The sequence below is a fragment of the Pristiophorus japonicus genome, chromosome 12 (assembly GCF_044704955.1).
Source record: "Pristiophorus japonicus isolate sPriJap1 chromosome 12, sPriJap1.hap1, whole genome shotgun sequence".
Lineage (NCBI taxonomy): Eukaryota > Metazoa > Chordata > Chondrichthyes > Pristiophoridae > Pristiophorus > Pristiophorus japonicus.
In genome coordinates this window covers 44,104,192-44,392,549 of record NC_091988.1, presented here as the reverse complement: position 1 = coordinate 44,392,549, position 288,358 = coordinate 44,104,192, and the positions used below count along the sequence as shown (strand labels likewise).

At 43.8% G+C, this 288,358-nt stretch overlaps 2 protein-coding genes across 3 annotated transcripts in view; one reads left to right on the top strand and one right to left on the bottom strand.

Moving 5' to 3' along the window:
- The window catches only part of atg7 (ATG7 autophagy related 7 homolog (S. cerevisiae)), a 238,253-nt gene extending 185,637 nt beyond the window's left edge, over positions 1-52,616 (top strand). Inside the window, exon 18 of the mRNA XM_070895377.1 lies at positions 51,813-52,616. Coding sequence (XP_070751478.1) covers positions 51,813-51,845 — 33 coding nt within the window. The 3' untranslated portion in view covers positions 51,846-52,616. The remainder of the gene's footprint in view (positions 1-51,812) is intronic.
- A 70,467-nt stretch (positions 52,617-123,083) lies between these two features.
- vgll4b (vestigial-like family member 4b) lies at positions 123,084-261,547 on the bottom strand. Of its 2 annotated transcripts, XM_070895376.1 has the most exons (6): positions 261,491-261,547; positions 261,108-261,205; positions 155,275-155,461; positions 135,572-135,788; positions 131,725-131,848; positions 123,084-125,488 (listed from the first exon to the last, which is right to left on the bottom strand). In XM_070895376.1, the coding sequence occupies exons 2-6, from the start codon at positions 261,169-261,171 to the stop codon at positions 125,208-125,210; spliced, it is 873 nt and encodes a 290-aa protein (XP_070751477.1). In that variant the 5' UTR covers positions 261,172-261,205; positions 261,491-261,547; the 3' UTR covers positions 123,084-125,207. The 2 variants fall into 2 exon arrangements, with proteins under 2 accessions (XP_070751477.1, XP_070751476.1); XM_070895375.1 differs by lacking the exons at positions 261,108-261,205; positions 261,491-261,547 and adding an exon at positions 163,298-163,745.
- Between the last annotated feature and the right edge of the window lie 26,811 nt (positions 261,548-288,358).

Sequence of the window (288,358 nt, the reverse complement as noted above, 5' to 3'; positions counted from 1 at the left end):
ACAGATACATCATTCTTTGTCTTGTTCACAAGTCCACCCTTTTCAAGAAGGCCAGTAATGGGCCCAAATTGGTCACAAGTCCTTGGAGTTCCTCTGAGCATCATTAAAACTGATCTTAACTTTGTACCTTGGGAACCCTGATGGCAGGGTCTTTTTTGATCTGAGGTTTGCATGATTATGTGCAAAATGACATTGGACTGGAGTGTGTCTCACTGTCACCAAAACGTAAACTGGGATATTTCTAGTTATCATCATCATCATGGACAGTCCCTTGGAGTCGAGGATGACTTACTTCCACACTAAAAATGAGTACTCAGGTGACTAATAACTCATTTTAAACGGTGGAAAATTGTGCGTGAATTCTTTTAGCGTGGGGTGGCTGTTGCACACCAGCCACCACTTCTAGATATAGGTCAAGCATGGCTACATTTCAGCATGCAACCTGAGTTTGGTTGAGTAAAGTAAAGAAAAAGGTTTGGCTCATCTTAAAACTTCAATATCCTGGTGCCGGTTTAAGTTTTATCTGTGGATTCACTTGATTTGAAACAGGCAGATGTAAACAGTCAAACTGAATCTTTAGTTACCATCTTGAGGAAGACCGCAGTTGTGCACATTAAACTGGACTGGTAACTTAATATCCTTCAGTGCACAAATTGAATAAGGACAGATGTGAGTATAAATGTTCCAAGCTTGTGTTTGATTTGGATCAGTTTATATGTGAATTATTTGCCTTGTGTGGCAGCAATAAACATTGAGCAGAAATAAGCCAGGGAAATATATGTAACACAATTTATATATTATCTGCTTGTCTTTAGTAGATAAAGTCACAGTGAACTTTTCCCACAAGAAGATATTTGTGATTATGATTGTATCATTTCACTGATCTACTTAATCACAATGTAGATACAGATGAGGATAGCTCATCCATACAGGCAAAAGATCTACATTTCCACCATCAAATGTAATTGATTCTTGAATGGGTCTAGGAACAAAGGAACAGGAGTAGGCCATTCAGCCCCTCAAACCTGTTCCGCCATTCAATTAGATTATGGTTGATCAACTTCCTTTAGTTGCCTTTGCTCTATGTCCCGATACCCTTACCTAACAAAAACCTATCGATCTCTGTCTTAAAAGTTTAAATTGTTTGGGGAATGACAAATGTACTGAGGAAAATTCAAGAGAAATACGCTTACTAAACATGTCCCTAACTTGTTTAACTGGATGATTAGAAATGTGCTGATTATTTAGTACATGTTTTTTTTAGAAAATCAGAGAATGGTTCCTTTGGAATAATCTGTCTGAGATCATTATCGAGTCTTAAAACCCCACTACTCATGCATTGTTGTGCAGATGGGTCTTCCCATCCGATGTAGAGTATGGTTAAAAGGCATATAATGTTAAAATTACTTTAACCTTTCTGGATGATCCCTGTTAAAATGTTTGACTTATTTAAAAAGCTAGGTGGTTGTATCATGATCTTCTTGTTGGGAAAATGCTACCTCTTTTTTTTATTATTCATTCCTGGGATGTGGGCATCGTTGGCAAGGTCAGCATTTATTACCCATCCCTAATTACCTTTGAGAGGGTGGTGGTGAGCCGCCACCTTGAACCAGTGTAGTCCTTGTGGTGAAGGTACTCCCACAGTGCTGTTAGGGAGAGAGTTCCAGGATTTTGACCCAGCGACGATGAAGGAACAGCGATACATTTCCCAAACAGGATAGAGTGTAACTTGGAGGGGAACAATGGTGTTCCCATGCGCCTGCTGCCCTTGTCCTTCTAGATGGTAGAGGTCGCGGGTTTGGAAGGTGCTGTCGAAGAAGCCTTGGCGAGTTGCTGCAGTGCATCTTATAGATGGTACACACTGCAGCCACGGTGTGCTGGTGGTGGAGGGAGTGAATGTTTATGGTGGTGGATGGGGTGCCGATCAAGTGGGCTGCCTTGTCCTAGCTGGTGTCAAACTTCTTGAGTGTAGTTGGAGCTGCATTCATTCAGGCAAATGGAGAGTATTTCATCACACTCCTGTACCTTGTAGATGGTGGAAAGGCTTTGGGGAGTCAGGAGGTGAGTCACTCACCACAGAATACCCAGTTTCTGACCTGCTCTTGTAGCCACAGTATTTGTGTGGCTGGTCCAGTTAAGTTTCTGGTCAATGGTGACCTCCAGGATGTTGATAGTAGGGGGGAGGGGGTAAAGCAATTTCCAACATTAGCACTCGACTGTGTAGGTTAGAAGCCCCTAATGACCTAACTGTTTTAGGCAGTGGGTAATTCTACTATGCAGATCTCCAAGGTCCTAGGTTTGATTCCCAGTCTGTGCTAAGGTAATTGACTTTAGCTGAGGCAGTGGTAGGGCCAGCAAAATTGGTCTTGGCATTCTCGGATAGGGAGGGAAAATAGGCAGGTGTTCCGGTTTGTGATCACTGTCTAGCTGCCTCTGCTAGAAGTGTGTGGCTATGAAGGTTGGTTGTGGACAAGATCAGGCTTGGCTGTGATGCCCTCTTGTTAGAATAATTCGTTGACGATCTCTGGGCTCACAAATAAAGGTTACTTGGGTGAAGTAAGAAGAGATATGTGTGCGCACTAGGTTCGTGCAGCAGAGCTGGTCGCCAGTCGTCTTGGTTAACCCTTGCCACTGGACCAAGACCAAGCTCTGTCAAGCCCTTCGTGCAACGGCCACCACACGTTTATTTTTTTTTTTAAATCCATGCACAGGCATCTTCCACCCTTCAATATGCAGTTCCGGACCTGGAATATTAGATCCTTCATTGAAACACCTGTGACCTCATTGAACACATCCCTCTTTGGTGTGGAAACAAGTCATCCTTGATTCGAGGGACCGCCTAAGACTTGGGTGAAGTACCAGAGGGTGCCAGCTGTGGAATTGTGTTTCAACAAGGAGATGATTCAATCCCTTTTATTAACCCACATTTAAAGCCTAGGTAATTAGGGTGTGTATATGTATTTAAACACAATACAGCTACTGTTATCTTTTTGTGATCTCTGAAGATTTTTTTTACTTCGAAGCATGGAATAATGAGTGGTGGATGTGTTGTAGCATCTCACCTACATGCTACAAGATGACTGAACAGTCGTTCTTAGTTGCATTGGATTATGTAGGGCGCATGTGTGTAATCCTCTGTACTCTACAAGCAACAACATGCTTATAAAGAAAGACATTGGTGCTGTGTCAATATTTTGTAATTGAAAAATTGTGCAACCTTGTCTGCAGTTATTTTTTATTTACGATAACGATAACATGGTTCTGTTACTGGATTAGTAATCCAGAGGCCTGGACTAATGATCTGGGGATTTAAATTCAGTTAATTAAGTAAATCTGGAATAAAAAGCTAGTATTAGTAATGGTAACCATGTAACTATCGGATTGTCATAAAAACCCACCTGGATTGCTAATGTCCTTCAGGAAAGGAAATCTGCCATCCTTACCCGGTCTGACCTATATGTGACTCCAGACCTACAGCAATGTGGTTGACTCTTAACTTCCCTCTGAAATGGCCTAGCAAGCTACTCAGTTATACTAGACCGCTATGACAAAGTATAATGTGAATAAACCCGGATGGACCACCTGGCATCGACCTAAGCAGCGGATTTGGACACGACAAAGGCACACCCAGCCCAGTCGACATTGCAAAGTCCTCCTCGCATCTGGGAGCATGTGCCAAAATTGGAAGAGCTGTCCTACAGACTATTAAAGCAACAGCCTCACCTGATCATACTTACCAAATCATACCTTTTAGCCAATGCCACAGAGTCCTCCATCACCATCCCTCCCTGGGTATGCCCTGTCTCACGGGCAGGACAGACCCACCAGAGGTGGCGGCATAGCAGAGGCAATGGCCCTGGTGTGAGTCCGGACACCATGAGGTCTCATGGCATCAGGTCAAATATGGGCGAGGAAACTTTCTACCACCCTCCCTCAGCTGATGAATCCGTACTCCTCCAATTTGAATGCCACTTGGAAGAAGCACTAGGGAAGCAAGGACACAGAATGTACTCTGGGTGGGGGGGCTTCAATGTCCTATTCAAGAGTTACTCAGTAGCACCTCTACTAACCGAGTTGGCCAAGACCTAAAGGACATAGCTGCCAGACTGGGCTAGCAGCAGGTGGTGAGAGAACCAACACAAGGGAATAACCTACTTCACTTTGTCCTCACCAATCTGCCTGTTGCGAATGCATCAGTCCATGACCATATTTGGAGGAGACGAAGCCCTGTCTTCACATTGAGGACACCCTCCACCATGCTTTGTGGCACTACCACCATGCTAAATGGGATAGATTCAGAACAGATCTAGCAGTTCAGAAGTGAGGGGCTGTGGGCCATCAGCAGCAGAATTGTATTCCATCACAATCTGTAGCCTCGTAGACCAGTATATCCCTCATTCTACCATTACCATCCAGCCAGGGAACCTTTGGTCCAAAGAGGAATGCAGAAGAGCATGCCAGGAGCAGCATTAGGTGTACCTAAAAATGAGGTGCCAAACTGGTGAAGCTACAACACAGGATTACATGCATGCTAAACAGCATAATCAGCATGCTACTGACAGAGCTAAGCAATCCCACAACCAGTGGACCAGATCAAAGCTCTGCAGTCCTGCCACATCCAGTCGTTAATGCTAGTGGGCAATTAAACAACTAATGGGATGAACATCCCCATCCTCATTGATGGTGGAACCCAGCACATGTGTGCAAAAGACAAGGCTGAAGCAATTGCAACCATCTTCAGCCAGAGTGGATGATCCATCTCGACTTCATCCTGAGGTCCCCTCAATCACACAAGCCGGTCTTCAGCCAATTTGATTCATGACATGTGATATCAAGAAACGGCTGAGCGCACTGGACAGAGCAAAGACTATGGGTCCCAGTAACATCCCGGTTGCAGTGCTGAAGACTTGTGCTACAGAACTAGCTGCGCCTCTAGCCAAGCTGTTCCAGTACAGCTACAACAGTGGCATCTACACGACCAGGTATGTCCTGTCCATAAAAAGCAGGACAAATCTAATCCAGCCAATTACTGCCCCATCAGCCTATTCTCAATCAGTAAAGTGATGGAAGGGGTCATTTACATGCTATCAAGCTCACTTCCTTACCAATAAACCTGCTCACCGATGCTAGGTTTGGGTTCCGCCAACACAACTTGACTCCAGACCTCATTACAGCCATGGTTCAAAAATGGACAAAAGAGCTGAATTCCAGAGGTGAGGTGAGAGTGATTGCCCTTGACATCAAGGTAGCATTTGACCAAGTGTGCCATCAATGAACCCTAGTAAAAGTAAAGTCAATTAGAATTGGGGGGGCGGGGGGAAGAGGGAGACTCTCCATTGGCTGGAGTCATACTTAGCACAAGTATGACTCCAGATGAAGATGATTGTGGTTGCTGGAGGCCAATCATCCAGGACAAAGCTGCTCGCTTGATTGGCACCCCATCCAACAATTTAAAAATTCACTCCCTCCACCACCAGCTCACTGTGGCTGCAGTATGTACCATCTACAAAATGCACTGCACCAACTCGTCAAGACTTCTTCGGCAGAACCTCCCAAACCCGCAGGATAAGGGCAGCAAGTGCATGGGAACACCACCACCTCTAAGTCATACACCATCCTGACTGGGAAATATATCGCCGTTTCTTCATCGTCGCTGGGTCAAAATCCTGGAACTCTCGAACAGCACTGTGGGAGTACTTTCACTATATGGACTGCAGCGGTTCAAGAAGGCGGCTCACCGCCACCTTCTCAAGGGCAATTAGGGGTGGGCAATAAATGCTGGCCTCATGAATGAATTAAAAAAAAAACATTATTTACCCAATAATTCTACACATAACCATTTTGTCTAAATTTTCAAAGATCACCTTCTATACTTACTGAAGATGCCTACACAGCTAGCATGCATGGACTCTAACTCCTGGATTCTAACTCAACATAGATCATGATCCAGCATTTTCAATTTTATTGTCAAACTTCTGAATCCTAAGCCATGCAGATCATAAGTCACATGTTCAATTTCTGGTCTGTGCTGTGTCAGGTTCTTACTCATCCAGTGATCTTTTTTGGAAAGTATATATATGAGGCCATCAGGTGTGGGCAAGATGAGGCTTGGCTGGGCTCAATTTAAAAGAGCATTTCATGGAGAGAAAACCAGCAGCAATGTCATGTCCAGGTAGCATTGGTGGAGGTCAGGGAGCAGGTTGTCTGCACGCCTTCCATCAGAGAGCGATCAAGGGGAAAAAATGATGATAAATCAATGATGTTTATGTTTAAACAATCATAATTAATTAAAAAATGGAAGGTAGAAATTTTTATTTTCCTAAATTGCTCCACTGGTGAGTGTTGGATAACGGAATGTTTCCCACTTTTACATCTAGTGCCGGCGTTGATCTCTGGTAGATACAGCAAAGAATGAAACATTCTCTCTTCTCCGCTCCCAATTACACCAGTGTGCCATTTTGATTTTCCACACCAACCATCCTATGACCTGTTGATTCAATACTAATTTGCGGCAAATTATGGATGGATCTGTGCTGTGTGCCCATGCCCACTAGGAATTAAATTCAGATTGTCCTAACCTCACTTTATATAAAAGCCTTATAATTGACAGAAAGAGAGGAGGTTTTGATCTAATCAATCAAGGGTTGATTTGAACTTAAGTCCCAGGGGTAAAATAATCAGTTTGCCACCCAGAATCCTTAACTGGAGAACATTCTGCTCAAAAGATGTACATGACCAGCTGAAAGGATCTTTTGTTTTTGTTAAACAATTCCGTCCTTTTACTTGTGGGATTTGCTTAACCCCAGAGAAATGACAGTACTAACCCAGGAACTAAAACCTAGTTTTTTAAAAAGTCTTTATGAACCAAGCATTATTACATTTCATGCCCCTGTGTATGTGGTTGATTACGAAAGGAACATCCTTTCATATTGTGTTTTGTGAAAGGAGCGTGAAAATCTCATGTTTCCACATCCCTCAAGTCTCCACACACCCATTGATTAAGTATAGGATCTAGATCTCATATTTCATAAAGATGTATGTCCCTGTTTGAACCTGTGGCATTATAGGAACTAATAGTTCTCACATGGAGAACAGCTGGTGTAATGGCTTTAGTTCCAGCATATTGAGGTCATCAGCTCCGGACTTTGTTGACCTTTACATCGTGCAGTATGAGACAAAGTTGTCCTTGGACCAGGTCCAAAAAACTGCCTCTTGTATTCAGACTTTAGGGAAATGCATTACCCTAAGCAAAGGTTAATAATTGCATTCTCTGCTCTTCGAGTACCAGGGAAAGAACAATTAGCTAAACCTTATTGATAATCTATTGCAATACTGACTGCCCTTGTGAGTTTGCTTCAGTATGTAAAAAGCCTTGCTCTACAAGTTCTCCTTTTGGAAAAAAAATTGTACAACTTTGTTCTGTATTATATTTTGCTACCTTGTATTGTGTATCTATTTTCTTTTTGTGCTCTGCTTTATTAACTTAATATAAAGGTGGTTGGAAAATTGAATCTTGAAGAGGGTCCCAGAGTGTATAAATTAACTCACTACTCTCAAGTTGCTGAACTGATAGTCCATCAAATTCTGGCACAAAGTGGAAGCCACCTGGAGAAGGTAGCTTTGCACAGTTTCAGCTTCACACCACCTCTGCAAAACCAAACTTTCTGAAGATAGTTTGTTGAACTGACTAGGAACTTTTTAAACTTTTTTTGTAACTTTGTAGTGTTAACAAACTATCAATTCTCTCATTGTTTCTTCGTTAACATATTAAAAAACATAGCCGTTATTTGTGTGCCTGTGAGCACAGCTCTGCGTTGCATGCCCAAAAGCACAAACAAGCTCTGCGTGCCTGACAAAAAAAGCAATTTAATGCTGGCAATGTAAGTCAGCACTTTTGCTCGTGGAAGGCACTGCCTCAAAACTGAGAGAGACTCCGGGCTGCAGAAGTTACCCAAATATCAGTTCTGTCGCTGCCACTTCTGGTTTCTGTGGTAATTGAGGTTTTTGTTTCAGAACCGGGAAGCATTTACGAATTGTTTAACTTTTTTCATGAAACAAGTAACTGATTTTAACATGCTTATTTTTGTTTCAATGTAGTGTTTCCAAGAGGGGTATTTGAAGTTTCTTTTAAAAAGAAGATGGCTCTTTTAAGTGGTGGAATGAAACTTACCAAGATTTTTGCCAGCAATAAGATTGTATTAAAATGACAACATTTGAATTTTGGCAAAATTATTGAATTTCACTAAAAGCAAAGGAGACTTGGCTAATCCACAGAGTTCTTAACTCTTTTGCAAAGGAAAATATATATTAACCCAAAGTGCAGTAAGTTGTATCTATTAAATCTTAATGTTATTTTATGAGTGTATAACCATTCATATAGAATGTAGCTTTCTGCAGTTCATGTCAGGGGCAGTAAAATCTGATTTTAGTACTGTAGATTAACTGATTTTGAACAAAAGTAAATATTTCAATCTGATTTACAGTTGAAATGGACCAATTGACTGTGGCTTATTCAGTAAAATCCAATTTGATGAAGGAATTATTCTTGCGCTGGGCAGAAAGAAGTCATACTGCTTCGTTTGTTGTGGGCTACTCCTTCCTTGCTTCTAAACTTGTGAAGCAATGCTTTTTTTGTAACCATGACATCAGATAAAATCCGCGTGGGTCCGGGCTACCAGTCATCATTAATTATGCACAACTTACCCATGCTATGTTGTACATTGGATTGAAATCAGTTAACTTTGAAAAATGGATATTATTTGATGAGTGGATTTTAGTCCTGCTCACTGCTATACTGGACAACCGTGTAAACTCTTATTCATACTGGTCAGCAGTTAATATTGGCTCACAAACATTTGATTATTGTATGCTAAACAGCAATTTTTACAATGTCTTCTGGTTGATATATACCACACAGGAGAATAAATTGAACTGGATGTAAAATCTTGAAGAGTCGAAACTTTGCCAGTTCCAAACAGGAACTTTCTCGGCACAAATAAACACATAAATCTATTGGTGACATAGTACCTCTTTTATAACATTGTGCAAACAGATTCTGCAAGTGGAGAAACGGTGGGTTACAGTATTCTCTATTTATAATATGTTATTGACTATGATGTTTTGTCTACTCTTGAAACTGATTCCATAACCCATATTGCTCACATATGTTCTGCTAGTCAGCTTCGCAAATGAAATGAAGTTGGTTTCCGCTCCTTGCAATACAGGGTTACAGGGTTCTGTTCATACTAAGTGCCAATAATGCTTTGAGTTTGAAACAACTTTGAATTAACATTTGTAAACTGTCTCAATGGCTGGTGCATAATTGAACTGCTAACGTAGAAAGGAGCCTTCCAGACCAGACAGATCCCATGTTCAATTGGACCAGACTGTTGTCCACCAGATACACACAGACTATATTTTTTCTGAAGGGTTTATCAAATCTAAGTGATCATTTCTCCAGAACTCGTAGTACATGTTAGAATTCTTGTTATTAGTTGCTGGCTGGAATATGAAGAGATGACCTCGTGAGTAAGTGTGAGCGGTGACAGAGTGTCTGTTGCTAGAGGTGAGTTGGATGATGGAAGTTGTTTTTGCCAAAGGTCATGTATTGAGTGTACATTTGTTGTTATAACTTCCAGGGGCATCACACCTGAAAGTGTCACTCTTCAGGACATTGATCTCAGCAGAAATTAGTGATCGGTGACAGATACGTAGTCACTCAGTTGATTAGTTATCTAGTTTAGTAAACATGTTTGAATCAAAAGCACTTTGATTCAATTAGTAGCTACCGATGAAGAATGAGTCGGCATCAGAAAAGTATGCAATCGAATTGTTCATTTGTTAATCCCAAACTGGCTTGTAATAGAAACCCACTCTCTGAATTGCTGCAAACATTTTTTTTGCTTGAGTCACCATCTTCAGTTTTCCCCCAAACTGGCGATGTATTGGTTAAAATAATGTTCATAACACATGAAACCCATAAAAAATAAACCATTTTGAATAAAAGGACTTATTCAGAGCTGGTGCAGAGTTGTAATTCTCTGGCAAATGTCTTCTCCGAGAGGCCCACGCCTGGTTTGGGAGCCTGAGGCTTAATTTGAAATGCATATCTGGAGATTCAATTCTTCACTTGGACTTTGTGTGGTCAAACCAGCCTGGGGTCTGATGAAAAGTGCCTGTACCATATTACTAACTGCTTTTCTACTGGTAGAGCAGCAACTGCCAGACTTGGGACCATGCCCTCCCACACCAGGGTCTCTTTTCCCCTGCTGCTGAGCATTGTGCTATATCTTCAGTGCTGAGGACCCTAGGATGCTACTACACTTCAGCACCCAAATCCTTCCAACAATGCCCTAGATTTACATCTCAAAATGTGGTGAAACAGACACTCTGGAGGATGACAATCTGGTTTTAACAAAATGATGAATAAAGGTTTCAGCAGAAGTGGGATGATGTACGGAGCAAGTGAAGCTGTGGGCATGGAATCAAGCGGTCTTGATGACGGATAGGATATAGAGATTGAGGGTCAGCCTGGGTTTGAATATGGGACACTTGAGTTCCCACCTCCTGATTCAACCTGAGCGAGCAGCCAGTCGGGGAAACAAAGTCAGGGGCAGAGGTACAGAGTTTTTAGTGGGAGCAAAAAAAAGTGACTGTGATCTTCTCGATGTTCAGTTAAAGAACTTCTGGCTCATCCATGGTTTGTTAGGTAAATTTTACATAGGTTAAAAAAAGGGATAAGGTCCTATGAGATGAATTTAAGGAGCTAGGAGTTAAATTAAAAAGTAGGACCTCAAAAGTAGTAATCTCTGGATTGCTACCAGTGCCACGTGCTAGTCAGAGTAGGAATCGCAGGATAGCACAGATGAATACGTGGCTTGAGCAGTGGTGCAGCAGGGAGGGATTCAAATTCGTGGGGCATTGGAACAGGTTCTGGGGGAGGTGGGACCAGTACAAACCGGACGGTCTGCACTTGGGCAGGAACGGAACCAATGTCCTAGGGGGAGTGTTTGCTAGTGCTGTTGGTGAGGAGTTAAACTAATATGGCAGGGGGATGGGAACCAATACAGGGAGACAGAGGGAAACAAAAAGGAGACAAAAACAAAAGACAGAAAAGAGATGAGTAAAAGTGGAGGGCAGAGAAACCAAAGGCAAGAAACAAAAAGGGCCACTGAATATAAAAGGGCTGCAGGAGGGGTAAAAACTAAAAATCATGGTTTAAAAACTAGGATGAAAACACTCTACCTAAATGCACGCAGCATTAGAAATAAAGTAAATGAGTTGACGGCACAAATTATTACAAATGGGTATGATTTGGTGGCCATTACAGAAACATGGTTGCAAGGTGGCCAAGACTGGGAATTAAACATACAGGGGTATCTGACGATTCAGAAAGATAGGCAAGAAGGGAAAGGAGGTGGGGTAGCTCTGTTAATAAAGGATGATATCAGGGCAGTTGTGAGGGATGATATTGGCTCCAATGAACAAAATGCTGAATCATTGTGGGTGGAGATTAGAGATAGTAAGGGGAAAAAGTCACTGGTCGGCGTAGTTTATAGGCCCCCAAATAATAACTTCATGGTGGGGCGGGCAATAATCAAGGGAATAATGGATGCATGTGAAAAAGGAACGGCAGTAGTTATGCGGGATTTTAACCGACATATCGATTGGTCAAATCAAATTGCAGGGGGTAGCCTGGAGGAGGAATTCATAGAATGCATACGGGATTGTTTCTTAGAACAGTATGTAACAGAGCCTACAAGGGAGCAAGCCATTTTGGATCTGGTCCTGTGTAACGAGACAGGAAAAATAAACGATCTCCTCGTAAAAGATCCTCTCGGAATGAGTGATCACAATATGGTTGAATTTGTAATACAGATTGAGGATGAGGAAGTTGTGTCAGAAACAAGCGTACTATGCTTAAACAAAGGGGACTACAGTGGGATGAGGGCAGAGTTGGCTAAAATAGACTGGAAACAAGGATTAAACGGTGGCACAATTGAGGAACAGTGGAGGACTTTTAAGGAGCTCTTTCATAATGCGCAACAAAAATATATTCCAGTGAAAAAGAAGGGTGGCAAGAGAAGAGATAACCAGCCGTGAATAACCAAGGAAATAAAGGAAAGTATCAAATCAAAGACCAATGCGTATAAGGTGGTCAAGGTTAGTGGGAAACTAGAGGATTGGGAACATTTTAAGCAACAGCAAAGAATGACTAAGAAAGCAATAAAGAAAGGGAAGATAGATTACGAAGGTAAACTTGCGCAAAACATAAAAACAGATAGTAAAAGCTTTTACAGATATATAAAACGGAAAAGAGTGACTAAAGTAAATGTTGGTCCCTTAGAAGATGAAAAGGGGGATTTAATAATGGGAAATGTGGAAATGGCTGAGACCTTAAACAATTATTTTGCTTCCGTCTTCACAGTGGAAGACACAAAAACCATGCCAAAAATTGCTGGTCATAGGAATGTGGGAAGGGAGGACCTTGAGGTGATCACTATCACTAGGGAGGTAATGCTGGACAGACTAATGGGACTGAAGGTAGACAAGTCCCCTGGTCCTGATGAAATGCATCCCAGGGTATTAAAAGAGATGACGGAAGTTATAGCAAATGCATTCGTTATAATCTACCAAAATTCTCTGGACTCTGGGGAGGTACCAGCGGATTGGAGAGCAGCTAATGTAATGCCTCTGTTTAAAAAAAAAAGGGGGCAGGCAAAAGGCAGGTAACTATAGGCCGGTTAGTTTAACATCTGTAGTGGGGAAAATGCTTGAAACTATCATTAAGGAAGAAATAGCGGGACATCTGGATAGGAATAGTGCAATCAAGCAGACGCAGCATGGATTCATGAAAGGGAAATCATGTTTAACTAACTTACTGGAATTCTTTGAGGATATAATGAGCATGGTGGATAGAGGTGTACCGATGGATGTGGTGTATTTAGATTTCCAAAAGGCATTCGATAAGGTGCCACACAAAAGGTTACTGCAGAAGATAAAGGTACGCGGAGTCAGAGGAAATGTATTAGCATGGATAGAGAATTGGCTGGCAAACAGAAAGCAGAGAGTCGGGATAAATGGGTCCTTTTCCGGTTGGAAATCAGTGGTTAGTGGTGTGCCACAGGGATCGGTACTGGGACCACAACTGTTTGCAATATACATAGATGACCTGGAAGAGGGGACAGAGTGTAGTGCAACAAAATTTGCAGATGACACTAAGATTAGTGGGAAAGCGGGTTGTGTAGAGGACTCAGAGAGGCTGCAAGGAGATTTGGATAGGTTAAGCGAATGGGCGAAGGTTTGGCAGATGGAATACAATGTTGGAAAGTGTGAGGTCATCCACCTTGGGGAAAAAAAACAGTAAAAGGGAATATTATTTGAATGGGGAGAAATTACAACATGCTGTGTTGCAGAGGGACCTGGGGGTCCTTGTGCATGAATCGCAAAAGGTTAGTTTGCAGGTGCAGCAGGTAATCAGGAAGGCAAATGGAATGTTGGCCTTCATTGCGAAAGGGATGGAGTACAAAAGCAGGGAGGTGTTGCTGCTACTGTATAAGGTATTGGTAAGGCCGCCCCTGGAGTACTGCGTGCAGTTTTGGTCACCTTACTTAAGGAAGGATATACTAGCTTTGGAAGGGGTACAGAGACGATTCACTAGGCTGATTCGAGAAATGAGGGGGTTACCTTATGATGATAGATTGAGTAGACTGGGTCTTTACTCCTTGGAGTTCAGAAGGATGAGGGGTGATCTTATAGAAACATTTAAAATCATGAAAGGGATAGACAAGATAGAGGCAGAGAGGTTGTTTCCATTGGTGGGGGAGACTAGAACTAGGGGGCACAGTCTCAAAATACGGAGGAGCCAATTTAAAACCGAGTTGAGAAAGAATTTCTTCTCCCAGAGGGTTGTGAATCTGGAATTCTCTGCCCAAGGAAGCAGTTGAGGCTGGCTCATTGAATGTATTCAAGTCAAAGATAGATAGATTTTTAAGCAATAAGGGAATTAAGGGTTACGGGGAGAGGGCGGGTAAGTGGAGCTGAGTCCACAACCAGATCAGTCATGATCTTATTGAATGGCGGAGCAGGCTCGAGGGGCTAGATGGCCTACTCCTGTTCCTAATTCTTATGTTGTTATGTTAGGTAAACCGTCTGTTAACACAGAGGTGGACATGGAGTGAGTAGTGGTGGTAGAGATCTAGAGCTGAATGTTGTCAGCATTTTAGCTGTTTTGGATAGTGGCCTTAAGGACACATTCAAAGTGAGCCATTAAACAGCACAACTGTGCTCCAGACAAAGGCCATGGGCAATGCCACTGGAGATCTTCCAGTCGCCACAGAATCACACAGCACAAAAGGAGACCATTAAGGCCACCGTGCCTGTGCCAACTTTCTAATAGAGCTATCCCATTAGTCCCACTCCCCTGCCCGTTCCCCACAGCCCAGAACATTCTTCCTTTTCAAGCATATTCAAATTCCCTTTTGAAAGTTACTATTGAATATGCTTCCACCATCCTAGTCTTGTAAATTTTACTTGAGCTTGCATAAAATACATTCACTACTTCCTATGCATGAGATAACTCCCACATGTCTTGACGTAATCAAAATTTACTTTACATATTTGTTTACTGCTTGTATAATACAGCTCGTGTGCAAAAAGACCTCTTGAGCTCCTGAATATTGTAGACAAAAGTGAGTTGCAAAGATCTTCCTGAGTGGCCATGAGTGTTTCATTGTATTAGCCATTCTATATTCTATTTAAAACTTAGATTAAAATGTAAATATCTGAATCAGTTTTAAATGAATTAAGAATTAAAATGTCACTGTGATGATAAACATGAAAGGAAGAAAATTGCAAAGTAACTTCAAAAAGCATTGTTGCTTTCATAATAAGTAGTTCAGAATGTGGAACAAACTGAGCGTATTTCACTTACAAAGAATTTACAGCACAGAAACAGGCCATTTTGCCCAACAGGTCCATGCCGCTGTTTATGCTCCACATGAGCCTCCTTTCCCCCCTCCCCCCCAATCAACATATCCTTCTATTCCTTTCTCCCTCATGTGCTTATCTAACTTCTCCTTAAATACATCAATGCTATTCGCCTCAATACTCCTTGTGGTATCGAGTTCCACATTCGAAACCACTCTCTGAGTAAAGAAGTTTCTTCTGAATTCCCTATTGGATTTATTAGTGACTATCTTCTATTTATGCCACCCCCCAGTTCTGGTCTCACCTGTAAGTGGAAACATCATCTTGACGTTTACCCTATCTAACCCTTTCATAGTCTTAAAGACCTTTATCAGGTCATCCCTCAGTCTTCTCTTTTCTAGAGAAAAAAGCCCCAACCGATTCAATCTTTCCTAATAGGTAGAACTTCTCAGTTCTGGCATCATTCCAGTAAATCATTTTTGCGCCTTCTCCATGTCCTTTTTATAATATGGATATCTGAACTGTGTTCACAGTACTCCAAGTGTGGTCTAACCAAGGTTCTATACAAGTTTAACATAACTTCTCTGTTTTGCAATTATATCCCTCTAGAAATGAATCTCAATGCTTTGTTTGCTTTTTTATTTTGTTATTAACCTGTGTTGCTATGGTTAGTGTTTCTGTATCTCCAGATCCCTCTGTTCCTCTCCCCCATTTAAACACTTACTTTCCAAGGAGTATGTGGCCTCCTTATTCTTCCTACCAAAATGTACCACCTCACACTTATCTATGTTGACGTTCATTTTCCAATTACATGCCCATTCTGCAGGTTTATTAATGTCCTCCTGTACTTTGTCGCAGTCCTCCTCAATATTAACTACAACCCCAATTTGGTGTCAACCGCAAATTTTGAAATCGTACTTCCGATTCCCGAGTCCACATCGTTTATGGTGAACAACAGTGGTCCCAGCACCGATGCTTGTGGAACATCACTTCCCACCATTTGCCAATCTGACTAACTACCTTTAACCCCTACTCTGGTTTCTGTTTTGCAGTTTGCCATCCATTCTTCTACTTGTACATATGTTTAAAGTTACTACCTTAGTCTATGGTCTAATCTCATAGAAACATATTAAGATTCTGACTGGACTAGACAGGCTAGATGCGGGAAGAATGTTCCCGATGTTGGGGAAGTCCAGAACCAGGGGACACAGTTTTAGGATAAGGGGCAGGCCATTTAGGACTGAGATGAGGAGAAACTTCTTCACTCAGAGAGTTGTTAACCTGTGGAATTCCCTGCCGCAGAGAGTTGTTAATGCCAGTTCATTGGATATATTCAAGAGGGAGTTAGATATAGCCCTTACGGTTAAGGGGATCAAGGGGTATGGAGAGAAAGCAGGAAAGGGGTACTGAGGGAATGATCAGCCATGATCTTATTGAATGATGGTGCAGGCGCGAAGGGCCGAATGGCCTACTCCTGCACCTATTTTCTATGTTTCTAATAGTACGTAATGTTTACAGGATTATAGTAGTGATACTTTCTTCGCTGAACCAAAGCTTGCAGTAACTAATTCTGGTTCTGGCTGTAGGCCATCCTGAAAATGACACCCAGTGCGTTCTGAGTGCAGTCAGTAAGATGCTTGTCAAATGACTCAATCGAATTCCATGTTCAGTGCACCACTTGAGAACACGATGGTTGTTCAGGTGCAATAGCTCCCCTCCATCCTCTGGTGAGCCACCAAACTTTTTTTTTAATTACTCCAGAAAGTGAGAGGGATATTTGCAATGTCACCAAACCCAGAACTTCTAAGTAACGTGAACATCGCATCACAGGTTGCCAATCGATTTTTAGCAGCATTCTAAGAGGCACACACATGTCCATGTTGGTGAGCTCAGAGTATGGACTGTATATTAGTGAGTAACCACACAAACTTGTTTTTATTTAATTATCAGTGGGTTGGGCACTGTCTTTGCACCTCTGGGACCTGGGCACAAATCCAGCCCAAAATGATGATGGTAAAAGTCTTCTGCCTTTGAAGTCTACATAAGGGTCCTTTGTGAAATGAGTCTGGGCAGTCTCAACCCAGTTCCTGGCAGGCACAAGTCCACAACACAAACTGTGTGTGACTTGGCACTTAACTAACATATCATTCAGACAGTCCATGAAGAGAACTGCTGTGGAAAAGAAATGTCAAACTGGTGACATGGGGGTGCTGTTTAGAAGCTGGGGTTTCTGCATATTGCTTGAAAAGAATCATGAGAGCTTGCCCTAATCTAACTCATGCTTTAACAGATTTGGCCAGGCTTGATGCTGCCCGAGCATGCTCAGCAGTGTCGTCTCCCCCCAACACCATACACCTCCAGAGTCCCTCAAAAAGGTTGCCCATGGCCGCCTTCTCTTCCTCATTTTAATGACCACTAACTGCAATTCCCATCTCTGCTTTTACCTCAACCACTTTTCCTCTGATGCCCTAATTATGTATCTTTTGTTAGCTCCAAGCTCAACTGCACCAGTGCTCTCTTTGCTGGCCTCCTATTTTCAAGCCTCCGTAAATTCTAACTTGTCCAAATCTTTGCTTTTTGTGTGAAACTGCCCACCATCCTGACGTGTTATATACGAATTTGGCCCTTTAGGTGGATGTCGTTAGCAGCCTAATGTACTACCAACAAAACTGGCACATATGTTCAGCTCATGCATCAAGAGAACATCTTGATGTATTCGTCTCATTCCAGAGCATAAAAATCTAGGCTGACACTCCAGTTCAGTGCTGAGGGAGTGCTGCACTGTCAGAGGGTGCCGTCTTTTGGATGAGACATTAAGTCGAAGCCCCATCTGCTCTCTCGGGTGGAAGTAAAAGATCTCATGGCACTATTTCGAAGAAGAGCAGGGGAGTTATCCCTGGGGTCCTGGCCAATATTCATCCCTCAACCAACATCACTAAAAAAGCAAGTTATCTGGTTATTATCCCTGCTACTTGTGGGAGCCTGTGTGTGCAAATAGCTGCTGTGTTTCCTACATTACAACAGTGACTGCACTTCAAAAAGTACTTCATTGGCTGTAAAGTGCTTTGGAACATCCGGTGGTCGTGAAAGGCACTATAGAAATGCAAGTCTTTCTTTCTCTGTTTTATTTTATACCTCAAATTAAGAGTCAGCACTTTTTTAAAAGATGGAAGAAAACTAGATTAGATTACCAAGAATAAGGACAGATGTAAACTTTAGTTCATTGCAGTAGTGTTGGTGGATAGAGAGCAGTAAGCAGAAACTTTTTAAATTGATACCTCATTTAATGTTTACCTACCAATCTTCCCAAGAAACCAGTTCTGGTTATTAATCTGCAACTGTTTATTTAAATGAAGTTGTACAATGCCAACTAAAATAAAGCTAAACTTCTCATAGATGATTTTATGGCATTAGTTCTATATTTGTCTCTGTTGATTTAAAAATATATATTAAACTGTGCAAATGATTAGATTGATGTAAGTTCTTGGCACTTGTATCTTTTGTCCAGTTAGTGATGCTTTGCATGATAGTAAGTCATTTCTTAGATCCTGCAATTTGATTCTGGCCACAAGGCACTAATTCCAGGTAGAATTCTTATTGAACTCAAAAACCACATTGGTACAGGGGATGCCGAGTGCATGTTCTCCGGCTTCAACACCCAGTTCAACATTAAACTAAAGTAAAAATGTTTTACAACAATATACTGCCCTACTAAGTATTTTGTTTAGTGACGGAAGTTAGTGGATAATTGCAGTTTAGAAATGCAATTGTCTTGAACTTTCCTGGGCTTATTGCTTTACACTTCATTTCATCAGCTCTTTCCCCAATCCAGTGAGGTTCAACTGGTGCTCTAATCTTTGTGCTTTTCAATATGTGGAATGGGAGAGCCTGAAGGATTGACTATTATTGCACTTTTTCCATCCAATATCTGTCACACATCCGAGACCAAGAATAGCATGAGCCAGCTGCAGAGTAAAGCTTCCTCTACTATGTTGCACCAATGCAACTTAACCCCAACTTCGGAGGAGCGTCCCCAACTGCACCAGTGCAACAGATTTCCATTTTCCACACCTAACATCCTTTTGTTTCATTTTTCAGTGATTTTATTGGCATATACAGTCTGTTTTTTGCTCTGGACACGGTGCAATTTTGAATCCAGTTTGAGACTGCCTCCAAACTCAATTCATTTAAACTCTCAGAGCTGGCAGATAGCGCGGAGACTTTTGTCCCAGCAGTCTGGGGTAGATTCAACCCCAGGGACTAATAATGAGTGAATAGTATGCTAACCCACTGCACCAACCAGTGGTGCCCTTAACTCAATTTCAATGAACTTTTGACTGTGAAAACCGAAAGCGAGGATAAGGGATGGAGGGAGAAACTCGCTGGTCATACTTGCCAGAAGATGAATTTTGTTTTTTATCAGCTCATTGCAGGGTTAACAGACAAGCTGGCTGCAGATCCCATAGGATAGCACATCTGCTCATCTTGCATTCCTTCAAACTAGAGCAGCGCACATCTCTAGTTCTCTTTTGGGAATGAAGACACCCCCCCCCGGGATCTCCCAGAGTAACAGATGCACATTTCTCTGATCCCCAGGATAGCTGACGCATGCCTCTCCGATGCTCTGGTTCATGTTGCAAGAGTATGTTTCTGTCATTGAAATGAATTCTGCACTTTCCAGAGGAACCATTTAACTGTATCTCTGATAATAAGATGAAGTGGTAGGTTGTTTAATATTGAAAATATTTGCCATATCTGCCTTTACATTACTTGCCCCTTTAAACGTAATGTTAAAGTGTTGGTATATGGCACATTTTCAAGTTTCAGTCTCACCCACTTCTGAACAAAGTGCGTCTACGATACTTATTCCCGCATTATGTGCAGGGAAGATGCAGCATAAAGGTCTTGGATAGTGGCTGGTGTTTTTTTAAGTTTCTTAGATTTCTCTCCATCCAGTCTTTTGAGTCATATATTGCCCAAGAGGCAGGCAACCTTCTTCCAGGCTTCTGCTGTGATGTTCCAAGAGGTGTACAAGAATATCACAGTGAGATGATTCTTTGGATTTTCTTTTTCCTCCTTCTAGGAATAAACAAGTCCCCAATTGCGCCTGTACAGTAGCACAACTTAGATTGGAAACTCAGCTTGTCGAGAATTCTGGCCCAGGCACCTGTGTTCTGGAACTGCAGCACCCTGTTCCCTGGCTCAGTGGTAGAACCCTCGAATCAGAAAGTTGTGGGTTCAAGTCCCACTCCAGATATTTGATCACCTAATCTAGGTTGACACTTCAGCGCAGTACTGAAAGAATGCTGCACTGTCGGAGGTGCAGTCTTTCGGATGAGATGTTAAACCGAGACCTCGTCTGCCCCTTTGGGTGGGCATAAAAGATCCCACAGCACTATTCGACAAAGAGCAGGGGAGTTCCCTCAATGTCCTGGTCAACATTTATCCCTCAACCAACAGATAATCTACTCATTTATTTCACTGCTCTTTGAGGGAGCTTGCTGTGCGCAAATTGGCTGCAACGTTTTCTACATTGTAACAGTGACTACACTTCTAAAGTACTCCATTGGTTGTAAGGTGTTTTGGGATGTCCTGAGATTGTGAAAGACGCTATGTGAATGCAAGTCTTTTTTAATGTTGCGTAAGCATGGCACAAATCCAAAATGGCAGATTTGAACTAAGAAACTGGAATACTCCTCATTGCAGTGATTTAATAAAAACATATCTTTAACCAAAAAAAAATTAGGCCTGTCTGGTTCAATACAGGAATGATAGCATAATGGTTTTGTTACTGGACTAGTAATCCAGAGACCTGGACGAATGATCCAGAGACATGGGTTCAAATCCCACCACAACAGCTGGGGAATTTAAATTCAGTTGATTAAATAAATCTGGAATAAAAAGCTAGCACAAATAATGGTGACCATGAAAATATCAGACTGTTGTAAAGGTGGTCAGAGAACCAAAACGAGGGAAAAACTTACTTGACCTTGTTCCCCCCCACCCCCCCCCCAATCTACCTATCGCAGCTGCATCTGTCCATGACAGCATAGGTAGCAGCGATCACCGCACAGTCATTGTGGAGACAAAGTCCCATCTTCACACTGAAGACACCATCCATCATGTTATGTGGCACTACTACTGTGCTAAATGGGATAGATTCAGAACAGATCTAGCAGCTCAAACTGGGTATCCATGAGGTGCTGTGGGCCATCAGCAGCAGCAGAATTGTATTCCACCACAATCTGTAATTTCATGACCCAGCATATCCCTCACTCTACCATTACCATCTAGCTAGGAGACAAACCCTGGTTCAGTGAAGTGTGCAGAAGAGCACGCCAGGAGCAGCACCAGGCGTACCTAAAAATGAGGTGCTGACCTGGGAACACAGGACTACATGCATGCTAAACAGTGGCAGCAGCATGATATTGACGGGTCTAAGCGATCCCACAACCAACGGATCAGATCAAAGATCTGCACTTTGGCACATCCAGTCGTGAATGCTGGTGGACCATTAAACAACAATGGGAGGAGGAGGTTCCATGAATATCCCCATTCTCAATGATGGCGGAACCCGGCACGCAAGTGCAAAAGACTAAGCTGAAGCATTTGCAACCATCTTCAGCCAGACGATCCATATCGGCCTCTTCCTGAGGTCCCCACCATCACAGAAGCCAGTCTTCAGCCAATTCGATTCACTCCATGTGATAGCAAGAAATGGCTGAACGCACTGGAAACAGCAAAGGCTATGGGCCCTGACAACAGCACAACAACTGTTGTGCTGAAGACTTGTGCTCTGGAACTAGGCGTGCCTCTAGCCAAGCTATTCCAGGACAGCTACAACACTGGCATCTATCTAATAATATGGAAAACTGCCCAGGTATGTCCTGTCCACAAAAGACAGGACAAATCCAAACCGGCCAGTTACAGCCCCATTAGTCTGCTCTCAATCATCAGCAAAGGTGTCAACGACAGTGCTATTAAGTGACACTTACGCACCAATAACCTGCTCACCGATGCCCAGTTTGAGTTCCGCCAGGACCACTTGGCTCCAGACCTCATTACAGCCTTAGTCCAAACATGGACAAAAGAGCTGAATTCCAGAGGTGAGGTGACATCACGGCAGCATTTGACCAAGTGTGGTATCAAAGAGCCCTAATAAAATTGAAGTCAGTGACAATCAGGGGTAAATTCCTCACTGGCTGGAGTCACATCTAGCACAAAAGAAGATGGTTGTGGTGGTTGGAGGCCAATCATTACAGCCCCAGGACATCACTGCAGGAGTTCCTCAGGGCAATGTCCTAAGCCCAACCATCTTCAACTGCTTCATCAATGACCTTCCCTCCATCATAAGGTCAGAAATGGGGATGTTCGCTGATGACTGCACAGTGTTCAGTGCCAGTTGTAACTCCTCTGATAATGAAGCAGTCCATGCCTGCATGCAGCATGACCTGGATGACATTCAGGCTTGGGCTGATAAGTGGCAAGTAACATTTGTGCCAAACAAGTGCCAGGCAATGACCATCTCCAAACGAGAGTCTAATCACTGCCTCATAACATTCAACGGCATTACCATCACCGAGTCCCCCACCATCAACATCCTGGGGTCACCATTGACCATAGACTTAACTGGACCAGCCACATAAATACTTTGGCAACAAGAGCAGGTCAGAGGTTGGGTATTCTGTGGCGAGTGTCTCATCTCCTGATTCCCCCAAAGCCTTTCCGTCATCTACAAGGCACAAGTCAAGAGTGTGATGAAATACTCTCCACTTGTCTGGATGAGTGCAGCTCCAACAACACTCCAGAAGCTCAACACCATCCAGGACAAAGCAGCCTGCTTGATTTGCATCCAATCCACCACCTTCAACGTTCACTCCCTCCACCACTGGCGTACCATGGCTACAGTGTGTACCATCTACAAGATGCAATGCAGCAACTTACCAAAGCTTTTTCGGCAGCACCTCCCAAACCCATGACCTGTACCACCTAGAAGGACAAGGGTAGCAGGCGCAGGAGAACACCACCACCTCCACGTTCCCCTCCAAATCACACACCATGCTGCCGTGGAAGAACATCGCCATTCCTTCGTTGCAGGGTCAAAATCCTGGAACTCCCTCCCGAACATCGCTGTGGGAGTACCTTCACCACATGGACTGCAACGGTTCAAGGCGGCGGCTCACCACCATCTTCTCAACGATAATTCGAGATGGGCAATAAATGCTGGTCTTGCCAGCGACGCCCACATCCCATGAACTAATAATTACAAAAAAAAATACAGTGGCTTACCACCAGTACATTGTGCCACAGCACAATGGGTTTAATGCTCACGTTTTCAATCTGAACTCATGTTCACATTGTGGGGGTGCAGTGAGTTGTTTTATCCAGGCACCAGTAGTAGAGAAAGTCAAGCGCGTCAGTCACCTCCTACTGTTCTCAGAACAATTCTGGTGTAAGCTTTTGCTTAAGGTTGGGAAATGATGTGTGGCTTGGAGAAGTAAAGAATAATCTAAATACTCAATTATACAAATATTAAGGGAATGTAGAGTAGTACTTTTGTTACTGGACTAGTAATCCAGAGGCCTGAATTAATGATCCATGGGACATGAATTCAAATCCCACCACAGGCAGCTGGGGAATTTAAATTCAGTTAAGTAATAAATGCTGGCCTTGCCAGCAACACCCACAACCCGTGAACGAATAAAAAAAAAAATTGTGTGTACAATACTTTGACTTTTAGATGTTGCGGCCAAATGAAGGTGAAATTAGCAATTTACCACCAAGAGGTTTTCTTGAATTCGATATTTGAACTACCTAAAGACATTGGTGCTAAGTTGATGAGTGTGAGATGAAGTAAAGAAGAGGGAAGACTGGAAGACGGATATAAAAGTCACACGGGGCTAGATTTTCCATTTTTGCATGCATACCGCTCACTTAACGTCCATTTTAACGCTGAAATGAGGTATAACGCCCAGATATTGCCCATTTAGCAACAAAATGGAAACTAACGCCCATTTCTCAGTCACCTATCGCCCAGCATTACTTTCGGCATGTACTTTACGCCAATAAAAAATTATACCACCTGCCCACTTTTTTGGGGCCGAAAGATCAGAATGGGCGAACCTAATGCCCATAATATCACCCAGCTTTACTTTTGGCAAGTAATTAACGCTGAGATTCAATAATACTGACCACCCACTTTTTTTGTCGTAAAGATCACATTTGCTGAAACTAACGCCCAAAATATCGCCCATCGTAACTTTCAGCACCTCGCATGCATATCGGCCACAATCTCGCTCGCCGAAAAAAACGCTGTGAAAAAGCTGAACTAATCACAGCGATGTGGACGCCATTTTGTAAATCGCAGGTCGCTTCATTTAAAAGGCTAGTTCAACTTCTGGGGAGTTTGGGTGTACTCTGGAGTTCTTTTAAGGTGATGAGACCATCTGAACAAACATCTTATCATACTGTGGACGATTGGAATTTACTTTAGGTATCTTAGTGGGGACATTTATTGCTTGTGAACAAATCGGTATTATATTGATAGTTATTGGAATGGGGCCAGCCATTTCTCAGCCTGTCTTGATGACATGCCGATGCTGCACAGTAGAGATGGCAGAAGATATATTCGACAGCATTATGTTCCCAATCTAAGGCATGCCAGACTGATGAGGAGGACGAGACCATACACCCTTCGTACTTACAGGGAGAAGCAGTCATACCTCAACTTATCCGAGAACACCTGCCTTCAGAGACTTTGTGCTTCCACAAAGAGGTTATCAGTGAGATATGCCAGCTCATCGGGGCAGATCTGCAGCCTGCCAGCACCATCAGCACCGCACTGTCCATCAAGTTGACCACGGCACTTTCATTCTTCGCGTCGGGTTCCTTTCAGGCGTCCACTGGCAACATTTGCGCTATATCTCAGCATGCCACATATTGCTGCTGAAGCCCTGTACGCACGTAGGATGGACTTTATCAGCTTCCCTATGACCACGGAGGCTCAGACTGAGAGGGCTCTAGGATTCTACCAAATTGCTAACTTCCCCAAGGTGCAGGGAGCAATAGACTGTATGCACATCGCCATGCAGGCACCTTCTCAGGATGCAGAGGTTTTTCGGAACTGAAAAGGATTTCACTCCCTGAAGGTGCAACTCGTTGTCGACCACAACCAGATAATTATGGCAGTGAATGCCAAATTTCCGGGCAGGATCCATGATGCTCACATCCTGCATGAAAGCACTGTATCTGACATGTTTACCAGTCAGCCACAAAGCCAATGTTGGATGATTGGTGACAAAGGATATGGCCTCGCCACCTGGCTGATGGACCCCCCCCACCCCTGCGTGACACCCACACCGAAGCCGAGAAGCGATATAACAAGAGCCACAGAGCCACTCGCAATGTGGTCCAGAAAACCATTGGTGTGCTTAAGCAGCGCTTTAGATGCCTGGACCACTCAGGAGGGGAGCTCCAATACCACCCTGATCAGGTAGCTCAAGTCGTGGTGGTGTGCTCCATGCTGCACAACTTGGCTATCAGGAGGGGACAAGAATTGCCAGAAGGGACTGACGATCCACCTCAGGAGAGAGAGGAAGAGGAGGACGAGGAGGTGGATGCTGACCTCGGCCCAGACAATCAGGCTGATTATGTAACCATGCCCACGCCCCCTTCCAGACTGTAGGAAAGGGCCCGTGGTGGGAGTGGTCTACATCAGCAGCTCATAAATGAGCGCTTTGCCTGAAAGAATGTTGCTGTTATTTACAAAGCTGACACGCTGCTGTGTACGCAGCTCAGACATCAATGGTAGGCATCACCTTGATGCCTGTTAAAGTTTAAGTTGATTCAAGTTAAGTTTAATTATACTCTTTCATGTTAACGAATCACCAATGTGTAACGGTGCAGCTGTCTGAAACAATGCGCAACAAGGTTATGTTAAATAAAAATACATTTAATCCGACCATTTGTGTGAAATCATAAGTATAACTGTCAAAAACACCCCACCCCCACCCCATCACACATTTATAACATTGACATCAATCAAATGGTCAACATTTCCAGCAACACAGAACACAAATGCAAACCAACAAGGTGGCTCCCTTGCCCCGTAACCCAGACCTAACAACAAATTTGATACACCAAGATGGATAATATTACAAAGCCATCACCTGCAGACATACACCTTACTTTCTTTCTCCCCCCATCCCACCCACTTCTTCTCCCCACCTCTACCCCTTCCCCTCCTGACTCCACGCCGTCTGCTCGAGGAGCTCCTCAGGTGCTGTGTCATTGGGGGGGGGGGATGAAGGCAGAGCCGGTGGTTGCATGGATATGGGAGAGGAGGGTCCCGAGGTGGGAACCTTCTCCGAACCAGAAGCAAGATGCTCCTCCTGGCTCTTGTGTCGTTGGTAATGGGGGTGCGGCACCTTAGGATGCAGTGCCGCGCTCCGAGACCACTGGGAGGCCTCTGCCACCAGTGTTCCTGACCATCTCCTCCAGGGCCTTCGCCATCCGCGGAACGTACTCCGTCATGATGCCAGACATGCTGGCCAGCTGTCAGGATATGCTCCCCATTGTCTGGAGGACCTGCTGACCTATGTCAACACTCCTCCTGGACAAGTCTACCATGTCGCCGCTCAGATCTGACGCTCGTGGAGCAGACTTGATGCGTCTAGAAAACCTCCGCGGGGCTGGCGCCGTCCTGGGGACACCTGGGGTGCCCTGTGGTGAGGTGCTTGGGCCCGGTACCTCCACAATGGAGGTGTGACTGGCCACAGGAGCACTAGATGAATGCGTTATGGAACCCGGCGATGCAGGCTCCTCAAAGTCCGCACTGTCATCCGTGCAGAATGGACCCAGCAGATCCACAGGCGAGAATCGGTGCTCCCCGGCACCAGATGGAGGATCATCTGGCGAGTCCGGCCCCACGCCCTCAGCTTCTGGGTTCGGTGGTCTTGCCTGGGGATGGCGGCTGGCTGAGATGCAAAACACAAATGAGGTTATATTATTAGAGGAGAAGGGGGTGCTAGGGTCACAAAGTGATTACAGCGCTACAAACAGCATATGCACGACAAAAGCACCCCCATCACTGACATCACATTTTCATGACCATCAACACATTCTGCATTGCAATGATTCTATGAGGTCAGCATTATTTAGAGAACATTTTTTGCAATCATCTATCATATATTGTTGCTGTGTCGCCTCTTCCATTTCCTCCATTGTAGGCACCAAATTAGCAAAAATATCTTGCTGGTAACAGCTAAATTTTTGCTCACAATTCTGTACTAAGGTCGAAATTCTCCCTCCTACCTCCCAAAACAGCCAAACAAGCACCCACACCACACCCACACACGCCTTCACCCCCTCTGCTCCCACTCTCTCTGCCTCTTATGTGCATGTAATGATGACCCCTGACCTCCTGAAATGCGGGAAACTAGCATTGCCATGCCGTTGCTAAGGACAGCGACACTTTACGGCAGAAGGTCAGAGAAATTTAATACAACGTCCATTTTTTAAAAATGCAAAGGGTTTTGACAATGGGTGATAATCCGGCGATCTGAAGCCCCATATTTACCGCCCACGATGGAAATAACGCCCATTTTTGGGCGATCGGCGTAGAAGTGGAAAGTCTAGCCCCATGGTCATTACATCACCAGTGTGGTATTGAAGCATCTTTTAAAATCTGTTGCCATGTGAATTATATTTGTATTTCTTTTTACCAGCTACCATAGTAAATATGTTACCTATATATGACTGCCCTTTTTAATATTCTTGACAAAGCCATTTGGCTCACTATACTATATGCTAGCAGACCTGCTATATATTCAAGCTTCTTTCACAGACCTCTCGAGTTGCAATATTTGAATAGTCATTCTGCTTAATTGTTAATGTTTACTACATCTATTTACTAGTGGGAACAATGCAATCTTTCCATTTCCAAAGACAGGTGAAGAATTTATTTCCTCTTGGCTTGTGTCCAAAAGCACTCACTCTATTGAAATCCTTGCAGTCAGTTCCCACACAATGTTTACTGAAGGTTTGTGCCTGTTGGGAACCATCCAGCAGATGGCAATGGCCAAAGGGCAAATGCAGAATCATAAGCTGCTGTGACCTAAATTCATTTTATAAGGCTTTAAGTTTCAGAAATATTATTTTTTTGAAGCTGGTCCTATGGGCTTATTTTGTTTATTTTTGTAACCATGTGTTTAATGAAATACAGTGTTGGTACCTACTTATTCTATAACTGCTTCATGGAGTGGGGGGTGGGGGTTGACAGAATATACATGGGCATTTATAAGGGTACTTCAAAACAACAGCACCAATGGATGTAGTTTAAAGGTGGATTGATGAAGTTTGCTCTTTACATGGCGATCCAAAGCAATCTGTGTAGGAATGATGAGCTGCTGTCATTGTCGTCCTCCTGAAATGATCAGCGACTTTTTTTAATTGACATACTGACTTGGATTTCAAAATATTCCATCTACAGACTTGTGCTGAGTTGGTTGGACCGAGCTGGGGCAGTAGTGTGGGGCACTACGATTGACGTTAGTGCCCCTGAGTTAGAGATGAGGAAAATAGGCAGGTTTCCTGTATCTAGTCACTAACTAACCTCTAGGAAAGTGAACACGTGCTGACCTTTGGGTAAGAACCATTTTGGGCTCCAAACCTGTCCGGGCGCACATTAAGGTCTAGTTACTAGAGCTTAGAGGGTTGTCTCTGAAATTATATGTCCAAGAGCACGTTCCTTAAGGAGAGGAAAGAAAAATTTGAGAAAACATCGCTACATAAGAAATGGATGTTTGTAAAGCAAGCCTAAATTGATAGTATTTAAACTATGTTTCATGTTATGATGTGGTCTGTGTAATGATGGGAACTTCTTAAGCATGCTGTGTACTGTCTTCTTATAAACCAGTCAAACTATATCATGCTCCAGCTAAAAGGAAATTGTATGTACTTTATTTTAGGAATGTAATGATGGGGGCATGTGAATCTCTTGCCTGCATCATCTTGTGTAATACAATTGATTTGACAATAAGATTGCTTTATATCCAGTCATAACGATCAGATAATGTTACATGAAATATTTGCATGGTCAGTAAAAATTAACTGCAATAAGTTTTTAAACCCCAAGCGGTTTAAATGGTTGTGGAATAGTTTGGTTATCTTGTTAATGGAGATTCATAATACATTAACTGAATTTTCACAATTCCTTATTTAAGCTATCAGCACTGGACTGATGTGCATTGGATGGGACTGACAGCAAAGAATTGATTCTGTGAAATGCTAAAATGTTGCAATAACTTCTAATCTGCAAATTTCCAGAGCAGGATCATCAAGATAGCGTAGGTCAGGTGGTGACACATCTTAATGTGTTGCCATTGAAACACTTAATGTTGGGGTTAGTTTAGAACACTTTATCTTTAAGTGGAAAAAAACTACCTTCTCCTCCTCTGCATGCCACTATTGGATGTGTTTTGTCATATTTTTAATAAGTTGGTGTATTTTCATTTAGTATAACAGAATAAATAGTCGCTCTGCAGCGTTACTGAAAAACGTATGTGAGTTTAAAAAAAATTGAATGTGAAGTTATAATTTAATTCCCCCTGAACGTAAATTGAAATCTACAATAGTCGGTAAAATAGCATGCTCTTAAAAGTAAAACTGCATGGTTTGGTAGTTATGGTTGGCTTCAGTTACCCTGGGGTTAAAGGAAGGAAAATTAACAAAGGTTTGCACTAGTGCTCATTATCCAGTGACCCTATTTGAAGTGTATTGACATTGAATTAGTCTTGGAGAGGGTGCAGAAGAAATTTACTAGAATGGGGCCAGGGATGAGAGGCTTCAGTTATGTGGAGAAACTAGAGAAGCTGGGATTGTTCTCGTTAGAGCAGAGGAGGTTAATGGGAGATTTGATGGTGGTGCTTAAAATTATGAAGGGTTTTTATACAGTATATAGGGAGAAACTTTCTACTGGCAGGAGGGTCAGTAACCAGAGAACACAGATTTAAGATAATTGGCAAAAGGACTGGAGGTTGGAGATGAGGAATTTTTTAATGCAGCGAGTTAAGATGATCTGGAAAGGGTGCTGGAAGCAGAATCAATAGTAACTTTCAAAAGGGAATTGGATATACACTTGAAAAGGATAAATTTGCAGGGCTGTGAGACTAATTGGATCGCTCTTCCAATGCAGAACTTGATCCAGACCAGTTGCTGGCATGGCAGGTATATCGGTGCTCAAATTGTGTTCTGACAAATAATCCTATTTTGTGGATGTAAAATTGTATAATACAATATGTGGGTTTAAATATTTCCTGCTGTACAAACCTGCTTTAGTTGTGTTACATCGACACACAAAACTAAGGACTGGATTTTCGGGTGGTTTGCGACTGGGTTTTTGCCGCGTTTTGACCCTCCGCGTCGCAAACCCAGTTGCTAAGCCCGGTCGCAATCCTCATTTCCTTGATGGCCCGAATAGTCTCTTTATGTGCTGAAAGGTTCTATGATTCTGGTACAAAATTTGGCTCAGCCATGGAAATTGTGAGTAATAATCTGCCAACGTTCAATAACAAACTAGTACATGAAGAATGGTTACTTGGACAAGTTACTGGAGAACCACGCAAACGAGATTCACTAATTTCAGACGATGAAGAGTAGGGGAAGAAAAAGGAAATGTTGCACTAAAGTTTCTCATAATTAAGAAATACAAGTTCAGTCCCATGATGGCTTAGTTGGCTAAGTCAGTCAACACCTGTCCCACATGATCTCCAGGATGGTGTTTGAGGTGCTACAGTTGGTATCAGTGCCACTGAGTTAGAGAGGGAAAATTGTCTAGGATACCCACTGCTTATTGCTATCCAGCAATTCCTGTTGGAGGTGTGACTGCATGGATATCTGCTGAGGATGGGATTGAGCACAGATCCCCATAATACAATAGTTTGCTGACACTCACTGTTAAGTTAGACCAGAAACCATATACCAGCAAGGAGTTGGCATCTTCAGCAGAAGGGCAATGAATAAAATAACAATTTGTTTTACATTAAGTTTAACCTGCGATATTAAATTCCAGTTTGTATATATGTGTCATTTGATTTTTAAATCTGCTCAATGAGGCCCAATCTTGTTCTTTGTGCAAGGGATACCAGAAAAATGCAAAGTTAAAGTGGAAAGAGGGAGAGAGCTCCAATCTCCCACCACTTCAATAGTAAGAACCACTGTGTTCCCCTCAAATGGTAGTAGTGCTACAAGCCTTTCTCAGTACTACCGTGGAATTCTTGTCTCACTGCATAAGCTTCACCACACAACAGGTCCTGCCAGTGAGGAGAGAGACACACAATTTTGTATCCCTCCAAATTCCTTTAACTAAAAAGAGAAATTCTTAATAATTAGTTGTTTACTGAAATTTTAAATGGTGGAAGAGATTTAAAAATAATTGTTCAATAGTGTTCATCAACCAGCACTACAAGCTACGATAGGAGAGAGGAAAGTATGGCGTGCTGACTAATTCAAATCCAATAATCCTCAAACATTGGGTTAATCCAGCTCTACTTCCTGATGCATAGGCCCAATAGTAAAGCTTCAAATATCTGCAATTAATTTCAAAAACACGTAGGCTGGTGAAATGCTTTTGCCTAATATGCATGTTTAGAAAAAGAACCAGAGTGGTTCTGAAATTGGCTGAAGTCGCGTTCCCAGTATGAAATATCTATATAACCATTTAAACTGTGCAACAAAGAAAGCTGTCCTTCCTTACTGGTTTCTATCAAGCTCTAGTATAACAGCAAGATGCTTGTTGTTCTGGATTATGTGCTTCAATAAATATTATATTTCACAAGACAACTCTTCAGGTGCCAATATAATTGGACTGAATTTATGAAATCCTCAGCATTGTTGATTCAAAATGAAGTTGGTATGGCCACACTCAGAGGGATCAGCATCCTCATGGCTCTCCATACTGACTATTGTTCAACTTCTTGCTTATATATATTCTAAGAATTGCATTCTCAATGTTATTTCATAGTTTTCCATTCTACATACTAATCCCCAGGCAATAAGGTGGGCAGATAACCTGGTGCCAGGTGTGTGCCAATTAGTAGGAGATGTGTGAGGTTGGTGGGAGTGACTTTCTCCAGTCTTCCCGCCATTCTGAGCAGGTGTGCATTGCTTCCACTCTGCAAGCCATGAAAGCAGATATGCCACTATATGGCCAAATCTTTGCTTTATCTGCATTGTGTACACCTGCTCCAAGATCCACGTAGGATAAATGAGACAATCATGAAACCTATCTTCCTCAAGAGAGGAATGAGAGCTGTTCAAGGTCCTTATCCAATACAGGTTCTCTCTAAGTGGTTATGTTCTGCCTTCTCCTGAAAACAGATTCATCACGTCCAGGTGTAGTTTGGAAGAACAGCCTAAATCCCTCTTGTGTGAGTCAGACTACTCCGCCCTCCCCCAGGGTGACACCTTGTTCCCGATGGCCTAGATTGTGTCTTTACCTGCCAATATCCAAGTAATTTGTAACATGATCAGGGAGCAAACAGAAAACGCTTTTTGTTGTGTATGCATGCCTGTTGACTGTGTGATGTCTGTAACACTTTATGCAAAACGGAATGTACCCTTACACTGTACACACCTTGCCTGTACACCAGAGGGTGCTGCTGCTGGAGACCTAAGGGTTACCTGCACACTGCAGGTAACCCAGTATAAAAAGGAACACAGCTTGTTGTCCTCACTCAGGAGCTACAAATAAAGGACTACAGGTCTACACAGTTTAAGTATCATACCCTGCCTCGTGGAGTCATTACTAAAGGTGCCTACATACACTACAACTGGCGACGGGAATACGAGGTCACGAACCACAAGCTCAGCATGTCGAATCTCAGCATCTTTCAGCAATTTACCGCTGGGAAGATTGTGATGCTTTTGTAGAAAGATTAGAACACTTAAGGAGACTGGCTGCACTGTGTGACTTTGGCGACCACCGAAATGAAGCACTAAGGGACTCTAAACTGACGAGAGCAGTGCACCGCATTGATACTTCTAAGGGCAGAAACGCTGCCCCGTGTCCTGCAACCCTGAGTCTGCCACATGGGGCAAACCGGCTAGCCCCGTACTGGCACTGTGGAGGAAACCACAGGGCCCACCAGTGCCGCTACAAAGACTATGCATGCAAAGAGAAAAAGCACCTTCAAAGGATGTGTAGAAAAAGCTGTACTCACCGCGTCTCTGATGAGTTGGCTGATCACCGAGGCTCCGACACAGATGAAGGTAAAGTTGCTCAACCCCTGGGAGAAGAGTATGGAACTCATACCTGCTCCACTGAAAGTTCTCCGTGGGCGATGAAAGTAGATGTCGACGGAGTCCCAGTTTCTATGGAGAACGACACACGGGCGAGCCAGTCTGTGATGAGCCAAGCGACCTTTGAAGAACTTTGGATGAATCCCGCCAATCGACCACAACGGCATCCTGTCCAAGCGAAGCTGCTCCCAGGCCTCCGGGCTCCGGCAATTGACCTCGAACATGGATCCATTGCAGCATCCGGAGGTTCCACTGTCCAGCTCGACTGCCCACAGCACCCCGCCGAAATCTCCAAGACCGAGGATCCAAACTCCACTTTCTGGGCCGGGGCAGCACTCCAAGAGGTGAACATCGACGAAAGAAATGGATTCCCAACATCCAGGATCGAACCTGTGGAAGAAAAGAGCACCACAGCCTACCTGCAGCAAGACCAGAAAATGGCTGCAGCACCACAAGCAGCAGAACCTATAATCAAAATGGCCTCTGCCATGCCACAAGTGAACATGGAGGAGCATCATGTGACATCGAGCGGCCAATCGGATTTGAAGGCTCCCTTAAAGAAGACTGGTAACCAAAAAAATTTAAAGGGGAAGTTTCAACTATTTGAGTACACAGACTTTAAAGCTAAAGATGCAATTAAAGGGTGCAAAAATAGAAACATAGAAAATAGGTGCAGGAGTAGGCCATTCAGCCCTTCGAGCCTGCACCGCCATTCAATAAGATCATGGCTGATCACCCACCCCAGCACCCCCCTCCCCACGCCCCCTCCACACTCCCCAACCCCCCCCCCCCAGCCGCAAGGACCACATCCAACTCCCTCCCGAACACATCCAATGAACTGGCATCAACAACTCTCCGCGGCAGGGAACCCCACAGGCCAACAACTCCCCGAGTGAAGAAGTCTCTCCCCATCCCAGCCGCAAACAGCCCCCCCCCCCCCCCCCCCGCCCCGGCAAGTATGAAAGTATGAAAATGTATGCAATGTAACCATGAATTGTGATGCTGGTTTAACTAATGATATGAAAGAAGGTGTCACTAAGGTTAAGAACAAGTTTATTATGCTTAACAATAATGATAAAGAATGTGAAATGCCTAATGTAACCATGTCTGTTGAAACCAGGACACCCAAAAGTGATGCAAATGCTAGAATGTATAATGCAGGCTCGACTATGTGTGATCAGAGCCAAGGTGTCATGTATACCGGTAGGACACTGCCAAAGGACATTGGGTCCTACAGGGACCATGCTGATGCCAATGGAATTCCCCTGTGGGAGACCCCCAGGTCCAGCAGGCTGCCTGACCATGTAGCCTGGACCTTTGGAACAAATGTGATGCCCCTTGCAGGACACACACAGCCAGTGGGAGCAGACCCACTACAGGGACAGTGGTCAACGGACAGCCCAGCCAACACCAATGGCAACCTGCACCAGATCAGCCCTACAGCCCCTGGCCACCAGGGCCAACACCAGGAGCATGAGACCAATACCCTCCAGCTTCCCTGGCAAACCCTGGGATGATCTGACCCTCATCCCAATTGGTGGACAAGGAGTCCAGTCTTGTGGCCCTGCCCACCACCTCACAACAACAGTGGACGAGGAGCCCACCCAGTCTTGTGGCCCTGCCCACAACTACCCACATCACAGTGTATACACACACCACCCACTGCTGCCATGGCTACCCCTCCGAGGGACCCCACAACAGTAACACCCACATGGTCTGTGTGTGAGGGAGGGGAAACGTACGAGGCCAGCCTCAAGCACAGGAGTCACGCCTGGCAACCACACAACCCTCACCACAACCTCCCATAGCCCACCACTGATCACCTCCCCTGGTCATGACAATAAGGATATGAAAAATGCTTAGGGGAGGAAGTGTTGTTGTGTATGCATGCCTGTTTACTGTGTGATGTTTGTAACACTGTTATGCAACACTGAATGTATCCTTACACTGTACACACCTTGCCTGTACACCAGAGGGTGCTGCTGCTGGAGACCCAAGCAGGTAATCCAGTCTAAAAAGGAACACACAGCTTGTTGTCCTCACTCAGGAGCTGCAAATAAAGGACTAACAGATCTACACAGTTTAAGTATCATACCCTGCCTTGTGGAGTCATTACTAAAGGTGCCTACATACGCTACACTTTTTGTGACCACCTTTAACTTTGGAAGGCAGTTGGTAAGACTCTGATTTAGGCAACAATTGCCTAACAGATTCATTAAGCAGTAAATGGATAAGTGAATAGTAGAAATGGCTTACAGTTTGTTGTAAGCTTTTAACTGCATTCTCAAGTTGGTAGAAAATAACAGACATGTCTGCTGCACTAAACTGTAATATAATTATTGACCTTGCATGGAGCTGCTTTTTTGGCAAACTTGGATTGTCTGGTCTGTTTATCTGCCTTTGATGGTTTCAGATAGACACCTTAATTTTGCAACATGCTGAGAAATATTTTTTGAAAAAATGCTGGGTCTGAAATCAAAGAGCTGACAATCAAACCTATACAAGCACGGCCCACATGATGCTTATATTTGAATATAATGGCTTGGCCCCTCCCTGAGGCACCCAACCCAGACAATGGAATCCGGTTCCATATCCAAATAAGCGGAGTCCTTTCTGCAAGCCAACTTGCTTTTAACTCCACATGTACTGTGGCAGAGAGAGATATCAATTTCATGATAGTTCATAGAAAAAAGAGGTAGCTGGGGATGAAACTGGAGGGATTTGAAATTGAAGACATCTGGTGTAATGGCTTTCAATATTTTAGACATCCCAGTATGATTACAAAACTCTCCACCAACCAGAACTAAATTCCTTGATGCCTACCTTCCTTTTCGGTGCTGATTCATAGGACCCAAATTTCCCCGACCCCCCTTTTCCGGCGCACTCTCCCGAGATGCGGCGACTTTGTGTGCTCAAAATGGCGCCAAAAAACTTACTAACGATTCAGGCCGCTCTGCAGTGTGTCCCGGGTCCTGGGGTTGTGTTTCTCGTGGATTGGGGGAACGGAGCTACAGCCATGCGCCAAAAACATAGAAAATAGGTGCAGGAGTAGGCCATTCGGCCCTTCGAGCCTGCACCACCATTCAATAAGATCATGGCTGATCATTCCCTCAGTACCCCTTTCCTGCTTTCTCTCCATACCCCTTGATCCCTTTAGCCGTAAGGGCCATATCGAACTCCCTCTTGACTATATCCAATGAACTGGCATCAACAACTCTCTGCGGCAGGGAATTCCACAGGCTAACAACTCTCTGAGTGAAGAAGTTTCTCCTCATCTCAGTCCTAAATGGTCTACCCCTTTATCCTAAGACTGTGTCCCCTGGTTCTGGACTTCCCCAACATCGGGAACATTCTACCTGCATCTAACCGATCCCATCCCGTCAGAATCTTATCTGTTTCTATGAGATCCCCTCTCATCCTTCTAAACTCCAATGTATAAAGGCCCAGTTGATCCAGTCTCTCCTCATATGTCAGTCCTGCCATCCTGGGAATCAGTCTGGTGAACCTTCGCTGCACTCCCTCAATAGCAAGAACATCCTTCCTCAGATTAGGGACCAAAACTGAACATAATATTCCAGGTGAAGCCTCACCAAGGCCCTGTACAACTGCAGTAAGACCTTCCTGCTCCTATACTCAAATCCCCTAGCTATGAAGGCCAACATACCATTTGCCTTCTTCACCGCCTGCTGTACCTGTATGCCAACTTTCAGTGACTGATGAACCATGACACCCAGGTCTAGTTGCACCTCCCCTTTTCCTAATCTGCCGCCATTCAGATAATATTCAGACTTTGCGTTTTTGCCCCCAAAGTGGATAACCTCACATTTATGCACATTATACTGCAACTGCCATGCATTTGCCCACTCACCGAACCTGTTCAAGTCACCCTGCAGCCTCCTAGCGTCCCCCTCACAGCTCACACCGCCACCCAGTTTAGTGTCATCTGCAAACTTGGAGATATTACACTAATTCCTTCATCCAACTCATTGATGTATATTGTAAAGAGCTGGGGTCCCAGCACTCCACTAGTCCCTGCCTGCCATTCTGAAAAGGACCCGTTTATCCCGACTCTCTGCTTCCTGTCTGCCAACCAGTTCTCTATCCATGTCAGTATATTACCCCCAATACCATGTGCTTTGATTTTGCAAACCAATCTCTTGTGTGGGTCCTTGTCAAAAGCCTTTTGAAAGTCCAAATACACCACATCCACTGGTTCTCCCTTGTCCACTCTACTCGTTACATCCTCAAAAAATTCCAGAAGATTTGTCAAGCATGATTTCCCCTTCATAAATCCATGCTGACTTGGACTGATCCTGTCACTGCTTTCCAAATGCAGTGCTATTTCATCCTTAATAATTGATTCCAACATTTTCCCGACTACTGATGTCAGGCTAACCGGTCTATAATTACCCGCTTTCTCTCTCCCTCCCTTTTTAAAAAGTGGTATTACATTAGTTACCCTCCAGTTCATAGGAACTGATCCAGAGTCGATAGACTGTTGGAAAATGATCACCAATGCATCCACTATTTCTAGGCCCACTTCCTTAAGTACTCTGGGATGCAGACTATCAAGCCCCGGAGATTTATCGGCCTTCAATCCCATCAATTTCTCTAACACAATTTCCCGCCTAATAAGGATATTCTTCAGTTCCTCCTTCTCACTAGACCCTTGGTCCCCTGGTACTTCTGGAAGATTATTTTTGTCTTCCTTCGTGAAGACAGAACCAAAGTATTTGTTCAATTGGTCTGCCATTTCTTTGTTCCCCATTATAAATTCACCTGAATCCGACTGCAAGGGACCTACGTTTGTCTTCACTAATCTTTTTCTCTTCACATATCTATAGAAGCTTTTGCAGTCAGTTTTTATGTTCCCGGCAAGCTTCTTCTCGTACTCTATTTTCCCCCTCTTAATTGAACCCTTTGTCCTCCTCTGCTGAATTCTAAATTTTTCCCAGTCCTCAGGCTTGTTGCTTTTTCTGGCCAATTTATATGCCTCTTTCTTGGATTTAACACTATCCTTAATTTCCCTTGTTAGCCACGGTTGAGCCACCTTCCCCATTTTATTTTTACTCCAGACAGGGATGTACAGTTGCTGAAGTTCATCCATGTGATCTTTAAACAATGCCGGCAGCTACGCGCATGCGCAGTGGAGTCTGCGCGTATGCTCAGTAGCTCCTCGCCCTCCCAGCAGGCTGTGAGCCGGACCCGATGCTCGCCACCCCTATCTCTGGCCGAAGGGACGACCCGATGTTCATTGCCCCTATCTCTGGCCGAAGGGAGAACCCAATAATCTTCAACAGCACCTCCTGATAAAACATGGGCCAGCAGGCAGTATGTGGTGAGAACGTTGCATTTCGTGTGGACACATGTTAAATCATTATGACCCAACACTGATTAAATTTTCCCTCCGAGAGAAGTCAAGTCCCCTTGGGGGGGGGGGGCTGAGTTAGGAAGGTAGGACTTAAGTTTTATTTTTCATTTATTTATTTTTTATTTATTATTGATGGTTTTTATGCTTCTTTAATGTTATGAAGGTGTTTAGTACTTTGCAAGATCCTCTGTGCTTTCCCCCTCCCCCATCTCTGGCTACCTGCGCTGATTTTTTAACTCTCCGCAAGGGTTTTCTGTGCGACCACAAGTGGCCACATACGCTGGCTTAAGTTAGTTTGGAACAACTATTAGCTGTCCAAACTGGCTGAAATGGCAAAAACAGGCGTAGATGGCTGGTAATGCCCCTTTTGGGGGAAAAAAACTAAATTAAAAAAAATACGAACTAACTCACTTACACTGGCACAAATTAAATGTGCAGAATGGGGATTTTTAAGATACTCCAGAAAAATCAAGTTGCTCCAAAAAAAAACCTGGCAAATCCTGGGGAAATTTGGGCCCATAGTTTGTATTCAAATGTTCTTCAAAAGACTGAGAAATTAATCCTCACTGGGTGTGGAGACCACAAGTACCAAAATTCTTAATGTGTACGTCCCCCATTAGCTGTTCAGCTTTGTTGAAATGAGCAGTACTGCTAAACACTGCAAATTAAAAATGAAATAAAATGTTCCTTTATTGCTCAGTGAACAAAGGTACCACCTGTTTTACTGCTGCACCATATGCACCACAAGCCCAGGTTTGAGCCCCAGGCAGTGTTGAGTCAGCTGACTCAGTACATGATTTCAGCTGAATTAGTAGTTAAGGTGCTACAGTCGATGATCTTGTCCCTGGTTAGGGAAGGGAAAGTTAACCAGAATTCCTAGCCATTGTTGCAATGTAGTGACCCAGAAATTGTACTGGGTGATGGTTGGGTGAGGACAGTATCAGGCCCAGCTGTGATGTAACCCACACATGCAAGACTTGCTCACCCAAGCCCTCTCCCTCCCCGCTCCCCCAACACACACACACGTGCGCACACGCGCGCGCGCGCACACACACACACACACACACACACACACACACATATTCACACTCAAAGAGCATGCTGGCATTTACATGAAGAATGGCCACTTGAGTTAGGACCATAGGGCAACTACGCATATAGCTCAGCATAGTTAGTGCCTTCAATATAGGCCAACCTGAACAGTAAAATTTGCAGGATTGAATCTGTGCATAGCTAAAGCTTTTGAGGCAGCAGTTTAGAGAAGACATGTAGCTGACGAAATTCAACTTGAACAGTAGCAGAATACAGATGATAGCGAATCAGCAACCCAGTTTAGACTACACCCAATTACTTTTCCATTGAAGTGTAAAACTGGCTGCCGATTTGCTATTGCCTATCTCCCAAGACGTATTTCACCCCCATGAGATCATTTGTATGATCCACATTCTTAACATCAAAGGGTCAAATCCTATTGTTAGCTTTTAATACTTTATGAAACTGAAATGCAGTGCACCCACCTTCTCTTGCACTCAAATATCTTATAATTCCAAAAGTGCCCTAAGTATACACACTGCACCCTGTAATCAGAGAGCCATATTGCATTATTATGTATTTTCAGAAGGCATTATTATGTATTTTCAGGTCAACATAATGGCTGCATTGAAGATCAGCCAACACAAATTTATAAACTGTGTTATTCTACTGAGACAAGTCCAAACAGTCCTCAGTACTTCCAGCTTATGGACCCAGTTGTACAGAAAACCCTGCTCTTAACGCATATATACCTCTGGATTTTTTAATTATAGAACAAACAAATAGAGCCATGCAACCTATAATAATAGAAGTATCTTTTCCATCTCCACCTACTGAGAATAATCCCTTGCTTATGCAGCGGTGTTGTAATCATTTTATCATTTACCATTATTTGTACAGTTGTACTGAATGTTTTAGGTTTTTATCCCTGCTTAAAACTCCCTCTCTGTGCCAAACATGATGAGCAGGGAGGGAGAAATTCAGGGAATCTCATTCCAGCCCTACAGTATGCTTATTTTCTTCATCTTACTAAAACAGAAGTGAGGAATGGTTTATGGGAAAGAAGTCTTTTAAAACATCAAATACAGTGGCGACAAAAGCAAAGTACTGCGGATGTTGGAAAAAAAAATGTTTATTCGTTCGTGGGATGTGGATGTCGCCGGCAAGGCCAGCATTTATTGCCCATTCCTAATGGTCCTCGAGAAGGTGGTGGTGAGCTGCCTTCATGAATACAACTGCGTGGCTTGCTAATCTGTTTCAGAGGGCATTTAAGAGTCAACCACATTGCTGTGGACGATGTGGCCCGGCCAACAGAGTTGGTTGAGTGTGGTCAGTGCTTCGATGCTGGAGATGTTGGCCTGATCAAGAACAATGACATTGGTGCGTCTATCCTCCCAGTGGATTTGCAGGATCTTGCGGGGGCAGCGCTGGTGGTATTTCTCCAGCGCTTTGAGCTGTCTACAATATATGGTCCACGTCTCTGAGCCATATTGGAGGACAGGTATCACTACTGCCCTGTAGACCATAAGCTTAGTGCCAGATTGGAGGTTGGGCAGGCCACATCGTCCGCATGCCCGACACGAGACTCCCAAAACAAGCGCTCTACTCAGAACTCCTAAATGGCAAGCGAGCCCCAGGTGGGCAGAGGAAATGTTTCAAGGACACCCTCAAAGCCTCCTTGATAAAGTGCAACATCCCCATCGACACCTGGGAGTCTCTGGCAAAAGATCGCCCTAAGTGGAGGAAGAGCATCCGAGAGGGCTCTGAGCACCTCGAGTCTCGTCGCCAAGAGCATGCAGAAACCAAGCACAGGCAGCGGAAGGAACGTGCGGCATACCAGACTCCCCACCCACCCTCTCCTTCAACCACTGTCTGTCCCACCTGTGACAGAGACTGTAATTCCCGGATTGGACTGTACAGTCACCTGAGAACTCACTTTGAGTGGAAGCAAGTCTTCCTTGATTTCAAGGGACTGCCTATGATGATGATGACATTGTTGTGGGTCTGGAATCACATGTAGGCCAAGCTAGGTAAGGATGGCAGATTAGTGAACCAGATGGGTTTTTTTGACAATCCAGTAGTTTCATGGTCACCATTTCTGATACTAGCTTTGTATTCTAGACTTATTTAAATTCCCCAAATGCCGTGGTGGGATCTCCAGATCGCTAGTCCAGGCCTCTGGGTTACTAATCCATTAACATAATCACTATGCTACCGTTCCCATTCTGAAATAAACACAGAAAATACTGAAAATACTCAGCAGGTCAGGCAACATCTGTGGAGAGAAACAGAGTTAGCGTTTCAGGCGACCTAAAAAGTTAAATCTGTTCCTCTCTCCACAAATAAGGTAGCGAGTTGGTTGACCCTGTGCTGCATAGGTTGATGGGGGCGTGAAGTCAAGCTTCCTTTTCTATGCATGGTGTTTTCTGAACCTGGGCTAGGCCTCTGAGGCTTGGTGTTGAGTGTAGGCGAGTCATTTCTACATGAAGAGGCAGAGAAGATCAGTGGGTAAGTTACCCCAGGCCAATGTCAGACATCACATATCTGACCTCAGTCCCAAATCTGATCTGGAAATGCGAAGAATCTGGCTGTTACCTTATTTAAATAAATGGGAGTAAACTGGCTATGTGCTGATTGTATTGGGTATTTTGATTTTGATGAAAATAACAGGTTTCAAAATGATTTGAATAGTCTCTGTAATCCAGACCTTGGAATTGTGCAGAAATTAAACATCCATTTTTGTATGAAACCCAGTTCCAAATGACTGCTTTAATCTGTTGCTATTCTCTATCCAACACAACCATATCAGCTTTCATTGGCAAGCACTCTAACTATGCTATCTATTTATCTTCCTACATTTCATGTTATCTTTTTTTTTCCCTTTGCTCTTCAGTTGGGAAGCACGCTGTAATTATCATAAATATGTTGAGCAGCATATGATCTGGCCAGGTCAGTCACGAGGCAGTGCAGCCTGTACATACAATGCCTTATGTTTTTCACAAGATTACAGAATAATCACAGATGACGAAGACCCATTCAGCCCATCTTAATTCATCCATTCATCCCCTCATATGTCTAAGATTTCAGTCTCCACTATTTTATAGAAACTTAGAAACATAGAAAAATAGGTGCAGGAGTAGGCCATTCGGCCTTTCTAGCCTGCACCGCCATTCAATGAGTTCATGGCTGAACATGCAACTTCAGTACCCCATTCCTGCTTTCTCGCCATACCCCTTGATCCCCCTAGTAGTAAGGACTTCATCTAACTCCCTTTTGAATATATTTAGTGAATTGGCCTCAACAACTTTCTGTGGTAGAGAATTCCACAAGTTCACCACTCTCTGGGTGAAGAAGTTTCTCCTCATCTCGGTCCTCAATGGCTTACCCCTTATCCTTAGACTGTGACCCCTGGTTCTGGACTTCCCCAACATTGGGAACATTCTTCCTGCATCTAACCTGTCTAAACCCGTCAGAATTTTAAACGTTTCTATGAGATCCCCTCTCATTCTTCTGAACTCCAGTGAATACAAGCCCAGTTGATCCAGTCTTTCTTGATAGGTCAGTCCCACCATCCCGGGAATCAGTCTGGTGAACCTTTGCTGCACTCCCTCAATAGCAAGAATGTCCTTCCTCAAGTTAGGAGACCAAAACTGTACACAATACTCCAGGTGTGGCCTCACCAAGGCCCTGTACAACTGTAGCAACACCTCCCTGCCCCTGTACTCAAATCCCCTCGCTATGAAGGCCAACATGCCATTTGCTTTCTTAACCGCCTGCTGTACCTGCATGCCAACCTTCAATGACTGATGTACCATGACACCCAGGTCTCGTTGCACCTCCTTTTCCTAATCTGTCACCATTCAGATAATAGTCTGTCTCTCTGTTTTTACCACCAAAGTGGATAACCTCACATTTATCCACATTATACTTCATCTGCCATGCATTTGCCCACTCACCTAACCTATCCAAATCACTCTGCAGCCTCATAGCATCCTCCTCGCAGCTCACACTGCCACCCAACTTAGTATCATCCGCAAATTTGGAGATACTACATTTAATCCCCTCGTCTAAATCATTAATGTACAGTGTAAACAGCTGAGGCCCCAGCACAGAACCCTGCGGTACCCCACTAGTCACTGCCTGCCATTCTGAAAAGTACCCATTTACTCCTACTCTTTGCTTCCTGTCTGACAACCAGTTCTCAATCCATGTCAGCACACTACCCCCAATCCCATGTGCTTTAACTTTGCACATTAATCTCTTGTGTGGGACCTTGTCGAAAGCCTTCTGAAAGTCCAAATATACCACATCAACTGGTTCTCCCTTGTCCACTCTACTGGAAACATCCTCAAAAAATTCCAGAAGATTTGTCAAGCATGATTTCCCTTTCACAAATCCATGCTGACTTAGATCTATCATGTCACCTCTTTCCAAATGCGCTGCTATGACATCCTTAATAATTGATTCCATCATTTTACCCACTACTGAGGTCAGGCTGACCGGTCTATAATTCCCTGTTTTCTCTCTCCCTCCTTTTTTAAAAAGTGGGGTTACATTGGCTACCCTCCACTCGATAGGAACTGATCCAGAGTCAATGGAATGTTGGAAAATGACTGTCAATGCATCCGCTATTTCCAAGGCCACCTCCTTAAGTACTCTGAAATGCAGTCCATCAGGCCCTGGGGATTTATCGGCCTTCAATCCCATCAATTTCCCCAACACAATTTCCCGACTAATAAGGATTTCTCACAGTTCCTCCTCCTTACTAGACCCTCTGACCCCTTTTATATCCGGAAGGTTGTTTGTGTCCTCCTTAGTGAATACTGAACCAAAGTACTTGTTCAATTGGTCCGCCATTTCTTTGTTCCCCGTTATGACTGCCCCTGATTCTGACTGCAGGGGACCTTGTTTGTCTTTATTAACCTTTTTCTCTTTACATATCTTTGGAACTTTTGCAATCCGTCTTAATGTTTCCTGCAAGCTTCTTCTCATACTCAATTTTCCCTGCCCTAATCAAACCCCTTGTCCTCCTCTGCTGAGTTCTAAATTTCTCCCAGTCCCCGGGTTCGCTGCTATTTCTGGCCAATTTGTATGCCACTTCCTTGGCTTTAATACTATCCCTGATTTCCCTTGATAGCCACGGTTGAGCCACCTTCCCTTTTTTATTTTTACGCCAGACAGGAATGTACAATTGTTGTATTTCATCCATGCGGTCTCTAAATGTCTGCCATTGCCCATCCACAGTCAACCCCTTAAGTATCATTCGCCAATCTATCCTGGCCAATTCACGCCTCATACCTTCAAAGTTACCCTTCTTTAAGTTCTGGACCATGGTCTCTGAATTAACTGTTTCATTCTCCATCCTAATGCAGAATTCCACCATATTATGGTCACTCTTCCCCAAGGGGCCTCGCACAACGAGATTGCTAATTAATCCCCTCTCATTACACAACACCCAGTCTAAGATGGCCTCCCCGCTAGTTGGTTCCTCGACATATTGGTCTAGAAAACCATCCCTTATGCACTCCAGGAAATCCTCCTCCACCGTATTGCTTCCAGTTTGGCTAGCCCAATCTATGTGCATATTAAAGTCACCCATTATAATTGCTGCACCTTTATTGCATGCACCCCTAATTTCCTGTTTGATGCCCTCCCCAACATCACTACTACTGTTTGGAGGTCTGTACACAACTCCCACTAACGTTTTTTGCCCTTTGGTGTCTGGAAGTCTATTGCTCTGGGTGTAGAATTTTCAGACATCAGCCCTAAAAGTACCTTTACTAGTTTGAACATGTGTCCCTTTGTTCTATTCCTGTAATTTAATTTAAAGTAATATTCCGGTTTTACTTTTTCCATTCCCTTAACAGTCATGCATACCTCTAAGACCACTTCTCAGATGCCTCCTTATTCGGCTGAAACACCCAAATTTCTTGAATCTTTCCTTATAACCCAGACACCTGATACTGGAGCATAGCCTCACGGTTCTTCCCTGCACTGACTCCAGGTGCTTGACTATCTCCCTTGTTTCTTGGTGACTAGAACTGTATACTAGATGCAGTATTCGAGGTACAGTCTGACCACAGCACCATAAAGTTTGATCACTACCTCCTCTGATATATTCTTTTGTTTTGGCTATGTAGTTCCATGAGCTTTGTTGATTGCTGTTCTGCATTGATTGATTGGACATGATCAACGTTGTGCCTAGTGAGACTCCGAGATTTCTTTCCGCTTCATCCTTCATGGAGCATGTGTCTCGTCTTCCTACGTGCAGCACTTTGCAGTCTCTGTATAAAATTTCATCTGCTATTGTCTGCCCAACTCATTCTGCAATTTCTGAACAGCCTCTTTGATCCACTGTCTCTTCCACTTTGCTACCATCTGTAAAGTTGACCACTTTGACTTGAGCTTCTGAATTTGAATTTCTCATTCCAGGTCCTTTATATAAATTAGAAACATTAGTGATCGCAATACAATCCCTAAAGGTACCCCACTCAGTACACCCCCCCCCCCCCCCAGCCAACTCTGATTTAACTCATTGGGGGCGACATTGCCCTTTTTTATTGCCCCATTAGCACCTCCAGGGGGCTGTTAGCGCCGAGTGCCGACCACTCACCCCACCGCCACCCCCTTTGCGCCCCGCGGGGGAAATTCTGCACATCCGCTGCTGGAGCTCCCCTTAAAGGGGAGGTCGTTCGCGCTGCGGGCCACCATATTTTTCTGTCGGCTGACTCTTCTGTCGGCTCGACAATGGCGGCCCTTGCCTCGACCAGGCCATCATTTTGCAGCCCGACACTCCCTTTTGGGTGCCAAGCTATTGGCCCGATTGATCGCATCCCTGGTGGCCCAGTGGCAGCCGCCAAAGGGACTGCAGAGTGCGCAGTGCCCTCCCCTTTCATTGAAGGGGAGGGGTGTTCTGCCATGTCAGTGCTCCGCAGAGCATCCAGCGGGGCGCTGGGCTCCGGAGCGGGGTGCTGGACTCGGCACCATTCTACCAGGAGCACCCCTCCACGGACACGGAGCGCCTCCGATATCGCTCCGCCTCCGTTGAGGGGCAGAAGTGCCGGATTCTACGGCGGGGACGGAACTTCTGGGCCAGGCGCTAAATGTCCTGGCCCCGGAAGGTTACTGCCTCCAAACGGGGCGTGGGGCAATTTCGCCCCCATTGTTTCCTACACTTCACCCAGTTTCTTATCCTTTCCCATGGTTTCCCCTAAATCCCCACAGCTTTGAGCATAATTAATTATTAGCATATGACTGGTACTTTGCTCTAATCTACTGGTACACCTCCCATAATCAACTTACTCCCTCATACTGATTGTCAGTGCCTTTCTTGCCCAGTATCTTACTACTCTGCAACAAGTACTATCTATCCCTAGATTTATCTGTTTTGAACCATTTTAGCTTTTCAATTTTTTTTTTCTCCAACAGAGACCATCCATTCAGGCACCTGCTGCTTATCCTTGCCCACTAAATCAAACCACACCCCTCCAAGACCAGTCACCACCTGAGACTGAACCTTTGTCTCATTCTAATTTCTTCCCATTTCCTCTCTGCCCTCTCAAGCTTCTCATTCATGTCACCTACCTGCTGCTCCCTTGAACCCACTTCCATTAAACTTCTAACCATCCAGCTTCCATTCCTGGCCCCAATGTTAGTCAGTATTGTAAAGGATTCCCTCTCCTCAGGAACTGTCTCTCTACCTTTCAGAACCACTCTCATCACTCCCCTCCTCAAAATAACCCAACCTTGACCTCACTGTTCTCGCTAACTACTGCACCATCTCCAACCTCCCTTTCCTCCATGGTCCTTGGACATGTTGCCTTCCAGATCCGTGCCCTCCTCTCTTGCAACTCTCTGTTTGAGTCACTCTGATCAAAGTTCTGCTCCTCCAACAACACTAAAATGGTCCTAACCAAAGTCATTAGTGACATTCTATATAACTGTGACCTTGGTGCCTTATCCCCCCTTGTTGTCTTTGACTCCTCTGTAGCCTTGAACACATTCAACCATACCATCCTTCTTCAATGTCTCTCGTCTATTGTCCAGCTCTTGCTCGATTTTACTTTTATTTACCCAGGCATAGCCAGTGAATCTCTAGCAATGGCATGTCTTCCCACCCTCAAACTGTTACCTCCACGGTCCTCCAAAGAATCTATTTGGGGCCCCACTCCTCTTCCTCATCTATAGGCCCGCTCCTTAACAATATTATCCAAAGTCAAGGGGTAAGCTTCCACATGTACACTGATGACTCCCAAATGTATCTCTCCACACCTCTCGACCCTTTCCACTGCCTCCTGTGCTTTTGGGCTGTTTGTCTGGCATCCATCCTTTTGATGAATTATAATTTCCTTGCACTAAACATTTGGAAAACACAAGCAATTGCCTTCGAGCCCCACCACAACCTCTGTACCCTGGCCACCAATTCTGGTCCTCTTTCCAGCTATAGTCTGAGGCTGAAGTAAATTGTTCGCAGGCTCTGCCCTATTCCACCCTGAGCTGATTTTCCAACTCTATATTCTCACTGGCATAAAGATCACTAACTTCTATCTCAACATCGCACCCCCGCCCCGCCCGCCACCACCCCCCCGTCCCTACTTCACCCTTTTGATCACCCCTCTTAATCTCTCCTTCTGTGGCTCAATGTCCATTTTATTGATGCCTTGGCACACTTATCGGCATGAGAAGTGCAACATATATGTAAGCTGTTGTTGTACTAGGACTTCCATCTCATTTATATCAAAGCCCTTGAATTTATTTGGGATTTTGAGGGAGTTCAAATCAAACACATTATTGTTTCTGTGTGTCTTCGTATCATAAAATAAAAACCATTGTTTTACGACATCCAACAGGAAGATCAATAACATGGTTTTGTATAGATCAAAATAAGTCAAGTTTTTGGTTCAGAAACTACCAGCATTCATTTTTTTTCTGAGATCACTTGGCATTTCATCTGAAATAATATCGTATCAAAATAAAGGCCGAGTACCTTCAAAGCTACTGGCAGGTGTGTGCTGCTATTCTGATTTGTGTGTGTATGGGTCATGTCTTCATTATCAGCAGTAGTGTTCCTGAATTACAAATCTCATTGAACTCTCGCCTGTCATTACCTGCAGCAAAACAAAGTGTGTCCCCAGGTGTGCTCTCGAACAAAAGAGTTAATTCTTTTCCTTAAGTCTAGGCTGCTTTGATGCCACCTGCGCCTGTTGGGCCTTATTCTACCCTTCATCCAACAACTGTTTACCTTCTAAAGAGCTTTCCACCAGACTCATTTCCAAACATTTGCAGGTCTTAAAAATGTAAAATAACCACTGATTGTTGATAGCTTAAAAGGTTTGTCTGGAATAACCGCAGAATTTTTTTAGGCCTTTTGTGATGGACACCAAATACAAGACCATTGCTTTGTTAGAAATTGTTGGTTTATTTCATGAGTATTGTACAAATAACACTTTAAAAATGGAGAAACACTGTTGAGCACATTCTAGGTTCAGATTTTAAATGATCTTTGTTACCTTGCTGTCACTTTGGTTTCTGTAACATATTTTGCATGGTCAGCAACTGTACACAGCACACAGGCTGCACTTGGCGAGGTATGCTCCTGATTTTAAAATCCAACATGTTCCCCACTACCAACACTGCGCCCCGAGCACAGAATAAATGAAAGGACTGGTGTTGGTTCAAAGGAATGAACTGTTGCTGCTGTTTTTGTTAATCCGACCAACGCAAGCTGCACGTGCACGTAAAATTAGGTGATGACATCAGTGTTATGATTCAGGCTTTCTGCTAACACACAACTCCTGTTTTCTTAGCAAAAAAGCAGTTTCCGTAAGCAGACCAACTCTATTATGAACTTAAACCTGCATCTTTGTGTGTGCTGTGAGTGCCATAGGATTAACAAATACCCCTTAACCACTGTGTATCACACTGAAGATCATGTTTGGGGTGGGGTGGGTAATGTACCTTGTCCCCTTGTCTATTTTGAAAGATGGTCAATAACCTGTAATCAAATCTTTACTTTCAAGCTCAAAATAATAGATTTGTTTACTATTAGGTAGCTCACAGAAGCCGTAAGAGTCACATTACTGATTGTACAAATACTTGGAAAAGATTGAATCAGTCCACAAGTGATTTAAAATATCCTTTGCAGACATTAGTATTTCAAAGACTGAATGTCTACCCACCAAGCAAACTGTTTAGTGACTTTTATATTGTTCTTGGGGCCCATGGTTTCCTAAAGCTGACGGCCAGATAGCAATGGAACTGCTTTGGGAAAGAAGGCCTGTTTTTCCTGGGTTATAGTAGCTTCCGCTGATCTTTACTGTGTATAGGCACCCCCTTCCCCATGATGACATTAAGTCATGATGTCATCCCGTATACACCCCAGGCCTGTCGAGGATGTCACAGTGCAATTCTGCTGTGGATGTATGATGGCCAGTTTTCTCCAGCTACTCTCTGCAGACATTTCTCCTCAGAATGCACTTTGCCAGTGGTTCAGAAAGAGACTTGTACTGCACCCTCAAGGGAAATTCAGGAGAGTGTTGCTTTTGGTCTTCTCTCCCACGACCTGGCCTGCAATATAAATGGCCCTTTCAGTTTCTGAGTGCAGACTGTGGCACCAACAAAGAAGACTAGCTGACTCATTCAAAGTGTGGATGGATCTGGTCAATGTTGTGTATTGGCTAGCCCACTGACGGGAGACAAAGAGACTCTTATACGTTGGACCTTTCTGAAGGCAGTTTTTTAAATCATATTAACACTGCCTACCGAAAGTGGAAAACAATAATACCGAAATTTCCCAAGTCATTATTTGGCGTTAGTTCAAAGGAGTGAACCACTGCTGTTTTTTGTTTAATCCAGCCAGTCCTCCTCGGCTACAAAATTGACCATTCACATAAAGTTAGGTGATGACATGCTCGCCGTGAGGGTGTAATCACATTTGAATCTCCTGAATTCATCGACATTTTCCTAATTTTCAAAACAAAAAACCACCTTTTATTAATCCCTTATGTGAACTTTTCTTCATTGTTTGAGATGGAATGATACTCATTTATAATCTATTTCTATAGAGCCTTAGATTTGTTCACTGTGTTTGACTCTTGGCAGGAAGCAGACTGTGAATGATATGTTCTTCCTGAATTAATTCTAAGCTCATTTATTTCCTGTTTTGAACATTATTTGACTGATCTGCTCACAGATGCCATTTGAATCTGTCTCCACTTTTTCAAGGCAAGGAATGAATACATTTGTGTCCTGTTATTTGTGTCCCATTGATATTTTTACTAAAAAAAAATGTTGACTTTGTGCCAATTTATAAGTGTTGTAAAAATCCCTTTCTTAATCCATTTACAAAGCAAATAGCACTGAACGAAGGAAAAATGTATCTCATTTGGAACGAAGTGCTAGACACCTGGATCGTGAGATAAAGCATGTTAGTTAAATTTGCAGATGATCCTAAACAGAGGGAGAATTTTCATGGAACAGCCAAGGAACCACAGAAGGACCTGGACTAATTTGCAAGTGGGCTGAACTCTGGTAGATTTAAATTCAATGCAGAGATATGCGAGATATTACACATTGCAAGAATAATGGGGAACATACTCGATGACTGGTGCCAAACTAGCCAAAGGAGATGCTAAGATGCTGGGAGGGGGAATACCATGTCCAGTCGTTGTGTGGAAGCAATCAAAAAGAAGCAGAATGCTGTATTATTGTTGCTGAAGTAGTAGAGTACAAGCCTGAGGCTCATTGCTGAAGCCGAATAGTGCACTAATCAGCTTGCACCTCAAGTACCTTTTCGTTCTCCCCACTCGCCACAAGGGAATTAACCAAAGCCTGGAAGTGATGTAGAAGAGGTTTATAAGCTGATCCCCAATGTCAGAGGACTGAGGTGTGAGGAACGGCTAGGAAGAGAAATGAATGGGAGGTATGCAGGACAGCAAGTGGAATAGAAAAGGTTAATCTGAAGAGGTATTTCAAGTTAAACCGTGACTGCAGGGCAAACTGGTAAAACACAAATTCTGGATAGATGTCATTCAAGAGAAATGCTGTGATAGGCGAACTATAGATTTCTATGGAACAATGCAGTAGATAGGCCTCCTTCATTTGCATTTTGCTTTGGCTCTAGGTACAAAGGCACAATGACTATTTTTCTATTAACACTCAAGGTAAATTCCTTTTCTATTTTCAGATATGGGATATGAGTGATGATGAAAGCTTCTGAAAAACAATCTGCCTAATAATCCAAAAGGAGGATGTTTGATATTCGGTGGCAAATTGAAAAATTAATCCATGAGTTCTTTCCAGCATATATAATCCTGAAGTGCAATAACAGCCACGCTGGTGCAGGTCAAGAATTCTTTGTGATTTCCATTATAGCATTCAGCTTAATTAAGAAGCATTTTGTCTTTAATAAATAAATAATCTCCAAATGCCTTTTTGGAATTAAAAATGTGCAAATGTTCATGGCACTTTCAGCCAGAACACAACTCTGGAGATTATCATCAAAGCATTAGCAATAATCCCAAACCTTCTGAACTGAATGCTGTTGCATATATTTGAGGTTTGTGTATGTATTTACAGTCGAGCATGGGTGAGAATGTTTCATTTATCCCACACAGCTCAGACATGAACTTTTTGTTGAAGTTGCTTCTAGCTCTTTAAAAAAAAACTTTGGATAGTCCCACTGTTTCCAATCATTTCTGACTGTCGACTGTTATTCCCAGAGTAAAAGTGTTTTTTTAAAATCGTGTTTGGTGCAAACCAATAGTTTACATGGTCATGAATTTTAATTGAATATGAAGAGTTTATCACTTGAACTACTGACTTCACTTCCATTGAAATGTTACTTTGCACTGAATTGAAGTCTGTTTCCTGTCCTACAATGCTTTACGCCTGAAGCTTCTGTATTGTGTACATGCCGGTGTAATCTGCATGCAACACTTGCTATATTTTACACAATTAAAAATGGCTTAATATTGTTCCAACTACCAAACTTGTCTCAACATTTAATTTCACAGGAATAAAAAATGAACCTGTAGACAGTATATGTACCAATGACAGTTATTTAGCTTCTTGTAATTTGTGTCAAATGAAAAGAACAGCCAGAATGCTGGTGCCATCTGGTCAGTTTCCATGTGTGGTTTGGCACATGGTTATTTGGATACAGTTGTTACTGGAAATGGCCTGATTGTTGCTTCACCAATCCAGTGGCTTGAATAACACACAGCTTTTAAGCAGAGGAAGTCCTGGCATCAGTGCCATGAACCAATAATCTACATTTTTAAAATAATCGTAATTTATAACTTTTTTGTTGGGAGGTGCGGTGGGAGAGAATCTAGCAAATAGATTTTTGTTGTAAGTCACAATAGCTGATAAATTGGCAGAGGTAGTCTGGAGGACGAGTCCATGCAATGCATTCGAGACAGTTTTCCAGAACAATTCATCATGGAACGAACCAGGGAACAGGCTATTTTAGATCGTATATTGTGTAATGAGACAGGGTTAATTAGTAATCTTATAGATCAAAATATGATAGAATTTCACCTTGAATTTAAGAGTGAAATACTTAAGTCCGAAACAAGAGTTTTAAACGTAAATAAAGCTAATTACATAGGTATGAGGGGTGAATTAGCTAAGGTAGCTTGAAAACTTAGATTAAAAGGTATGACGGTAGATAAGCTACAGCAAATATTGAAATATTCCAAAATTCTCAACGAATATACATTCCATTGAGAAATAAAAACTCCATGGGAAAAGTGATCCATCCGTGGCTAGCTAAAGAAGTTAAGGATAGTATTAGATTAAAAGAAGAGGTTTATAATGTTGCAAAGAATAGTAGTAAGCCTGAGGATTGGGTGAGCTTTAGAAATGAGCAAACAATGACCTTAGAGGCTGAGACAGGTGAAATTAAATGGGGAATAAGGAAATGGCAGAGATTTTAAAGCAATATTTTGTATTTGTCATCACAGTAGAAGATACAAAAAGCATACCAAAAATAATGGGGAACCAACATAAGAACATAAGAAATAGGAGCAGGAGTAGGCCATTTGGCCCCTCGAGCCTCGATCATGGCTGATCTGATCATGGACTCAGCTCCACTTCCCTGCCTGCTCCCTATAACCCTTTATTCCCTTATCATTCAAAAATCTGTCTATCTCCACCTTAAATATATTCAATGACCCAGCCTCCACAGCTCTCTGGGGCAGAGAATTCCATAGATTTACAACTCTCTCAGGGAAGAAATCCCTCCTCATCTCAGTTTTAAATGGGTGGCCCCTTATTCTGAGACTATGTCCCCTAGTTTTAGTTTCCCCTATGAGTGGAAATATCCTCTCTGCATCCACCTTGTCGAGCCCCCTCATTATCTTATATGTTTTGATAAGATCACCTTTCATTCTTCTGAACTCCAATGTGTATAGGCCCGACCTACTCAACCTATTTTCATAAGTCAACTCCCTCATCTCTGGAATCAACCTAGTGAACCTACTCTGAACAGCCTCCAATGCAACTATATCCTTTCTTTAATACGGAGACCAAAACTGTACGCAGTACTCTAGGTGTGGCCTCACCAATACCCTGTACAGTTGTAGCAGGACTTCTCTGCTTTTACACTCTATCTCCCTTGCAATAAAGGCCAACATTCCATTTGCCTTCCTGATTACTTGCTGTACCTGCATACTAACTTTTTGTGTTTCATGCATAAGGACCCCCAGGTCCCTCTATACTGAGGCCCTTTGCAATTTTTCTCCATTTAAATTATTTGCATTTCTATTTTTTCTGCCAAAGTGGATAACCTCACATTAGACTGCATCTGCCAAATTTTTGCCCACTCAGTTAGCCAGTCTATGGGCCCAAATTTCCCCATGATTTGCACCGTTTTTTTTGGTGTAACTTGATTTTTCTGGTGTATCTTTTTAGTTGCAAATATGGCCATTTAAGTTACGCCAGTGTAAGTGAGTTAGTTAGGTTTTTTGTTAGGTCAGTTTTTTTTTCAAAAGGGGGCGTTCCCAGCCACTTACACCATTTATGCCAATTTGGCCAGAAAAAAGTTGTACTAAACTAACTTAGGGCAGCGCATGTGTCCACTTTTGTCTGCGCAGAAAGACCTTACTTACAGTTAAGGAATCGACGCAAGTAACAACATTTCAAGCACCACCAAGCACCAAACAAAGCACAAGCAGTAATAACCATTCAATAAAAAATAAAGAAATGAAGTAAATAATTAAAGTAACAAATGTAAAAGTACTGCATCAAATCCTACCTTAAACTGAACTCTGCAGCGGCTGGCCGTGCTGGAGTCCGTTCGGCCAGGGCCAGGATTGCCGTGGGAGTGACAGTGGATTGGTCTGGCTGTGTTCCCTTATTGCAGCAGCTACCTCCCTGATGGCCTGTGCCGTCGTTTCGGCTGCCTGTGACATTCTCTCCCTGATGGCCTGTGCCATCGTTCCCGCTGCCTCTGAAATTCCCTTCCTAATGGCCTGTGCCATCATTCCCGCTGCCTCTGAAATGTCGTCCCTCATGTCCCGTGACATTATTGCTATTTCTGCCGTCAGTGTCGTTACCTCATCAACCAACCCACTGACGGTGTGCACGAGTGATCGGGTAAGCCCATTAGTCTCCACACCCAATGCCATCACCTGAGCCACATCTGTTGCACCCTCCATCTCAGGACAGTGTGGTACATTTCTCCTTGGTCTTGCCCTGGGTCTGTCTAGCGGAACCTCTCCAGTGTGAGGCGCAGGCTGGGACGGTGGGGCCCTGGGTGTTCCATGCTGCATTCCAGCAGCATTGGGACCCGGAACCTCGGATGGTGGGCCCCTTGGTGTTCTATACTGCATTCCAGCAGGAGTGGGACCCAGAACCTCGGTCGGTGGGGCACTGATTATTCCATATTGCATCCCAGCAGCACTGGGAGACACAGGCTGGGATATTGGGGCTCTGAATGATCCATATTGCATTCCAGCAGCACTGGAACCCACAACCTCTCGACTTTCGAAAGTATCCAATGTCGGACCAAAACTTAGACCACTATGCAGGTACTGGGACCAGCTGAAACCACAGAATGTCAAACCAGACCCTAAACCACTATGCAAGGACTGGGATGAGCTGAAACCACAAAATCGAACGAGACCCTAAAGCACTATGCAGGGACTGGGCCGAGCTCAAACAACGGAATGACGAATCAGAAATCATGGAAGTGCTTGACAACGCAAGTTCAAGATTCTCCCCTTCATACCTCTTCATGGCCAGCCCCTGCTCCCTACAAAGTTGGTCTGGCTCGCCCGCGTCTGAATCTTCTTCTGTATCTTCAGGATTGGCATCAGGTTCTGCAAAATATAACAGAACAGCCAAATGGTTAGCAGCAGAGGAAGGGCCAGGATGGGTGGCATGAGTAGGCTCACACATAACAGGCCAGGCAGCAGGTTCATTTGAAGGGCCACGAGTAATTTTCAGTACTTGCCCTCACCTTCGTGTGTGGGCCCTGTTCAGTACTGATTGCTTTTCTCCAGCTAGGACCCATCAAAGCAGCGACCTTCTGTTCCAAGGGTGTCAGTGAATGCAGATTTGGCGGGCCTCCTCCTGTTCGAGTTCTTTCCCTTTTGTTGTGGGCCAATTTCTTCTGCAAAGATGAAAACATAACTTGTTAGAGAGGGTGTTTTTCTGCTGGGTGGGACGTATACAGTTGGTCACATTTACAGATGCGATTCCATTGACAAATGAAAATATTACTTACACTAACTGCTTGACCAATGTCCTGCCCTTTCTTTTTACACTGCCTTCCATTTTTCGTGGTATTTACCACTGCGCAGTAATCTTCTGCAAGGTTGTTCCAGCGTTTATTAATTTCTTTGGGTGGCACTTTTGTGCGACCTCTGTTGCTCATATCCAGCTCTTCGATTACATTCACTAGTACCTCCATTTCTTGATGCGTAAAATTCTTTGTTCTTGGGGCACGGTGTTGTATTGCTCTATTGAATTGACACTCTGATTTTTCAAAACACAAAGTCCTTATTTTGCTTGCAGCAATGAATGATTCTCACCTATGCAGCACTCCTTGTGGAGGTTTAGCAGCTGATTTCTTGCCGAGTACTCCAAACATCACTCGGATAGCTTTCAAAACATCAATCAGGCATCCAAAACTAAGTGAGAGGTTCTCCCTTTAAAAATGGCCAATTGCCAATGTTATTGCCTCACTGAGCATGTGCGAATGCTGCAATGCGCATGCGTGTGCTGCCGGCACACTCTCAGGCACGACGATCAGGCCCCGCCCCCCTGCCGGCTCTGCGGGGCCAGCACGGACCTAGCTCCGCCCCCCCCTCTTTTTTTGTTCTGCGCCACCTCCACAGATGGCCCGAGAATCGGCCATAATCGCAGGTATTTTTTTTGGCGCTGCTTCTGCTCTATAGTGTTGGCGGGGGGCTCAGAGGGCCAAATTTGGGCCCTATATCCCTTTGCAGATTTTTTTGTGTCCTCCTCACCATTTGCTTTCCCACCCATCTTTGTATCACCAGCAAACATGGCTACATTACACTCGGTCCCTTCATCCAAGTCATTAAAATAGATTGTAAATAGTTAAGGATCCAGCACCGATCCCTGCGGCACCCCATTAGTCACTGTTTGCCAACCGGAAAATGACCCATTTATCCCGACTATCTTTTCTGTTAGTTAGCCAATCCTCTATCCATGCTAATATATTACCCCCAACCCCGTGAACTTTTATCTTGTGCAGTAACCTTTTATGTGACACCTTATCAAATGCCTTCTGGAAATCCAAATACACCACATCCACTGGTTCCCCCTTATCCACCCTGCTCGTTACATCCTCAGAGAACTCCAGCAAATTTGTCAAACATGATTTCCCTTTCATAAAACCATGCTGACTCTGCTTGATTGAATTATACTTTTCCAAATGTCCTGCTACTGCTTCCTTAATAATGGACTCCAGCATTTTTCCAAAGACAGATGTTAAGCTAACTGGTCTATAGTTTCCTGCTTTTTGTCTGCCTCCTTTTTTAAATAGGGGCGTTACATTTGCGGTTTTCCAATCTGCTGGGACCACCCCAGAATCCAGGGAATTTTGGTAGATTACAACCAAAGCATCCATTATCTTTGCAGCCACTTCTTTTAAGACCCTAGGATGTAAGCCATCAGGTCCAGGGGACTTGTCCACCTTTAGACCCATTATTTTCCCGAGTACTATTTCATTTGTGATAGTGATTGTTTAAGTTCCTCCCTCCCTAAGGAAGTGGTAACAGGGCACTTAGAAAATCATAATATTAGGCAGCATCAACATGGTTTTATGAAAAGGAAATTATGTTTAACAAATTTTTTAGAGTTTTTTGAGGATGTAACTAGCAGGGCAGATAAAGGGGAACCAATGGATGTAGTATATTTGGATTTTTAAAAAGCATTCAATAAGGTGCCACATAAAAGGTTCCAAGCAAGATAAGGGCTCAAGGCATTAGGGGTAATGCTAGTTTTAATTATTCAAAATATCTTATCAGGTAGCATGGATAGAGGATTGGTTAATGGACAGAAAACAGAGGATAGAGATAAATGGGTCACTTTCTGGTTGGCATGCTGTAACTAGTGGGGTGCTTGGGCCTCAGTTATTTACAATCTGTATTAATGACTTAGAGAAAGGGTCTGAGTGCAATGTATCCAAGTTTGCTGATGATACAAAGCTAGCTGGGAAATTAAGCTGTGAAGACACAAAGAGCCTGCAAAGGAATGTTATGTCAGTGGGCAATTAGTGGTAGATGGAGTATAATGTGGGAAAATGTGAGGTTATTCACATTACTTGGAAGAATAAAAAAAATAGAATATTTTTTAAATGGCGAGAAATTTTTAAATGTTGGTGTTCAGAGAGATTTAGGTGTCCTCGTACAGAAAACACATTCAGTTAGAAGGCAGGTACAGCAAGCAGATTGGAAGGCAAATGGCATGTTGGCATTTATTGCAAGGAGGTTGGTGTCCAAAAGTAAGGAAGTCTTACTACAATTGTATAGGGCTTTGGTGAGACCACACCTGGAGTATTGTGCACAGTTTTGGTCTCCTTATCTGAGAAAGGACATACTTGCCTGAGAGGCAGTGCAGCAAAGGTTCACTAGATTGATTCCTGGGATGAGAGGGTTGTCCTATGAGGAGAGATTGAGTAGATTGGAGTTTAAAAGCTCATTGAAATGTCTAAGATTCTGAGGGAGATTAACAGGATAGATGCTGAGAGGTTGTTTTACTCTGGCTGGATAGTCTAGAACTAGGGGGCAAAGTCTCAGGATAAGGGGCCACCCATTTAAGACTGGGATGAGGAATTTCTTCACTCAGAGGGTTGTGAATCTTTGGAATTCTCTATCCCAAAGGGCTGTGGATATTTAGTCAAGTATAATCAAGGCTCAGATAGATAGATTTTTGGACTCGAGGGCAATAAAGGAATATGGGGATCGTGTGGGAAAATGGAGTTGAGGTCAAAGATCAACCATGATATTGAATGGCAGAGCAGGCTCAAGGGGCCGTAAGGCCTACTCTTGCTCCTAATTCTTATGTTCTTATAATATTGGGAGCAATGGCATGCAGTATACCAGCAGTGTAAGGGAGCTGAATTAGCATAAATAGTTGACATATCAGGACTGATGAAACACCTTGAGGTGATGACTACTTACTGCAATTGATTCAACTACCTCATGCTGCTATCAGACCAAGTAACTATCCAGCCAAGGCCATCAGTGGTGTTGTCAATAATTATTATTCTAATTAATTATCAACAGCAGAAAAAACAAAAGGCTTGATATTTTTCAGCTCTACACTGACTAGTCCATTAACAGTAGTGTGTAAACTGTAAACATACCTTTCCCTCAGTCTGATGGCTATGATTGGTGCACTTTCAACAACCTTTTCCTACCGCGTGCTGGAGGATAATGGATGAGTGGCAGAATTTATATAATTATTCTTCTTCTTAGGAGGTCCCTCATATCGAGGATGATTTGCTTCCACACCAAAAAGGGATGAGTTCACAGATGTTTCAATGAAGGACCTGATATTCCAGGTCCCGAACTACAAGTTGAAGGGTGGAAGATGCCCGTGTGTGGATTTTTACTAATTCTATATTTCAGATAAAAACGTGTAAGCATTACAGGCAAACCCACGTTTTCCATGACACTAAAAACATAAGAACATAAGTAGGAGCAGGAGTAGGCCATTTGGCCCCTCGAGCCTGCTCTGCCATTCAATAAGGTCATGGCTGATCTGATCATGGACACAGCTCCACTTCCCTGCCCGCTCCCCATAACCCTTGACTCCCTTATCATTCAAAAACCTGTCTATCCCCACACTGTTCTAATGAAGCTCAATGTAATCTCGAGGAACAGCACCTCATCTTTCAATCAGGCGCTTTACAGCCTTCCGGATTCAACATTGAGTTCAACAATTTCAGATCATAACCACTGCTCTCATTTTTTTGGATAGCAGCTGTTGGTTGTGCTATTGCCATTTACACCTCCTCTAAATCCATCTTTTGTCTCTTTACTTGTCCCATTCCCACTCTCTTTTGCCTTGCATCATCATCCTATCCGTTTTGTTCTTTCCTCCCCATCCCCCATTCCCTGCCTGTGTTCTTGCTTACAACCGGTTACAGCTCTACAGTTTACCAGTTCTGATGAAAAACCATCGACCTGAACTGTTAACTCTGTCTCTCTCGCGCTGGAGATGCTGCCTGACCTACCGAGTATTTCCAACATTTTCTGTTTTTATTAGCCATTGATCTTTCACTCAGCTGTTATGCTGGGTGAAGTAATTCTGCCCACTGTACTCATATTTCGCTGACCTTAACTGATTTTCTGGGGGTTGGCCAATTTAAATAAACATGGGCAGACTCCCATTGGAATCCCACCAGGATTTAAGGTTCCGCGGTAACTTAAAGGGGCCAGCCAGCAGAGAAGAAAAAGTAGTAGACCACAAAGTCAGTAAGCTCCTTTTTGGCACAGCAGGTAGAACATTTCTCAACAAGGAAATGTATCAGAAGAAGCAAGCCTGTTTGATGTGCAGGGCACAAGATTGTCCAGATCAGTGGCTGCAACACAGTGGAGGAAAGTGGTATTAACTGTATGTGCCATCCCTGCAGCCCCCTGGACAGCGGTCCAATGCTGGAAGAAGTTAGTAACCTCACATAATTAGACAAGGTCAACGAAAGTACCCACATTCACCACAGCTTGCAAGAATATGCTGCTCAACTATGCATGTTATTTTCTCACCTTCAATTCTCACCATGTACCATGGTGTCAATAGAGCACAATAGTGTGTCCAAGTATCCACAAACATGTTTACATTTCTATTTTCAAATGGACCTCCCGCATAACCATACCTGCATCCTCCCCCTTCAAAGTATATCTGCAATGTCTCTGTTTACAGCATCTGTCATCACCCATTCAGGCTCTGCCTGCTCACAATTGCATGTGCTGCTTACCATAGGCCTTTCACGCTGTCTGCATTTCGAAGATCACCCATAATAAGTGTTGTGGATAGAAGAACTCCACGAGGCTGAGTACTGTGAGCTAAACTTAGTGTGACCTTAGTCTTCTTTATTACAACTCCAGAGTGCCTAAACAACATGGCAGTCAACCTTTTATACTGGCCCTGCACATGTGTACAGGTGACCATTAGGACTTCAACAGTCATACCCTCTGGTGGCAAGTATTACATAGTTACATACATAACATCACTCCCCCACCCCCCACCCCCAAAGTCTTCGGTACAAGTTATTTATGAGTTGAGGCGATCCGGAGCCTTTCGCTCCCTGGTTTATCGTCTAAGTTCAAACCCTGGCGTGTGTGAGTTGGCTGGACCATTGCTGCACTGCACTGCAGCTGGTCTGACCAGACTGTCAGGAACAGTGGGTTCATCCTCGTGATTGACAGCAAGGTCGATTGCTAGTTGGGTGTGTGTTGGTGGATCGCCAATGGCGATATCCTCTTCAAATCGTTCCTGGTTGTCAGTAAATCGCAATTTGGTCTGATCTAAATGCTTTCTGCACATTTGGCCATTTAACAGTTTGATTATAAACACCCTATTCCCTTCTTTGGCCAAAACAGTGCCAGCAACCCACTGGGGACCATGACCGTAATTCAGGACAAACACGGGGTCGTTAACATCAATGTCACGTGAAACAGCCGTATGATCATGGTACATGTTCTGCCGGTGTCGCCAGGTTTCCATATGCTCATTAAGATCTGGGTGGAATAGGGAAAGCCTGGTTTTGAGGGCTCTCTTCATTAACAATTCTGCCGGAGGAACTCCGGTGAGCGAGTGGGGTCACGTCCGGTAACTGAGCAGAATGTGAGACAAGCGGGTCTGTAGGGAGCCGTCTGTCAGGCATTTCATGCTCTGCTTGATTGTTTGGACTGCCCGCTCCGCTTGACTGTTGGACGCGGGCTTAAACGGAGCAAACCTGACACGCCCTATGCCATTGCGGGTCATAAACTCGTTGAATTCTGAGCTGGTGAAACACGGTCCATTGTCGCTGACAAGGACGTCGGGCAAGCCATGGGTGGCGAAAATGGCCTGGAGGCTTTCAATGATGGCTGTGGATGTGCTGAATGACATGATTACGCATTAAATCCATTTGGAGTAAGTGTTCACAACTACTAAAAACATCTTTCCTAGAAAGGGGCCGGCAAAATCTACGTGGATCCTGGACCACGGTTTGGAGGGCCATGACCACAGACTCAGTGGAGCCTCTCTTGGTGCATTGCTCAGTTGCGAGCAAGTGTTGCACTGATGCATGTATGACTCCAAGTCCGAGTCAATGCCGGGCCACCAAACATGCGGCCTGGCAATTGCTTTTTTCATGACAATGCCTGGGTGGGTACTGTGTGGGTCGTGTATAAACGTTTCCCTGCTTTTTTTTGGCAAAACCACGTGATTACCCCATAAGAGACAATCCGACTGGATGGACATTTCTTCTTTGTGTCGGTGAAACGGCTTAATTTCATATTGCATTTCCCCGGGAACGGCCGACCAGTTCCCATTTAGGACCCAACTCCTAACTAATAATAGCACGGGATCCTGGCTGGTCCAGGTCTTGATCTGGCGAGCTGTGACGGGTGACCCCTCGCTCTCAAAAGCATCCACGACCAGCAGCAAATCTGCGGGCTGCGCCAGTTCAACCCCAGTGGTCAAATCTCAAGACACAACCTTTGAGAAGTCCAGGAACCTGCTATGTTCAAATAAGTTACTTGTACACTATGACTCATGTAAATGTTTAGTGCTAGCTTGTGACGCCCCATCGTACGGGGTCGGCTGTGGGTTGCAGCAAGTCAATGTTTCGGGCAACCTTCAACCGATTGCATATGTGTCTAAGGCTGAGGCTGAGAGAGCTTATAGTATGGTCGAGAAAGAGGCGTTAGCATGTGTATATGTATGCATGTGTAATGGTAGCCAACTGAGAGCATCAGCACAGTTTTCAGTGCCTGGTCTGTGATGGATAACATAGTCATAAGTGGATAATGTTAGTGCCCATCTTTGGATGCGGGATGAAGCATTGATATTTATACTTTTGCTCTCTGAAAACAGCGAAATGAGCGACTTGTTTCAAGCTCAAACCGAAGTCCAAAGAGGTATTGGTGCATTTTCTTAACCCCATATACACATGCTAACGCCTCTTTCTCGACCATCCTGTAAGCTCTCTCAGCCTCAGCCTTAGACACATATGCAATCGGTTGGAGGTTGCCCGAAACATTGACTTGCTGTAACACACAGCCGACCCCGTACGATGGGGCATCACAAGCTAGCACTAAACATTTACATGGGTCATAGTGTACAAGTAACTTATTTGAACATAGCAGGTTCCTGGCCTTCTCAAAGGCTATGTCTTGAGATTTGCCCCAAACCCAGTCGTCATCCTTACGTAGCAACATGTGCAAAAGCTCTAACAATGTACTCAACCCGGGTAGAAGTTAACTGAAATAGTTGAGGAGTCCCAGGAACGAACGCAGCCCCATGGTCTGGGTGCATTCTTGATGGCCTCTGTCTTTGAGTCCGTGGGCCTGATGCCGTCTGCTGCAATCTTTCTCCCCAAAAATTCGACTTCTGGCGCCAGGAAAACACACTTGGAGCGTTTCAGCCTGAGTCCCACTCTGTCTAGGCGATTTATAACCTCTTCCAGGTTGTGTAGATGGTCGATGGTGTCACGACCAGTGATCAGGATGTCGTCTTGATACACAACGGTGCGCGGAACAGATTTCAACAAACTCCATGTTTCTTTGGAAAATGGCTGCAGCCGAGCGAATCCCGAAAGGGCACCTGTGGTATATAAACAGACCTTTGTGTGTGTTAATGCACGTCAGTCTTTTCGAAGATTCAGCCAACTCTTGTGTCATGTAGGCAGAGGTTAGGTCCAACTTGGTGAACGACTTCCCCCCCCCCGCTAACGTTGCCAACAGGTCATCCGCCTTGGGCAGTGAGTACTGGTCCTGTAGTGAGACTTGGTTAATTGTTAGCTTGTCGCCTCCGCAGATTTTGACCGTGCCATCGCTTTTCCACACCGGAACAATAGGACTGACCCACTCGTTGAACTCGACTGGCGATATGATTCCTTGGCGTTGGAGTCTGTCCAGTTCGATCTCGACTTTCTCCCTCATCGTGTAGGGAACCGCCCGAGCCTTGTGATGGACGGGCCGTGCATCGGGGCCTAGATGGATCTGTACCTTGGCGCCTGTGAAGTTGCCGATGCCTGGTTCGAGTAGCGAGGGAAACTTGCTCAGCACTTGAGCACACGAGGCGTCATCCACTGAAGATAGTGCTTTGATGTTGTTCCAATTCCATCTAATCTTTTCTAGCCAGCTTCTGCTGAACAGCGTTTTGCCATTGCCTGGAACAATCCACAATGGTAAGTCATGCACAGCTCCATCATACGATACCCTCACTGCCGCACTTCCAATGACTGGTATGAGCTCTTTGGTGTAGGTACGCAGCTTTGCATTAATCGGGTTCAGTTTGGGCCTTTGTGCTTTATTGCCCCACAGTTTCTCGAAAGCCTTCTGGTTCATTATTGACTGACTCGCACCCGTGTCCAACTCCATGGATACTGGAACTCCATTTAATTTGACTTTCAGCATTATAGGAGGGCGCTTGGTGGTGAAGGTATGTACCCCATACACTTCTTCCTCAGGTTGAGTTGCCTGTGCTATGTGATCCGCGGCGGATCGATCATCCTGTGCTACGTGGTGTGTCGCAACACGTTTGCACATTCGCTGGAGGTGCCCCATTGTTGCGCAGCCTTTGCACACGTAGTGCTTGAATCAATATTGATGGGCCCGATGATTACCCCCGCAGCGCCACCACGGGCTAATGGATTCACATTCACCCCCGATGGCAGACTCTGAGTCATCACAGGTCTTGCAGCCGCAGATGTATAGGCCCTGCCATATGCAGTTCAGCCTGCTAGCGACGTCATTTTATGCACTGTACTTGCCGGTGAGCTTCGATGTTGAGAAGATATCTGTTTGGTGTTATCGTCCGTGGCCATGCATGCCTGGGCGATCGTGATGGCCCTGCTCAGGTCTCGGGTTTTGGCAGCCAGCAGCTTTCGAAGAATGACCTCATGGCTGATGCCCAGCACGAAAAAGTCCTGCAGCATTTGCCCTAACGCAGCTCCAAAATCGCAAGGTCCCGCGAGGCGTCTCAGGTCGGCAACATAATCCACCACATCCTGGCCCCCGGAGCGATGGTGCATGTAAAAATGATATCTGGCCATGAGGATACTCTCCTTCGGCTTGAGGTGCACAACTCTGTATATTCCTTCTCCGTTGGTTTTGTCGGTGCGAGCAGATTCTTGATGAGGCCATATGTTTTAGGCCCACAGATGGTGAGGAGAACCACCCTGCGCTTGACCGCAGTGTCTCCTTTCAGCTCGTTGGCCACGAAGTACTGGTCGAGACGCTCAACGAAGGCTTCCCAATCATCACCCTCTACGAATCTCTCTAATATTCCAACGGCAGCCATGGTTGCGTGAAGGTTCATATTCTGTTACTCATCGCCAATTGTTGTGGATAGAAGAACTCCACGAGGCTGAGTACTGTGAGCTAAACTTAGTGTGACCTTAGTCTTCTTTATTACAACTCCAGAGTGCCTAAACAATATGGCAGCCAACCTTTTATACTGGCCCTGCACGTGTGTGCAGGTGACCATTAGGACTCCGACAGTCGCGCCCTCTGGTGGCGAGTATTACATAGTTACATACATAACATCAAGGTGAGACAGGCTTCTTCCATAGAAACATAGAAAATAGGTGCAGGAGTAGGCCATTCGGCCCTTCTAGCCTGCACCGCCATTCAATGAGTTCATGGCTAAACATGCAACTTCCCCATGAGGAAGAACTCCTGGAGATATTGGGGATGCCCACAGCTGGGATGTTGGAGACGGAGAGCTTGGAGAACAAGTAACAGATGTAGGTTCTGTTTCAATTCCATGTTGGCTGGAGGAACACACTAACCTTCTTACAAAAAGCTTTTTACTCTTTTCTCTGTTAGCAAGAATAAAACTCATAATGTCCAACATTTTAATCTCTCTGCCTCCTCTTGAAGAAATACAGTATAAAGAAGCACAGGTAGAAGTCTGGCTCTTGCTGCTGAAGAGTACATTCATTGTCCTGTTGCCTTCTGTTTCTTTCCTCTTCAGGGTCCTGCATGCTGATGCCTCTGTTGAAAGTGAAATTGTGAATACTCGTACTGGACTGTATCACAAAGATCCACCAGATCTATCTTGGCATCTGAATTCTCATGCTATTATCACACAGGAAGCAGAAAAGACCTCATTTATACCTTTCCTCTGCTAGGATCCTGGGGAACTGTAAAGATGTTATCAGCCCAGGGCCAAAGGGGATAGACTTAATCACTTGCCTTTGTTCTTAGAAAATAGGTGGCATTGTTGATTCCTGCGTCATGACAAAGTCGTGGAAGCTCCTGAAAATTGTGTTGATATGCATTATTCTATGCTGATGGTCGCATCCTAGCTGCAGAATGGAAGCCTTTTCTGCTTACGTATGATTCAGCATCGACAAATTGAGCTCATTGGGCCAGGTAGGTACCACCAACAGCCCCTCGAACTCTGGGGAATCTAGAGAATCCCATGGCCCTCTCAATCTGAGACCTTTGCTTCATTAGGAAACTTATGAAGTCTCTTGCTTGAGCTAACAAAGCATCAGTCATCTCCCTAATACATTTGGACCCAGCTAACTAATACTTGTTGCATGGAACCACCATAACATCCTGAAAGGATTGTGAAGCAAAAACATTGAGTGCAGTGTTCGGATTATAATGAGTACAGAAATAGGAGGATAGAGCAGATGAATGAGTGGTGGGAGAGATGGTGCAGGAGGGAGGGCTTTAAGATTCCTGAGGCATTGAGACCGTTTCTGGGGGAGGTGGGACCTGTACAAGCCGGACAGGGCTGGAACCATTATCCTCGTGGGGGGGAGGGTTGCTACTTTGTTAGGGAGGGTTTAAACTAACTTGGCAGGGGATGGCTACCCAAGAGTAGATTCAGAAGGGAGAGAAGCAAAGCTGGAAGTGAAAGGAAGAAAATTAGTAAGGGAGTTTGGAAGGCAGAGAAAACAAATGCTATCAAATAGACAACAAGGGAGTTTGGCAATGCTAAATGGTATATAATTCAATGCAAGGAGTATAGGGGATAAGGCAGATGAGCTGAGGGCACAGATAGACACATGGTAGTATGATATTATAGCTATTACTGAGACATGGCTGAAAGAAGGGCAGGAATGACAGCTCAACATTCCCAATTATTGTCTTCAGTTGAGATAGAGAGGGGGATAAAAAAAGAGGGGGGGTGTCGCAGTATTAATTAAAGAAACAATTACAGCTGTGAGGAGCGACGATATGTTAGAGGGATCATCAAATGAGGCCATGTGGGTTAAACTAAAGAACAAAAAAGGGACAATCACAGTGCTGTGAGTGTACAATAGACCCCCAAACAGTCAGAGGGAGATAGAAGAGCAAATATGTCAAGTGCAAAAACAATAGGGCAGTAGTAGTATGGGAGTTCAACTGCCCTAATATTAACTGGGGTAGAATTAGTGTGAAAGGTGTAGAGGGTGCAGAATTATTAAAATGCATTCAGAAGAACTTTTTTAGCCAGTATGTAGCAAGCCCAACAAGGGAGGAGGGGGGCTGTTCTGGACTTAGTTTTCAGGAACGAAGCTGGGCAGGTGGAAGGGGTATCAGTGGGAGAGCATTTTGGTGCTAGTGATCATAATTCAGTTAGATTTAGGGTAGTTATGGAAAAAGACAAAGATTGACCAGGAATAAAAGTTCTCAATTGGGGCAAAGCCAATTTTATAAAGCTGAGATGTGATTTAGCCAAAGTGGACTGGAAACAGCTACTTGATGGTAAATCAGTGTCAGAGCAGTGGGGGGTATTCAAGGAGGAGATAGTGAGAGTTCAGAGCAAGTATGTTCCTTAAAAAAAAAGGTGGGACTAACAAATCTAGAGTCCCCTGGATGTCAAGGGGCATACAGGGTAGGATAAAGAAAATAAAGTGAGGCCTATGACATATCGAGGGCTCAATACTGCAGAAATCCTAGAAGAGTATAGAAAGTGTGGGGGTGAAATTAAAAAGGTAATTAGGAAAATCAAGGAAAACCTAAAGATGTTTTATAAATACATTAAGAGCAAGAGGATGACTAAAGAAAGAGTAGGGCCTATTAGAGAGCATAACGGTAACCTGTGTGTGGAGGAGGAAGACATGGGTATGGTCTTAATGAATACTTTATGTCTGTTTTCACAAAAGAGACGGGCGATGCAGTCATTGCAATCGGAGGAGGAGTGAGAAATATTAGATGAAATAAACATAGTGAGAGAGGAAGTATTCAGGGGTTTAGCATCTTTGTAAGTGGATAATTCCCCAGGCCCGGATGAAATGCATCCCAAGCTGTTAACAGAAGCAAGAGGGGAAATAGCAGAGGCTCTGACCATCATTTTCCAATTCTCTCTGGCTACAGGTGTGGCGCCGGAGAACTGGAGGACTGCTAATGTTTTACCGTTGTTTAAAATAGGAGAAAGGGATAGAGCGAGTAATTACAAGCCAGTCAGCCTAACCTCGGTGGTGGAAAATTATTGGAGAAAATTCTGAGGGACAGGGTAAATCTTCATTGATTAATCAAGGACAGTCAGCATGGATTTGTTAAAGGAAGGTCGTGCCTGACTAACGTGATTGAATTTTTTGAGGATGTAACAAGGGGAGTCGATGAGGGTAGTACATTTGATGTAGTGTATATGGATTTTAGCAAGGCTTTTGATAAGGTTACACATGGTAGACTGGTCACGAAAGTAAAAGCCTATGGGATCCAAGGCAAAGTGGCAAGTTTGATCCAAAATTGGCTCAGAGGCAGGAAGCAAAGGGTAATAGTCGATGGGTGTTTTTGTGACTGGAAGGATATTTCCAGTGGGGTTCCGCAGGGCTCAGCACTAGGTCCCTTGCTTTTTGTGGTATATATCAATGATTTAGGGTTCAATTTTCCCCAGTGATTGGCGCCGTTTTTTTGGAGCAGGCTGCTTTTTCGGGCCTAACTTAAAAATCCACAGTTTCCTCAATCAATTTGCACCAACATAACTCATTTAGTTATGTTTTTTTAGGTATGTTTTTTTTCATCCAAAGGAGGGGTAACCAGCTACCCACGACAATTCTGGCCATTTAGTGAACTTTGGCCAGCTGAGAGTTACTCCATTTCTGCTTAGGCCAGTGTATGTGGCCTTTCGAGAAAACCCTTGCGGAGAGTTAAAGAAATCGGCACAGGTAAGTAAATCGGAGGCCATTCGGCCTGGGCTAGGGGCGGGAAGCGGAGTGGACTGGGACCGACACTCACTCGGGGCCACAGCGAATCAGGACTGGCACTCTCTCGGGGACCGGAGAGGATCAGCGGGAGAGGGAGTGCACTTACCGGCAAGCCCTTCGGCCTGGGCTAGGGGCGGGAAGCGGAGTGGACCGGGACCGGCACTCACTCGAGGACCGGAGAGGATCGGCGAGGGAGGTAACGCACTGACCGGCATTCACTCGGGGCCACAGCGAACCAGGACTGGCACTCTCTCGGGGACCGGAGAGGATCAGCGGGAGAGGGAGTGCACTTACCGGCAAGCCCTTCGGCCTGGGCTAGGGGCGGGAAGCGGAGCGGACCGGGGAAAGCACTCACTCGGGGTCCGGAGAGGATCGGCAGGGGAGGGAGCAACTGTTTTATCCAGAAAGACCTGGGCATGGAGGTGCCTCTGGAAGTGCAATAGCTGTTTTGGAGGTAAAAGAACATGGAGTATCAGGGGGACCATTACTCAGATAACTCCTCAGTGATGGCAGAAATACGAATCCAAACTCAACTTATCAATAAAGTGTTTGCAACTGTTTAACAATCTCCCTTTGTCATCATTTAACCCCACCTTCACAAAAATTACAAGTCCTTTAATCCAGTACCCATCCTATATCATCACATCACATCGGAATTCTTTTGCCCTACATGGTCATCCAAACCTACATAACATGAATGAATAACTGAGCATGACATAAGTCCACAGTTTTCTGTATGACTATAATTTCCATGAATAACTAATTACAAACAACTTAAAAGTGACCATAAACCATCCCATTCTTTCCTTGATCCATGCTTATCCTGGATATCTAGCTGTGCCCGCTTGAGATCCCGGTCCCAGTCTGGAGACCTCTCGATTGCCAACTCGGAGTTGTACTGCGTTGTTTTGCACAGACAGCACAACCCGAGGTGACTGGCCACGCTGCGTGGCTCCGGATTACAGTATAAACATCAGGGAAAGTTTGGACATGTTTTTCTGCCGCATTTATGGACCTAAATAACCGGCGCAACTCTGGCAATACGCCAGAAAACGGGCTTGGGCAAAATTGAGCCCTTAAACTTGAATGTAGGGGGTGTGATTAAGAAGTTTGTAGATGATACAAAAATTGGCCATGTGGTTGATAATGAAGAAGACATCTATAGACTGCAGGAGATATCGATAGACTGGTCAGGTGGGCAGAAGAGTGGCAAATGGAATTCAATCTGGAGAAGTGTGAGGTAATGCATTTGGGGAGGCTAACAAGGCAAGAGAATACACATTAAATGGTAGGACACTGAAATGTGTAATGGAACAGAGCGCCTTTGGAGTGCATGTCCACAGATCCCTGAATGTACCAGGACAGATACATAAGGTGGTTAAGAAGGCATATGGAATTTATTAGCCTTGCCTTTATTAGCTGAGGCATAGAATATAAGAGCAGGGAGGTTATGCCTGAACTATATAAAACACTATTTAGGCCACAGCTGACCCCTTGATCCCTTTAGCCCTTGATCCCTTTAGCCGTAAGGGCCATATCTAACTCCCTCTTGAATATATCCAATGAACTGGCATCAACGACTCTCTGTAGTAGGGAATTCCACAGGTTAACAACTCTCTGAGTGAAGAGGTTTCTCCTTATCTCAGTCCTAAATGGCTTACCCCTTACCCTTAGACGATGTCCTCTGGTTCTGGACTTCCCCAACATCGGGAACATTCTTCCTGCATCTAACCTGTCCAGTCCCATCAGAATTTTATATGTTTCTATGAGATCCCCTCTCATCCTTCTAAACTCAGTGAATACAGGCCCAGTCGATCCAGTCTCTCCTCATATGTCAGTCCTGCCATTCCAGGAATCAGTCTGGTGAACCTTCGCAGCACTCCTTCAATAGCAAGACTGTCCTTCCTTATTAGGAGACCAAAACTGAACACAATATTTCAAATGAGGCCTCACCAAGGCCCTATACAACTGCAGTATGACCTCCTGCTCCTATACTCAAATCTCCTAGCTATGAAGGTCAACATACCATTTGCCTTCTTCACCGCCTGCTGTACCTGCATGCCAACTTTCAATGACTGATGTACCATGACACCCAGGTCTCGTTGCACCTCCCCTTTTCCTAATCTGCCGCCATTCAGATAATATTCTGCCTTCGTGTTTTTGCCACCAAAGTGGATAACCTCACATTTATCCACATTATACTGCATCTGCCATGCATTTGCCCACTCACCTAACCTGTCCAAGTCACCCTGCAGCCTCTTGGCATCCTCCTCACAGCTCACACCGCCACCCAGTTTAGTGTCATCGCAAACTTGGCGATATTACACTCAATTCTTTCATCTAAATCATAAATATATATTGTAAATAGCTGGGGTCTCAGCACTGAACCCTGCGGCACCTCATTAGTCATGCCTGCCATTCTGAAAAGGTCCTGTTTATCTCGACTCTCTGCTTCCTGTCTGCCAACCAGTTCTCTATCCACATCAGTACATTACCCCCAATACCATGTGCTTTGATTTTGCACACAAATCTCTTGTGTGGGACCTTGTCAAAAGCCTTTTGAAAGTTCAAATACACCACATCCACTGGTTCTCCCTTGTCCACTCTACTAGTTACATCCTCAAAAAATTCTAGAAGATTTGTCAAGCATGATTTCCCTTTCATAAATCCATGCTGACTTGGACCGATCCTGTCACTGCTTTCCAAATGCGCTGCTATTTCATCTTTAATAATTGATTCCAACATTTTCCCCACTACTGATGTCAGGCTAACTGGTCAAAAATTACCCGCTTTCTCCACCCCTCCTTTTTTTTAAAAGTGGTGTTACATTAGCTATCCTCCAGTCCATAGGAACTGATCCATCGTCGATAGACTGTTGAAAAATGATCACCAATGCATCCACTATTTCTATGGCTACTTCCTTAAGTACTCTGGGATGCAGACTACCAGGCCCTGGGGATTTATCGGCCTTCAATCCCATTAATTTCCCAAACACAATTTCCCGCCTAATAAGGATTTCCTTCAGTTCCTCCTTCTCACTAGACCCTCGGTCCCCTAGTATTTCCGGAAGGTTATTTGTGTCTTCCTTCATGAAGACAGAACCAAAGTAATAGAGCGGTATGAACTTACCGAGTTTTCAATACCGGCCAAATACCGCCGAGATCAAAAGCCGCTAGTTTCGGCTTTTTTCCCCCGGCGGTAGCGGTAGTGAGCAGTATACTTCCCTCGTGTAAGGTCGGCTTCTGTTGCAACAGCCTTACTGCGCATGTGCGGTTTTTTTCCCCGCAATTCTTGAGTCAGGGGTCAACCCACGCATGCGCAATTGAAGAGGGGAGGGGTAGAGAGGGAGAGGCAAAATCGCTCAGCAAGCAGCCTGTTTTGAAATCCTTTAATAACTGTTTGTGTGCTAAATATTATATTGCATACTATAATATTCAAAACATACCCTTATATTATGAATAAATAATAATATTACTATTTTAAAAAATTATAATGGAAGATCAGTTGATGTTCGAGGTTGAGGCATAGGTCGGAGGGAGGAAGAGGGCAAAGAGATTTACCGTGGACGCCCGAGCTGCCTTAATCCGCGAAGTGGAGGCACGGTGGGAGCAGTTGACCCGGGGTGGGCGTGGCAAACCCAGCCCTCCCATCTATCAGAGAATATGGGCAGAGATTGCTGAGGTGGTGTCCTCAGTTCCCCAGGTGCCGCAAGTGCTGGACCAACCTTGTTTCTGCTGCGAGAGTAAGTCATAACTTTAATAACTTTAATCATGCACTGACTCATTACTTGAAATGTAAAACTGCCATATTGTGATTTGTAATGCTTGTTAAACTTGGTGTTACACATTATTACTATAAACGATGTTATATTGTTTTCCTGTAATTAATAAGATGTGTTCATCATGCATCACTTGCATGCTAACAGTGCATTAATGGGACAGTGCTGAAAGGCATTGGGGGTGGGTACTAGTACCTGAGCAATTATCTTATACTTTGTTATTGTCATCTATTCAGAAAAAATCGCTTTCAACAGAGGCGAGCGTTGGCGCATCGGAGGAGGGCCGGCAGAGCTGAAACAGCTCATGGACCTTGAGGAGCGGGCCGCAGCCCTCACAGGGGCGCATGATCGTTTGGCCACCTGTCGGGATGCAGATCCCATGTTGGCACCACGTAAATCATGCGTAATCCCCGAGCCGTGCATAGTCATGTGAACATAATGTATAAATGATGCCCAGTGATGTAATGTAATGCTGGGACCATCATGAAATCTTATTATAATGCCATGTATTCTCTGTAAATTTTGTTCATGTTCGTTGCATCTAGCATCTCTCGGTGATATATAATGCAGTAATGTTGCTCCTCTTATGTCTGCGCAATGTAAGGATTAAAATGTCACCCTGACCCTCCCTCCCTCCCTCGCCCTTCTGCTTACCTCTTGCTGACCAGGAGCACGCAGTGCCGATTGTCGTACTTCTGACTGGAGACGACACCGAAGAGGAGCAGGAGGATGATGAAGAAACCATCCAGCTTTCTGACCCACCCCAGGAAGCACCATTGGAAGTAGAAGTAGAAGAGGGGTGGGGGGGGCGGTAACTGAAGGGTCCTTCATTCCTGCGACCGCCTCTTCCTCAGCCGAATCCACATTTGATGGATTCGGCTCCGAGGAAATGGCGGGACCAAGCGGTGTGCAGCAGGGCACACCAAGTGGTACAGCCCCCGTGTCTCAGCGGAGGCTGATTCGGTAGGGGAGGCGTGCACCTGGACATGGTTGCACTGTCAGGGCGAGCGTCGACATAAATCCAGAGCTCATCCAGGCAATTGGTGGACTGGCTGGAAACATTGCAGCATAATCAGCTCGCCAATCGTAGGACACGGCGGCACTGATTGCGGTGATGCGGCCAATCGGCGATTGCGTCAATGCCATGCGGCAGCCGCTGGAATCTCTGTGTACGACACTGAACCCCAAGGTGTCGGACCACCACTGCCGACAGCACATGGGAGTCAGGAGCATGGCAATACTTCTGACTCTGAAGACGGGTCGTCAGACCCTCCTCCTTCTCCAGGTTCCCCTACACATGGCGCTGCCACCATTACCCTCCCGACAGCAGCAGCGCTCGGGGCTGCACAACGCACTGGTCGCAACTCGGGCAGGGGTAGGGGTGATACCAAAAAACATTTGGGGGTGTGGTGGGAGGTGGGGGGGGGAGAGAGGCGGTGATCGCAGGTAGATTTGTTGGCAGGTTGAGGGGGCGGAGGGGTTAATTCGTAATGTAAAATTGTTTACTGTTTCTTTACTGTTTGTGGGGGGCATTGTGGGTTTTTTTTATTGAAAAATTGTTTACTGTTTGGGGTGTTGTGGGTTTAATGTTTAAAGTTTAATGTTTTTTTTTCAATCTTGTTGCTTTGTTTAAAATTTGTTTAAAATTTACTTGAAAAAGATTTTTTTATTATTTATTAATTTATTTGGCAAACATCCACTCTGGCTTCAGGTGTGGTGCCAGAGGACTGGAGAACTGCTAATGTGGTACCTTTGTTTAAGAAGGGAGAAAGGGATAGACCGAGTAATTACAGGCCAGTCAGCCTAACCTCAGTTGTGGGAAAATTATTGGAAAAATTCTTGAAGGACAGGATAAACCATCACTTAGAAAGGCATGAATTAATCAAGGACAGTCAGCACGGATTTGTTAAGAGAAGGTCATGTCTGACTAACTTGATTGAATTTTTCGAGGAGGTAACCAGGAGGGTCGATGAAGGCAAAGCGTATGGTGTATATGGATTTTAGCAAAGCTTTCGATTAGGTCCCACATGGCAAACTGGTCACAAAAGTTAAAGCCCATGGAATCCAGGGCAAAGTGGCAAGTTGGATCCAAACTTGGCTCAGAGGCAGGAAGCAAAGGGTAACGGTTGATGTGTATTTTTGCGACTGGAAGGATGCTTCCAGTGGGGTTCCGCAGGGCTCAGTACTCGGTCCCTTGCTTTTTGTGATATACATCAATGATCTAGACTTCGACTGTGTGTTGATAATGAAGAAGAAAGCTGCGGACTGCAGGAAGATATCAATCAATTGGTCAGGTGGGCAGAACAGCGACAAATGGAATTTAATCCAGAGAAGTGTGAGGTAATGCATTTTGGGAGGGCTAACAAGGAAAGGGAATACACATTAAATGGTAGGGTACTGAGAAATGTAGAGGAATAAAGGGACCTTGGAGTGCATGTCCCTGAAAGTAGCAGGCCAGGTAGATAAGGTGATTAAGAAGGCATACGGAATGCTTGCCTTTATTAGCCAAGGCATAGAATATAAGAGCAGGGGGGTTATGCTTGAACTGTATAAAACACTGGTTAGGCCACAGCTGGAGTACTGTGTGCAGTTCTGGTTACCGCATTACAGGAAGGAAGTGATTGCACTGGAGAGGGTACAGAGGAGATTTACAAGGATCTGGGAGTGGAGAATCTAAACTATGACAGATTAGATAGGCTGGATTTGTTTTCATTGGAACAGAAGAGGCTGAGGGGAGACCTCATTGAGGTGTATACAATTATGAGGAGCCTAGATATAATGGATAGAAAAGGCCTATTTTCCTTAACAGAGGGGTCAACAACCAGGGAACATAAATTTAAAGTAATTGGTAGAAGGTTTAGAGGGGATTTGAGGGGAAATTTATTCACGCAGAGTGTTGTGGGGGTCTGGAACTCACTGCCTGAAAGGTTGGTAGAGGCAGAAACCCTCACAGCATTTAAAAAGTACTTGGATGTGCACCTGAAGTGCCGTAACCTGCAGGGTTACGGACCTAGAGCTGGAAAGTGGCATTAGGCTGGCATGGACACGATGGGCCGAAATGGCTTCCTTCCGTGCTGTAAACTTCTATGATTCTATGATTTTTCAAAATTTATAAAATGTTATTGAACTTAACAATTATTGTGGAGTGTCTCACTCACTTTTACAAAATGAGGGATCAACAATCAATACAAAGGTTGCAAACAATGACCATTTTAAGGTTTAAACTTAACTCTTAACCGTTCAAGCAAAGCATTCATTTATGAGCTGCTGACGTAACAGTTTTGCTGCAGCGTAATTATCACGGGGCTTCTCCTGAGGTATAGGGGTGGGTGGTGTCATGGGTTAATCGCCAGACTCCTCCTCGTCCTCCTTTACCTTCTCTTCCTTGTCCTCTTCTGATTGCAAAGTTGTGCAAGATGCAATACACCACAATGAATTCTGTGACCTGCTCAGGGTGGTATTGTAGGCTGCCTCCAGAGTGGTCCAGGCATCTGAAGCGCTGCTTCAGCACTCCGATTGTCTTTTTGACGATATTGCATGTGGCTATGTGGCTGTTACTGTATCAATGCTCAGCATCTGTCTGAGGCTTATGGAGGGGAGTCAAGAGCCAGGTGGCAAGGCCATAACTTTTGTCACTAAGCATCCAGCATTGACCTTGTGGCTGACTCTTAATGAGGTCAGAGACAGTGCTCTCACGCAAGATGTGCACATCATGAATGCTCCCTGGAAAATTAGCATTTATTGCCATGATTATTTGCTTATGGTCGACAACGAGCTGCACGTTCAGGGAGTGGAATCCCTTTCGGTTCTGAAACACCTCTGCAACCTCTACAGGTTGCTCGCAGGGCGATGTGCTTACAGTCTATTGCACTCTGGACTTGGGGAAGTTTGCTATTCTCAAGAACCCCAAAGCCCTCTCACTCTGTGTCTCCCTGATCATTGGGAAGTTTATAAAGTCAAACTTTCGTGCGTAAGGCGCTTCTGTCACCTGCTGAATGCAGCAATGTGTGGCATGCTGAGAGATGCAGCAAATGTCGCCAGCTGATGCTTGAAAGGAGCCTGATGCATAGAAGGAAAGTGCCGCCGTCATCTTAACCTCAACGCACAGTGCGGTCCTAATGGTGCTGGTAGGCTGCAGGTCTCCCTTAATTAGTTGGCATATCTCACTGATGATCTCCTTTCGGAAGCGCAGCCTTCTAATGCACGCTTTATCAGACATGTCCAGGTATGCTTGCTTATGCTTGTAAATGTGTTGGGGGTAAGGTCCCCTCCTCCTCAGCAGTCTGCCACTTCTTTGGTTGGGCACATAATGCTCTTCAATGAACCTTCTTCCAGCTGAATTCTGCAGCATGTAATTAGTTAGCAGTATTGGCTGAGAAATTGCAGACCCCATTCCTTTAAAAGTCCTCTAAATTATCAAAAATGATTCAATTTTCCTTAACCAACCAAAAAATTAATCCAGATACTCTACTATACCCTCAGATTATAAGCATTGATTTCAAACACCCTTAAAATACACTCAAGAATGATTTTAATGCTACCTACAAGTAGAAGCAGCCTCTTCTTCAAGTACATCCGTTTTCAAACATGGTGTCCATACCACTGGGTTAAGGTCAGGTAAGTGCAGCCTTTTCAGTGAAGTAGAAAATGCCGGCGGTAATTTGGGCGGTATTTTGGTGAAATGCCGAATTTAGCGCCCGGCGGTAATATGGGCGGTATTTGGGCGGTGCACATTGAGGTGCATGGAAAATCACCTGCAGCTGATGAGCGGGCGGTTCCGTTTACCGTGTTCTTTGAGCTGGTCTTCCCCTGCCAGCTGGGTCTCGTTTAGGGCGGCGATGTCGACATCGAAGCGTCTAAGTTCCCGGACAGTGATGGCAGTGTGGCGTTCCGGTCTGTAGCTGTTGGGGTTGTCCATGAGGGTCCTGACATTCCAGGTCCCGAACTTCATTTTGAAGGGTGGATGATGCCTGTGCATGAGTTCCTTTAATGTGAGGTGGCCGTTGCACACCGGTTACCACACGGGCTTAGCAGAGCAAGGTCTTGGCCCCGTGGCAAGGGGGTCCGAGATGACTGGAGACCAGGCACTGCTGTATGGGCCTAATTGCCTACAGCAGGGTGTGAGCATAAGCTCAGCACTGAGCAGCGCCTTCAGGAGAGGTGGTGGGAGATCTGAGGTGTGTTGAGGGGAGAGGATTGAGAGACGCTGGGGTCCTGCTCCATTTTAGCTTCTCAAAGGGTCATGGGAGAAGTCAGAGTGGCCGCCACCATTACCCGCACCACATGCCTGACAATGGCTCCGCCACAGCTCCTCCAGCTGCTTTTGCCTCCGCAGTTTGGGCCGCCGGCCAAAAGGACCACGAGATCGCCGCCGAAGCCAGCTCTGAGCTGACCGAAGGGACGCCGAAGGATGCCACCGGATCGGGAGAGGGAGGGACAGAGTTCAGACCTGTTCCAAATCCTCTTATTATATATTTATCCTCTTATTAGCTTATTTATACATCTCCCTCAGCTGCTCCAGGCTCGCTTGTCAGGGAGATGCATATTTCATACTTATTTTAAGTATTTATGCTGGCAAATGGGCAGGCAGTTCCTGCACCTGGCATCACCTCTGCACCTGCAAACCATATTCCACCCTGTCCGAATTATGCTGAGAAACTGGTGGAGGGAAGGCAGGAACTATCGCCCCATATGTGGATAGTTGTCACTGGCTGTTGAAGAGGAGGCACTTTATGCAATTTGATTTAAATCTAGAGAAGTGTTATGTTATTGAAGAGACCAGCTGCATTTCTAATTGATGGTGTTACAACAACCCTTTCCCAGCCATTTCCACCAAAGGGCGGAGTCAGCAGCAGAACAATCGAGATGATCTGTCTAATGGAAGTGACAGTGACAGCATCTCCGGAAGAATAATCAGCCTGGATTTTCTGCTTAGCCACAACCACAACTGGAAGCAGGGCAGAGCGTGAATGACTTCCGCCAGACATCATAAACACTAGCACCATTGTCATTTCCGGGGTCAGCCTAAGTGCAATATTTTGGGCAAGCTTCGAGCATCAGCAATGGCTCTGATTGGAAACTCTCCTGTGTCAGTGGTAGGAAATAGCATACTGCTGCAGGGTTTAAAGGTCTGCAGCAGCTTAAAGGAGGACCAAAGGCTTGGTCAAAGAGGTTGGTTTTAAGGAATGTCTTAAAGAAGGAAAGAGAAGCAGCGAGGTTTAGGGAGGGAATTCCAGAGCTTAGGGGCTTGTCACCTAAAGGCATGGTCACCAATATTTGAGTGATTAAAATTGTGGATGCTCAAGAGGCCAGTATTAGAGGAGCGTAGATATCTCGAGGGGTTGTGGGGTTGGAGGACATCACAGAGATAGAGAGGTGCGAGGCCATGGAGGGATGTCCTCAGAATTAGTTTTGGCACAGAGTGGAAAAAAATGTCAATCGAGTCAGCAACAGAACCTCAGGGATGTGGCCAAAACAGTGAGTGTAAACTCAACCATTCCACACGTGGCCTATTAGTGCGGGGAAAGGGCTTGTGGCCTTACAAGGTCAGGAAAAATAAGGGAAGCCAACTACAACTTCCAAGAATGCACAGTACTGAGCAAGGAAGGAGAATAAGGAATGAGAGTATACACTCAATGGAAAGATGCTGAAGGGGTTGGATGAACAAAAGAGACTTGGGGGCTCAAATATAAGGACACCCTCAAAGCCTCCCTGATAAAGTGCGACATCCCCACTGACACCTGGGAGTCTCTGGCCAAAGACCGCCCTAAGTGGAGAAAGTGCATCCGGGAGGGCGCTGAGCATTTCGACTCTCAACGCCGAGAGCATGCAGAAATCAAGCGCAGGCAGTGGAAAGAGCATGCGGTAAACCAGTCCCACCCACCCCTTCCCTCAACGACTATCTGTTCCACCTGTGACAGAGTTTGTGGCCCTCGTATTGGACTGTTCAGCCACCAAAAAACTCACTTCAGGAGTAGAAGCAAGTCTCCCTCGATTCCGAGCGACTGCCTATAATGATCCCTAAAAGTGTGAGTGCGGATAGATAAAGCCATAAGAAAGGCCAAAATCGCATTTTGGATTTCATAAATAGAGGCATAGAGTACAGGCATAAAGATGTACTGATGAATTTGTACAAAACATTGGTCTGAGTACTGTGTACAGTACAGTTTTGGACCCCATTATATTAAAGCTATTGAGAACGTACAGTGCAGATTCATGAGGATGATGCCAGGGATGGGAAAGTATAGTTCTTCTCTCAGAGGGTCGTAGATCTGTGGAATTCTCTGCCCGGAGAGCTGTGGAGGCTGGGCCATTGAATATATTTAAGGTGGAGATAGACAGATTTTTGAGCGATAAGGGAGTGAAGGGTTATGGGGAGCGGGCAGGAAAGTGGAGCTGAGACCAAGATCAGATCAACCATGATCTTATTAAATGGCGGAGCAGGTTCGAGGGGTCAACTGGCCTACTCCTGCAACTATTTCTTAGGTTCTTATTATTGTGTTCCTAACACAGATGAGACTGCAGACAGGGAGGTTAAAGTAACATTGACCTCAGTCTTTAATAAGACACTCCAGAATGAGGAACAGGCCTTAGGGGTCGGCTTATATACAGTGCTCCCAAGGGATGCTGGGATCCCTTGGGACTTCATGGGGATCAGCTCCCTGGTGGCGGAACATGGGAGTGCATGCTTTACAGATACACAACCTCTAAAGTCAAAGTAAAAACTATTTACAAGGAGAGGTGGTCGGAAGCCTTTCTTTCCCCGCCTCGGTACAAATGTCTGTTCTGGTGTGTTGGCTGTGCCCTCGCTGGGCTGGTGTATTGTTGGCCCTGCAGGGCTGCTGGGTGAGCCTAGCCTTGCTGGGCTGTTGGGCGTGATGGGTTCAATTTCCTGGTCTGGCGTGGTGTCGTTGATCCTTTGAGGGTGTGTTGTAGGCTCGAAAAAGTTGTGTCTGCTGTGGGTTGTTCAGGGCAGTCTGTGAACCGCAGCCTCGTTTGGTCCAGGTGCTTTCTGCAAATTTGTCCATTGTCTAGTTTGACTACAAACACCCTATTCCCTTCTTTAGCTATCACCGTGCCCGCGATCCACTTGGGACCATGTCCATAGTTTAGCACATACACAGGGTCATTCAGATCAATTTCCCGTGACACAGTGGTGCGACCATCGTTTACATTTTGTTGCTGCTGCCTGCTCTCTACCTGATCATGCAGGTTGGGATGAACCAGCGAGAGTCTGGTTTTAAGTGTCCTTTTCATGAGTAGCTCAGCCAGGGGCACCCCTGTGAGCGAGTGGGGTCTCGTGCGGTAGCTGACCAGTACTCGGGACAGGTGGGTTTGGAGTGAGCCTTCTGTGACTCGTTTAAGGCTCTGTTTGATTGTTTGTACTGCCCACTCTGCCTGCCCATTGGAGGCTGGTTTAAACAGGGCCGAAGTGACATGTTTGATCCCATTGCGGGTCATGAATCCTTTAAATTCGGCACTGGTGAAACATGGCCCGTTGTCACTGACCAGTGTGTCAGGCAGGCCGTGGGTGGCAAACATGGCCCTCAGGCTTTCAATGGTGGCAGTGGCGGTGCTTCCCGACATTATTTCACATTCAATCCATTTTGAAAAAGCATCCACCACCACCAGGAACATTTTACCGAGAAACGGGCCCGCATAGTCGACATGGATCCTCGACCATGGTCTGAAGGGCCAGGACCACAAACTTAGTAGTGCCTCTCTGGGCGCGTTGCTCAACTGAGCACATACGCTGCATTGCCGTACACAGGACTCTGAGTTAGAGTCGATACTGGGCCACCACACGTGGGATCTGGCTATTGCTTTCATCATTACTATACTCGGGTGTGTGCTGTAGAGATCAGAGATGAACGTCTCCCTGCCCTTTTTGGGCAGCACTACGCGGTTACCCCACAACAGGCAGTCTGCCTGAATGGACAGCTCGTCCTTTCACTGCTGGAACGGCTTGTTTGGCTCTTGCATTTCAACGGGGATGCTGGCCCAGCTCCCATGCAGTACACAGTTTTTTACTGGGGACAGCAGAGGATCTTGGCTGGTCAAAGTTCAAATCTGGCAGGCCGTGACAGGTGATTTATCATTTTCAAACGCTTCCATGACCATCAACAAGTCTGCGGGCTGCGCCACCATCAACAAGTTTGCAGGCTGCGCCATTTCCACCCCAGTGGTGGGCAATGGTAGCCGACTGAGAGCATCCGCACAGTTCTCTGTGCCTGACCTGTGGTGGATGGTATAGTTATACGCTGATAGCGCGAGTGCCCACCTTTGTATGTGGGCTGAGGCATTAGTATTTATTCACTTGTTTTCAGCGAACAGGGATGTGAGGGACTTGTGATCGGTTTCCAGCTCAAATTTGAGGCCAAACAGGTACTGATGCATTTTTTTTACCCCGAACACACACTCTAATGCCTCTTTCTCAATCAAGCTGTAGGCCCTCTCGCCCTTAGACAAGCTCCTGGAAGCATAAGCGACAGGTTGCAACTTCCCCGCAATGTTAGCTTGTTCTAATACACACCCGACTCAGTACGACGACGCGTCACATGCTAGCACAAGTCTTTTACATGGGTTATACAATACAAGCAGCTTGTTGGAGCATAAAATGTTTCTGGCTTTCTCAAAAGCAATTACTTGTTTTTTTTCCCCGTACCCAGTTCTCACCTTTGCGCAATAACACATGTAGGGGCTCTAAAAGGGTGCTTAACCCCGGTAGGAAGTTACCAAAATAGTTGAGGATTCCCAGGAACGGCCGCAGCTCCATGACGTTCTGTGGCCTGGGCGCGTTCCTAATAGCTTCTGTCTTGGCATCTGTGGGCCGAATGCCGTCCGCCGCAATCTTTCTCCCCAAAAACTCCACTTCTGTTGCCATGAAGACGCATTTCGACCTCTTCAGCCGCAGCCCTACGCGATCCAGGTTTTGTAGGTGCTCGGCGGTGTCCCAACCCGTGACCAATATGTCGTCCCAAAAGACCACCGTGTGTGGTACCGACTTGAATAGGCTCTCGATGTTTCTCTGGAAGATTGCTGCAGCTGACCGAATTCCTAACGGGCAGCTGTTGTAGATGAACAGTCCCTTGTGTGTGTTGATGCAGGTGAGGCCCTTCGAAGACTCCTCCAACTCCTGCGTCATGCAGGCCGAAGTCAGGTCGAGTTTCGTAAACACCTTGCCTCCTGCCATCGTTGCAAATAGGTCGTCTGCCTTAGGTAGCGGGTATTGGTCCTGTAGCGAGAAACGATGAATAGTTACTTTATAATCGCCGCAAATCCTGACCGTGCCATCACTTTTGAGTACTGGAACAATCGGGCTGGCCCACTCGCTGAATTCCACTAGGGAGATGAAACCCTCGCGTTGCAGCCTGTCCAGCTCGATTTCCACTCTCTCCCTCATCATGTGAAGTACCGCTCGCACCTTGTGGTGAATGGGTCATGCCTCTGAGACCAAGTGGATCCGCAACTTCGCCCCGGAAAAGTTTCCAATGCCTGGCTCAAAAAAGGAAGGAAATTTGTTGAGAACCTGGGTACATGAGGCCTCATCGACATGTGATAGCGCTCGGATGTCATCCCAGTTCCAGCAGATTTTGCCCAGCCAGCTCGTTCCAAGCAGTGTGGGGCCATCGCCCGGGACAATCCAGAATAGCAATTCATGCACTGTGCCCTAGTAGGTGACCTTGACCATGGCACTGCCCAGGACAGTGATAAGCTCTTTGGTGTACGTTCTCAGTTTCGTGTAGATGGGGCTCAGGGCTGGTCTGAATGCCTTGTTGCACCACAGTCTCTCAAACACCTTGTTACTCATGGTGGATTGGCTAGCGCCAATGTCCAGTTCCATGGCTACGGGTAAGCCATTCAATTTTACGTTTAGCATTATAGGTGGACATTTCGGCGAAAATGTGTACACCCCATGTACTTCAGCATCTGCCTCCTCTCTCTGAGGCTCGAAATTACTTTGATCCACCATGGACCGATCTTCCTCTGCCATGTGGTGGTTAGCAGGTTTTGCAGAGCTTGCAGCTCATTTACAAGCTTGTTGGAGGTGCCCCATTGTTCCACAGCTCTTGCAAACATACCTTTTGAAGCGGCATGGATAGGCTGAATGGAAGACTCCACAACGCCAACAAGGTGTGAATTGTCTTGCATTCATCCTTTGTTGGGGACTCTGAGTCATCTGGGTCACCTGAGGCCTGCTGGCAGTTGCAGACTCGTGGGTTCTGCCCTGTACATTTCTGCTCGCAAACACAGCTCCAGTTAATTTATGAACATTGCTAGCACTTGTGTTCTGAGAGATTTGTTTGGTGTTATCACTGGTGGACATAAACGCCTGTGCTATCGCAAAGGCCTTAATGAGGGTCGGTGTCTCTACAGTCAAAAGTTTTCGTAGGATGGTCTCATGGCCAATGCCTAGTAAAAAAAAAGTCTCTGAGCATTTGCTCCAGGTAGCCATCAAGCTCACATTGTCCTGCAAGTCGCCTTAGCTCGGCGACGTAGCTCACCACTTCCTGAACTTCAGATCGCTGGCACGTGTAGAACCGATACCTCGCCATCAGCATGCTCTCCCTTGGGTTAAGATGCTCCCGAACCAGTGTACACAGCTCCTCATACGACTTATCTGTGGGTTTCACCGGAGCCAGAAGATTCTTCATGAGGCTGTAGGTCGATGCCCCGCAAACTGTGAGGAGGACCGCTCTCCTTTTTGCAGCGCTTCCTTCTCCGTCCAGCTCGTTGGCTACAAAGTACTGGACGAGCCGTTCGACATCGGCTTCCCAGTCCTCACCCTCCGAGAACTTCTCCAGGATGCCCACAGTTTGCTGCATCTTTGCGTTGGATTCGTATTCTCATTGCCAGTTATTGTGTTCTTAACACAGATGAGGCTACACACAGGGAGGTTAAAGTAACAGTGACCTCAGTCTTTAATAAGATACTCCAGAGTGAGGAACAGGCCTTAGGGGCCGGCGTATATACAGTGCTCCCAAGGGATGCTGGGATCCCTTGGACTTCAGGGGATGAGCTCCCTGGTGGCGGAACATGGGAGTGCATGCTTTACAGATACACAACACTTATAGTTAGAAGAGATACTGGGACTACTTCCACTAAGAGCATTGATAGAGTGAATAGAGAAAGATTATTTCCTTTGGATGAAGGTTTCAGCAGCAGATGAGCTGAGCCAAGGGCAGAGTCAGGTGATGTTCCAGAGGTGGAAATGGCAGTCTTAGTGATGGTGTGGATATGTGGTCGAAAGCTCATTTTGGGGTTAAATATGACACCAAAGTTGCAAATAGTCTGATTCAGCCTCAGACAGAAGTTGGGGAGAGCGATGGAGTCGGTGGCTAGGGAACGGAGTTTGTGGCGGGGACCTAAGACAATGGCTTCGGTCTTCCCAATATTTAATTGGAGGAAATTTCTGCTCATCCAGTACTGGATGATTATTCCAAAGCTCTCCTGGCCGGCCTCTCACGTACTACCCTCCATAAACCTGAGGTCATCCAAAACTCTGCTGCCTGTGTCCTAACTCGCACCAAGTCCCATTCATCTATCACCGTCATGCTGACCTACATTGGCTCCGGGTTAAGCTATGCTGCGATTTTAAAATTCTCATTCTTGTTTTCAAATCCCTCCATGGACTCACGCCTCTCTATCTCTGTAATCTCTTCCAGCCCCACAACCCTCTGAGATATCTGCGCTGCTCCAATTCTGACCTCTTGAGCATCCCCAATTTTAATCGCTCAACTATTGGTGGCTGTGCCTTCAGGTGCCAAGACCCTAAGCTCTGGAATTCCATCTCTAAATCTCTCCGCCTCTCTACCTCTTTCCTCCTTAAAACCTACCTCTTTGATCAAGCCTTTGATCATCTGCTCTGATATCTCCTTCTATGGCTCGGTGTCATATTTTGTTTTATAATGCTCCTGTGAAGCGCCTTGGGATGTTTTACAACGTTACAGGAGCTGTATAAATACAAGTTGTTGTTGCTGGTTGGGGAGTAAGTTATAAGAGAGGTCATCAATTAAAAATTATTACTGAGAGTGAGGAGAGAGGTTAAGGGAAATGTCTTTACACGGAGAGTTGCTGAAGCATAGATTGCTTTGTTGAGGCTGAGCCTGTTACATCTTTTAAGGGATAGTTAGATAAATATTTGAAACAGAGACTACTATTTTGATAATAATACACTGCTATTTGGGAAAGAGTGGGGCAGTGAGATTAGTTTTAGATTGCAATAGCAAAGAATGAGTAGAGATCTGACATCATGGAACTCCGTCCAATTTAAACCAATAAATCGGGTGAAAAATCCATGGGTGTCAGTTATTAGAATGGCTCATTACAGTGGATCCTCATAATATGTTCTTGGGAAATTGCTAAATATATGAAGTTGTGATTACTGCTAGTTCTGTTGGCAATTCTTCATGGTCAATGATGAAATTACAGCTTATCTGAATGGATGGCAGACAAGCAGTCAGGCAGCAAGCGAAGTGGTGGAGATCTAGAGCTGAGTGTTATCAGCGTACATGTGGAACTGACTCCATGTCCGCAGTTCATGTCACCAAACGGCAGTCTATAGATGAGAGGCAAAGGATGGATTCTTGGGGAACTCCCAGATAATAGAAAGAAAGACTTGCATTCATATAGCGACTGCCGGACGTCTCAAGGCGCTTTATAGCCAATTAAGTACTTTTGGAGTGTAGTCACTGTTGTCATGTGGGGAACCACGGCAGCCAATTTGCGCATAGCAAACTCCCACAAACAGCAATGTGATAATGACCAGATAATTTGTTTTTGATATATTGATTGAGGGATAAATATTGGCCAGGACACCGGGGAATACTCCCCTGCTCTTCTTTGAAATAGTGCCATGGGATCTTTTACGTCCACTTGGGAGCACAGACGGGGCTCGGTTTAACGTCTCATCTGAAAGACAGCACCTCCGACAGAGCAGCACTCCCTCAACACTGCACTGCAGTGTCAACCTAGATTTATGTGCTCAAGCTCCTAAAGTAGGACTTGAACCCACAACCTTCTGACTCAGAGGCAAGTGTGCTACCCACTGAGCCACAGCATAGGATGGGATGAGATCCATTGCTAGAGAAGCTCTGGCTATTATCAGAAGAGTAGAATCAAGCAAGGTCAGTCCCACCGAGTTGGACAAGCTGAAGGAGAAGCTTGGAGAGAGGATTGGGTAGTCGACTGTGTCAAAGGCTGCAGAGCAGTTGAGGAAGATGAAGAGAGATAATGCATCATGGTTAGTCACACAGAATGTTATTCATAACTTTGGTTCGAGCTGTCAAGATACTGTGAAACGACCTGATTGGTGGGATTCAAATAGGGAGTTGCGGAAAAGAGGGGCATGGATCTGTGATGCAGTAACACATTCAGGGGCTTTGGAGAGGTTGGAGATGTGTGACACATAACAGGACAGAATGGCCAAGGGTAGCTTTTTGAGGAGAAATGGTGATGGCAATTTTGAAAGGTAATATCAATTAGCATGGGGGCCAGGAAGGGAAGTTGGGTGGTCAGGAGTTAAGATCGAGCGAGCAGGAAGTGTGTTTCATGGATAGAATGAGCTTGTCAGGGGCGAGGGTGAAATTGGGGAGAAAGTAGAGAGAGAATGGGGTTCCGTTCTAGAATGGGAGGAGGCGGGCACAGGAAGGGGAAATCTCTATCCTTTACAGGTGAGGGTGGGGGAGCCAGGGGAGAGAGGTATAAGGATACAAATTCAAAAATACGTAAAGCCTTAGAATTATTGGTAATGCAGTAATAGCAGTTATTGCAATTCTAGTTAAGAATTGTGCCAATAAAGCAGAAACCAAGTCTAAACCTGTATAGATAATGAAGTGGTGACTCAGTCAATGTTTTTTTTGAACAAAAGTCTCATTAGTATGGTGTCCAACTGATTGAAGCAACAGGTAGATAGATACATTTGGAAAGAGATCAAATGTAGAACTTGAAGGTGAATCATTTTGCTGACTAGAAAAACATGTAAACCTCACTCAGCTCGAGGATGCACAGCAGGGACAGAGAAATATTCAGAAGCGATGAAAGAACTGAATTCTGGAAATCATGAGAAATAAGCGAAGTACCCAGATTGTTTAAGGTTAATAAAGGTTGGTTGAGGTAAACTCCAAAACTCACAAGTAACAATGAATGAATTAGAAAGATCTTCCTTCTGAGCAGCTAAACTATGTGCTATGTTATCCCCAGTGGAGCATTCTGAGCATATAATGGTCTTGGAATCAACAGAAATTAGCCATGGATTAACTAGTTACACAGAGAACATCTCCACGATTTTTTAAGGTTATAGGAAGGGTAATTATCCATGGAGGTCTTTCTGCTCATCTGCCGTAACTTCGGAGTTAGCAGAGAGTGATGTGGATGAACTGAAGTCACAAACTAATCCATTGGAAGTCACTAGTGTAGGGGAGGACACAGCTGAACTCACTCAGTCTCTAGAGAGACTGAAATTCTTAGTGGCTGACCACAAGAAGGTCACTTCAGCTCGCCCACTGCACACGCTATCTGCTCCTTGAAATAAATGTATTCAGCGACTTTACAGAGAAGAACTCTATGTAGGAGAAGTTTAAAATAAAATCAAGCCTACATAAATCCTCATCTTCATGGCCAGACAGAGATTTTCTGGCAATCGGTCTCTAGAGTTGTACGAACATCTGAGTTTCAGGAGAGCCGGTTTGTCTTTCTTACTGGGGGATTAGAGCCATGCTAAACATATCTTTAGCTACCTCACTTTTCAGAGGAATCTGGACAATTATTCTGATGAAAGATCATTGACCTGAAACGTTAAATGTTTCTTTCGCCACAGATGCTGAGGTGTTTCCAGCATTTTCTGTTTTTATTTCAGATTTCCAGCATCTGCAGTATTTTGCTTCTGGACAAATATTTATTGAGTTCTGGAATTGCTGTGCTGGGAAGGAGGTGGGTAGCATTTGGAATAGGTGGAGAAGATGAGGAAGTATAATAATCCTATCTGTGAGATGAGTAGGCTGCTCCACTTCATCTCATTTGGTATAAACCGCTGGGAGTCTTGGTGTTACTGTTACACCAAAGTACCTAAAAACCCTTTTCTGTCATGCACCTTACATTTGCCTCAGGATGTTCTGGGCAAAGATCATGGGGCTAAAATTGCTCTCTGCCCCAAAGAGGGTGCACTTACCATTTTTTAAGTGCATGGAGTGGAGAATCCGGCAAAGTTCAGCTCTTTATTTCTTTTTGCAGCGGGGCGGAAGTGCCGGCGAGTTGGAACGGCCGTTGCTCCATCATCAGCACTGCGCTGACGTGTCACAATGTCCCTCCCCTTCAGTTAAAGGGGAGGATCGCTGCAAACTCTGCAGTCACTTTAGTGGCAAACCAGGGAGGGTTTTGGCCTTGGCCAGTGGCCCTGTACCCAAGAGGGTGTGCCGGGCTGCCTGTTTGCGGCCCGGCTGATCCCTTGGCCACCATTGTCGGGTCGACCTGACAGTCCGCCGACAATTAAAATAAAATGGCGGCTGCGCCAGTGCGCCCTCCCCTTTAAGGGCGGACGCACCGACGAGCCACAAGAAGCTTCCCGCCGGGGAAAATTGTCGGGGGCACCGAGCGGCGGCCAATCCACTCCCGCGGGGCAATTTCCCATGTGGGGCGGAAAGGGGGTCGCCGCTAGTCAGTAAGGGGTCGGCGTTTGCCCGACGAGGCAGGAAGATGGTTGGGGTGGTCCCGTACACCGCTCCAAAAATAACGGAGTGCACTTTTCAAAATGCCGTACCCTTCACACCTCACCCAGCAGTGAGTCCTTACCAACCCGTGACCGCCTCTTTGAGTTGGCCACAGCTCTTATTGAAAGGGGCAATTTCGGCCCCCATGTCTTCAATCTTTGAATAATTGAGCTTGTAGCTGACAGCCATCCAAATTATTTACTACTTCAAAAACAGTACTATTAAAGGGTCACTACGTCGAGAGCTAAGATGTGGAGACAATTCCCAAAATTTGATGTTGGCAGCATTTTTCTTTTCCTTGCTTTCACCAAATAAAATAGCTGCTATTTTCAGTTAACTTGGCTATTTTTGATCCAAACATAATTCTAATTCTAGTATTTTGAATATACATTACCATCATCTAGCCACAGGCTAAATGGCGTGGGAAGAAAGACATTGAGAAGAGCAGTGATTAAGTTGCCTTGACTGACTTCTCACAATTATACTGCTCCTCAACAATTAAAATGTAAATATTGCATTGCTTAAAACTTTTCAAAAAAAGTTTCACCATTTTGCAATTCAACATGCTTTCTTGTTTGTGATTTGTGTTTATCGGCCTACTGTTCTGTATCACTGTATCTAGGTCACAATGTCACTTCCAAGGTAATGTCATTCTAGGTATTTGTAGGGTCCTCTGGCTGAGAAACATCACAATATTAAAGAAATGTCAACTGAACAAAACAGTAGTGGAATGAATCACTGAAAGATGCCGTATGGTTTTAACATATAAACAGAATGAGTGATATCAGATTGGCAAAGATTATTATGCACTCTCATGTGATCATGAACAAGAGATGGACCACAAAAATGCTGATTCGACTGAATTAAGGGTGATGTTCGAGACAACGTCCACTACCTTGTCATGCTATGAACAGGCACATTGGAACTTTTAGCCCTTAGTTTCATGGAAACAGTCCATTTCATTTCTGGTAGAAAGGTGTGGTCAAATTTTACTTATTCATGACCCTTCCATTGATCTGATCGTGAAAATCATATGGTCTCATCCTTTGCTTTCTTTCTTCAGACTAATGAGATAGTTTTTAAAAATAATACCGTTTAGTAATATTACAGATGCAGAGGTTTAGAATAATTTGAAACCAAGTTATTAGAAGATATAACTGCACATCAAGAGAGCAGTGTGTAATAAGCTACAACTTTAATCTTAGCAAAAATCGCCAAGGTTTTCAATCCAAGGTAGGGCTGCTGCTCTCTTTTGCCACTCTTCAGGCACCAAAGTTCAGTTTTAGTTCGTATTTTTATGAAAATGTTTTGATGTAGAAAATAGCCGCCACAAAAATATAATGGTTTAAAAGTTTACCAATATGATTGTATGGTTGAGACACCTTCAGAATAGCCAAACATTGCCTCATGGCCTCAACACTTCCCATTGACTGGGGAAATAGCCGAGTAGGTAAGACTCTCTCAGCTCATTCTTTGTGAAGTGGCATCAGATATTGCATAGACCTGCATATCGTGTTTGTTCGAGAGAATGTTTTCAATCCAGGCCCAAAGAATTTCTGCCATGGAGTGGAAAAACTTTCCTTCAGTTTCTAAACGTATGTACCAATACTTCCCACTGGCATAGTTGGATGGAAGACAGATCTCGCCATCAAACTAGATTATTAGAAAATAAATTAGGAATAAAATGGATGTGACTAATCCTGGTTTATTTTCATGGACAAATCTGATAACCCATAATGATCAGACCGTTAGTCATCACTCCACATAAAGTGTAGAAAGTCTGTGTCACTGAAACTTGATCTCATCTAACAAGTTTTGCCGTGGAGTTCCAACTCTGTAAAGATCAAGTCCATAAAAGTGTGATCTGTTAATTTGGAGTAGGTAATCATATGCTCAATTAAGATGTAAATCAATCATCTGGCAATGATGACAAAGGCTGGGTATCTTCAATATCATTGCACACCAGCTGCTTACAATACATGGAAAACAGCAGTGTAGTCTTTTCCTCTTAATTGAAATAATTGGTTTTCCATAATATTTATTCTTCATTTGGAGTAAAAGGAAAAAAGGAGATCTGACAAACTGTGAGGAGGACTGTAAAAGACGTCAGGAAGAGAGAGGCAGAGTAAGTGGGTAGACCGGTGACAAATGCAATTTAATATGGATAAGTGTGAGGTTGGGAGACGGAGAAACAGTGAATGGGAGTGTATACTCAATGGAAAGACACCTGAGGGTGCAGGTGAGTAGAGATGAACAATTCAAACATATTATTCCATAAAGATGTGAGTGCAAGTAGATAAAACTATAAAAAGGACAATATAAATGTGAGTTTTATATATAAGAGCATATAGTACAAACATGAAAAAGAAATGATGAATTTATGCAAACCATTGGTTACACCACTATGTGCAGTTTAGGTGGCCCATTATGAGAAAGAAATTAAAGTCATAGACAGCTCACAGTGTAGGTTTACCAGGATGATGCCAGAGATGGGAAACTATAGTAATGACGGGAGATTTGAGATGCTCTGACTATTTCCAGTGGAGAAGAAAAGACTAAGAGGACTAATTGGCTTGGAGGCAGGAAGCAAAGGGTAATGGTTGATGGATGTTTTTGTGACTGGAAGGCTGTGTCCAATGGGGTTCCGCAGGGCTCAGTGCTGGGTCCCTTTCTTTTTGTGGTATATATCACTGACTTGGACTTAAATGTTGGGGGTATGATTAAGAAGTTTGTAGATGACACTAAAATAGGCTGTGTGGTTGATAATGAAGAAGAAAGCTGTGCACTGCAGGAAGATATCAATGTACTGGTCAGGTGGGCAAATGGAATTAAATCCAGATAAGTGTGAGGTAATGCATTTGGGGAGGTCTAACAAGGCAAGGGAATACACATTAAATGGTACGACACTGAAAAGTGTAGAGGAACAAAGGGACCTTGGAGTGTAGGTCCACAGATCCCTGAAGGTAGCAGGCCAGGTAGATAAGGTGGTTAAGAAGGCATATGGAATACTTGTCTTTATTAGTCAAAGCATGGACTACAAGAGCAAGGAGATTATGCTTGAACTGTATAAAACACTGGTTAGGCCACAGCTGGAGTACTGCGTGCAGTTCTGATCACCACGTTACAGGAAATATGTGATTGCACTGGAAAGGGTGCAGAGGAGATTTACAAGAATGTTGCCTGGACTGAAGAATTTTGGCTATGAGGAAAGATTGGAGATGCTGGGTCTGTTTTCTTTGGAACAGATGAGGCTGAGGGGAGACCTGATTAAGGTGTATAAAATTATGAGGGGCCTGGATAGAGTGGATAGTAAGGACCTGTTTCCCTTGGCAGAGGGATCAACAACCAGGTGGCATAGATTTAAAGTAATTGGGTGGAGGTTTAGAAATATGAGAGAACATTTCTTCACCAAGAGGGTGATGGGGATCTGGATCTCACTATCTGAAAAGGTGGTAGAGGCAGAAACCCTCACCACATTTAAAAGATACTTGGATGAGCACTTAAAGTGCCGTAACCTACAGGGCTATGGACCAAGAGCTGAAAAGTGGAATTAGGCTGGATAGCTCTTAGTCGGCCAGTGCAGACACGATGGGCCGAAATGGCCTCCTTCCATGCTGTAAATTTCTATGACTCTGTGATTTAATAGAGGTTTTTAAATTAAGAGTTTTGATAGAGTTAATAGGGAAGTATTATTTCCTCTGATTGGGGACTCAGTGACAAAAGGTCATGAATATAAAATGATTACTAACGGAGTAAGGAGTGAGATCAGGAGATTTTTTTCTGCACAAAGGGTTGTTGGAACATAGAGTGCTTTTCCACAGGGAGTGGTTGAGGCAGAGACCATTGTATTTTTTTCAGGAAAATTGAATAAGTATTTAAAGTATGGAAAGATACACAGCTATGGGGAGCGAGTAGGGCAGTGGGCTTAGTTTGAGATGGCTTTAGCAAAGATCATAAAAACATAAGAAATAGGAACAGGAGTAGGCCATACGGCCCCTCGAGCCTGCTCTGCCATTCAATACGATCATGGCTGATCTGATCATGGATTCAGCTCCACTTCCCCGCCCACTCCCCATAACCCCTTATCCCCTTATCAATTAAACAACTGTCTATTTCTGTCTTAAATTTATTCAATGTCCCAGCTTCCACACCTCTCTGAGGCAGCGAATTCCACAGATCCACAACCCTCATAGAAGACATTTTTCCTCATCGCAGTTTTAAATGGGCGGCCCCATATTCTAAGATCATGCCCTCTAGTTCTAGTCTCCCCCATCAATGGAAACATTCTCTCTGCATCCACCTTGTCAAGCTCCCTCATAATCTTATACGTTTCAATAAGATCACCTCTCATTCTTCTGAATTCCAATGAATAGAGGCCCAACCTACTCAACCTTTCCTCATGTCAACCCCCTCATCCCTGGAATCAACCTAGTGAACCTTCTCTGAACTGCCTCTAAAGCAAGTATATCCTTTCGTAAATATGGAAACCAAAACTGCACGCAGTATTCCAGTATCATGCACATCGGATGGGCTAAATGATCCCCTTCTGTGCTGTAACCTAAGTAAGTATAGTCTATGTTAACAACAGTTGTATATTGCTAAAGGACCAATAATAGTGATAGTCAAAAGCCCACCTACCAAATGGCACAACAAGCTCATACTCAAAACCACTGTAACATGAAATGGTAAAACTTGGCTTCATGCCTGCAAATCCCTACACAACAAGCTTCTCGTTCCAATTCAGCCTTCAACGAAGGCATGGAACAAAAACAGACTCTTTCCCACTGGAACAGAGGAGAAATTGGCAGGCAAGACTCTCTTGGGCACTTCTTTGCATTCAGTTACAGAGCAGGGTTGATAGCGGCCAAGTTGTCTGGATGCCTGTCTTGAAAATGGGGGATAGTGGCTGACTTGAGGACAAATAACTCTATAAAAGGAGAGAATAAAACAATTTCTAGACCACAACTATTATAATCCATCTTTATATTATGTAGAATAAACATGATCAGTTGGTGATAGTAGAATTAGAGCACAAAATTGCAAATTACAATTTTATTCTGTTTTTATATAAACAAATTCCTCTTATAAGAAACTGAAATAATCACAATTTTAAAAAGCTATTTTCTATTTTTTTATCAAAAATATTTATAAAATATGAATAAATGTCACTAAGCTCTCATCCTTATGTTCAAATCTCTCTATGGCCCTGTCCCTCCTATCTCTGTAACCTTCTCCAGCCCTGCAACCCTCTGAGATAGCTGCATTCCTCCGATTCTGGCATTTTGTGCATTCTTGATTTCCTTCTCCCCACCATTGGTGGCCAGACCTTCAGCTGCTAGATCCTAAGCTCTGGATTTCCCGCCCTAAACCTCTCGGCCTCTCTATCTCTCTATCTTCCTTTGTCGCTCCTTAAAACCTACCTCGGATCAAGCTTTTGGTCACCCGCCTTAATATCTTCTTATGTGACTCGGTGTCAAAATTTGTCTGATAACACTCCTGTGAGGTGCCTAGGGATGTTTAATACTACAAAGGTGCGTTATAAATGCAAGTTGTTGTTGTGTCAGCTGTGGCTCAGTGGGTAGCATAGTTGCATCTGAGTCTCAAGATTGTGGGTTCAAGTCCCATTCCAGAACCTTGAATCAATCTAGGCTGACACTCCAGTGCAGTGCTGAGGGAGTGCTGCACTGTCGGAGGTGTGGTCTTTCGGATGAGACGTTAAACTGAGGCCCTGTCTGCTCTTTCAGGTGGATGTAAAAGATCCCATGGCACTGTTTTGAAGAAGAGCAGGTGAGTTAAGAGAGAGGGAGTGAGAGACACAGAGAGAGGGAGTGAGATACTCAGAGAGAGAGGAGGCTATTTGTGGGAGTTTGCTGTGTGCAAATTGGCTGCGTTACAACAGTGACTACACTCCAAAAGTACTTAATTGGCTGTAAAACGCTTTGAGGCATCGTCAGGTCATGAAAAGCGCTATATAAATGCAAGTCTTTCTTTGAAACAGATTTTTTAAATTCTCAATGTCTGTTTCCCTGGAAGCTTTGGCACCCTCATTTTAAGACTATTAATTGTGCCAACCTTGAAGGAAAATGAAGCGTGGGAGGGAGATACTAGAGTTACCTTGTGCAGCTGTGGCTTATGACATCTATATATTAGTTCTCGACAGAAGCAGAGCCTTTGTGCAATAAACCTCATGTTACACTAGAATTATCAAACATACCATAGGTATCTTGAAGCAGAAGGTTGTAGGACTGGAGGAGATCACAGAGGTAGGGAGTGCAAAACCATGGAGGGATTTGAATATGAGGATGAGAATTTTAAAATCAATAGTGGACTGTCAGATTATAGCCCACAGACTCAAAACAGCTAAATTGTATGTAATCCAGCACTCCTACTCCCAGAAACTGTTAGTAACCCACAGTTAGAGCCCAAATAGCAAACCAACAACAATTTCTCACATAGAATTGCCAGGAAGTTTGAAACCTGTTTTTTGCTCAGACAGGCACCGTAAGGATTAGTTTCATTCGTCAGAAACCATGGAGGTCATTTCCTTATGACAGAGCTAATTGTGGGGAAGCATCATATTCCTGCTGCAATATTACATTAACTGGAGAGACAATCAACATAAGCATGTGCTTTCGCACCAATAACTTATTTGCAAAACCTATCCCATTTCCCTGACCATGCGCCACTGCCCCCCATTCTCCTTGCTGATATAACAGTGATATTTAACAATAAAAGGGTTGTCAGAGGAGCAGTGGGGCCAATTAGGAACCAAAATGGGAATCTATTGGTGAAGGTAGAAGGCATGCCTTAGGTACTAAATGAGTACTTTGCATTGGTGTTTGCCAAGGAAGAGGACTTTGCCAAACCTGTGGTAAATGAGGAGGTTGCTAGGATAGAGAATGAGATAAAAAATAGATAAAAAGGAGGTAGTAGAAAGGCTGGTGGTACTTAAAGTGGACAAATCACCCAATCTGAGTGGGATGTATCCTCGGTTGCTGAGGGAGGTAAGTGTAGATATTGCGGAGGTGCTGGCCATAATCTTTTATCCTCCTTAGATACAGGGATCAGCTAAAGGAGTGGAGGATTGCAAACACCCTTGTTCAAAAAAGGGGAAAAGGATAAAGCTGACAATTACAAGCCAGTCAGTTTAACGTCGGTGGTGGGGAAGCTTATAGAAACAATAATCTGGGAGAAAATTAACAGCCACTTGGACAAGCATTGACTAATAAGGGAGAGCCAGCACAAATTTGTTAAGGGCAAATCATGTTTAACTAACTTGATTGAGTTTTTTGATAAGGTAACAGAGGGTGGGTGAGGGCAGTGCAGTTGATGTGTTTATGGACTCTCAAAAGGCTTTGATAAACATAGAAACATAGAAAATAGGTGCAGGAGTAGGCTCATGCAACTTCAGTACCCCACTCCTGCTTTCTCTCCATACCCTCTGATCCCTTTAGCCGTAAGGACCACATCTAACTCCCTTTTGGATATATCCAACGAACTGGACTCAACAACTTTCTGTGGGAGAGAATTCCACAGGTTCACAACTCTCTGGGTGAAAAAGTTTCTCCTCATCTCGGTCCTATATGGCTTACCCCTTATCCTTAGACTGTGACCACTGGTTCTGGACTTCCCCAACATCGGGAACATTCTTCCTGCATCTAACCTGTCCAATCCCATCAGAATTTTATATGTTTCTATGAGATCCTCTCTCATTCTTCTAAATTCCAATGAATATAAGCCTAGTCGATCCAGTCTATCTTCATATGTCAGTCCTGCCATCCCAGTCTGGTGAACCTTCGCTGCACTCCCTCAATAGCAAGAATGTCCTTCCTCAGATTAGGAGACCAAAACTGCACACGATACTCAACGTGTAGTCTCACCAAGGCCCTGTACAACTGCAGCAAGACCTGCCTGCTCCTATACTCAAATCCTCTTGCTATGAAGGCCAACATGCCATTTGCTTTCTTAACTGCCTGCTGTACCTGCATGCCTACTTTCAATGACTGATGTACCATGACACCCAGGTCTCGTTGCACCTCCTCTTTCACTAATCTGTCACCATTCAGATAATAATCTGCCTTCCTGTTTTTGCCACCAAAGTGGATAACCTCACACTTATCCGCATTATACTGCATCTGCCAAGCATTTGCCCACTCACCTAACCTGTCCAAGTCACCCTGCAACCTCTTAGTATCCTCCTCACAGCTCACACTGCCATCCAGCTTAGTGTCATCTGCAAACTTGGAGCTATTACATTCAATTCCTTCGTCTAAATCATTAATATATATTGTAAATAGCTGGGGTCCCAGCACTGAACCCGGCGGTACCCCACTAGTCACTGCCTGCCATTCTGAAGAGGACCCATTAATTCCCACTCTTTGCTTCCTGTCTGCCAACCAGTTCTCTATCCACGTCAATACATTACCCCCAATACCATGTGCCTTAATTTTGCACACTAATCTCTTGTGTGGGACCTTGTCAAAAGCCTTTCGAAAGTCCAAATACACCACATCCACTGGTTCTCCCTTGTCCACTCTACTAGTTACATCCACAAAAAATTCTAGAAAATTTGTCAAGTATGATTTCCCTTTCATAAATCCATGCTGACTTGGACCGATCCTGTCACTGCTTTCCAAATGTGCTGCTATTACATCTTTAATAATTGATTCCACCATTTTCCCCACTACCGATGTCAGGCTAATGATGTAGTTCCCTGTCTTCTCCTTTTTTAAAAAGTGGGGTTACATTAGCTACCCTCCAATCCATATGAACTGATCCAGAATCCATGGAATGTTGGAAAATGACCAACAATGCATCTACTATTTCTAGGGCCACTTCCTTAAGTACTCTGGGATGCAGACTATCAGGCCCTGGGGATTTATCGGGCTTCAATACCATCAATTTCCCTAACACCATTTCCTGACTAATAAGTATTTCCCTCAGTTCCTCCTTCTCGCTAGACCCTTGGTCCCCTAGTATTTTCGGTAAAGTACCACATATTAGGCTTATTAGCAAACTTGAATACAAAATTGGGATAAGGGATAGAAAACAGAGTTGTGGTGCATGGCTGCTTTTTGAACTGGAGGGAGGTATACAGAGGCATTCCCCAAGATTCAATACTAGAACAACTGTTGTTTATCATATATATTAATCGCTTGGACTTGGGGGTACAGGGTACAGTTTCGAAATTTGCAGATGACACAAAACTTGGCAGTGTAGTAAACAATGAGGAAGATAGTAATAGACTTTAAGAGGACATAGACAGGCTGTGGAATGGTAGACGAAATTCAACGCAGGATAGTGTGAGGTAGTATATTTTGGTAGGAGAGACAATATATGCTGAATGGTACAATTTTAAATTCTGGTGCAAGAACAGAGAGACCTGGGGGTGTTTATGCACAAATCTTTGAAGTTGGCAGGACAGGATAACAAAACAGTTAATAAAGCATATGGGATCCTGGGCTGTATAAACCGAGGCATTGAGTAAAAAAGCCAGGAAGTTATGCTAAACCTACATAAAAAACTGTTTTGGCCCCAGCTGGAGTTTTGTGTCCAATTCTGGGCAACACACTTTAGGAAGGACGGGAAGGCTTTGGAGAGAGTACAGAAGAGATTTACTAGATGGTTCCAGGAATGAGATATTACAGTTACATGGATAGACTGGAGAAGCTGGGATTTTTCTCCTTGGAGCAGAGAAGACTAAGAGGAGATTTGATTGTGGTGTTTAAAATCATGAAGGGTTTAGATAGAGTAAATAAAGAGAGACTGTTTCCAATGGCTGAAGGGTCGATAACCAGAGGGCACAGATTTATAGGGATTGGCAAAAGAACCAAAGGCAACATGAGGAAAAACATTTTTAGGCTATGAGTGGTTAGGATTTGGAATGCACTGCCTGATTTGGAATGCACTGCCAGATTCAATAGTAGCCTTCAAAAGGGAATTGGATAAATACTTGAAGGAGAAATAATTGCAGAGATATGGGGAAAGAGCGGGGGAGTGAAACTAACTGTATTGCTCCTCGAAAGAGCCGGCGCAGACTTGATAAGAACATAAGAACATAAGAATTAGGAACAGGAGTAGGCCATCTAGCCCTTCGAGCCTGCTCCGCCATTCAATAAGATCATGGCTGATCTGGTCGTGGACTCAGCTCCACTTACCCGCCCTCTCCCCGTAACCCTTAATTCTCTTATTGGTTAAAAATCTATCTATCTTTGACTTGAAAACATTCAATGAGCTAGCTTCAACTGCTTCCTTGGGCAGAGAATTCCACAGATTCACAACCCTCTGGGAGAAGAAAGTCTTTCTCAACTCGGTTTTAAATTGGCTCCTCCGTATTTTGAGGCTGTGCCCCCTAGTTCTAGTCTCCCCCACCAATGGAAACAACCTCTCTGCCTCTATCTTGTCTATCCCTTTCATGATTTTAAATGTTTCTATAAGATCACCCCTCATCCTTCTGAACTCCAAGGAGTAAAGACCCAGTCTACTCAATCTATCATCATAAGGTAACCCCCTCATTTCTCGAATCAGCCTAGTGAATCGTCTCTGTACCCCTTCCAAAGCTAGTATATCCTTCCTTAAGTAAGGTGACCAAAACTGCACGCAGTACTCCAGGTGCGGCCTTACCCATACCTTATACAGTTGCAGCAACACCTCCCTGCTTTTGTACTCCATCCCTTTCGCAATGAAGGCCAACATTCCATTTGCCTTCCTGATTACCTGCTGCACCTGCAAACTAACTTTTTGGGATTCATGCACAAGGACCCCCAGGTCCCTCTGCACCACAGCATGTTGTAATTGCTCCCCATTCAAATAATATTCCCTTTTACTGTTTTTTTTCCCCAAGGTGGATGACTTCACACTTTCCGACATTGTATTCCATCTGCCAAACCTTAGCCCATTCGCTTAACCTATCCAAATCTCCTTGCAGCCTCTCTGAGTCCTCTACACAACCCGCTTTCCCACTAATCTTAGTGTCATCTGCAAATTTTGTTGCACTACACTCTGTCCCCTCTTCTAGGTCATCTATGTATATTGTAAACAGTTGTGGTCCCAGCACTGATCCCTGTGGCACACCACTAACCACTGATTTCCAACCGGAAAAGGACCCATTTATCCCGACTCTCTGCTTTCTGTTTGCCAGCCAATTCTCTATCCATGCTAATACATTTCCTCTGACTCCGCGTACCTTTATCTTCTGCAGTAACCTTTTGTGTGGCACCTTATCGAATGCCTTTTGGAAATCTAAATACACCACATCCATCGGTACACCTCTATCCACCATGCTCGTTATATCCTCAAAGAATTCCAGTAAGTTAGTTAAACATGATTTCCCTTTCATGAATCCATGCTGCGTCTGCTTGATTGCACTATTCCTATCCAGATGTCCCGCTATTTCTTCCTTAATGATAGTTTCAAGCATTTTCCCCACTACAGATGTTAAACTAACCGGCCTATAGTTACCTGCCTTTTGCCTGCCCCCTTTTTTAAACAGAGGCGTTACATTAGCTGCTCTCCAATCCGCTGGTACCTCCCCAGAGTCCAGAGAATTTTGGTAGATTATAACAAATGCATCTGCTATAACTTCCGCCATCTCTTTTAATGCCCTGGGATGCATTTCATCAGGACCAGGGGACTTGTCTACCTTCAGTCCCATTAGTCTGTCCAGCACTATCTCCCTAGTGATAGTGATCATCTCAAGGTCCTCCCTTCCCACATTCCTATGACCAGCAATTTTTGGCATGGTTTTTGTGTCTTCCAATGTGAACATGGAAGCAAAATAATTGTTTAAGGTCTCAGCCATTTCCACATTTCCCAATATTAAATCCTCCTTTTCATCTTCTAAGGGACCAACATTTACTTTAGTCACTCTTTTCCGTTTTATATATCTGTAAAAGCTTTTACTATTTGTTTTTATGTTTTGATGGGCCACATGACCTCCTTCTATGCTGTACTATAACAGACCAAAGTTACATTGTCTGTCAACGGGAGAATGCACTGGTTTTATATCTTGCTCAAATGCCATGGATGGTACAGAGGAGTTTTCTATTTTATGAGCTTGTATTACCTGTAGTAGTACTAGTCAGGGTAAAGCAAATGCTACAAAACCGCCTGTATTATAAATTTCTGCAATGGCACATTCGCACATTTCTCCATTCACGCAACATGGTTGGGAGACAACAATGCCAATATATTGAGCTGTAAGGGAGTTCTAAAGAGCCTTTCATCTGGATTGTCTGATGTGGAAAGTATCATTAATCTCAAGGCCTTACAGTAGTTTAAAACAAAACACATTGCTTGTCATGAATATTTTGAGATGGTTTGGGACATCCTACAATCAATATTTTGGTAGGTCTTCTCTAGCCAGTATTATCTAAGATAGTCCTAGAAATGCAATCCCAGCATCTGAATGGATAGGCGCGAGGCACACATAACATTGGGCCTCATCATTATTGAGCTGGCAAGCTGCCGGCACCTACTGGCCATCCTGATGGAGAAGAGGATTCAAATATCGGCCGCTGTAACACCAGCAGAGGCCGTCAGGTAAGTCCTTAAAGAGGACTGAGAAGAGAGACTATTGGGAAGGAGGGTAGCGGTGATCGGGGAGGCTGGGTAACAGTCAGTGGTGATCGGGGACGGAAGAGGCTGGGAACGGAAGGGTAGTTGTGTGACAATCAGGAGGGTGGGTGGCAGCGGTGTCCGCCAATTGTCTGCGTGGTCTTAATGTGGGGTCAGGAGGAGCAGGAGTACTCTGCATTAAGGTAAGTATATTTTAAACATTTACCTTGTTTGTTGTTGCCTACAGCATTAGGCCAAATGTAAATCTAATTTTCCTGAACACAGCCTGCCCAGTGCCAGCAGCATTCTGGGAAACCCAATGTTGCAGATGGGGCCTCAAAAAAGGTGTTCGGCCCCTTATTTGAATATGCAAAGGTTCTAATGCCCGTTTCAGGCGTGAGCCCTTTTTTTGACGAAGCCAATAAGGCAGTCAAATACGGCCCCAATTTTAACTCCAGGTGGATTCCCCGCTCAGGTCTGAGTTAAAATTACAGTTGGGTTTCAATGATCGTGCCGCAACATGCATATGTAAAGAAGGACCCTGTTGGCTCCAGGCGTGTGTGCTTGCTGCCGGCTCAGGAGAGCAAGTTAAAGTTGTAGATGTTGTAATTATGGTGACTTTTGGACAGATAAGAGCCAGAGTGATTTTTAATTGCCCACCCAACATGTTTCTGCTGAGGTGTAGGATTAGAATCGCCCCCATAATGGCCGTGATTTCTTCAACCATGGCGGGTCTGGGGGGGTGTTGGTGGTGGGTTGAGACCCTGCTCCTGGCAGCAGCCCGCCCTGTGAAAAGAATGTTCTCTAGATTGGGCTTGTTAAGCCCATCCTGCGAGGAAGCGGATCTGATGATATCATTTGATAACGTATTATCAGCTGGTTTCCTTAAAGGGACCATGGTCACATTGATTTTGACACTTGTTCTGTCAGTGTTCTGCAGCATTGGGGTGCTGCAAATACTGACAAGTACTGCACAGCGGTGCACGACTGCACCTAGGCTCTTCCATGACCCCCTCCAGATGCTTATGGAGGCAGTCACAGCACACAGGCAGGTTCTCTTCACTTCCAATGGGTGGAAGGGACCTCCCCAGGACACCAACACAGCCTGGTTGCACATTGCACAGGAGGGCACAAGCAGGGATGTCGTCAGGAGGACCTGGCTGCAGTGGAGCAAACCTTTCAATGATCTCAGTAGATCATGAAACATTACTGCAAAGCCACACTCAACCTCATCCTGCTGTGCCACTCATCACATCCCCATCACTCTGCCTTACCTACGCTACTCCTGCACATCCTTACTCACACCAACTTACCTTACATCCCCACCCATCCCTCTCTATCTACATTTTGGAATGGTTGCACAGTGGTTAAGTTACTGGACTAACAATCCAGAGGCCTGGACTAATAATCCAGAGACATGAGTTCAAATCCCACCACGGCAGCTGGAGAATTTAAATTTTGGCAACTAAATAAATCTGGAATAAAAAAGCTAGTACCAGTCATGGTTATCATGAAACTACCGGATTGTCGTAAAAACCCAACTGGTTCACTAATGTCTTTTAGGGAAGGAAATCTGCCGTCCTTACCTGTCTCTGGCCTATATGTGACTCCAGACCCACAGCAATGTGGTTGACTCTTAACTGCCCTCTGAAATGGCCTAGCAAGCCACTCAGTTGTACAAAACTACTACGAATAATAAGAATAAAACCGGACGGACCACCTGGCATTGACCTCGGCACCGGGTACGGACACGTCAATGGCACACCCAGCCCAGTTGACCCTGCAAAGTCCTTCTCACCAATATTTGGGGATTTGTACAAACATTGGGAGAGCTGTACCACAGAATAGTCAAGCAACAGCCTGACATAGTCATACTCACAGAATCATACCTTTCAACCAATGCCCAAGATTTCTCCATCATCATCCCTGGGTATGTCCTGTCCCACTGGCAGGACAGACCCACCAGAGGTGGTGGCACAGTGGTATACAGTTGGGAGGGGCCTTGGGAGTTCTCAACATTGACTCCAGACATCATGAAGTCTCATGGCTTCAAGTCAAGCATGGGCAAGGAAACCTCCTGCTGATTACCACCTATCGCCCTCCCTCAGCTGATGAATCAGTACTCCGCCATGTTGAACACCACTTGGAAGAAGCACTGAGAGTAGCAAGGGCACAGAATGTACTCTGGGTGAGGGACTTCAATGCCCATCATCAAGAGTGGCTCGGTAGCACCACTACTGACCGAGCTGGCCGAGTCCGGAAGGATATAGCTTCTAGAGTGGGCCTGTGGCAGGTGGTGAGAGAACTAACATGAGGGATAAACCTACTTGAACTCGTCCTCACCAATCTACCCGTCGCACATGCATCTGTCCATGACAGCATTGCTAGCAGCGACCAACGCACAGTCATTGTGGAGACAAAGTCCCATCTCCACACTGGGAACACCATCCATCGAGTTGTGTGGCACTACCACTGTGCTAAATGGGATAAATTCAGTACAGATCTAGCAGCTCAAAACTGGGCATTCATGAGGTGCTGTGGGCCATCAACAGCAGCAGAATTATACTCCACCACAAGCTGTAACCTCCTGGCCTGGCATATCCCTCACTCTACCATTACCATCAAGCCAGGGGACCAACCCTGGTTCAATGAAGAGTGTAGAAGAGCATGCCAGGAGCAGCACCAGGCACCAAGGAGCATAAGTAAAGCTGAAGTCAATGGGAATTAGGGGGAAAACTCTCCACTGGCTGGAGTCATACCTAGCACAAAGGAAGATGGTTGTCGTGGTTGGAGGTCAACCATCATAGTACCAGGACATCATTGCAGGAGTTCCTCAGGACAGTGTCCTAGGCCCAACCATCTTCAGCTGCTTTATCAATGACCTTCCCTCCATTATAAGGTCAGAAGTGGGAATGTTCGCTGATGACTGCAGTGTTCAGTGCCATTCGCAACTCCTCAGATATTGAAGCAGTCCATGCCCGCATGCAACAAGACCTGGTCGACATTCAGGCTTCGGCTGATAAGTGACAAGTAACATTCGCGCTACACAAATGTCAGGCAATGACTATCTCCAACAAGTGAGAGTCTAACCACCGCCCCTTGACATTCAATGGCATTACCATCGCTGAATCCCCCACCATCAACATCCTGGGGAGTCATCATTGACCAGAAACTTAACTGGATCAGCCACATAAATATTGTGGCTACAAGAGCAGGTCAGAAGCTGGGTATTCTGCGGTGAGTGTCTCACCGCCTGATTCCCCAAAGCCTTTTCACCATCTACACGGCACAAATCATGAATGCGATGGAATACTCTCCACTTGCTTGGATGAGTGCAGCTCTAGCAACACTCAAGAAGCTCGACACCATTCAGGACAAAGCAGCTTGCTTGATTGGCAGCCCATCCACCAACTTCAACATTCACTCCCTCGATCACTGATGTACCGTGGCTGCAGTGTGTACCATTCACAAGATGCACTGCAGCAACTCGCCAAGGCTTCTTTGGCAGCACCTCCCAAACCCGTGACCTCTACCACCTAGAAGGACAAGGGCAGCATGCGCATGGAAACACCATCATCTCCACGTTCCCCTCCAAGTCACACATCACCCTGACTTGGGTCAAAATCTTGGAACTCCCTCCCTAACAGCACTGTGGGAGTACCTTCACCACAAGGACTGTAGTGGTTCAAGAAGGCGGCTCACCACCACCTTCTCAAGGGAAATTTGGGATGGGCAATAAATGCTGGCCTTGCCAGTGACGCCCACATCCTTGGAACTATTTTTTTAAATTTAAAAAAACATTACCACATCCTCATCTCACGAGACACACCACACCACACCAACTAATACACAAGAGTAAGCACTTGAGTGTTTTAGCCAATGTTCAGTGGGGATGTTGCACTTTATCAGGGAGGCTTTGAGAGTGTCATTGTAACATTTCCTCTGCCCACCTTTGGCTTGTCTGCCGTGAAGGAGTTCCGAGTAGACAAGGGTCTATTGACAATGGTCGAGTAAACAAGGGTACTACATTAGCAGTCCTCCAATCTTCCGGCACCATGTCGAGATCCAAAGAAAATGATGGTTAAGGCCTCTGCTATTTCCTCTTTTACTTCACTCAATAGCCTGGGATGCATTTCATCTGGGCCTGGGGACTTATCTACTTTCAAAGCTGCTAAACCCCTTAATACTTCCACTCTCACTATATTTATTTCATCCAGAATATCACACTCCTCCTCAATAGCAGTCTCTGCATTGCCCCTTTGTGAAAACAGATGCAAAGTATTCGTTAAGAACCTTACCAACATCGTCTGCCTCCACACAAAGATTACCCTCATGGTCTCTAATAGGCCCTACCCTTTCTTTAGTTACCCTCTTACTCTTAATATAAATATAGAACATCTTAGGGTTTGACTTAATTTTACTAGCCAAGAATTGTTCATGCTCCCTCTTAGCATTCCTAATATCCCTTTTAATTTTGCCTCTTAACTTTCTATATTCCTCTAAAGATTCTATAGTATTTAGCCGTTGGTATAGGACATAAGTGTCCATTTTTTTCTTTATCCTCCCCTGTAAGTCGCTAGACATCCACGCGGCTCTAGAATTATTATTCCCACCCTTTTTCTTTAAGGGCATATGTTTGGCATGAGCCTTCCGGATCTCCTCCTTTAATGCCTCCCACTGTTCCTACACTGATTTACCCACAAGTAGCTTTCCAGTCCACTTTGGCCAAATCATTCCTTAACTTAGCAAAATTTGCTTTTTAAATTCTGGGCTTTTATTCCAGACCTATCCTTATCCTTATCCATAACCAATTTGAATCTGACTGAATTATGGTCACTGGCACCCAAGTGCTCTTCCATTAATACCTCTTCAACCTGCCCAGCTACATTCCCCAAAACTAAATCCAAGATCGCCCCCTCTCGTGTTAGGTTTGCTACATACTGACTAAAAAAGTTCTCTTGAATGCATTTCAAGAATTCCGCATGCTCTATACCCTTCACACTATATTTGTCCCAATCAATATTTGGATAGTTAAAATCCTCTAGTATTACTACCCTATGGTTTTTGGGCTTCACAGCAATTTGCCACATATTTTCTCCTCTATCTCCCTGCCATTGTTTAGGGGTCTATAGTACATGCCAAGCAGTGTGATCGCCCCTTTTTTATTTTTCAATTCGACCCATATGACCTCATTTGATGATCCCTCTAACATATCATCCCTCGTCACCGCTGTAATAGTTTCTTTAATCAGTACCGCAACGCCCCCCCATCCCGCTTTTTACCTCCCTCTCTATCTTGTCTAAAAATCCTGTAACCAGGAATATTGATTTGCCAAACCTGCCCCTCTTTCAGCCATGTTTCTATAATAGCTATAATGTCATACTCCCAAGTACCTACCTGTGCTCTTAACTCATCCGCCTTATTCACTATACTCCTTGCATTAAAATATATACCATTTAGCACAGGAAGACCTCCTTGCTTACACCAACCCTCCTACACCAACTCTCCAGTCACGTGTTCATCCTCTCTATCCTTGCACTCATTAGCACGTGGCACCGGTAGTAACCCGGTGATTGCAACCTTTAAGGTTCTACCCTTTAATTTTCTTCCTAGCTCTCTGAATTCTACCTGTAGGTCCTCATCCCTCCTTTTACCTATGTTGTTAGTCCCGATATGGAGCACGACCTCTAGCTGTTTACCCTCTTTCCCCCCCCCCACACAGAATCCCATGCGTCCGCTCTGTGACATCCTTGACCCTGGCACCAGGGAGGCACCATACCATCCTGGAGTCACATCTAAGGCCACAGCAACGCCTCTCCATTCCCCTAACTATTGAATCCCCTACCACTACAGCTCTTTTATTCTTTGTCCCTCTCTCTTGTGCAGCTGAGCCACCCATGGTGCCTTGGACTTGGCTCTGGCTGCACTCCCCAGAGGCACCATCATCCTCACCGATACTCAGAAGAAAATATCGGTTAGAAAGTGAGATGGACTCATGGGGGCACTCCTGCACTACCTGCTTAGCATTCTTACTACGTCTGGTGATCACCCACTTCCCCTCTGCCTGCACGCTTTTAAGATGCGGGGTAACCATCTCCTGAAACGTGCTATCCACATAGCTCTCAGCCTCGCGAATGCACCATATTGACTCCAGCCGCTGCTCAAACCCTTTGCCTTCTTGGACAGATTTGTGTGGACCTTTGGAAGTGGCTTAATGAGTTGTAGTGAATGGTGAGACACAACAGTACCCCCCACAATGGTGATGTCTGAAAGGAATAGTTTGGGCATTGCAGAGATGCTTTACTGTTGTTATTTCTCTTAATTTCCAATGAAATACAAACTCCGATGGTAGTTTTAACTTTTTAATCTTGGCAGAGAGCAACAAACTGCTGGCTGATTGCCAGTTTCTTTGTCTTACTGAGACACATGGTCAAAATGGCTGTATTTTATACTTGGATCAATTTACAGAAAAGAACTCGCCTTCTTTGACCTTATTGGCTCACTACCCAAGGGTCCTAAAATGTCAAGTTGATTGATGAGTTAATGCAACATGCCGAACTGCATGTAGCAGCCTTGACTTGGGAGTCTGTGAATTTTCACAGTCTGTCTAAATGAGCCTGTTTGAATACTCTATCAATCCCCCCTTTGATTCTTTCACAAACTGAATCATAAAACTTCAGGTATCACTGGTTAAACATTCTACAAAATAATTTCATACATGTTAATAGAGTTTCCTTCTAAAATTTGTTAATGTGTTTCGCCACATGTCCGGACTAGTAGCTTCCACACAAATTTACACCAACCCGAGTTCCATCGTGGATACAATGGAAGTCTGCTTTTAATAGGTTAATTAACCTTATTCCAATTTAATCCAAATCAATATTTTAATTCAACCAGTAAACAACCTTTCCTTGAGCATAACATACCCCTGTGCCACGTACAGACGGTCTGCTGGGACCTGCAAGGTGTCTCACCTGCGGGACAGCAGCTACAGCCGCCTGGTCGCAACAACATTTAATCAACATAAACAAACAATTTACATGTAATTACCTTGGTACTCTACTATTTCCCTTTGGTGCAGAGGGTCGGCTAGTAAGAAGTAGGCCTATGCCTAGAATTTATACATTTTCGCGAAAAGTAATTGTCCTTATTAGATTTCAGCTTCAGTTACGGGTGCTCATTTAACGTGTGAAGCGTGGATCCAGGCTTTCTTTCCTTTGACTTTAACAGCTGCCTGGGTGGTCAATAACACTTGATAAGGTCCCTCCCACTTGGCACCCAAAGGTTCTTTATGCAACTTTTTCATATACATCCAGACTCCCGGGATGATGTCGTGTCCTCCTTCGGGTGAATTACCCCAAGCTGCCGATACCTGTCGGGAAACAGAACTAATAGCATTGGTTAGGTTCTGACAGTATGATAACAAAGTGTCACTCATTAAGTGAACATCAGCTTTCCGTAAATCGATAGTTCCTGGCAGCGACATGGGTCTTCCTGTTATAATTTCAAATGGGCTTAGACCTGTAGTACTGTTCGGGGTTGCCCTAATGCTACATAGCACTATTGGTAGTGCCTGGGGCCATGGTGTTCCTTCTTGGTGATATTTGGCAAGCCGTTGTTTCAGAGTTTGATTCATTTGCTCTACTTGTCCTGATGATTGTGGATGATAAGGACAGTGTAAATCCCACGTAATGTTCAGTAACCTATAGACTTCTTGGCAGACAGCACCTGTGAAGTGTGTTCCCTGATCTGAGTCAATGCTACTCGGAACTCCCCATCGGGGAATAGAAACATAGAAACATAGAAACATAGAAAATAGGTGCAGGAGTAGGCCATTCGGCCCTTCTAGCCTGCACCGCCATTCAATGAGTTCATGGCTGAACATTCAACTTCAGTACCCCATTCCTGCTTTCTCGCCATACCCCTTGATCCCCCTAGTAGTAAGGACCTCATCTAACTCCTTTTTGAATATATTTAGTGAATTGGCCTCAACAACTTTCTGTGGTAGAGAATTCCACAGGTTCACCACTCTCTGGGTGAAGAAGTTCCTCCGCATCTCGGTCCTAAATGGCTTACCCCTTATCCTTAGACTGTGACCTCTGGTTCTGGACTTCCCCAACATTGGGAACATTCTTCCTGCATCTAACCTGTCTAACCCCGTCAGAATTTTAAATGTTTCTATGAGGCCCCCTCTCATTCTTCTGAACTCCAGTGAATACAAGCCCAGTTGATCCAGTCTTTCTTGATAGGTCAGTCCCGCCATCCCGGGAATCAGTCTGGTGAACCTTCGCTGCACTCCCTCAATAGCAAGAATGTCCTTCCTCAGGTTAGGAGACCAAAACTGTACACAATACTCCAGGTGTGGCCTCACCAATGCCCTGTACAACTGTAGCAACACCTTCCTGCCCCTGTACTCAAATCCCCTTGCTATGAAGGCCAACATGCCATTTGCTTTCTTAACCGCCTGCTGCACCTGCATGCTAACCTTCAATGACTGATGTACCATGACACCCAGGTCTCTTTGCACCTCCCCTTTTCCTAATCTGTCACCATTCAGATAATAGTCTGTCTCTCTGTTTTTACCACCAAAGTGGATAACCTCACATTTATCCACATTATACTTCATCTGCCATGCATTTGCCCACTCACCTAACCTATCCAAGTCGCTCTGCAGCCTCACAGCATCCTCCTCGCAGCTCACACTGCCACCCAACTTAGTGTCATCCGCAAATTTGGAGATACTACATTTAATCCCCTCATCTAAATCATTAATGTACAGTGTAAACAGCTGGGGCCCCAGCACAGAACCTTGCGGTACCCCACTAGTCACTGCCTGCCATTCTGAAAAGTACCCATTTACTCCTACTCTTTGCTTCCTGTCTGACAACCAGTTCTCAATCCATGTCAGCACACTACCCCCATGTAATCCTTACACAAGACCTTTGCAGTGTGATTGGCTGTGGCTCTTTTAGTTGGGACAGCTTCTACCCATCTAGAGAATCTGTCGACCATGACAAGAATGTTAGTGTATCCTTGGCATGAAGGAAGAGATATATAATCAACCTGCAGATGCTGGAATGGTCCGACAGGGGCAGGGGGCCTCAGTTGGGGCATTACCGTGATGGGTCCAGAATTATTTTTCTGGCAGACCACACAGCGGTCTGTTACCAGCTGGGCATGTTTTTTAAATCCCCGACCCCACCAGCTTTTCTGGAACCGTGCCTTCATCTGTTGTGAGGCCAAGTGTCCCCACGAGTGGATCTGTTGGGCTAAAAATGGCATAAGCGCTTGTGGCGCGACTGGCTTGTCGGTAACTCTTTGTCTCCAGACACCATCTTCGCATAGCTTAATTCCTGCCTCAATCCATGTCCATTTTTCCTCTCGGGAGCACTCACCTTGCATTGTTTGAAGGTCTCGTGTCAGAGTCCTGAGTGCTTTCAATCTGCACATCTGTGTTGGTTCTTCTGGAGGAACGCCCTGTGAGGCGGCATCTTTAGCTGCCTGGTCGGCTAGGGCATTTCCCTGTGCTTCTGTGGTATTTTCCTTGGTATGGGCCTTACACTTCAGGATGGACATTTCCTGAGGTAATTGTATGGCCTCGAGTAAGTCTCGGACTTCTTTTCCATTTCGGATAGGTGTACCAGCAGCAGTGAGGAATCTTTTTTTCTGCCATAACAGACCAAAGTCGTGAGCGACTCCAAAAGCATAACGCGAATCTGTGTAGACATTAGCTGTCTGTCCTTTTGCTATTCGACATGCTTCTGACAGGGCCCGTAACTCGGCCTGTTGTGCTGACGTTCCTGAGGGTAAACATCCTTTTGCCACTACCTCATATAAGGTTGTAACTGCCCATCCTGCTTTTCTGGTACCATTGTCAACAAAGGAGGAACCATCTGTAAACAGGATGAGGTCTGGGTTGTGCAGAGGCTCCTCTGCTGCTAAGGCTGCTTCTTCTGTTTCTTTTAAAATCTCCACGCAATCATGCTCTTCACATTCTCCCCCATCTTGCTCCCTCGATTCTGACATCGGGAGCATAGTTGCAGGATTAACCGGGCTGGCCCGGACGATATGGAGATTAGGAGCTTCCAAAACTGCTGTCCAGCGGGTCCATCTTGCTGCCATCACCTGAGACATTCTATTTATAGACAGCAAAGCATGTACGGAGTGGGGACACTTGACAATCAGCTTTTGGTCGAGGACTAGACCCGCAGTGGTCATTACCGCTTCCATGGCCCTTAGGCAACTTCCCCATCCGAGGGCTACCGCATCCAGTTTTGCCGAATAATAGCCAATAGGTCTTTGCCGATCCCCATGTTCTTGTGGCAGTATAGCTGTCATATATCCTTCTGTCTCATGAACAAACAGGGTAAATGGCTTACCACTATCGAGGATTCCCAGAGCCGGTGCTGAACACAAAGCCTTTTTCAAACTCAGGAAGGCCTCTTGCTGTTCCTTAGTGAGGGTGATGGCTTCTTTAGAGGCACGTTTCCCCTTTAAAATATCATTCAGTGGCTGAGCAAGCTGTGTGAAGGAGTCAATCCAATTTCTGTTAAAGTTACACAATCCCAAAAAAGACCTTAGTTCCTGAATAGTGGTGGGTTTTTTAGCAGCCCGAATGGCTGCAGTTCTATTCTGGGTAAGTTCTCTCTTTCCTTGTGAAATCTTTTGTCCCAGGTATACAACCTCTTCTTGGGATATTTGTGCTTTGTCGATGCTGGCTTTATGTCCTTTCAGCCGAAGGTGATCCAGCAAAGCTCGTAAATCTTGTTCATGCTGTTCTTCCATGTTTGAAGCTAGCAGGATATCGTCTACATATTGGATGACTGTGGATGACAGGGGAGGTAATTCTCGCAAATGGCTTTGTAAAGCCATGTGGAATACCGTAGGTCCGTTGTGGAAATCCTGCGGTAACTGGGTCCAAGTATACTGTTGTCCTTGGACAGTGAAAGCAAACCACTGTCGAACCTCCGGTGCCAAAGGCACCGACCAAAATCCATTGGCTATATCTATAACTGAGAAATATTTATGTTCCGGTTTGAGGGCATTAAAAATGGTGGAGGGATCTGTGACCAAAGGAGCTTTTTGATCAATACACTGGTTAGCTTTCCTATAATCGACAGTCAAACGGCAAGTCTCATTAGATTTCTGTACCAGCCACACGGGGCTATTGGAGGAGCTATGCGTTTTAATAAGCACCCCTTGTTTCTCCAATTGCTGAATAACCGGTAAGATTCCTGCGATGGCAGTTGGATTGATGGGATACTGTTTAGTGCATGGAGGCTTGGTCCCGGTAAATGACGCAGGCTTGGTCCCTGTAAATGACGCAGGCTCCATCTGGAGTAGGCCACAATCGTTCTTATCTTTAGCCCATATTGGGTGTTCCTTCAATTCTTCTTTCTTCAAAGTTCTAATTGACCATGTCACCCGACCATCCTCGAAATGCAACGATGAATCTATTTGGATTAGAACGTCCATTCCCAAAAGGGGTTGATCTACTGGGCCTATCCAGACCGGCATGGTTAGTTCATGTGGACCCAGCCCTATAAGTACCGGTGTTGTCCTTTTAATTTCCATTTTATGGCCCCCAACTCCATAGGCTGTACGTGCCCTACCATCCAACGGCAAAAAATCTCCATATTGTAGGGGTAAGCATGTTAATTCCGCCCCTGTGTCTAAAGGACAGTCCACATCCTTATCACCCACCCTCACAGTTATATATAGCCCATCTCCCCTTTGTTGTATCAGTGCAAGGAGGGAGGCCAGGGTGGGTTCTAATCGTTTTTTGCTATCCCAAGTAACTCCTTCTGTTGTTGTATTGTCAGTCGCTTAAATGCTTCTATGAGGTCGTTATCTTGTGACAAGCCTGGCTTGTTGGCTGAATTGTATCCCTGGCTGCGTCCTCTTCCCCAGCCACGACTTTTCTGTTTTGCCCTGCACGTCTTGGCCCAGTGACCTTCTTTCCCACAATAATGACATTTTCCGGGTAATTTTCCTAATGACTGTTTATTGGAATCCTGGGATTTCCATCCCATGGCCTGTACAGCGCGGACTTTAGCTCCCATATCCCGATCTAATTGGTTACATCGATCCACCAATGCTGCAAAGATAGTTCCTCTACCTTCCCAGTCCGGTAACACTACCTTAAGCATTTTGGACAGTTTTGGCTTTAGACCTGCCACGAAAGCTGCTTTCAGGGGTCCAAACACTTGTTCATCCATTTCCTCATCCGTATTATTCATACCCGAATGTTTTAGCCACGTGCATCTAAACCGCTCGTCATACTCCAGGACCTCCTCTGTTCCTTTCTGTTGGCAGGCTGCAATTTTTCCCCAGTCTGTCTTAGCTGGACTGAAGGCTTGCAGCCAGTGTTTAATCGCCTCCCATCCTGCGTCTAATTCTTGCTCATTCTGCCCCAAAGCTTCATCTACCTTGTCGTGCAATTTTCTTCCTTGTGTTTTTGGCACCATTATGGTCAAAATTTGCACTCTGTCCCAGGGATGAAGTTGATATATATTTCTTAAGCGGTCCAATTGATCCCACGTTTTTACTCCCCCTTTCTTTGGATTGGGCAATTCCTTGGACCATTTATCAATTTTCTCTCGGTCTGCCGGATCATGAACTAAGTATTCTTTGTACACCCTTCTCTTTGTTTTTTTGGTTCCGCCCTCATCTGCAGTCTCTTCTGATTTGACTACAACTCGTCTTTTTTTAAACGGGGCAAAGCGCACCCCTAATTCTTCATCATCCTCCGACACTGTATTGTCGGAGGATTCAGAAACCGTATCTATTCCTCGGTCGTGTCTTCGGGTTTGCGCTTTTAATTTATGCAAACATGGGTACCCTGGGAATTGATCAATACATTTTCCTTTTCCTATTACTGTCTCTTGACCTAATGATTTTTTCCATTCTTTAATTTCACCTTTAAGATCTTTAACTTCCGCTTCCAGCTTTTCAAGTTCAAGCTTTTTCTGTCGCAGCTGTGCACAAACTGCTTGCAATTGATCCTTTGTACTGGTCAGTTCTTGATCATGTTGGGAACGCATTATAATTTCATTCCAGTTTCGGATCTGTCCCATAACCACTAGGGACCATCTAGTTCGCTCTTTATTTTTCATACGGGTCGTTTTTCCCCAGACCCTTTTAATCTCGTCCAAGGACCATTATCCTTTGGAGGTTCCGTACTTTTGTTCGATCTTAATACAGGTTTTAGATAAGTTGAATTGTTGCTCTATGTATTCTTTCAACTGTTCGAGAATTAAATCTAGTGAAACTTGAGGTGGCGCCTGCCCACCTTTAACAGTTGTAGGCAATTCTTTGCCCTTATGACCTGCCGCCATTTCTTTATTGAGTTCTTTACTAGGGTCTCGAGTCGTAGGCCTGCTAGCCGATCAATAGGTCGGTGATTAATTAACTAACACACCGCCGAAGTTTAGACGTCTATGGGACCTCGAGCCGACTACCAACCGGAGGGTTCGCAAACCGGAGGCTTTCGGAATCGTGTAGAAGGAGAGGTGAATTTAGACTTTTGACCGAGGACTTTTTTAAAAAAGTCGTCCTTACCTCAATATATCGGTCCGATGTCCAAAATTCAGTTTCTTTCCTCAGCGATCCTGTTCGCAGCGCCAAAATTGTTAGATCTCTTAATTTCCAATGAAATACGAACTCCGATGGTAGTTTTAACTTTTTAATCTTGGCAGAGAGCAACAAACTGCTGGCTGATTGCCAGTTTCTTTGTCTTACTGAGACACATGGTCAAAATGGCTGTATTTTATACCTGGATCAATTTACAGAAAAGAACTCACCTTCTTTGACCTTATTGGCTCACTACCCAAGGGTCCTAAAATGTCAAGTTGATTGATGAGTTAATGCAACATGCCGAACTGCATGTAGCAGCCTTGACTTGGGGGGTCTGTGAATTTTCACAGTCTGTCTAAATGAGCCTGTTTGAATACTCTATCAGTGTGTTGTTGTAGGCTCGTACTAACCTGCCACATCATATGCATCCCTGGTGTACAGCACCAAGTGAAGTAAATCTGGCCATGGTGAGACCATTCCTGGCATCCCGGGCAGCAATATGAGCGGGTACTGATGCCGTGTCCTGTGCAGCATCAGGTGATTGCGGAGAAGGTTGGTGTTGTTGTTGGTGATGCTGGTGTTGGGGTTGGTTATGGTGGGATTCTGAGGACCAAGGTGAGATTTTTTCAAGACTGATTGAATAGATGGTGAGAGAGGTTGCTTTAAGGAGGTGACAGTGGATAGAGAGTTCACTGCAAACACTTCCAACCTGCATACAGCTCAAAGGTGTCTTCCAAATCCTAAAGGCTTCAGCTTCTGAGATTGGAAAGTGAACATCTGTGAAATGGTAGCTTTTATACCACTTCTGCAGCTGTCAACAAGTCAAAGCAAAGAAGAGTAATTGAAAACCCGACACACTTACCTGATGTGTGCCCCGAGGGGTGTGAACCTCATAAAAAACTTGGAAAAATGATAAGTACCTGGTAAAATTTTTAAATACCTTTAATGTACTTCTTAATGACCGCTTGGTGTCAGGACTGTGAATCACAGCCAGACCCGGTCCTTTGGAAACTGGAGTGATTATTTGCATGAACATTTGTGTGTCCTTCTGCGCATGGGCGCTGTGGACTTCGCTCCTTTTTGCGCATGCCCGCTCGATCCGGTCGCGCAGTACGGTGTATGAGGGCCGAAACAAACCACGTTGCCGAGCTTTTGTGTTACATATTGATTGTAATTATCTACATGAGCATTTTCGCAGCCTTCTGAGAGGAAATTGGAGGGCAGAGAGAAGGACTGTGGCGGAGAGAGAGTGGGGAGGAGAGTAGTGAGGCGGAGAGTAGAGGGGAGAGAGAGTTGGGGGGCGGGGAAGGGGAAAGAGAGAGAGAGAGAGAGAGAGAGAGACTTGTGCAGCGAGAGAGACGGGGGGGGGGGGGAAGAGAGACAGACAGACAGAGACTGAGGGAGAGAGACTGGGGCAGAGAGTGGGGGGGGGAGAAGGAGAGAGAGTGGAGGAAAGAAAAAGGGGCAGAGAGTGGGGCAGAGACTGGAAGCAGGCAGAGAGAGGGGACAGGGAACTCGGGGAGAGGTGGTCAGGAACTTAGTGGGGTGTGGGGAAGGGTAAAGAACACAGAGAGCACAGTGGGGATGGGAGAAGAATGTGATCCAGGTCTAAAGGGGGGTGGGGTAGGTGTTGAGCGTGAGAATGTGATCCAGATGGTAAGACGGAACACGTTCTCACCTTCCAACCCCCATCTCCTTTACACCCGCGTCACATTCTCCTTCTCCTTCCCCTACACCTGGTGCGCGTGTGGCGAGTGACAAAATTGGACTGGAAGAAATCCGGAAGTCATGACACGGTAACTAATCAGTTCAATAAACCGGTTAGCAATCCATGACCCACACACAATGCCCATCTATGGCGGGGGGTAAGGTCAGAAACTTGGCAGGTCAGGCAGCATCAGTGGTGAAAGAAACTGAGTTAATGTTTCAGATGACCCTTTGTCAGAGCCGTTCGGACAAAAAGCCATCGGCCTGAAACGTTAACTCTGTTTCTCTCTCCACAGATGCTGCCTGACCTGCTGAGTATTTCCAGCATTTTCTGTTTTTATTTCAGATTCCAGCATCCGCAGTATTTTGCTTTTGTATTAAGGTCAAAAACTTGTTGGGGTAGATGATGAATCTGTGAGGAGCGGAGCAAACTTCAGTGGGGAACGGGGTGGGGGGGAGGAGGTCAGGAACCCAAGGGACGGGGGGGAAGAGAGGAGGTAGTGGTGGAAGGTCAGGGGCAGGGGGAGGACAGGAATTCATGTTGGGGGGGGGGGAGGGGTGGAGGTCACGAACTTGGGATGGATGGGGGGGAATTTCAGACACTTGGGTGGTGGGGGGTGGGAGGTCTTAGTCTGAGAGAGTGAGCCCTGTCTGTTCCAAGTGACCTCTGTCTGTCTGGAGTCGGCAGTTAGAATGGCTTGAATTTCACTTTGCAAAGTCACTGATTATGTAGGCAGGACAGTTCTAATTACACATTCCAGAGAAACTGCTGGGTGTGTCTTATCCTCCAAGGGGGCCAATCAGCAATCAGGTCATGTGATCAGAGCTTTAGGAAACATACAAGGAGGCGGGTTCAGAGCAGGATCCCGCCCTGCTGTCAATCACTGCCATTTTGACAGCGGGCCCACCTCGAAACCCGCACTCGCAGGGCTGGTAAGATTCCAGCCACTCTCTGGAGAAGTCTGAAACCTATCTTGTTAGGTTTGCTGAGAACCCAATATGGTAAATGTCTTATCGGCTACAACCTAAGAGGTAACCTGACCAATCATTCACTGCAGAGATAAATAGGTAGCCCATAAAATGCTGGACTTCATCAATAGACATTTAATGAAAATTCTTGCCAGAGAGGTAGCATTTTCCAATCACTTGAATGTATAAATCTCCCTTTGCCACTTCCCGATTGATTCTTACATTAAAGATAACTAGGAGGCAAGCCCTAGGCATGCTTCCCAAATTAAGCTAGGACAGAAAATTTTGACCTTTCCCTCGAATCCACAAAAAAGCAAAACTATGATTGTCTCCTCTTTTGGTTATTTGGCAGTTTGTTAACCACTTGCTGAATGTTTTAAGCCTTTGAAAATTAAAGCATGTTCTCTGGCTGGGTATCCCAAATCGAGTCATTAATGTCTCTATTCATTACCAAACTTGACTTGTGTCTGAGATTTAAAAAATCATTTTATGATATATTTTGATTTGTTCCAGTCCCTCATGGGAGAGCTGGTGTTAAAAACTAGGTTTCGGCATAGAAATGGTTTCGTTTCTTTTGATATGCAAGAGCATTAGAATATAGACGGCTTAAGCCTTTTTAATTCCAAAGCAAGTATCTTGTGGGCTTTGTTTGAATATATGTTTGATTGGCAGCTCGTTTTGAGTTTAAGGTTCAAATATTTGCATTTCCTTTATCCCAGCCATTTTTTGAAAAGTATTTCTTAGCCTATTTTGTCAAATCAAGTGCTTCATATGAAGCTCCGAAAATGGTAAAAAAAAAGCAAACTATCACATAAGGGGGTAATATTCAGGGACTTTGTCTCCAGTCCAGTTTACATTATAGTTTAGCACAGCAGATGCGTGTTATTTTCTATATGCCGAACAGATAGCAAGCTACTGATTACTGAAAATCTACAGTGTGCCATTGTTTCTGGTCACTTATCCATTTACTGTTTAACAAATCTGTTTGGCAGTTTATAGTTGATGCCACAGTCTAATGTTACATCTATTCTACTGCCTTCTGAAATCAAGGAAGATCACATGAGCGCATGTGACATAACCATTGAGCTGAAATTCAGTAACAGGAGTTTTGGGTTCAATCCCTGGGCTTGCTACACTGTATATAGGTTTTAACAGGTAAAGGCACAGTCACAGGTTCCAAGTCTACTTCAGATATCTAACTCCCTATTGAAGTGTGGGTTTAAAGAAAACATCTCTGGCTGTTCTCAAATTGAATGGGAGCCCCAAACAAAACCCGCAGAGTCAGTTTGAAACAGACAGAGGTATGACATTCCACAACTTTGCCCATCTGGCTTTGATACATAATTTCATGGCTTCTTTTAATCAATCTGTGCAAATTTAGTGTGTTTTAAAACACAACACTCAAACATAACTCAATTCCAAACTTCTTTCTTGAACAAAAAAAAAATCAAAAATCCCCAAACTGACAGACTCTGGACCATAAGGAGTAAACAAATGTCTAAGCCAGAGAAAAATATCTTTAGTAAAAATCCAAAAATGCAGCAGTGCCTTCTGAGCACGGTTTTGTTGCACTCTATGTACCAATCAATGTTTGAAACGGAGGGAACACAATTTTAGTTCCAAAAGACACAGTTTGGAGGACCAGTCTGGCATTCACATAATGGAGCATATGCTTTCTAATATGAATTGGTAGCTTGTTAGGTAGAAGGGAAAATGAACAGTCAGATGAAATTCAAAAAACAGCTTAAGCAAGAACTCGGGCTAAGAATGAAGGACTAATACGTTCTTATGCCAGAGTTTCAGTCACCAGTACTCAAAGCACACCAACTCTTTTCCAAGATCAGGGCTAAGTGTTAAAACAGTTTGAGAACAGCAGCATTTAAAGCATCAATTTAAGACTCTTTAACCCTATAGAAACATAGAAAATAAGAGCAGTAGTAAGCCATTCGGCCCTTCGAGTCTGCAACACCATTCAATATGATCACGGCTGATCGGTTACTTCCTTCTGGTGAGGGCTACAAAGTCCAACTTGGGGGAATGATGGATATAGTACAATGATTTCACTGATGGATCACAAAAGCAAAACCAGTTTAGCCTGATCAATGGAGATGTGTTGCCTTCATGCACCAGTGGTAGTTTAGATGTGCTATCAGTTGGTCACAAAGTAACATTGACGTGACCCAAGCTTATCACTTTCACACAACCTAACATAGAAGGAAAAAGAGTCATTGAGAATGTTTTTTTGTTTATTCATGTGGGCCTTGTCAGCATGGCCAGCATTTATTGTCCATCGCTGGTTGGAGTCACATATAGGCCAGGTTGGGCAAGGACAGCAGGTTTTCTTCCCTCAAAGATTAGTGAACCAGTTGAGTTTTTAACTGCAATCCATCACTTTTACTGGTACCAGCTCTTTTTATATTTCCAAATGTGCTCAGACCTCTGGATTACTAGTCCTGTAGCATAACCCCGTTACTGTATCTTGACAAGATTCAGATTTAACTCCCTCTACTCCGCCAAGTTGCTAACCCCAATCCTGTTCTGTTGCTGGGAGCCCCGAGTGAAGGCCAGCTGCTTCCTTCCAGTAAGTAGGGGAGAGAGGGAGAGCCATCCTCTGTAAGCCGAGAACATTGATGACGGTCTGGCAGCAAGGCCTGTACTCTTTGTTGGAGAAGAATGTCCCAGGGAGATCGAGATGAAAAAAGAGAGGCGATTTCATATCGTCGAAACAGGAAAAAGGTTCCCTCTAGTTTTTCCTGATTAAGCTGACCAGCTACATAGAGTGCAGAGCAAGGCAAATGAAGATAGATCAATTACTTTTAGGTAAAACAATCCTTGTTCGAATTAAGTTATTCCTCATATACAGCATTTCCCCATTCTCCTCCCTTTGAATTTTTTTGTGGGGTTAACATTTTCAGATTTTTATTGAATATGTTTAAGACTATTATTTCTTTAATTCATATTAAAAAAATCATTTTTTGAAGAGGATAAAAATACATGTGCATTATGTATAGTAGTATGACAAAGGCCCCTTGTTCCAACACACTAGACAGTGTGTGCTGAATTTATTAAATGTGGTTAGTAAATGTACTATGACTATACAAATTCTAAAAATGCTTTGAATTTTCCAAGATGAGCAAACTGCACCGATGGCAGGTTAAGATTATTCAATAGACAATTACCACACTGGAAAAAAATAGGCACGGTAGAGATTTGTGATGTGTAAATATTAAAATCCTTTACAGACACCAGGATTGAAGAGAGTTCAATGACAGTAAACTTTTATATCACATGGAGCCAGAATCTGAATGCTTTGCTCTCTCCACCACCAATTTGAATACAAGTGGTTGTTCAATTTAGACTTGCAATTATAGATTTCAGCTGAGGTTGTCACAATCCCTCTTCTATATTGTGGTGACTGCTTTGTTCGGGATATTATGTTGCTTCTTTGAAATTCCCATTCGAGAGGTGCTGAAGCAGCAAGTGAATGTAATGCAATGGCAAGAGTCCTGTTGTAGTACAGATAGAGTGGACAGAAAGGCCCGAGGGAGGAACTCAGGCTCAGGCTCACCATTGCACCCCATGAAATGATCTCTACATTGAGATGAATGTACTGCCCTGCCCCAAGGATTCAAAGGGCATTTCACATAATAACTTTCCATCACAACAGAAATTATTCCACAGGAAAATTCTGCCGTTTTCAATTTTAAATTATATTAACAATGTTTAAAATCTTTCTGTTGTGTTACTATAATGATACAGTTCTCTGTTTAGCATTTTCTGAGGTCACTGGCTCAGGTAACCTACATCTCTCACTCATGAGTAACAAGGTCATTGTCACTGGTAAAATCTAAAGCCATATTATACAGACCCCTTGTACAATACCCTCTAAACACAATTTCAGTTGAGCCAATGTTCCCTTCTATAGGTTCTGAGATAATGTCCACCTTCGTTAGAGAATTACTGATTGCTTTGGCTTATGTCTGGACCACTCACTTTCTATTGATTTAAAATAGCAAAGCCATCAAAACGGGGAGAGGGCGGAGGAGTGGGACTAGCTGAAGTGCTCTTGCAGAGAGTCGGCACGGGCTCGACAGACCAAATATCCTCCTTCCGTGCTGTAACCATTCTATGATTCTATGAAAACTGAAGATTTGCGAGTCACGTCAGGAAGGAAGTGACTTCCTCAATTGTAACATTTTATTTTGAAGTAGAAGAATGCAACTTTTTGCTGCTCCCCTTCCTAAATTTTACTTCAGTTGCAATATTTTCCATACTTGCTGATCTAAAAAGAACAGGTTAACAATCTTCATGAAACTGCAAGAGACCATAATGATTTAAGAGCACTTTATTGTTCTTTGAGGCTACTTTAAGTACAAAAAGTGGCCTGTCAAAAGCTTTTTTTCCATTTTGGGTGAAACAAGGCCGCAAACAAGAGGGATAGAGTTCAAATTTACAAACTGAAACTAGCAGTAAGTACACTGTAGACATTTCTGCTCTCTGTAGTAACGAAAGTTGTAGACAAACCTGGTCTATACATTTTAGAACGTTTTGCAGTCTCCACAAAATTTATAATTAGTCCACAATCCCTGGATTGTTGATTGTATTCTTGTTCAGTTGTCTCACATTAAAAAAAACAGCCAAGTAACCAGACGCATAGAGTCCACAGACAGCACCTACAGCCTTCTACCATTATAATGCTCAGTAGCCTGTAGCAGTAATGAACTAGTGGCTATTAATGCTAATGCAGTGTTTCCATAGATAACTGTGTTCCTGCACTTTTTACCTTATAACAGACAAATCTACACCAAACAAAAAAGATCAACTTTTTTCTCCAAACAAAAAAAAACTGCATGATTACAACAAAAAGGACAGGGAAAATTAAATAGCTACATATCATTAACAAATTAATTGTTCCTCAAAAAATACCTACCAATTTTTTTTGTACATTCTTTACGCACAGCGTAATGATGGTCTTATAGTTACCTATATAAAAAGTGTTCATTTAGTGATTTTCCTACAGAGTAGGGTACTGAATGTCAAAGCAGACAAGCGGTAACTACCCAGTAAGGTGGCGATGAAATGTGTATGGGTTTTACTGGGATGACGGAATGTATGGGCATGTGTGACTTTCTCAAAGGCAAAGGCTAAATTGGGAAGCTATAAAGCTGCTTTCTGTACCTCTGCCTCTAGTAGTAGTAGTAGTAGTAGTTGTAGTAGTAGCTATTAATTCAGCAAACAAAATAGCATTATACTATTGGAGGAATGTACACCTTGGCACAGGACTAGAGTAAGCATTAAAAAAAATTGTATTCTGTAAGCCATGACAATCTGCATTACATTAAAGCCAAGCCATTTTTTTTGTTTCAAATAAAGTAATGGCTTGTTTAACTGTAAATCTCAGTTTGATTTTACAGAATTATGGGAGCTACTGTTTATTACTTTATTAAGCCGGTTGTATTTGTTATGCATTGATTATTCAGTCATGCACAAAAGCTATTGCCGCCTGTACCATGGAATTTATAATCTACTGATTATATGCGAGCCTTTCCTGAGGCTATCCTCTTTTGCTGGCTTCTACCAGTGTGAATACATGCTTAAATGTCATTGAGTAAAACTGTACCAGCAGTAAGTATCTAGGACTGTTATTGATGAAAATAAACTACAATTCTGAAGAAAAAGCTCTAGTATTAATTTTCATTACGCCTATACAATATAGATACCAACTATTTTTAAAAATCATGCAGCTACTTTAATAGAAACACTAGTGACCTTCATATCTCAAATCTATTTCAACAAGCTGACAAATACAGATGAAGGGTGTAGGAAAACAAAATGCCCGTGTTCTTTGAAAAACAATGCAGTCCAGTTGTGAGCACCAAGCACAAAATGTAATCTGAAGCTAGAGAAAGGCTTATACCTGTATGAGACTTTCCCTTCCAAAGCTGTTTTGCCTCTGTAAAGCGCAATACACATCATACTAAGCCCTCATTGTCAGCAGTCTGCCATCTAACAAAACAAGAAAATCTGATGTAAAGTTGACAAGCAACCTCACCACTCCCCAATAGTGCAAATCAGACATACAGTTCTTTTCAAGTATATAAACATACAAAATTACATAACAGAAAAGCAATGTAAGCAAACCACACAAACTCTAGTCAAAGGAACTAGCAGAGGCCAAAGCGTTTGGGTCAACCAATCCTAACATGGCTTTTTGGGGCAGCAGAATTGCATCAGAGGTTTCTTTGGTAACTGAGGCAGGAGATTAGGATGCTACATCATACAATTTATATGAATAGTTCCTACTATTTTTTTTAGGGCACCCTTTTGCAAATGCTAAGCAAATACACAAAAGTGTCTAGTTAAAAAAAATCCCCCTCCCCACTTATTTAGCAGTGTTCAAGCTCAGTCAAACCATGCATTTCACTCAGCACAGAATGCAACGTGGTCCACTCTTCATGAAACAACCGAAGGGGAGTGATTGTGATTGACCATGTGGGATGAAGGCGAGGACTGTCCCCTTCTTGAACCAGAATCGGGGCTGCTAGAAACTCCATCTTTGGCAGCCTTGATTTGAAGCCATGTTTCTCCAAGAGCTTTGGCAAAGTGATCATCTACTGATCCGGTGATGGAAACCGAATTCGTCACAGGCTCTGGCTGCTTGTACTTCTCTCCAAGACTTCGGCGAAAGTGTTCTTCCACAACAGGATCACAAGTTGTAGCAGTAGTTATGGAGGCTGTAAAAAATATCACAATTTAAATGGTGGTGGTGGGGAGGGGGTAAATCATGCCAGATTAAAGTAGCATTTTCTCAAATTTTGTTCCCATTATCATAACAGAAAAATAATTCCCAAATCACTCAAACAACACTGTTTGGATTCAAATGAAAGCATCTATCATGGCCACTTAAGTCCCACACACTATCTCGTTCACACAAAGTAGTCACTCATTGGCACAAATCATTTGCCATTATGGAATGATGGCAAGTACTCCATTATAAGCAGCACATTACCAAAACCCATCTTCCAACTGTTGACCACAAATAAGTTCTCTTGTTCCACCAAAACTGGCAGTACTTTAATGTATCTGTGATCATTTTTTGAGCAGAATTCCCCACTAAAAAACAAATCTGAGGATAGGGGCTAGGAGTACATTAAGCAAGACCCTCTCTCTCCATGCTGTTATCTCCTTTGAGGGCTCTCATTACAGCATGTTCCTTGGTCCCGGGTGCTGATCCACACTGATCCATACAAGTGCTGGTTGCATATATTGCTTTGCACAAGCATTTATAAGCCAAAAGACTCCAAGGTGGTGAGTCTTCAGTAAGCTCCAACTCACTCTAGCCTACACTCACTGCCTGGGGCTCACACATGAAGATTGGACACTGGTGTGAGGTAACAGGCAGCTGCTGTGTAATCATACTGCAAAAAGAGTCGTCACCATCAGAACAAGAGAGGGGGAAAACAAACAGCCCAATCAGCAGTTGAAACCTATAAATCAGTATTGGAGAACAGGATCCCCTTTCCAAGATCATCATCATCCAAACTTGTTTGGAACACGCCGAAAAATGATAAATGCACATGATGGCAGGTCTCCCATGGCATTGCTCAATCAGCTGGAGGTTACACCATTTTGTAATAATGTGGTGTTGCCACACAACATACAATTAAGGCTCACGATTTACAGTGACCCTTCAGTCAGATTGCATTTTTTTTAAATACAAGGTGCTCTGGGAGTTTGAGACCAAATTCCATGGCTGTCCATTTGTCCGTGAAAACTGCAAGTCAGAGAAGTTGATTATATATTCCTTTACCCACATATTAAATTTTATCTCTTAACCTTTTCGAAAGCCCAGTTCTACGTAATAGAGGTGGTCACAAGGCATTTGCATTCCAACAGCAGGCTGGAGGTAGATACCTGGTGTTTAACAGCACTGAGTAAATGGGGACAGTGACCTGCGAACTTTAGAAGAATGGCAGGGAAGAGATCCTGGGCTTTGGCAACATCGGGTGGTAGGTCTTGGGGGTTTGGCAGAACTAAGGAAGGAGTTCAAAAGAATTTGCAGTATTAGACAGGTGATTCCGGCATTTGGAAGCACTGCAGTGGGGCTCCGAGGGAAGATGTTGGATTTTGACAGCTTTGGAGTGCAGGAACTGCAACAGTGGGCTATTGAGATTAGATTATTACTGAGAGCAGATTTTCCTGGGCTAAGCTCACCAAGCACTGCCCTCCCTCCCCCCCACACATGTTGCCAGACCCAGCTATCCCATTGCCCCTGGGGGAAGAACAGTCAGAAGATTTAGCACTTCTGTGAATCGTGGGATGGAGTACCCCAGGATTTGGCAGCACTGGGGAGGCGATGAGGAGGAAGTTATTTACTGACTCTGGTGGTGAGATCAGAAGGGGCTGAAAGCACTGGGAGAATCGATCTACAAGGAGAGATGGGGCAGCCAGGTCTGGCAACATTGGTCACTGGGGGAGAGAAAGGCGGGGAAGAAGTGGTGAGATCGGCAAGGTTGGCCTAGGATAATCTGACCCCAACTGCTAGCTTGCAATATCCAACACACTTCATCCTGCAGGCAGTTTTTTTTTTAAGCATCAAATGTGCTTTATACAAGCCAGCCACAACTTGCCTTTATATAGTGCCTTTAACATAGTAAAATGTGCCAAGGCGCTTCAAGATAGCGTTCTCAAACAAAATTTGGCAGCAAGCCATATAAAGAGATATTAGGGCAGGTGACCAAATGCTTGGTCAAAAAGCTAGGTTTTAAGGAGCGTCTTGGGGGGGTGTGGGAGGGGGAGGAAAGAGGTTTAGGGAGGGAATTCCACAGCTTAGGGCCTAGGCAACTGAAGGTACGCCGCCGATGGTGAAGGAAATGGAGGATGTGCAAGAGGCCAGAGTCTGAGGATTGTAGAGCTAGCAGAGGTTACATAGATAGGGAGGGGCAAGGCCATGAATTTAACCTCAAGGGATTTAATGAACCTCCACCCCCCTCCCCCTCAGGTTCTGCTGTTGTTTATCACAAGATTTTGATTGCATCTTAGTTAGCATCTCTCTTTCTACACACACACACACACACACACACCTAATACAGTAAAATTAATCTGACTCTGCATATTTTCTGTTGTCACTTTTACTTTGTCAGGATTTTGTCATGCATTGTCACACTTAGCAATGAGAGTAATGCCTGCTTCTATTATTTTTAATCTATCCTCCCAACACTAGATGGCACAAGCCATTTTGATTTTTTACCCGATTTATTTCTTCTGTACTGATATTATTTTTAATTTAATATATTTATTTTTATTGAATTTTTCCCTTCTGTATAGCTAACTTAATGTCCGATTACTCCTAGTCCTTTTTCCACCTCTATTTTTTTTTTTTAATTTAGCCCCACCGCCCATTCCCACTTCCTAACCAGAGACCCACAACGTCTGTGGACTCCAACCCCATGACCCCATGACCCAAGGTGTCTGCTGACTGCCTCGACTGCTCCTCAATCCTAAGCTCACAACCCCCCCACCTCCTGTCCCCCTCTGGTAGACACAGGACCTCCTGCCCTCGCTGTCTAATCTTCACCAGCTATTGCCACAGTTAACAGAAGTGCCAGCCACTACTTCTCACTCTCTTGAAAATTAGACACCGGAAATGAGAGGCAACGGGCCAGCATGTCAAAAATTAAGGGCGTCTAAAACTGTAGAGTTCACTCAGCGGGGTCAGGAAACTAAAATGCTGAGCCGGGTCACTAGGCCACCAGTGCAGGATTTCAAAAGACAGAAGATCAGCATTGTAGGCAAAAAAAAGTTAAGTTTATAAATATATATTGTGTTAAAGCCCAGCTCTTCCCCCATTCAAACTGTTACATGGCCCCGGCAATCCCTCCCACCATGTTCCCATCTGCACTTTGGACCAGGTTCTGCCCCATTAATGCCTTCCGCCCTGCTGCATCCCACCCCAAATCCCTCTAGGCATTTTCAGCACGTGCTCCTGTTCCATCAGCTCTTTCCCCACAGAGGAGGATGTTCTGGTTTTGCTGGCAGTCTTTCTCCCAGATTTGCCCACTGCAGCCTCTGATTTTTGTCGGCTCCCCTCTGCTTACCACCCAAAATTTTAAACCAAGTCCTGCCCCACTAAAATACCCGCCGGCTTCACTCCTGACTGTCCTTTTACCCACCTCTCAAATTTTTTATTCCATCCGCCCCACCCACCCACCTCTCCTGGCTCCATTTTACAAACACCAACCATTGTAAAATCCAATTTGCAGCTCTCTGTAGCACCATCCCCTTTTGCCACACTACCCATTACTTCCCACTGGAAGGAATGGAGAGAAAATCAGAAGAGCACAGGAAAGAAGCAATAGGAAAAACAAATGCAACTGGGGTGCAGGTGGAGAAAAAGAGCTATATAGAGAGTACAAGAACGAGTAAGCAGGTTACGTAATAGAGGCAGCAGACCATAATAACTTTTATGTATATAGCGCCTTTAACGTCCCATGTCCTCCAACTCACTGTGTGCAACTCCGCAAGAGAACTACTAGTGTATATAATATAGTCAAAATCTTACTAATGCACACACTTAGTCAACCTTTCCATTATATATTCTTATATCCATATTTATAGTGGAAACTATTATAAGCTTGCCATGCTGTAATTACACTCTTCTACCAATGGAGACACTGCAACACCACCAGTGACAGGAGGATGTAGGGCATATATATTGGAAATATAACATTTAAAACATAGGAATTTAAAATGAGGACGGAATTAAGTCTGCATGCCCCGATCCAATTATCTGACACCCTCTGATGCCTGCTTTGCCTGGAGATTACACTTAGGGGTCTTGATTCCTTGTGTGCAACATCACAGGACAACAACTATATATAATGTGAGAAGTTAAATATATACTGTCCATGTTTAACTCAGTCACCTCATTCAAATTACTAGACAATTCAAAACTTTTAAAAAGAAATTTAGAATTATCAGAAATACGCTGAATTTATTATATACACATTACATATTATTTATTAAATGAGAATACTGTATGCAAAATAGTTAAAAGGGGTTCCAATTCCTTTTTGCAGTAAAAGGCAAGATATTCTGAATGTTATAAATGGCATGAACCATTTAACTTCCTTCACAGCATCTTATTTTGTAAAGCCATTTATGAGCTTTAATTCTCAAAGAAGTGGTATTCAATATTATTTATCATGACTGTACCAGCCTGGATTTTAAAAAATGACCAATTTGCCTGGCCTCATCTGTGTGAAGGTTTAAAGTCTGCACACTGGACACAACTAAGCACCACCAGTAATATCAGGATTTCCTCATTTATCCAGATTTTCTGGTTGAAACTTAAGTAAACTGCTGATGGAACTAGAACAGAAGTTTGTTTTGGATCCAACCCAAACACTTTTATACTTTGGCCTGCAACTCCACCAGCTTTATGTCAGAATCTGCCCATTGAAATGGAGAAGCTAACTCTTCTGACTGTGGTAAGAGTTACCTATATCAAGTATGTGTAGAACGTGACTGCTGTGTTTTTTGCCGTTATAGATTGATGCAGTTTGTCCCATAATTCTGGGCTTTTATGGAATATAACCAGCCTCTGTCTTGCTGGTATCACTCGAGTTATCAAATCAATGTTCTTGTAATAAACAACCAGCTGTTTTCTTAAATAAAGCTCAAGAATCCTTTATCCTAATCGGGAACAAGAATCTTACATTTTCTGCTCATGACAATACAATTTGAATTACCCAGATTAAGTCAATTGGATCCCTTTCCTAAAATGCAAACTCAGGCAAATCAGAGAGAAACCCAAAATATAAATTATGAATGATGGCAAAAGGCATAAAATGTTCAAATTGACCACCCACATATTAACAATTAGGTTCTAAGACTAAAGGTATTAAGCACTGAATTGGAAAAGGGAAAACTGAAATGGGTGAAGGACACATGTAATAGAACGAGAGAAAAGGAAGAAATAGTCGTGGCCGAGTATAAAAGGGGTGACTTTTGGGGGGCGAGTGAAACGGGACTTAAGAGTGTGCAACTCTAAGTGAGAAATGCACAGTGCCATCTATATTCACAGAGATGACCATTCTCTCTTTCACCAACTATGAGTGTGTTTGGGTAGTGGTGGGAAGGAAGCAAATACTATTCATTCTGGTGATGTTACAAGGCATTTTGATCATTGTTACAGTAGCAACATGCTCCAGGTAACTGGATACAGTCAAGTGGGTGTGATCGGATGGCATTTGCCTCCTTTTTCTGTAATTACCAGCTGCATACAATTAGTAGCACTTACCAGTACAAGTTGGTGATTTGAAAAACTATACAATGTGAAACAAGCAGTTAACTTTTTCGACGCAAGGGTGGAAGCACTTAGCCGAAAAATGATTTCCTGCTAATGTTTTAAATTGTACTTCAATTTCAATGAGAGCACCATTTTATTTCTTCAGTGGGTGTGTTGAAACAACAGTGCAAACTGAAAGCCACAGGAGAAATATGAAAGATCTTTTCTCATGACCTACATTGGCTTCAGTTGAAGCCCAGTTGCAATGGGCCCGCTTTGTTGATTCACATTCACTTGGCACTACAGTACCATATTGTCGCCAGTTGTTGGGTCTATTCAGAATCAGAGTTTGCCATGTAAAGCGTATCGAGCTGCAATCCCTACATACAGTTACCATTATTTTTCATAGAGAAGTGTAGAAACATTTTACGAACCAAGCCAAACATAAGAAATCTGTACCAACTTAGTAATGCAAAACGTAGAAAGTTTAACTCAAAAACAAACTTGGGTTCACTTCTGTTCATCTGAGGCCCCTTTACTTGATGAGCAAGTGCTGACATGATCAAGGGAAAGCTGCACAGATGGCAAGTACTGTATTTAAAAAAATAAAAACACAAGGCCCAAGGGCATGACTGGATTGAGTTAGATTGCTTGCATAAACATCACTGAAATGCAACTTACGATTTGAGGGTCTCCTGTAGCTTGGGGGCATTGCTGGAACACAACTGCTGTGAGCAATAGGGCAATGGGAAAGGTTGCAGTTACGATTGTTACCAGATGCACATGTAATTACTGATGGGCGATTCTAAATGGACAAAAAAACAGCGCATTAGTACAATTCCAATAACCAGTCAAAGATCTAACACTTAGCAATAATAGCTCATATGAATATTTAATTACAGGAAAACTTGAAGCCCTGAATGCATTGCATTGTAATGTATTGTAGTCCCAAGTTTATAAAGGGCTACTTTAGTATCAATGTAAATACTGACCTCTGCATTAGTTGTATGTAATTTGTTTTTTAAACAAATCCATTTGTTATTTAATATCATTAGCAGGACTGCTTTGTACAATCCAGTATTCATCCGTCTGATTCTGGCAAATACACTGGTGTGATGCAGGATCAACAGGATCCATTTGCAGCATAAACCTGGGTTCCACAAAGAGGACCCAATAGTCCCCTGGTCAGACTTGTGTTTGCCTGGGTTGGGCATTCTCAATAATCTCTATGCTATATTCTTGCTGTATTTTTTTTGGCAAGTGACAACTTGGCTCTTCACAAAATTTTGACTTAACAGTCCCATTAGGGACATGAATGCATAAGCTGGGCTGGCAGGGTGTGCTGCACTGTTCGAGGTACCATCTTTCGGATGAGACATTGAACTCTTCACATCTATCAGCTCAGGTGGATCTAAAAGATGCCACAGCAAAACCTAAGGTGGTCGGCTGGCGTCCTTGTCATCCTTTCTCTGTGCCACCACCACAGATTATATGGTCATTCATGCATTGTTGCTTGTGGGGATTTACTGTGCACAAACTATCTGCCTCATTTACCTACCGGCAGTGACTGCACTTAAACAGCAATCCAATCATTGTGAAGTGTTTTGGGATGTACCGAGAATTATATAAATGCAAGTTCTTTCTTTACAAAAAATTATTTCTGCTCTTGTATACAAAGAAAATTTTTACAACGATAGCACTTTTTTACGTTAGTAGATGCCACTTTCTTTTAGAAGCTGGGAAAAGAGATTCCCAGAAAAGGTTGGAAACAATTGTCCTGTCAATTTGAACAGGTTGAAGATAGTTTTCTTTTCCACTAATCTCTCTTTTCACAAATACTTTTTGAGACTGAATTCCAGGTCCCAGAGAGAAACCTCATCAATGGCATCACAAACAATGACTAGATTTTTTAAAAATTCCCCCCCCCCCCCCCACCACCATCACCTTGAGAGTCTGTGCTTTCTGCTACATTTATAGTTGAAAACCAGTATTAATTTTGCATGCCGATTTGTTTAACCAAATGTTAAAGAACAAACTTGCATTTATATAGCATCTTTCATGACCTCGGGATGTTCCAACGCAAATCAGAACCAATGAAGCACTTTTAGTGTAGCTACTGCTGTAATGTAGGGAAACACATCAGCCAATTAACACACAAGTGGGTAGAACGTGATATGTACCTCGCCTGCTTTCTGGGTGCAAAGTATACTGATTTAGCAATGGTACTAGTTGCATCCAATCCTCGCAGGCATTGATCCCACTGCTGAATTCGTGGGGCTCTTTTTTTAGGCAGCCTGGGCAGATCCCTGAAACAGGCATCGAAGCCGAAGGAGTCTAATCCCCCTTGAAGAACTCCATCCAGAAATTAGTCGGCAATGAGCCTGCCTCACTCAGGAATCTTTAGCAATGCCAGCAACCATAAACAAAAAAGGCCGGCAGTGACATTTGTTTTTAAGTTCCTGAAGAAATGGAAGGAGCAGGAGTGCTCTCCCAACCCTGCAGAATTCGTGATCACCCCGCCCCATGGCCCACTCCAAGACCCCCCCCCCCCCCCCCAGGAATTACCAGAGGGCCACTACTCGCACAACCATCAGAAGCTTGCGCCAAGTATGCTATTGAGGTCTGAGAATCAGTTCAATCGATCCTCTTGGTTCAGGTGCCTGCTGGTTGGGCAGTGCCAAGACTGGGCACAAAAACATCCCAGACCAAAGTCTATCCCAATGTCCCATAAACAGCAATAAGATAAATGGCTAGATGATGATTTAATGATGTTGGTAGAGGAATAAATGTTGGCCAGGACACCGAAGAACTCCCCTACACTTCTTCGAAGCGTGCCGTGGAATTTTTATGTTCACTGGAGACCACAGACATGGTTTAACAACACTTCTCACAGTGCAGCATTCCCTCAATACTAATTTGTTTTGGAAAAATAATCACTTTGTATGCCTGAATTCAGCAGTGCTCAGAAAATTCTGTGGTTCGGGAGGAGGGGAAATGCATCAATATCCAATTTAAAGTCACTCACTATGTACTTACATTGGGACTAAATGTGGTAGTCAATCATGCATTAGGATGCACCATAATGACACCACTCCACCCAGGTTCCACATACATGCAGAGTGAGGTCACCATGATTGACAGAGTATTGCAGTTTTAATGTAATGTAATCAGTGAGGATTTTCATAAACAAGCAAACCCGTAAAGCTTGAAATGAAATGGCTTTGATTCCCCTCCCTTTATATTCATTATAGAGCCAAATTCTAATAGAAATAATTCTGATAATCTACTGGGGAAACTGATGTTGTGGAATCCATCCTAGTTACACTGCAGGACAGATTCCACAAACCAGCAGTAACACACAAACAACTCTGCTGTTCTAAAATCACAAATTCCCAATTTTATTTGTGTGTGCACCTTTCCCAATAATAGGGAAAGCCTTGTATAAGCAGGCTGGATGGATAGATAGATTGCCAGCAGCTGAAAGAAAAAAAAACTTGCATTTATATACAGGTGCAGCATTGAAAATCCGTTGTTCCCCCCACACACCCCCTCCCTTTCTGACGTTCTGAAATCCGGAAATACCCGAACCTGGGCTCGGGTGTTTCCGGATTAGTGACGTCAGAAAGACGATTGAAAGTCCGGAACGGCCTCGGTCCCGAGGGTTCCAGATTCTCGACGCTGCACCTGTAGTAACTTTCAGAACATCAATGTCCTAAAGCACTTACAATCAATGAGCTAATTTCGAAGTGCAGTCACAATCACTGATATTTTTGTAGGAAACGGTCATGCGATTTGGGACCAGTTAATCGGCTTTTGGGGACATTGGTTCAGGATGAATGTTGGCATAGGATTTTTAAATCTATCTGAACAGACAAGCAGTCCACCTCAGTTTAATGTCTCATCTGCCAATGCAGCTCTCCCTTAAAATATACTGAAGCACCAGCCTAGATTATGTCCTGGCGTGGGACTTAAATCCGCAACCTTCTGACTCAGGTGAGTGCTACCAACCAAGCCAAACCAACACTATGGTGTTGGTATGGTCTCCAGAGGGAAAGTCACCTAGAGATAGGTTTCTGCTGCTCAACTTTAGTGGCAGTGTTGCAAGATCAGGGCCAAATGACTTTCTAGGTGTACTATTTATAATTTTATAGAAAAATAGAGGTTGCATAGAGATAGTTAATGATATGAGTGAATTATTCTTGATAGCAGTTGTAACAAAACTCATTAATATCCATGCAATTATATCTGATGGACCACTGAATGGTAGGACGCCAGTTCAGTTTTCTGATTCTCCCACAGGGATGTTGCCCTCCTTACCCAGACAATCTCTGGATGAGGGGTGGCATTTTCACAGAGCAAAGATGAGTCAATTCACACACCTCCTGGTGTCCTATGGGTGGCCTAAGAACAGATCACACATCCACCTCAGCACAGGAGCGTAACAGACCTCAAACTCAAAGAGTTTCAAAACAGTAAAAGAGGAAGATTTTGCAATATGTGAAACCAACCGAAAGGTCAGCGTTCATACCTGCTGTCGTTCCACACCAATGCTGACTGTCCTAGTTGCATCCATGCTATTTTTGGTCAGTGCTAGAGGCTGTTCCATTGACATACTTGGTAGTCCTATGCCAGCATAGGCATGATTGCTGAGATGGCTCATAGTTGACACTGCAGCACGTTCTATTGGGCTACGGCTTCGCTCTCTATGTTGATCTTTACGAAAATCCCCATTGACAGGTTTGGTCCTGCATAAATGGATTCCGTTAGTATTCGCTAATCACATAACATTTTTTAAAAAACAATTACTTCAATCTGGTGTACATGCAGCAAACCCGCGATTGCTTCTCTGAAACAGAACTAGGAAAGACATGTGGAGTTTTGTATTATAGATATTAACTACTTGAATCATTCCGCCCAAGGAAGATACTAATGATTGGGAAAGGGGGGGGGGGGGGAAGAGGAGGAAACCTCAGTGTAAAGCTAAACAAAGTCAGCAACAAGCAAATGTTTGTCAATTAATTGATTATAACAAAAATGTACTAGTAGACTCCACTCATGTACATACAAATAACCAAGCAGCCAAGGTTCCCACACAAGGACTATATCTACAAAGTTGTGCATGTTCCAGCTTTTGACTGTCAAATAGCAATAAAAACTCTGTCCAATCTAATTCTGGAAATAGAGAAATCAAAGCAGTACCAGTTATCAAGATCGCAGGTTTTCTGGCTACAAGTTTATTTTAATTAACTCCTCATATGCCCCTCCAGATACTTAATTATTTTCTAATATAAATTGTTAAAAAAACAAGTACATTTTACAAATTATATGTAAACAGCAAGCCCTGAACTTCCGTTTTGTATCCAGAAATGTAATTGTCTTAAGATGATACAGTATTATATATAGCTAGCAATCATTTTCCAGAATGATGCCAACCAAATCCTATCCTGTAATATTCTGACAACTGATTACAAAATCTACAGCCTGGGGATCACTGGCACCTATTGAAAACACTTAACATGCACCTAGCTGCATCTTTTAGTTTCTGTGTATGAACAAGTACTATGTGCAAGCAATTAAGAGTTAAGTTGATCTCCCATATTTCATCTGCCACAATGTTCTTTTCATCAGTGCTAAAACACATACAAGGTGCTGAAAAATTCTTAATTTGCCTAATTATTCCTCTCCATTTTCTGCTGTTGCAATATTACCCTCAAACCAATCGTTCGACCCATAATGTTCCCAGGCCTTGCATTACCGTAAGCAACACCAGAGATCATCAATTGGTTAATACTGAAATTTGAATCCTCCAATTTTAGTTTTTCCAATGCAGGCTACTGGAGGAGCGGTGGAAAGTGATGGGCGGGGAATAGAAGAACCACAGCTTTTGAGGGTTACTAGCGATGGGCAATAAATGGAGTCTTGCCAGCATCGCCCACATCTAGAGTATAAATTGAACAAAATTAGTTTGCGAATGAAAAAGTCAATCATGTCTTGGTGCCATTTCTTTAAGGAGGGTGTAACAGATTACACAGTGTTTCTTACTAAAGAGACATTTTGCTAAGTAAGTCAGGTATCCAGTGTTAAAACTTATTGAAGGGCTGTTGCCCATCACAAATGATGCCCATGGCTGTGCTGTTCTAAATGAGTTTTTAAATTATTAAAACACCTGTACGGCTGAATATATTAATTGAACAGTGCCGTTTTCATAGACACGCATTTCTTGCACACAAATCAGTTTCCTCAATTCTGTTGCTCAATGTTTTGCGACTGTTTTTGTTAAAACCTCTTTAATTACAGTATATTCAGCAATATGTGTCATAGGGGAACACAGGATGTGTGGTTTGTAGTCCGATACTCAGGCAAACATGCATTACATCTTAACCTCTTATTTAAGCTCCACATAAAACCACCAAACTTAGAGACAGTATCTGCTTTGTTGAGTTACACGAGCTGTATTTAAACTAGAAAAATAAATCAAATCTACAAAACCTTCTATTTAACAACTGCCAGCTATATGCTAGATATTAATAAATAGTTCAAGTATTTTTACTCCTCCTCTACTACCCTTCCCAAGAGAATAAAATAGTATTTTCTACCGAGAAGCATAGAATTCAATCGATTTAGTGAAATGGCATAGGTATTAGAATGGCATTTTTGTTGCTGTACAGCATAGGCATTAGTGTTAAACATGGTATTCTGTCTCAGTAAAATCCTTGCTTCCCATCAGCTGACCTCAATATTCTCTAATGTTGGGTTCTTCCCCGTCACATGATGCAGAGCCAGAGAGAAATGCTCGAGCCAAAATTGCAGCAACTGTGGAAGCCACCACCTCCAACAGTGAGCCACCAATAAAAAAAGCTATAGAAAGACAAATAATATTAAACTGTATACATTATAAAAAGAAAAAGAACAATGTTTGGAAGTCTGTTCAAAGCTGTAATAATGAGGTTGAGTGGAGTGCTCAACCTTTGCTTTCGCAATTTATGATGTAATTCAACCTCCCCTTCCGAGTGTTAGTTAATACCTTGTAACAGTTGTGATTTATTTTCCATATAAAAATATATACATACCTTCATCACGCCATATTTCCTGAAAATTACATCCTGACATTTTTTTTGCTTCCCATAGGATTCCCCCCAACCCCCCATAGTTTTCCAGTTCAGATGTTTTGCATTACCATCATCCCCCTATGCAGTCAACCTGTCTGCCATTTTCTACAGAGGATGAGAAAAATACCAAAATGAATATTCAGGGAATTGATGAATGTACATGGGGGGGGGGCGGGGGGGGCGGGGCCTCATTGGTTTAGGGCTGGTTTGTGATGGGAGTCACCCATTAGTATGTTGGCCCAACACCAACTCAGGACTACAATAACATCCACATTTCTTCTGGCCAGTCAATATTCCATAAAGAAATTGTTTTGCAAAAATGTAAACAATTTACAGAGTGAAAAATACAATGAAAATGATCTTGGGTGGCGTATTGGCGAGCAGCTAGCATCCTTAGAAACTAGTATCATGGATCAAACCTGGGACGTTCATTGTGTACACCATATCACATACTCCAATGACTCCCTAAAACATTGCGAAAGCAGCATCAATACTTTCAATTTCAAAAATTAACCCACTACAAACTTAAAACAAGCTGCCCAATAAAGGTTTAAGCCTCTTCTTGCCTGCCACATTCACAACCACAACCCCACCCACATTAAACCCATCGTACTTCCACCTGACAATACAAAAGAACTTGCATTTATCGGGTCCTGAAAATCTCCCAAAATGCTTCATAACCAATACAGAAAAATTACCAAACACTACTAGCACAAGATTATGGGCTGGATTTTCGGTTCCTCTGTTCTCGGGGTGAAAACGGAGGCAGGAAAATTACCGTCCAATTAACGGTACCAATTAATTACTTAACTTTTAGCATTTAGGATCACAAAGGGAGGCATTGATCTAATTTTGTGGCCCAAAAACGGGATCGTCAAATTTAGTGCGGGGCTGGGAGCGCTCGGAGAAAAAAAATTCAAAAAACATTACCAACACCTTTACCTCACAAATCACTGCAAAAAGATTAAAAAATTAAAAAACATAACTTACCTTTTTTTAAATTTATTCAACTTGCGGCTGCTAGCAAGGCTGAATCGGCGTGTTTTCCCTGCCAGTCACCGAGGCGGCGTATGGGTCGGCTGAATCTCGAACCTGATGTCGCAGTGCGGGCCGTTACACTTCCCGCGCAGCTCTCCCCGGTGGTGCTTCTAAGTGCTGCCAAAAAACCGAACCGAGGATCGCGACCGGGCAAAATACAGCCGAGCGCCCCAACTTTCGCCGGGGATAGTCAAAATGCGACGAAAACCCCGTCGCAAACCACTTGAAAATCCAGCCGAAAAACTTCAACTCCAAAAACAGCCAAAAAATAAAAAATAAAAGGACAAAATAATTCAGTCCAAAGAAACATCCAGCTAACACCTTTTTCTCAACTGGCAATAAGACCTGAATCTCAACACTTACTATGAGGAAAAACAGGCCCACCCCTCAAGATAGAAGCTGCCATCATAAAACAAGATCCTCTCATTCCATGAATGTAAGTGTCACATCCATCAATATGGTCTCTTCAAACACGACACACCACAACATCAACTCCAACAATCGTTCACGTGGGGTGGGGGGGGTAGGGGCATGTACCGATTGAACCGCTGGCACAGAATAACGCATGTTTCAGCATGGAATATGGAAAACACTTCACACACACAATTTGTATTGTTTACCCATTACTTCACTCACGGGTTAGAATGTTCTTACGTGTGTGTCCAGCGCTGCACCATATCGTCATCACTACTGTCCCAATAAACACAATGTAATTGTGTTCTCTACAAATAAAACACATTTATCTAGTTGCAGAAAAGAGCATTTTGAACACACTAAGTGGCAGTCCTGGAACAGTGTTCATTTACTAAGTTGTTGCTCTTTTTGTAAAGGTGGTAAACGGGAGCAGTGTTACATCTGCTAGTTTTGCATTGTACAGTATTCTTCCTTACCCACCAGACCCTCAAATCTGCCAAACTCTGAAGGGGGCCCAATCAGGGTTCATATTCTGGACCATTTCCCATAGAGTTTACATGTAAAGGTAAGAGTTTACCCACAATTTCTGTACTGGTGTTTAAAATGTTAATTTGTCAATTAGTAATTAAACCTTTTGGTCTAAATTCTCATGGTTTTATGCATACTGTTCTGATTGCTTAAAACTGAATAAACAAATGTTTACTAGAATTTTACATTTTCCTTTTCTAGTAATGACAGTACTAGCTAGAAATAGGTTGACACCAGACTGCTTTCTTCTTTAAATCATTAAAATATAGCAAAAGTAGACTTTAACTTGGTGCGTGTGTGGGTGTGTGTGTTTGTGTGGCGTCAATCAAAGCTTGTAACTTGGCATAAGAGCTTAATAACATGCAGAAAGTTTGTACTGAGAATTGTCAATATCACTGGCCACTCGGTAACTTTCTAAAAAAGTTTATTGGTGGTTTCCAGGAGAAATACACTGACTCAAACTTGCTGGCTTAGAACCTGGAGCAAGAACAGTATCTTCTTCAATCACCACTGCTTGTAAGCTAATGGTACAGCAGGGAGATCAGTGCTCTCTGTTGAACAAATAATTTTACCTCTACAGAACACACTGACTCAAACTTTAAAATTATTTGCAGCTGAACATGGAACTACCATCTGTTTAACAAAGAATAGAATGGAAGGTTTTGGTACTAACCTCACTTTAATCATTGTCAAAAAGCATGAAGGCAGCCCAACGTCCTCCCACAAGAAAGTCCTGGGCCCCTGAATCTTGGCATGCTATCTTATGAAAAGCTGGGCAGGCAGAACCCATTTCAACATAAAAGTCCCTTGCATTCGCAGGGAATCAGTGTGCTGCACATTTTCGTAATCTCCTCTGAACTATGCTAAATGCAAATTAAGTTACCGACCGTACATTACTACAATATTTAGTTCAAAAAGGCTTTCTCAAAAAAAGAATTTGCCAAAAGAAAATGAAGACTTTAGGGGTTAAATCCATACCAATAATTTCCTACGTTGTCTCAACTGTTACTGCTCTTGGTATTCGCTTTCTACACAGATACGAAGCAACTGATCAATAAAATGTCATGAGAAAGGATTTCTGTCAAGCTTCCCAACTCCCCTGTAGACTCTTAATGCAGCACATTTGCCTGCTGGGGGGAAGGCTGATGTCAGCGCTTGTGAACACAGCTCAGTGAAAGGATAAGGAGGCCTTTGTTTTCAGCTGAACTGTGAAAATGAGAAAATGGCCCCAGCCGACAAACAAGAAACCCACACTGCACAGGTCAAGCCAAGCCCCTTGCTTAATGTTTTTAAAGTACAATTTATGTACTAGATATATTCCCTTTCACAGAGGTATTTTTTTTCGTCAAGGGATCTGGAAAAAGAGGATTCTGATAATAACAAGATTCACCGAGTCTGTTAGGGGTGGACGTGAGGAGGGGGGAGGGGTAAATTGCCTTAAGTAAAGACGTGCCAGAAAGAGAAGAGTCAAATTCTCATGTTACGCGGTCCCGACACAGAGGATCTTTTATGCATGCGGGGAATTAAAATTAAAGTGGGCCTACATGTTTTTCATTTTACGATGGCTCCAAACATTAAAGAGAATTAATCTCTCCGGTATATTAGGGTCAGTCCCATTTGTGCTTATGACAAGAATGACTGCTCCAGTCCCAAACAGGTATTAGGCTGCGGAGGAATAAAAATGAAATTGAACACGCCTCCATCTACACCTTCCCACATGTCAGGGCAGTTCCGATGGTTGATCACATAATCCCATTCAGTCTGAAGGATAGTTGGATATCATCTCATGAAAGGTTTCTGTTGTCAATTATTAATGTCCACCAAAAATGAGAAAGACGATGACAAGATGATGAGTTACTACACTAATGATTTGAAAATGACTTCAAAAATAGTTTACTTTGCTTAAAAAAAAAGCAAACCACTATGGATGCTGGAAATAAAAAAAAACAGAAAATGCTGGAACTGCTCAGCGGGTCAGGCAGCATCTGTAGAGAGAGAAACAGAATCAATGTTTCAGGTCGTTTTGATGACAGGTCCTTGGCCTGAAACGTTAACTCTGTTTCTCTCTCCACAGATGTTGCCCGATCTGCTGAGTATTTCCAGCATTTTCGGTTTTTAACTTCAGGTTTACTTCTCTGCACCCTCCAGGAATTACCCAATATCTCGGAGTAAAATGCCCTGTATGATGTGATATTCCACCATAAAGCTGAGCAAGATCCCAGCTTCAATTTATGGTCAGTGCCAACTGCAGCCAGTGTAACAGTGGAGTATTTTACTTGGCCTTAAATGTCTGTGGCCGATGGATGGAAAGTCAGTCAGGGTTCCTGACGGAGAGACAAAAATTTTTGAGCGATAAGGGAATAAAGGGTTATGGGGAGCGGACAGGGAAGTGGAGTTGACTCCATGATCAGATCAGTCATGATCTTATTAAATAGCGGAGCAGGCTTGAGGGGCCAAAGTGTTCTACTCCTGCTCCTATTTCTTACGTTATGATGTTCTTATGTTCCTGCTCCTGATTGCATTCTTGTGACCTGTTGTCAAAGAGGCAAACGTTTGGATCTTCATCTGACAAGATTAAGGCCAGTCAGTTTTGTCCTCCTTGGTAAAATAGGTCACCATCACAGTCAGGGCTCATGTGAAGTACTTCATCTGAACAACTAAACAGCTGCCAGCAATCCTGGAACAGAACCACAGCATAGTCACCACACTTGGGGAAAGACAGGAGGAGAAAATGGGGGGGGGGGGGGGGGGAAGATAATGAGTATTTCCCCAGCCATTGGTGAAAGTTGACTTCCGGGTGTCATTTGTAAAGTTACGGCACTTTACTTCAGACATTTCAAAAATGCTCAACATTAGAACATTGTGAGCAAGCCATTGAGCAGGGGTGCTCGAGTTCCATTTGTGTCATATACACACTTGCGTAAATAATCTCTGTTCAAATCATTCAATTTTGGCTAAACGTTTGAATTATACTTAAAAGCCCATTTAATTCACCACTACCAACCACATATATAGATGTCTATTTTTGTGGCGGTCAGTCTTCACTCAGAGTGTACAATCTGTTCTTTACACCACCAATTTTGCAGCAGAGTTGAATTCATGTTAAATTCACCCCGACATAAACTGATAATATAATCAGATTTTAGTTTTTTTTTTTAAACAGATGAATTTTTAAAATAAATTTATCAGGCTGCAACATATCCGTGCCTAAAATACACAAATTACCTGAATTCAGAGTCTGAATGCAAGGTAGTTAGATTTGTAGATAATGCCAAGCTTGAAGAGACCTTGGACTCTGAAGAAGCAGCCAAGATCTTACAAGAACTGAGTAGCATGTGCACCTGGGTTGATCAGTAACAAATTAAGTTCAAATATGCAATTGCACAAGGCAATGCAAACTGGAAGTCAAAATACTAGGCACATATTCTGGGTGTATGGAACTTGACAAGTGAAAATTTAATTGCATCTAAAGATCTAGTTAGCACCTCACTCAACATACTTAAATAGTTAAGAAGTTCAAATCCACAGAAGTTATGCTGCAGTTGTACAGTGCTCTGGTCAGGTGACATACAAAATATAGTGCACAGTTTCAGCTGCCGTGACACGATGATACATCTAGGCTCTAGAGGTAACAAAGAAATACAACTGGGTTGAACCCTCACATCAAAAGGGTTAATCACTGAGACACGACTAGAGGAGATATAGTTCTTCATTATCGAAAAGAGGTATCCCAGTGGATATCCTAATATACAGGTGTATTACACTTAAAATGTAACAACTTGCATTTTGCTTTAATGTAGTAAAACAACCCAAATGCGCTTCACAGGACTGAAAAAAGAAAGCCTTGCATTTATATAGCGAGTTTCATGACCTCTGGATGTCCCAATGAAATACTTTTTGAAGTGGAGTCACTTTTGTAATGTAGGAAATAAGGAAATATTAGGATAGATGACCAAAAGCTTGGTCAAAGAGGTATGTTTTAAGGAGTGTCTTAAAAGGAGGAGGAGAGGTAGAGAGACAGAGAGGTTTAGGAAGGGAATTCCAAAGCTTAGGGCACAGCCCGCCATTAGTGGAGCAATTAAAATCAGAGATGCGTAAGAGTCCAGAATTGGAGGAGCACAGAGATCTCGGAAGGTTGTGGGGCTGGAAGAGGTTATAGAGACAGAGAGCTGAGGTTATGGCAGGATTTAAAAGCAAGGATGAGATTTTTTTTTTTAAATAGAGACGGTGTCGGATTGGAAGCCAATGTAAGTCAGTGAGCACAGGGGTGATGTGTGAATGGGACTTGGTGCGAGTTAGGATACAGACAGCAGAGTTTTGAATGAGCTTAAGTTTACAGAGTGTGCAAGGTGGGAGGCCAGCCAGGCATTGATTTCAGCAGCAGATGAGCTGAGGTAGGGGTGGAGACAAGTGATGTTACAGAGGAGGAAGTAGGCAGTCTTGATACGAAAAAATAATCGAGTCCAACACTGGGAGTTGGACTAAGACAACATGAAACTATAAAAGTTTACAGCACAGAAAGAGGACATTTAACCCAGAGTACTTATGCTTGTGCTTTGTCAGAGCAAGGGATGACTGTTCATAACCAAAGTTTAGGACAGACATCAAGAATTACTTCTCTACACCTGGGAACAGTTACCAGGAAGGAGACTGTGGCCAGGACATGGGACTCATTTAAGAAACAAGTAGGTGCTGAAATGGGAAGATGGTAGAGGTGGTAGTCGGGAAGGATAAGAGCAAATGAGCTGAAGGGTCTTCAACCAAACCTATCATGACATACATAATAATCTAAATTGGGTCGAACAGTGGTACAAGGACAAAAACAAATGAGATCAGAGCTCTGTACTATTAACTTAAAATATATAAAAGCAGTGTTTTATTTTGAAAGGCCATGCTTCGATTCACTTTTTTTCACCTAATCAAGCCTACATTGTGGACTTTCTGCAAGTTATCTGGTTTTGGATCACATCCACAAGTTTGCAATGGTTTACACAAATCAGCTTTTAGTGCATGGGCCAAAGTGAGTTATGAAAGCCAGAACTTTACTGAAAGCTGTATTCTGCAGGAGCTTAGGAGGCTTCAAGAAAAGAAAGAGCTCTGGAAGTAATTACATACCATCCGTTTTTACTGGCATTAAATTGTAGGGGTGTTTCCGTTTTTCTTTATCTTAAATACAGCTATTTGAACATGATTGTGACCCTCTGTACAGTCTGATGCAAGACATGATTTTTAGCTGACGTTGTGAAAAACATGTTATACTACTAGCAGAAAACAAGGTTCAGCTTCCTTCTGAAACAAGAACTTATGGTCATCTGATCAACAAATAGTTTTACTTCTTGGTAAACCTGATGTGTGAAAATAAACATAGTTAAGTCATCATTTAGCGTACTGCATTCCAATTAGCTGATTTCATAAAGGGCTACTGAATCATCACACAATTAGTACAGTATCTCCTAGTAGACTGTAAATAAACGAGAAAGGAGTAGAATATAAAATGGCACACAGATAAAAACTCTCTTGCTTTGTGACATGCAGAAAACCTCAGCTCTCATGTTGCAACCAATGGAAATTTCTGAAAAGGTACAGAAATGCCTCGAGTCCAGCACACTCAAAGTTGCTACAAACAAAGTTCTTGCTTCAAACACCACTTTGCTTACTAGCACATAGAACAAGCACCATCACTCAGCCATGTTACCAAGTGGTGCTTTCCACTTGTGGAGGGCAGGCGGAGAAAGAGAAAGAACACGGTGCTTCACTCCATATTTACCAAGACTCCCCATTGGTCACACTTTCTAGCAAAACTAACTTCAGAAGTTACTAGGAGCCTACTGCTTATTCACCTCGTGAGGAAGCACAAGGAGAGAATGCTACCTTTGTTGCACTGCGTGTATACAGTTACTGGCACTGCACATTTCCAATGACGCTATATTGCTTCCTGCCACCGTGGATTTTTGGAAGAAGGAGAACTCACAACTGCCAAAATGAATTGGTGGAGTCAGTAAGCAAAGTTAATTCTTTACATAAAACTAATAAAAAAAATTTAAAAACTGATGGTACTCATCCTGTATGATATTTCAGGAGCTGGATAAGCAAAATCGTACACTTCCAACCTGCTTTGTTAAATACATTTCCATAAACAACATGGGGACATCATCCTGTTTTGTGAACCAAGACAGTTGCAGTCTATTGTTCTTCACTACCTCAATGCCAGAAAATGTACTGCATTAAGTCACTACCCACTCGTAAGTCATGAATAAATCTTGTTGCATTACTATACTGTACCATAAAAGGAAACAGATTGTTGTGAATGGAACTGCTAATTTTGTTCCAGTATGTTCATTCTTTCAAATTATTCCCCTTTAAAGTCTACAGACGTATTTACTTCCGCAACTATTCATTTTTATTACTATTGGCAAAATATTGCACTTTTAATCTCCCAAATCAACACCCACATTTTTGTACAAGTTCATCGGTATCTTTTTTTAAAATAAATACAAATACACTCATCTCATTGCTTGGATTTGCTGGTATATTGTGTGTCAAACAGAATAAATGAAGCAGTTATGGTAAATTTGAATCCCAATACAGCCAGAAATATAAATTACTGGCTGCTCATGTGTCCTTCATTGAAACACCTGTGAACTCATCTAATTTTGGCATGGAAGCAAGTCATCCACGTTTCGAGGGACTGCCTATGAATATGATGCACAAATACCAAATTTCCTCCTCTCCCTCTGCTTCCCCCCGGTGACCTCATCAACCACCAGTTCCATTGAGACAGACACAATAGACAGGTTAGAAAGTCACAATCAGAACATTATGCAGGATCAACAGACAGAGTCGATTCCCCACGAATGGCTGAGGGAAAGGAGCCGGGGGACTCGAGTGTTGCGGCTGCTGCACGAAGTCTTAATACAACGAACAAAGGGAGGTATGCACCTCAGAATCTCAGATACACTTCAGATCACGTCAGAAATCATCTGGAGCTACACAACTCCCAGAACTTGAACAAGCACCAAAATCTCCGGACAATTTGGCATCACATCATGCCGTTAGCACCTAACTGTCACATCGCTGAACATTTTGATCAGGTTGGAAAGGCTGTTTTACCAGCAGGATGCACTTTGCCCATTAAGCCGTTCAAACTGATAAAATACAGTGAAGCAGCCTGCAAAAAAAATACTGGCTATCCATCAAGGCTTTATTAAACATTAAAGATCTGTATGTGCTTTATGACTACACACCACATTCTAAATGGATCTGGAATGCAAGGAATGTAGACTACTTCAGTTAAGCTCTAAAGCAACGAACTGTAAGTAGTGATCAGGAATGCATACTACCTCTGCCGACAATGTGCTGTGATCATTTTGTCTAGTCAGGAATAAGTGAAATCTGTTTCAGCTTTATGCCATCCAGTTTAGCATTCCTGGTCATGGGAACGGAGAAAGAAAAATCTCAAAAGCTTTTCCTGTCCTTACACACACAAACACACACACGTATAGTTTATATATAATATATACATACATACATATCCACTCGCCCAAATGTTCGCACACTAAGAATAACTGATAAAACCAGTTACTGTTCTCTTATTACCTTGTATGAATAGTCATCTGAGAATGATGCAATTTTATAGCAACATAAATTTTAATCAGATGTAACCCAAACTCTGGGAACACGTTGGTACTTTCCATATCAAAATTAAAGGGTAGTATGGCGTATCTAAAGTCAGAAATATTAGCCTGTACCAATTATGCAGTTTTCCAATGCTTACCACTTCATTAATGGAAAACATATTAATCCATTTTCCAAAACTTTTGGTATATATTTCTCCTCCCCTGTTCCTCCTCAATTCCCTATGTCCTCCTCTGAATTTAGCATTTCAAGTACTATACAATCTTGAATAAGGGCATTCAGCGGAGATTTAAAGGAACGCCTTAAAGTAGGAGAGAGGTGGCGAGATGGAGAGGTTTATGCTAAGGATTCCAGCGCTTAGGGACTTGATGTCTGAAGGCATGGCCACCAACGGTGGGGCAGAGAGAGTGCGGGGTGCACAAAAAAACAGAGTTGAAGGAACAGAGTTCTTGATGGGTTGTAGGGCTGGAGGAGGCTACAGAAATAGGGAGGGACGAGGCCATGGGTGGGGGAGGGGGGGGGGGGGGCGGGGGGATTCGAACAAGATGACAATTTTAAAATTGAGGCATTGATAGACTGGGTGCCAATCTAGGTCAGCGAGCATAAGGGCGATGGGCGAGAGGAACTTGGCATGGGTTAGAATGTGGGCAGCAGCGATTTGGACAAGTTCAGGTTTATGGAGGGTGGAAGATGGGAGGCTGGCCAGGAGAGCATTGGAATACTCGAGTCTAGTGGCAACAAAGGCATGATTGAGCAGCAGATGAGCGGAGGCAGGGCGGAGACGAGCGATGTTACAGAGGTGGAAGTAGGAGATCTTTGTGCTGGCGAGGATATGGGTTGTAGGTTCAACTCAGGATTAGATAGGATGCCACGGCTGCAAATAGTCTGGTTCAGCCGAGACTGTGGCTAGGGAGAGGGATGGAACAGGTGTCGAGGGAACGAAGCTGGTGGCGGGAGACAAAGACAATGGGCTTGTCTTCCCAATGTTTAATTGGAGAAAATTGCAGCTCATCCAGAACTCAATGTCTGACAACTCAGAAGCAGTGCAGGTGTCAAGAGAGATGGCGGGGAGGTAGAGCTGGGTGTCATCACGTGGAACCTGGTGTCATGTTTTTGAATTATGCTGTCAATGGGCAGCATGTAGATGAGAAATAGGGTAGGACAAGAAGAGAATCCATCACAAGAGATTCTCTGGCTATGACTGGATAGGCAAGAGTGTAACAAGGCTAGGACAAAGCTGAACAACGGAGGAAAGTCATTGGAGGAGGATGGTACGCCATGGGCACAATCAGAGGATGTCACTTGTCACTTTGATTAGGGCTATTTCATTGTTGTGGCGGGTTGGAAATCTGATCGGAGAGGTTCAAACATGGAGTTGCGGGAAAGATGGGCATGGATTTGGGAAGCGACAGCATGTTCGAAGAATAATACCAGAGAGGAGGGAACATTTTACAATAGGAGCTAGCATGGAGGCAGGAAGGGGAGTTGGGTAGTCAGTAGTTTAGTGAGAATAGGGTTAAGAGAGCAGATGATGGGTCCCATGAACAAGATGAGCTCGGAGAAGGCTTGAGGGGGGGAATAGGAGAGAAACTACAGAAAGATGCAAATTCTGAGTTAGGGCACAGGGGAGCCTTGACTTTATGGACAAGGGTAGGGGAGGAATGAGTCTGAAGTAGCTGAACAGATGGTCTCACTTGTGATAAATAAGTCCATGAGCTCCTTGCATTTCTTGTTGGAGGCGAAGGTGGAAGGGGCAAGGGAGAGGGGTTAAGGAGATGGTTGGTAGTGGAGAAAAGTCGGGGTTATCTTTGCATTCCAGGGTGATCATGGAGGAGTCAACAATTTTGGCAGAGAAGATGAGGACCCGATAGTGCTTAAAGTGGTTCAGCCTGATCTGGCTATGAACGGCTAAACCGGTTGCACGCCATAGGCATTCAAGTCTGCACCCCTTGGACTCGAGATGGAAGATGGGGGCTGTTCTGGTAAAAAGAAATATCAAACCAGACCATTCTATGGGATTCTAGAAATCTGGATGTCATCAGATGTCCACTCCCATCTGGATAGGTTAGTAACCGAATGGAAAATGTATTCTACAATATCCATATCCAGTAAATACAAATCTCTGTACTCTTCAAATCCCTTAACACAAGTCTGATATACCATTTCAAACCAACAGAGTTATCATTTTCAAAAACACTTCCATGAAATTAGGAGTTATTGTTTCTAAATACATTGTGCCATCATTTGTCAGAATATGTTTTAGGTCTACAGCACCAACTTATAATAAATGTAATTATTATCCTTGTGTATGTATAGAGCCTAGCACTTTAAAAATTCTCAAAGTACATTACACAATGAATAACTTCTTGCACTGTAGAGACTGTTAATGTAGATAATGTACTTTGAGGGTTTTAGGTTCACGATTCCTCCAGTTTATAGTTTAGGTCTTAAGTCTTATTTTTAACTCAAATTATGGGTCGAGCTCGAACACAACATCTGGGACGATACGTTAAGAACTTTATATTGAATGACAACACAGAGGGAGCGGTAATTGATTATATAGGCTGAAGGGCTAAGACTATTAGCACCAGTCGGGATTCAAAGAAACTTTAAAATATGCAGATGCAACAAAAAAGAAATTAATGCTCAACTTCAAGATAAATTTTACGTCATTCTGCTGACTTTTTTTTTTCAAGAAAGCGGGCTCTGATTAAATATTCTTTTTACTGAAAACAAGATCCACGCAGTATTATACAGGCTGCATCTGCTCAAAGGGGACTGGCCAGCAGTCAGTGTCTATGTATTAAAGCAAAGATTTGACTGCAAAACTTACTGTTAAAGTCACATAACAATGTTCTTTGATTGGTATATTTTTAGGCTGCTCAGGTTGGTGTTGATTTTACAAGGGCTACGGATAAGAATTTGGAGTCAAATTAAATGTCTTTGTCGTTCATAAGGCTCAGACTCTGGTCACCTTATGAGCTTTTTAAAATACATTTTCTGATATGTGCAAATGGTTATGATTCGACACCTTTGAAACAACGCAGAATTTGCTACAACAGTGAGCGTTAAACTGTCTAAGATGGGAAGGTTTAAATAGACAAGAATGGATATCTGGAAGATAATTATTACAAGCCACCCCCAAGATATTCAGATGGTATTAAACTATGAGCGGGAGTTGTTTACAGCCACTGAACCCACGGGTTAAATAACTACCAAAACTACTGGTTAGTATTATTTAAAACCACAGGCTCTTTGTCTGAGACTGTCTATATCCAGACAACCAGGTGCTTTTACATTATACTACTTGTAGTAGAGTCCTGACCCAGATACCTGCAAAGTCAATGGCACTACTAAATACAAGAGCTACCAAGCTGTGGCGTTCTGACTGCAGTGAAGACCATATTTTCCCTTGGTTTTCCAAGTCGCCATTGGGAACAGACATCTCACTAGTCCTCCTTGTAAAAGCAACAAACCAGTTCAGTATGTCAATGTACTTGTATCATGACACAAAGCAGCATCATGACGCAAATTCATATGATAAACTGGCTGGCTCAGTGCCTGCTCCTGGTGCCAATTTTTTTTTTTAAATAGATGTGTGGTTTTTTTTGTGCAGGGAAGAGGAATCTACAGTCTGCTGTCCCCATACTCTGTAGATCAGCACAAAGCAGTAGACCGAAGTTGGGACATTCCTGGTCTGCATGGTTCAGCTAATATGTTAATGGCAGCTCCATTCGGTTTACATTCAGTTTCCATTTCTTCCATCACTGAAGCACAATCAGTTCTCCAAAGGTTATGGGAGTGACACCCTACATTTTGCACATAGTTTATGCTCTTTGGGAAGGAGGAGGATTTGCAACAGGCAAAGTCATGCCAACTTAAAGATATTATACACACGCGACTTAATCAACAATTGTAGACTTCATGTACAAAGAATTCCTTCAGTTGCACCTTTCAGAATGCAATCATTTCATAAATACAGATTTTATTATTTTCAGACCCTCAGCACCATTTCAAGTTATCTTTTCGCCACTCAACGACAATCCCAAACCGAGAGGGAGGATAGGCAGGCAAACTGTTGCTAGGCCATTCTCAATTTCTTTGTGCAAATCAACTGCAAACATGACTTGTAGTAACTTGCCACTGACTTTCCCTATCCCTCAATGGGATACCTGAGCACTGATGGCACCTTCTCCACGTGCCAACCCACATCCCTCTGCTCTCATGATACCTGTTTCACTAATCTTCCAAGAGGAGTTACAAAATAAGCACTACCAGACTTCAGATTCAGTAAAATCTATCCAACATTATGTATTCTGTTAGGTAGCCAATGAAAAACATTTGTTTTTCTCTACTTCTATCTCCTGAAGGCACCAAATCTCACTGGGGGTGCACCCCCATGGCCATCAGCAGCCTTGGTACCTTCTAATGAGTGACAGCAGGGTATTCAACCCAAGTGGTTATCACAACCAAAACTGTTCTTACACACACACACACACACACACACACATCTTTCAGCAAGTCACTGGAAACAGCTAATTCCTGCACCCCCCTTTAAGCCACAGGAATTAAGATAGGACAATTGCATGCCATTACCATCACCCCAACTGATCAACTGAGCCACGCACATTTGGGATTGAACGCAAGGCTTTCCAGGTCTGTATAGCTCAGTTCCACTCTGGGTATCACACGAGCTTTTGGGAGACCTTATAACAGGAGTTCTACAAACAGAACGTAAATATTTTTTCGAATGTTTGTAGGAGCTGTAATAAAGTATACAAGGTATCTGAATAAGTCTCCAGAGTTAGAGGAAATTGGCTATCATATTGAAAACTTTCTTGGTGAGAAATGTTAAAGTTAAATTATTTTAGCTGTTGCACTTCCAAAGACAAGATTAGTTTACTGTTCATTATGATTTGGTGAAAACAGTTAGCCTAGTTGGCTTTTGTTGAGAAAAAAACATTTGCATTACCAATGAGTCTATACGTATGTTTGTAAATAGTTCAGTACTTAAAAAGGAAGCTCAGTACTTACACCATCTACATTATAAAGTGAAATGTAAACTTGGTAAAAGCAGCATCAGTACTTACAGCGTAATTTTTAAGTCTTTTTTTCTCCTACAAATTTTCACCTCTTGTGCCTCATCTTAAGATGGAGGCTCATAGTGGGGCTAAGAACCAGAGGCTTGCTGTGGCCACCTGTGGAACTGTATGCAGCAGCCATTATTTGAGAGAGTTACTAACTGTTGGGACTATCACATCATAGCTGATATCCACAAACATAAACTTCCACCAGAGGGTACTGGTGTAGTGATCTGGAGTGGGGACCAAAGTTAATTTTTCCCGATTTAGCCCCCCAAACACGAAATACCAATGGAGCACTATCCAGCTTAGATGGTCAAGCTCAGTGCAGATCAGGGATCCAACTCATTCTTTCGAATCTGAATGGTGCAGTGTTATACTACACGGTGCACTCATCCATTGAGTCAACAAGGGAGCCATGGGTTTCATTAACTTCTTAAATCAACAAAGAAATTATCTCAAAGTCAGACGAGGATATGATTGGAACCATAATAAATTCGATTGGCCTACCCAAGGACTGAAAAGCCTCACACTTGAACCAGATACATAAATTATGGAAACACTTTGGCAAATTGCCAGAAACTGCTACGGCTTATTGAGAATAATAGGGTTTGGTGGGGGTGGGGGCGGGGTGCGGGGAGCGTTAGGGAAGAAAATCCAGATAAAAAGTATTTGCAAAGCAAATAAAAATATAGCTCTTATAGCACAATGTCACTGAAGAATATTAATAAAACAAACTATAAATTATTCTTTCCCTGCATATAAACAGTGTAAAAACCACCTGTGGAAAGTTCTGTTCACCGGCTAGCTGAGCAATACTTTCTGACACTGAGCTCAAGAAAGAAGAGGAACTCTTCTCCTTCCTACTCCATTTTCTGGATTTGTGTTTGCAGGCCCTCGTAACTGGCACCTTGACTACTACAAATGTATTCCTTCAGAATTATTTTCTCTGGTTAATGTACAAGTAACAGTTTTAGGTACATAAAAGCTTGTTTATTCATCTTCTAAGATATACTTGCCTATTTACCAAGCACAATCTTGAAATATTTTTCTCGTGATAGCCAACACTTTACCATACAAAGTCCTGTGGCATAGGGGATGGGGGTGCAACGAGGACAAGTGGAAGCTGTCTAGTACATATAAAAGGGTCATGATGTGACACAGGAATTTGAGAGATTTATTTTGCTCTCCAAATGTAGGCGATGTTAGCAAGACCGCATTTATTGCTGGTTGCTGCTTGCCCCTTGAACCGCTCCAGTTCTTGTGATGGTGCTCCCACATTATTGTTAGGTAGGGAAGTCCAGGATTTTGTGACTAGCAACGATGCAGGAATAGCAGTGTGTATCCAAGTCAGGATGGTGTGAGACATGGAGAGGAACTTGGGAGGTGATGGTGTTCCCATGGCATTGCTGCTCATCCTCCTCACTGGGCAGAGATCGAAGGGCTAGGACATGCTGTTGAAGTAAGCTGGGCGAATTGCCGCAGTGCATTCTGTAGATAGTAAATGCTGCAGTCACAGTTTAGCAGTGGTGGAAAAGGTGAATATTGAGTGCAGTGGCGCGGATCAAGTTGTGTGACACAAAGGAGAGTTGTACAGTGTGTATAAAGAATCACAATGCCGCAGACTAATAAGGGGAGGGAAAGACTCTGCTGCGTATAAAGCATTTCTACAATACAGATTGAAAGGGAATCAAGCATCCATAAAGCAATGCCATGTGACAGGCTGGGGAGGCAAGGATTAAATTATACAGTATGTAGAACGCATCAATGTGTGACAAGCTGAGGAAGGAGCCCTAATGCGTGAAAAGCCATGCTGCAAACTGGGAGAAAAATAAGGAGGTATGGTATACATGTAGCATACTACGTAGACTGAAAGAAAATCAAGTGCGCATAAAATATTGCTATGAGAAAGAATGAGGAGAATTAAACTGCTGGGTAACAGTGGATAAACAGATTTCAGAGAGTGATATATTTCATATCACCCACCCCCTCGAATGGGCATATTTTACAATTTTGTTTTACACTGGAAGAATAAAAGAACAATGTTTAGTGGCAAAGATTTTGAAAGATTGAGTTTGAGTGCATGGCACCCTTTTTGTTTTGGACATAACAAGCAGCAGTTTATGTACAGACAGTATTTGGGCAAGCATACTATTTGGCCAAAAGGTTTTTTTTGGACCCATGCTGCTTTCCTGTTCAAACTTTTACTCCGTTAAAAATCAGCAGAAAAACCTAATAAAAATGTGTGCAGATACGAGAGTTCAAGGACAGGCTTTACTAAAAAGTGTAGATCTTAGTTGTCGCTGAATCTGCTCTTCATTCAGGCTGACTAAGGCACTCCAACTACTTCCATCTTTTGTAACTGATGTAGCCCAAGACCTCCTAGTTTCCTGCACATGGAATACTTCTAGTCAAGAAATACTTACACTTGAACATATAACCTGCTTGCTTTGGAGGCATGTTCATTCTCACTTTCCAAATCATCATCTCCCTGGTCCCCACTGAACTTCCTCTTGTTGGGGCTAATGGGTGGAGGTCCTGTGCGATGGTTGGCAAGTGCGGAGGACATGGGGATTGACTGCATCCTACCGTCACTCCTTAGTGCAGCTTCACCTATGGATTAAATTTAAAAAAGATGTTATGCCTCTGAAATATTATCCTTCCCACAGCAGGTTGTAAATACAATCTAGGTGTTTAACAAGATGTTGGTATAGGGTGAGGAGAGAGAGTTAAAAATGCTCCATGCTTTAACACTTCAGTAATGTACAATACATTTCACTCAACATCTTACTAGTCAACACTCAATGCTGCACAAAACAACAACCAAACCCTCGATTTTGCATATAATTTTCTACTTAGCTTTATTGCAATGAGAAATATAACTCAGCTGTGCTGTGGGAAATTTTGTTTTTCTTTCTGCACAATAAGTGCTGTGGCAAAGGAAAAATCAGCCAGCCAAACTAAACTTTACTGGTTTATTGGAGACTGTTAATGTTCTACAGTTTTATATGTAGGCATAAAAAACAAACTCCAAACAGACTCACACACCCTGCCTGCATGGGAAAAGTAGGAGCATGTACCCGAGTCAGCAAGAGGCCCACACCTCTTCCTCAAACTACAGAAAAACAAAAAAAAACGACGAGCTGAAAATTCAAGAGATTTATTGTTGGTCGTTTTCCCCACTGCATTCAGTCAGTGAAGGGAAACCACAGCACAGTTCACCAAACAAATGTCCTATTTTGCTGGCTGGGTTGTCTCCTCCAGTCTAACCACACTCCATGGCAACCAAAATGACATCATCATTTTGGCAAGAAACCCTCCGATAAAGCTAGACTTATTAAAAAAAGCTTCAGCAGCAGTTTGAATAAATTTGATTTAATTTTTGTCTCCTAGACCCAGATACTACGCATTCCACATGCAGGATATTCATGTGACTTGTTACGAGTCATCAGCCTCATTACCAGACAACATTTTGATCCATTTCCAATGCTACCTTCCTGACTGCTTATTCATTTGAGGCAGCAAAAAACATTTACATGTATTCTCTTGCTCAGCTGAGCAGCTATGTATAGAATATCCCCCCCTCAACTCCCCATGGAATTTTAACCTGATGTTTGCCAAGTTACTTATGCTCCCCAGGAAGGAAGTTCTCCCCCCGCCAACAGATGTGAAAAAGCTACAAAAATAAAAATGTGCCAGACAGGGTCTATCAAAGCATTAAATGAACATAAAATAGGGCTTGCTGAAACTTCAGAAATAAATTGGCGATGTTATGATCAGATTACAGTGGTAGACTCCCATTAAATCACATGAAATAAAATGTTCACGCGAGTTCGGATTCAATGATCTCAACATGAGAAGTAAAAATTGGTGAAGATACAAAAAGGAGTACAATCGAGGCAATGCATCATACAAAATGAGAACCAGCAGCTTTTGCCTTTTCAACATGCAATATATTAGTACAGAGACGCCCAAACCTTGTCATCTTGCACTGCATTGTGCCTCAAAGGCTACAATACACAGTTTAAATCCATGTCCCCATTAATTATCATAAATCTCAAGCTGTGGACACCAAGAAATCAAAAGTGTTCTGATTGCTTCATCAGTTGGATAAATCGTCAAAGTAGCTAATAGTAAGAAAACAAGCTGCCTTCTCCAAAAATTCCAGCCTTTAAAATTAAAACAAGCAAAGAAATATAATTGCAAACGGGACATCAACAGTGCGATTGGCACATGTGGCACGAGGGCTACAGGCTGGCGTCCCTACATTAGCAGATCGCGTGCTAACAAATCAAAACACACATGTACAAGGTATATACTTCAGCAATAATTTGATGTGTTAAATTCTTGGTTCAGTGTCAGTTAACCTTCAATTGTCACCATACAAAGCAAAAATGCCTCATGTGACCCAAAACATTTTTAAGCCCACTACAACACATATTCTGACCACGTTGCTTCTTCCACTACCACATTATAAAAGTCATTGCAAGGTATAAACATTTTTTTTTCCAAATCCCATTTTAATAAGCGCTGCAGATTTGCACATCCTCAGCAGCAGCCAATAATTTGGCTGTGTTCAGCAGGAAAAGGAAAGAAGGGGAAAAAAGCGACTGTCAGCATTTGTAGCCAGTTCCATATGATTTAATCTGGGCAGACCACAGTTACTGCGATAGCCTTCAAAGATACCGCAGCAAGCAATGGAAAAATATAGCTGCAATGCACACCAGATGTCCTAGGAGGAGTATATCCAGGGATCTGTACAGAAGCAACGTAAGCGCAAGACTCACTCTTTACCGCAATGAGAAATTGTACAACATTTTAAACTGAATGTGTACATAGAATTTGTGGAATAATTCGGCTCAGAACTATTTATATCTGCAACCTCTGAGTTCTATATCCTGATCCATTTTCCTTCGTGGGACCCACTCCACCAGTCATAGTGCCACATAAAACAAGGAACAGAGTAACAGTTTCTCTGGGTACAATTATTTTAAAAATAGAAAACCCATAAAAGATTTATTGAGATATAATTGATGGTTATTTTATTAACTATTGGAGTTAACATTACAGTCCAATAGAATTGTCTTATGTTTAGGTACACATTATATTGCTCAGTGAGATTTTCTGTATATTCAAAAGTAGATTGCAAGATGCCTTTGTTGAAGGTTTGAGTTAACAGTTTGAAACTAAAAAATAAATCTGAACGGAATCAACGATGGCTGATGTAATGGACATACACACACTTCAGCTAGATATTGTTTTCATCATGACCTTCATTTTTTACTACTTTGTCAATTTTTAGGGTTAAGAGTGACCATCTGGCTACTTCAATTTTCTTGCCACAATTATAGAAACAAGGCTCTTGAACTTTAGTTTAAATCACTTCTCAACCAGTTGTTCGACAAGATACCCCACTTAAACTGAGAGTCCTGGCTTAGCTACCAAAGAACAGTATAATATCTGCATTTTGTCTCAAATCAAAATATAATGAGGAATTGTTTTCATGCAAAACAGATGGAAATTCTAGAGGCTTATGCATATGCACGAGTAATTTTGCAGTCTTCATTTCAGTTGTAGTTTAACAAAGCACACTGTTGTTTCCACTACCAGTCTTTTCCTTTCTGCCCTGCCTGTGTCTGCTCCATTTAAATCTGTTCCAGCTTTGTGGAAAAATGAAAAACACAGCTCAGATCACTGCCGATAGCACTGAAAATGACCTCTCCTTTTATCCCTTTGCAGCGAGATGAAGCAGTGAACATAAAGCTGTCAAGTCAGTTTGCATAAAGTTGCAGATCAGGTTTTACAGGACAGGATCCCTCAGGCGTAAATGGATTTTGTTTCCCGCCAAAATGATGTGCAGTAAACAAAATTAAAAAATGTGTTTAAGGCAGTATCCAACAGAAACGTAAGCAGATGTATGGCTTACAACATGCAGTTACATAAGAAAATGTATTGGTATCAGGAAATTTGGAATAAAAGACAGAAAATGCTGGAAATACTCAGCAGGTCAAAAAGCATCTGTGGAGAAACAGTTAATGTTTCAAGTCGATGACCTTGTGTAAGAACGTTCATCAACCCGAAACGTTAACTCCGTTTCTCTCCCCACAGATGCTGCCTGACGTGCTGAGTATTTCCAGCATTTTGTGTCTTTAATTCAGATTTCCAGCATCCGCAGTCTTTTGCATCAGAAAATGTGGAGTTTTTAAAGAAAAAAGAAAAGGTGGCATTTATATATCGCCTTTCAAAGTGCTTTACAGCCAATGAAGCACTTTGGAAGTGTAGTCACTGTTGTAATGTAGGAAACGTGCGAGTCAATTTGTGCACAGCAAGCTCCCACATGAAATAAATGACCAGATCATCTTTTTTAGCTGTTGGTTGAGATAAATATTGGCCAGATATAGTCAGCAAAGACACTGATTTAGTCTGTACATTTCACCCCTATGCAGACATTTGATCAAAAGTTACATAAATGCATCTAATGTTTCAGATAGTTTGATCGGAGAGAAGACTGAGAACTGGTCTGGATTAGTACTTCAATCCAGATTCTATCAATCAACCTGAAGCTGCAATTCAGAAATGGTATTCAGAAATGACCCCCAAGAAAAATTGAGAATGATTCCAGTACATCAGAAGCAGTGCATCAATTCAGAAGAAATGTTAATTGCCTAAACCTTACAGAATGTGAAGTTCAACCATCAAGCTTTATTGATCATTTGCAAAAAAAAACATTCTCTCAAAACACTCTCACACTTTCCCTGCTCGCATCCAAGGCATGATCATATCACCAGGTCAAAAAGTTAACATAATATCCTAATCACTTTATCAGTTTAGCAACTGTGAATAACAGGACAAGATGACTTTACAAATGAAAGTGGGAGTCCTAGCAATGGGCTAAACATAATGCAGGCTGCAGCTTAACAGAATATTGCGTTTCAGAGCATTAAAATAAAAGGCAACTTATTTTAATCTCCAACAGAAAATTGTTTATAGCATTATAATATGGACCAGACTCCCAGTTGCAGATGTTTATCTGTATTTTTGGCCAACCTTCCTTCTTAAAAGGGAATCATTCTCACCCCTTTCCAACAGCTCTTTCTCTCAGTTCATTTCTTTCAGCCCTCACAGTACATGTCTATTCTGCCAAATTCCTTTTCTTCTGTCATCACATAAGGTTATTGAAGTGATATATGTTTTTCACTATCAACTTTCTACATTTGAATTGGTGAAGCATTCTGAAATCACATTCACATGAATTAGGAGAGTTCCTTTCACTTAAACTGATCAATTATAGTATTGGTAAAGTATTAACAATTCTTCTACTCGACGAGCCAACATTAGAGCGCCAGTTGTTTCAGGTCCAGGAAATACCCAAAGGTCAGCTGCTAAAATTCACTGTTTATTGTTTGGTTTCTCCATCCTAGTTACCACAGTTCAAGGCCAAGGAGAGAGATACAGAAGGAGCATACATCACAAAAGGATACCTCCTGTTGTTTTAGCCATCTGGACACTCAAACTAAACAAACGAGAGCCACTACCAAGAGATGCTAGCCTCACCACTGGGAATTGCATCTTTGTATTATTTTCCAGAACAGAATTAGCAGGGAGTTAAGCAATGGCAAACCTACTACTGTACGCATTAGAGTGTTATTTTAGAAATTCCATCTTCACTACACTGAATGGACTCGAAGAAAACCATTTTCACAGGAAAAAAAACCAAGATGCAGATGTTGAAGCTCAAAATTCACTAAGTATCAAGTGCCTGTCATTTGACACGGTGCACAAGAATAGGCAGCTGGTACAGAACGGTTCTGCTACATAGCCTTTTCACCCCAGTGCTGCTGGCTCAGCTTTTGAATGCCTGCATTCTCAGTGCACAGCTCACACTGAAGCCCAGATACCAGAGTTAAAACAGACACAGGCAATCAAAATTCACAGAAACGACGATTCTTTTTCTGGGTCTCACCCCCATCTCTGATTATTAAATCAAAATGAACATAAATCTGTTTCTTTTAAATCTTATAATGCCCCACAAACAATTTTCCACTTAAAAAAAAATTCAGTAGTTAAAAACTCCAAATGACCATTGTAAGCACATTTGTAGTATCTGAACATTGTAATTGTTTATCTTTCCTTTCTCCTGCCAACCAGAGGCCCAGGAATTACAAACAAAGAGCAGGATTCTATATACAAAATGTTGCCATAAGAATCGGTTTGAATTTGTACAGCTAATAGCACATAACGTATTTCAATAAATGACAAAATGTATATTAATTTGATAATTATATATCATTGTAGCTCTGCAGGCTTCCAATTGAAATGACTTTCATAGATAACAGAATAAATGCATTCAAAATAAATGAAAACAATGTACAAGGAAACTGTGTGAAGCTGGCATGATCACAATTTTCACAAGGAGCAAGCTATATACAAATCTTGGTTTACAAATATTATATAGTGTCCAAAAATACAATTAAAATTCTAAATGCTATGCATTAAAATTACCAATGTATAATCAGATTTTTCTGTTTAGATGGGGAGCAGGAAGAAGCCAACATATGTACGATTCTTTATGCCAATTATATGTGGACCAAACCAAAGTGACCTCTGGCATTGCCATTAATGTTACTGAATTAATGTTTGTTGAAAAGGATCGCTTCCAGGTCGCAACAGCTGCTAACACAGAAACAGTTCGTAAACTGAGGGAAAAAAAGTGGAAACACATATTCTGAAACTTCATAAAAAGAATAAAATCTGTACATTATAAATGCCATAATCCATATGAATAAGCCAATTCTCCCCGTTAAAAGTTTAGTTTAGTCTTTGATTATTATTCAAGCATACAGCCAAGTGGTCCCAGCAGTTTACAACAGCAAGTTTGCCAAACTGCATTTTGTTTGGCATCAGTGGGCTACATTAACTCTTAATGATTTCAAACAGAATTACTTTCCCAAAGATGCTGAAAACTGGATAACAGATGTGGTCAACTGATGTTCTACTAATTTAGTGCACGCCTAAATTCTGTGAAAACCAGAATGGAACTGACAATTATAACAAAGGAAAAAAATCATAACCATCAGAATAGGTTGCACCGAACTTCACTGATAACTACCATTTTATGTCAAATCTCACCGAGAACATTTTGACAGAGGCAACTTTTCTAACTTTATTGGTAACGAATGCATTCTGATGGAAGAACAACAAGACTGATCTACAGTACCTCGTCACCTTGTATGTTTACATGTTTTTTAAAATGGTTGTAGTAACACTTGCAAAGAACTATAGGGTCATTTTTATTCTTTGTGGAAAATCCAAAAATTTTCCATAGTATCTTTTTGGAAAAAAAACAATGAAGTGAAATCAAAGCTGGTCAAGTCCAAAACAAAACAGAAAAAAAAACTTAAGAACGATATCAATCCTTTGTTTCCACTTGGTGCCTGACTTCACCCACAGTACTTGAATGGGAAGTTAAAAGGTAAAATCAAGCTTCCTGTCACTCCCCCCTCCCCCCCAGTGCTACTTGTAAGTTAATCATTTAAAACAGAAATGCTGCTTTCCTTTGTCGCCTGCTCGTCTTAAACTTTTACTTGTGTTCAGGCTGTTACAGTAGTAATTAATTAACAGATTCACCTTTACAAGCTTGAAGCTGATAAAGCTAGTATACAAACGCAAGGAGCTGGCTTCTTAAGGATTGCAACATTATTTGAATCTACAAATCAAATGCAGAGACAAACTCTAGCAATTAACTCTGCTTTACATTTTAAATGAAGTCCAAAAATATCCAGCTTGAACTGATTTCGGAACACTAACACTGTACCGATACTTGTGTCAAACAGCTCTAAAATCACTAATGCGCCAGAGTCAAGCCATTGCCACTCCTTTAAACAGCACGTAGATACAGTTTAAGAATACAAGCAGTCCAATAGCTACATTGTGGGTCATCTTTGATCATTACTGAACTCTCAAGAGTAATGCAAAACACTGTGTGCAAAATCTTTCAAACCAAACACAAAATAACTAAGCTACGATTAGTCTGAGCAAAAAGGTTTTTTTTCCTCTTTGGCTCAACAATTATCTGCTGTAGCATTTGAGAGAAGAGGTACGTCCTTCAATGTCAGAAGTTTCTCAGAACTACACAGGAAATGATAAGCTAAACAAAGAGTCAGACTGTGCAAGTACAACATGGCTCCTCAGACAGCCAGCAAGTTTTCTTTGTTAGGGCGGCTGCAATCACCGAGTGTTGGGCAGGCGCTTTTCCCACAAAGAAACACGAACCAAAAATGATCAGCCAGATCGTTAAAAAAAAATTGATACACAATGTTAAAACCAACAGTTCAAAATATTTTAGATCCTGAAAGAGGGGAGGGGGGGGGGGGAGGAAACAAAGTAACATTCTGCATTCTGAAACTTTAAAAAGTATTTAATACAAACTGAAACAAGCTGGAGTTTTACCTTCAAAGCAAAGGATGCCAATATTGTTGCTCATCTTGTCCAAGTACTGATAGTTCAACAGGTCCATTTTCTTAAGTAGCATTTACTGGGTAGCAAAAAGGCCAGCTGTTTGCTTAACCGGATAGCGCTTCAGACTAGCTCCTGGCTGTGTTCCTCACTCCCTTTTTCTCTCAAGGCCCCAGCCTTTCAGACCAAACAAAAAAAAATTCAAAGTAGTACCCTTCAAGGGCACAGAGTTTTCGGTGTGGGGGAAAAAAAAGGAGGTTCTATTTGTGCCCACAGATTTTTTTTTTCCTCACAGGCCAGGAACTCTTGAAAATGGGCTGTTCATAGTTCGAAGGCTCAATTGTGACAGAGACAAGACGCGCCAGCTCTCCTCACAGCCCGCTGCAAGTTAACTGCACAGACATGCAGGCTATGCTTGGTATGACTCGTATGTAAACGAGCTTCCCCCTATCTGAGCGGGCAGACAAGCGAGCATGCTCAGTGCATCCCTCCAGCGCCTCGAATGTCAGGGATCTTTGCTGCGCCTGATCAGAGTCCAATTGCGCCAACTGTTGGACAAGGAGGCGGGCCGGCCGCTGCACAGGGGGCAGTGCCTTCCACTGCAAACATTGCTGGCTCTGCAAAAAAAAACCAAGACTACGCACAGCAGAGACTTGCTGTTCGCAAAAATACACACAAATTAGCGAGCAGAACGTGTTCATTTTTTTGTTTGCACACTTGATGGTTGCAGTTTTGCAAAACTCAATTTGCTGGAGCTATTTAACATTTTGTAAGTTATAAGCAGAACAGCAAAAAAAACTGCGACGGGACAACACAACTTTACACCTGTTTGAAAATGTTTTGAAGGTTGATCCGACTTATTGCACTGTAGTACATGTATTTTTTTTTCTAGTTATCTATTTTATTTCCCCGCTCCTCTTTAGGCTTTCCCATGAAGCACACTAGTTCGTGACCAGCAGATCAGACAGACAATTGCATCCAATTCTCAGTCAAACCAAGATTTAATCATCTACAGGAGGCCCAAGGAACTGGCCTCTGCCAGTACTTTACCCTTAAGGTGTAACTGAGTGAATTGCAAGCACAGCCACTCATCCGTGACAATGTCTGAGGGAGTTTAATGAGCTGAAGTCTCCCTACAGTATGTCTAGTGGTCAGAACACACAATTACAAAACTTTAACTTGCTTAAAATGACTAGCAATGCAAAGCTACATTGCACAGTTTTAGTTTGTCTTAAATACAATCTGAGGTATGGATTAACCGGATTGTATTTGTCCATTTAAAGGACTTCTTACTGCAGGTGACCCCAACGTGTTATTTTATATATACCACAACACCTGCAGCTCTACATTTAAAACGCGAACTGTAAATGTCTGAGGAACAAAAGCAATCTACCATTTTTAATTGAATAAAAGTCAGAAGTTTTTGCCATTAGTAGCTTTGAAAATACTGATTTGTAAAAGAAATATACCCTTTTACTAATACAGAAGAGAATTAGACAGCACAAGTGGAGCCAATTTTAATGGAAGTTAAAATACAAATTGTGCACACTTATAAAACAGATGCAGCCTTTTTAACAAAAGCAAAATACTGAGGATGCTGGACATCTGAACAACAAACAGAAAATGCTGGAAATACTCAGCAGGTCAGGCAGCATTTGTGGACAGAGAAACAAAATTAACCTTTAAAAACAGAAAATGCTGGAAATACTCAGGTCAGGCAGTATCAAGTTAACCTATAGGCACTTTACAACCTTCCGTATCCATCACGGAGTTCAACAATTTCAGATCATAATTACTGCTTCTATTTTTTTCGGACAACAGCTGATAGTCATGATTCTCCTATTGCCATTTACTGCTCCTCTAGATTATCTTTTGTTTCTTTACTCGTTGCATTATTACCCCCTTTTGCCCTACACCATCATCCCTTTTGTTATTTCCTCCACTCCCTACTTTCCCTGCCTCTGTATTTGCTTAAGATCTGTTACATCTCTAACTTTTTCCAGTTCTGACAAAAGGTCATCGACCCGAAACGTTAACTCGGTTTCTCTTTCCACAGATGCTGCCTGACCTGATGAATATTTCTAGCATTTTCTGTTTTTATTTTGGAGACTTTTTAAAATGGGTAACAAAATCCTGTCAAAATGACCCAGAGTGTGTGGCATCTCCTGGTGTTTATACAAAGTTGCTGGATCAGTATGTGCATCATACAATGTTGGAAAGGCCTCCACAACACAGTATACACCAGTGCAAAACTGATTTAATTTTGCATCAATTCAGAATAATGTAATTTGTGCTCACTGAACTACATTGACTTCTGGTTAAACAACACCTTAATTTCAAAATTCTCATCCTTTTTTTCAAATCCCTTCATGGCCTTGCCCCTCCCTATCTCTGATGTCTCCTCCAGCCTCACAACACCCCCCCCCGAGATGTCTGTGATCCTCTAATTCTGCCCTCCTGAGCATCCCTGATTGTAATAGCTCAAGGTGTAATTGGTGGCCGTGCCTTCTGTTACCGAGGCCTCAGGCTCTAGAACTCCCTGCTTAAACCTCTCTTTCCTCCTTCAAGACGCTCCTTAAAACATACCTCTTTGACCAGTTTCTACTTATGCGACTCGGTATCAAATTTTTATGCATAGTACTTCTGGGAACTGCTTCGGGATGTTTCACTACGTTAAAGGCACTCTATAAATACAAGTTGTTGTTGTTGTTGAAATCCTCAAATCACAATTAGGAAGTACTCTTGCATCCTTTCAGCTTCACATTTTTTGGCCTCAGACCTAAGATTTCTTAACATTTTGCCATTAAAACATAATTAGGTCTCCCGGTGTGACTCATCAAGTTTATCCCATGAGTAGCTGAGAAACATAGGCGAGGAGGGTCAGAGTTCAATCCTCAGCCCATGTTTAGTTAGATGATCTCAGTCAGGCTGCTGTAGGCGCACTGCAATTGTCCTCAGTGCCTTTGGGCTTAGCCTCTTTTGATGGACCAGTAAGTGTGACACTGGGTTGCCCCAAGGTCACCAAACCAGAAGTGCATATTTTAGGGCACCATTAATATATTAAAGAAACAAATGATCCAATTTAAATAAAGGTCAAAATTAGCAACAAAATCCCGTCAAAAGCAAAAGTGAACTTTCTCTACGAAATCATAATGTTATCAATGTCTAAGATGCTGTATACCCTGAGATGCCCACTGATGCCTTTGGGTTGGGAGTGGGGGAGGGGGAGGGGGAAAAATCAGGGTTCTTGCTCTTGATTGCTATCTAGTGACTCTTGCAGGAATCCAGAAAAAATAAGTAGGAACTCGAGAAGCAGTCTGATGAGACATTCTGGAGCAAAGCAATGCTTTATAAACCCCAGGACTAAGATGTTTAAAAAAAAAACATTTGAAATCAGGGGTAAAAAACTGCTGTACTTTAAAAAGAACTGGAACTTGCCAGCCACAATTCCAATACTTCACCCAAGCAGCCTGTCTCCATGCGTGAGACAAGATAGTGAGTGTTGTCAGGCTATTTGACCATGCTGATCATGCCAATCCTGCCATCATCCATACCTTTCTGCCAGTGGTTACTGGATAGCAATTTGAAGTGAGAACCATGCTGGGGTTTTTACCCTTCCTAGCTCAGGGGCATTAGGAGCAGCTGTACTATTGCCTTGACTAAGATAAGTTACATCAGCACAGACTATGGCTTGAACCTTGGATTGTATGGATAATGATGATGATAGCTGCAGATCCACTGGAGTGGAACTTAGACAGTTTCTGCGCTTGCAGCCATTCTTTTCTTTTCAACACTTCATACTGTTACATTTCCTTCTTTCCATGATCAGTTGATCGGTCCTTCTTTGGAGGACACAAAAGGAATTTCCCAGTTTAATTAGAGTCTTCCCACCACCCCCCTCCCAATTGATGGTGACATTTTGTGGGTCCCAGGCCAAGCATTTATAATTATTAAAATCACTGTGGGGATGGAGAAGGGGAACGTTATTTACTTAGCAATAAGCACTTTAAAAAATGTAAAGCTTTGTTCTTCAAAAGGGGAAAGAGAAAAAAAAGACAAAAAGTTTCAGGGTTTACACTAACATTGCAATTGGAACTACTGAATGAGCACAGCAGCACCACCTAGAGGCAATGTGGTAGAAATACAACAATAAATAGATGCATTCTGGAACTTCAATTTTGATCCAAAAGGATGCAACATGTTCAAAAGCAACGAGGTCAGGAGCTCGGAGATGTGCTAAAGCTGCCCTATTGGAGTTACTTTCAGTCTCCTGTGCCCTTCAATGACGCTTTTTATATTTTGTAAACCAGAACTAGCTTGTAGTATGCAGTTTAAAAATCGACATTGATGTAGACAATGGTGTCAGATTTAACAGGTCTGGAAATAGCAATCTCAGTCACGTAGAGAAGCTTATTTTGCTGCAAAAATATTGTTCAACATTGAAGACCATACTTAATCCACAACTTGTTTATAAACCAGATACAGGTATTTGGATTTCTTTCTTGTTTTGGTGAAAGGGCAAGTTACACATTGGATGAGATAATAGGTTACATATGGCTAAAGAGCAGGTTTCTCACAAATTTGACCTTAGAAATTACTGGAGCACCAAAAGAATTGTAAGAATTATACTGACAGTGTGACAGATTTTCCATAGGCGAATATACACTGCATCAATCCTGGCTCAGTGAGTGCCAGTGAAATCTGTGTTTCAGCTTCCGACTACAGAAGAGAGTATTTCAGGTAAAGTTGCATTCTATAAGAGAGTCCTGTAGGCAGGAATGGTGTGTGAAACTTCACTGCTAGTGCTGTGTGTTTACAAGGGGCAGGGGACGATTTTGATTACGAAAGAGTAGAAGAAAAATAATGTGTTTGATTTTCATAAAGCTTTTTTGCGGTGAAGACTTGTTTAGTCTCCATAAATATTTGCTGCAATAGCGCTGTACATTCCTATTCATAAGAACATAAGAAATAGGAGCAGGAGTAGGCCATAGGGCCCCTCGAGCCTGCTCTGCCATTCAATACGATCATGGCTGAACCGATCATGGACTCAGGTCCACCTCCCTGCCTACTCCCCATAACCCCTTATCATTTAAGAAACTGCCGATTTCTGTCTTAAATTTATTCAATGTCCCAGCTTCCACAGCTCTCTGAGGTAGTGAGTTCCACAGATCCACAACCCTCAGAGAAGAAATTTTTCCTCATCTCAGTTTTAAATGGGCAGCCCCTTATTCTAAGATTATGCCCTCTAGTTCTAGTCACCACCACCAGTGGAAACATCCTCTCTGCACCCACCTTGTCAAGCCCCCTCATAATCTTATATGTTTCAATAAGATCACCTCTCATTCTTTTGAATTCCAATGAGTAGAGGCCCAACCTACTCAACCTTTCCTCATAAAACCCCCTCATCTCCAGAATCAACCTAGTGAATCTTCTCTGAACCGCCTCCAAAGCAAGTATATCCTTACGTAAATATGGAAACCAAAACTGCACACAGTATTCCAGGTGTGGCCTCACTAATACCCTGTACAACTGTAGCAAGACTTTCCTGCTTTTATACTCCATCCCCTTTGTGATAAAGGCTAAGATTCTATTGGCCTTCCTGATCACTTGCTGTACTTGCATACTAACCTTTTGTGTTTCTTACACAAGTACCCCCAGGTCCCGCTGTACTGCAGCACTTTGCAATCTCGCTCCATTTAAATAATAACTTGCTCTTGGATTTTTTCTGCCAAAGTGCATGACCTCACACTTTCCAATATTTTACTCGATCTGCCAAATTTTTTCCCACTCACTTAGCCTGTCTATGTCCTTTTGTAGATTTTTTGTGTCCTCCTCACACATTGCTTTTCCTCCCATCGTTGTATCGTCAGCAAACTTGGCTACGTTATATTCAGTCCCTTCTTCCAAGTTGTTAATATAGATTGTAAATAGTTGGGGTCCCAGCACTGATCCCTGCGGCATCCCACTAGTTACTGATTGCCAACTTGAGAGTGAACCATTTATCCTGACTCTCCGTTTTCTGTTTGTTAGCCAATCCTCTATCCATGCTAAAATATTACCCCCAACCCCGTGAAAGGTGCAGTAACCTTTTATGTGGCACCTTGTCAAATGCCTTCTGGAAGTCCAAATACACAACATCCAAATGGTTCCCCTTTATCTACCCTGCTCATTACAGCCTCAAAGAATTCCAGCAAATTTGTCAAACAGGACTTCCCCTTCATAAGTCCATGTTGACTCTGCCTGACCGAATTTTGCTTTTCCTAATATCCTTGATATTATACAGCCTGCTATTGTAAAAGTAGCTAAAATGCACTGCCCATTATCCTCCGTGCAGGTGAAAAGCTCATTAGCCATGGAATTTCCTGTGGGGGCATAATCGGGAAGTTAAAACAAAAAGGTCACGTAGCCATTTTGCAGAATTTCCTGTAAATTCATTAATATACACTGGAGCATAAAAAAATGGGCATAAACAAACAGATTCAGCACAAACAATTGGGATTTGAAGCAAACCCACACCATATATTCCTTATTTATGCATGACAATTAAATTAACTTTCATTTATGCACAGCATGTGCAAGAACCTGCAATCGTGGAAGCTTTTCAATTTTTAATGTGACTTATACTGATGCCAATAAAATGCATTCACAAAATACAGTGCAGGTCTCAGCGAGGATAAAAACAATTCTGAGCTTAATTTTAAATCTGTTTTGAGCCAGCGTAACTGCGGGAAGTGTGTGTGTAGAGCTCTTTAGCCCAGACGTGGAGCCATTATAATGAGCCGAGATGTATTCAGGCGCAGGGATCGGTAGACGGTTGTTAATTTAAAAAAAACAAGGAAATTTGGGAGTAGCATAATAACATACGTCGCACACTTACACTGAGTTTGCTCGACCCTTTATGTCGGGTATTTGCTTTACACTTCGATTACGCATGTCTCTGTCCTAAATACAGAGGAAATTCCATCCCATAGACAGCACATATTTAAATACTGGGCTTTCACCAATGTCTTCTTTGTTAATTATAGCCGAGACATACAGACCAAAAAGGTCTCGGGTTCGATTCTTGGTCTCTGCTGTGTTAGCTGAACTTGTCCAGGGATCAAACAGTCTGCTGACACTCACTGCCAAGATTGAAGTAAAAATGCTCATTTGGGCAAGATATTGTAGAAGCCATGGAACAACTCCCTGCAAACAGGGGCATACTCCAGAAACGTACACCAGTAAGACTCCACAACTTCAGGGGAGGAAGAGGGAGCAGGGACGCTGGCAGAAAGAAGAGGAAAGCAATATTAACTGTTCAGAGTTCTTCTTTTGGAGTTAATGCTGCAATTTTGCAAAATCCAACAAATGGTCATAATGATATAGGAAAATTCAATGTAACCTTAAAGCATTAAACATAGTTTAGAATACAAGACTGCACGGTAATGCAATTTTTATACCATGAGATCTGTCTAACAACTAGTGCTCTGGACCAAAGGACATAGTTGCATTTAATTGAGCTATGCAGCTAAGCTTTCAGAATGAAACATAGAAAATAGGTGCAGGAGTAGGCCATTCAGCCCTTCGAGGCTGCACCGCCATTCAATAAGACTATGGCTGATCATTCCCTTAGTACCCCTTTCCTGCTTTCTCTCTATACCACTTGATTCCTTTAGCCATAAGGGCCATATCTAACTCCCTCTTGAATATATCCAATGAACTGGCATCAACAGCTCTCTGCGGCAGGGAATTCCACAGGTTAACAACTCTGTGAGTGAAGAAGTTTCTCCTCATCTCAGTCCTAAATGGCCTACCCCTTATCCTAAGACTACGTCCCCTGGTTCTGGACTTCCTCAACATGGGGAGCTGTCCAGTCCTGTCAGAATTTTACACGTTTCTATGAGATCCCCTCTCATCCTTCTAACCTCCAGTGAATAAAGGCTCAGTTGATCCAGTCTCTCCTCATATGACAGTCCAGCCATCCCTGGAATCAGTCTGGTGAACCTTCGCTGCACTGCCTCAATAGCAAGAATCTCCTTCCTCAGATTAGGAGACCAAAACTGAACACAATATTCCAGCTGAGGCCTCACTAAGGCCCTGTACAACTGCAGTAAGACCTCCCTGCTCCTATACTCAAATCCCCTAGCTATGAAGGCCAACATACCATTTGCCTTCTTCACCGTCTGCTGTACCTGCATGCCAACTTTCAATGACTGATGAACCATGACACCCAGGTCTCGTTGCACCTCCCCTTTTCCTAATCTGCTGCCATTCAGATAATATTCTGCCTTTGTGTTTTTGCCCCCAAAATGGATAACCTCACATTTATCCACATTATACTGCATCTGCCATGCATTTGCCCACTCACCTAACCTGTCCAAGTCACACTGCAGCCTCTTGGCGTCCCCCTCACAGCTCACACCGCCACCCAGTTTAGTGTCATCTGTAAACTTGGAGATAGTACACTCAATTCCTTCATCTAAATCATTAATGTATATTGTAAAGAGCTGGGGTGCCAGCACTGAGCCCTGCGGCACTCCACTAGTCACTGCCTGCCATTCTGAAAAGGACCCGTTTATCCCGACTCTCTGCTTCCTGTCTGCCAACCAGTTCTCTATCCACGTCAGTACATTACCCCCAATACCATGCACTTTGATTTTGAACACCAATCTCTTGTGCGGGATCTTGTCAAAAGCCTTTTGAAAGTCCAAATAGACCACATCCACTGGTTCGCCCTTGTCCACTCTACTAGTTACATCCTCAAAAAATTCCAGAAGCTTTGTCAAGCATGATTTCCCTTTCATAAATCCATGCTGACTTGGACCGATCCTGTCACTGCTTTCCAAATGTGCTGCTATTTCGTCCTTAATGATTGATTCCAACATTTTCCCCACTACTGACATCAGGCTAACCGGTCTATAATTACCCGTTTTCTCTCTCCCTCCTTTTTAAAAAAGTGGTGTTACATTAGCTACCCTCCAGGCCATAGGAACTGATCCAGAGTCGATAGACTGTTGTAAAATGACCACCAATGCATCCACTATTTTGAGGGTCACTTCCTGAAGTACTCTGAGATGCAGACTATCCAGCCCTGAAAATTTATTGGCCTTCAATCCCATCAATTTCCCTAACACAATTTCCTGCCTAATAATGATATCCTTTAGTTCCTCCTGCTCACTAGACCCATTGACCCCAGGAAGGTTATTTGTGTCTTCCTTCGTGAAGACAGAACCGAAGTATTTGTTCAATTGATCTGCCATTTCTTTGTTCCCCATTATAAATTCACCTGAATCCGACTGCAAGGGACCTACGTTTGTCTTCACTAATCTTTTTCTCTTCATATATTTCTAGAAGCTTTTGCAGTCAGTTTTTATGTTCCCTGCAAGCTTCCTCTCGTACTCTATTTTCCCCCTCTTAATTAAACCCTTAGTCCTCCTCTGTTGAATTCTAAATTTCTCCCGGTCCTCAGGTTTGTTGCTTTTTTTAGCCAATTTATATGCCCCTTCCTTGGTTTTAACACTATCCTTAATTTCTCTTGTTAGCCACGGTTGAGCCACCTTCCCGGTTTTATTTTTACTCCAGACAGGGATGTACAATTATTGAAGTTCATCCATGTGATCTTTAAATGTTTGCCATTGCTTATCCACCGTCAACCCTTTTAGTGTCCTTTGCCAGTCTATTCTAGCCAATTCATGCCTCATACCATCGAAGTTACCTTTCCTTAAGTTCAAGACCCTAGTTTCTGAATTAACTGTGTCACTCTCCATCTTAATAAAGAATTCTACCATATTATGGTCACTCTTCCCCAAGGGGCCTTACACAAGAAGATTGCTAATTTGTCCCTTCTCGTTACACATCACAGGGACGCTTTCAAAGACCAAACAGAAATTTAGGTTAGCAAGTGAATTCAAAGTCAATTTTAGGAATCATTAGAAAAGCAGAGCAATAAAAAACAGAAAGTCATAGGAACGAAATGTGAAATAAATAGTTATAAAAATTGACTTCAGGACAATACATGACAGACAGACAAAGAGGAGCTGACATCAAAAAGAAAGGAAATGAATAAAATACATAAAACTCATACTCTGAAGATTGCATTTCTGGCTGGTTGAATGCTGCCTGTAATTTTAAATAAGTACATTTTTTTTTAATCAAGTCTAAATATTTACAAAGCTCTCCAGTGCTTTTTACTGTATCTCATTGTTTTCATTTTCAGCCCCTATATTGATTGGCTAACAGTTAGGCAGATTAAATCTGATCCACAAATATGTCTTTTGATGAACCACAGTGAACCTTCCATGCGTGTAGCAACAGGAAGGTTTAAAATGTTAGTCTGGGGCCATGGTAACATAAATGAAAAGCCTGTGGTCAACATTCAAATGGCATTCCACCATTAGTCATTCAACTTTAGCAAGCATTCACTTATCAACATCACTTAAAGACTGATCCGAATGAAAAAAACTTGGACTAGCACCTTGAACCATCTGCAGGAAAAAAAGGTGAAGATATGACTTTCAGCTAGATACATTGTGGCCATCTTTGGAAAGGTGAACGTGCCCAGTACTGCTATATGACTGCAGAGTCTGCAGTTACAAAGTAAAGGTTTGCAACTGGAAAATAAAAATTATAAAGGTTAGCCTGATTAAGGTTGTGATTTCAATTGTTTTGTTAAATAACTATTCTAATTAATCTCATTGACCTTCTGGCTCACCTCCCTCCACATCAGAAGTGAGGTACAATAATTTTCCCCAATTTAAAAAAAAAAGAATCGGGATAACAGTACTGAGTAAAACTGACACTGGTCAAACATGATTGAGACACATAATAGGATACCAGTGATTCCAAATTTGAAAGGTTTTTTGTCAAACGCTGCCATTGTAATACTGGCTGATCAGATTTAAATCTACTCCTTAAAATCGGTTGTAAATAACAGCACAATATTAATACATTTTTATTAGTTGATAATGGCACAAGGTGTAGTAGTATTGAGCAATACAAAGCTGGAAGATTCCACAGCTAAGCCTCAGTCTGTAGTGCATTACACAATCTCAGCTGGGATATTGTTGGAGTTGATTCAATTGTTTAAAGCTCTCCTGAGCATGGGCAGCGGCTGGGGGGGGGGCGGTGACACTCGGCCAGGGCCCTGATCACTAATTGATGATCCCTGCTAGAAGCTAAGCTAGGCAATTGGTGTGGTGCAATGAAGTAGAAACTTCTGACCCGTCTATCCATTTTTTTTTAATGTTATATTATGCTCTTCACATGGTACCATGATAGCCCCAACAGTTCACCCATTGCTCAAAGCCCAGAGTCGTGCATGAAGACAGTGGAAGTATCAGAACTTACAGAACTGTACTTCAAGAAAAGTTCAGAAATAGCTGCCTCTTGTGTTCCTGATACCATTATAGCAGTGATGAACCTCACAGTTACTTTCAAATTCCAACCACTCCCACAATCTCCCCTCCTTAAAACATACTGAGCTTGGATCAGTTCAGACAATGAATGGAATTTCTGCTTGCTCAGGGCAAATGCTGAAACAGACAGTCTTTGACCTGAATCTGCCTATAAATCTCCCTTGTGTCAGCTGTGGCTCAATGGGTAGCACACTCACTGAGATTGTGGGTTCAAGTTCCACTCCAGAGACTGGAGCACATAAATCTAGGCTGACACGCCACTGTCGGAGGTGCCGTCTTTCGAATGAGATATTAAACCAAGGCCCCGTCTGGTCTCTCAGGTGGACGTAAAAGACCCCATGGCATTATTTTGAAGAGGAGCAGGGGAGTTATCCCTGGTGTCCTGGCCAATATGTATCCCTCAATCAACTTAACAAAACAGATTATCTGGTCATCATCACGTTGCTGTTTGTGGGAGTTTGCTGTGTGCAAATTGGCTGCTACGTTTCCCACATTACACAGTGACTACACTTCAAATGTTCTTCATTGGCTGTAAAGTGCTTTGAGATGTCCGGTGTGCGTGAAAGTCGCTACATAAATGCACGTCTTTCTCTCTTCTAAAATGTCTACATGATTAACACTGCTGTCATACTGCATTCTTGGTTGTGCAATCTAACAGTGCCAGTGCTGCCCCATGTCAAACTATCCAAAGCCATCTTCAAGAGGTCGTCTTGTGTGATTTTACCTTGTATCAGCTGCATTATAATACTGTCGGCATAAAGTACACTTTCTGTTTAAAACAACAAAACACATCACACAACTGAGGCAACCTCCTGTACTACTCTTCCATTCTTTGAACCCGTCACCGGTCTTAAAATGCAGCAACAGTACACATGCTTTAAACTTTTTTGCAGCATGTGTTGGAGCTGTGCAAACCCAATCCTGAGAGCATTGTGGCTGTGCAGTAAAACCTGATGCTCCCTGCTCACACAGCCATAAAAAATGGAACCAATACTGCACTAACAAGTGCAACATAATAAGTTTCAGGAATCAGCATCCAAAACCTCAGGTCAGGAAGGCAAACTACAAAGCACACATCTGATTCAGCCAATTTGGTCCAAATAGAGATTTTCAATTGTGTCTATTGCTGCTGTACTCATTTTACCTATTAATAATGTCCTTCATAAACTGTTCAAGGCAGAAACATATCTTTGCTATCCAGTTGCAAGTAACTAAAAGAACATACTGGAGTAAACAGGGTGGTGTTTTTGCATTGTAAGCAATTTATAAATGTAAAACTGAAAGTTAAATTAGCCAGCATTTCGATCAAACCCGTCAAACAATCAGTTCTCATATCACGGATCTTATCACCCATTTTTGAGACAAGTCACCCAAACACTTTAAGATACAAAGACATTTCTTCCTCCTTGTGCAAATAGCTTATAGAGAGGGGAAACATCCACAAACCATTATAGTAAACGAGGCTAAATGTTAGCATTCGGCAACCCTCATCTTTAACAAAGAGACGCATAGCAGCGCTGATCACACAAAACAATACAAGTCTTGAGGGGAAAGTAAACATTTAATTTGAATAAAAACAGTGTTAAGGTAGAGTTGTTGAAAAGTACATACTTTCATGCAAGACAAACAGTTGCAGAAAGTTTAATGCCATTGTCTCTCTCTGTGCAATAGGTCAACTTTGTCAAAACAACCGAGAACTACTGTACAGATTTGGTGTGAAAAAAATATTTTCCACTTGGTGAAAAATTAATCTCAATTGGTACTCTTAAACCCCTGGGGACCCACACTGTTCCCACAACAGAAGGTATTAGACCAATGAGTGCTTCCTGCATATTAACTATTCTTCCAACAAAAGCCCCATTGTTACAATGCTATAAAAGAGAAATTGTACAGTTTGAGCAGAATAATAGCTCCAGATGTAGCATAGTGTGAGCCAGTAATGAACATCTGTTCTCTAACTCTTACTGGCTTATAACTATTTATTTCCTCGGTGATCATGTGTGGATAAAGTGGATCAAAATTTTAGACCTGGGATGAAGATGGGTCAAAGCTTTAAACCTGGCATAAAGTGAGATCCAGTGACTTGATAATGGTGAACAAATGCTAGATTTCATCATCATCATCGGCAGTCCTTCGGAATCGAGGAAGACTTGCTTCCACTTCTGAAATGAGTTCTTTGGTGGCTGAACAGTCCACTGCAAGAGCCACAAACTCTGCCAGATTTAAAGGAGAAAACACACACACACACCAGCTTGTGTAATGTGTATACACTAGAGCAGAGAAAAAGGAGGCTGGTTCATTCCTAAATCCCATGAGCATACAAAGCTCAGCAGCCTTGCACTTACTTGTAAAAAGTAGAAGACAACAGATAAGAGCAGAGTTTTGGAATACATTGCAAAGCAAACACATCAGTTCTTTCACAATAGACTGATTTGGCAAATGTTGGTGGGAGTGTGAAATGCCAGAAAAAAAATGCCTTTATCAAATTACTATCAAATGGCCCATGTCCATTTTCTTACATAGCTTCCTGGCAAACATAATACATTAGTGAATGATATAATTGCGCCTGGAAATCTAAACTGTTGGAGCAGAACTTGAATTGGGCACCTCATCTATCCAGATGATACTCGAGATCAGACAGTTCATTAGAGCACCAAATAGGAGCTAGTTTTTTTTAAACACATATAGATAACAACTGTTGTTGAAAAATAATAATGTTTTGACGCCTTAAAAAACAAAATAACGACTTTCATTTACGTGACACCTTTCTCGACTTCAGGATGTTCCAAAGCATTTTACAGTCAATTAAGCACTTTATATGTAGTCACTGCTGTAATGTAGGCAAATGTGGCAGCCAATCTGTGCACAGCAAGTTCCACAATTAGCAATGAAACAAATGACCAGCTCATCTATTCTTTAATGTTGGTGGAGGGATAAATGTTGACCAGGAGGCTGGGAGAACTCCCTCCGCTTCTTTAAATAGTGCCGCAGGATATTTTTTGTCCACTTTAAGAGGGAAGACAGATCCTCGATTTAACGTCTCATCCAAAAGACGGCACCTCCCTCAGTACTGCAGAGAAGTGCCAGCATGGAATAGGTGTTCAAGTCTCTGGAGTGTGGCTTGAATCCACCACCTTCTGACTCAGAGGCAGGAGCATTACCGCTGAGCTAAGGCTGACACAGTAATCTATAATTAATCTATATACTTGCGTACACGACTCCAGGTTTACGTCATTGGCCGTTAAAAGTTGGGGTTTCGTCCTAAAAAATCTGCAAAGGGATATCGACAGGCTAAGGTGAGTGGGCAAAAATTTGGCAGATGGACTACAATGTGGGAAAATGTGAGGTTATCCACTTTGGCAGAAAAATATAGAAAAGCAAATTATAATTTAAATGGAGAAAAATTGCAAAGTGCTGCAGTACAGAGGGACCTGGGGGTCCTTGTGCATGAAACACAAAAAGTTAGTATGCAGGTACAGCAAGTAATCAGGAAGGCAAATGGAATGTTGGCCTTTATTGCAAGGGGGTAGAGTATAAAAGCAGGGAAGTCCTGCTACAACTGTACAGGGTATTGGTGAGGCCATACCTAGATTACTGCGTGCAGTTTTGGTCTCCGTATTTAAGGAAGGATATACTTGTATTGGAGGCAGTTCAGAGAAGGTTCACTAGGTTGATTCTGGAGATGAGGGGGTTGACTTATGAGGAAAGATTGAGTAGATTGGGCCTCTACTCATTGGAGTTCAGAAGAATGAAAGGTTATATTATCAAAACATATAAGATAATGAGGGGGCTCGACAAGGTGGATGCAGAGAGGATATTTCCACTCAGGAGAAACTAAAACTAGGGGGTATAGTCTCAGAATAAGGGGCTGCCCATTTAAAACGGAAATGAGGAGGAATTTCTTCTCTGAGGGTTGTAAATCTGTGGAATTCTCTGCCCCAGAGAACGGTGGAGACAGGGTCATTGAATTATATTTAAGGTGGAGACAGACAGATTTTGAGCAATAAGGAAATAAAGGGTTATGGGGAGCGGGCAGGAAAGTGGAGCTGAGTCGATGATCAGATCAGCCATGATCTTATTAAATGGCGGAGCAGGCTCGAGGGCCCAAATGGTCTACTCCTGCTCCTAGTTCTTATGTTCTTATGTTCTTGTTTCAGAGTCATTGTGATGGTGGTACCACAGCTCAGCTTGGGGAATGGACCAATCTGCTCTTGGCCTGTTCCTGCTCTCCCATCTACTCCAGACTCTCCAGCATCACTCACCTTTCTCTAGCTCAGAGTCTTTCACTCCCTTCTCTAAGGTTCCTGATCTTCTCCTGATCTGTGTGCAGCAGTGACAGCATGTGAAACTGTTAGTACACATTAAAATCTAACTTCCTCTTGAGATACAGTGACTGATGGAGTGTCTTGGGTACAGCCCTACAGGCACTCCTCAAAGCCCCACCTAGGTGGCATGTTTAGGTTCACACATGAGGAATGGTCACTTAGGTGAGGCTTTGGAGAGGGCTTGTGGGGCAGTGCCTGAACCAGGGCTCAAAATCTTCTTCAGGAGGGGGGGGGAGGTGGGGGGGGGAGATGAAGAAAGGAACATTTTTGGAATTGGAACTTTAAAAGAAACATTGAACATGGTAAAATCATGTCAAATGCAGAATATTTTATTTATCTTGCCAATAGGCCTACAATAATTGCACACATTAAACATTTGCATGCCCATTTTTTGCTTTCGCAGGGCGGGGGGAGAGGCAGTCATGGACACAACCTTGGTGATACGTGTAGACCAATTCAACCACTGCTTTTCTTCCATTTTAAAGACAAGAGGTTGCAAAGTATTCAAAGTGCAGAGTAGCTACAATACCACAGTGTTGCTGTTTGGGCTTCCTCAATGTTATGTGCTGAAGAGAAGACAATCTGTCCAAGGTCCTTTACTCCCGCAAAGCATTACACCGCCTGGCAGACGAACAGACAAAGGCAATGGGGAATCCCCATCCACAGCCCCACCCCAAACACACAAGTACCGCAATGAAGACACATTTCCACAAACTACAGATTTCAAAGCATAAAAAATATCACTCTTGTAAATAGGACAGTTTAGAGCTTTAGAATCACAATCCAAAACACAGTACAGCAATTAGTGCCTGAAAAGACCAAAGAAAAAAATGTCAGTATTTTAGAGAAAAACAAGTGAGCCTGCACTTCACTAATCAGAAGTGCACCCCCTTGTGTTGAAAGTAAAATATGTGTCTTATTAAAAACATAAAATACTGGAAATGCAAAGCACATCTGTAAAAAGAAAAGGCAGATTAATGTTTCAGGTAGTGCTGATGGAGATCGGGGTTGGGGGGGGGGGGGGGGGGGGAGGATTTATGAATGAAACTGATCAGTGATGATAAAACATGTAGTAAAGAAAAAAAGTATTAGAATTTCCGTATAATTTATTTTAAGACTTTTCAATTTCTAATGGTGCTTTTGCCATCAGCAAATGAATCAAAAGACATTATTGAAATCTACAGGTCCTGCTTGATCATTTTCAATGGCAAGAGTTGCTAACCCATCAAACCTTGACTAATCCATAGATGCATCGTGGTAGTTCTTTACCATTAAATGATCTTTCTACGCCAACTATGCAGCAACATGTGCAAAGCGCAACAATCAAGTTGGGGAAGAGGTTCTGAAGAGAGTTTTTATGCAGCATATTTAGTAAATTATAGTATTTTATGGTCATTTTTTTCTTTGTAACTGTGTTTTAGGAATTCTACTTTTTCTTTTATATCACCAGAAGTATCAATGGAATAAAAATTGAGACAATCTTTTGTGATCAACCTTTTCATTTTCAAGAAATGTCCAAGAAATTCAAACCTTTTGCAGATACATACGAGTGCATCGCAGATAAACAAGAGTGCATCGAAGATCTTTTAAGACCATAAGAAATAGGACCAGTAGACTATACGGCCTCTCGAGCCTGCTTCGCCATTCAATATCATGGCTGATCTTCTATCGCAACTCCACATTGAGGTGTATAAAATTATGAGGGGCCTAGATATAGTGGATAGAAAATCCTGTTTCCCTTAGCAGAGGGCTCAACAACCAGGGGGCATAAATTTAAAGTAATTGGTAGAAGGTTTAGCGGGGATTTGAGGGGAAATTTCTTCACCCAGAGGGTTGTGGGGGTCTGGAACTCACTGCCTGAAAGGGTGGCAGAGGTAGAAACCCTCACCACATTTAAAAAATACTTGGATGTGCACTTGGAGTGCAGGGCTACGGACCTAGAGCTGGAAAGTGGGATTAGGCTGGATCGCCTCTTGTTGGCCGGCACGGACACGATGGGCCGAAATGGTCTCCTTCCATGCTGTAAGTTTCTATGATTCTATGATGATTGTCTCGAGGAGGGGGGGGGGGGGGCGGGTGGGAGCGGGAAGTTAGATCTTGATGATCTGCAGCTGTATACCTTCTACACTATCGAGATGGCATGAACGGTGTGATGCCACTGATAGATCTGGAGGGTAGATACCAAGGATTGCTGCAAAAAGCCCACATTCTTAATCATTTCATTCCATTTTCTGCTCAACTGCGCCTGTTCAATAAGAACGCCATTGCTATTGTCTCTTTTGATATAAAGTGTAGGAACTGAAGGACAAGGGGCTAGATGTTCCACTTTTTTTGCATGCATAATGCCCCTTAACGTCCATTTTAATGCTGAAATGATGTAGAATGCTCAGATAGCCACAAAATGGAAACTGACGCCCATTTTTTGGACATTTATCACCGACCGTTACTTTCCCCATGTGTGTAACGCCGGGAAAAAATAATACCGCCCGCCCCACCTTTTTGGGGCGGAATCATCAGAATGGGCGAAACCAACACCTATAATATCGGCCAGCTTTACTTTCCACACGTAATTAACGCCGAATTCAATAATACCGACTGCCCACTTTATTTTGTTGCAAAGATCACATTTGCCGAAACTAATGCCCAGGAGATCGCCCAGTGTCACTTTCACCACCTCGCACACATCTCGCCCACAATATCGCTCGCCCAAAAAAACGGCCAGTCGCAAAGCCCTAGTCTCCATTTTTGAAATTGGGCGTTACCGCGAATGATAGGAAATGGGCGTTAGCGTTAAATCTCTGACCTTCTGCCGTAAAGTGTTGCCATCCTTAGCAACGGCATGGCAACGCACGATTCCCGCGATTCAGGAGGTCAAGGGTCATCATGACATGCGCAGAAGAGGAGACAGAGAGAGAGGGAGCCAAGAAGGACTGAAAGCGTGTGTGGCTGTGTTGTGTGCTTGTTTGACTGTTGTGGGAGATTCACCAGCAGCAAAAAGCCTACCAAGTACCAGGAACATAGTTGGCACTGAGTTTTTGTCCAACAAAATATATATAAAATGGAAGGGATGGAAGAGGCCCTGGAGCTGGCAAATTAAACTTTAACTGAAACTTAAATCAAATTAGAATTTGGTTGCCGGGGGTGATGATGCACTCCAGTCCCTCCGGTGCCCACCTCTCGCGGAAGTCCGCAAGCGTACTGGTGGAGTAACAGCTCTACAAACCTGTGAGCATGTTCATGGGTGCATACATTACATGCTGCACATGGAAAATAAAGTGCCTGTGGATGGTGTCAAAGAAGCACCGCCTAAGCTCCAGAGTATTTTCCTGCCAAGTTGGCATCGGTGGTGGGGAAAATGTTGGAATCAAATATTAAAGATGAAATAGCAGCGCATTTGGAAAGCAGTGACTGGATTGGTCCAAGTCAGCATGGACTTATGAAAGGGAAATCATGCTTGACAAATCTTCTGGAATTTTTTGAGGATATAACTAGTAGAGTGGACAAGGGAGAACCAGTGGATGTGGTGTATTTGGACTTACAAAAGGCTTTTGACAAGGTCCCACACAAAATTATTAGAACATAAGAACATAAGAATTAAGAACAGGAATAGGCCATCTAGCCCCTTGAGCCTGCTCCGCTATTCAATAAGATCATGGCTGATCTGGCCGTGGACTCAGCTCCACTTACCCGCCCGCTCCCCATAACCCTTAATTCCCTTATTGGTTAAAAATCTATCTATCTGTGATGTGAATATATTCAATGAGCTAGCCTCAACTGCTTCCTTGGGCAGAGAATTCCACAGATTCACAACCCTCTGAGAGAAGAAATTCCTTCTCAACTCGGTTTTAAATTGGCTCCCCCGTATTTTGAGGCTGTGCCCCCTAGTTCTAGTCTCCCCGACCAGTGGAAACAAGCTCTCTGCCTCTATCTTGTCTATCCCTTTCATTATTTTAAATGTTTCTCTAAAATTACCCCTCATCCTTCTGAGCTCCAACGAGTAAAGACCCAGTCTACTCAATCTATCATCATAAGGTAACCCCCTCATCTCTGGAATCAGCCTAGTGAATAATCTCTGTAACCCCTCCAAAGCTGGTATATCTTTCCTTAAGTAAGGTGACCAAAACTGCACGCAGTACTCCAGGTGCAGCCTCACCAATACCCTGTACAGTTGCAGCAGGACCTCCCTGCTTTTGTACTCCATCCCTCTCGCAATGAAGGCCAACATTCCATTCGCCTTCCTGATTACCTGCTGCACCTGCAAACTAACTCTTTGGGATTCATGCACAAGGAACCAATTGTGGAGCAGTGGAGGCGTGTCCTGCACAGTAGGAGCTGTGCTGCAGAGAGGAGAGCAGCCATCAACTTTTGCTCCTGCCTGGAGAGCCCTGAGACCAGCCCAGGAAGAGTAGGAAGGAAGGGGCTTCACCACCACTTTTACCCAGAGGGAGAGGAGGAGAACAGAAAACATTTCAACTTTATCATTTCTGCAAGGAGTTGGAGAGAGGGGGAAAAACCAACAACATCCAGTGTGGAAGGAGGGAGACTCTACATCTTCTACAGGTGGGTGTGGGTGCATTTCCCAAAAGATTTTGTTATATCGGTGGGGGGAGGAAAGAAGACCACTGAGGGCCGGAACATCGCGGGGGGTGTGTGTGTGTGTGGTAGTGTGCGTGGGGGCCGTGCTTACAACTAGGCCCCCTCCCACAATTGGAACCCCCCCCACCCCCCACATTTGCCTAGCCTGGGATAGCTGGAGCTACCAGGCTGAAGATTTACCCAATTAACATCGTTAGGAGTGCGTGCCTGGTGGCTCTAGCTACCCCAGGTGAAGACATCTTCTCCCCCCACCTGAAGACCAACCCAAAGACTGTGCTTGTGTGTTTTGCCATCTGGGGAGTGCACCCACCCACAGCTGCGAGGGGAGACCTGCCCTCGCAGTCCCCCCCCCCTTCCCACCCCCCTCTCTCTTTCTCTGTTACTCTGTTTCTCCCCTCTCTCTCTGAGGCCTCTTTCTTCCAAATTAATTAAAAAAAAACAATTAAGACAACTGAGCAGAGGGAGCAAGGCCCCTCCCCAATTACCAACTAGGGGAGAGGTGCCTCGTTAAGGGCTCCTCTGCTCAGTTAATATACGAGGCCTAATTAAGACCATTAAGGCCTGTGACTTTGGGGTGGGTGTAGCCCTTAAAGGGACCCCGTGATGGCGACCCCATCCACGCCGGTGGCAGGGCCAGCAAGGACGTATGCGCAGGCAGTGTCCACATCCACGGCACCTCCTGCGCCACCCGCTGCCCTGCCACCTTTTACACTTATAACCAGGAAACACGGGGTCAAGAGCTACACTCACCTCACAATGAGCATCGAGGAGTGCGTGCGGGCGATGGCTGGGGTAGTCGGCCCCTCGGCCATTGTCGCAGCCTCCAAGATGTCTGGGAAGGCTATTTTCTTCCTGGGGTCGGAGCGGGCGGTGTCCCTGGCCCTCGAAAAGGGGCTCACGGTGGGCGGGACGTTCCTGCCGGTGGACCCTCTCGAGGCCACCGCGCAGAGGGTCATCATATCGAACGTCCCGCCCTTTGTTCCCGCTGGGCTCCTCCTCCCTCACCTACACCAACTGGGGGAGGTAAGGTCGGGGATCAACCCCATACCGCTCGGCCTCAGGGAGAGCAGCCTGCGCCACGTGTTCTCCTTCCGCCGCCAGCTCTTTGTCCGGCTGGCGCGGGAGGAGACGACGGAGGGGTCTTTTAATGTGGTGCACGAGGGGACTGCCTACCGCGTCTTCTGGACGTCGGACGGCGTGCGGTGCCATGCCTGCAGAGAGGTGGGGCACGTTCGCAAGAACTGCCCCGCCTCCAAGGCCGCCAAACCACCGAAGGCGGCCAAGGCTGGCGCCGCCGCCACCCCTCCCCCTAGCTGCGTCCGCGTGCCGGGAGCCGTAGGTGCGCGGGCATCGTCGGAGGCCTTTGTTTTCAGGGCCTCCGGCGGGGGGGAGGGAGAGCGTCCGACCGGAAAGAAGGCGCAGAAGAAGGCAAAACATCAAGAGGCGGGTACCCTCAGTGCGCCAGATAATTTGACCACCGCGCTCAGCCCAACCCCGTCACCGGCGAGCGCGGGGTGCCCCGAGCCCGTGCCCTTGAACAACACCACAGAGGGGCCCGGGCGCGGGCAAGAAAAGGAAAAGGGGGGGGCGGAGCGGGAGGCCTCGGCAGACATGGAGGTCTCCCTGACTCCGCGCGCCCCCAGGAACAAAAAGAGGCACCGCCCCAATGAGGCGGAGGGGGAACAACATCCCTCCGCGGAGGAGGCGGTGCCCGCCGCGTGTCCCGCGTCCCCCACCAGCGCCCCCAAATTGCGCTGCAGGCGCGAGGAGTCTTTCCCCGGGGAGGGTGAGGCAGTCGAGGCTGCCCAGCCGCTGCCTCCTGGGGAGGGCGTGGAAGATCTGCCTGTCGTGGGGGGCGTGGGGCCAGAGGAAGAATGCGTAGCCGCCGGGTCGAGCGTCCCGGGGACCGAGGCGGGCGGGGCCGAAAAGGCCGAACCTGAGCCCGCCCAGCCAATACCCAACTTCCCCCGGGATTTGCTCGACTCGGTAGAAACTGAAAAAATGGAAAAGTTTAATGAATCCGTACACGCTGGGCCGGGGGGTGGCGGCGGGGAGGGGGAAGAACAACAACCCTCGCCCCCTACTTTGGAGCTGGGGGACTTGGTGGACCTGGAGAATTTTCTAAACCAGGTCTCTCCGTGTTCCCCGGCTCCTGGGGCGGAGGAGGAACCCCTTCCGCTGTTGCTTCCCGACCCAGCACCAATTTTAAAAGAGCCCAGTGGGGACTCCTCTGCCGACGATCCTGGGGGTGGGATCGGGGCAGAGCCAGGGCCAGATGGAGCGGCCGGGCCGTTTGCCGTACCTCGTGCGGTCGACGGGCCGGTTGCTAGCGGCGACCTCCCGGAGGGGGACGGGGACTCGGTGGAGGACGCGGGTGAAGATCTCGAGTCCATCGCCAGTGAGGCGGTGGATCTGCTCGCGGCCGCCACTGAGACCCTCCTCATTCCCGCAGAGGAACTCCGGGACTTTTTGGTCCAGTGCCGGGGTCGCCGCGACCAAGCCCGTCTGGCCCTGGAAAGATGGTCCGAGCCGGGGCTGCTCGTCGCGTCCGTCCGCGCCGCCGCTAAAACCATGGCCGCGGGCGGGCCCTTATTAAAGGCTCATGGCCTTGAGCTGCGCCGGCTCAAAAAGTTCCTCGCTGGGCTGCTGAAGGAGCGGAGTTCAACAAAAGACTCCGCTCCCTCCCCCACAATAGGTTAAGGTAGAGGTTGCACTATGCTTTTGCCATGAAGATAACCATAGCCAGCCTCAACATCAACGGCGGCAGAGGGGCACGCCGTAGATTTGACAATTTTTCGCTCCTGCGGGAGGGGAAATATGCGGTGTGCTTCCTGCAAGAAACCCACACCGTTCCGGGAGACGAAGCCACGTGGCTCCTGGAATGGCAAGGAGAGGTCCGCATGAGCCACCTCACCGCCATTTCTAGTGGGGTGGCCATCTTGCTGGGCCCGCATTTTCAGCCGGAGATCTTGGGGGTCGAGGAGCCCGTGCCAGGCTGCTTGCTGCACGTAACGGTTCGCCTGGGGGATGTGTCGCTCCATCTCGTGAACGTGTACGCCCCTCATCCCGGCCCGCAGCAAACGCGCTTCTTTGAAGAGGTGTCCGCTCTTCTTGGCTCCGTCGACGTCGGCGACTGCATTGTCCTCGGGGGGGATTTTAACTGCACCCTTGAGGCGAGGGACCGCTCCGGTGCCCCGCAGTGCATGACGGCGATGGAGAAGTTGAGGGACCTGGTCGGGTCCTTCGACTTGGTGGACGTCTGGCGAAATCTCCACCCCGACTCCAGCGCCTTTACTTGGGTGAGGCCTGGAGTTGGATGGTCTAGAGTCGACCGCCTTTACGTGTCTCGGGCGTACGTTTCCTGCGTCCCGGCGGCCTCCATGCGGCCGGTGCCGTGTTCGGACCACCACCTGGTGTGGGCGGAGCTCGCTTCGCTCCGCGCGAGGACGGGGTCCGCGTACTGGCACTTTAACAACCGGCTGCTGGAGGACGTGCGGTTCCAGGACTCGTTCCGTCGATTCTGGTCCGACTGGAGAAGGAAGCAGGGGGGCTTCCCCTCCTTGAGGCTATGGTGGGACGTGGGCAAGGCTCACGTCCGCGTCTTCTGTCAAGAGTACGCGAGGGGGTCGACCAAGAGGCGGGCGGCCAGAGTCGGGCGCCTAGAAAAAGAGGTGCTCGACCTGGAGTCCCGTCTCGGTCAAGTCGTCCAGGACCCGGCCCTGCGGACGGTGTACGAAGCGAAGAAGGCCGCGCTGAAGGACCTGCAGCTCGTCGGGTCCCGAGGCGCGTTCGTGAGGTCGCGGATCCGGTTCCTGCGGGATCTGGACCGCGGCTCCCCCTTCTTCTACTCGTTGGAAAAAAGGCAGAGTGTCCGTAAGCAGCTCTTGACGCTGCTGGCCGACGACGGCTCTCTCGTCTCGGATCCGGAGGGCGTCAACAACAGGGTCCGTGAATATTACGGGGCTCTGTTCTCTCCGGATCCGTCCAGCGAGGAAGCGCGTAGAGTTTTGTGGGAGGACCTGCCGAAGGTCAGCCCGGAGGGCGCCGAAAATCTGGAAGCTCCGCTAAGCCTGGCGGAGCTGACCGGTGCCCTCGCCCGGCTCTCGAGGGGAAAATCCCCGGGGCTGGACGGGCTGACCGTGGAGTTCCACAGGGCGTTCTGGGACGTCCTGGGGAGCGACTACGCGCGGGTCCTGGGGGAAAGTCTGGCGACCGGGGAGATGCCCCTCTCTTGGCGCAGGGCAGTCATCGTCCTGCTGCCTAAGAAGGGCGATCTCAGCCTCCTTAAGAACTGGCGCCCGGTCTCCCTCCTCAGCACGGACTACAAAATCTTCGCCAGGGCGATGTCTGCTCGCCTTGGTGCCGTGCTGGACCACATGATCCACCCCGACCAGTCATACACGGTCCCGGGCCGGACAATCCACGATAACATCCATCTGGTCCGGGACCTCATCCATTGTTCCCAGGAGGCTGGTCTGTCGGTCGCCTTCCTATCCCTCGACCAAGAGAAGGCGTTCGACAGGGTGGATCACGACTATCTGCTCGGAACTCTGCGCGCTTTCGGGTTCGGGACGCATTTCGTCGCCCGGATCCGACTTTTGTACGCCGCCGCGGAGTGTCTGATTAAGGTTAACGGGTCCTTGACGGCGCCCCTTCGCTTTAGGAGAGGGGTGCGCCAGGGATGCCCCATGTCCGGCCAGTTATACGCTGTTTGCGTGGAGCCTTTCCTGCGCCTCTTGCGGACGAGGTTGACGGGACTGGCTCTGCAAGGGCCGGGCGTGGAGGTCGTCCTCTCGGCTTACGCCGATGACGTGCTCCTCGCGGTAGAGGATCCCGCTGACCTGCGGAGGATGCGTGAGTGCCAGGAGATTTACTCGGCCGCGTCCTCCGCCAGGATCAACTGGGAGAAATGTTCCGGACTCCTGGTGGGTCAGTGGCGGGTGGACTCCCTGCCGGAGGAGCTCAGGCCTTTTGCCTGGAGCACGACCCATCTCCTCTATCTGGGAGTCTACCTTAGCCCCGACGAGGGAGCCTGGCCGGCGAACTGGCAGGAGCTGGAGGCCAAGGTCGCCGCTCGCCTAGGGCGCTGGACAGGACTGCTCCGAGTGCTGTCCTACAGGGGTCGAGCGCTAGTCATAAACCAGCTGGTGGCCGCAATGCTGTGGTACCGGCTGGTCACTTTGACCCCTCCCCCTGCGTTTGTCGCCAAGATACAGAAGAAGCTGGTGGACTTCTTCTGGAACAACAGGAAGCACTGGGTCTCTGCTGCGGTCTTGAGTCTCCCGCTTGAGGAGGGCGGTCAGTCGTTGGTGTGCGTCAGCGCCCAGCTCGCGACTTTCCGTCTTCAGACCCTGCAGAGATACCTTTACGTCGAGCCCCCTCCTAGGTGGTGTGCTCTGGCGAGGTATTTCTTCCGCCAGCAGCTCGACCTCAATTATGACACGCAGCTCCTGTTTGTGAACTTGGGGGGTGCCAGGACCGCCCTCCGGGAGCTGCCTGTCTTTTACAGGGAACTCATCAGGGTCTGGAACAAAGTCTCCACCAAGCGCTGCTCTCCGCCGGCTGGAGTGGCGGCCGTCCTGCAGGAACCGCTGCTCGGGAATCCGTACCTCCACGGCCGAGGTTTTATGTGGCGGTCGGAAGAGAGGGCTGTGGCTGGTGAGGTGACCAGGGTCAGGGACCTGCTCGATGGCGGAGGAGCGGGCTGGATGGCGCCAGACACGCTGGCGCGGCGCCTAAATTCTGCCAACGTCCGCCACGCGGCCGATGCCATCGAGTCGCTAAAAACAGCTCTGGGCCCTGACTCCGTTAGGTGCATCGAGGAGGCTCAAGCACGTGGGGAGATCCCGTCCGAACTGACCCCCGTCCGGACGGAATTCCTCATCGGCGCCAAACCCCGGAACCTCCCTCGGGGGCCGGCGCCTCACAACTTGAGCCGCCTCGGGGAAATCCCCTCCGTGCCTTTCAGTTCCGCGCGGAGGGGTTTCCTGTACGGGCTGCTCCTGCACACCCTCAACTTTGCCATCCTCGCCGGCCGTCCGGACACGCCATGGCGTACCATCTTGTCGTCCGGAGGAGGCGGGGGTCCCCGATGGAGGGCACTCTATGCGGGGGTCCTCCCACTATTCATCGGGGACTTGGCCTGGAGGGTGGTGCACGGAGCAGTGCCGTGCAATAAATTTTTAAGCCGGTTCACGGACTCCCAGGCCGCCTGCAATTTCTGCGGTCTGGAGGAGTCCGTGTTCCATGTTTTTATTGAGTGCACAAGGTTGCAGCCCCTGTTCCATTATTTGAAGGGGCTGCTCCTGAAATTCTGGCTGTACTTCAGTCCCACACTCCTGATCTTTGGGCACCCTGTGCGGAGGGGAGCGGGTAGGTCCCAAGGCCTCCTCGTACGACTGCTCCTGGGCACGGCCAAGGGTGCCATCAGCCGGTCCAGGCAGCGGGCGGTCGAGGGGGTCGTTCAACCTGACTGCCTGCCTCTCTTTCGCTCTTACATCCGGTCCAGGGTGTCCTTGGAGATGGAGCACGCGGTGTCCACCGGTACGCTCGCGGCCTTCCGCGAGAGGTGGGCACCGGAGGGACTGGAGTGCATCATCACGCCCGGCAACCAAATTTTAATTTGATTTTACGTTTTAAAGTTTAATTTGTTTTAATTGCCGGTGCTTTTAGTGTCCCCCTCCCATTTTATAGGGGGCACTGGGGAAAATTGTGATTTTAGTGCCCAAAAAAAAAACCAAAAAAGAAAAACACAAAAAAAAACAAAAAAAGGGGGGTAAAAAAAAAAGGGCCTTGTAAATGTCTGGAGTGTCACCCAGGTCGGGTGGCACCGTTTAATGTTTTATGTTTTCGCAGGTAAACTCAAAAGAGTTTCATGCACAAGGACCCCCAGGTCCTTCTGCACCACAGCATGTTGTAATTTCTCCCCATTCAAATAATATTCTCTTTTACTGTTTTTTCTCCCCCAAGGTGGATGACCTCACATTTTCCGACATTGTATTCCATCTGCCAAACCTTAGCCCATTCGCTTAACTTATCTAAATCTCTTTGCAGCCTCTCTGTGTCCTCTACACAACCCGCTTTTCCACTAATCTTTGTGTCATCTACACATTTTGTTACACTACACCCTGTCCCCTCTTCCAGGTCATCTTTGTATATTGTAAACAGTTGTGGTCCCAGCACCGATCCCTGTGGCACACCACTAACCACTGATTTCCAACCTGAAATTGGTGTGCAAAATCAAAGCACATGGTATTGGGGGTAATGTACTGACATGGATAGAGAACTAGTTGGCAGACAGGAAACAGAGAGTCGGAATAGACAGGTCCTTTTCAGAATGGCAGGCAGTGACTAGTGGGGTGCCGGGACTACAGCTCTTTACAATATACATAATGATTCAGATGAACAAATTGAATTGAGTGTAATATCTCCAAGTTTGCAGATGACACTAAACTGGGTGACGGTGTGAGCTGTGAGGAGGACGCTAAGAGGCTGCAGGGTGACTTGGACAGGTTAGGTGAGTGGGCAAATGCATGGCAGATGCAGTATAATGTGGATAAATGTGAGGTTATCCACTTTGGGAGCAAAAACACGAAGGCAAAATATTATCTGAATGGCGGCAGATTAGGAAAGGGGTAGGTGCAACGAGACCTGGTGTCATGGTTCATCAGTCATTGAAAGTTGGCATGCAGGTACAGCAGGCAGTGAAGGAGGCAAATGGTATGTTGGCTTTCATAGCTAGGGGATTTGAGTATAGGAGCAGGGAGGTCTTACTGCAGCTGTACAGGGCCTTGGTGAGGCCTCACCTGGAATATTGTGTTCAGTTTTGGTCTCCTAATCTGAGGAAGGACGTTCTTGCTTTTGAGGGAGTGCAGCGAAAGTTCATCAGTCTGATTCCTGGGATGGCTGGACTGACATATGAGGAGAGACTGGATCAACTGGGCCTTTATACACTGGAGTTTAGAAGGATGAGAGGGGATCTCATAGAAACATACAAAATTCGGACGGACTGGACAGGTTAGATGTGGGAAGAATGTTGGGGAAAGTCCAGAACCAGGGGACACAGTCTAAGGATAAGGGGTAAGCCATTTAGGACTGAGATGAGGAGAAACTTCTTCACTCAGAGTTGTTAACCTGTGGAATTCCCTACCGCAGAGAGTTGTTGATGCCAGTTCATTGGATATATTCAAGAGGGAGTCAGATATGGCCCTTACGGCTAAAGGGATCAAAGGGGTATGGAGAGAAAGCAGGAAAGGGGTTCTGAGGGAATGATCAGCCATGATCTTATTGAATGGTGGTGCAGGCCCAAAGGGCCAAATGGCCCACTCCTGCACCCATTTTCTATGTTTCTATGTTTCTAGCCAAAGCTTGGAAAACAAGCATCTCAGGATTCAGTTGTGAAAAAAAGGCAGAGGATGGGTCAGACTTACTTGGATAAACCAAAACATGATGTACATAAAGTATTGTGGAGCCTACCCTCATCATAGGCCGGGGTTGTTTTACTAGAACAGAGGAGGAGGTGGAGGGGAGATTTAATTGAGGTGTATAAATTATGAGGGGCCTAGATAGAGTGGATAGGAAAGACCTTTTTCTCTTAGCAGTGGGGTCAATAACCAGGGGGCATAGATTTAAAATAGTTGGTAGAAGGATTAGAGGGGAAATTAGGTCAAAAAATGTCACCCGGAGGTGGTGGGAGTCTGGAACTCACTGCCTGAAAGGCTGGTAGAGGCAGAAACCCTCATCACATTTTAAAAGTACTTGGATGTGCACTTAAAGAGCTGTGACCTACAGAGCTACGGATCTAGTGCTGGAAGGTGGGATTAGGTGAAATTGAACTCTGGCAATGAAGCTCGGCATATGCAGTTGGGCCCCAATGAAGCCAATATACCGTTATAGTCCCGTCATCAGAGTCTAACCAAGGTTTACACCAAAAACTTTAACCTGAATTTTCTATTTACAGGTGCTGATAGACCTTTGATGTACTTTGAGCATTTTCAGATTTCTGGGATTAAAAAAAAAAGTTCTGCAGATTTCCTTGTGTGCCTAGAATGAACGTTAACTGAAATTTGCCTCCCTTGATCTGTCTACTTTGATTACCCAAGGTCAAACGAACATGAGAACGACAAGGACCTTACTTTGCTCTCTTCACTCAACAACCATTACCACATAGCATCACCTCATGAGAATCAGCTCAGCTATGGACCAATTTTGAAGCAGCTCATTTATTCTTGCTTAAACAAAGGATTTATCAAATGTCAAGGTCGAGAGTAATAGAAGATTTATAGGTGGTATAAAATAACATGGAAAAGAGTTTGAATTTATAGGCAACACTAGAGCCTAGATTTACAAACTGGGATCGATGACCCTTGAGGATCTAAGGGAGTCTCTGAAGTCATCAGATTTCTGTCTCCATGAGACCAGCCATAACACACACCACAAGCAGTGTTGCGAGAGTTCTGGAGTTTTACTATTTGTTGATTTACTAGCACGTTGTTTCTGCTGCTATATACAAATAAAACAGGTCTTCTGCAAATATCACACTGTTTTCCTGATGCTGTTTTTTGGATTCAAGATATGGATTCAAGATAAGGATCCTTAGCAGGTCGTCAATATTTGCATCAGGTGCGCTACACAGTGAAGTTTGCAAACTACTGCACTGAAGAAAGGTTAAATGCTGCAGAGTCCAAGGCAAAATTAATGTGTCACAATGTTAAATGATAGAGTGCGACTTGTCATCTTTTAAAAATTTGACTGGAAAAGATATACACTTCATAGTGATGAATTAAAAACTAATAAATCCAGATTTGTAATAAATTAAAGAGAGCTGTAATACATTCTCCTTCAGAAGGCAAGATGGTTTACATTAGCTGGATGAATGAGCCTCAGGAGGTTGGAGTGTCTACACCAAGTTAAATGTGGAGAAAGTGTCACACCAATTTTGTATTTTTTTTGAAATAGCTATAAATTTGGAACAATTATAAAATTGCATTTGCTGAGTAAATGAGTCTTCAAAAGGTTCTTCAAAGAGGAAGTATACTTAATATTGCCCCTTATGTCATATTATCATGGCATCAAAGGCTGGTGCATTTATCATCAATTTCCTAATTTTCTCTATCTCAATTACATGCAATTTTAACTACCCTCCTCCTGCAGCTTTCTACTCTTCACATAAAATTAAGCAAGTGGCTGAATCTGGGATTGCACCACTCTCCTCACACGGCAGGAGAAACAGGATGGGAATTCAAAGCAGGCTGAGGAACCGTCATTCACAAGAGGCTAACCTGCAAAGCCCCAAATCACTGGAGGCAGATATTCTTGGTAACTGTTATTCCACATGCTAGCTTGATAGTGATCCCTGAGGTAGAATGATCTGAATCTAATACATTAAGTGTCCATTGTCAAGCAACATGTTGTCATACTACACAAAGGAGCAGTATTACCTGCTAAGTTCTTACCCGATATATATTCCACTCTGACAAAGGGTCATCGACCCGAAACGTTAACTCTGCTTTCTCTCCACAGATGCTGTCTGACCTGCTGAGATTTCCAGCATTTTCTGTTTTAATTCCACTATCTATTTGGCTAGCCAAAGTTTGGAAATCAAGCATCTAAGGATTCAGTTGTGAAAAAAAAGCAGAGAATGGATCAGATTTACTTGGATAAACCAAAACATGATGCATTGTCGACCCTAGCCCCATCATAGGTTGTTTTCTTTGGAACAGAGGAGGCTGAGGGGAGATTTAATTGAGGTGTATAAAATTATGAGGAGCCAAGATAAAGTGGATCGGAAGGACAGATTTCCCTAAGCAGTGGGGTCAATAACCAGGGGGCATAGATTTAAAGTAGTTGGTAGAAGGATTAGAGGGTAATGAGGGAAAAAAAAATTCAAATGAGGGAAAAAAAAATTGGGGTCTGGAACTCAGGTACTTGGATGTGCATTTAAAGAGCCATGGCATACAGGGCTACGGACCTAGTGCTGGAAGGTAGGATGAGGCTGGGTAGCTCTAGTTTGACCGACACGGGCACATGGGCCGAATGGCCTCTTTGTGTCGAAATTTTCTATGTCTATGATCCCCATCCTGCTTCTTTCCTGTGAGAAGTGAGGTAGATATTGTTGACTGCCCCGGCAAGGTGCAATTGATGGGCCATGTTGGATAGGAACTTACGGTTTAGTTGAAGCACTACTTTATCCCGGAATTCGAGACTTGCTAACTCCCTTTGTTAAAATCAATCACTGTTCAGCACAGGTCTTTCAAGACTGATGACATGAACTTGAAAGCAGAGAAGATGTTTACCTCCAGTAATGAAACCAAAACATTCCGCAGAGGATTGATATTCCCAATATCTCTAATAAAGTCTGACACAGCGTGTAATGAAGGCTTATTTGTAATCATGATAATCTTACTCACCTTGTCTAACTGGCTCTGGTCTCAAACGGCTCTCATTCAACATCTATTCTACCACAACAGGTCTAGTTAGAGGTGGAAAACTAGCTGAAACATGTTGCTTCGGGAGAACGAAAATGAAATTACAGAGAAAACGGGAATATATACAATATAAATTAATTTTCAATTGAAGGACTGACAATCCTAAGATAGAATGGACTGGGGACAATGCTTCACGTTCACATTCTCCTCAAACCAGGTCTCAGATTTGGGTAGCCTCACATCCCGAGGATCTTGCAAATAAACACCCAGTGTAGGCCACATTTGTGTAGATGAATCATTGCACTTGAATGTGCTGAACAATTGTACTTTCCTGCCATACGCTTAGCTCACCAGAAGTTCTCTCCTGAAGCCAAGGTACTACTGACTATTGGCTGTAGTTGGCCATTTTCATTGTAATGTTCTGTTGAGGTAGATGCTGCAAACAACAGAGGGAGTCCAGCTGTATTAAGTTGCCAAGTTTGTGTGCACTAAATAAATAGCAATTAGTCAGGTTCTCCTGCAGTGAACAACATCTACATCTTTCTTTGAAGGCCATTTGGGCTAATGCACTGAATACCCACAGGCAGTGGGCCGCAGTAGAGCTTGGTACACCAGGAACAACATGTGCAGGTACTTCCTTTGAAGAGGTGGAACGGGAACTACTCATCCCCTGCTCTCAAGATACTTCGAGAAGAAGCGCGTCTACTGTGGGCAATGAAAAAGGAAGGAGCATTTATAACTTAAGAATTTTCCTCTGCTTCATATGCACTGTTCAATTCTCTTCAATAGTCTTAATTGGATTCCAGAATTCTACCAAAAAAAAAGGATCAACTATTCAAAAGCGCCTCACTACAGAAATTATACTAAGGAAATGGGAGACAGCAGCCGTCCAAAGTAGTGCTATAATGGGGCCTGAGCCAACAGGCCTTCAGGCAGAATCCAGGTGAGTTTCCTGCTGGTGGAAGCAGTTGGCTACAGCATGCTATTCAGAGTGATTCAGTCTGTCATAATAGCCTTCGGGAACATTTGATTTAGAAGTTCTGAAATGTGGTACCAGAATTAATTGGAGAAAACGGGGCACTGAAGGTGTATATATTTAACTAGCTTTAAAAGTCAGAGCTTTTTGGACAAGTTCAGACCAAACCAACTGCAAACAAGTCTCAATGATGTTTTAAACAGTATGTAATAATTTCATCACTTGAACACCACATGTTTCACATCCACCATAAGAACATAAGAAATAGGAACAGGAGTAGGCCATACGGCCCCTCGAGCCTGCTCCACCATTCAATAAGATCATGGCTGATCTGATCATGGACTCAGCTCCACTTCCCCGCCCGCTCCCCATAACCCCTTATCGATTAAGAAACTGTCTATTTCTGTCTTAAATTTATTCAATGTCCCAGCTTCCACAGCTCTCTGAGGCAGCGAATTCCACAGATTCACAACGCTCAAAGAAATTTCTCCACATCTCTGCTTTAAATGGGCGGCCCCTTATTCCAAGTGTTATATATGTGGACTTGTATTTACTCTGTACAGCCACCAGAGGGCTCATCCCCTGGAGTTCCAAGGGATCCCAGAATCCCTTGGGAGCACAGGTATTTAAGAAGGCTTCACAGGTTGGTGAGGCACTCTGGAGACCTGCAATAAAAGACAAAGGCTACACTTTACTTTGAGCTCACAGTGTTCAGTCTGACTCTTTCGCCATACACAACAACTGGCGACGAGATACAGATAGCGAACCCAAAGATGCAGAGAACAGTGGGCATCCTGGAGAAATTTTCAGGGGCAGATGATTGGGAAACTTTTGTGGAGCGACTCAACCAATACTTCGTGGCCAACGAGCTAGATAGGGAAGAGAGTGCTGTCAAACGAAGGGCGATCCTCCTCACCGTCTGTGGGGCATCAACATATGGCCTCATGAAGAATCTGCTCACTCCAGCGAAATCCAGAGAGAAATCGTACGATGATTTGTGCACACTGGTCCGAGAGCGTTTGAACCCGAATGAAAGCGTTCTGATGGCGAGGTACCGGTTCTACACCTACAAAAGGTCTGAAGGCCAGGAAGTGGCGAGTTATGTCGCCGAGCTAAGACGTCTTGCAGGACATTGCGAATTTGAAGGATATTTGGAGCACATGCTCAGAGACTTTTTCGTACTTGGCATTGGCCACGAAACCATACTTCGCAAACTTTTGACTGTAGAGACCCTAACCTTGAGTAAGACCAGAGCAATAGCCCAGGCGTTCATTGCCACCAGTGACAATACGAAGCAAATCTCTTAGCACACAAGTGTTGCTACAAGTACTGTGAACAAAGTGATGATGTTTTCAAATCATAACGTACAGGGCAGGTCACACATACCTGCAGCTGCACATCCGCAGATGCCTCAGAGTCCACCATCAAGGGTGATGAATGCAAGGCCATTAACACCTTGTTGGCGCTGCGGGGGCGATCATCGTTTCCATTCATGCCGATTCAAAGAGTACATTTGCAAGGGCTGTGGAACAATGGGACACCTGCAACGAGTGTGCAGCCTCATCTGTGTTAGGAACACAATAACTGCCAACGAGAATACGAATCCAACGCAAAGATGCAGCAAACTGTGGGCATCCTGGAGAAGTTCTCGGAGGATGAGGACTGGGAAGCCTATGTCGAACAGCTAGACCAGTACTTTGTAGCCAACGAGCTGGACGGAGAAGGAAGCGCTGCAAAAAGGAGAGCGGTCCTCCTCACAGTCTGCGGGGCACCGACCTACAGCCTCATGAAGAATCTTCTGGCTCCGGTGAAACCCACAGATAAGTCGTATGAGGAGCTGTGTACACAGGTTTGGGAGCATCTTAACCTGAGGGAGAGCGTGCTGATGGTGAGGTATCAGTTCTACACGTGCCAGCGATCTGAAAGTCAGGAAGTGATGAGCTACGTCGCCGAGCTAAGGCAACTTGCAGGGAAATGTGAGTTTGATGGCTACCTGGAGCAAATGCTCAGAGACTTTTTTGTACTGGGCATTGGCCACAAGACCATCCTACGAAAACTTTTGACAGTAGAGACACCGACCCTCAGTAAGGCCATTGCGATAGCACAGGCGTTTATGTCCACCAGTGATAACACCAAACAAATCTCTCAGAACACAAGTGCGAGCAATGTTCATAAATTAACTGGAACTGTGTTTGCGAGCAGAAATGTACAGGGCAGAACCCACGAGTCTGCAACTGCCAGCAGGCCTCAGGTGACCCAGATGGCTCAGAGTCCCCAACAAAGGATGAATGCAAGGCAATTCACACCTTGTTGGCGTTGTGGAGGCTTCCATTCAGCCTATTCGTGCCGCTTCAAAGGGTATGTTTGCAAGAGCTGTGGAACAATGGGGCACCCCCAACGAGCTTGCAAACGAGTTGCAAGCTCTGCAAAACCTGCTAACCACCACGTGGCAGAGGAAGATCGGTCCATGGTGGACCAAAGCAATTTCGAGCCTCAGAGGAGGCAGATGCTGAAGTACACGGGGTGTGCACATTTTCGCCGAAATGTCTACCTATAATGCTAAACGTAAAATTGAATGGCTTACCCGTAGTCATGGAACTGGACACTGGTGCTAGCCAATCCATCATGAGTAAAAAGATGTTTGAGAGACTGTGGTGCAACAAGGCATTCAGACCAGCCCTGAGCCCCATCCACACGAAACTGAGAACGTACACCAAAGAGCTTATCACTGATCTGGGCAGCGCCATGGTCAAGGTCACCTACGAGGGCACAGTGCATGAACTGCCACTCTGGATTGTCTCGGGTGATGGCCCCACACTGCTTGGAAGGAGCTGGCTGGGCAAAATCCGCTGGAACTGGGATGACATCCGAGCGCTATCACATGTCGATGAGGCCTCATGTACCCAGGTTCTCAACAAATTTCCTTCCCTTTTTGAGCCAGGCATTGGAAACTTTTCCGGGGCGAAGGTGCGGATCCACTTGGTTCCAGAGGAATGACCCATTCACCACAAGGCACGAGCGGTACCGCACATGATGAGGGAGAGAGTGGAAATCGAGCTGGACAGGCTGCAACGGGAGGGCATCACCTCCCCAGTGGAATTCAGCGAGTGGGCCAGCCCAATTGTTCCAGTACTCAAAAGTGATGGCACGGTCAGGATTTGCGGCGATTATAAAGTAACTATTCATCGTTTCTCGCTACAGCACCAATACCCGCTACCTAAGGCAGCTGACCTATTTGCAACGCTGGTAGGAGGCAAGACGTTCACCAAGCTCGACCTGACCTCAGCCTACATGACGCAGGAGCTGGAGGAGTCTTTGAAGAGCCTCACCTGCATCAACACGCACAAGGGACTGTTCATCTACAACAGATGCCAGTTTGGAATTCGGTCGGCTGCAGTGATCTTCCAGCGAAACATGGAGAGCCGACTCAAGTCGGTACCACACACGGTGGTCTTTCAGGACGAATTATTGGTCACAGGTCGTGACACCGCCGAGCACCTACAAAACCTGGAGGAGGTCCTCCAGCGACTGGATCGCGTAGGGCTGCGGCTGAAGAGGTCGAAGTTCGTCTTCTTGGCAACAGAAGTGGAGTTTTTGGAGAGAAAGATCATGGCGGACGGCATTCGGCCCACAGACACCAAGACAGAGGCTGTCAGGAATGTGCCCAGGCCACAGAACATCACGGAGCTGTGGTCGTTCCTGGGAATCCTCAACTATTTTGGTAACTTCCTACCAGGGTTAAGCAGCCTTTGAGATCTCCTACATGTGTTATTGCGCAAAGGTGAGAACTGGGTATGGGGAATAGAAACAAGTAATTGCTTTTGAGAAAGCCAGAAATATTTTATGCTCCATGTATTGTATAACCCGTGTAAAAGACTTGTGCTAGCATGTGACGCGCCGTCGTATGAAGTCGGGTGTGTATTACAACAAGCTAACGTTGCGGGGAAGTTGCAACCTGTCGCCTATGCTTCCAGGAGCTTGTCTAAGGCCGAGAGGGCCTACAGCATGATTGAGAAAGAGGCATTAGCGTGTGTGTTCGGGGTAAAGAAAATGCACCAGTACCTGTTTGGCCTCAAATTTGAGCTGGAAACCGATCACAAGCCCCTCACATCCCTGTTCGCTGAAAACAAGGGGATAAATACTAATGCCTCAGCCAGCATACAAAGGTGAGCACTCGCGCTATCAGCATATAACTATACCATCTGCCACAGGCCAGGCACCGAGAGCTGTGCAGATGCTCTCAGTCGGCTACCAGTGCCCACCACGGGGGTGGAAATGTCGCAGCATGCAAATATGTTGATGGCCTGCGCAGCCCGCAGACTTGTTGATGGTCATGGAAGCGTTTGAAAATGATAAATCACCTGTCACGGCCCATCAGATTAGGATTGGACCAGCCAAGATCCTCTGCTGTCCCTAGTAAAAAACTGTGTACTGCATGGGAGCTGGGCCAGCATCCCCGTTGAAATGCAGGAGCCAATCAAGCCGTTCAGTGGCGAAAGGACGAGCCGTCCATTCAGGCAGACTGCCTGTTGTGGGGTAACCACGTAGTGCTACCCAAAAAGGGGCAGGGAGACGTTCATCTCTGATCTCCACAGCACACACCCAGGTATAATAATGATGAAAGCGATAGCCAGATCCCACGTGTGGTGGCCCGGTACCGACTCTGACTTAGAGTCCTGTGTAAGGCAATGCAACGTAGGTGCTCAGTTGAGCAACGCGCCCAGAGAGGCACCACTAGGTTTGTGGTCCTGGCCCTCCAGACCATGGTCGAGGATCCATGTCGACTATGCGGGCCCGTTTCTCGGTAAAATGTTCCTGGTGATGGTGGTTGCTTTTTCAAAATGGATTGAATGTGAAATAATGTCGGGAAGCACCGCCACCGCCACCATTGAAAGCCTGAGGGTCATGTTTGCCACCCACAGCCTGCCTGACATACTGGTCAATGACAACGGACCATGTTTCACCAGTGCCAAATTTTAAGAATTCATGACCCGCAATGGGATCAAACATGTCACCTCGGCCCCGTTTAAACCAGCCTCCAATGGGCAGGCAGAGCGGGCAGTATAAACTATCAAACAGAGCCTCAAACGAGTCACAGAAGGCTCACTCCAAACCCGCCTGTCCCGAGTACTGCTCAGCTACCGCACGAGACCCCACTCGCTCACAGGGGTGCCCCCGACTGAGCTACTCATGAAAAGGACACTTCGAACCATACTCTCGCTGGTTCACCCTAACCTGCATGATCAGATAGAGAGCAGGCGGCAGCAACAAAATGTAAATGATGGTCGCGCCACTGTGTCACGGGAAATTGATCTGAATGACCCTGTGTATGTGCTAAACTACAGACATGGTCCCAAGTGGATCATGGGTACGGTGATAGCTAAAGAAGGGAATAGGTTGTTTGTAGTCAAACTAGACAATGGACAAATTTACAGAAAGCACCTGGACCAAACGAGGCTGTGGTTCAGACTGCCCTGAACAACCCACAGCAGACACCACCTTTTGAGAGCCCACAACACACACCCAAAGGATCAACGACACCACGCTGGACCAGGAAATCGAACCCATCACGCCCAACAGTCCAGCAAGGCCAGGCTCACCTCGCAGCCCTGCAGGGCTAACAACATGTCAGCCCAGCGAGGGCACAGCCAACATACCAGAACAGACATTTGTACCAAGGCGGTCCACCAGGTAAAGAAAGGCTCCCGACCTCCTCACCTTGTAAATGGTTTTCATTTTGACTTTGTGGGGTGGGTGGGGTGGCGGGGGAGTGATGTTGCGTATCTGTAAAGCATGCACTCCCATGTTCCGCCACCAGGGAGCTCATCCCCTGAAGTCCCAAGGGATCCCAGCATCCCTTGGGAGCACTGTATATAAGCCAGCCCCTGAGGCCTGTTCCTCACTCTGGAGTGTCTTATTAAAGACTGAGGTCACTGTTACCTTTACCTCCCTGTGTGCAGCCTCATCTGTGTTACCAACACAATAGTTTCTCCCTGCAGGACCAATGCCCACTACCAAAGGCCGATGACCTCTTTGCAACGCTGGTGGGAGGAAAGACGTTCACGAAGCTGGATCTGACTTCAGCCTACATGACACAGGAACTGGAGGAATCATCGAAGGGCCTCACCTGCATCAACACGCACAAAGGTCTTTTTGTTAATAACAGATGCCCGTTTGGAATCTGATCAGCGGCGGCGATATTCCAGAGAAACATGGAAAGTTTACTGAAGTCAGTTCCTGGTCTTCCAGGACGACATCTTGGTCACAGGTCGGAACACAGTCGAGCACCTGCATAACCTGGAGAAGGTACTTAGTCGACTCAACTGCATGGGGCTCTGGTTAAAACGCTCGAAGTGCATTTTCCTGGCACCTGAAATGGAGTTCTTGGGAAGGAGGATTGCGGCGGACAGCATCAGGCCCACCAACGCGAAGACGGAGGCAATCGAAGTCAGTTCCTGGTCTTCCAGGACGACATCTTGGTCACAGGTCGGAACACAGTCGAGCACCTGCATAACCTGGAGAAGGTACTTAGTCGACTCAACTGCATGGGGCTCTGGTTAAAACGCTCGAAGTGCATTTTCCTGGCACCTGAAATGGAGTTCTTGGGAAGGAAGGAGCATCAGGCCCACCAACGCGAAGACGGAGGCAATCGAGAACACACCGAGGCCATAGAACGTGAAGGAGCTGCGGTTATTTCTGGGGCTCTTGAACTACTTTGGTAACTTCTTACCGGGTCTCAGCACACTGCTAGAACCACTACATGTCTTACTACGAAAAGGGGGCAAATGGGTTTGGGGCAAAAGCCAAGAAAATGCCTTTGTAAAAGCGAGAAAACAAATTGCTTGTGTTGTATGATCCATGTAAGTGCTTGGTACGAGCATGTGATGCGTCGTCATATGGCGTCGGGTATGTATTACAACAAGCTAATGATTTCGGGAAACTGCAACCGGTTGCTTATGTATCCAGGAGTCTGTCTAAGGCTGAGAGAACCTACAGCATGATTGAAAAAGAAATGTTAGTGTGTCTCTATGGGGTAAAGAAAATGCATCAATACCTGTTTGGGCTAAAATTCGAATTGGAAACTGACCATAAGCCACTTATATCCCTGTTTTCCGAGAGTAAAGGGATAAATGCCAACGCATCGGCCCGCATCCAGAGATGGGCACTCACATTGTCCGCATACAACTACGCCATCCGCCACAGGTTAGGCACCGAAAACTGCGCCGATGCTCTCAGTAGGCTGCCATTGCCCACCACAGGGGTGGAAATGGCGCAGCCTGAAGATCTAGCCATGTTTATGGAAGCATTTGAGAGTGAGCAATCACCCGTCACTGCCCGGCAGATCAAAACCTGGACAAGCCAGGACCCCTTATTATCTCTAGTCAAAAGCTGTGTGCTTCCCGGGAGCTGGTCCGGTGTCCCAGTGGAAATGCAGGAAGAGATAAAGCCGTTCTTGCGGTGCAAAGATGAAATGTCTATACAGGCAGACTGCCTTCTGTGGGGTAATCGAGTAGTGGTCCCCAAGAAGGACAGAGACACCTTCATCAATGACCTCCACAGTACCCACCCAGGCATCGTAATGATGAAAGTGATAGCCAGAGCCCACGTGTGGTGGCCCGGTATCGATGCGGACTTAGATTCCTGCGTTCACAGATGTAATACATGCTCGCAGTTAAGCAATGTACCCAGGGAGGCGCCGCTAAGTTTATGGTATTGCCCCTCCAAACCATGGTCTAGGGTACACGTTGACTATGCAGGCCCGTTCTTGGGTAAAATGTTCCTTGTGGTTGTAGACGCGTACTCCAAGTGGATTGAATGTGAGATAGTATCAACTAGCACGTCCGCTGGCACTACTGAAAGCCTGCGGTCCATGTTTGCCACTCACGGCTTACCGGATGTGAGCGACAACGGGCCATGTTTTACCAGTGCTGAGTTCAAAGAATTCATGACCCATAACGGGATCAAACATGTCACATCTGCCCCGTTTAAACCAGCGTCCAATGGTCAAGCAGAGAGAGCAGTGCAAACCATCAAGCAAGGCTTGAAGAGGGTAACTGAAGGCTTACTGCAGACTCGCCTATTCCGAGTACTGCTTAGCTACCGCACGAGACCTCACTCACTCATTGGAATCCCACCTGCTGAACTGCTCATGAAGAGTACTTAAGACAAGGCTCTCATTAGTTCACCCTGATCTACATGAACAGGTAGAGAGCAGGCGGCTTCAACAAAGTGCATACTATGATAGCGCAAATGTGTCATGCGAGATTGAAATCAATGATCCTGTATTTGTATTAAATTATGGACAAGGTCCCAAGTGGCTTCCCGGCACTGTCGTGGCCAAAGAGGGGAGCAGGGTGTTTCGGGTCAAACTTTCAAATGGACTCATTCACCGGAAACACTTGGACCAAATCAAACTCAGATTCACGGACTATCCTGAGCAACCTACCTTTTTTGATCCCCAAAATACACACCAGTGGCAACCGACACCACGGTTGACCACGAAGCAGAACCCATCATCCACAGCAGCCCTGCAGGGCCCAACACACCATGCAGCCCAGCAAGGCCAGCTGCACAGCAGCCCAGCGAGACCCAACAAATGATTCAACAACAGCAGCTTTCACACCGAGACGATCAACCAGGGCAAGAAGGGCCCCAGATCAACTCACATTGTAAATAGTTACACCGTTGACTTTTGCCGGGGGGGGGGGGGGGAGGAAGTGTTGTTATACATGTGGACTTGTATTTATTCTGTACAGCCACCAGAGGGCTCATCCCCTGGAGTCCCAAGGGATCCCAGAATCCTTTGGGAGCACAGGTATTTAAGGAGGCTTCACAGGTTGGAGAGGCACTCTGGAGACCTGCAATAAAAGACTACGGTCACACTTTACTTTGAGCTCACAATGTTCAGTCTGACTCTTTCTATATACACAACACTAAGATCATGCCCTCTAGTTCGAGTCTCCCCCATCAGTGGAAACATCTTCTCTGCATCCACCCTGTCAAGTCCCCTCATAATCTTATACGTCTTGATAAGATCACCTATCATTCTTCTGAATATATGAGTAGAGGCCCAACCTACTCAACCTTTCCTCATAAGTCAACCCCCTCATCTCTGGAATCAACCTAATGAACCTTCTCTGAACTGCCTCCAAAGCAAGTATATCCTTTCATAAATATGGAAACCAAAACTCATGCAGTATTCCAGGTGTGGCCTCACCAATACCTTTATATAGCTGCAGCAAGACTTCCCTGTTTTTATACTCCATCACCTTTGCAATAAAGGCCAAGGTACTATTGGCCTTTCTGATCACGTGCTCTATCTGCATACTATCCTTTTGTGTTTCGTGCATAAGTATCCCCAGGTCCTGCTGTACTGCGGCACTTTGCAATCTTTCTCCATTTAAATAATAACATGCTCTTTGATTTTTTTCTGCCAGAGTGCATGACCTTACACTTTCCAACATGATACTCCATCTGCCAAATTTTTGCCCACTCACTTAGCCTGTCTATGTCCTTTTGCAGATTTTTTGTGTCCTCCTCACTCATTGCTTTTCCTCCCATCTTTGTATCTTCATCAAACTTGGCTACGTTACACTCAGTCCTTTCTTCCAAATCGTTAATATAGATTGTAAATAGTTGGAGTCCCAGCACTGATCCCTGCGGCACCCCACTAGTTACCAGTTGCCAACCAGAGAATGAACCATTTATCCTGATTCTCTGTTTTCTGTTCGTTAGCCAATCCTCTATCCATGCTAATATATTACCCCCAAACCCGTGAACTTTTATTTTATGCAGTAACCTTTTATGTGGCACCTTGTCAAATGCCTTCTGGAAGTCCAATACACCACATCCACTGGTTCCGCTTTATCTACCCTGTTTGTTACATCCTCAAAGAACTCCAGCAAATTTGTCAAACATTACTTCCACTTCATAAATCCATGCCGACTCTGCCTGACTGAATTTTGCTTTTCCAAATGTTCTGCTACTGCTTTTTTAATAATGGACTCCAACATTTTCCCAACCACAGATGTTAGGTTAACTGGTCTATGGTTTCCTGCTTTTTGTCTGCCTCCTTTTTTAAGGAGGGGCGTTACATTTGCAGTTATCCAATCTATTGGGACTTCCCCAGAATCCAGGGAATTTTGGTAAATTACAACCAATGCATCCACAATCCCTGCCGCTACTTTTCTTAAGACCCTAGGATGCAAACCATCAGGTCCAGGGGATTTATCTGCCTTTAGTCCCATTATCTTACATCTCCTTAGTGATTGTGATTGTGTTAAATTCCTCCCCCCCATAGCCCCTAGGCTATCCACTGTCGGAATATTGTTAGTGTCCTCTACCATAAAGACTGATACAAAATATTTGTTCAGAGTTTCTGCCATCTCCATGTTCCCCATTACTAATTCTTCGGTCTCGTCCTCTAAGGGACCAACATTTACTTTAGCCACCCTTTTCCTTTTTATATACCTATAGAAACTCTTGCTATCGGTTTTTATATTTTGTGCTAGTTTACTTTCATAGTCTATCTTCCCTTTCTTAATAATTTTTTTTAGTCATTCTTTGCTGGCTTTAAAAAGCTTCCCAGTCCTCTGCCCTCCCACTAGTTTTTGGCCACTTTGTATGCCCTTGTTTTTAAATTGGATTTATTTCTTTAGTTAGCCATGGATGGCTATCTTATCTCTTACACCCTTTCCTCCTCACTGGAATATATTTTTCCTGAGAGTTGTGAAACATCTCCTTAAATGTACACCACTGTTCATCAACCATCCTACCCTTTAATCTATTTTCCCAGTTCACTTTACCCAACTCTGTCCTCATACCTTCATAGTCTCCTTTATTTAAGCTTAGTACGCTGGTTAGAGATCCAACTTTTTCACCCTATATCTGAATTTGACATTCAATCATTCTATGATCACTCATTCCGAGGGGATCCTTTACAAGGAGATTGTTTATTAATCCTGCCTCATTCCACAGGACCAGATTTAAGATAGCCTACCCCTTGTTTGGTTCCATTACAAACTGGTCAAGGAGCCCGTCCCTTACGCACTCCATGAACTCCTCCTCAATTTGATTTGTCCAATCAATATGGAGGTTAAAATCACCCATGATTATTGCTGTTCCCTTTTTACAAGCCCCACTATTTCCTGGTTTATGCTCCGACCAGAGTTGCTACTGTAAGGGGGCCTCCAGACTACACCCACCAGTGACTTTTTCCCCCTTATTGTTCCTTATTTCCACCCAAACTGTTTCAACACCCTTATCATTTGAGCCAATATCGTTTCTTACTATAGCAGCGATTCCATTCTTTATCAATAGAGCTACCCCAACTCCTTTTCCTTTCTGTCTGTCCTTCCGGATTGTCAAGTACCCCTGAATATTTAATTCCCAGTACTGGTCACCTAGCAACCACGTCTCTGTAATGGCTATCAGATCATACCCATTTGCCTCAATTTGTACCGTCAACTCATCTATTTTGTCACAAATGACATGTACAATTTTTTTATGTAATGGCTTCCGCAGAAGTCTGGCAGATTTCTTTTGATTATTCAGTCCTGTCCAAGGGATTTTGGGAATCAGAGGTTGCAAAAAGTAACGGACATTTGGAAAATTTTCCCCATTTGTTTTGAAAGAAAATTTCCCTGCAGATTTCTGCATTAAATATTCAGCATGAAAATACAAAAAGTGAACCATTTCTGTCAGCGGAAAAACAACTAATACAATCAGAGTTCAAATACAATTAATGACAGTTACAGCTTTGTTGCATAAACAGGTGAGTTTTTGGGGGATGTAATGACTTCTTTCCTCACTGCACAAACAGGACGTATAAAAACCACACTCACTCACCAGGCTATGACAGAAACCCAATTTTTCCATATTGTCTTATTTTTTTTGGTGAAACTTTTCAAAATGCTACAAATTGCATCAATAGGCACTGAAACTGAAATGCAGGTTACTCAGGGTCAACAGGGTTAGAAGGTTGTTGCCACAAAAATAAAACTTTCCCAAGAAGCTGGAAGATCTGGGAGCCATCAAAAATGAATCAATGATTTGTGACAGCGTCCATCCCAAGGGGGAAAAAAAAGTAACAAAAAAAACTACAATCCATATATGCATGAGCACATGCCAGAGATCGCCTTTGCCTCATGATTCTGAAGAAGTGTTCTCATGTTACTTCAAGTATTACAGTCTCAGCTGCTAGTATCAAGCATTATATTAGCTTGTAGTCCAGAATCTGCTGTTTTTGCATAATTTCTCATTCAAAATTCTTGCAATTATGACATTCAAATTACACATAATCTAGCAGAACACAGTTGCATCACAGTGTCAGCTGTGGCTCATTGGTAGCACTCTCACCTTAGAGTCAATCCGGAAGGTGTGGGTTCAAGTCCCACTCCAGAGACTGAAGCACAAAAATCTAGGCTGACTCTCCAGTGCAGTACTGAGGCAGTGGGATGGGACACAATTGTACCGAATATAGAGGAGGTATGTGGTGAAAAACTCAATATTTATGGTACCAATATAGGATTGCAAAAGAGACTACCTTACTCTAGTGCAGTACTGAGGGAGCACTGCACTGTCGTAGGTTCGGATGAGACCTTAAACCGAGGCCCCGTTTGCTCTCTCAGGTGGACGTGAAAGATCCTATGGCACTATTTCGAAGAAGAGAAAGGGAGTTATCCCCGGTGTTCTAGCCAATATTTTTCCCTCAATCAACATCTAAAATAGATTATCTGGTTATCACATTGCTGTTTATGGGAGCTTGTTGTGCGCAAATTGGCTGCCATGTTTCCTACATTACAACAGTGGCTTCATTGTATGTCATTGGCTGTAAAGTGCTTTGGGACATCTGGTGGTCATAAATGGTGCTTATAAATGCAATTCGTTCTTTTTTTAAATCCATCCAGAGTTCTTATTTCACTCAGTGTCAGAGTCCTAGGTGGAGGAAGTGTGCAGTGTTCAGACTGAGGAGCCCAGTATAGCCGAGAAAAACTTACTGAGATTCATAGAAATCCATGTGGAGACAGAGCCTAGTGCTTATTGTTTTGGTAGGAAGAAGGCACTCTCTCTTATAAGAACATAAGAATTAGGAGCAGGAGTAGGTCATTTGGCCCCTTGGGCCTGCTCCGCCATTCAATTACATTATGGTTGATCTTCTACCACAACTCCACTTGCCTGCACTATCCCCATGTCCCTTGATTCCCTTAATATCCAAAAATCTATTGATCTTGGTCTTGAATATACTCAAAGACTGAGCCTCCACAGCCCTCTGGGGTAGAGAATTCCAAATATTCACAACCCTCTGAGTGAAGAAAGGTCTCCTCATCTCAGTCCTAAACGGCTGACCCTTTCTTTTGAGACTGTGACCCCTGGTTCAAGACTCCCCAGCCAGAGGAAAACATCCTCCCCACATCTACCCTGTCAAGCTTTAAGAATTTTGTATGATTCAATAAGATCACTGCTCATTCTTCTAAACTATATAGGCATAGTCTACTCAATCTCTCCTTGTAGGACAATCCCCCCCATCCCAGGAATCAGTATGGTGAACCTTTGTTGCACTCCCTCTATGGCAAGTATATCCTTCTTTAGGTAAGGAGACCAAAACTGTACACAATACCCCAATTGTAGTCTTACCAGGGCCCTATATAATTGTAGTAAGACGTCTTTACTCTTATGCTCAAATCCTCTTGTAATAAAGGCCAACATACAATTTGCTCTCTTAATTACTTGCTGTGTCTGCATGTTAACGTTGTAATTCATGTACAAGGACACCCAAGTCCCTGTGAACATCAACATTTCACAATCTCACCATTTAAAAAATATCCGCTTTTCTATTTTTCCTACCAAAGTGGATAACTTCACATTTCTCCACATTATATTCCATTTGCCATGTTCTTGCCCACTCACTTAGCCTGTCTATGTCCCCTTGAAGCCTCTTTGCATCCTCCTCACAAAATATATTCCCACCGAGCTTTGTATCATCGGCAAACTTGGATATATTACATTTGATCCCCTCATCTAAATTTTTGATATATATTGTGAATAGCCAAGGCCCAAGCACCAATCCTTGCGATACCCCACTAGTTACAGCCTGCTGACCTGAAAATGACCCGTTTATTCCTACTCTGTTATCTGTCCGTGTCCTTCAAGGACCCTCACACATAACAGAGATGGTCATCATTCAGAATGCACAGCTGCTGACTCTACCCCACCACAGTCCCTAAATGCACAGTAAAATAATTTGACCCCATTTCTAGAGGATATATACATATATATGTTTGCAAACACTAGATGAGGGCCTGAGGCAATTAAAGTACAAGATGTTCCCATCTTAAACTGATAAAGTAGAAATAGAATATATCCATACAAGTTTGTTAAAATCTATGTTGGCTGATGTGACAGGGTCAAACAATATGAAAACAAACTTATATTCTATGAACCAAGGTTGAATATTGCTCTTCCCAATTGTGTGGGCTGCCAATACACTTATATTATCACATGAATAGCCTTCAGAAAATGCAACAATATCTACGAGCTGCCAATTTTGACACACAGGTTAACTTTCATTAGTAGAACTTTATGAAACAGGTTATTTAGGAAATCTCAGGACGTGAAATTATTTCACTGAAGTGTCATTGTTTATAGCTCGTATGTTAAACTGAAGAGCTGTACCAAAATTTTGATTATCTCCATAAGTTTTGGTTCTGTCGTCAATATTAACACAATTGTTAGTAATGACAAGAGCTTGCAGGGTTAAGCATTTTTTGGCCCCAGTAGTCACAAATGGGTTTGAGACATTGCTGGGTTATTTTCTTGTTTTGAGGATGGTGAGGACATGTACTTTTATAGTGCTCCTCACACAGAAGAAAATCTAAACACTTTACTAGAGCGCTGAGTAGGAGAAGGGGCTGGGGGAAATAAACTGAAAGCATGGTCAAAAAGAAAAGGACTTATAAAGAAGTGTTTGAAGCAGGGAAAGTAGAAATATACAATGTTGATTTGGAAGAGTTCCAAACAGCAAGAGCATTCCACTGAAGTAGTCACCAACTGTGGAGCTAGGATTTAGTAGGAATGCAGTACTGGAGGAACAGAGGGTGCAGGCCGAGACATATGACTACAGGAGACAGTGGGGAGCGACCAGGATTTGAAAATTAGAACCCCAAGGTTGATACACTGGGGACAAGTGATGCTTGGCAAAGCCAATAGTCATAATTGAGAGAGACAGAACTCAAGCCATGGAGTTCTGGATTAACGGGAGTTTGTAAAGGGTAGAGATGGGATGATTGGCAAGGCGAGCAGCGGCAAAACTTTATTTTTGTCTATACTGGATTATAGAAATCATTATTACTTGTATCAGCATCTGAGGGGTTAATAACCTGGGATCATACAGAAAACGGCCATCTGGCTTGATCCACATTCATCAATGAAAACAAAACAGGTTTCCTGGATGATAATTGATGGAAGTATTGAATATAATCAGGAAACCTTTAACATGGTCCCTGGCAAACAAAAGGTGGTTTTAATATGCTAATGCAAACTGAATGCAGAGGTATTGGATATTACCTGTTATGCTAGTTGAGTTATCACAGATGCAAGAAGTAGGGGACAAACATTCTTATGCCATTGTCAAAAATGGCTAACCATCTAATTACGAGGAATGCAGTTCTTTGAGAATGGGCTTTGTTCAGTATACTTGCAAAGGATCTAGCACGCTACTTCAATGGGCATGTTTGCCTCAGACAGTCTGCTTGTTCTGGCATCATGGCTGGGGTTCACCGCATAAGAAGGGAATGTCCACTTTTAAGGTTCAATGCAAGTAGAGGAGTGGCTCAGGGAGAAATGCCTTTATTGGTTTGATATACCAAGGAGGGTGGTAAAGTGTGTGCAACATGTAGTGTTTTCATTCAATTCTGTTCATATACCCATTCTGTGATAAATAAATGGTGTTAGTTTATAGCTTGAATTAATATTCAAACTGCCCATCAAAGACAAGGAGAATTATATGGCAGCAAGTAGTATATTCTAGATAGCCAGTGTAGTGACAAGGTTTCCATGTTTGATTCCTGGGCCTCACTATTGTTCATCCGGATTTTGGTTGGATAACAGTACACTCCTGCTTTAGAGAACATGACACCTACTTAAATATCTTGTGTACATCTATAAAACATAACAAGAGTGTAAAGAAATATATTCTCGAGGTAATAGTGTGGATTATGGTTTTAGCAGGGGAGGGAGAGGGGTAGGGGCACAGTTAGATAATGTTCCAGAGATGGAAAATGTAGTCTCGGCGTGTGACCAGGTGTAGGGTAGGAAGGCGGACTCAGGGTTAAACACAGCACAGAGATTGCACACCACCTGATTTAGCCTCAGAAGAGTGGCGGAGAGGTGGATTGTGTTGGTGCCAAAAATACATAGATGCCATGAATAAACAGTTATTGGACCAGCTATGACCTCCCGATTCACCAAAGCTAAGCAGATCAGAGGAAAGAGATTATTTGCGGCTTACCATACCCATGAACATTTTCTTTCTATATAATTATTTTTTTAATTAATTCTGGGGATAGGAGCATCCTACTGCTCCAGGCCTGCCTCCACTTTTCCATGCTTTGATACCCCATGAATTGGCACTCACATGATGAAAGTTAGCCCTTGAAAAGTTACAAGGGATAGAAAACTGGAGTCTCAAGCCTTGAAATACTTCTTGATGAAACAAAGGCAATTTAGTGTACAAATTTATTCGATTGCAAACCGGTTAAAGGATATTATTTACCAAGTTATTTCTAATGCCAAGATCTAACGCAAGAAGTCATTTGCATTCAAATATCCTTTGTATATAAAGGAAGGATTTGGCCACAGACTCCTATTACATGCAAATCTCACACAGTCATTAAATATGGTACACAAAAGAACCATATAAAGAATGACAAGGTGCTTTGTGATGTTTCTATGGTATCTAGAAATTTATCCTGAATTCAATTCGTGAACTTTTCTGCTAATGCCTTTACGCCACTGTAAACTTGTCAAAGTTGAATACATATTTGTATTTGCTGTTAGAGTACAACAAAGGCAGTTGAAGTCATAACCTGGCACTGTCCCTTGCAGCTGGAACCACCATAATGTAACCCTGAGCAATTGCACTAAATAAAGGAGAATTTCTAGCTGACATGTTCTAAATGGAATACAAGCTGCTTCAAACATCGCTTTATAGGTATTTCAATCATCACACTTACATTTATTAGCCTAGACAATCTAAATCTGAAACAAAAGAATTAAACACAAAATAAAATATTCCGTTGGACATGCGCTGACCGCAAATCATTCTGAAGAGGTGAAATTATTGGACCAGCTCATCAGCAGCTATTACAGCCCACAAACTAAGGAGCAGGAGTTCTCCTACAACAACTTGCATTTATATAGCACCACGGACATCGGAATATGTCTCAAGGCGCTTCACAGGAGTATAATCCTACAAAAATTGACACGGAGCCGAAGCGGGAGATATTAGCAGGGGCGACTAAAAGTGTGGTCAAAGACGCGTTTTAAGGAGGGTCTAAAAAGAGGGGAGAAGGGTTCAGGGATGGAATTCCAGAGCCTAGGGCCCAGACAGCTGAAGGCATGGCCACCAATGATGGGGTGATGGTACTGAGGATGCGCAAAGCCAGAGTTGAGGAATGCGGGCACGGACTGCTTCATTATCTGAGGAGTTGCGAAAGTGCAATCAACAGCAAACATCCCCACTTCTGTCCTTATGATGGAGGGAAGGTCATTGATGAAGCAGCTGAAGATGGTTGGGCCTAGGACACTGCCCTGAGGAACTCTTGCAGCAATGTTCTGTGGCTGAGATGACTGACCCTCAACGACCACAACCATCTTTCTTTGTGTTAGGTACGACTCCAGCCAGTGGAGAATTTCCCCCTTGATTCCCATTGACTTCAATTTTACTAATGCTCCTTGAAGCCACACTCGGCCAAATACTGCCTTGATGTCAAGGGCAGTCACCTCTTTTCAGCTCTTTTGTCCATGTTTGGACCAAGGCTGCAATGAGGTCTGGAGCCAAACTGAGCATCAGTGAGCAGGTTATTGGTGAGTGAGTGCCACTTAATAGCACTGCCCATCACTTTGTTGATGATTAAGAGTAGGTTGATGGGGCAGTAATTGGCCAGATTGGATTTGTCCTGCTCTTTGTGGACAGGACATACCTGGGCAGTTTGCCACATCATCAGGTAGATGCCTGTGTTGTAGCTGTACTGGAACAGCTTGACTAGAGATATGGCTAGTTCTAGAGTGCAAGTCTTCAGCACTATAGCATGATTTGGGACTTTGATTAAGGCAGTTTTAGTGCTATGGCATGGGTGGAAACCTGATTGGAGAGTTCAAACTGGAAGTTATGGGAAAGATGGGCACAGATTTGGGAGTCAACAACACATTCAATGACAAGATGAAAGTGAAGTTAGAGATGGTGCGGTAATTTGCAAGGTCAGAGGGGTCAAGAATGTTCTTTATGGGGTGCGGTGATGACAGCAGTTGAGGGATACAATACCTGAGGAGATGGAACAGTTTATAACGCCAGTTAACATAGGGCCCAGGAAGGGAAGTTGGTCAGCAGTTTAGTGGGAAAAGGTTCAAGAGCAGGAGGTCGGTCTCATGGACAAGGATCGGAGAGGGCATAAAGGGAGGTGGGAAAGAAACAATATACAGGTTCTGGGCTAGGGCAGGGAAAGCAGCAAAGGCAGCTGAATGATAGTGATGAAGAAGTCCATAAGCTCCTCGCATGTGGAGAGGAAAGGGCAGGGCAGAGGGGATAAAGGAGATGTTTGGTAGTAGAGAAAGGAAGCCAGGGATCATCATTGAATTCCAGGATGATCCTGGAAAAGCAGGGCCCAATAATGCTTGATGTGGTCAGCCATATCTGCCGATGAATCGCGAAACTGGTTGTGTGCCAGATACATTCACGTCTGTACTCCTTGGACGAGGAAGCGAAGATGGGGGCCGTACCAGGGGGAATGACCAAAGTGGGAGAGTAGGGGTTTTTACTGAGGAGACAGGCATCAAAGGCAGAGGTGAGAGAATGATTGAGCAGTTACAGAAGGCTCCAGGTGAACGGAGGGCCAAAGGCTAACCAGCAGGAAAGCCACACCTAGCACAATCCTCCGCATGGTGTTCTATTGATTGGACTATACATGCCAGAAAAGCTACCAAGCACAAAGGAACATATCAGCTACAGTTGCATTTGTCCCTTGAACAGTCCCACAGTGCTCCTGAAAGACTATGTCATGTTGCAGTCTGGTAACATCAAGAGACAGCGATGTGGCAATATTACTTTCGATCATGCACGCTGGGAAGGCATATTTGGCAGAGCAGGCTGGCATACAAAGAGAAACTAGCAACTCTTGCAACTTAAGGGAGCAGTCAATAGGAGGTACCTCATGGCCACTTGGCAGGGTTTGTGGGGCCAGCAATATGCTCTTCTACGGCTGATGCACAAGCTAGATCATGATCTGTGGAGGATCCTTCGAGTGATGAGTTCTTCCACAACTTGGTTGCCCTTTGTAAGAAGAACATGTAGAAGAAATCTCCATGGATTTAGAACCAAATAATGCTATGATTATTATAGTGCAGCGCTCCCTCCGTACTGTATGGAAGTGTCAGATCAGATTAAGTGCTTAAGACCCTGAAGTGGGACTTGAACCCATGACCTTCTGACTCAAAGGCACGTGTGCTACCACTGACCCACGGAATAACAGTGAAATGAAGCAGTCGTCTTGTTTTGCTTTGTAGAGATTCCTTGAATTCAGTCACTAGTTTAGAATCTTGTCCAAAACTTAACCCGATATAAATGTTACAAGTTTCATCAGTTGACTGCAAAACTTAACAAGCTACTTTTGACAAAACATAGTCTGCGGTTTCTTCAGTTATTTGCATATCGGCCAGTTATTTTTAAATATGGTTGGCAGTTATTCAAATCCAGAAATACCAGTAAATATATAAAGTATGTAGAAGTATAGTTTCACATTTAGATTGTAAGCTTCTATCACTTTCTTTTAAAGAGAAGAATTTCTACTATAAATCGGTGTATAATGGCCTGTAATTTCCAGTCAGTGGCGAAGCAAAGACGTTTGCTGTTGGCCCGAAGTAAGCTTCCCACAAAGATCTCGCAATCTCTGTGGCGAGAAATGCAGCTTTTCTGATGTGTAGCTGAAATCAACGTTGTATAGTGAGAATCCAATAGTGCGAGCTGCTGTGATGTCAACAAGTTGTCTAAGCAGCCAATCACATTGCAGAAGTCTCACAGACTGGGAACCAAGAAATAGAAAGCACTAATAAACAATCAATTTAAAAACATTTTTTTTTTTAAAACAGAGAGCAAAATTAAGATTGGGGCATACACATTAGGTTAAGGTAATAGCTGAAATATGAATAAACTTTTAAAAAATAATTTATTTTTGATTTTAAAATTAATAATTTTTAAACTTCATGGAGAAATTTGACACTCCACCAATATAAAATTTGTTTTTCAGGGCCAGGACAGTTATTTATCAGTAGTTGTTACTCAGATCGCCTTTAAAAACCCAGTTACACTTCATTTCAACTTTTTATGGGGTTTCTAACACCGATATTTGTTTGGAAAAGGGGACTTTTTTTCAGATCAGTGATTTCACGGATTCTGGCTTTGGCAGCAGGGGCAGGAGGCCAGGGGGGGGGCGGGGGGGGGGCAGTGAAATTGCAGGTCCACAGCCTGTGGTGGAGCATTGTATGACAGACTGCAACTTCAGGATTTCCGTGTTAGGCTGCGCATGCGCTAAGTCCTGAAGTTGTGGTCAGTTTCAAAGGTGGCATGATGGTGAACACTGTCAGTTCACCACCATCAGGATCGCAAGTTCCAGGACATTATTGCTTAATTCTTTGCTTGTTCAAATTTAAATGTTTTTGTATTCCAGCCCCCTTGAGATAAAGGTCAACATTCTATTAGCCTTTTAAATTATTTTTTGTATCTGTCCGACTGACACAAGCAATATTTCAGCAGGGGAAGGCGGCAGTCAACTTCTTAAATGGATCAGATTTTATGTTGAAAGCTTGACTCAAGTATGAACAGAATGGCAGGATTTCACACTAATGGGGTGAGCCTGAACAGACAGCAGGGAAGGTTGATGAAGGAAAGCCAGAGGCATAAGAAGTCTTATTTCTACATTTCTACATTTCCCAGAAATGATTCAGAATTTTATCAGTTTAGGATGCTATTTGATAACTTTGGTGTGCCTATGATATTGTGAAATGTAGAACATCCACAAATGAAGATATGAAGGGCATTCACTACAAACAGAAAACTGAATGCTACAGTAACAATGCAAAGCTTGCAATTTTGAACAAATTATATAACTGCAAACTTGTATATTGGGGAAAAACCTCCTGGCGATGTTGCATTAGGATGGATACATTATCTTTGACAATAATTTATGATGGTCATATTATTTAATTCATTTAAATACTGCAATTTACAAGCAACCTGCCTTACTTGGACAAGAAGCTAACAATTCATTTTGGGAAGAAATTCTTAAATTGGAGCACTGTTATGCACAATTCATTATAATCTGTTGCACATGAATTGTCCCTTCAAATTACACCAATGTCAGCACATAGAAGCAAACCACAGGACAGAACAGTACCCAGTATATTCAGGGTTTCATGCTTTTTTGCTGCTTGAGATTTCTAAAGGTAACACTATTGTGTGTGACACTTGATTAAGCTTTGTAACTTAGTTTCCATAAAACATTAAATGATGCAGCAAAGATCTTTACATATCTTGATCAGATGCTGGCAATGAAGGGATTCAGATTTTCTGTCATGCAGAAACAGAATTTGAAAATGGTTAAAATTAAATGAATTACGATCAACTGGAACTTGAGGTGAAGTTAATACACATTGAAAGAGTTAATGGGGAAGAAATTGACCGTTTTTTAAAGCTCCATTAGCTCCTCTGGGGGTGGGGGGGGGGGGGGGAAGGGGGTACTAATGGAGCACAATGAGGTTATCGCCCGGGGCAAGGAGTCGACAGTGCATCCGGGGAAATTGCCCCGGTGTTTTTTGGGGGGGGTGTTGTGTCGTTAGCGGCGCGCCCCGTGATTTGCGCCTGGCTGTCGCTCATATTACATAGAAACATAGAAAATAGGTGCCGGAGTAGGCCATTCGGCCCTTCGAGCCTGTACTGCCATTCAATGAGTTCATGGCTGAACATGCAACTTCAGTACCCCATTCCTGCTTTCTCGCCATACCCCTTGATCCCCCTAGTAGTAAGGACTACATCTAACTCCTTTTTGAATATATTTAGTGAATTGGCCTCAACAACTTTCTGTGGTAGAGAATTCCACAGGTTCACCACTCTCTGGGTGAAGAAGTTTCTCCTCATCTCGGTCCTAAATGGCTTACCCCTTATCCTTAGACTGTGACCCCTGGTTCTGGACTTCCCAAACATTGGGAACATTCTTCCTGCATCTAAACTGTCTATACCCGTCAGAATTTTAAACGTTTCTATGAGATCCCCTCCCATTCTTCTGAACTCCAGTGAATACAAGCCCAGTTGATCCAGTCTTTCTTGATATGTCAGTCCCGCCATCCCAGAAATCAGTCTGGTGAACCTTCGCTGCACTCCCTCAATTGCAAGAATGTCCTTCCTCAAGTTAGGAGACCAAAACTGTACACAATACTCCAGGGGTGGCCTCACCAAGGCCGTGTACAACTGTAGTAACACCTCCCTGCCCCTGTACTCAAATCCTCTCGCTATGAAGGCCAACATGCCATTTGCTTTCTTAACCGCCTGCTGTACCTGCATGCCAACCTTCAATGACTGAAGTACCATGACACCCAGGTCTCGTTGCACCTCCCCTTTTCCTAATCTGTCACCATTCAGATAATAGTCTGTCTTTCTGTTTTTACCACCAAAGTGGATAACCTCACATTTATCCACATTATACTTCATCTGCCATGCATTTGCCCACTCACCTAACCTATCTGCAGCCTCATAGCATATTCCTCGCAGCTCACACTGCCACCCGAAGTTGTCATCTGCAAATTTGGAGATACTACATTTAATCCCCTTGTCTAAATCATTAATGTACAATGTAAACAGCTGGGGCCCCAGCACAGAACCTTGCGGTACCCAACTAGTCACTGCCTGCCATTCTGAAAAGTACCCATTTACTCATACTCTTTGCTTCCTGTCTGACAACCAGTTCTCAATCCATGTCGGCACACTACCCCCAATCCCATGTGCTTTAACTTTGCACATTAATCTCTTGTGGGGGACCTTGTCGAAAGCCTTCTGAAAGTCCAAATATACCACATCAACTGGTTCTCCTTTGTCCACTCTACTGGAAGCATCCTCAAAAAATTCCAGAAGATTTGTCAAGCATGATTTCCCTTTCACAAATCCATGCTGACTTGGACCTATAATGTCACCTCTTTCCAAATGCGCTGCTATGACATCCTTAATAATTGATTCCATCATTTTACCCACTACCGATGTCAGGCTGACCAGTCTATAACTCCCTGTTTTCTCTCTCCCTCCTTTTTTAAAAAGTGGGGTTACATTGACTACCCTCCACTCCATAGGAACTGATCCAGAGTCTATGGAATGTTGGAAAATGACTGTCAATGCATCCGCTATTTCCAAGGCCACCTCCTTAAGTACTCTGGGATGCAGTCCATCAGGCCTTGGGGATTTATGGGCCTTCAATCCCATCAATTTCCCCAACACAATTTCCTGACTATTAAGGATTTCTCTCAGTTCCTCCTTCTTACTAGACCCTCTGACCCCCTTTATATCCGGAAGGTTGTTTGTGTCCTCCTTAGTGAATACCGAATCAAAGTACTTGTTCAATTGGTCTGCCATTTCTTTGTTCCCAGTTATGACTTCCCCTGATTCTGACTGCAGGGGACCTACATTTGTCTTTACTAACCTTTTTCTCTTTACATATCTATAGAAGCTTTTGCAGTCCATTTTAATGTTTCCTGCAAGTTTCCTCTCGTACTCAATTTTCTCTGCCCTAATCAAACTCTTTGTCCTCCTCTGCTGAGTTCTAAATTTCTCCCAGTCCCCGGGTTTGCTGCTATTTCTGGCCAATTTGTATGCCCCTTCCTTGGCTTTAATACTATCCCTGATTTCCCTTGATAGCCACGGTTGAGCCACCTTCCCTTTTTTATTTTTACGCCAGACAGGAATGTACAATTGTTGTAGTTCATCCACGCGGTCTCTAAATGTCTGCCATTGCCCATCCACTGTCAACCCCTTAAGTATCATTCGCCAATCTATCCTAGCCAATTCACGCCTCATACCTTCAAAGTTACCCTTCTTTAAGTTCTGGACCATGGTCTCTGAACTAACTGTTTCATTCTCCATCCTAATGTAGAATTCCATCATATTATGGTCACTCTTCCCCAAGGGGCCTCACACAGAGATTGCGAATTAATCCTCTCTCATTACACAACACCCAGTCTAAGATGGCCTCCCCCCTAGTTGGTTCCTCGTCATATTGGTCTAGAAAACCATCCTTTATGCACTCCAGGAAATCCTCCTCCACCGTATTGTTTCCAGTTTGGTTAGCCCAATCTATATGCATATTAAAGTCACCCATGATCTAACTGTTGCACCTTTATTGCATGCACCCTTAATTTCCTGTTTGATGCCCTCCCCAACATCACTACTCCTGTTGGAGGTCTGTACACAACTCCCACTAGCGTTTTCTGCCCTTTGGCATTCCGTAGCTCCACCCATACCGATTCTACATCATCCAAGCTAATGTCTTTCCTTACAATTGCATTAATGTCCTCTTTAACCAGCAACGCCATCCCGCCTCCTTTTCCTTTCTAAATGTTGAATACCCTTGGATGTTGAATTCCCAGCCTTAGTCACCCTGGAGCCATGTCTCCGTGATGCCAACCACATCGTATCCGTTAACTGCTATCTGCACAGTTAATTCGTCCATCTTATTCCGAATATTCCTCGCATTAAGGCACAGAGCCTTCAGGCTTGCCTTTTTAACACACTTTGACCCTTTAGAATTTTGCTGTAAAGTGGCCCTTTTTGTTTTTTGCCTTGGGTTTCTCTGCCCTCCACTTTTACTCATCTCCTTTCTGTCTTTTGCTTCTGTCTCCATTTTGTTTCCCTCTGTCTCCCTGCATTGGTTCCCATCCCCCTGCCATATTAGTTTTACTCCTCCCCAACAGCACTAGCTGATGATGATGGCATCATCGCCATGCGCGCCAGCCTCTCACCACCCCACGCCGACACCTTTGCACCCCACGGGTCGCAAGAATGGCACCGGCCTTAATCACCGCCAGCTTCGCAGGTCACAAAGGTGGCAGATATCTGCCGCTGGGACGCCCCTTAAAAAGGGGAGGCTGTTTGCACCGCGACACGCCATATTTTTCTGTCGGCCTGACAATGGCGGCCATCGCCTCGACTCCATTATAGGTGCCAGGTAGTTGGGGCCCAGTCGTGGGCGCCTCTGTTGGCTCACTGGTGGCCACCAAAGAGACTGCAGAGTGAGCAGCGGCCCTCCCCTTTAATTGATGGGATGCTGGGCTCCAGAGTGCAGTGTTAGACTCAGCGTCATGCTACCGCCCCGTCTCCAATAGCGTTCCGCCTCCATTGAGGGGTGGAAGGGCCGAATTCCGTTCTGGGGGCAGAACTTCCGGGCCTTCACATTCAGGCTGCATCTTAACTATTTGCCACTACTGGGAAACCGGTCCCAATGATCCAGTTCAATATGAGCATGCATTTCTGGAATGCAGAGAGCACATCTTACCATCACTCTGTGTATTCACTATGTTGCCGTGATTATCATTCAGTTTTTTTGTATTCATTTGTTTTATTCAATTTTTCTGTTCAATCACAGGCTGTGGGCATTTATTTACCATCCCTAATTGTCCTTTGATACAACAGAGGGCAGTTAAGACTCAACCACATTGCTGTGGGTCTATAGTCACATATAGGCCAGACCAGGGTAAGGATAGCAGATTTCTGTCTCTAAAGGCCATTAGTGTAGTAGATGGATTTTTACAACAATCTAGCAGTTCCATGGTCACTACGGTAGCTTTTTCTTCCAGATTCCAGATGGGGGGATTTGAACACATGTCTCCGGGCCAGGCCTCTGGATTACTGGACCAGTAACATAACCACTATGCTCTCATACTCTTCTATTTGACAATTAAAAATTTGCTACTACATAAAACCAGTAGGCCAAACCCGCTTTCTGACATCTAGAATCTCAGGCACAGGAACTCAATTCTGGACAATCACGGAAATTAAAAAAGGGATGGGCAATGTTATCTTGGAACCACACCAATGATAAAGAGTGTGGATGGGAGTCATCAGGGACAATTACAGGATTTAGAGGGGGTTTATAGGGGTACATAGACCGCAGCAAAAAAAAAAAAGAATTGCGACGGACCCATTCTCCTTTACCCCAATTGTTGCACCTAACTATAACCTTGCTTCACTAAATTGCTGGTTTACTCTTGGAATAATTAGAACATAAGAATATAAGAAAAAGGAACAGGAGTAGGCCATTTGGCTCCTCGAGCCTGCTCCGCCATTCAATAAGATCATAGTTGATCTGATCATGGACTCAGCTCCACTTCCCCGCCTGCTTTCTATAACCCTTTACTCCCTTATCGCTCAAGAATCTGTCTATCTCCGCCTTAAATATATTCAGTGACCCAGCCTCCACAGCTCTCTGAGGCAGAGAATTCCATATATTTACAACCCTCAGAGAAGAAATTCCTCTTCATCTCAGTTTTAAATGTGCGGCCCCTTATTCTAAGATTATGTCCCCAAGTTTAGGATCCCCTATGAATGGAAATATCCTCTCTACATACACATTGTCGAACCCCCTCATTATCTTATATGTTTCAATAAGACCACCTCTCATTCTTCTGAACTCCAATGTGTATAGGCCCAACCTATCTTCATAAGTCAACCCCCTCATCCCCGGAATCAACCTAGTGAATCTTCTCTGAACAGCCTCCAATGCAAGTATATCCTTCCTTAAATACGGAGACCAAAACTGTACACAGTACTCCAGGTGTGGCTTCGCCAATACCCTGTACAGTTTCAGCAAGACTTCTCTGCTTTTATACTCTATCCCCCTTGCAATAAAGGCCAACATTCCATTTGCCTTCCTGATTACTTGCTGTACCTGCATATCAACTTTGTGTGTTTCATGCACAAGGACCCCCAGGTCTCTGTACTGCAGCACTTTGCAATTTTTCTCCATTTAAATTATAATTTGCTTTTCTATTATTTCTGCCCAAGTGGATAACCTCACATTTTCCCACATTATACTCCATCTGCCAAATTTTTGCCCACTCACTTAGCCTGTCTATATCACTTTGCAGATTTTTTTGTGTTTTCCTCACAATTTGCTTTCCCACCCATCTTTGTATCAGCAAATTTGGCTAAATTATATTCGGTCCCTTCATCCAAGTCATTAATATAGATTGTAAATAGTTGAGGATCCAGTACTGATCTCTGCGGCACCCCACTAGTCACTGTTTGCCAACCAGAAAATTACCCATTTATCCCGACTCTCTGTTTTCTGTTAGTTAGCCAATTCTCTATCCATGCGAATACATTACCCCGAACCCTGTGAGCTTTTATCTTGTGCAGTAACCTCTTATGTGGCACCTTATCAAATGCCCTCTGGAAATCCAAATACACCACATCCACTGGTTCCCCCTTATCCACCCTGCTCGTGACATCCTCAAAGAACTCCAGCAAATTTGTCAAACATGATTTTCCTTTCATAAAACCATGCTGACTCTGCTTGATTGAATCATGTTGGGTTGAATTGATACCGGACAGCACTATTTGAAAAGTTTGTAAATCTGGTCGGGGCCATCTTTTGTCTGTAGATACTGTTTTGTTGCGATTGTGTAACATTATGAAACATTTACTAGTACATGGGAAGGGACACACATGAATGTTTTGCTTTTCGTAAGCTTTATGCAACTCATTGGAGAGTTGCTGTTGCAGGTTTGGCATTGCTTGCCAGAAAATGTCCCAATGCACAAGAGTCAATTACATTTAATTTTCATTTGTTACAACAATGGTGGAAGATTCGGGGGCTCCCAATGTCACTCCTAAGCCATCTGGTCTCTCTCACTCTTGATCGTATTCGGCACAGCTCACAGCTGGCCACAATGGATTTTTACTTTAACATATTAATTTCAAAAATATTCCAAATGTTCAGTATAATCTTTCATCAGCCTAATATTCGTCTACTCATAGTTATGGCAGCAGCTAATGTTACAACCGCTTATAAACTAGAGAGGAGAAAGCCAATTAAATATTTATACATATATAAACCAAAAACTCTTAACATAATTTTTCACTGGTGAGAAAATCTGCCTCTCCTTCAATTAGAAGTAGCCAAAGCAGGAAACTATAGACCAGTTAGCCTAACATCTGTGGTTGGGAAAACGTTGGAGTCCATTATTAAAGAAGCAGTAACAGGACATTTGGAAAATCAAAATTCGGTCAGGCAGAGTCAGCATGGATTTATGAAGGGGAAGTCATGTTTGACAAATTTGCTGGAGTTCTTTGAGGATGTAACAAACAGGATGGATAAAGGGGAACCAGTAGATGTGATGTATTTGGACTTCCAGAAGGCATTTGACAAGGTGCCACATAAAAGGTTACTACACAGATAAAAATTCACGGGGTTGGGGGTAATAGAAACATAGAAAATAAGTGCAGGAGTAGGCCATTCGGCCCTTCGAGCCTGCACCGCCATTCAATGAGTTCATGGCTGAACATGCAACTTCAGTACCATATTGGCATGGATAAAGGATTGGCTAACTAACAGAGAACAGAGTGTCGGGATAAATGGTTCATTCTCTGCTTGGCAACCAGTAACTAGTGGGATGCCGCAGGGATCAGTGCTGGGACCGCAACTATTTATAATCTATATTAACGACTTGGAAGAAGGGACTGAGTGTAACATAGCCAAGTTTTCTGACGATACAAAGATGGGAGGAAAAGCAATGTGTGAGAAGGACACACAAAATCTGCAAAAGGACATAGACTGGCTAAGTGAGTGGGCAAAAATTTGGCAGATGGAGTATCATGTTGGAAAGTGTGAGGTCATGCACTTTGGCAGAAAAAAAATCAAAGAGCAAGTTATTATTTAAATGGCGAAAGATTGCAAAGTGCCGCAGTACAGCGGGACCTGGGGGTACTTGTGCATGAAACACAAAAGGATAGCATGCAGATAGAGCAAGTGATCAGGAAGGCCAATGGTACCTTGGCCTTTATTGCAAAGGGGATGGAGTATAAAAACAGGGAAGTCTTGCTACAGCTATATAAAGGTATTGGTGAGGCCACACCTGGAATACTGCGTGAGTTTTGGTTTCCATATTTACGAAAGGATATACTTGCTTTGGAGGCAGTCCAGAGAAGGTTCACTAGCTTGATTCCGGGGATGAGGGGGTTGTCTTATGAGGAAAGGCTGTGTAGGTTGGGCCTCTACTCATTGGAATTCAAAAGAATGAGAAGTGATCTTATCGAAACGTGTAAGATTATGAGGGGGCTTCAAAAGGTGGATGCAGAGAGGATGTTTCCACTGATGGGGGAGACTAGAACTAGAGGGCATGATCTTAAAACAGAGATGAGGAGAAATTTCTTCTCTGAGGGTTGTGGATCTGTGGAATTCACTGCCTCAGAGAGCTGTGGAAGCTGGGACATTAAATAAATTTAAGACAGAAATAGAGAGTTTCTTAAATGATAAGGGGATAAGGGATTATGGGGAGTGGGCGGGGAAGTGGAGCTGAGTCCATGATCAGATCAGCCATGATCTTATTGAATGGCAGAGCAGGCTAGAGAGGCCTTATGACCTACTCCTGTTCCTATTTCTTATGTTCTTATAATAGAAGTAGAATGAGTCTTTACCTTGCCAGGTGGTTTGCAAGAGGTAATGCAAAGAATTGCATGATGCTACCAATTTAGCTGTTATTTGCTTAGTAATGGATTTCCACACATAATAACACTTGGATTGGCAGATCGTATTTATTAAGACCAGAACTCGACAATTGCCAACAAAATGCAGAACATGAGGGATATGAGTGGAAGCATGTGATGGTAAGTAACATTAGGCACCATCATTTACTGAGACAAATGAGACGAACAGTTTTGCAAAAGGAGCTGAGGTGTTCCCTACCTAAATGTCAAATAATAAAGGATGGATCACCCAACTGATCATTTATGCTGGAAGCAGAGAGAACTGCAATGAGTGCAATAATATTCAAAGTAAGGAGCTTAAAATCACACAAAACCGTAGATTCCAATGGGTAAGGAACAAGCTTAAGAATAAAACTGAGGTACCAGGTAGACATTACTAGATGAACAAAAGGTTTAAATTTCCACCAGCCCTTCATTCAAATTTCATGCTGAAGGAAGATGTTTGACTGAAATGTCTGCTCAATGAACCTTTAAATGAACCAGGTGTGAGACAGGGTAGATGCAGGGAGGATGTTTCTCCTGGCTGGGGAGTCTAGAACCAGGGGTCACAGTCTCAGAATAAGGGGTCAGCCATTTAGAACTGAGATGAGAAATTTCTTCACTCAGAGGGTGGTGAATCTTTGGAATTCTCTACCCCAGAGGACTGTGCAGGCTCAGTCGCTGTGTATATTCAAGACAGAGATTGACAGATTTTTGAATATTGAGGGAATCAAGGGATATGGGGATAGTGCAGGAAAGTAGAGTTGAGGTAGAAGATCAGCCATGATCTTATTGAATGGCAGAGCTGGCTCGAGGGGCCAAATGGCCTACTCCTGCTCCTAATTCTTATATTGTTATGTTCTTATTAGACCTGGCGACAACAGGATCTTCAAATAATGGAACAGCGCAACACAAAAGATTAAATTCTTTATAAAAAACTCAACTTGTTGTTCAGGCAGAAGACAACCATTTTACATTGGACATTAAAATCTTTTTTTTTTTTAAAGTGATAATGGCCCAGAATTTGCTGGAGGGTTAAACTTTTTCCCTCACCCTTCAACTCAAAAATGACTTGTGCCAGCAATTGCTGCAGGTCTGACCTGATAACGAACCAAGGTTATCGGGGCATCTGGAACCCTGGTGAACAATGGGACCAACGGGTCTGTCTTTGATGTTGAAGAATCACATGGACTCTAATTTCCTGTTTCCATCAATCGAAATATACCAGGTACGAGTGAAGTTGTGCAGTTATATATCTTGTTTACAGTATGCTATTGCCTCCAGTGTTAGTGCTAAAATATAAGTGAGGTGGTTCCATGGATCTGGAGGCAAGGTGCACAAGCTTTCAAGATGCCTTCATTCCATGCCTCCAGAGCGCTGCCACTTTTATTGTAGCATAGGCCCTGCAACCAGTTTAAGCAAAATAATCATAAATGGATGTACCAAATTGCCAGCCATGCAATTTTGCAAGAGTGGGAAGTTATTGACCACATTAACCTTTGAACCTGCTCCTGGTCAAAACCAGTGTCTATCTATTGCATCTGCTTATGGTACTGCAATTGTGTGCAGAGGATCCTTCGGATGAGGTCAATTGTTTTAACTGGTAATGTTATTTATAGAATCATGTAATGTTGTGATTTTAGAGTACAGATACAGGTACGGCAGCTGTGAAGACCAAGCTGGATGCTGTAACTCTCTTGTTCCCCTGACAGAATTCGCTTGGCTGAAAGTACTGATTGTTAATAAATTGTTAAAACGCCACGAGCATGTTATTGTGTGGTGTCCATAAAAAACATTTATTGACCTGACAGAATTCCTGCTGCCAACAAGTAACACTTACCATTTTATTCTGGTGGCAGGCAGCAAACCCACACAGTCCAGCAATGTGGGAACATGGGTGGTCCAAAATCAGAATGCAAAAATCACATTCCTGACTTTTAAGCATCTGCACAAATCTGTCCCTCTGGACAAACTGGATATACTCGACAGGACAGGAATGCGGATATATTGTGGACATGGGTTATTAATGTCACTTTAGCCAGAGCTGATGTCTTATTCTTGGCAGATGGAGTATAATGTGGGAAAATATGAGGTTATCCACTTTGGCAGAAATAATAGAAAAGCAAATTATAATTTAAATGGAGAAAAATTGCAAAGTGCTGCAGTACAGAGAGACCTGGGGGTCCTTGTGCATGAAATACAAAAAGTTAGTATGCAGAGTTGCTGAAGCTAGTGGAGCTGTACCCCAGTAAGAATCAGCACCTTCATGATGAGCGGGTGAACAGGAAGGGACCAAAAAAATCTTGTTGCTTCTCTAACAACAAGCACTTGCATTTTATGGAGCACCTTTAACACAATAAAAAGTCCCAAGGTGCTTCACAGGAGCGTAATCAGACACCGAGCCAAAGAAGGAGACAATGGAATAGAAATTGCGGTCGGAGGCGTACCTCCGGAGTATGTCTCCAACCCGTGAAACAAATTCGAACCTGCCTCCAGGCTGTGGAGAGTTCCGGTCGCGGGCCTCCAGGTGGACGGCAGCGTAAAGGCCCAGGAATCCCACGGACGCAGGCAGTTCCCAAGCGCCCCTGGAATCACATGGGCCTGGTCCTCCAATCACAAAGCAAGATTTCATTGCAATCATTTACAAAGTGAGTCTCCTAATGATGTGCAATGTAATCCCCAAATAATTATATAATTTACACAATTCTAATAAATATAAATGTACTGAATTTCAATTTTATTTATAAGTCCTTTTGCACCAACATCAATATAAAAAAAAAATTTTTGATATCATTTTAAACATCTTAACTTGAACTAATATTTACATAAGCTAATTTAAATTTTGTGTGCATCATTTATGATTTTTAAATGTTTAAGGCTTATATACCCTTGCGCTGATGAAAGTAGGCTTTAGGCCTGCTTTTACCAGCCGTAAGAGTTTCGTGGGCAATTGCTTGGGCAGTTGTTCAAATAGCCCAACTCTGTGCCTTGCAATATTGACATTCCACGCTGTTCGGGTGACCTGTTGGAGTACCTTGAAATATTGCAAGTTCCAGATTTCGCGCATCCGTAAGAGCATGCCAAATCCTGGAAGTTCCAGGGTCTTTGAAATGGATTACGATGGTGTACTCTGAGAGTATGCCATCAGGAAGATCACAATTTCAGGGCCATTAGGAAACGGGTAGATTTTAAGCAGCATTTTAAAGGTAAAAAACAGCACTGTATACTGTGCATAGATAGGAAATTAAGTATAATTGGTATTTTTGTAATGCTTGTTGTCTCTTAATTATCTAAATGTTTTGACTGGATTAATATTTCTATATCTGAGTTAAATTTCTAATATTAAATATAGACTCAAATTGCAGGCGAATGCCTCCGACCAAAATATTTTTAACAAATGTACCTGGTGGTCTTGGGGAATATAGACTTGCGCTCCGAGGCCTAGCTGCGTGGGGGTCCACGTATTCAAGTAGCGTATGTGCAATCTGGGATCATGTGGGCCGGACCAACCAATGACAGTAATGGTGATCTCCGTTTACAGAGACTGCGATTTTTAGCCCATTACATCACTGATGTTCTCATCATTTAGGCTGTTCCTATGTGGGCAGGTGATATGAAATTTCTGGATTTCAAATTAAGACTTTAACACATTTGACCTTAAAAAAAAAAAAATAGCATTAACATTTCCGGAACCTGTGAGCTGTTCCTACTTGAGGGTTCAATCATCCCTTTTACTTTGCATCATATTATCAAAAAAATGTCCATAAATTATCGATTAAAAATGTGTTATTAAAGCAGCAGCGTGAACTGAAATTTTGATATCGTTAAACTTTGAAAGTATTGCTGATGTCTTGAAATTCATAAAATTGTTGCTTACATTTTATTATATTTTCTGACCTGACAATAATTTTGTTGTCTATAATATGAGGGCTGTAAATGGAGTAGAGGACCAAAGGGATCTAGTGGGTACAGATACACAAATCACTAAAAACAGGGTTAATAAGGCCATAAAAAAACAAACCAAGCTTGGGGGTTAATTTCTAGAGGGATAGAATTGAGAAGCTATGTTAAATTTGTATAGAACCTTGGTTAGACCACGGGGACCGAAATTGTCCCTTCTCGAGGCCTATTACTACCGGAAACCAGCGGCCACGCTGCGGAGTGGAATGGCCGCCGATTTTTCGCCAAATGGCCACCATTTTGAAAATTCCACTTCTGCGGTATCCAAGTGGTGACCTCTTCTCCGCCCTCCCCACCGCTGCCAATCCATCCAAAGTGCCTCATCAGAGCGCGCACTTCCGATGTGCCCCCCCCCCCGAACGTGAAATTCCACGCAGAAACACTTGCTCTGCCGCTCGGTACCACCAACAGCTTTTTCTGCCGGTGCACTGTGTTTGGAGTGTGCTCAAAATGGCGGTGCAGCTACCATTAAAAGGGAGGACCGACTGCCATGACCGCCATCTTTTCTTTTGTCGGCCAACTGCCACGTCGGGCCGACAATTATGCCCCCCGGTTCGGCCGAGCCGCCAACAGGCAGCCTGGCACCCCGTGCCGCTGGCCCGGCCAAACCCCTCCCTGGTGGCCCAGTGGACTTAACTTAAAGAATCGCAGAGGCTCTCCCCTTTAAGTGAAGCGGCGGGCACACAGCCGTCCCCCATTTCCGCCCCTCCAGTTACCGAACTTCCGCTCACCGCCACACTTCCTCCCCCATTATGATTGACCTCCGAACCGCTCGGGGAAAAAAAAGCCAAAGAGCGGAATTTTGCGCAAGAGGCCACCACATTTACCGCTGCGATCAAAAACAGTCGCAATACACTAGGTGCGCCGCATTTTCGGCAGGGGGCAAATTTGGCCCCTTGGAGAATTGTGCACAATTCTGGTCTTCATATTATAAGCAGGATATAGAGACACTAGAGAAGGTGCAAAAAAAGATTTACTAAAATGATACCGGAACCGAGGAACGGAGAGGTTTTACCTTACAGGAAAGATTGAACAAGCTGGGGCTCTTTTCTCTAGAACCGAGAAGGCTGAGGAGTGACCTGATGGAGGACTTTAAGATGTGGAAATGGTTTGATAGGGTCGACAGAAATGAGATGTTTTCACTTGTGGGGAGATCAAAACTAGGAGCCATAAATATAAGGTAGTCATTAATAAATCTAATGGGGAATTCAGGAGAAACTTCTTTACCCAGAGAACGGTTAGAATGTGGAGCTCGCTACCACAGGGAGTAGTTGAGGCAAATAGCACAGATACATTTTAAGGGGAAGCTAGATAAATACATGAGGGAGAATGGAAGGGAAGGTTATTCTGATGAGGCTAGGTGAAGCGGGGTGGGAGGAGATTCATGTGGAGCACAAACACCAGCATGGGCCAGTTGGGCCAAATGGCTTGTTTCTGTGCCGAAAATTTTATGCAAGTTACCTTAATAGCTACAGATTGCACTGAGAACATTTCAAGATGGATGAATGTTATGAGGAAAGTTGGTAATTGTCATCCCATCAAAAATTCTAATTCAAAGAATTAAAAAGCATTAACTAGTTACTTTTGTTAATTTATCCCAGATTATAATCATCATGGAACTCCATTAATATATTATACCTCAAAGCTAGAACAATTTTTTTTGAATTTCATGTGAAAATAATCCTACGCCTTTCTGTACTTGGAGTAGGTGAGAATTACACTCCATCTAACGCATGTAAATATCCCTTTATTTAGAGTTAGCCGCCTGCTGCTATTGTGAACATAAGAACATAAGAAATAGGAGCAGGAGTAGGCCATTTGGCCCTTGAGCCTGCTCCGCCATTTAATAAGATCATGGACATCCCCACCCGCTCCCCATAACTCTTTACTCACTAATCGCTCAAAAATCTGTCTATCTCCTCCTTAAATATATTCAGTGACCCAGTCTCCACAGCAATCTGGGGCAGAGAATTCCAGAGATTTACAACCATCTGAGAGAAGAAATTTCTCCATCTCCGTTTTAAATGGGCGGCCCCTTATTCTAAGATTATGCCTCCTAGTTTTAGTTTCCCCTATGATTGGAAGTATCCTCTCTGCATCCACTTTGTTGAGCCCCGCATTATCTTATATGTTTCGATATCTCATTCTTCTGAACTCCAATGAGTATAAGCCCAACCTATTCAACCTAATGTCAACACCCTCATCTCCGGAATCAACTTAGTGAACTTCCTCTGAACAGCCTCCAATTCCTGTATATCCTTCCTTAAATACAGAAACCAAAACTGTACGCAGTAGTCCAGATGTGGCCTCACCAATACCCTGTACAGTTGTAGCAGGACTTCACTGTTTTTATACCCTATCCCCCTTGCAATAAAGGCCAACATTCTATTTGCCTTCCTGATTACTTAACCCAAGTGGCTATTCTTTCCTAAGTGTGAGACTAAATGATAAGTTGCAAGGTATTCAATTGGAGAGGGCATCACAGCCAAGCCTGATCATGTCCTTACTCAACATTCATGTGTACTCTTTCCAACAGTTAGAAATCAGGAGCTAGAACCTCAACTAATGTTTTTCCTCCCTATTCCAGGGACGTGGAGAATTCTAGTTATAAAAGCCGAACTGTTGTCCTGGCTGAGATTCACGCTGACTGGACTCAAATCTGGACTGACTGGACTCTTCAAAATCATGAGGGGTCGGGACAGAGTAGACAGAGAGAAACTGTTCCCATTGGCAGAAGGGTCGAGAACCAGAGGGTACAAATTTAAAGTGATTGGCAGAAGATCCAAAGGCGACATGAAGGAAAACCTTTTTACCCAGGAGTGGTTATGATCTGGGATGCACTGCCTGAAAGGGTGGTGGAGGCAGACTCAAATCGTGCCTTTCAAAAGTGAATTGGATAAGTGAAGGAAAAGAATTTGCAGGGCAATGTGGAAAGGGCGGGGGAGCGAGACTAGCTGAAGTGCTCTTGCAGAGAGCCGGCACGGGCTCGACAGGCCGAATAGCCTCCTTCTGTTCTGTAACCATTCTATGACTCTATGAAACCTGGAACTCTTGGCTTTTGGTCTATCTGGTCAGAACGACATCACACTACATTTACCCATTACACCAACGGAATGTTTTTTTTTAAATTCAAAAAACTCCAGACTTTCGACAAGGCATTATAGACAAATGTTCCCATGGTTACAAAAATCTGATTACATTCACCTCAAACTTGGCAAGTGAGAATAGACCACACCTACTTGATTTAATACTCTGGCACTTCCTGAAATGATTTTTTGCAATGATTATAATCACAGCAGCCTAAAACCGATCATTACACCAAGCAGGTTATTTACTTTTGCACTGAAGTAGTAGTTTACAAATTAGTGGATTCCACACTTAAAAAAAATATAGAAGCCAAATACTGCACCTTGAAATCAACTTGAAATGAAAGGATTAGGATTTTTTTCCTTCTGCCTTGGTTTGTAAACACTTTAAAACTGTGATGACTAAGGACATGGTCATCCGCCTTTAAGGATATAGAGGATGAATGTACAAAGGTCTGAATCTTAAAGACAGTATATACTATTTTGTACCTATAGTTTTAAACATATTCCACAAGGGAAAATTTTTTTAAAAAGATGCAATCCTAATTCATTTTAATTGTAAATTATTAAATGAGTAGTCATGAGAGCACTGCCTCACATTTACAGACTTCTACAAAGTTACCACTTGAAATTATTTTATATTTTACTGAAATTATTGCACAAGCTACTGAACCACTTGGACCAAACTATTCCATCCATACAACAATTGATGTTTACAGCACAGTAGGAGGTCATTTCACCCATTATGTATGTGCTGGCCCTGTGCGAGAGTAATCAAAACCTAATCCCACTACCTCGCTCTCGCTGACCCCCCCATGCCTTGTATCTTCATCTGCATTAGATTTGTATCCAATTTGTCCTTAAAGAAGCAATGGTTTGTGCCTCAACTGTCCCATGTGGCAAAGCACGCCATGCTCGAACAACCCGTAGTGTAATGAACTTTCTCTTAACCTTTTTAGTAATAATTTTAACCCTCACCACTGGCTCCCCAACAAAATAAATAATCTTTCCTTGATCACTCTATCAAAATACTTCATAACTTTAAAAGCTTGTGTTAAATCTCCTCATACACTTGTCTCCTAGAGTGAAAATAATTCTAGTATCTCCAGTCTCTCCTCATAACTGTACGTTTCCAAACCCCGGCATCATTCTAGTGAATCTATGTTGCACACTCTCTGTGGCTTTAATGTCTTTTTTATAATGGTCTACCTAAAACTGCATGCAGTGCTCCAACTGTGGCCTAAACAATCTTTTGTCATTTGAAATTGATATTTATCATTACTGCTTTACTCTTGTTCTCCCTATTCCTTTTTATAAAACCCAAAACACGGTATATGGCATTATCTATCTTCATTCACATTTTCAGAGAATTGTGCCTTTCCTTTGAGACGAGGCTCCCCTTCCTTGTTTTCCCAAAATGGATTAACGCACACTTGCCCATATTAAATTGCATCAATCACCTATCTGTCCATTCTGCTAATCTGCCTTTGCCTTTCCAAAAACTCTCCTACAGTCCTTTTCACTGTTTGCCAAATCTCCTCCTCCTGCGCGTCAGCAAATTCGGAGATTGAGCTCTCCGTGCTCAAGTTCAAAAGTGAACTCAACACTAACTCCTGGGTTACAAGATTTCCAACCCATCTCCAGCCTGAGCCATGTCATATCCATTTATCTTCCAGTGAATAGTAAACTGGTCTAAAACAAAAGATGAGAGATCAGATTTGAAACCATACCTCGCTACCTTCGATCCTTTCTAGCCCAGTCCTTGTCTAACTTAGTTTTCTGTTGATGAAGGCAGAGGGTTATTATGGCATACAAATGAACATAAATTGTTGGGTCTGAGTGGCGTCTCTTCTTTTATCTTAGATTCTCACCTAGATACCATTTCTGCTGGTTAGAAGTATTGTTATACATTATGCTGTTTCTTGTTTGTTTGATGGATTATAATTGTGATCAACGTATATATTATAATTTGTACAGTCTCGACCCAGCTACAAGTGCATTTGGTCCCATAGCACAAAAGTATCCTCCTTTCAGCACCACACTCGCTCAGAGATGTCATAACAGAGGTTAGTGTGGAAAGTAGGGAAAAATAAATCATACCAGTTAAAGAAAAAAAGTGTTCTAAGCTTGGCTGGGATTAAGCCATATTGGTGGTGCATTATAAAGTGAGCTTTATTCTGTATCTGGATGTGCTAGATCAGAGCCCAGATTTCTCTATGCTGATGCCAAAATGGCTATATCTCATTCCCCATCATGAACCCTTCTATGCCTCAGTTTTCTGTCCTTGCACAACTGGGACTCTGATAGAGCCTGGTTCTATTGGCTGTTGCAGCCCTCTAATCACCCACATGGGTGTGAGCATAGGACAGTCGGAAATCAGAGAATCCCTAGCCTTTGCAGAAAATGCTAAGCAGCAGACAGCTGATTTTCACTGAAAGCCTCGCGTACAGACTACAGACAAGGTGCTTCACGGAGGCATAAAGAAAACAGAAACACTAAGCCACAGGAGATACTCAGAGGGGTAGCCAAAAGCTTGGTCAAACAGGTTGTTTTAATAGCGGGTATTGAAGGAGGAAAGGGAGGTGGAGTGGAGTGGTTTAGGAAGGGAATTCTAGAGCATGAAACCTAGGTGGCTTAAGTCACGACTGCAATCAGTGGGGTTAAGGAGTGAGGGATGAACAAGAGGCTGGAGTCAGATGAAGGTGAGGGTGGGATGGGAAGCTTCCAGAGCCACAGAGTTGGGGAGGGATTTTAAATCTGAGGTGTTGAGGGACTGGGAGCCAATGTAGGTCAGAAAGGACAGTTATGATAGACAAGCATGACTTGGTGTGGAGTGGGACATAAGCAGCAGAGTTTTGGATGAGTTAAAGTTTATGGTGGGTGGAGGATGAAAGGACTCTAAGTAACAGCATGAAACATGGTATTGATCTCATTTGTGATTTCTTGCTGTGTGTAAAATGACAACTGCATTTGCTTGTTTTTTTTTTAAATTGCAGATTTAGATGATTTTGAATTTTGTAAAATGATATACTGTACAACAAATCACCAAAACTACTCAACAGAAACCAGACTAGAAAATTAAATGCTCTTCCCCAGACACACTTTCCTTCTTTTGCAATTTATCGAACTATTCTTTTCATTTTCTTCATCTGGGAATATGCGAAGATTGCCAAGTAGGATCAGTTAGGATGTTTGATTTGTCCTAATGCCTGGGAGAATAGAAACTTTGAAATCCAATACTTTAATGAAAATAATTACAATTTTGTCATGAAAATCTTAAGGTGGGCAAATCTACACTGCAAACATAAAATGCCAAAACCAATTGTTGGGTAACGAACGCAGCATTACATACCTACCGCACAGCAAGCTCATCGTTCAAAAGGAAATGGCTTGTAAGCTGGTGCAGGTTTATATCCCCACCCTGACTAGGGTAGGTAAAGAATTTCCATTGCTGCCTTTACTTGCAAAGAATGATTGCCTCATCAGCTAGTGTAACTGCAGCCTATAGAAGGTCTTTTGCTTCACCAAGGAAATCATAAAGGCAGCCCTTCTGAACTTCTTAATTCAACTGTATTGCAAAATTTCACTGAAAATCTGAAAAGTGATTAGTATTGTAATTGTGGTATTAAAACAGTGTACTGTTTTTTTGTCACTGTTGGCATGTAGGGACCTTCCCCTGGCATCAGGGAAGGTCTTGACTAAGAGTGAAAAATTAAATGAAAATTTGTGATAATTCTGTATTCATTTGTGACTTTTGTCCAACTGCATGTGCATAAATCTTACGCACAGGTCATTGTCCCATTGTTGTCGAATCCAACCAGCAGTATAAATGAGGGCAGTTGGCAACAACAGGAACCAGCACAATTACAACTGGAAGTGGTGCCATAATATACAAGAGGTATTAAGCACCTTCAGCAGTCTACACAAAGACACTGAATGCTTTCCCAGTACATATAAAATATCCAAACAAAATACAGCACCAGTAAGGACCATTAAGAATAATTCATTGATTTATCAAATTACCTCACTGACTACAAATCCCAATGGAATTTCACTCTCACTACTAAAGAATTATAGATGTGTATTCTTACCAAAGGCCATTTCTACAATTCTGTGTCAAGCAAAAGGAAAAAAAAGTTCTCACTGATTCAGTGTTCATTGTCCCAAATGTCACACACACTGCAAAGTCCCTGAGCCAAGACAGAACAGTATCCCCATTCACGGTGTCTGTTAATTCATTGTCCACAGTTTGAACTAGGAAACAACAGCCAACAAAATACTGTTTAATTAAAACTCCTGTCAATATTCATCAACTGTGGTACCTCATAAATTCACTGCACCAACATGAATGTGTTAATGGGACCTCTAAAGATGCAATTCAGTATTGATAGTGAATTACAAAAAGGTACTAATTTATTGTTGAAGTAATGTTAAACTAACATTTCAAGTGACAATTAGTCAGAGTTTTTGAGATCATGTTGGGGAGGTACAGAACAACAAAACTAATGAAGTCACTCTCCTCTAAACTCGTTTGAGTGTTGTTATATGTTTAGTATGTGCTGTGACAAGAGTGTTCTCTAATGCCAGAACTGCCCATCAGTGTGAACTGAAACAATGGTATTCACCCATCCCTCTCCCTGCCAACTGAACCAGACTCTTCGCAGCCTTGGTGCTGTACCTAACAGTGAATCCACTCCAAAAGTACTTCATTGGCTGTGAAGCACTTTGACACGTCCAGTGATCATGAAAGGCGCTATATAAATGCAAGTCTTTCTTTCCTTAACCCAGACCGCCTATTTCCACCTCTCTAACATTACCTCTCTCCACTCCTGCCTCAGCTCATCTTCTGCTGAAGCTCTCATCCATGATTTTGTTATCTTTAAACTTGACTATTCCAATGTTCTTAAGGCTGGATTCCCATCTTCCACCCTCCACTCATCCAAAACTCTGCTGCCTGTATCCTAACCCACACTAGATCCTGTTCACCCAGCACCCCTGTTGACCTGCACTGGCTCCCGATCCAGGTCCAGCAAGCCTCGATTTTAAAATTCTCATCCTTGTGTGCAAAACCTTCCATGGCCTCACCCCTCCCCATCTCTGTAACCTCCTCCAGCCCTCCAACTCTCCGAGACCTCAGACATAGTAAAACCAGATGCAGAATGATGCTCATTTTAAACATTCTTCATTCAATGTTTCTGTCCTCATTTTATTTTGCAAACTTCTAATATTTAAATAAAACAGGAATTATTTTCTGCTACAATTGCAGTGTATTGTGGCTATGCTTCAGTGGCATAATGTATTGTAGGTAGAGAACAGAATGGTGATGACTCAGTTAATAGTCATAACCTCTCAATACAACCAGCCCCTTACCAGAGGCTGGGGATTTGTACTGAAGAAGGCAGGGAAAGCCACCAAGGCTACTATAAATCTTAGTATGTATTATATGTTTAATTAGAAAACAATTTAAAAAAAGGGAACTATTCTATGTAGTTTATGTTTAAAATCTAATTTTTTCCTTTCTTAAAAATAAAAACCTGACTGCAGGCCAATTTTTCTTTTGGATACATTTGTCAAAACAGAGACAACAATAATCCTAAATCTAAACAGAGTAGTTTAGTACTATCTATTTAGTCATACTAACTACCAATCATATTGCCACAATGTCTTGGTGTACAGACAGACCACAAACCTTTAACTTTATATGAAATTCCCATTCCCTTAAAAGAGTTGTCCAGAACAAAGATAAAAACACTGCAGTTTGCTTGAGATCTTGAGTGATATATTACCTATATATTGCCTTATTTTCACTGATGTGTAATAAAATATATTAGGGATTGTCAGTATAACAACAGCAGTGACAGAATGTACCAGCTTAAAATTCTATTAAAATGATATACATTAGTCAACAAAAGCAACTGTAGTAAAATATTACACAAATATATTACCAGTGTATTTATGTTCAATTTCTACAACATTTAAACGTAAATCAATGTTCCAGTTATTGTACTTAAACACAAATATCAAACCATAACTTAAAAGCTAAAATGCAACATCTTGGTTTAATCATGCCAATATATTCCAAGTCACAAGGCATCAGAATTGTCACTGCCAGTTTCAGAGACTATTCATTGCAGTATCTTTCCAACTATCTCTGGATTTACTTGCCAGTATTGTAGTCTTTCCAACTATCAGTCAGAAAATTAGTGCCACAAACAGCACAGCAAATACAGGGTCATAAAACCAACATGGATTTCCTATCTTTATGGAACTTACAGCAAAATGGGAGAAATGTAGGTGCCCTGACTGATTTAAAGGGATGTTTGTGCTCATTTATTACTCACCTGGAATTTTAAATGAGTAATGTCTAGAAGACAATTCTGTCCTATTAGCTAGCAATGAACTTTGCACTGTTTATTTTGTTTCTTTACAATCTACTACTGACAAAAAAAGTTGTCATACTTTGCCAGGAAGCAAATTATAACTAGAATTATAAACTCCTACCTAGAGCAGATTACAAATGAACAAAATATTATTCAATTTTATTTTAAATAATCCAATGCAAAATAAAGGGGTGGAAATTCGGTTGAGCCTCCTTTGGGGCGGTAACCCAGGCAGAGTGGTAATTTTATCGCCTTTGAAAAGGTTTGCGCCCTCCAGCCAGACATTCGTCAGAATCGGTCAGAGAGCTGACAAGGGGTGCTAAATCAGCCATTGCATACCAGAGCTGGGAGGGCCATAACAAAACTTTGGTCGGTAAATTTTGCAGACCCATTGCGCATGTGCGGGACTCCGAATCAGGCGCCGGGAACAGTCGAGTCTTAAAGGCGCAGCATAGTAATGCACCCATTAAAGTTTTCAAAATCACTTGTTATTAACCTGTACTGTTATGTCTGTCTGCCGCTGCAAATTCGGAGTTTCACGCCCCGTGCTGTGTGTAAACGTTGCACTGACTGTGACCTCTGAGGGAAACGCTTCCTCATCCCTTTAAGTAGCCACCAGTTAACGACTCTACAAGCCTGTACCCACTGCTTGTCCAGACGGTGTTCTTGGCAGCCGTTAAATGAGGAGGTTGCATCTAATTCTCCGACCAGATTGCAAACGTGGGCGTTGTACCAGGAACAAGTCATGGTCAGAGTGATCATCAGCAGCCAGGCACTATTGGTTTGCGTCCCCGGTGAACCTCGAATGAATTTTCGGTCTGTGTGCTAAACACTACGCTCCCAGTCGGTAACCTCTCACACTCCCATGAATGCCTCTCTGGCCGCTAACTGAGTTGTTAGGCAACCGAAAATCCAGCCCAAAATGTATTAAAGCCTGTTTTTGGAATATTTCTGAAAAAAATTGTAAAACAGAAGAATGTGCAGTGGTGAAGTGATACAAAGTCTTTTCTACAATGGAAAAGATGTGGTATAATCGCAACTCCTCAGAAAATAAAGCAGTTCATGCCCACATGCAGCAAGACCTGGACGACATTTAGGCTCAGGCTGATAAGTAGCAAGTAACATTCGTGCCACACAAGTGCTAGACAATGACTATCTCCAACAAGAGAGTGTCTAACTATCTCCCCTTGATATTCAATGGCATTACCATCGCCAAATCCCCCACCATCAACATCCTGGGGTCACCATTGACCAGAAACTTAACTGGACCAGCTACATAAATACTGTGGCAACAAGAGCAGGTCAGCGGCTGGGTATTCTGCGGTGAGTGTCTCACTTCCTGTCTCCCCAAAACCTTTCCACCATCTACAAGGCACAAGTCAGGAGTCTGATGAAATACTCTCCACTTGCCTGGATGAGAGCAGCTCCAACAACACTACACCATCCAGGATAAAACAGCCTATTTGGTTGGCACCCCATCCACCCTCCTTCCACCACCGGTGCACTGCGGCTGCAGTATATGCCATCTATAAGATGCACTGCAGCAACTCACCACGGCTTCTTCAACAGCACCTCTCAAACCCACAACCTCTACCACCTAGAAGAACAAGGGCAGCAGGCGCATGGGAGCACCATCACCTGCAGGATCTCCTCCAAGTTATACACCATCCTGACTTGGAAATATATCACCGTTCTTTCATTGTTGCTGGGTCAAAATCCTGGAACTTCCTCCCTAACAGCACTGTTGGACTGCTGCGGTTCAAGGCAGCGACTCACCACCACCTTCTCAAGGGCAATTAGGGATGGGCAATAAATACTGGCCTTGCCAGCAACGCCCACATCCCAGAACGAATAAAAAAATCAATACAGTAACAGAAGTGATTCGTTATATCAGTACATGATTGGAAATGATGCAGTGTCAGTACATGAATTGAAGTGATACGTTATATCAGTTATTTGAATTGAGCTGATATGTTATGTCAGTATATGAATTGAAGAGATGTGGTGTCAGAGCAGCATCACTATCTTTTCATAGTGGTAGAGAATTAAACCTGTACTTAATTGAAATAGAGTTATTTTCCCACAACACTGTAGTAATGGGTTAAAGTTTGAAATCCTTATCTGCTAACTACAGTTGAGATAACAAAAAAGATAACAAAAAAGTAATGATTTAAGTGTTCAGTAAGTTTATTCGCTGAGCAGTTATGTAATATAGGCCAGGAAGGTTGAAACTTGCCTGCTCTGTCCAAAGTTAGCTGATCAAAGCTGGCGAAGTATTATGGCACCACAATTGATCTCAGCACTGCTGGAACAGCTAAGATTTCTACTGCCAATCACTATCCAGAGACTCCTGCTTGAAATGTGAATACATGGACATCAGGTGAAGTCGGGAACAGATTTGGCCACAATGCCGCCTTGTTGAATAGCACACCAACACTCGCTGTCAAAAAATACACATAATGACCACCTGGACAAAATACTAACAGATGACTGCTGCCTGTGAAATCATACCCCACATAGAAGTCAATGCCTTCAGGGCATGAGAAACAGGAGAAAGTCAGAGGAGTGAAGAAAATTGATAAAAAGATAAACTAAAAAGTAGTTTTGTTTGTCTTTTAAAAAGGGTTTCTGGAGAGTAGCCCACCAACAGAGGGCTTTGCAGACACAGTGATGGAAGAGAGTTAGGTCAGAACCACAGATCACCATGGTGCATGTGCCCAACTTCAATCTTAGCCACCTACAGACAGAATGCAGGAAAATAAACTTAGATGGGAGAGTTCATGTACCTTGCTCACATCCATCCATACCATTTGGTTACAGAACAGCTTTGGTTGGAGGAGGATACACAATGCAGAAAAATAAATACACATTTGCCTAAAGATAGCTGCCGCATATCAAAAACAGAACCAAACCAAAACTATAAATTCCTTCCACCTTTTACAGATTATATATTACGTATTGTAAATACATTGTAGAATTCAAGTGTTCAGCTAAGCATTAAGTGGACTCCCAAAGCAAACACTCTACTCAGAACTCCTTCACGGCAAACAAGCCAAAGGTGGGCAGCGGAAATGTTACAAGGACACCCTCAAAGCCTCCCTGATAAAGTGCAACATCCCCACTGACACCTGGGAGTCCCTGGCCAAAGAAGAGTGGAGGAAGTGCATCTGGGAGGGCTCTGAGCACCTAGAGTCTCATCGGCGAGAGCATGCAGAAATCAAGCGCAGGCAGCGGAAGGAGCGGCAAACCAGTCCCACCCATCCTTTCCCTCGACTATCTGTCCCACCTGTGACAGAGACTGTGGTTCTCGTATTGGACTGTTCAGCCATCTAAGAACTCATTTTAAGAGTGGAAGCAAGTCTACCTCGATTCCGAGGGACTGCCTATGATGCTGATGAAATGGTCTGTAGGGTATGGTGTGGAACCCACAGTTCCCAGGATATGACAATGGTAAGAGATCACCACACACTGCTGTCAATCAAATCAATGACATTTACTCCAAGATTTATTCTATTAATAATCATGCTCAGCTTCTTAGTTTCAATAATACGGAAAATGCATCAACAGTAAAGCAGGCAGTAAGAAAATAAGTACACTAATACTGGTTACTTCTGATGGCTCCAGATAAGTTATACATAAGTGAGTGCTGAAGTTGAACCACCTATTCTCACTACCTCGAAAGAAACAAGCAAATTGCAAGTTCAAACCTACAGACAATAGAAGACACCAGGATTACAGACAGCAATCTCAATATATTCACTAAAATGAATTAAAGAAATTAGAATTTAAAGAAACAAAATTTGTACATTTTAATAATTACCTTGCAAATTATGCAATTTTTAAAATGTTTGTGATCTCTTGAAGCAGTTCCCTTGTCTATTTAATGATGAACTTAAAACGAATAAACATAAAAATGCACTGTTATTGGTTCCCTAATGTATCAGGATGCCTGTAAAAGTTTACCTGTTTAAAATACTTCACACTTAAAATCTTATTGAAAAGGACATTCTGTAAGATATCTTAGGCATCTTACATATTACTATTTTTACATATAAAGTTAGGATAGAAAAAGCCACACAAGATATTGAGATACAAATTAAATTTATTAAAATACCTGTTGTTTGAAAATTAAAAGTTAGACTGTTTTCAAACACATATTCTGCAAGACTGTCACTGCATGCTACTAAATACTTTCAAGTATACATCACTGAAGAGAATGTAAACTATTGCTTAAACATATATTTGAGAGGTTAAAGGAGGGTTTCTTTGAGAAATATGATCCATTCTGTAAACAGAGTACACCTGGCAATTAATCCCCTCCATATACCCACCACACTCTGACACATCCCTAAAAAATGACAGGGTTGTTTGAAATTTGTGCTGCAGACAGGCCAAGTTTTATCTTATTCTAATAGTGTCAAACTAATAAATAGAAGCTTTCACCAGAACAACAACTTGCATTTATCATCATCATCATCATAATAGGCAGTCCCTTGGAATTGAGGAAGACTTGCTTCCACTCCTGAAGTGAGTTCTTTGGTGGCTGAACAATCCAATACGAGAGTCACAGATTCTGTCACAGGTGGGACAGATAGTCGTTGAGGTAAGGAGTGCGTGGGACTGGTTCGCCACACGCTCTTTCCGCTGTCTGCGCTTGATTTCTGCATGCTCTCGGCGTTGAGACTCGAGGTGCTCAGCGCCCTCTCGGATGCACTTCCTCCACTTAGGGCGGTCTTGGGCCAGGGACTCCCAGGTGTCAGTGGGGACGTTGCACTTTATCAGGGAGGCTTCGAGGGTGTCCTTGTAGAGTTTCCGCTGCCCACCTTTGGCTCGTTTGCCATGAAGGAGCTCCGAGTAGAACACTTGCTTTGGGAGTCTTGTGTCTGGCATGCGGACTATGTGGCCTGCCCAGCGGAGCTGATCGAGTGTGGTCGGTGCTTCAATGCTGGGGATGTTAGCCTGAGTGAGGACGCTGATGTTGGTGCGCCTGTCCTCCCAGGGGATTTGTAGGATCTTGCGGAGACATCGTTGGTGATATTTCTCCAACAACTTGAGATGTCTACTGTACATGGTCCATGTCTCTGAGCCATACAGGACGGCAGGTATTACTACAGCCCTGTAGACCCATGAATTTGGTGGCAGTTTTGAGGGTCTGGTCTTCAAACACTCTTTTCCTCAGGTGACCAAAGGCTGCACTGGCGCACTGGAGGCGGTGTTGGATCTCGTCGTCGATGCCTGCTCTTGTTGATAGGAGGCTCCCATTTATATAGTTCTTTTAACATAGTAAAACATCCCAAGGTGCTTCACAGGATCGTTATCAAACAAAATTTGATACCTAGCCATATGAGGAGATATTAAGACAGATGACCTAAGGTTTGGTCAGAGGTTGGATTTTAAGCAGTGTCTTAAAGGAGAAAGAGGTGGAGTGGTTTAGGGAGGGAATTCCAGAGCTTAGGTCCTGCAGTTGAAGGCACAGCCACCAAAGGTGGAGCGATGAAAATCAGGGATGCTCAAGAGGCCAGAATTGGAGAAGAGCAGAGATCTTGGAGGGTTGGAGGGAGGGCTGGATAAGGTTAGAGAGATAGGGAAGGGTGAGGCCATGGAGAGATTTGAAAACAATGACAATTTTCTTTTTTAAATCAAGGGAGGCAATCAATGTAGGTCAGCAAGCATGGGGGTGATGGGTGAAGGGGAACTGGTGCAAATTAGGATACAGGCAACAGAGTTTTGGATGAACTCAACTTTACAAAATGGGAGGCCGGCCAGGAGAACATATGAAACCTCCTTCCTATGAACTTACCAAGAGCTTTGTAGAAAATCACACAAGTTCTTTACAAACCAGATATTTGAAGAAAGATGTAGGTTAACTCACAATGGCAACTATAGTAGAACGTCTCGCATTCGGGACACATTTAGTTCAATGAAAAAGGGTCAGAGGCTTTGCCTGTGTCGGTGGTAATGTCCTGAATCGTCTAATGTTACTAAAACTCACTCATGTCAATCACGGGTGGAGAATATGTGGCACACACTTGAATGAAATGGTTCGGAGTGGAAACTGTACACCTCATTTCACTGCAGGTGACTAACCACCAGTAATTATTACATTTTCCTTCAGTGTTTATGAGTAAAGCTCTTATGACAATTTTTTTCCAAGAATTATCAAGAGGACACAACACAAAGATACCTTCAAAAAAGATGTCTGGCACAACACAGATAACGTCTTATAAAGGCACACTTATACAGCTGCACTAAAGCAGAATGGTATCTAATACTCGATATCAAGGTTTAATATAGATAACAAAGAAAAAAGGCAACAACTATAGCAATTGAAACAATCCCAGAAAGCGTTTAATAAGTTGCTAAATTACCAGCTGTGGAAAAACATAGAAACATAGAAAATAGGTGCAGGGGTAGGCCATTCGGCCCTTCGAGTCTGCACCGCCATTCAATATGATCATGGCTAATCATGCAACCTCAGTACCCCACCCCTGCCTTCTCTCCATACCTTCTGATCCCTTTAGCTGTAAGGGCCACATCTAACTCCCTTTTAAATATGTCCAACGAACTGGACTCAACAACTTTCTGTGGCAGAGAATTCCACAGGTTCACAACTCTCTGGGTGAAAAAGTTTCTCCTCATCTCGGTCCTAACTGGCTTACTCCTTATTCTTAGACTGTGTCCCCTGGTTCTGGACTTCCCCAACATCGGGAACATTCTCCCTACATTTAACCTGTCCAGTCCCGTCAGAATTTTATAAGTTTCTATGAGATCCTCTCTCATTCTTCTAAATTTCAGTGAGTATAAGTCTAGCCGATCCAGTCTTTCTTCATATGTCAGTACTGCCATCCCAGTCTGGTGAACCTTCGTTGCACTCCCTCAATAGCAAGAATGTCCTTCCTCAGATTAGGAGACCAAAACTGCACATGATATTCAAGGTGTGGTCTCACCAAGGCCCTGTACAACTGCAGCAAGACCTCCCTGCTCCTATACTCAAATCCCCTTGCTATGAAGGCCAGCAATCCATTTGCTTTCTTTACTGCCTGCTGTACCTGCATGCCTATCTACCTTCAATGACTGATGTACCATGACACCCAGGTCTCGTTGCACCTCCCCTTTTACTAATCTGTCACCATTCAGATAATAATCTGGCTTCCTGTTTTTGCCACCAAAGTGGATAACCTCAGATTTATCTACATTATACTGCATCTGCCATGCATTTGCCCATTCACCTAACCTGTCCAAGTCACCCTGCAGCCTCTTAGCATCCTCCTCGCAGCTCACACTGCCACCCAGCTTAGTGTCATCTGCAAACTTGGAGATATTAGATTCAATTCTTTTGTCTAAATCATTAATGTATATTGTAAATAGCTAGGGTCCCAGCACTGAACCCTGCAGCACCCCACTAGTCACTGCCTGCCATTCTGAAAAGAACCTGTTTATTCCACTCTTTACTTCCTGTCTGCCAACGAGTTCTCTATCCACGTCAATACATTTCCCCCAATACCATGTGCTTTAATTTTGTACACTAATCTCTTGTGGGACCTTGTTAAAAGCCTTTTGAAAGTTCAAATACACCACATCCACTGGTTCTCCCTTGTCCACTCGACTAGTTACATCCTCAAAAAATTCTAGAAGATTTGTCAAGCATGATTTCCCTTTCATAAATCCATGCTGACTTGGACCGATCCTGTCACTGCTTTCCAAGTACGCTGCTATTACATCTTTAATAATTGATTCAACATTTTCCCCACCACCGATGTCAGGCTAACTAGTCTATAATTCCGTTTTCTCTCTCCCTCCTTTTTAAAAAAAAAGTGGGGTTACATTAGCTACCCTCCAATCCATAGGAACTGAACCAGAGTCCATGGAATGTTGGAAAATGACCACCAATGCATCGACTATTTCTAGGGCAATTTCCTTAAGTACTCTGGGATGCAGACTATCAGGCCCTGGGGATTTATCCCTACTACTTCAGGGTTTTCTGAATGTACCTAGTAATTAGAATGGCTTTATTGATTGTGGGATTGGAAGAAACATTTCAAGTTACAAAAGAGCTTTATAAAAGACTTTATAAAAGAAATGGCAGACCAATTGAACAAGTACTTTGGTTCGGTCTTCACAAAGGAAGACACAAATAACCTTCCGGATGTACTAGGCAACCGAGAGCCTATTGAGAAGGAGGAACTGAAGGATATCCTTATTAGGTGGGAAATTGTGTTAGGGAAATTGACGGGATTGAAGGCCTATAAATCCCCAGGGCCTGATAGTTTACATCCCAGAGTACTTAAGGAAGTAGCCCTAGAAATAGTGGATGCATTGCTGATAATTTTCCAGCAGTCTATCGACTCTGGATCAGTTCCTATGGGCTAATGTAACACCACTTTTTAAAAAAGGAGGGAGAGAGAAAACGGTAATTATAGATCAGTTAGCCTGACATCAGTAGTGGGTAAAATGTTGGAATCAATCATTAAGGATGAAATAGCAGCGCATTTGGAAAGCAGTGATAGGATTGGTCCAAGTCAGCATGGATTTATGAAAGGGAAATCATGCTTGACAAATCTTCTGGAATTTTTTGAGGATGTAACTAGTAGGGTGGACAAGGGAGAGTCAGTGGATGTGGTGTATTTGGACTTTCAAAAGGCTTTTGACAAGGTCCCACACAAGAGGTTGGTGTACAAAATCAAAGCACATGGTATTGGGGGTAATGTACTGACGTGGATAGAGAACTGGTTGGCAGACAGGAAGCAGAGAGTCGGGATAAACGGGTCCTTTTCAGAATGGCAGGCAGTGACGAGTGGAGTGCCGCAGGGCTCAGTGCTGGGACCCCAGCTCTTTACAATATATATTAATGATTTAGATGATGGAATTGAGTGTAATATCTCCAAGTTTGCAGATGACACTAAACTGGGTGGTGGCGTGAACTGTGAGGAGAACGCTAAGAGGCTGCAGGGTGACTTGGACAGGTTAGGTGAATGGGCAAATACATGGCAGATGCAGTATAATGTGGATAAATGTGAGGTTATCCACTTTGGTGGCAAAAACACGAAGGCAAAATATTATCTGAATGGCAGATTAGGAAAAGGGGAGGTGCAGCGAGACCTGGGTGTCATGGTTCATCAGTCATTGAAAGTTGGCATGCAGGTACAGCAGGCGGTGAAGAAGGCAAATGGTATGTTGGCCTTCATAGCAAGGGAATTTGAGTATAGGAGCAGGGAAGTCCTCTTGCAGTTGTACAGGGCCTTGGTGAGGCCCCACCTGGAATATTGTGTTCAGTTTTGGTCTCCTAATCTGAGGAAGGACGTTTTTGCTATTGAGGGAGTGCAACGAAGGTTCACCAGACTGATTCCATGGATGGTTGGACTGACAAATGAGGAGAGACTGAATCAACTGGGCCTTTATACACTGGAGTTTAGAAGGATGAGAGGGGATCTCATAGAAACATATAAGATTCTGACGGGACTGGACAGGTTAGATGCAGGAAGAATGTTCCCGATTTTGGGGAAGTCCAGAACCAGGGGACACAGTCTTAGGATAAGGCGCAGGCCATTTAGGACTGAGATGAGGAGAAACTTCTTCACTCAGAGAGTTGTTTGCCTGTGGAATTTCCTGCCGCAGAGAGTTGTTGATGCCAGTTCATTGGATATATTCAAGAGGGAGTTAGATATGGCCCTTACAGCTAAAGGCATCAAGGGGTATGGAGAGAAAGCAGGAAAGGAATGATCAGCCATGATCTTATTGAATGGTGGTGCAGGCTCAAAGGGCCGAATGGCCTACTCCTGCACCTATTTTCTATGTTTCTATGTAAAACAAGACTAGCAGATATTAACAAAATCTTTCATTCTAAGTGGGGGCTAATTCTTCACTGAGTGAATCAAAGGGCTTACTTGGATGATTGCTTTGCGAAACACTTCTGATCTTGATCTTGAGTTTCTGCTCGCCTGTCATTTTAATTCTCCGCCCCACTCCCACTCTGACCTCTCTGTCCTCAGCCTCCCACACTGTTCCAATGAAGTTCAACATAATCTCGAGGAACACCACCTCACCTTTCGGTCAGGCACTTTACAACCTTCCAGACTCAACATTGAGTTCAACAATTTCAGATCATAACCACCGCTCCCATTTTTTCAGACAGCAGTAATGATTCTGCTATTGCCATTTACATCTCCTCTAGATCCATCTTTTGTTCCTTTACTTGCCCCATTACCACTACCTTTTGTCTTGCACCATCACCTTTTGTCATTTAATCTCTCATGCCTTCCACTCTATCACAGTTCTCCCCCCTTTCCCCACCTCTACTTGCTCAAAACCATTTACCTTTAAATGTTTTCAGTTCTGACGAAAGATCATCGACCTCAAATGCTAATTTGCTTTCTCTCACTCCACATTTTCTGCCTGACCCGCTGAGTATTTCCAGCATTTTCTGTTTTTATTTCATAGGACTTACTTCGTATAATGGTGAGCCGTAGTTTTTTTCCGTTAAGTATTACTCACTGCAGTGCAATGTGAAGTACCAGAGGTTCATTCTTACAGACAAGCATACCTTCAAAGCAAACGCATCTTCCTAGACATTAAAATGAACTGTGGTAACATCAACTGTTCCCATTAGCAGAAGGGTCGAGAACCAGAGGACAGAGATTGAAAATGATTGGCAAAAAACCAAAGGCAACGCAAGAAAAAACTTTTTTTATGCAGCGAGTGATTAGGATCTGGAATGCACTGCCTGAAAGGGTGGAGGAGGCAGACTCAATCACGGCTTTCAAAAAGGGAACTGGATAAGTAGCTGAAGGAAAAAAAAGTTTGCAGAACTACAGGGAAAGGGCAGGGGAGTGGGACTAGCTTGAGTGCTATTACAGAGAGCCAGCAAGGGCTCGACAGGTCGAATGGCCTTCTTCCATGCTGTAACCATTCTAGGATTCGATGAACTATGCTACTCAGGATACAAAACTGACTTTTTTTTGGAGGCACAGTCATAAAACATTATTCTACAATGTTCTTTTGAAAAGAGGGCATGGTGACACATTACCTGTGAAACTGCAGATTGGCTACTGTCTAGTCCCAGTCCACATAGGCCAGAGACAGAACTGGTAGTTGAACAAAACTCAATTGTTTCTTTTGATACATCCCATGAAAGACCACACATGCACACTTCACCCAAAGTGTTCATATCCCAAACTTCAAGTGCCAACATTTACTAGATTTTTAAAATCCACACAGACTCAAAAAATGAAGCATCTTGCCATATTGAAAAAGCTAATTGTCTCCACTTTCATTCATCTTACTGAATAAACAATGTAAATCAGAATAATGTGTGCAATTTCCTGGCGAGCAGCCAAATGGATCAAGAATTGTACATATGCCTTTTAAAATAACTATTCTAAAGAAATCGGGGCTATATTCCCTGCAATTTATCAGTTGTAATAAGTGACTGATCAATGATGTAACCAAAAGTTCTTGCACCGCAAAAAATAACGTCACGCTCAAGAGCCTTCATGACTTAATTGTTGTAGCATCAGCTGGAGGAAGTGCAGTATTATTATTAAAACAAAAAGTCCCTGATGTTATCATACAACATTTCCATCCAGGGATACTTTTCCCAAAACAAAAACAAAGCAAAAGAAAATGTAGACACACATATACAATGCAAAACACAACATTAACAGAAATTATACATTGGATTTAATCATTTCATAGGTCTGATTAGTGCACTGAAGGGCCTCGATATTAATGTCAGGGCAGGAAGGGTGCAGTGACGATCACAGTAAGGCTGGGGACATGGCGGTCCCAACAACTATAGTTCATATGGCTGACCAAAGATCAACTTGCCATATTTCAGTAGCTAAAGGGAATAGAAACTGTTGCCTCCACAAGTTAAAGCGATAAAGACATAAAACTATGAACCATAACAGTAGTTGTTTGCGAACAGTTTCCTAGTATCAACTGATATGAAGGAGTTTAAAAGATTACATTGATAACTTGAAACATAAGCAATTCCCAGTCTGTGCTAAGTTTTACCTATTTTTAAAACTTGGAGTTCTGTTGACTGCCAACATCAATGGCACTCCTGAACACAAACAGCCAAACAACATGGGTTGTTGTGTCTTTCCATCTGCCATTAGATGAACTGCGTCCTTTATTGACTCACTAACTGCAATGAATACAGGTGCATGCATCATGGTATACGACACCATAATGATGCAAGCATACTGACTCACAGAACTGCCTCAGCATGAATTCTTAGGCTCACTAAATCCAATTTTTTTATGTTGCTCCTGTTGTCTTTGCCTCCACTCTCCTGCAATGGAAATGCCTGGGCTCCATAGTTTATATTTTATATAGGCCGCCCAACAGTCTACAGGAGTGATAATAATATAAAATGTGAGCGAGCAGTGCATGGAGGTAATTTTAGCATCACTCTTTCAGGGTCTGACGTAGAATATAAAAGCAATATTTGCTGATCTCAGTCCAGGCAGCAGAACAACCAGCCCAGTGTACCCAAGCAAAGGCTCAGTTGTACCTTCTTTCTCACCTCTCCTTTACTCAAATAATTCACTGACCTCCACTGTTTAAACCAATGCAATTTGGATTTCTTAACTTCTATATATGCCTCTTAGTTTTATATACACTTAATAAATGATAATGATAAACAAAAGCTCTGACACTTAGAAATTAATTGGAACCAAACCACAGATACATGGAGAGAAGTACTGCATTCTATCTACTTATACCACCTGTATAGTATGTGTGGAACAAGACAACTGCTCTTTCTTTGGTTAGCTTGTGGTTTGCCACATTGGAACCAGACTCAGTCCATCAGCTTCACTCTCTAGTACAAACAGTTGAATGCCATTAAAATATAGATCTATAAATGGACGGTTGGGTCAAGGGAGGAGGTTTTATTAAATTAATTGTGGGAAGCCAGTCTTGATAATTACTCTTAATTAAACAGTTGGCCTTCACACTACTCAGTGAAGCCCAGCATAGCTGGAAAAAAGCTGCTTTTACATGGCACGAGGCCTATGCTGCTGCGGCCACTAAAAGCGGGTCTTCTCATCAGCCCGTCTAAGTGAGTCCTGGTAGTTTTACACGCTAGTGGGACAGTAGAGAAACTGCTTGTTTCACTATTTTGAGGTCAGGAGGAAAAGTCAAATAAATTTGGCCAGCATCCCCGATCCTGGCTGTTATCCAGGAATCCCTGTCGGAAGCGGTGATGTAGACAGGACCAGGCACAGTTCTCATGGCCCCACAGTCAAAGTGCTCACGGCACTTATTGCCCAAGAATCAGCACCTGTAGAGCAGGACTTTCAGGACTTCAGCCATGGTGTAGCGACGAGAGGGCACAACTAGACTAAACAAAAATGCGTAAGGATCACAGCAGATTAACAGCTCACAGATTAAATTTAACCTGAAAATTTTGAGTGGTTATGCCTGCAATGTGCAAGGAAATATTGAGGTTTGACTGTTATCCTGCAGGTCTCCCTGGAAATCCAGCTTCACACTGGGCTTCCTGATGGTTGTAGTACTTGTGCTTTGGGATCCAGCACTGCAAACACCTCACTGATACCAATAGAAAAGCAGTTTACATTCCACTTAAAACGGTTTTGCAAAATATATTTGTTACCCTTAGATCACTCACTGGTTCCAACCTTTTCTGTATAAGGCCCCTCTACAAATATCAACACACACACCCAAAAACATCTGAGAACTTCGTCAGTTATCCAAAGGAAATGGGGTTATCATTGCAGAATTGTATTAATATACAACAACAGAAATTACATGCTAGTAAGTCAACAAATACAGAAAAGCACAGAGATCTGATTATCTCAGGGACTTCAGATGGTAAACTATGTCCTAGGTTACCAAACCACATCCTTACCTGCATGCTAATCACGGACACCAGTATGTAAACTGCACAGCTCTTCTTCTTCAACCCTGCCAAATTGATCATACTGGCACATTTGTCTCCTCCCCCCACCCATCATTTAACTACACTTCTCCATCCTCCAACCCAATGTGGTACTTATCTTTCACACCCACCATTCAAGCTGGCACTTTTTGTCCCTTCCCTACCCATTAGGGCTGGCACTCTCTCCCCACTCACCCTCAGTTAATGTCAGCAATTATCTTCCTCCTCCCTCCAAAAGTGCACTCCCAGTTTCTGTCACTAGATTGCCCCCTTCACTGGCATCCATTGCCCCCACCGCCCACTGCTCCCACCCAATTGCCAAAGGATTGGATCGAAGTCCGTCTCTCCACAATGTTGTTCCTGCCCTAGAAGCAGCGATTGCTATTAACCATGTCCATTAACGTCTAGACATAGGGGAGCAGGAAATGACTTAGGTAGGAGTTGGGAGGTCTGACGGGGGGTGGGTGGGGAGGGGAGATAGAAAATAGAAGAGTGGAGCAGCAGTACTGAGGTGAGAGAGCCTGGTTCAAGGCAGTTATTTGATAGTAAACGCCTCCCCAAAACACTTATGGTTGGCATGTATGCAACAAGCCCTTTGATTATGTGTCAGTTGACAGCATGGACATAATTCATACTTACAGATTAATTGACTTCCAATTTCAAGCACTCATTTACAAGGTTTCACTGTGATCAAACCTTCTAACTAATTGCTCTCTTCCACGGTTATGTTCACGCCCACGTGTTCCTGGAGATGGAGCACGCGGTGTCCGCCGGTACGCTTGGGTCCTTCCATGACTGGTGGGCACCGGAGAGACTAGAATACTTCATCAATCCCAGATACAAAATTCTGATTTAATTTGTTATATTTTGTTTAAATTTGGTTTAATTTACGGTTTATTGGTTGTGCTCCTTTTTTTTTAAATTGGTGATGGCACCAGCTATCAGTCACTGAAATCAATGGCCTGGAAGTTGCAGTTGGGGGCTGTCACCCGCATATACCTCTGAACTGCAAGAAAACTACATACTTACCTTGTGTCTCCGAATCAACGGATTCTTGCAGTCCTGGGCCTGCAGACTTACGACTGCATAAAGACCCACGCATCCGAGGGGCCCATGTGATACGCAAGCGACCCTGAGATCTAGTGGGCCAGGCTAACCAATGATAAAGGGGGATTGCTATTATGCTTATGGGGATTTCATTTACATACGGAATCCCCATAAAAGCATAATAGAAATCAGCTAATAAGTAAATTTTCACACCACTTAAATAAGAATTAATGATCACAGGTTCAAAATTAAGTAAAATACCCTTTAATTAAATGTTAAAAATAAAAAAATGATTTTTTGATGAATAAATGTAAACATAGAAACATAGTAATTAGGTGCAGGAGTAGGCCATTCGGCCCTTCGAGCCTGCACCGCCATTCAATGAGTTCATGGCTGAACATGCAACTTCAGTACCCCATTCCTGCTTTCTCGCCATACCCCTTGATCCCCCTAGTAGTAAGGACTACATCTAACTCCTTTTTGAATATATTTAGTGAATTGGCCTCAACAACTTTCTGTGGTAGAGAAGTCCACAGGTTCACCACTCTCTGGGTGAAGAAGTTTCTCCTCATCTCGGTCCTAAATGGCTTACCCCTTATCTTTAGACTGTGACCCTGGTTCTGGACTTCCCCAACATTGGGAACATTCTTCCTGCATCTAACCTGTGTAAACCCATCAGAATTTTAAATGTTTCTATGAGATTCCCTCTCATTCTTCTGAACTCCAGTGAATAAAAGCCCAGTTGATCCAGTCTTTCTTGATATGTCAGTCCCGCCATCCCGGGAATCAGTCTGGTGAATCTTCGCTGCACTCCCTCAATAGCAAGAATGTCCTTCCTCAAGTTAGGAGACCAAAACTGTACACAATACTCCAGGTGTGGCCTCACCAAGGCCCTGTACAATTGTTGTAACACCTCCCTGCTCCTGTATTCAAATCCCCTCGCTATGAAGGCCAACATGCCATTTGCTTTCTTAACCGCCTGCTGTACCTGCATGCCAACTTTCAATGACTGATGTACCATGACACCCAGGTCTCATTGCACCTCCCCTTTTCCTAATCTGTCACCATTCACATAATAGTCTGTTTCTCTGTTTTTACCACCAAAGTGGATAACTTCACATTTATCCACATTATACTTCATCTGCCATGCATTTGCCCACTCACCTAACCTATCCAAGTCACTCTGCACCCTCATAGCATCCTCCTCGCAGCTCATACTGCCACCCAACTTAGTGTCATCAGCAAATTTGGAGATACTACATTTAATCCCCTCGTCTAAATCATTAATGTACAATGTAAACAGCTGGGGCCCCAGCACAGAACCTTGTGGTACCCCACTAGTCACTGCCTGCCATTCTGAAAAGTACCCATTTACTCCTACTTTTTGCTTCCTGTCTGCCAACCAGTTCTCAATCCACGTCAGCACACTACCCCCAATCCCATGTGCTTTAACTTTGCACATTAATCTCTTGTGTGGGACCTTGTCGAAAGCCTTCGGAAAGTCCAAATACACCACATCAACTGGTTCTCCCTTGTCCACTCTCCTGGAAACATCCTCAAAAAATTCCGGAAGATTTGTCAAGCATGATTTCCCTTTCACAAATCCATGCTGACTTGGACCTATCATGTCACCTCTTTCCAAATGTGCTGCTATGACATCCTTAATAATTGATTCCATCATTTTACCCACTACTGATGTCAGGCTGACTGGTCTATAATTCCCTGTTTTCTCTCTCCTTTTTTAAAAAAGTGTGGTTACATTGGCTACCCTCCACTCCGTAGGAATGTTGGAAAATGACTGTCAATGCATCCGCTATTTCCAAGGCCACCTCCTTAAGTACTCTGGGATGCAGTCAATCAGGCCCTGGGGATTTATCGGCCTTCAATCCCATCAATTTCCCCAACACAATTTCCCGACTAATAAGGATTTCCCTCAGTTCCTCCTTCTTATTAGATCCTCTGACCCTTTTTATATCCGGAAGGTTGTTTGTGTCCTCCTTAGTGAATACCGAACCAAAGTACTTGTTCAATTGGTCTGTCATTTCTTTGTTCCCCGTTATGACTTCCCCTGATTCTGACTGCAGGGGACCTACATTTGTCTTTACTAACCTTTTTCTCTTTACATATCTATAGAAATTTTTGCAGTCCGTTTTAATGTTCCCTGCAAGCTTCTTCTCGTACTCTATTTTCCCTGCCCTAATCAAACCCTTTGTCCTCCTCTGCTGAGTTCTAAATTTCTCCCAGTCCCTGGGTTCGCTGCTATTTCTGGCCAATTTGTATGCCACTTCCTTGGCTTTAATACTATCCCTGATTTCCCTTAATAGCCACGGTTGAGCCACCTTCCCTTTTTTATTTTTACGCCAGACAGGGATGTACAATTGTTGTAGTTCATCCATGCGGTCTCTAAATGTCTGCCATTGCCCATCCACTGTCAACCCCTTCAGTATCATTCACCAATCTATCCTAGCCAATTCACGCCTCATTCCTTCTTTAAGTTCTGGACCATGGTCTCTGAATTAACTGTTTCATTTTCCATCCTACTGTAGAATTCTACCATATTATGGTCACTCTTCCCCAAGGGGCCTCACACAACGAGATTGCTAATTAATCCTCTCTCATTACACAACACCCAGTCTAAGATGGCCTTCCCCCTAGTTGGTTCATCGACATATTGGTCTAGAAAACCATCCCTTATGCACTCCAGGAAATCCTCCTCCACCGTATTGCTTCAGTTTGGTTAGCCCAATCTATATGCATATTAAAGTCACCCATGATAACTGCTGTACATTTATTGCATGCACCCCTAATTTCCTGTTTGATGGCCTCCCCAACATCACTACTACTACTGTACACAACTCCCACTAACGTTTTTTGACCTTTGGTGTTCTGCAGCTCTACCCATATAGATTCCACATCATCCAAGCTAATGTCCTTCCTAACTATTGCATTAATCTCCTCTTTAACCAGCAATGCTACCCCACCTCCTTTTCCTTTTATTCTATCCTTCCTGAATGTTGAATACCCTTGGATGTTGAGTTCCCAGCCCTGATCACCCTGGAGCCACGTCTCTGTAATCCCAATCACATCATATCTGTTAACATCTATTTGCATATTTAATTCATCCACCTTATTACGGATACTCCTTGCATTAAGGCACAAAGCCTTCAGGCTTGTTTTTTTAACACCCTTTGTTCTTTTAGAATTATGATGTAGTGTGGCCCTTTTTGTTTCTTGCCTTTGTTTACTCGGCCTTCCACTATTGCTTTTTACCTTTCTACCATCTGTTTCTGACTCCATATTACTTCACCCTGTCTCGCTGCATAGGTTCTCATCCGCCTGCCATATTAGTTTTAACACTCCCGAACTGCATTAGCAAACATTATCCCCAGGACATCAGTTCCAGTCCTGCCGAAGTGCAGACCGTCCCTTTTGTACAGGTCCCACTTCCCCCAGAACTGGTTCCAATGTCCCAGGAATTTGAATCCCTCCCTCTTGCACCACTGCTCAAACCATGTATTTATTCGAACTATCCTGCTCCCTCTACTCTGATTAGCACGTGGCACTTTTAAATGGGACTGAAATAACCTAAACTAATTTTAAATATGTGAATGTTTAAATCATTTAAAAAATATATTTGAAAACTTATTTAAACCCTTACCGAGCTAAGTGGTTGATAATGAGAAAGAAAGCTGTAGACTGCAGGAAGATATCAATGAATTGGTCAGGTGGGCAGAACAGTAGCAAATGGAATTCATCCCAAGAAGTGTGAGGTAATGCATTTGGGGAAGGCCAACAAGGCAAGGGAATATAAATTAAATGGTAGCACACTGAGAAGTGTAGAGGAACAAAGGGACTTTGGAGTGCATGTCCACCGATCCCTGAAGGTAGCAGGCCAGGTAGATAAGGTGATTAAGAAGGCATACGGAATACTTGTCTTTATTAGCCAAGGCTTAGAATACAAGAGCAGGGAGATTATGCTTGAACTGTATAAAACACTAGTTAGGCCACAACGAGAGTATTCTGTGCAGTTCTGGTCATCACATTACAGCAAAGATGTGATTGCACTAGAGAGGGTACAGAGGAGATTTACGAGGATGTTGGCCGGACTGGAGAATTTTAGCTATGAGAAAATATTGGATAGGCTGGATTGGTTTTCTTTGGAACAGAGGAGGCTGAGGGTGGACCTAATTGAGGTGCATAAAATTATGAGGGGCCTAGATAGAGTAGATAGGAAGGATCTATTTCCCTTAGCAAAGGAATCAATAACCAGGGGCCATAGATTTAAGGTAATTGGTAGAAGGTTTAGAGGGAATTGAAGGGGAAATGTCTTCACCCAGAGGGTGGTGGGGGTCTGGAACCCACTGCCTGAAAGGGTTGTAGAGGCAGAAACCTTCATAGCATTTAAAAAGTACTTGGATGTGCACTTGAAGTGCCATAACCTACAGGGCTACGGATTAAGAGCTATAAAGTGGGATTAGGCTGGATAGCTCTTTGTTGGCCGGCGTGGGCACGCTGGGTCGAAATGGCCTCCTTCCGTGCTGTAAATTTCTATGATTCTTACGGTGACAAAAGGCCTTTCACGTGCTTTTTCCAGGCATAAAGCTTTGGTGGGTATTCGCTGGGCAGTAGTTGGGCAAATAGGCCAACTCTGCGCCAATGAAAATAAATTTACAGTGGACACGGCAATCTTTCAAATTCTGGGTTTTCGCGCATGTGCATTGCATGCAGAAACCTGGAACTTGCATGGCCATTCACAGCAGCGTACACCATCATAGGCCCCGTAAATTCCGGGCCAGCATATAAAAGGTGTAACTGAGTGCTTGAAATTAGAAGTCAGTAGCTTGGACTTGAAAGGTAATTTCTTACCATATAACTTTATGACTAAAGTCACAAAATAAATGGCTTATGTAAATGTATCCTTGATTTTATCTGATATCAAAGTGATACCAGCTTGAAAGCCTTGATCAGTTCAAATTTGCTCTCTTCTAGAGGTTAAGACGTGCTGCTTTAACCACGTGACTACGCGGTCAGGTCATTGACATCAGCTGCAATAAATGGAGCCCAGTGGTGATCTCAGAAATACGTCTCCCTTGACAGAAAATAGGTTTCGAGTGATTCATTTTGAATTTAGAGACTTCTTTAGCGAGCTACAGCCACTCTAAGACCATCTCGGTAAGGGCAATTGAGGGACGGGGCTTCCTCGAATGAGCTGCCTGATTGGACTGTGAGATTGCTTGATAAAATACCCTTTGAAAACGAGTTGTATTATTTCTGCACGATAACCTGGTCGACCATTATAGGGGGGGGGGGGTAATTTTTTGGAAAGGTTCGTCGGCTGGGTGGAATCGTGCTAGGGCAGGCACTGTCTTGTATACTGGAGAACTGAAGGGAGATTAGTCAGGAGATAAATCCAATCGCGAAATATCAGGATTAAGCAATTTTTGCCCCCAAACATAACCCCCTGCACCGAACTGTCATCAAGCCAGCGCAAGACCCACTTTCCCGGTCGCGCAATGGATGATTAACGCCTGCACATAAGCTGTCGGTCTTTCTACAGGTTTGAAAGTCCACCGGATGGTCAGGGCATGCTGCGGAGATTTAGACTGAAAACATTGCTTATTGAGGACTAGTGCTGTCACACTGACAGTCAATGTGAAACGCATGTATGTGTAAAATATAACAGATCGTAACATTTACACATTTCCAAAAGTGCAGCAGGGAAGAAATCGACTAAAACATAAATAAAAATTGGCAAAGGGGAGGGGGGGTCTGAAATCCCAATGTGGTTACGCGGGGCGAGGAGCTGGTTACACTGCAGAACGTCCCACCTTTAACGCCCTTCTCTGAAACTGACAGCCGCGCTGAAACCCGGAGAGGCGATTGGACAGAAATGACATCATTCCATTGTATCCCCTTGCAAGTCATGTAAAGGTCCTTGGGAAGTCTCTGATGTGCAAACAATGAAGGAGGGGGGAGTTTCTACACTGGTGCCCTTTCCGTCTCCTCCGGGAACCAGAACAATGCAAGCAAAGCGTCTGCCGAAAACCCTAGACTTTCCGCGGTTTTGATTGCTTTTATTTCGAATTAATTGATTTCCCCCTCTCTCGCTGCACCCAAAACAAAAAGACGTTGGAGCTCACTTGCTTACCAGTTCGCAAACTGACATCTAGTTTCAAATGTGGTGCCCTATGTCAAATTAAACACCAAATTGATTTTAGACTCTGCGAAAACATGTTGGGGAATAAAATATTTCAAACGCACCCGAAGCTGATCCAGTTCCCGCGTTAATACACAACGATTGGCACAACTTGTCACAGACCGTGGAAAGTATGGTTACAACAGGCTGAAATAAAGCATGTTATCCAGGGAACAGAACAGGCAACAGCTAGTAAACAATTCCGGACTGGCAGCATTCATTTCTCAGAACCACTGCATTACAACTTTAGGGGGGGGGGGGGGGGGGGAGGAGGAGGAAACTGAAACATAATACACTGCAAAGAGGTTTGGTATTCCAACCCTCGAGTCCCAAGCATTTCATTAATATACTGGGCAAATTCATTTAAAAAAAATCTCTTTACCAATCAGCTTCTGCTTTTTAACTGTAGGAAACATTTAGCCCGGAGGCACTCTTGTGGAAGTTTTATTTTGGTTCCCCTTAAGTCAGATCTCTGATTATTAATTCCTAATGAGAAACTGCAATCCTCTCATTAGCATACTTACGTTTTTCGTCATCAGCGTGAACTAAAGATGCTGCTCGGGACAAGACATCCAGGGGAGTCTCCATTCTTTAAATATATCTGCATATATATCTCTGCAGCCTGAAAGAATGAACGCAAAACAGAACACACTGCCTGTACCACATCAGATGAAGAAACTTGGGCTTCATTCTTTTTTTGAACAAGAACGCGACATCACCCAAAGAGACACATAGTAACCAAAAAACCTCGACTGTAACATATTAAAGGAGGCAGGCTTTAAATCCAAAATAAACATAACCCCCGCTTTATTACCAAATTACCAACGCCGTACACTTGAAATTTTGAATATAAAGAAAGTGCTATGTACGGGTGTTATTTGAAATGACTGGTCGCAGTGATATTTACCTGTGTTTGGTGGCAGCGCCTCCTTGGCTCTCAGCCGCTGTGAAGTAGATACACTGAGGCGGAAGAATGTGAAGAATGATGGAATTCTCTCATGGCAGGTGGTGAAAGTGACACAACATCATTGGCTCAGAGCAACACCAAAGTCGGAATAAATTATGCTAATATCCGCCAAGCGTCATATCCTCAGGTAGAGCCAGTGGGACGATGCGGAAGTGGCTGTGACTGTAAACCTAACCTTAGCCTTAATTTCAGCACAGTGGGCGTTTTTCGGGACGCTGGCTTTTTCGAGGGGGGAGGTCGGAATAATGGTCTGCTTATTTTTACCCCAGTAGCTTTCCTTTCGAGATTTCTCCCGAGTTTCGGTCAGTATTTTGCATTAACTGTGTGTGAACAAGCTGCATGGAAATTATTGCAGTAAACTAAAACTGATCCACTCCTGGAGCCGGGAACTGGGTTCCTGGTCAATGTTGATCCCTCTTGAGTGAAGGCAACGAGAACTTTTAATATCTTTGCTATCGAAGTACTATTTCACTCATACAACGGTTAATAGTGTCATTTTTTTAAAAGGGCTTTGTAAGCCAAAAACGTCTTAAGGTCAGATTTGATTTCTGATTTGTTTTTGAACCGTTTCAAAGGTGCTTTTATGCCTAGTGCCATTGATTTGACCCTGGAAAAGGAGGGGGGTCCATTTTGAAAGAAAGAACAAAAGAACTTGCACTTTTCATAATATCCCAGACCACTTGATAGTCAATGACGATGTTACTGTTAGACTGCGGTTTCCCGACATTACATGTGCATATAACAAATACCAATGAGACTCATGTTTGAGTGATTGCGGGATAAGTATTGGCCAGGACATCTCCTCTGCTGTTTAAACCGTGCCAAGAGATCGTTTACATCCATCGAGTGGCTGGGCAGGGCCTCAGTTTAATGTCTCTTGTAACTGACAGCACCTCTGACGGTCCAGCACTCCCTCAGTGCTACACTGAAGTGTCAGCCTAGATTCGGTACTCCAGTCTCGAGTAGCTCAAACCCACAACCTTCTCAGACAGGCAAGAGTGCCACTTACAAAGGAATGTATTCACTTTAACACTGATTGAATCCCCAATATTACAGTAGTGTTATAAAATAAAGTCAAATTAAAAACATATATAATTTTTACAACATGTTAAAATGAATCTCCAACACAAAAGCCCACCAAGTGTGGGCAGGCTGAGTATTATACAATCACAATCACAAATGATGTATAATTTTTATATTGGGCCAGATCTTGCTAGAGCGTAGAATCTCATGGCATGCCCTGTTTGTTTCACATTTTTCTGCAACCCTTCAGCTCAATTTCTTTTTCCGTCATAGCTTTCTGGAGCTGATGGGCAACAGGGCATCTGAGAGCTTATTGAATGGTGGGACAAACAGTGTATTACTTAAACCAATGAGATTTAAGGATTAAGAAAGAAAGAGGAATGATTGAGAAGGAGGGTAAATTAGAGTGGGTGAATTACAACAACAACTTGCATCTGTATAGTGCCTTTAACTCAGTAAAACGTCCCAAAGTGCTTTAAGAATATAAGACAAAAAAATTGACACCAAGCCACATAAGGAGAAATTAGGGCAGGTGACCAACAGCTTGGTTAAAGAGGTAAGTTTTAAAGAGCGGCTTAGAAGAGGAAAGAGAGTTAAAGAGATGGAAAGGTTTAGGCAGGGAATTCCGGAGCTTAGGGTCTAGTCAACAGAAGGCATGACCATCAACGGTTGAGCAATTATAATCAGAGATGCTCAAGAGGGCAGAATTAGAGGAGCGCAGATATCTCGGGGGTTGTGGGGCTGGAGGAGATTACAGAGATATCAAGGGATTTGAAAACAAGGACAAGAATTTTGAAATTGAGGCACTACTTAACCAGGAGCCAATGTAGGTCAGTGAGCACAGGGGTGATGGGTGAACGTGACTTGCTGCGAGGTAGGATATGGGCAGATGAGTTTCAGATGACCTCAAGTTTACGTAGGGTAGAATGTGGGAGGCCAGTCAGGATTGCATTGGAATAGTCAAGTCTAGAGGTAACAAAAGCTTGGATGAGGGTTTCAGCAGCGAATGAGCTGAGACATGGGTGGAGACGGGTGATGTTACAGAGGTGGATAAGGCAGTCTTAGTTATGCCGTGGATAACAGGTTGGAAGCTCATTTCCGAGTCAAATATGACACCAAGGTTGTGAACAGTCTGGTTCAGCCTCAGACAGAAGTTGGGGAGAGGGATGGAGTCAGTGGCTAAGGAACTGAGTTTGTGGCGGGGACCAAAACAATGGCTTTGGTATTCCCAATATTTATTTGGAGAAAATTTCTGCTCATCCAGAACTGGATGTCGGACAAGCAGTCTGACAATTTAGAGACTGTGAAGGGATCGAGAGAAGTGATGGTGAGGTAGAGCTGGGTATATGTGGAAACTGACAGTGTGTTTTCGGATGATGATGCGAAGGGGCAGTGTATAGATGAGAAATAGGAGGGGGCCAAGGATAGATCCTTGGAGGACACCAGAGCTAATGATGCGGAAGTGGGAAGAGGAGCCATTGCAGGTGATTCTCTGGCTATGATTAGATAGATAAGAATGGAATCAGACAAGTCCAGTTCCACTCAGCTGGACGATGGTGGCGAGGTGTTGGAGAAGGATGGAGTGGTCAACCGATGAAAGGCTGCAGACAAGGTCTTCCACCAGCCTGTCCTAGCCGCACAGCACTGCCCCCCAGTCATCAAGATCCATGGCGTGGCCCTGGACAACGTAGACCATTTCCCATACCTCGGGAGCCTTTTATCAACAAAAGCAGGAATTGATGAGGGGGATTCAACATCGCCTCCTGTGTGCCAGTGCAGCCTTCGGCCACCTGAGGAAAAGAGTGTTCGAAGACCAGACCCTCAAATCTACCACCAAGCTCATGGTCTACAGGGCTGTAGTAATACCCGCCCTCCTGTATGGCTCAAAGACATGGACCATGTACAGTAGACACCTCAAGTCGCTGGAGAAATACCACCAACGATGCCTCCGCAAGATCCTACAATTGCCCTGGGAGGACAGACGCACCAACATTAGTGTCCAGCTCTGCTGGGCAGGCCACATTGTCCGCATGATAGACACGAGACTCCCAAAGCAAGCGCTCCACTCGGAACTCCTTCATGGCAAACGAGCCAAAGGTGGACAGAGAAAACATTACAAGGACACCCTCAAAGCCTCCCTGATAAAGTGCAACATCCCCACCGACACCTGGGAGTCCCTGGCCAAAGACCACCCTAACTGGAGGAAGTGCATCCGGGAGGGTGCTGAGCACCTCGAATCTCATCAAGTATAACTCTTTTGGGGGGGAACAAAATAGACATTAGATCAAGTGCCCCCCGATCTGGGGGACATTCCAGACACTTAACAGCCCCTTTTTCTAATAAATGTTTTTTTTGTGTTTTCATCAAGTACATACAGAAAACAAGCGCAGGCAGCTGAAAGAACATGTGGCAAATGTGTCCCACCCTCCCGTACCCTCAATGACTGTCTGTCCCACCTGTGGCAAGGACTGTGGCTCTCGTATTGGACTGTTCAGCTACCTAAGGACTCATTCTAAGAATGAAAGCAAGTCTTCCTCGATTTCGAGGAACTGCCTATGATGCAGACAAGTCAAGAACATAAGAACATAATAGGAGCAGGAGCAGGCCATACGTCCCCTCAAGCCTGCTCTGTCATTTAATACGATCATGGACTCAGGTCTATTTCCCTGCCCGCTCCCCATAACCACTTATCCGCTTATCATTTAAGAAATTGTCTATCTCTGTTTTAAATTTATTCAATGTCCTGGCTTCCACAGCTCTCTGAGGCAACGAATTCCACAGATTTATAACCCTCTGAGAGAAGAAATTCCTCCTCATCTCAGTTTTAAATGGGCGGCCCCTTATTCTAAGATTATGCCCCCTAGTTCTAGTCTCCCCTATCAGTGGAAAATCCTCTCTGCATTCACCTTGTCAAGCCCCCTCTTGATCTTATACATTTCAATAAGATCACCTCTCATTCTTCTGAATTCCAATGAGTAGAGGAGGGATAGCTTACCTTTGTCACAGTCACAAAGGATATCCTTTGTGACTTTGATGAGAGCCATTTTGGTACAGTGACGGGGGAGGAAACTTGATTGGAGTCATTCAAAAATGGAGATGCGGGAAAGATGGGCAGGGATTTGGGGGGTGACAACATGTTCAAGGATTTTGGAAAGGAAAGGGAGCTTGGAGATGGGATGGTAGTTTGTAAGGATAGAGGGGGCAAGGATTGTTTTTTTTCAGGAGAGGGCTGATGATGGCAGATTTGAGGAAGAGGTGGACAGTACCTGAGGAGAGAGAACCGTTAACAATGTCAGCTAACATGGGAGCCAGTAAAGGAAGTTGGATGCTCAAATCAGTTACAGAAAGAGAAATAACGAGAGGGAAAGAAAGATTGGATGAAGAGAGATAAAAGAGAGAAAGGAAAACTAAGAAAAAACATTTTACATTTGACATTTTTAAAATCTCTTAACAATTTACCACCTGAAGGAATGAGATTCAACAGTTTAACTAGTTCACCCAAAAAAAAAACCAAAAAAAAAAGAAAAACACAAAAAAAAAAGGGGGGAAAAAAAGGGCCTTGAAAATGTCTGGAGTGTCACCCAGGTCGGGTGGCACCGTTTATTGTTTTTATGTTTTCACAGGTGAACTCAAAAGAGTTTAACTAGTTCAAATTCTAGGCCAGAGAGGTAATTGGCACTGCACTAACAAGTATCACATTGTTTAAAAAGGTACTTATGCTGTTACTTACCAGACTTCAACTTTCTGCGGTGAGTTTAATGGGCAATTAATGTGCAAATCCAGCAAGTTCTTTAAAAAAAAAAATGGACAGGCTAAGGTCGTTTGTGTGATACTATGTAAATTGATCAGCAAGTTCTGGAGCTTTGTAACTCGCAGTGTATCTCTTGATCCCCTGAACTTGCTGGCTGATTTGGATATGCATTGTTAACATACCATTAATTTTACAGGAAGATCCGACCCTTTAACATGGAGGGTTGCTCACTGGATCATTGAATACCCAATAATAATATTTTATAATGGACAAAATTGAGCAGTTGTAGCTGAGTTTTAATGCAATGAATTAAAAGCACATTTAGGTTTCTTCACACCGGTTTGCAATGTGGTGCCCATATTCAAAACAGATTAAAGCACACAAGCAACAACAAATACATTAGTCTCGCTTTCATTTTATGTAACTTAATGGAAATAGCAGCCAACATGGATTCAGAAGGGGAAGATCCTGTCAAATCAAGCTCCTCGACTTCTTTTGTTGGAGGATAGTTTTTATTTATGATTAGATGTTCCATCGATTTCTCAAAACCAATAAGGTTCTTGAAACGTTGAGGTCAAGCATTCATAGATTTATTAAGCAGACAGTACATGTAATAGTATTTAAACATTTACTTAAAAGTTAGTACATACAGCCACACCTGATGGTTGGGGATTCAAATACATTACAGTTCTGAGCTTAGTATTTCAGTCTGATGAAACCCTTACAAGTGCAAAGGCTCATTACTAAAGGCCACTTGCTATACACTTCTCTCACCACAACTATGTAACAATTTGCATGGTCCTGCATCACAAACATATCCATAATTTCACACATTTGACATATAATTACTATTTCACCAGGTGAAACATTTAATCATAAGTATGTCTTTGATTCTATACCATCCAGCACCAGCTAATTCCACCATTCTACAGAAACCCCAATTAGAAAGATAATATTTGCAAGACTATCTTTTTTCTTTGCACCCATTATTAGTGATTATAGCTCCCTGAAATTTAGGAACCAACACACCTTTAATTAAGTTCCCTCATTAATAGTTGATTACTTCATATTAAAACCTTCCAGTGCTGTACGGTCAGTCTCATTTCAAAAGTTCAATAGTCACTACTTTAACATTTTTCCCTACTTAACAAAGATTAATAACTAACATTACTACAATATAAAGAAAAATCAATAGTAGTCTTACGTTAACACACTTCAAGTCTGATTAACCCTTTCCACACAGTTTGAGGAAATGAATCCTAGATGAAGTGTGGAAAGTCTTACAACATAATGTACCTTGAATTAAGAAAAGGCATAGTGTATGTAGACTTCCAAAAGACATTTAACAAACTTCCATATTAGTTAAACTCAAAGCTGCAGGAATTTCAGGTAAATCCTGGGAATAGATAAGAAATGAGATGAAGGCTAGTAAATAACAAATAGTAATTAGAGGAGTTATACTAGGGGGGAGCATTACTGCGTGAGATGCCGCAGGGCTTAGTATTGTGCATACTAGTTTCTAATTTACACAAATTACCTGGATTCAGAAACATAAAGCAAAGTAGCTAAATTTGTAGATAATGGCCCAGATTTTGCGGTCAGGGTCAGCCTCAAAGGAACAGTGCATGCTGTTCATCATGTTGACAGCTGCCCACAGACATTTTAATAGGCTTCTGAATGGCACGCTGCTGTCATCTGGCATCTGATCCAGTGCGGCGCCCTCTACAGGGGATCTGTGGCTTGTGTGAGTAGAGCAAACAACAGCGTGGCTCTTCAACCAATCAGATTGAAGAATCCTTACTGAGGCACGCAGAGTATAAACCAGGACATGTAAGTTAGAATAATTAATTCAATGTAAAATCATGTACAGAAAGCAAAATAAAGAAAGGGAAAGAAGGATGGGATTAAGAGAGAGAGATAAAAGAGACAGAAAGTAAAAGTAATAAAAAACATTTTTTTATCTCCAATGCTAATTAAATTCTGATGGAATTACATTTTCAGGGCCAGAGAGGTTGTTTGGCAGTAATTATGAGTTAACACACCGTTAAAAATTCACTTGCACCTGAATGCACATGCCCTTACTTTTTCTGCCATGTTTAGTGGATAATTCGTGAGTAAGTACAGCAATTTCACACCATTACATAGATTTCAATGCTGAATCTCTTGGCAAACTACTGTTATTGCACAGCCTGTGGAGGAGCAGGGTAACTCAGACTGCAACTTCCTGACTTCCGCATTTAACTGTGCATGTGCGAACTCCGGAAGTTGCTGTCTAATTTATTCCATAATAATGGTTAGTGCTGTTAGTCTCGCCGTTATTATCAATGCAAAATAACAAACTAGGACCAGCAATGGAATTAGAGGAGGAAGCTCAGAAAATGCAGAATGAGCTGCACAAAATATGTAAGTGGGCAGAACAATGACAGATGAAATTTAACACAGGCAAGTGCAAAGCATGGCAGATAGGAAGGAAAAACTACGTGGAAGCTCCTGAGTATGTTTCGCTGGGCTGATACTTGGCAAGGAGAGAGCACATGATGGTCTTGATTATGCCATGCTGGCAGGCAGAGTTGAAGATGGCCCTGCCTGCTCATCTTCTTCATCCTCTTCTTCCTGCCCACTGCCACTTGTAACTCCAGGTGGCATAGGGCAAGAAAGGAGAAATGGAGGTAATCTACTAATTTTCATAATAGGACAGAGTTTAATTCTGCTATGAAGTTTGCATTTTTAATCTGTATAAGACCAGAGCCTGGGAGTTGTTTGGCAAATCTTCAAATTGGCACCTGCCCTTCCACGTAGTAGAAACATAGAAACATAGAAACTAGGTGCAGGAGTAGGCCATTCAGCCCTTCTAGCCTGCACCGCCATTCAATGAGTTCATGGCTGAACATGAAACTTCAGTACCCCCTTTCTGCTTTCTCGCCATACCCCTTGATCCCCCGAGTAGTAAGGACTTCATCTAACTCCCTTTTGAATATATTTAGTGAATTGGCCTCAACTACTTTCTATGGTAGAGAATTCCACAGGTTCACCACTCTCTGGGTGAAGAAGTTTCTCCTCATCTCGGTCCTAAATGGCTTAGCCCTTATCCTTAGACTGTGACCCCTGGTTCTGGACTTCCCCAACATTGGGAACATTCTTCCTGCATCTAACCTGTCTAAACCCGTCAGAATTTTAAATGTTTCTATGAGGTCCCCTATGAGGTGATCTATGACTTCAAAACTCTGCTGCCCGTATTCTAACAAGTTCCGTTCAACCATCACCTCTGTGCTCGTTGACCTAGATTGGCTCTCAATTTGACAACTTCTCGAATTTAAAATTCTCATATTTGTAGAATCATAGAAATTTAAAGCACTGAAGGAGGCCATTCAGCCCATCATGTTCGCGTCGGCCGACAAAGAGCTTTCCAGTCTAATTCCACTTTCCATCTTGTGTTCAAATACCTCCATGGCCTCACCCCTCTCTAATTCTGTAACCTCCTCCAGCCTTACAACAACAACAACAACTGTTTGCATTTATATAGCTCCTTTAATGTAGCAAAACATCCCAAGGTACTTAACAAGAGCGTTATTCATTAAAACATCTTTGACACTGAGCCACAGAAGGAGATATCAAGACAGACGACCAAAAACTTGCTCAAAGAGATAGGTTTTAAGAAGCATCTTAAAGGACGGGAGAGAGGTAGAGAGCCGGAGAGGTTTAGGGAGGGAATTCCAGAGTTTAGGGCCAAGGCAGCTGAAAGCACGGCCACCAATGGTGGAGTAATTAAAATCTGGTTGCACTAGAGGCCAGAACTGGAGAAGCGCAGAGATCTCAAAGGTTTGTAGGGCTGAACAAGGTTACAGAGATAGGGAGGGGAGAGGCCATGGAGGGATTTGAAAACAAGGATGAAGATTTTAAAATTGAGGCGTTGTCAGACCAGGAGTCAATGCATAAGAACATAATAGGAGCAAGAGTAAGTGATACGCCCTCCCCTGAATCTGCTCTTCCATTCAATAAGATTATGGCTGATCTTCGACCTCCACCCCACTTTCCCGGCCGATCCCCATATCCCCTGATTCCCATAGAGTCCAAAAATCTAGCAAATTTCAGCCTTAAATATACTCAACAATTGAGCATCTGCAACCATCTGGGATAGAGAAAGCCAAAGATGTACAACCCTCTGAGTGAAGAAATTTCTCCTCATCATAGTCCTAGATGGCCAGCCCCTTATCCTACTATGCCCCCAAGTTCTAGACACTCCAGCCAGGGGAAACAATCTTTCAGCATCTATCCTGTCAATCCCCTTCACAATCTTGTATGTTTCAATTACATCACCTCTCATTCTTCCAAACTTCACAGCATAGGCCCATTCCACTCAATCTCTCCTCATAGGACAACCCTCTCATCCCAGGAATCAATCTAGTGAATCTTCATTGCACCCCCTCTTAGGCAAATATATCCTTCCTTAGGTACAGAAACCAAAACTCTGCACTGCATGCTAGGTGTGGTCCCTCCAAAGCCCTGTACAATTGCAACAAGACTTCCTTACTCTTGTATTCCAACCCCTTGCAATAAAGATCAACATATCATTTGTCTTCTTAATTTCTTGCTGTACCTGCATGTTAACTTTCTATGTTTCGTGTACAAGGACACCCAAATCCCTCGGAATACCAACATTAAATAGTTTCTCACCTTTTAAAAATTCCTTTTTATATTCTTCCTACCAAAGTGAATAACCTCACATTTCTTTACATTATACATCATACACCTTCTTGCCCACTCACTTAACCTGTCTATAACCCTTTGTCCTTTGTGTCATCCTTGCAGCTTACTTTCCCATGTAGCTTTGTATCATCCTCAAACTTGGATACATTACACTTGGTCCCTTCATCATTCTAAGTCATTAATATAAGATTGTAAATATCTGAGGTCCTAGCACGGATTCTTGCGGCACCCCACTAGTAACAGCCTGCCAACCTGAAAATGACCCTTTTATTCCTGCTCTCTGTTTTCTGTCCTTTAACTAATCCTCTATCCATACTAATTAATATATTACCCCCAACCCCATGAGCGCCTGTAGGTCAGCAAGCACAGGGGTATTGGGTAAATGAGACTTGGTGCGAGTCAAGATATGGCAGCAGGGATTTGGATGAGCACAATTTATGTAGGGTCAACCCGCCAAGATCTCTGCACTTCTCCAATTCTGGTCTCTTGCGCATTCCCAATTTCTATCGCCCCACTATTGGTAACTGCGCTTTCAGCTGTCTAAGCCCTAAGTTCTGGAATACCCTCTGTAAACCTCTCCGCCTCACTAACACTCTCTCCTCCTTTAAGACACTCCTTAAAACCTACCTCTTTGACCAAGTTTTGGGCACCTGTCCTATGTCTCAGTCCTTGTATGTCTCAGTGTCAAATTATTGTTTGATAATGCTCCTGTGAAGCACCTTGGGATGATGTACTATGTTAAAGGCGCTATATAAATGCAAGTTGTTGTTCTTCAACCATAGACTTCACAGAATGTCTATGGTTTCCTCCCGAAGGGGAGGTTAAACCCAATAGGTTTGCTTATCAACCCTCAGTTGCAATCCTGTCTTTAAAAAGGTGAGTCACCGTTTCCTGCCAGTGTAATGTAGGAAGTCTGAGAGATTCTGGGCCCAAGTTTCCACACGATAAAAAATGGGCGCCCCTCCGAGCTGGGCGCCCGTTTTTCGCGCCTAAAACGGTGCCAGAAAAAAAACGAGCGATTCTGGAGCGCTTTGCAGCTCCTTGTCTGCTTGGCGCGGCGCCCAGGGGGGCGGAGCCTACACTCGCGCCGATTTTGTAAGTGGGAGGGGGCGGGTACTATTTAAATTAGTTTTTTTTCTGCTGGCAACGCTGCACGTGTGCGTTGGAGCGTTCGCACATGCTCAGTGTGAAGGAAACATTGGCACGCGGCCAATTTTGTAGTTCTTTGTAGCTGTTTAGTTTTTGAACATTTTTTAATAAAAGTACATTGCCATCAGCACATCAGCACTGAGGCTTCTTGTAGCAGTGAGAAGGGTGCAGGAAGCCTCAGAAAGTTGAGGCAGCCGTTTCCCACGACCTCCCCGTTTTGCCGTCGGGAAATGGCTCCTCAATTTCTGAGGCTTCCTGCAGCCTTCTCTCTTTTCCGCCAGCCGTCTGGAACGGCTCCCTTCCCCCCCGCCACTGCGTTCGGTCGGCTCCCTCCCTCCCTCGCGTTCGGTAGGCTCCCTCCTTCGCGTTCGGTCGGCTCCCTCCCTCCCTCCCGCCCGCCCGCGTTTGGTCGGCTCCCTTCCCTCCCCACCCACGCGTTCAGTCGGCTCCCTCCCGCCCGCCCGCGTTCGGTCGGCTCCCTTCCCTCCCCACCCACGCGTTCAGTCGGCTCCCTCCCGCCCGCCCGCGTTCGGTCGGCTCCCTTCCCTCCCCACCCACGCGTTCAGTCGGCTCCCTCCCGCCCGCCCGCGTTCGGTCGGCTCCCTCCCTCCCTCCCGCCCGCCCGCGTTTGGTCGGCTCCCTTCCCTCCCCACCCACGCGTTCAGTCGGCTCCCTCCCGCCCGCCCGCGTTCGGTCGGCTCCCTCCCTCCCTCCCGCCCGCCCGCGTTTGGTCGGCTCCCTTCCCTCCCCACCCACGCGTTCAGTCGGCTCCCTCCCGCCCGCCCGCGTTCGATCGGCTCCCTCCCTCCTTCCCGCCCGCCCGCGTTCGGTCGGCTCCCTTCCCTCCCTCCCGCCCGCATTCGGTCGGCTCCCTTCCCTCCCCCCCCCCCCGCGTTTGGTCGGCTCCCTTCCCTCCCCACCCACGCGTTCAGTCGGCTCCCTCCCGCCCGCCCGCGTTCGGTCGGCTCCCTTCCCTCCCCCCCCCACCCCCACGTTCGGTCGGCTCCCTTCCCTCCCCACCCCCGCGTTCAGTCGGCTCCCTCCCGCCCGCCTGTGTTCGGTCGGCTCCCTTCCCTCCCCCCCCCACCCCGCGTTCGGTCGGCTCCCTTCCCTCCCCACCCCCGCGTTCAGTCGGTTCCCTCCCGCCCGCCCGCGTTCGGTCGGCTCCCTTCCCTCCCTCCCTCCCGCGTTCGGTCGGCTCCCTTCCCTCCCCACCCCCGCGTTCAGTCAGCTCCCTTCCCTTCCCACCCCCACGTTCAGTCGGCTCCCTCCCTCTCTCCTGCCCGCCCGCGTTCGGTCGGCTCCCTTCCCACCCCCCCCGCATTCAGTCGGCTCCCTCCCTCCCGCCCGCGTTCGGTCGGCTCCCTCCCGCCCGCGTTCGGTCGGCTCCCTCCCGCCCGCGTTCGGTCGACTCCCTCGTTTTGTGACGCTTGCTGCACCATTCTTCCTGGCTGAAGCACTTTCACACAGGTAGGAAGATGGTTTATTTAATCTTTTCTTTGCTTATAAATGTTTATTCAGGTTGGATTTATTTGTATAATATTTGTATAAGTATAAATAAGGATTTATTGTAGAATTTAATGACTTCCCTTCCGCCCCCCCCCCCCCCCCCACCTCGTTCTGGACGCCTGATTTGTAACCTGCGCCTGATTTTTTAATGTGTAGAACAGGTTTTTTCAGTTCTACAAAAATCTTCACTTGCTCCATTCTACTTTAGTTTGGAGTACATTTTCACTGTGGAAACTTTGAAATCAGGCGTCAGTGGCCGGACACGCCCCCTTTTGAAGAAAAAATTCTGTTCCAAAGTAGAACTGTTCTACCTGAAAAATGTGGAGAATTGCGATTTCTAAGATAGTCCGTTCTCCACCAGTTGCTCCTAAAAATCAGGCGCAAATCACGTGGAAACTTGGGCCCAATATGTGGTGTTTCATCTCATCTGCAAGTACTGAAATGCTGGACATGCTGATCAGTCAAGTGAAACATGTAATCCATAATGTGACCAGACACTTTCAAATAGGAGCATGCATGCAGGTCTGTGAGCCAATTGGCATGTACCTCAGAGTGAATAAGATAATGAGGAACTTGGAAAAATATTGACAAATCTTCAAGAGCTTTGAAGTATTAACTGGTTGAGTAGAGAGGAGTTAGGATGGCACAAATGTTTATGTTGAACTTTAAGTGGTCAGTCTTAAATTGTCCATCCTCATCAGGTCATTACATTGTTTGCGGCACTGAACCGCTGACCAAGAGATCCCAGAGGTGTCACACCTTGTGACTACTGCCTCCAGTGTGTTTCCATCGTCAAGATCACACAACCTCTTTCACTGTCCCACAACAAGGGTTTCCCTCTGCTTCCTGGCTTCCTGAAAGAGCACTTTCAGCTCCCCATCAGTGAACTTGGTTGAGCGACATCCCAATGTGTTTTTGAGGCCATATATTAAAACTTTCCAACGCTTCCCTGCTCTCTTCCCTGTCTCTAGATTCACCATTGTAGGCCTACTCAGCATAGTCTGAATGTTGTTAATGCTGTTGTTGTTATTGTTCTTCCTCTTCCTCCAACTGCAGCCATACACTTTCAAAAAACACCATAGATGTTTGGGTTTCCAGGCCTTTAAATCCTGCTGAACTGAGGTGATTTCTGCAACCCTAACATTTGTGCCCAATCATGGGTGGATCTCTGTGTGGATCTCTATCGGAAGCCCAAACATGCACGTGCAAAATAGCTGATCTCATAAAACATATGGCGGAAGGCCTAGACCATTATTTAGAACCTGTACATCATAGGATACCGTATTAATGTTTATTCTTCAACTGATCTTAATTATGGTTTATAATATCGGAATTAGTGTCCTGTCTTTCTTGTTTGCAACATCTATTCCTCTATGTAGTTATACCCCGGAGCTGAAATCAGACACTCAGAAACAAAAATACAATTCTTTCTTTCTCTCTTTCTTTCTCTCTTTCTTTCTTTCATCAGTACCATCAGAGTATTAACTACCTTGTTAACACAGCGGTAGAATCTCAGAATTTCATGATGTAGCTGAGTTGTTATGTGTGTTGCTAATTATGATTCCCTCAATGCTGATGATTTGACTTGTAAGGAAGGAAAAAGGTATCAAGGGATTAACATAACATTCAACTGTGGATATTAGTATAACTGTCCTGCCTTTCCTGTTCGCAACATCTATTTCCTTTGGCTGTATGTAGTAATATCTCAGACCTGACATTGCACATTTGGAAGCAAAAATATAATTCCTTGACTTTTGTCATTGGGAGGCCAGTTAAGCTGTTACAGTGTATCATAGCACCTGCAAAGCCAAATGTATTTGTTAAGTTTGTCCAGTATTGACTACCCTTTTATTACAATGGTAGGGACTACTGTCTCAATGTTATTCATTATTTGTTATGTGTGCTATTAAATATGACTCCCCAAAAGCTGATGATTTGACTTGCAAGGAAGCAAAAAAGATGTTGAAGATTTAGCATGGGCTACTTTCAACTCTGAATTGGAGCTTGGTTTCAGAGTAGCTTTTTTACTGAGTTGAGTCCAGTTCAATAATACCGTGTTTGAATACTATAGCCAACGAGAGTATCAGTTAGAGCCAAAATTAGCCCACTGCCCTTGTCAGTCACGGTAACAGTTTAGAATAGCTTGGTACAAAAAGGTGAAAGATGGTGGCAGAAATGCAAGTGTGCCACAGTTTTTCGAAATGAAGCTGCTTAGAGCCATTTACAATGCACAGTTTTCATATAAAAGCTTTCTTATGAAGGTCACATTTTGAAACTGCTCAGAAAGCCTTCCTTGTATAAATGACAGCAGGGTCTATTTCTGTTTGAAAAACAAAAAGTGCTGGAAACACACAGCAAGTCAGGCAACATCTGTTGACATTTCAGAGCTAGGCCTTTTATCATTCCTGATGATTATTACTTTCAAATAGCTCCTTTTCATATTCCTCATCTTCCTCCAGAAATTGGCTTCATGTACCCAAGCAATAGAGATAAAAGAAGTAAGACCATAACTCTTGAAAGGAATGTTTCAGGATAAGACAATGATATAAGATAAATTACCGCAGAAACAATGAGCAAAGCCTGACATTGACAGTACTAACAATTCTAATCCAAAACACCGTTAGTGTCTGTTGAAATAGATAGCTGTAGAAATACAGTTTAGAGGTCAGTAAATGTTAATACCTGTACTGTTGGAATTTCAACAGGAGGAGATGGTCTGAAAATTACAGGGTGTAATTTAAATGAAGCTACTTAGAGCCATTTACAATGCACAGTTTTCATATAAAAGCTTTCTTATGAAGATCACATTTTGAAACTGCTCAGAAAGCCTTCCTTGTATAAATGACAGATTTCCACGCTATATAAATAAATATGACATTGTGTTGCTTAACTTCATCGCACAGCACTTACACTACTCCCCTGAAACAACCCATAGAATTGCTGAGGTTGGATGCTCAGTGAGGAGTTAAAAACTTTATTTGTAAAAAAACAAATTGCATTTGAATAATTAAACATGAGACCATATCTTTCAGATAAAGAATCAAGGACAAGGCAAGAGCAGTATACTACCTAAATATATACTTTTAAAGATCACATATTTGTATAAAATAACCCATATACTCATGAAATACTAATACTGACAATAGGTAAATGAAAATTTAAAGATTACATTAATTATTTTCATGATTAAAGTCTGTACTCTAGACTAATTTGTTCTCTAACACAGGAATTTTAACAATGTTAGATCTAGGTTACAAACTGCTAACCATTGCTATTGTCTGCGGAGGCCGTTTCTATGTGGAGGTGGCATTGCGTGTCAATTGTTTTGCTGAACTTTTAAATTCTCTGTTAATCAGATCAAGTATCCTCAGCATTCAAAACACCAACAATGACTATATAATACAAGCAGGCAATAACAACAGAAAAAACATATGACACTTACTTAGACCCACCTGGTCTTTTGCAGTTACATCTTCTCCCCATGACTATCACATCGGGTTGAGAGAGGCAAATTAATGGGTAATACGCCCGCTTGGTGCAATAGAGCATGTCTTGTAAATTGACAACTCCGAATCCCTTAGACAGCCAGTGATTTATTGACTGGGAGTAGCAACCGCACACATATTTGTACAATGCAAGGCCTATAGAATTGTTCATATGATTCATTTTGCCAGTGCCTATTCTTTGCCTCATCAAAATAATAGAATGTAGCAAAGTACCGTTTAATTGTCATAAATTTTTGTTAGTACGGACATGAAGAAAGAATGATGTATTAAATAATGAAGACTTAGAAATAGCAAAGCGTTTGCCGAAGTCGATGCAATTTCCAGCGTAACATTTTAAATGTGTGTACAGTATCTAACCATATTAAAGCTATATTAGCAAGTGCTTATATAATGGCCGGTCACTGCCTTGCATTTTTGCAATAATGGTAAATAGTAAACGCTTTCTTTATTAATTGCTCATTTTTCCAATGTACATTAGTTATCCCCTTCATCTGTTTGTCTGGATTCTTGTCTCTGTTGGCAAAGGGCAGGTAAGCAGCCTTCTCCTAGATTTCTGCCACAGCAGCATTTAGCCAGACACCACAGACATAAATCACAGCCCAAGTTGGTTATCCTGTTTGACTTTCCATACCCACTGTCCGCTTGACAGTGCTCAAATTGAAGATTTAGCCTAATGCGTGACTAAACATGCATGCTCCCACACAATGGTACTGTGCATCAGTGTTCCAATAACTAACACCAACATTCGTGCCCCTTAACATAAAATCTTTATACTGTTAATAATGTATACATGCATATCATTTTAAAACTAATTTCAAGTGAATTTACAATGTTGTTTGAAATAGACTGAGGGACTGTCTGCTCCTTTTGAAATCCTACATACAAACATTTGCTGACTTTTAACTGTATGTCTACTACAGTTAAATTTCTAAAAGTGAAAATTATCATTGTGGCTGATGTAGATGAAGATAAATTACCTCAAAAACAATTAGAAACCCTTGATATTGACAGTACTGAAAACTTTAATCGCAAACACTGCTAGCAAGCATCTCTCAGCAGAATCCAGCATGACTTTTTAAGCAGTGCCACGGTAAACAAAGCCTGCTCCTTTGACTCCCACATCAACACTCTTGTAAACTATTGCAAGGACAAATTCATCCAACTGTGCAAAAGAAGAGTTTTTTTTCTCACAGTTAGTGTTAAAAATGCTGGCAGAATGTTCAGTCCTAATACACTGTTCTACACTGTTGCAATCTGACTTAGCAGTGGATAAACTACAATCAATATAAAACATTGCCTTGGATGACATGCGGCGATCATGCTAGCCCCTACATCAAACATTACAGTCAGTTGGATATTATTAAACAGAAGATTCTCCATGAAGCTTGTCATGGAGTCCCTTGCTTTTTGTGGTATATATCAATGACTTGGACTTAAATGTTGGGGGTATAATTAAGAAGTTTTCAGATGACACTAAAATAGGCTGTGTGGTTAATAATGAAGAAGAAAGCTGCGGACTGCAGGAAGATATCAATGTACTGGTCAGGTGGGCAGAACAGTGGCAAATAGAATTCAATCCGGATAAGTGTGAGGTAATACATTTGGGGAGGTCGAACAAGGCAAGGGAATACACATTAAATGGTACGACTCTGAAAAATGTAGAGGAACAAAGGGACCTTGGAGTGCAGGTCCACAGATCCCTGAAGGTAGCACGCCAGGTAGATAAGGTGGTTAAGAAGGCATATGGAATACATGCCTTTATAAGTCAAGGTATGGAATACAAGAGTAAGGAGCTTATGCTTGAACTGTATAAAACATTGGTTAGTCCGCAGCTGGTCACCACATTACAGGAAAGATGTGATTGCATTGGAAAGGGTGCAGAGGAGATTTACAAGAATGTTGCCTGGACTGGAGAATTTTGGCTATGAGGAAAGATTGGAGATGCTGGGTCTGTTTTCTTTGGAACAGAGGAGGCTGAGGGGACACCTGATTGAGGTGTATAAAATTATGAGGGGCCTGGATAGAATGGATAGGAAAGATCTGTTTCCCTCGACAGAGGGGTCAACAACCAGGGGGAATAAATTTAAAGTAATTGGGGGGGGGGTTTAGAGGATATATGAGGGGAAATGTCTTCAATCAGAGGGTGGTGGGGGTCTAGAACTCACTGCCTGAAAGGGTGGTAGAGGCAGAAACCCTCACCACATTCAAAAGATACTTGGATTTGCACTTAAAGTGCCGTAACCTACAGGGATACGGACCAAGAGCTGGAAAGTAGGATTAGGCTAGATAGCTCTTGGTCGGCCGCGCAGAAACAATGGGCTGAAATGGCCTCCTTCCGTGCTGTAATTTCTATGATTCTATGATATGTAAATGATACATCTGTTTCCCAGTCCATCATGATTGTTTTACATGTTGTAGAACCCACTGCTACTCAGCCCTTATTACCTTCATCATTCATGGATCAGGATGTCTGCTTGAAGTCAGTTTTGGGAAAGCTGCAGGAAAGCATTTTACAGGATGTGATTTAGAATTTCTTGGCAGATATTAGGAATTGTGAACACGGCTTCAAGAAACTTAAGTCTTGCTTCACTAACCTTATTGAATTATTTGAAGAAGTGGCCAAAATAGTGGATGATGGCAATCCTGTTGATATTATTTACCTTATTTCCAAAACGTGTATGATAAAGTGCCACATCGAAGGCTACTGGAAAAGATTAGAGGATATCTAATTGTTTGAAATCACATAGGCAAAGGTTTCCCGTAATTGGAAGTGGATCTGAGTGGAGCCTGGTCATGACTTGAACTCCACAAACTTCTGTGTTGGGACAATAACTGTTAATCACCTTTATTAATGATATGGATGAAGGCATTAATATAAGCATTCGTAAATTTGCAGACAACATGAAAATATGCTCAAGAGTTAATAATTCAGTCCAAATCAACAGGCTGCAATATAAACTTGGGTAATGGAGCCTTAAGCAACAGATGTCCTTCAATGTGAACAAGTGCAGCGTAATATATTTGGGGGTTGGGAATATCCAGCCCATTGAGACCATGCGCCAAATGTGACGGATAAAAAAATAAACTTGGGGATAATAGTTGATAACGCATTAAAGATTCACAAGCAGTATGAGGCTATAGGGAAAATATATTGCTAGGCTCATAGAAACATAGAAACATAGAAAATAGGTGCAGGAGTAGGCCATTCGGCCCTTCGAGCTTGCACCACCATTCAATAAGATCATGGCTGATCATTCCCTCAGTACCCCTTTCCTGCTTTCTCTCCATACCGCTTGATCCCCTTAGCCATCAGGGCCATATCTTGAATATATCCAATGAACTGCATCAACAACTCTCTGCGGCAGGGAATTCCACAGGTTAACAACTCTCTGAGTGAAGAAGTTTCTCCTCATCTCAGTCCTAAATGGCCTACCCCTTATCCTAAGACTGTGTCCCCTAATTCTGGACTTCCCCAACATCGGGAACAATCTACCCGCATCTAACCTGTCCCATCCCGTCAGAATCTTGCATGTTTCTATGAGATCCACTCTCATCCTTCTAAACTCCAATGTATAAAGACCCAGTTGATCCAGTCTCTCCTCATATGTCAGTCCAGCCATCCCAGAAATCAGTCTGGTGAATCTTTGCTGCACTCCCTCAATAGCAAAAACGTCCTTCCTCAGATTAGGAGACCAAAATTGAACACAATATTCCAGATGAGGCCTCACCAAGGCCCTGTACAACTGCAGTAAGACCTCCCTGCTCCTATACTCAAATCCCCTAGCTATGAAGGCCAACATACCATTTTCCTTCTTCACCGCCTGCTGTACCTGTATGCCAACTTTCAATGACTGATGAACCATGACACCCAGGTCTCGTTGCACCTCCCCTTTTCCTAATCTGCCGCCATTCAAATAATATTCTGCCTTCGCGTTTTTGCCCCCAACGTGGATAACCTCACATTTATCCACATTATACTGCATCTGCCATGCATTTGCCCACTCATCTAACCTGTCTAAGTCATCCTGCATCCTTTTAATGTCTCCCTCACAGCTCACACCGCCACCCAGTTTAGCGTCAACATAGAAACGTTTAAAATTCTGACGGGTTTAGACAGGTTAGATGCAGGAAGAATGTTCCCAATGTTGGGGAAGTTCAGAACCAGGGGTCACAGTCTAAGGATAAGAGGTAAGCCATTTAGAACCGAGATGAGGAGAAACTTCTTCACCCAGAGAGTGGTGAACCTGTGGAATTCTCTACCACAGAAAGTTGTTGAGGCCAATTCACTAAATATATTCAAAAAGGAATTGGATGTAGTCCTTACTACTAGGGGGATCAAGGGGTATGGCGAGAAAGCAGGAATGAGGTACTGAAGTTGCATGTTCAGCCATGAACTCATTGAACGGCGGTGCAGGCTCGAAGGGCCGAATGGCCTACTCCTGCACCTATTTTCTATGTTTCTATGTTTCTATCTGCAAGCTTGGAGGTATTACACTCAATTCCTTCATCCAAATCATTAATGTATATTGGAAAGAGCTGGGGTCCCAGCACTGAGCCCTGCGGCACTCCGCTAGTCACTGCCTGCCATTCTGAAAAGGACCCATTTATCCCGACTCTCTGGTTCCTGTCTGCCAACCAGTTCTCTATCCACATCAGTATATTACCCCCAATACCATGAAACAAAGTTAAACGATATAAACGTCTTTGCTTTCTGTTTCCCTTCCTGTGTTTGATTCAGCATCTACCAAGACTCGCTTTCACAGCCACATTTCTTTCCTCAGTAACTGTCTCCGTCTCAGACTTATTCCACGTGGATTTCAACTGAAATTCCACCCTTCATGTTTTGGATCCACCCAGGGTTACAGATATCTCCGAGAAATGCAGCGTTCCTCAAACCACTGCTCTTGCTGCATCCTGGGATCCACACTCAACGCTATGTGCCACCACATGCACACTCTCGACCTCTCCTTCAGCAGCACCGACTCACTCTATCTCTAAGCTGGTCCTGGTCGGCAGGTCCATTTCATCCTTCGCCTCATCCGGCGCTTTAACCAAAAACTTTATTCCAAGGATCGTAAACTTCAACAACTCTTGGACACCAACGCCTCTCCGGAACCTTCTTCCCCTACACTTCCCTCTGATCCCATTCCTTCTTCCAATCTCACCCCCTGCCGTGTTTTCATTATCCTCTCTGACTTTCCTCTCTCTGACCTCGAACGATCAGTCCTGAGCAAAGCCCTGAGCTTCATCTCCTTACGCCTACATCTCAATAAATTTCGAACTCGGCACGATGCTGAGCTCTTTTTCCGCCGCCTTCGCCTCCGTGCCCACTTCTTTGGCCAGGAGTCTTCCCCCCACACAGCTGACCCTTTCTCACGCTTTCAGAATTCTCGCTCTACCTGGACCTCTCCCCTGGCCTCTTAACCTCTCTCGATCTTTTTATTGCAAACTGCCGATGGGACATCGGCCATTTCAATTTCGCTGCTCCCCTCACTCATTCCAACCTACCTCCCTCTGAACTTGCAGCATTCTGCTCGCTCAGATCCAACCCCTAACCTTGGCATTAAACCTGCTGACAAGGGTGGCGCTGTTAATGTTTAGCGAACTGAGCTCTACCTTGCAGAGGCTGATCGCCAACTCACTGGCACCTTCTCCTACCTCCCCCTGGACCATGACCCCACCACTGAACATCAAACCATCATTTCCCAGACCGTCACTGACCTCATCTCCTCTGGAGATCTTCCCTCCACAGCCATCAAGGTCATAGTTCCCCAACCCTACACAGCCCGCTTCTACCTCCTTCCCAAGATCCACAAACAGGAATACCCCGGGAGACCCATTGTTTTAGCCTGTTCTTGCCCCACAGAACTTATTTCTTCCTATCTCGATTCTATTTTTTCTCCCCTTGTCCACTCTCTTCCCACCTACATCCGCAACTCCTCCAACGCCCTCCGCCACTTTAACAGTTTCCAGTTTCCAGTTTCCTGGCTCCAACCTTCTCCTTTTCACCAGGGACATCTAATCCCGCTACACTTCCATCCCCCACCAGGATGGCCTGAGGGCATTCCGCTTCTTCCTCGAGCAGAGGCCCACCCATCCTCCTCCTCTTGGCTGAACTTGTTCTCATATTGAACAACTTCTCTTTTAACTCCACTCACTTTCTCCAAATTAAAGGTGTTGCTATGGGAACCCACGTGGGTCCTAGCTATGCCTGCCTTTTTTGTGGGATATTGAAACAGTCTTTGTTCCAGTTCTACTGGGGTCCCCTCCCTCACCTCTTTTTCCGGTACATTAATGTCTGTATCGGTGCCATTTCCTGCTCTCGCGCTGAACTTAAAAATTTCATTTACTTTGCATCCGATTTCTAACCTTCCCTCACCTTCACATGGTCCATCTCCAACTCTTCCCTTTCCTTCCTCGACTTCTCTGTCTCCATTTCTAGGGATAGCCTTTCGACCAGTATCCACTATAAGCCCACTGACTCCCACAGCTACCTGGACTAAACTTCCTCCCACCCCGCATCCTGTAAGGACTGCATTCCATTCTTCCAGTTTCTCCGTCTCCGTCATATCTGCTCTGATGATGCCACCTTTCACACTAGTGCCTCTGACATGTCTTCCTTTTTTCTCAATCGAGGATTCCCCTCCACCGTGGTTGACATGGCCCTCGACCGATTCTGTTCTATTTCACGCACCTCCTCTCTCACCCCTTCCCTCTCAGAACCATGACAGGGTTCCCCTTGTCCTCACCTTTCACCCCACCAGCCTCCACGTTCAAAGGATCATCCTCCGCCAGCTCCAACGTGATCCCATCACCAATCACATTTTCCCCTCCCTCTCAGCGTTCCGAAGGGACTGCTCCCTCTCCATTCCGCAGTCACCCCAGCACCCCCTCCCCTTCCCATGGCATCTTCCCATGCAAGCGCAGGAGATGCAACACCTGTCTTTTTACCTCCTCCATTCCCACTATCCAGTGCCCCAAATACTCCTTCCAGGTGAAACAGCAATTTACTTGTACTTCTTTCAATTTAGTATACTGTATTTGCTGCTTACGATGTGGTCTCCTCTACATTGGAGAGACTAAACGTAGATTGGGTGACCGCTTTGCTGAACACCTCCATTCAGTCCGTAAGTGGGACCCTGAGCTTTCAGTCGCCTGTCATTTTAATCCCCCACTCCACTCCCACTCTGATATCTCCATCCTCGGACTGCTCCACTGTTCCAATGAAGCTCAATGCAAGCTCGAGGAACAGCACCTCATCTTTCGTTTAGGCACTTTACAGCCTTCTGGACTCAACATCAAGTTTTCAACAATTTCAGAGCATAACCTCTGGCCATCCTTGTCTCTCTTTACCTCTCTTTTTTTCTTCTTTCTTCTCTTTTTTTTCTCTTTGTCTATAATGGCAGCTGGTCATTACTAGCCATTACTAGCCTTTACAGATTAACCTTTTTCTAACCGCTATCATTACCATTTCAATTTGGCCCATCATCCCTTTTGTCTCTCTAATCTCTCTTGCCTTCCACCCTATCACCGACCTTCCCTTTTGTTCCCCTCCCCCTTTCAGTGCTTAATAATGTGCTCTTTTCGAACATTTGGCCGTTCTGATGAAGAGTCGTCGACCCGAAACGTTAACTCTGTTTCTCTCTCCACAGATGCTGCCTGACCTGCTGAGATTTCCAGCATTCTGTTTTTAGTCCAGATTCCAGCATTTGCAGTATTTTGCTTTTGTGTTAAACTATATAAGGTTTGGTATGTCCGCAGTTGGAGTATTGTATCCAGTTTTGGTTCTCAGCCATGGCAAAATATATTGAGATTATAGAGAAATTATAGATGAGGGCAACCAGAATTATACTTAGCCTAAGGGCTCCTTGTTATCAGGATAGGCTTTATGAGTTAGGGCTATTTAGAGAAACACAGACTTAGAGGGATATGACTGAGGTTTTGGAAAGGATGAAGTGATTGTATTCAATCCAGTTGGATAGGTTATTTGAGATGAATCGGGATAATAAGACTAGGGTGCATGCATAAAAAATCCTGAGGCAAAGTTAGATTGAATGCCAGGAATGATTTTTTTTTCTAGAGAGTTTTTGCTCTCGAGAACAAACTACCAAGTATGGATTCACGACCGTTTGTTAAAAGGGAACTTGACAAGTTCTTGCGAGAAAAGGCCATTTCCAGTTATAGGAAGTAAATTGCTGGTTAGCTGGGATAATGAGGTGTCTCGGCTCCTGGAGCCTTGTTTGATTGCCTTAGGGAGGCCGGAAGTGATTTTCCAGAGTTGTTTTCCCTGAAGACACCAAAATGATTGCACATGTGCATGTTTTGTCCTCTGATTTTTTGCGTGATTAGGGGTGAGTAAATGGTATATTTGATTGCTCCATGTCTGCATTGGGGCAGGCCTGATGGTCTTTACCCACCATTCTTTTCATATTTGTATACTTATCATTCAGTTAAACTCCTAAGTGCATTACCAACTAGCATTCAATATTATTTTCAACTAATTACAGAAAGTTAAGGATTAAATGTTCCAGTTTCCCAGTGTAAGGGGTGGTTTTCAGGGGGCCAGCTTTCCTTTCTGACCTTATATGAGCGGTTTCGAATCGCTCCCACAGCCTTGGTTCTGAACTCTGGAATTATGAAGGGACTGCAACAGACTTGGATAGACAATCGGTTTCAAGGTAGGAAGCAGGTATGGCTTTATTGTGTTTAAAAAGAAGTAAAAAGCACACCTTTAATAACACACACAGAATAGTGATACCAATACACACTGAATGGTACAACACATTGAATAAAATGTCAACATGCAGCCTGTTGGGAAAAGAATACAGCTTAAACTCTAAATGGGGTAAAGAGGAGAATGCAGATACATTTACACAAGTTATCCCAGTCTCCCCCTCCCAATTCCTCTAACTAACTAAGTTCTCGCTCTGGGGGTTCAGGGGGTTATGCTCACCAATCCCTTTTGACAGTTGCCGGTGAATCGCGGTTGCGGGGTTCGCTGCACTTTGCTTTCTAGGTGAGCTGTACCCCAGATGGAAGAGAGGACTTCTGACTGCATAGTATTCAGTTGGGGTGAGTCCACTGATGCGGTAAGTCACGTTTTGGATGTATGGGATAAAGTACCCACTTTCTTTGGTTAGGAATAGTTTTAGTTAGTCCTTTTAGGTAATTTCTCACCCGTTGGTCATTCAGAAGTAGATTGTAGAGTGGAAATAAATGTCGATTCTTGGGTTTTTGCTGAGTTGGTTTCGGTTGGTCGTTTCTCTGGTTGTGGTGGCCCGGGTTGTCAATTTGGTTGCTGACAACCTTCCGTTTTGTGGGCCTCTTGCTGTCGGCGTGCTCGGTCGGTCCTTGATGGTTTCTTGTAGTTTTCTCCACTACTCCATTTCTTCACTCCCCACCTCCTGCTGCTTGTTGATTTTCCCTTGTAAAACTGGAAATAGATATACCCCAAAAAAGCTTCCTTATCTCCCACCAAATCTGACCCAACTCTTTGTTTCAAGGGAGCTGCTCATTAGTTTTGAGCTCCCTTTGTCAGAATTTGGTGGGCTCGTTCAGCAGTAATTTGATTATGATGTGGTAATGTGGAAAATCACCGGTTGGCATTGTTGAAGCAGTGTTTAAACTCTTCGGCCATTTGGCTGAGCCTGTGATTTCTGTAGGTCTATTTGCACATGCATGCCAATAATGGTCTCCGGTGATTAGCCTGATAGCTCTTGATGCGTTTATGTCCTTGGGAGCGAATTTTTATGCCTCACAATTCTTGTTAGTTATCGATTGACTCATTCTCCCAGACAAATTGAATTAGCTCCGATACCCAATTCCTGAGTGAAGTCCCACCCTCTGTTCTGGCAGTCTCTTCCAACATGCTCCTTTAGAGATCTTAAACTTGTAAAGCTCTTGGGTATCTTCCTCAGAGTTTTTCCTCAGATACCAAAATGTTCATCGAGTTCCAAATTAAATTCCCTTTCCTCTGAGTCCAAACACTGGGGGTGGGGGGGTTTCCATGAATGCATCCCCTTTTATTCCCTGCAGGCCTCGTCTGCCCTTTAAACTCATTTTAAAAGTCCAAAAAGGGATTCTTCTCCTCTGCAGGGGAAAGGTTCAAGGAATCTTTGTGAAATATTGACAAATTCTACAGTCCCGCCCGTGATACCATACCACTTACGGTATCATCTTTCAGGCGAGCAAAATACCTGACTCCCAAGAGATAACCTTCCCCCTAAATTAACTAAACTAATACCCAAAATATGCATTGCACTTATGCAACATCACCAGGGATACACACTTTTTCCTTTACAGGTACAAACTTTTTACATTTACACCCTCCCAGCTTGGAGGGGGTTCAATCACTACAATTGCATTTCAGCACAGTTACATTTCATTTCAATTACATTATATTCACCAGCATGTAGGCAACGTACAACCACATTACAGAAGGAACAACATAGATTAAAATTAAACAACATCAATCGGTCTCCTGAGGTTTGTCCACCACCCGGTAATGTCTGGATCGGTGCTTTTGTTTTCTCCCCTTACACTTAGAACACCATAAATACAGAATTATTCCAAGCTGGCAAACCATTAAAAGATGGGAGACTATCCTAATCCAAGGAGGGACTTCTATATTGTTGAGAATGTCCCACCAGGATGGAACTGTGATGTCTGAAATCTCGCTTTCTATTACGGTTGTCTTTTGCTCTAGTGTGTAGAAATGTTTTTGCGTTACTTCCACAGATTTCAACAAAGGGGTAAGATGTTTGGGTAGAGGAGGAATTGCATAACCAAAATGTGTGACATAGTTTTGTAAGTTGGTAAAGTTTTCTGTTACAGTGAGGTGAATAGTGGAGGGTTCAGGAATGGGGACAATCCGTTCTTGGGCCACTCGAACTTCTGCCTCAGGTTTAAAGCAAAAACTGCTTTCACTCACCGGACACCATATGTGTTGTCCATGTTGGTAGTGGGGTGTGCTGGTGGTGACGCAATATGTCCCACCTCCTGTGTATGCTACCTGTGGGGGAACATGGTCCTGTGCCATTAGCGCCATGGTACAGTTGATAGGTTGTGCAGCAGCAGCTTTAAACCCGCACTGTGGTCTCAAGTAGGCGTTCAAGTGCTGGGGACACAGCACTATGTGTGTGCCCCGGCTCCGGCATCCAGAGA

What these genes read in the sequence shown, in the direction of transcription:
- vgll4b (XM_070895375.1), bottom strand. Translation starts at nt 163,379, where the DNA reads ATGCTACTTAAGAAAATGGACCTGTTGAACTATCAGTACTTGGACAAG. An exon ending in TGGCATCCTTTGCTTTGAAG is followed by an intron (nt 155,462 to 163,297) that starts GTAAAACTCCAG and finishes TTTAATCCATAG; the next exon opens with GTGAAGCTGCACTAAGGAGT. An exon ending in CTACAGGAGACCCTCAAATC is followed by an intron (nt 125,489 to 131,724) that starts GTAAGTTGCATT and finishes TATTTTTTACAG; the next exon opens with CCTCCATAACTACTGCTACA.